The sequence below is a fragment of the Macaca nemestrina genome, chromosome 12 (assembly GCF_043159975.1).
Source record: "Macaca nemestrina isolate mMacNem1 chromosome 12, mMacNem.hap1, whole genome shotgun sequence".
NCBI lineage: Eukaryota > Metazoa > Chordata > Mammalia > Primates > Cercopithecidae > Macaca > Macaca nemestrina.
Genome location: NC_092136.1, coordinates 7414486 through 7670187, shown reverse-complemented (window position 1 = coordinate 7670187; position 255702 = coordinate 7414486). Strand labels below are relative to the sequence as shown.

Here is a 255702-nt window from a genome sequence, read left to right as displayed (position 1 = left end):
GGATGATACAGAGAGATCAAAGTTAAATTCTTCGCTTTGGAACCCTTAACTAGACCCTTTAAAATCTATAGCAGAGAGCTGGGCGCGGTGGCTTACGCCTGTAATCCCAGTATTTTCGGAGGCTGAGGCGGGTGGATCACCTGAGGTCAGGAGTGGGAGACCAGTCTGGCCAACATGGTGAAACCCTGTCTCTACTAAAAATACAAAAAATAGCCAGGCATGGTGGCGCATGCCTATAGTCCCAGCTACTTGGGAGGCTGAGGCAGAAGAATTGCTTGAACCCGGGAGACGGAGGTTGCAGTGAGCTGAGATTGCACCACTATACTCCATCCTGGGTGACAAAGCAAGACTCGGTCTCAGGAAAAAAACAAAACAAAACAAAACAAAGCAAAACAAAAACATCAGGAGAAGGGGGCTGGGAGGAGAATCCTAAGAGACTGAGAGACTGAGTTTAAAACTTGCAACGACTGACGGCTGGGCATGGTGGCTCATGCTTGTAGCCCTAGCACTTTGGGAGGCTGAGGCAGGAGGATTGCTTAAGCCCAGGAGTTCAAGACCAGCTTGTGCAATAATAGTGAGACTCCCATCTTTACAAAAAATTTAAAAATTATCTGGGCATGGTGGTGTATGCTTGTGGCCCCAGATACTTGGATGGTAGAAGTGGGAGAATTGCTTGAGCCTGGGAGGTCAAGGCTGCAGTGAGTCATGACCATGCCACTGCACTCCAGTCTGAGCAACAGAGTAAGACCCTGTCTCAAACAAACAAACAAAAACAAAACAAAAAAACTTGTAATGATTGCATTATTTATTTTTTAATCATCCATCCCAAAATGTCAGATTACGTTATCTTGATCGGTGAGGTTCTTTTTCAGCTATCAGTAGAAGTGAAAGCTGACAAACTAAGTTGAGAAATAAAGAAAATGACGTGTTTCCTCACCTGAGTCTATGACTTGAAATTGTAAACAAGCATGCTGCACAAGGTCAGAAAGGTGGCTTGCTAGGGGAGCTTGATACCTTCCAAGGACTGACCTGATTTCCTGTGATTACTTAGACCATGATGTCAGCACGGTCTTGGCCAACTTGGGGCATGGTTTGCAAAGGATAATGAAGTATTTGAAAGCAAAAGTCTGCAAATGAGCCAAGATAAAGTGTCACATCAGATGAGGAATTCTGATGGGGGGGTAGGTGGAGGTGGGGTACAGAGGACTGAAGGGAGTCATGCCTTGAGCTCTCTTACACAGTGTAGAAAAGTGTGGGTTCTCAGAGCCTCAGGGAATGTTCTTTTTTTTTTTTTTTTTTTGAGACGGAGTCTCACTGTGTCGCCCAGGCTGGAGTGCAGTGCAGTGGCTGGATCTCAGCTCACTGCAAGCTCCGCCTACCGGGTTCACGCCATTCTCCTGCCTCAGCCTCCCAAGTAGCTGGGACTACAGGCGCCCGCCACCTCGCCCGGCTAGTTTTTTGTATTTTTTAGTAGAGACGGGGTTTCACCGTGTTAGCCAGGATGGTCTCCATCTCCTGACCTTGTGATCTGCCCGTCTCGGCCTCCCAAAGTGCTGGGATTACAGGCTTGAGCCACCACGCCCAGCCTACCTCAGGGAATGTTCTAAGCTGAGCAATGCTGTGAGTGCATGCTGCTGTTGATGAAATTGAAGAAAGTAGAACGAATTTGAGAACACGGAAATATTCCATCTATTTATCTTTGTCCAGTTGGGACTCAAACCAGCACTTACTTATGGACCATCCCTCTCAAACTATTTTTAACTTGCAGACCTAAATGCCATTAAAAACTGGGCCCATATGAATGATTCAGACTCATCTGGGAGCAGTCTGTGACCAACCATGATTCTCAATACCTTTGACTTTACCAGTCAATAATGAACCACTTTTTCTTCCAAGCTCATGACACTAACCCCTGGGAATACACAGACCTTTGAGAAAGTGTCTTAATTTGTTCAGCAGCAATAAGAAAAACAAGAAAAGAAAAAGTGTCTGATTACACCCATCTGCTTACAATAAATTTTAATGGCATCTGTTTAATACTAATAACTGAGGGGAAGGCTTCAGGGTTCCTCAGTTGAATCACCCTGGAAACTGAGTTGTACTAGCAAACCCAGGGCACCCAGAAAATAATAGGTTTTATGTACATCTTTGAAGCTATAGACATTTGAGGTCAGTTTTCTTTTTTTTTTTTTTTTTTGAGACGGAGTCTGGCTCTGTCGCCCGGGCTAGAGTGCAGTGGCTGGATCTCAGCTCACTGCAAGCTCCGCCCCCCGGGTTTACGCCATTCTCCTGCCTCAGCCTCCCGAGTAGCTAGGACTACAGGCGCCCGCCGCCTCGCCCGGCTAGTTTTTTGTATTTTTTAGTAGAGACGGGGTTTCACCGTGTTCGCCAGGATGGTCTCGATCTCCTGACCTAGTGATCCGCCCGTCTCGGCCTCCCAAAGTGCTGGGATTACAGGATTGAGCCACCGCGCCCGGCCTAGGTCAGTTTTCTATATCTCAGCCTAATTTACTTGTGCTGTGGCGCACAGCTAGTAGCTAGTCATGTCAACTATTATGGCTTCTGAAACTTACAGGGTGTGAGGATATCAGACCTTCTTTGAATTCTGGTCCATCTTTTTCTAATTGTGTGAACTTGGACAAGGTATTTAACTTCTCTAAGCATGGGCTTCCTCATCTGTAAATCAGGGATAATTTTACAGAAGGAAGTTGTGATGAGAAATTAAACACTGCGTGTCAGGTGCATGACACCTGGTGCCAGATAAGGGCTCAATAAGTGTTAGCTATTACCGTTATCATTATTTTACTTGTTTTGTATGTAGGCAAACCTTGCCTTAGGTAAAGCATAATGTACAAAAATCTAGATTTGTATAAAATGTTAATGGGGGAGATTATTTACATTACAAAAGGATTCTTCAGTTTATGAAAGAACTGATAATAGGGTTTCTTTTAAACAGTCAGCTTCCCAGTATGTCTAAAATGATTTGATTCACACAAAACTTGGCTTATACAATGTTTTAGGAACACAGCTAGCATACAAAGCACAGGATATATATAATACAATCATTCAGGCCAGGTCTGAGCCACTGTGACAAGTTAACAATTACACTCCTGGGTATTCTTCACGCCCCTTTATAAAGGGATTAGATGGATTCTCTATGGGCTCAATGGGCAGATCTGGGACCAATGGGTGGAAGACATGGGGTAGAGAGAGGGAGTAGACTTTAGCTTGAAATAATGAAAAACTCTCCACCAAACCACTGCTGCCCAAAGCTGGAATGGGTTGCCTCTGAGGCGGCAAATTTCCCAACACGAGATATTCAAGTAAAAGCTAGATAGCAACTTGTTATGACTGTTAGAATGATTACTGCACGAAATAGGGAGGTGAAGTAGGTCAGTGTTTCCCAACCCTAAACACACTAAATATACTATGCAAACTGGACCAATGTTCTACCTTGGACACCAGAAAGAGGTTGAGGAAGGAGGCAGAGAGAGGCTATCCAGGAGAAGAGGTGGGGATAAAGGACCTGAGTTGAAAAAAATATTGCTTCTCTGGCTGGGAAATGCTAGATTAAATGACCTTTAAGATTTCTTCTGGCCGGGCGCGGTGGCTCAAGCCTGTAATCCCAGCACTTTGGGAGGCCGAGACGGGCAGATCACGAGGTCGGGAGGTCGAGACCATCCTGGCTAACATGGTGAAACCCCGTCTCTACTAAAAAAAAAGAATACAAAAAACTAGCCGGGCGAGGTGGCGGGGGCCTGTAGTCCCAGCTACTCGGGAGGCTGAGGCAGGAGAATGGCATAAACCCGGGAGGCGGACTTGCAGTAAGCCGAGATCCAGCCACTGCACTCCAGCCTGGGCGACGGAGCAAGACTCCGTCTCAAAAAAAAAAAAAAAAAAGATTTCTTCTAATTTAGGCCAGGCACGGTGGCTCACGCCTGTAATCCCAGCACTTTGGGAGGCCGAGGCAGGTGGATCACCTGAGGTTAGGAGTTTGAGACCAGCCCAGCCAACATGGTGAAACCCCATCTCTACTAAAAATATAAAAATTAGCCGGGTGTGGTGGCACATGCCTGTAATCCCAGCTACTTGGGAGGCTGAGGAAGGAGAATCACCTGAACCCACAAGGCAGAGGTTGCAGTGAGCTAAGATCGCACCACTGTACTCCAGCCAGGGCAACAAGAGTGAAACTCGGTCTCAAAAAAAGAAAAAAGATTTCTTCTAATTTAAATATTCTAAAACTCTGATTGTTTCATAGACATTATTTTAATTATATTTCTGGGAGAATTTTCCTATTTTAAGTATGGAAAACTAAAACATAACACCTAAAGAAAGAGGTAAAGTGGGAAAAGAATTGAGACATCCTGACCCTTTCAGACCTTTGATCCCATAGTCTCTTTCCAATTGGTGAGAATGAAAGTTGGGGAAACAGAGGTCAGAAGTGGCCTTAGGCCGGGCGCGGTGGCTCAAGCCTGTAATCCCAGCACTTTGGGAGGCCGAGGCGGGCGGATCACGAGGTCAGGAGATCGAGACCATCCTGGCTAACACGGTGAAACCCCGTCTCTACTAAAAATACAAAAAGAAATTAGCTGGGCGTGGTGGCGGGCGCCTGTAGTCCCAGCTACTCCGGAGGCTGAGGCAGGAGAATGGCGTGAACCCGGGAGGCGGAGCTTGCAGTGAGCCGAGATCGCGCCACTGCACTCCAGTCTGGGCGACAGAGCGAGACTCTGTCTCAAAAAAAAAAAAAAAAAAAAAAAAAAAAAGAAGTGGCCTTAATGCCAGAATAGATGAAAATTAAATTGGACAGTGATAATACTGGCAGTGATAATAATATAATTATTATTATTATTATTATTACTGAGGCAGAATCTCTGTCTCCAGGCTGGAGTGCAGTGGTACAATCTCAGCTCACTGCAACCTCCGCCTCCTGGGTTCAAGCTATTCTCCTGCCTCAGCCTTCTGAGTAGTGGACATCAGCTGGTAGGACAAATCCAGCCCTACTTAGAGACAAGGTAAAAAGCCAGTTATACCCTGGGCGCGGTGGTTCACACCTGTAATCCCAGCACTTTGGGAGGCTGAGACAGGTGGATCACATGAAGTGTTCGAGACCAGCCTGGCCAACATGGCGAAAACCTGTCTCTATTAAAAATACAAAAATTAGCCAGGTATGGTGGTGCATGTCTGTAATCCCAGCTGCTCGTGAGGCTGAGGCAGGAGAATCGCTTGAACCCAGGAGATGGAGGTTGCAGTGATAATAATATAATTATTATTATTATTATTATTACTGAGGCAGAATCTCTGTCTCCAGGCTGGAGTGCAGTGGTACAATCTCAGCTCACTGCAACCTCCGCCTCCTGGGTTCAAGCAATTCTCCTGCCTCAGCCTTCTGAGTAGCCAGGACTACAGGCGCGTGCTACCACGCCCAGCTAATTTTTGTATTTTTAGTAGACATGTGGTTTCACCATGTTGGCCAGGATGGTCTCCATCTCCTGACCTCGTGACCTGCCTGCCTCAGCCTCCCAAAGTGCTGGGATTACAGGCGTGAGCCACTGCGCTTGGCCATTATTATGAAGTTTTGAGACAGGGTCTCACTCTGTTGCCCAGGTTGGAGTGCAACAGTGCAATCTCAGCTCACTGCAACCTCCGCTTCTCAGGTTCCAGCAATCCTCCCACCTCAGCCTCATGAGTAGCTGGGACTACAGGTGCCCACCACCATGCCTGCCTAATTTATTTTTTGTAGAGGCAGGGTTTTGCCATGTTGGCTAGGCTGGTCTTGGGCTTCTGAGCTCAAGTGATCTGCCCGCTTTGGCCTCCCCAAGTGCTGGGATTACAGGCGTAAGCCAACATGCCGGGCCTAAGTTTTAATTTTTTTTTAAGATGGGGTCTTAATGATGACATAATGATGCTGTCCAGGCTGGTCTCCAATTCCTGGGCTCAAGCAATCCTCCTGCCTAGGCCTCCTCAAATGCTGGGATTACAGGCGTGAGCCACTGTGCACAGCCAAGTCAACTTTTAGAGATCAGTGAAAAATCAGCTCAACTAAGGTTTCAGATAACTAGCTTTAAAGACTGTACACCTGTATCCCTGGCAAAGTGCTTCAGAGTACTGTAATCACACACAGCCAGGATGTCTCAATTCTTTTCCCATTTTACCTGTTTTTAGGTGTTATGTTTTAGTTTTCCATAGCTAAAATAGGAAAATTCTCCCAGGAATATAGTTAAAATAATGTCTATGAAACAATCTGAGAGTATTAGAATATGTGGAGTCAACGTCCTCTTTAATGGGGCTGCTGGAAGAAGAATTTTTGTCTCAATTAGCCTACTTGTCTTTCAAACACAGTTGATCATCTGGTCTTTGGATCAATAGGTTTACTTGGCCATATGTGACCAGATTAAACTGCTGTTTGCATTCCCAAGGCTTCTAAGTCACAAAGAACACTTCTCTTCCAGTGGACATCAGCTGGTAGGACAAATCCAGCCCTACTTAGAGACAAGGTAAAAAGCCAGTTATACCCTGGGCGCGGTGGTTCACACCTGTAATCCCAGCACTTTGGGAGGCTGAGACAGGTGGATCACATGAAGTGTTCGAGACCAGCCTGGCCAACATGGCGAAAACCTGTCTCTATTAAAAATACAAAAATTAGCCAGGTATGGTGGTGCATGTCTGTAATCCCAGCTGCTCGTGAGGCTGAGGCAGGAGAATCGCTTGAACCCAGGAGATGGAGGTTGCAGTGAGCCGAGATCGTGCCACTGCACTCCAGCCCAGGCAACAAGAACAAAACTCCTTCTCAAAAAAAAAAAAAAAAAAAAAAAAAAAGCCAGTTACACAAGGCAGAACCACTTTGTGATGTAGATTTTATTGGTTATCTAGGCAGAGGAAAAATTGGACGATAATAGGAAAGGAATGAAATCTCCTGGGCTGGCCCAGCACCTGCTACTGGTCGATGAGAAATCAGACTTTGTACAAAGGGTGACTTGGCCAGGAAAAACAGGAAGTTAGTCAGTGTCATAGTCAGTTATTCTAAGAAGAGGAAGAAAACAGGGAATGGGAGTGAAGAAGGAAATACTTTAGTTATACAAACTTTGGTACTGTCCCAGGAAAAGAATCTCTCTTTTCCCCTAAGTCTTAGAAAGAGGAAGAACAGGCCGGGCGCGGTGGCTCAAGCCTGTAATCCCAGCACTTTGGGAGGCCGAGACGGGCGGATCATGAGGTCAGGAGATCGAGACCATCCTGGATAACCCAGTGAAACCCCGTCTCTACTAAAAAATACAAAAAAAAAAAATTAGCCGGGCGAGGTGGCGGGCGCCTGTAGTCCCAGCTACGCGGGAGGCTGAGGCAGGAGAATGGCGTGAACCCGGGAGGCGGAGCTTGCAGTGAGCTGAGATCCGGCCACTGTACTCCAGCCTGGGCGACAGAGCCAGACTCCGTCTCAAAAAAAAAAAAAAAAAAAAAAAAAAAAAAAAAAAAAAAGAAAGAGGAAGAACAGATGCCATAGTCCAAGAACTGCACAAAAGTCAGCACCACTATGGCCTCTAGTTGCCCCCATTAGCCCAATAATATTCCTCTGCTAGAACATCCCTGTTTGACCCCTGATAAGAAAGCAGAGGGAGGTGAGTGGTGAAGCTGCCCCAGATTCTGTACTCCAGGTGGAGAAGGCCTCAAGAAGGTGAAGGGATGAGCTAATCTGAGCCTCATGGCCCCATTTCCAAGGATGTGATTAGTGGAGAGGCACCTGGGACCTGCTCCATTTCAGGAAACCCGGTTATGGGAACTGGTAGGGGACAGACTTAGCTCAGGACCCGAGAGAAGCAGTTAACCCTTTCCTACTATCTGGATGGGAAACAGCTTAATAGTTGCTTGGTAAGGGGGACTTCTTTCCCAGGGGAGGGAGTCTTCAAATGGACTTCCTTTTGCATCAGTTCAGTAAGGGGGACCTCAAGGATATTTTCTACTCAAGTTCCTAGGGTCAGCCTCTTCAGGGCATTTGAATGCTCTAGGGGAGCCTAAGAAACAAGGTGTGGCCTAAGAAGTGTCTAGGAGACACAGAGAGGGCGCATTCAAAAGGAAAGAAAGCTCAACAGTCCCTAAAATGTCATTGTTCATCTGGCAGCATTCCCTAGGATGTTCTGGTTCCACTCAAACCCTTGAGTTTGGGTCAGAATCAATCTCGGGCTCTTCTTGTAGGGGGGCAGGGAGTGTGTCTCAGACAGAGGGTTTCTTTTCAGAATAAACAGGATATCCAAAGTAGACATGTGATATAGTTTGGCTGTGTCCCCACCCAAATCTCACCTTGAATTGTAGCTCTCATAATCCCCATGTGTCGTGGGAGGGACCAGGTGGAGTTAATTCAATCATGGCGGCAGTTTCCCCCATCCTGTTCTTCTGATAGTGAATTGGTTCTCAAGAGATCTGATGGTTTTATAAGGGGCTTTCCCCTTCAATGGGCACTCATTCTTCCCCTTCCTGCTGCCATGTGAAGAAGTATGTGTTTACTTCCCCTTCTGCCATGATTCTAAGTTTCCTGAGGCCTCCCTAGCCATGATGAATTGTGAGTCAATTAAACCTCTTTCCTTTATAAATTACCCAGTGTCGGGTATGTCTTTATTAGCAGTGTGAGAATGAACTAATACAACATGAAACAGTAATCTAAATTCTGAGGTGGGTGCAGAAAAGAAGGTAGAATCAATATGTCACCCAGTCTAAGGACTGGAAAGAACTGGCTCCCTACAGACACTGCCAATAAATGAGACCTGCAAGGCCAGGGCTGAAAATATCAAGAGCCATACCCAAAGCCTCCTTGGTTGGCCTAGTTAACTAAGGTGACCTTAACCAAGGGCAGGTCATTTAGTTTCTTTGGGCTTCATATTTCTTCATCATAATAGATAACTGATAATTTCCAAAGTCCCTTCTGCCTCTAACATTCTAGTGTTCTGAGGATGGGGTCTGAGCAAAAAACAGTTTTTAATTTTAATTTTTTTTTTGAGACAGTGTCTTCCTCTGTCACTAGGCTGGAGTGCAGTGACATAATCATAGCTCACTGCAACCTCCAACTTGAGGGGCTCGAGATCCTCCCACCTCAACCTCCCAAGTAGTTAGGACTATAGGCATGCAACACTGTACCTGGCTAATTTTTAAATTTTTTTGCAGAGAGAGTGTCTCACTATAATGCCCAGGCTGGTCTCAAACTCCTGGCCTGAAACAATCCTCCTGCCTTAGCCTCCCAAAGTGCTGCAATTACAAACATGAGCCACCATGCCTGATTTATTCATACAACTTCTTGGATCCTCATTTTTATCATTTCTAAAACAAAGATAACATCTCTCTTACAAGATTACAAGATTGGGAGAACTGCTTAAGATGAATAAGAAAAACTGAAGAACACTTAGCACAGAGTGGATTCTCACCATATATCAAGCCTATATTGCATGCTGCCTGAATACATGGGTTTATGCTATGGAAGTCCTGATGGCAAACCCTCATATCAAAGGCTTCCCTCCTTGCTTCTCCCTACATCCAGTAGGGAGAGCAGCTGTATCCCCGGCTACCTTTGAGAGGCCTCCACTGCCTCTAGGGTGGTACTGGGTGCTCCATTACACCTTTATCCCTGAGGCTCATTCCAAGGACAAGGGCTGAAAGCTAGGAAACCGACTCATCTTCATTCTCAATGCCATTGTCAAGGTGGAGCATTTTCTGCTGGGCCAACACTCACAATTTTTTTTTTTTTTTAGACACAGTCTTGCTGTGTCAGCCAGGATGGAGTGCAGTGGCGCAATGTCAGCTCACTGCAACCTCAGCCTCCTGGATTCAAACAATTCTCCTGCCTCAGCCTCCCAGGTAGCTGGGACTGCAGGCACATGCTACCACGCCTGGCTAATTTTTGTATTTTTAGTAGAGGTAGGGTTTCACCATGTTGGCCAGGCTGGTCTCAAACTCCTGACCTCAAATGATTCACCCACCTGGGCCTCCCAAAGTGTTGGGATTATAGGCATGAGCCACTGCGCCCAGCCATAATGGGAAATATTTTAAAGAACCATCCTCAATACCTTGGTTTCTCACCCATAAAATAGTGACGATAACAATTTTCTTACAAGATAGTTGAGAGGATGACATCAGTTATGTAAAGAGTTAGTAGTGTCCGACCAGAAGCAGTCATTCACACTTCGGGAGGCCGAGATGGGCGGATCACGAGGTCAGGAGATCGAGACCATCCTGGCTAACACGGTGAAACCCCGTCTCTACTACAAAAATACAAAAAACTAGCCGGGCGAGGTGGCGGGCGCCTGTAGTCCCAGCTACTCCGGAGGCTGAGGCAGAAGAATGGCGTGAACCCGGAAGGCGGAGCTTGCAGTGAGCTGAGATCCGGCCACTGCACTCCAGCCTGGGCGACTCAAAAAAAAAAAAAAAAAAAAAAAGGAAGCAGTCATTCAATAAACATCAGTGGTCCCTTCCCCTTGGCAACTCCTCTTCTTAAAAAGGACAAGACACAGGGGTTGGGGATGGAGAGCTCTGCGGATGGTGGTGGGGAAATGAAAGGAAGACTCCAGTGATTCCTCAAATGCCAGCTGTTTATCAAGTTTGATGGTTATGATGGATTTTCCAGAAATAAAAGCTACCTTGCTCCAATAGGTCTACCTGTGAGCAACTGAGATGGGGAGGAATGGGGAGGAGCGCTGAGCATAGTCTCATGAAGGGTATGATTCAGGTCTCGATAGACAATGTTCTTTGGAGCAGCACCAACGTTGTGTACTGGGCAGGCACTCTGCCAGCTCCCCAGCCTGTTCTGTCCAATCCTGGCGTCTTGGAGCTGGGGTGGAAGAATTTTCCCTGAAGGAAAGCAGCCAACTCCCTGTCCCACCCTTCTCCGTGGGCAACTCTTTGCCAGGCAGGAATCTCTCATCAGGGTTTTTTTTTGGCTGTCAGATCACCAGCAGTTACGGGCTTAAGCCCCTGTCACCATGCCTCTCCCAGAACCTGCAGAGAGCAGCAGCTGGGACTCTGCAGGACCACCTTCCTTCTTCCAGCTAGGAATGCACTTGGAAAACCCCAAAGCTTCTCCTCTCAGCCAGAGTCCAGAAAAGACAGCTCCTTGTCTTGGCACATTCAGTGCAGAGTCAAACGTGGAAAGGGTCCTAGATGGGGCGGCGTCGACTTCCAGGTCCCACATTTGCAGGGGAAGCTAATCCCCCTGGATTAGGCTGGGAGGTGCTTGGGGCTGGTTGCCAGGTAAAGGACGGGGGGCTCGTTTTTTCTTTTTTTGAGACAGAGTTTTGCTCTTTTTGCCCAGGCTGGAGTGCAATGGCGCGATCTCGGCTCACTGCAACCTCCGCCTCCCAGGTTCAAGCAATTTTCCTGACTCAGCCTCCCAAGTAGCTGGGATTACAGCCGCCCGCCACCACGCCCGGCTAATTTTTGTATTTTCAGTAGAGACGGGGTTCCAACACATTGGCTAGGCTGGTCTAGAACTCCTGACCTCAGGTGATCCACTCGCCTTGGCCTCCAAAAGTGCTGGGATGACGGGCGTGAGCCACTGCGCCTGGCCCGGGACGTCGTTTTCAACTTCAGATTAATAATTTTTTAGTATATGTCCCAACAATTGCACAAGATATGAGTATAGTCATAAAAAAAATTTGCTGTTTATATGAAATTCAATTTTAACTGGCCGTCTTTTTCTTTGCTAAGTCTGGAACCCAGGGTTTGGCCTGGGGTAGCCCCCGCAGCAGGCAGGGCTGTTGGAGGGGTCACGAACCCGCTTGGAAGCCCCGCGCCATCACCGTCGCCCCTCCCGGCCGAGGGAAGGGTCCTGGAAAGCGCGAAGGGCGGCCAAAGCCCGGATAAGGCCTAAGGGGCCCGCATTTCGCCGCTACCGTGGGAAACTGTCTTCGAGAGGAGGGAGCAGTCGTGGCCTGGCCTCATTCCCGCTTGCCTCCAGCCTCTGCCGCCTCTCGTGGGCTCTTCCCCGCCCAGAACCGCCCACCTGCGGGCCCACTAGCACCAGCTGCGCTCACAGGCTCTAGCCGGCTCGCGGCGGCGGCTCCTGGCCTCGGGGCGGTGCAGCGTCGAGTGCGCAGGCGCGGCGGGTAGGTGGGAGGGGCGTGCGCGCGCGTAAGTGCGCGCGCGGGTAGGGACGGGCTCGCGCTGCCGGGCGTAGGCGTGGGCGTGGGCACTGGAGGAGTTCCAAGCCCGGGCTGAGGAGGGGGCGGTGGTCGCGGGCGGGCACTCTTCGACTGGGCGTTGCCGCTATTCCCTGCGCGGCATGGAGGGGACGGCCGTGGCCGTGTTCGAGGTGATGCGGGGAAGGGAGAGAAAGCGGAGGACACTTTCTGAGGAGACGGGCTTTGTGAGGAGACCGCGAAGTTTGGGCAGAGGGGTCGGGCGTCGCCTAAGGTGAAGGAGGAAGGTTCGGGAATCGAGGCCCGTCTCCCACGGGGAAGTGAGGAAGTAGGAGCAGATGAGGGCTCTCGCTCGCGGGGTACTCTGGGGGGGCGGGAACGACGCCTTCTCCAGCGGACGGCTTAGAAAGCTGCGGCGTTTACCGAGCGCCGGCGGACACCCAGAGGCAGAGCCTGACGCAGCCTCGGAGGTGCCTGCCGGAGTCCAGCGCTTTCCATGCGCCGGGTGCTGGGAGGGGGCGCGGAAAGAAGGAAAGGAAAGGTGGAAGCTCGGGGCGGGGGGGAGGGAAATCGGAGCGCCAGGGCAGAGGCAAGGAGGGACCCAGTGCAGACCGGGAGCAAGGGAGACAATTCCCGGTGCAGGTGCAGGTTTTTGGGTTCGGAGCAGCTGGACGTGAAAGGGCGAGGTTCAGAGGCTACACCTGTGCTTGGGGAGCTGCTCTGGAAGATGGCACTGAGCACCTGGCGCCGGCCACGCCCCGTGTGCTCATTTCATTACCCACTTTCACCGCCGGTGCCCAATGGGACGCTGAGCTGCTGTTTGTGAGGGGTACTGTGCAGGTGACAGAAGCACAGGCTCTGAGGGCACCTGAGAGAGTGCCCCCGGGCGTCCTGCCTGTTTGTTGTCATCAAAGAAGGCTGCGGGATTCCATTTTACGAATAACAGAACCTAATCTAGAACCCAGGGCGCTGACTTGTAGGCCAGTGTTCTTTTCCCAACTGCGCTGTCATTACCGATATGGGAATATCTTTGGGTTTTTTGTTTGTTTGTTTTTTGAGACAGAGTCTGGCTCTGTTGCCCAGGCTGGAATGCAGTGGCGTGATCCCGGCTCACCACAACCTCCGCCTCCCGGGTTCAAGAGATTCTCCTGTGTCAGCCTACCGAGTAGCTGGGATTACAAGCGCTCACCACCACACCCGGCTCATTTTTGTATTTGTAGTAGAGACAGGTTTTCACCATGTTGGCCAGGCTGGTCTTGAACTTCTGACCTCAAGTGATCCGCCCGCCTCCGCCTCCCCGAGTGCTGGTACCGGCGTGAGCCACCGTGCCCGACCCGATATGGGAATATCGTAACAGGACGTGTGAAGGAAGAGTTAGACTCTACATGTACCTGGAAACCATTCTTGTTAACTGGTACAAATGAGGATCTTAGTTCCCAGATCTCCCTGCCTTTAAAAAGGGGGTAATAATTTTCCTTGTGTTGCCTCCCTGTAAAAGAAAGAATCTGTTTGCATGAATAATAATGGGAGTTGGCCGGTTGCGGTGGGTAGCCTGTATTCCCAGCACTTTGGGAGGCCGAGGCGGGCAGATCACTTGAAATCAGGAGTTCAAGACCAGCCTGGCCAACATGAGGAAACTCCGTCTGTGCAAAAAATACAAAAATTAGTGGTGGCTCACGCCTGTAATCCCAGCACTTTGGGAGGCCGAGGCAGGTGGATCACCTGAGGTCCGGAGTTCGAGACCAGCCTGACCAAAATGGAGAAACCCGTCACTACTAAAAATACAAAATTAGCCGGGCGTGGTCACACATACCTGTAATCCCAGCTACTTGGGAGGCTGAGGCAGAAGGATTGCTTGAACACGGGGGTCAGAGGTTGCAGTGAGCCGAGATTGCACCATTGCACTCCAGCCTGGGTTACAATAGCAAAACTCCATCTCAAAAAAAAAAATTAAAAATAAAAAAAATTTAAAAATAGCAGGCTGTGGTGGCAGGCGGCTGCACTTCTAGCTACCTGGGAGGATGAGGTGGGAGGATGGATCACCTGAGCCCGGGAGGTTGAGGCTGCAGTGAACCATGATAAAGACATCACTGCACTCCAGCCTGGGAGTCAGAGTGAGACCCTGTCCCCTCTCTACCCCCAAAAATAAATGAAATATATTTTATTTTCAATTTGTCTCGAATAAATGTTCTTTTTTTCTTTTTTTCTTTTTCTTTTCTTTTTTTTTTTTTTGAGAAGGAGTGTTGCTCTGTCGCCCAGGCTGGAGTGCAGTGAGTCAATCTCAGCTCACTGCAACCTCCACCTCCCAAGTTCAAGCAATTCTCCTGCCTCAGCCTCCTGAGTAGCTGGGACTACAGGTACTAGAGATGGGGTTTCACCATATTGGCCAGGCTGGTCTTGAACTCCTTACCTCAGGTGATCCACTGCTTCCACCTCCCAAAGTGCTGGAATTGCAGGCGTGAGCTACCACACCCGGTCGATTAAATGTTTTACCCAGACATCTTGGAGTCCTGTTCAACTTAAAACGTTGTGTGTAGTCTTTACTGCAGTAGAACTTAGAAATAATAGCTAATATCTGTTAAGCATTTGCTATTTGCCAAGTAGTGTGTTAAGCATTTTGCACATATTTTTAATTTAATTTTTTTTTTTTTTTTTTTTTTTTTTTTTTTTTTTGAGACGGAGTCTTGCTCTGTCGCCCAGGCTGGGGTGCAGTGGCCGGATCTCAGCTCACTGCAAGCTCCGCCTCCCAGGTTTACGCCATTCTCCTACCTCAGCCTCCCGAGTAGCTGGGACTACAGGCGCCCGCCAACCCGCCCGGCTAGTTTTTTTTGCATTTTTTAGTAGAGACGGGGTTTCACCGTGTTAGCGAGGATGGTCTCGATCTCCTGACCTTGTGATCCGCCCGTCTCGGCCTCCCAAAGTGCTGGGATTACAGGCTTGAGCCACCGCACCCGGCCAATTTTTTTTTTTTTTTTTTTTTTTTTTTTTTTTTAAAGTAGAGATGGAGCCTCACTATGTTGTCAGGGCTCAAGGGATTCTCCCACCTCGGCCTCCCAAAGTCCTGGGATTACAGGCATGAGCCACCGCACTCAGCCTTGCACATATTATTTGTTTACTTTCAGCAGCAGCCCTATGTGGTAGTTTTATCCCCATTTTAATAGATGAGGAATCTGTGGTTTGGAGAGATTAAGTAACTTGCCCAAGGTCATGTGCTAGAATTTGGCACATCAGGGATTCAAATCCAGGTATGGAGTGCAGTGGCCTGATCAGGACTCACTTCAGCCTCAACCTTCTGGGCTCAAGAGATCCTCCTGTCTCAGCCTCCCCAGTGGCTGAGACCACAGGCACACACCATCACGCTGGGCTAATTTTTGTTGTTGTTAGTAGAGATAAGGTCTCGGTATGTTGTCCAGGCTGATCTCAAACTGGTGAGCTCAAGTGATCCTCCCACCCTGGCCTCCCAAAGTGCTGGGATTACAGGCATAAGCTACCGTGCAGGGCAGCATTAGCACTCTTAAATAGTATTCTGACCCTCGAAAGTGTTGATTTAATGAAAGATTAAGATGATTCATAACCAGATATCACTCTTATTCATAGTCTTCATGTTGGCTTTTATTTGGGGCAGGAAAAAAGAAACAAGAAAAACAAACTCCCACTTAATTTTTCCCTGATTATTATTTCCAGATGAATTTATCTTCTGAATAAAGGAATGTATTGTCTCAATTTCCTGTCTTAAGGGGCATTGTGTTGAGTTTCACTGTCTCCTTTCTTATGTCATTCTCCTAGCTATTTATTTTGTTTAGACATAACACTCTGAACAAACCTAAATCTGACATTTTAGAAGCAAGAATACAATTTTTGGGGGAAGTTAGAGTTACTAATTTAGCTGGGTCGTAGAGATATATTATTACTGTGATTTCTAAAGAACATTATGTTTTCTTTGAATTGTGCTCTTTTCAGATTTTGAGATTTTTAATAATTCACTGGAAGTGTGACATAGATGTATCAAAGGGAGCATTGCTAGAAGGGCAGCTAGAGATTTCCATAGAAGGATTACATTCTAAGCACCAAGCAAATGCTCTTCATTGTGTAACAACTAGTAAGTAGAGAAAGAAAAAATACTGATTTTCTGTCTCTTTTTGTCATGGTTTATGTCGTAGCTTATTTTAAAATTTCAATTTGTCATAATCTTTTATGTTATTCCAGGATTGTTCCATAATTATAAAATGAAATGATTATGTAATAAGTATCTGGTGGTAGATTTACAAACGTATCATACAGAAAAGGTGAGTAGAATGACTCTTACCATAGATTATTTATTTTACTGGTTTAAGTTAAAATTGCTCCAAAACAATCTTATTTTTCTCTTGATTTTAACCTACTTTTTCACAGCAAAATTATATTACATTAAGCTTTACCTACTTTTTTCCAAGTCTAAATTTTGGCAGTTGCAAAAAAAAAAAAAAAAGTGCACACTTCAATAATCATGACCTGTGATTAGTTTGAAAATATTTCTTCCATTTGGCTTTCATGCTTTTATCGTTTTTGCCTGTTGTCTTGAGGGAAACCTGATGCATTAAGTGGCTCTGAAACATGAATTTTCTCAAACTTGAAGAGTTAGCTTTTTTTTGTGGGGGGGGTGTGTGTGTGTGTGTGTGTGTGTGTGTGTGTGTGTAGGTTTATTGAAGGGTACTTTGGAATGAAGTTGTCCTTTCAGGCTTAGAGAAGTCACTTGGGCACCAAGTTGAGATAGGATAGTAAACTAGGCTTTACAAGACATTTGCTTACCTGAACAGGAATGACCTTTGTATGTTAATATTAAACATCTTCAAGAGCAGTATGACAGGTTGATTTGCTCTTACTCTGCATGAACTCCACTCTGGCAGGGTTCCCACCACTCATGAGGGAAATGCTTGGCTACATGTCTAGGGTGATGGTGGGTCTCTGTGTGGTTGTAATAATCTAATCCAATAAACTGTGGCCAGGTTAGCAAGGTTGATTTAATTCAAAGCAAAAGACTTCAGCCACAATAGTTTTTGGCAAGAAACTCAATTCTGCATTTTGAGCCTAATGAACTTCTTTAGCCCACCTAGAATAGGGGGCATTTCTTTTCTCTTTATTGTTTCTGAGCTTTACGTAATTATGGTTATAATTATTTATTTATTTAGAGATGGAGTCGCACTCTGTCGCCCAGGCTGGAGTGCAGTGGCGCAATCTGGGCTCACTGCAACCTGTGCCTCCTGGGTTCAAGCAATTCTTCTGCCTCAGCCTCCTGAGTAGCTGAGATGACAGGTGGCTGCCACCATGCCTGGCTAATTTTTTTTTTTGTATTTTTAATAGAGATGGGGTTTCATCATGGTGGCCAGGCTGGTCTCAAATTCCTGACCTCAAGTGATCCGCCTGCCTCAGCCTCCTAAAGGGCTGGGATTACAAACATGAGCTACCTACCGCATCCAGCCTATGTTTATATATATATATTTTTTGGTAGGAAACATGGTGATACATACTTGATAAAAAACATTACAGAAACATTTATTGTGGAGAGTGAGACTTTCTACACATCTCACCCCTTGAGATGATTATTAACATTCAGTATATATTTTAGATTTTCCTTTTTTCCCCTCTTGCCAAGGATAATCTATGTTCTAGATTTTTCTATGCATATGTTCATAGTTATTAATATCAATTTTTTAAAACTAGGACTATACTATACATATGACTGTGCTATGTACCAGTGCTTTGTGGGCAGCATTTCATGTTAGCATAAGGGATCTATTTCATTTTTTTTGTAAAAGTACATTTATTTAGTTTTAGTTTTTGTCAGTTATACACCCATATGATTTTGGCTGGGTGTAGTGGCTCATGCCTATAATCCTAGCACTTTGAGAGTCTGAGGTGGGCAGATCACATGAGGTTAGGGGTTCCAGATCAGCTGTCCAACATGGGGAAGCCCTGTCTCTACTAAAAATATAAAAATTAGCGGGGTATGGTAACACACACCTGTAATCCCAGCTACTTGGGAGGCTGAGGCATGAGAATCACTTGAACCTGGGAGGCAGAGGTTGCAGTGAGCCAAGATCTCGCCACTGCACTCCAGCCTGGGTGACAGAATGAGACTCCATCTCAAACAAAACAAAAAAACCCGACAGTACCCTGCTTGCTTCCCCCGTCTCCCCCTTCCTATCTTTCTCCCTCCTAGAGGCTAATACTTTTAACTCTGTTAATTATTTAATACTTATATTTGATCTAAGTAACATGTTTGTTTGTGGTGTTATATCTTTTTTTTTTTTTTTTTCCAAATAGGGTCTCACTCTGTCACCCAGGCTGGAGTGCACTGGCACAATCATAGCTCACTGTAACCTTAAATGCCTGGGCTCAAATGATCCTCCTAACTCAGCCTCCTGAGTAGCTAGGACTACAGGCATGTGCTACCATGCCTGGTTGTTATATTTTTGTATTTTTGTAGAGACAGGGTCCCTTGCTATGTTGCCCAGGCTGGTCTTAAACTCCTGGGCTCAAGCAGTCCTCTCACTTTGGCCTCCCAAAGTGCTGGGATTGCAGGTGTTAGCCACCGTGCCTGGCCAAGATGTTATTTATTTATTTATTTATTTATTTATTTATTTATTTATTTTGAGAAAGGGTCTTACTCTGTCACCCAGGCTGGACTGCAGTCATGCAGTCACTGCTCACTGCAGCCTTGACCTCCTGGGCTCAGGTGATCCTACCACCTCAGCCTCCTGAGTAGCTGGGACTACACGCACGTGCTACCATGCCTGACTAATTTTTGTTTTGTTTTGTTTTTGTGTTTTGAGACAAAGTCTCGCTTTGTCACCAGGTTGGAATACAGTGACGTAATCTCGGCTCGCTGCAACATCTGCCTCCCAGATTCAAGCGATTGTCCTTTCTCAGCCTCCCAAGTAGCTAGGACTACAGGTGTGCACCACCACGCCCAGCTAATTTTTGTATTTTTAGTAGAGACCAGGTTTCACTACGTTGGCCAGGATGGTCTCAATCTCTTGACCTCGTGATCCACCCACCTCTGCCTCCCAAAGTGCTGGGATTACAGGCGTGAGTCGCTGTGCCCGGCCAACAAATTTTTTTTTTTTTATGCAGATGAGGTCTCCCTATGTTGCCCAGGCTGGTCTTGAAGTCCTGGACTCAAGCAATCCACCTGCCTCAGCCTCCCAAAGTGCTGGAATTATAAGCATGAGCCATTGTGCTCAGCCCTAAATTGTTATATCTTGATCTTCCTTTTTATAGGCATTTATTGATTTTCCGCCATAAAGGATGATAGCTCTCTTTAATATCTTTACCTCTACCATGTATCTTTCTTTTAATATAATTTTCCAACCATGTAGATCAATATTTACTCATTATTATGGCCATTAAATGTAGTTTAGCCATATAGAAAACTTTGATTACTTTTCTTTATAATTTTCCTTCAGTTAATACTTATTTTAATTTGTTTTCTGTTTTTATCATCTAGTCGACTCCCAAACTTCCAGCATTTGTCTAAATCTACTCAGTATATTCCAGTACATCAGATAATATATCAGTTTCATCCTCCTGAAAAACTATTTTCCAGTGTTTCCTGACCTGCTCTAATTTTGACTTGATGCCTTTTGTGTCTGGTGCACAGCTGTTATCTTGGAATCTTCCCTTCATTCAGAGTGTTTCTATAGTTTTTTTCTCTTGCATTGGATTTTGTGCTTCCGGAATCCCTCTCTCTTTTTTTTTTTCCTTGGCTTATTCCTTGCTTTTTCCTTGTGGATCTTTCCTGATGGATCTCAGGCTCCAGCAGCTTCCTTGGAAAGAGTGTTTGGAAGGTAAATTCCTTGAGACCTTACATCTCTGAAAACATCTCCACATATACCCTAATTGATAGTGTGTCCATATAGGATTCTAAGCCAGAATTCATTTTTCTTTCAGAATTTTGATGACATTGCAGCATTATTTTCTAATTTCAGGTGTTGCTATTGAAAATTCTAAAAATCTGATTGCTCTGTATGTGACCTGTTTTTTCTTTTTTCTTCCCCTTTCTGTAAGCTTTTATTTTTTTTTTTTTTGAGATGGAGTTTCACTCTGTCCCCCAGGGTGGAGTGTTGTGGCATGATCTCAGCTCACTGCAACCTCCGCCTCCCGGGTTCAAGCGATTCTTCTGCCTCAGCCTCCCGAGTAGCTGGGATTACAGGCATGTGCCACCATGCCCGGCTAATTTTTGTATTTTTACTAGAGTCAGGGTTTCACCAGGCAGGTCTCAAATTCCTGACCTCAAGCGATCTACCCACCTCGGCCTCCCAAAGTACTGGGATTACAAGCATGAGCCACCGTTCCTGGCCTTTCTGTAAGCTTTTAGAATCTTCTCTCTCTTTTTTTTTTTTTTTTGAGCTGGAGTCTCGCTCTGTCGCCCAGGCTGGAGTGCAGTGGCCGGATCTCAGCTTACTGCAAGCTCTGCCTCCCGGGTTTACGCCATTCTCCTGCCTCAGCATCCCGAGTGGCTGGGACTACAGGCGCCCGCCACCTCACCTGGCTAGTTTTTTGTGTTTTTTAGTAGAGACGGGGTTTTACTATGTTAGCAGGATGGTCTCCATCTCCTGACCTCGTGATCCGCCCGTCTCAGCCTCCCAAAGTGCTGGAATTACAGGCTTGAGCCACCGTGCCCAGCCTAGAATCTTTTCTTTATCCTAGTGTTAATTACAGTAAATAAGAGTAGGTGCTATAACAAAAAAACCCTAAAATCTCAATGACTTGGCCAGGTGCGGTGGCTCATACCTGTAATCCTAGCACTTTGGGAGGCTGAGGCAGGCGGATTGCCTGAGCTCAGGAGTTTGAGACCAGCCTGGGCAACACAGTGAAACCCCATCTCTACTAAAATACAAAAACTTAGCGGGCGTGGTGGCATGCGCCTGTAGTCCCAGCTACTCAGGAGGCTGAGGCAGGAGAATTGCTTGAACCCTGAGGCGGAGGTTGCAGTGAGTCAAGATCACGCCACTGCACTCCAGCCTGGGCGAGAGAGTGAGACTCTAACAAAACAACAACAACAACAACAACAACAACTCGGTGGCTTAACACGGAAAATGTTTGATTTTCTTGTATCTCACAGTCAGATGAATGTGTGCGTATGCAGGCAAGCAGGCAAGTATCTTGTTTTATGCTATTTCTGTCTTGGGGGTGTATCCTTCTCTAAGTCGTCTAAGTTCTCTTCATTCAGCTGAGGATGGGAAAAGTGAGCAAAGCTTATAAATGGGAGACTTCTATGGAGTAGGCTCAGGAATTATGTATATTACTACTCATGTTCTATTGGCGAGGACTTAGTCTTTTATTTTTTATTTATTTATTTTTTTGAGTCAGAGTCTCGCTCTGTCACTCAGGCTGGAGTGCAGTGGTGCGATCTCGGCTCATTGCAAGCTCCGCCTCCTGGGTTCATGCCATTCTGCTGCCTCAGCCTCCCAAGTAGCTGGGACTACAGGTGACCGCCACCGCGCCTGGCTAATTTTTTGTATTTTTAGTAGAGACACGGTTTCACTGTGTTAGCCAGGATGGTCTTTTTTATTTTATTTTATTTTATTTTATTTTATTTTATTTTATTTTTTGTTGAGACAGAGTCTCGCTCTGCCGCCCAGGCTGGAGTGCAGTGGCCGGATCTCAGCTCACTGCAAGCTCTGCCTCCCGGGTTCACGCCATTCTCCTGCCTCAGCCTCCCGAGTAGCTGGGACTATAGGCGCCCGCCACCTCGCCCGGCTAGTTTTTTGTATTTTTAAAATAGAGACGGGGTTTCACCATGTCAGCCAGGATGGTCTCGATCTCCTGACCTCGTGATCCGCCCGTCTCGGCCTCCCAAAGTGCTGGGATTACAGGCTTGAGCCACCGCGCCTGGCCTGCCAGGATGGTCTTGATCTCCTGACCTTGTGATCCACCTGTCTTGGCCTCCCAAAGTGCTGGGATTACAGGTGTAAGCCACCACACCTGGCCATATTTTTATGTTTTTTAAGACAGAGTCTCACTCTGTTGCTGGAGTGCAGTGGCACAATCTTGGCTCACTGCAACTTCCACCTCCCGGGTTCAAGCAATTCTCCTGCCTCAGCCTCCTTAGTAGCTAGGATTGCAGGTGTTGGCCACCACACCCAGCTAATTTTTGTATTTTTTTGAGCTTCACCATGTTGGCTAGGCTGGTCTCGAACTCCTGACCTCAGGTGATCCGCCCAGCTCAGCCTCTCAAAGTGCTGGGATTACAGGCATGAGCCACCGCGCCTGGCCAACCAGGACTTAGTCTTATTGCCACAGCCCTGCAGTTGCAAGGAAGACTGAAAAATGTAGTTAAATAATGTGTTCAGGAAGAAGGAGAATGGGGTATTTGTTTGTGAGCACTAGCAGTCTCTGCTGTAGTCTCCATTGTCACAATGATGTGCCTGGGAGTGGGAGCACATTGTGCTCAGCACTTAGCAGGACTTTTAAATCTGGAAACCCTTGTCCTTTGGTTCTGGGAAATTTTCCCTTGCATTCTCTCTCTCTCTTTTTTTTTTTTCTTTTGAGACCGAGTCTCACTCTGTCACCCAGGCTGGAGTGCAGTGGTGTGATCTCTGCTCACTGCAAGCTCCACCTCCTGGGTTCACGCCATTCTCCTGCCTCAGCCTCCCGAGTAGCTGGGACTACAGGTGCCCGCCACCATGCCCGGCTAATTTTTTGTGTTTTTTAGTAGAGACGGGGTTTCACCGTGTTAGCCAGGATGTTCTCTATCTTCTGACCTCGTGATCCACCCGCCTCAGCCTCCCAAAGTGCTGGGATTACAGGTGTGAGCCACCACGCCTGGTCTCTTTTTTTTTTCACCCTTTCTGGAAGTTCTATTATTTAGATATTAGATTTCCTAGACTGGTTCTTTTTCCTTTTTAAAATCGTTTCTTTCCTAATTTTTATCTCTTCTACTTTCTAGGCATTATCTCATCTTTTTGAGTTTATAAAGATGTTTTTTTAAGTTTTCTTTTCTCCACCTAGTTCCTGTTTTCCTTGTATTGCTTTTCTTACTCAGTCGGGTGTCTGTTTTCATGTTGGAAGCTTTCTTCAAATATCTTAAAATTACTGATTGCTCATTTTTAAGAGAGACTATACAGCTGATTTGAAATTGTTAGCATCACTGAAAGGTGATCTAATTGAGCTTTTAACTGGAGAACTTTCTCTTCTCTTCAATATCAATATCTTTAGGTCTTTGCTCTTGGAATGGCCAGATCTTTCAGTCTCCTACCAAGTGGTTAAAAGCTAGACTTGATTCTGGGAATGAGAGAGAAAAGGGAGTGTTGGGTATCTCAGCATTCAGGGATTCTGTTCACTAACTCCACTTGTTTTTAGTATAACTTTGATTCTCATCCCAAAGATCGACACCTTGGCCATTTTGAAGTATCTTCTCCCCAGTCCACGCAAAAGTTAGGGAGGAGCCAATCCCTTGAATGCTGTGTGGAGGTGGGAATCTAAAGATTTATTTAGGCCAGGCGCGGTGGCTCACACCTGTAATCCCAGCACTTTGGGAGGCCGAGGCGGGCGCATCACAAGGTCAGGAGATCGAGACCATCCTGGCTAACATGGTGAAACCCCATCTCTACTAAAAATGCAAAAAATTAGCCAGGCACGGTGGTGGGTGCCTGTGGTCTCAGCTACTCGGGAGGCTGAGGCAGGAGAATGGCGTGGGCCCGGGAGGCGGAGCTGGCAGTGAGCTGAGATCCTGCCACTGCACTCCAGCCTGGGTGACAGAGCGAGACTCCGTCTCAAAAAAAAAAAAAAAAAAAGATTGATTTAAATTCATTTTTCAACTGACTCTTCTTAATTTATCTTCTACCTCACCCATACATTCAGAGGTTCCGATACTGCCATGCCTCAGTCTTTCCCTAAATACTTTCCTACGGCCGGGCGCAGTGGCTCACGCCTGTAATCCCAGTACTTTGGAAGGCCGAGGCTGGCGGATCACAAGGTCAGCAGATCGAGACCATGGTGAAACCCCGTCTCTACTAAAAATAGAAAAAATTAGCCGGGCGCAGTGGCGGGCGCCTGTAGTCCCAGCTACTTGGGAGGCTGAGGCCGGAGAATGGCATGAACCCGGGAGGCGGAGCTTGCAGTGAGCCGAGATTGCGCCACTGCACTCCAGCCTGGGCGACAGAGCGAGACTCGGTCTCCAAAAAAAAAAAAAAACTTTCCTACTAGTCGTTCTGCTTTGTAGTTTCTAATTTTGTTTTGTTGTTGTTTTTTTTTTTTTTGAGATAGAGTCTCACTCTGTCACCCAGGCTGGGGATGCAGTGGTGTGATAACAGCTCACTTCAACCTCTGCTTCCCAGGTTCAAGAGATTCTTCTGCCTCAGCCTCCTAAGTAGCTGGGACTATAGGCGTGTGCCACCATGCCTAGCTAATTTTTGTATTTTTTTTTTTTTTTGAGACGGAGTCTCGCTCTGTCGCCCAGGCTGGAGTGCAGTGGCCGGATCTCGGCTCACTGCGAGCTCCGCCTCCGGGGTTTACGCCATTCTCCTGCCTCAGCCTCCCAAGTAGCTGGGACTACAGGCGCCCGCCACCTCGCCCAGCTATTTTTTTTGTATTTTTTTAGTAGAGACGGGGTTTCACCGGGTTAGCCAGGATGGTCTTGATCTCCTGACTTCGTGATCCGCCCATCTCGGCCTCCCAAAGTGCTGGGATTACTGGCTTGAGCCACCGCGCCCAGCTAATTTTTGTATTTTTAGTAGAGACGGTTTCACTATGTCGGCCAGGCTGGTGTCGAACTCCTAACCTCAGGTGATCCACCTGCCTCGGTCTCCCAAAGTGCTGGGATTACAGGCATGAGCCACTGCACTTGGCCTGTAGTGTCTAGATTTTTATTACAATCATGTTTGTCTCTTGTTTTCTATCCTTGTGGGTTTATGCCTTTAACAATCTCTTATCTTTTCTATTATTTTATTGAGGTTTCAGGAGGGAATGAAAATAAATTGTGTGTGTGTTCAATCAGCCACCTGCCTGGAACTGTGCAGTGGTATCTTTTAAGTTTGGTTTGAAATCTCTGATCTCTAGGGCTGCTCTAACAAAGTACCACAAACTGGATAGCTTGAAACAAAATACATTTTCTCACAGTTCTGGAGGCTAGAAGTCCAAAATCAAGGTCTTAGTAGGGTTGGTTCCTTCTGGAGACTCAGAAATCTGTTCCATGCCTCTCTCCTAGCTTCTGGTGGTTGCTGACAATCCTTGGTATTTCTTAGATTGTAGATGTATCACTCCCTGCCTTCACATGACATTCTCCTCTGTATTTCTCTCTTTCTTCACATGGCCTTCTTATAAGGACACCAGTCACTGGATTCAGGACCACCCTAATCCAGTATGACCTTGTCTTAACTTGATTGCATCTATTTCCAAATAAAGTCATAGACATTGGGGCTACTACTTAAAACTATCTTTTGGGAGACATAGTTCAACCCACAACAAACTAGCAAATTTGATATCTGAGATGATTCATCTATCAGAAGCTGAGAGATGACTAGTTTTTTTCCATCAGTAATTATTGAAGGCTTTAACAAATATGATTTTCATGATGTTTCCCAAAATGTATGCCACAGAATATTTATATGAGTTATAAGAAAGGAGTTACGTCGTCATTTAAATTTGGGAAATGTTAGTTAAAATGAACTTTTAAACTGTAGGTCTATTCAGGACCTTTCATATGCCAGTGTGGACTGTGAAACATACTGTTTGGGAAATGCTACATACAGTTAACCCGCTTCCCTTTTTTTTTTTCCTCAAGACAGAGCCTCGCTGTGTTACCCAGGCTGGAGTGCAGTGGCACGGTCTCGGCTCACTGCAACCTCCACCTCCCAGGTTCAAGTGATTCTCGTGCTTCTGCCCCCGACCCTGGCCCCCACCGGCCCCACTAGCTGGGATTACAGGTGCCCACCACCACGCCCAGCTAATTATGGGTGAGGAGTGCTTCCACCTGCTCCACATCCTATCCAGCCCTCAATTTTCAGTTATACTTCCAATGCTTTTATATAAAAGCGATAAAATTCTATCCTCCAGGTACAAAGATGACAGTAGAGACTTATCTATAAAATACATATTTTAAAGCAAGCATTCCCCCAAATCCCCTCTATAGAACAGAAGATTATCTTTTTAAAACAATGTAAACAAAATTTTTTTCTGAAATGGGGCCTTGCTCTGTGTTGCCCAGGTTGGAGTGCAGTGGTGCCATCACAGCTCACTACAACCTCTGTTTCCCCGGCTGAGCTGATCCTCCCACCTCAGCCTCCTGAATCAGCTGGACTACAGGTGTGTGCCACCACGACCAGCTAATTTTTAAATTTTTTTTGTAGAGATGGGGTTTTGTGATATTACCCAGGCTGGTCTTGAATTCCTGAGCTCAAAAGATCTACCCACCTCAGCCTCCCAAAGTGCTGGGATTACAGGTGTGAACCACCATGCCTGGCCAAAAGATGGTCTTTATAAAGGGGAGGGTGGGGGATGGGGGTGGGTGCAGGCACGGTGGCTCACGCCTATAATCCCAGCACTTTGGGAGGCCGAGACAGGTGGATTGCTTGAGGTCAGGAGTTCGAGACCAGCCTGGCCAACATAGTGAAACTTTATCCCTACTAAAAATGTAAAAATTAGTCGGGCGTGGTGGCGCACCTCTATAATCCCAGCTACTCAGGAGGCTGAGGCAGGAGAACCGCATGAACCTGGGAGGCAGAGGTTGCAGTGAGCCGAGACTGTACCACTTCACTCCAGCCTGGGTGACAGAGAGACTCTCTCAATTGAAAAAAAAAAACAAAAAACAAACAAACACAAAAGACTATCTTTTGTTAAATGTTCTATGCTGCTTGGACTTAGGCCTTTGGAAGTCTGTATCATTTATCCAGAATCACTTAAAATCTGGAAATCTAGAGCATTACTATCCAATAAAACTTTTCGTGATGATGGAAATGTTCTCTATCTCCTGTTTAGCAGATTAGCCATTAGCTGTATGTGGCTATGGAGCACTTGAAATGTGGCAGATGTGACTGAGGAACTAAAATTTTTTTTTTTTGAGACAGAGTTTTGCTCTGGTTGGCCAGGCTGGAGTGCAATGGTGCGATCTCAGCTCACTGCAACCTCTGCCTCCTGGGTTCAAGCGATTCTCCTGCCTCAGTCTCTGAAGTAGCCGGGATTACAGGTGTCCACCACCATGCCCAGCTAATTTTTGTTGTTTTTAGTAGAGATGGGATTTCACCATGTTGGCCAGGCTCTTGAACTCCTGACCTCAGGTGATCCACCCACCTTGGCCTCCCAAAGTGCTGGGATTACAGGTGTGAGCCACCATACCCGGCTGGAACTAAATTTATAATTTAATTTAGCTAAATGTAAATAGCCACATGTAGTTTCTGGCTACTGAACTGGACAGCAGTTTACAGAATGATGTTGCCTCTCACTCTAGTTCCATGATTCTCAACCTTTTTTCCCTGCTTGAAAGACGCACATTTTCTGCGGGATAGATATATTTCTATTGGTTCCTATGGCAATGATTCTTAGATTCTGAACTGTGACGTCATGTTTCTCTGGGGAAGGGCATATTCAGTTTGAAAATAAAAAGCCTCTAGGTAGTTCTGATCTTTTTGTCCCCTCTTGGTGCCTGCTTCCTTATACACTGTCTACCCTGAAGAATTATTGCTCTAAAATTTCTAATATTTATAGTTAGAACTCTAGGTAAGAGAATTCTTACCTGATAGCCTGGTATTTTCTATTTAAGGGTAAAATTTGTTAAAAGAAGAGCCGAGGCCGGGCGCGGTGGCTCACGCCTGTAATCCCAGCACTTTGGGAGGCTGAGGCGGGCGGATCACAAGGTCAGGAGATCGAGACCATGGTGAAACCCCGTCTCTACTAAAAATACAAAAAATTAGCCGGGCGCGGTTGTGGGCGCCTGTAGTCCCAGCTACTCGGGAGGCTGAGGCAGGAGAATGGCGTGAACCCGGGAGGCGGAGCTTGCAGTGAGCCAAGATCGCGCCACTGCACTCCAGCCTGGGCGACAAAGCGAGACTCCGTCTCAAAAAAAATAAAATAAAATAAAAGAAGAGCCGAAGTTTTAATTGAATCTTATATTAGGATATGAGTTATTGACATGATATATTCTGATTACTAGCTGCAATTTGCAGTCTTCACATAATCTTTTTCTGTCAAGTAGAGTATCATCCAAAGAGGCAGTCCTGGTGTTGATTGTGGGTGGATGTTGAATATAGGTGAAAAGACTTGCTATTTGGTTATCTCTAAGAAGGTATTTTTCTCCAAAACAGTCATTGTAACATTATAGTATTTCTTTGATGTTTCCATTTTTACCAAACTCATTAGTAGTGGTCCCTTTTCAAATGTTCTGTGTCTATAAGCAGTTTTTTAGACTCCCATTTGATTCTTTCAGTAGAATACATTTACTTATTTGTGATATTTCTTTGTTTCTTACAGTTGCTTCTGCAGGAAGCCTTTTTGGTGGCATGGTCCTCAAGAAGTTCCTAAAAGGTAAAGAATTACCTAACTTCCGTGAGACTGACTGTCTTCCCAACAATTAATTTGATATTTTCTGAAACAAATTTATATTGAAAGAAAGAGTTGACAGATTTATAAATAAAAATACAGGACACCCACTTAAATTTGAATTTCAGATAAATAATAATTTTTTTAACATAATTATGTCTCATGCAGTACTTTATCCTACATTTTATCTGGCTTCTCTACTAAAAGATGATCTATTAATATAAAACTGTATAGAATTGACAGGATACCTAGATCACTGTAGCTTTTCTGTATTCTCTCTCTACGGCTTCAGAGAAAATTTTCCCAGATGTAAAATAAAAATTTTAGTAGATATTTGTTTCTATCTACTTCAAAGAAAGAACGTGTGGAGAATGCTTTTACTATAAATGATTGGCTAGCAGTAATAATGTTTTCCACATTATATGCCAAAGTTGGTATGGTTTAGGAATTTTTGCTGACCTTAGTTTTAAGAATTTATTTATTTATTGATATGGAGTCTCACTCTGTCACCCACGCTGTAGTGCAGTGGTGTGATCTTGGCTCACTGCAACCTCTGCCTCCTGGGTTCAAGCAATTCTCCTGCCTCAGCCTCCTGAGTAGCTGGGACTACAGGTTCACGCCACCATGCCTGGCTAATTTTTTGTATTTTAGTAGAGACAGGGTATCACTGTGTTGCCCAGGCTGGTCTCGAACTCCTGAGCTCAGGCAATCCACCTGCCTCAGCCTCCCAAAATGCTGGAATACAGGTGTGAGCCACCGCAGAATTTCTTTGTGTTATTTTTTTGACTTAAGAATACTCTACAAGCCAAAGGCCATAACATTTATTTTAAGGAGGCCAAAATGATCTTAAAACTCTAATGCTTTCATTTTTATTTCTTATGGTTGTTTGCTTCATAAGTATTATCCATTGGCCTATTTTTTCCTAATGAATTGTTAATTTATAAGTTTTACAAAATAACTTTTTAAAAGAAACTTTCCCAGACTAAATCTGGAATATTAGTAGATTTTTAAAAGTTTGCATCTGTGCTTGCTTTAAGAAAATATACTGGCCGGGCGCGGTGGCTCAAGCCTGTAATCCCAGCACTTTGGGAGGCCGAGACGGGCGGATCACGAGGTCAGGAGATCGAGACCATCCTGGCTAACACGGTGAAACCCCGTCTCTACTAAAAATACAAAAAAAAAAACTAGCCGGGCGAGGTGGCGGGCGCCTGTAGTCCCAGCTACTCCGGAGGCTGAGGCAGGAGAATGGCGCAAACCCGGGAGGCGGAGCTTGCAGTGAGCTGAGATCCGGTCACTGCACTCCAGCCCGGGCTACAGAGCAAGACTCCGTCTCAAAAAAAAAAAAAAAAAAAAAAGAAAATATACTGTGGCCAGGCCCAGTGGCTCATGCCTGTAATCCCAGCACTTTGGGAGGCCAAGGCAGGCGAATCCTAGGTCAGGAGTTCAAGACTGGTCAACGTGGTGAAACCTCATCTCTACTAAAAATACAAAAATTAGCCAGGCATGGTGGTACACACCTATCTATAGTCCTACCTACTTGATGGGGCTGAGGCAGGTGAATCACTTGAACCCAGGAGGTGGAGGCTGCAGTGAGTCAAGATCATGCCATTGCACTCCAGGGTGACAGAGTAAGAGTCTGTCTCAAAAAAAAAAAAAAAAAAAAAAAAAAGATACTGTGTATTAAAATGGCGACAACTGGCCAGGCACAGTGGCTCATGCCTATAATCCCAGCACTTTAGGAGGCCAAGGCAGGCGGATTGCTTGATCCAGTAGAACTTTTTGGAGTTCAAGACCAGCCTAGCACCATCACGAGACCCCCTTTCTATAAAAAAACAAAAAAAACAAAAACAAACAAACAAACAAAACATTAGCCAGGCATGGTGGTGCACAGCTGTAGTCCTGTAGTCCCAGCTACTTAGGAGACTGAGGTGGGAAGATCGCTTGAGCCTGGGAGGTCAAGGCTGTAGTAAGCCGTGATCACACACCACTGCACCCCAGCCTGGGCGACAGCAAGACTTGGTCACAAACAAAAAAATGGGAACATCCAAAAAGCTACGTTGGAAAAGTATAATGTTATAAAATAAATGTTTATGAAATGTATTACCATTTTTTAATGACAAGTTTTCTTCGTGCTTTGTAAAATGCAAATCATTTAAAAATTTAAATTTATACCCAAATTTATAGCAACTCAATTATTAAAGCACCTTTCTTTCTTTCTTTCTCTTTTTTTTTTTGGAGGACATAAACCCATTTTATTGTCTATCATGTTATACAAAAATCTAGAAACAATCGATTTGTATAGAAAAAAATGATAGGCCAGGTGCGGCGACTCATGCCTGTAATCCCAGCACTTTGGGAGGCTGAGGCGGGCGGATCACGAGGTCAGGAGATCGAGACCATCCTGGCTAACATGGTAAAACCCCGTCTCTACTAAAATAAAAAATTAGCCGGGCGTGGTGGTGGGCGCCTGTAGTCCCAGCTACTTGGGAGGCTAAGGCAGGAGAATGGCGTAAACCTGGGAGATGGAGCTTGTAGTGAGCCGAGATAGCGCCACTGCACTCCAGCCTGAGCGATAGAGCAAGAGATTCCATCTCAAAAATAAAGAAAGAAAAAAAAAAGATAGTAAATGAGTGTGCAAAACATAGAATTTAAATTTGGTATTTTTTCTCCATGATATTAGGATGATAATCATTTCAAAGCACATGTCTAGCTTCATAGTTGGATTTGTTCACTGGAAAGCCATAAAACTATGTCTTTCAGTGTCTGTCTGCTCTACTGGCTCTTGACAAAACTTTTGAGGTCTTCAAGAAAAGTAATGTACACCTGGTGCTCCGGGGCTGTGCTGAGCTCCACCAACTCATCTGCAAAAGTGTTGTCCACCCCTCGGTCCACAAGGAAATCCATCAGGTGGTTATATAAGGCCCAGTCTAGGGAATCTGTTTTGAGTGTATAATTAGTATCCTTACATTCAAACTCGCTAGTGGACTGAAAGCTAACTTCCCTGATAGAGAAGATGTCGCTCAGCCTCCTCTTGTCCAACCTCATCCTCTAGATAATGACAGTCCAGCACAAGGGCCTTCTTGCCATCATTCTTTATAACTTCAACCACGAAATGGGGAGTTGATGTCAATTCAGGTTCTTCAACCTTCTGCCCTTGCGAGGGTTCCTCCTCATAATCAAATGTTGGTGGGATGCTGTTGTTAATGTTGAAAGTGACAGTGATTTTTTTCCCACTGGCAACTTTCCGCACTAATTTAGCATCTGTCCCATTCAGTTCCGGCTCCCAAACTCCAGACATCTTAGGAAGGGTTTTATGCTTCTGTATTTTCCTTTCCTCCTTAATTTAATTACTCAGGAAATCAGTAAAAGCTTTGTCTCCTTCGCACGCCGCACCCCCAGCCGCAGGCTCAGGGCCCGCGAGGCCGCAGGAGGCAAGCTGAGCAGCCCGAAGTGCCGGGCGCACAGCTGGGCGCGGGCTGCAGGAGCTGCCGGAAAGGCGCGGCGGGCGCCGGCGGCGTGGAGGCCAGCGGCGCAGAAGCCCAGCACATGGAGCAGGCAGTGCGGCAGTGGCAGCATAGTGGAAAGGACTGCGAACACGTGCGGATGCAAAGGACAACCCAGGGCTAGGCGCCCAAAGTACCCTTTTTTTTTTTTTTCTTTCTTTTTTTTTTTTTTTTTTTTTTGAGACGGAGTCTCGCTTTGTCGCCCAGGCTAGAGTGCAGTGGCTGGATCTCAGCTCACTGCAAGCTGCGCCTCCCGGGTTCACGCCATTCTCCTGCCTCAACCTCCCGAGTAGCTGGGGACTACAGGCGCCCGCCACCACGCCCGGCCCATTTTTTGTGTTTTTAGTAGAGACGGGGTTTCACCGTGTTAGCCAGGATGGTCTCAATCTCCTGACTTCGTGATCCGCCCGTCTCGGCCTCCCAAAGTGCTGGGATTACAGGCTTGAGCCACCGCGCCCGGCCTTTTTTTTTTTTTTTTTTTTTTTTTCATACGGATTCTCGCTTTGTCGCCCAGGCTGGAGAGCAGTGGCAAGATCTTGGCTCTCTGCAATCTTCCGCCTACTGGGTTAAAGCGATTCTCCTGTCTTAACCTTCTGAGTAGCTGGGATTATAGGTGCGCACCAAGACATCCAGCTAATTTTTGCGTTTTTAGTAGAGACAGGGTTTCACCGTGTTAGTCAGGCTGGCCTCGAACTCCTGATCTCATGATCCGCCCGCCTCGGCCTCCCAAAGTGCTGGGATTACAGGCGTGAGCCACCGCGCCCGGCCAGTACCTTTCTTTGTCTTGGTCCTATCAAAGAAAACAAACTATTTTTACAACTCAGTTACAAGATGAATACTCTAAAGACAGAAATACATAGGAAACAATTCTACCTTTTGAAACTTCTTTTCTGAAGTAATTTTTAATTGAAGGATGGAGACAGGCCAGGTGAAGTGTCTCACACCTATAATGCCAGTGCTTTGGGAGGACAAGATGGAAGGATCGCTTGAGCCCAGTAGTTAGAGACTAGCCTGGGCAATATATTGAGACCCCCATCTCTACAAAAAATAAAAAAATTAGCCATGCATGGTGGTGCATACCTGTAGTCCCAGCAACTCAGGTGGCTGAGGCAGAATTGCTTGTACCCAGGCATTTGAGGCTGCAGTGAGCTATGATCACGCCACTGTGCTCCAGCCTGGGTGACAAAGTAAGACTGTTTCTAAAATAAAAAATAATGAGTACTTAAAAATGCTTGCTTGCTAAATGAAGTGATCAGAGGTATTCCCCTTTTCCTTTGTAAATTGTCTTGGCCCTCTGAATCTACCTTCCGACTGTCTGTATCCTTAGATATTTAACAGACTTCTGCTTTTGCTCTGTGACCCTAATTTTGTTTAGGTTCTACTTGGTGTGAGTACATTAATTTTTGTTTTGAACGCATTTAAAAACTAATTGTGGAAGAAAAGTAAACCCAAAAAAATGAGATTTTAAACATTATTATTTTGTAGAGATGAGGTCTCACTATGTTGCCCAGGCTGGTCCTGAACTCCTGGGCTCAAGCAGTCCTCCCACCTCGGCCTCCCAAAATGCTGGGATTACAGGCATGAGCCACTGCACCTGTCCTGTTACTATTTTTGAGACAGAGCCTTGCTCTGTCACCCAGACTGGGGTGCAGTGGTGTGATCATGGCTCACTGCAGCCCCAAGCTTCTGGGCTTGAGCCATCCTCCAGCCTCAGCCTCTTGAGTAGCTAGGGTCACATGTGCACACCTCCATGCCCAGTTACTTTTTAAATTTTTTCTAAAGATGGGATCTCACTTTGTTGCCCTGGCTGGTCTCAAACTCCTGGCTGGTCTCAAGCTCTCATGCAATAGCCTCCCAAAACACTGGGATTACAAGTGTGAGCCACCATGCCCAGCTAAGATTTTTATTTTAGGTCCAGAACATTCTGTGAGTATTTGGTAAGAATGTTCTTCCTTTAGTATTAATCACAATGATGATTTATTGAGCATTTACTATGCATTAGGCCTTGTGCTCGACTTAAAGGCGGTTATAGTAGTGAACAAGATAGATTTGGTTTTTCCCTTTATGCCCCTAGTGAAGATATCTTACTCTATTCTATTGCCTCCTTAAGCCTATGCCTAGAAAAAAGGGAACATCAGCTATTGTCCTGAAGAGTTTGTTCGGATTCTGAGACTTCTGGGAGATCTGAATCCAAGTTCAAGAATCATGGGCTGACTGCCTTCAAAACATCTAGATTATTTATAAGTTTTTCCTTACTCTTCATTTTTGAATTATTGTCTTTGGGTTGATGCAGAGAAGGGAAAGACCATTCCTAGTGGCCCTGCTCCAGTTAATATCTGTGAAATTGCTTTGAAAGATGTGAAAATCAGCCAGGCGTGGTGGCTCATGCCTGTAATCCCAGTGCTTTGGGAGACCAAGGCGGGAGGATCACGAGGTCAGGAGTTTAAGACCAGCCTGGTCAGGCCGGGCGTGGTGGCTCAAGCCTGTAATCCCAGCACTTTGGGAGGCCGAGACGGGCGGATCACGAGGTCAGGAGATCGAGACCATCCTGGCTAACACCGTGAAACCCCGTCTCTACTAAAAAAAAATAAAAAAAACTAGCCAGGCAAGGTGGCAGGCGCCTGTAGTCCCAGCTACTCGGGAGGCTGAGGCAGGAGAATGGCGTAAACCTGGGAGGCGGAGCTTGCAGTGAGCTGAGATCTGGCCACTGCACTCCAGCCCGGGTGACAGAGCGAGACTCCGTCTCAAAAAAAAAAAAAAAAAAAAAAAAAAAAAAAAGACCAGCCTGGTCAACATAGTGAAACCCCGTCTCTACTAAAAATACAAAAAAAAATTAGCTGGGGGTGGTGGTGGACACCTGTAATCCCAGTTACTTGGGAGGCTGAGGCAGGAGAATCACTTGAACCCGGGAGGTGAAGGTTATAATGAGCTGAGATCATGCCACTGCACTCCAGCTCCGGTTACAGTGCGAGACTCCGTCTCAAAAAAAAAAAAAAAAAAAAAAAAAAGAAGTGAAAATCTGGCCAGGCACGGTGGCTCTGACTAAAATCCCAGCACTGTGGGAGGCTGAGGTAGGCAGATTGCTTGAGCCTTGGGCAACATGGTGAAACCCCATCTCTGCAAAAAATACGAAAATCAGCCAGGCGTGTGAAAATCAGCTGAGCATGCCTGCAGTCGCAGCTACTGAGGGCTGTGGCAGGAGATCCGTTTGAGCCCAGGGGGTCAAGTCTGCAGTGAGCTGTGATTGCGCCACTGCACTACAGCCTTGGTGACAGAGTGAGATCTTGTCTCAAAAGAAAAAAAAAACAACTATATAAATAAAAGGGAGTATATTATTAGCACTAGGGAGGAGATAGGAGCATTCCCTGCAAAATAAACCCACACTTAATATGCTTGTACAAGGAGTGGTCAGATCATATATAAGGCTATTCGTTTGACTAGTATTTGTGAAAGTGCTTTGAGAAAAGTGAAAAGCCATGTAACTACGAGGGAATAGTTTTATTATCATTGTTACTCTTAGGGAATGGGTATTGAGTTGAGTATCATTTATGGAATAACCACATATTCATTATGCCAGTACTACAAACTCTAGACAATTTTTGTCATGGTGACTTAGTTTTAATTGAACTGTTATTTTAAAAACTCAAAGCAATTTCATTTAATCCTTATTGTGATAAATTGTGAGTAGCTAACTCTTTGTACAAAGACGAAGTACTGCACATCAAGTACACAATTAAAACTGAATCATTTGCTCATGGTCAATCACGTTTAGTAGCCAACTGCAGCCTAAGTCTTCTCTCCAGCTGTCAGGGCTCTTAATATTAACCTCCACTCAATAATGCTAGTTACTCTTTTTGTTTGTTTGTTTGTTTTTGAGATGAAGTCTCACTCTTGTCACCCAGGCTGGACTGCAGTGGCGTGATCTTGGCTCACTGCAACCTCTGCCTCCTAGGTTCAAGAAACTCTCATGCCTCAGCCTCCCAAGTAGCTGGGATTACAAGCGCCTGCCACCATAGCCAGCTAATTTTTATATTTTTAGTAGAGTTGGGGTTTCACCGTGTTGGCCAGGCTTGTCTCGAACTCTCAACCTCAGGTGATCTGCCCGCCTCGGCCTCCCAAAGTGCTGGGATTACAGGCATGAGCCACCATGCCTGACCTAGTTATTCTTACTAATTAGTAACAAAAATTACTTAGTGAACCTCACAAAGGAAATTGGTGAAGACTAAGGAATCTCTTAGCTCCCTGGTTTATACACTATTAATTATGCCTTTTTTACTATTTAGAGATTCTGACACTATTAAACTAATAGCAAACTGCTTTAAATTGCTCCATTTTCTGATCTTTCACTGTTTAATTAGCTTCATCAGGGAGTCTCTGGCAGCTGGATTCATTACTCATCAGTTTTCTAGATGCTAAAAAATCATATATTTATACAAAATTAATATGTCTCTGAATTCAGTTTATGTTGTTGTCTTCATTATTTGGCTGATTTCTCTCAGTGTCTAAAACAAGTGGTCTGACCCCTCTTCAGGGGAGCTGAACTGTTGAAGAACTATCAGCTTCAGTTTCCTTTACTCTTTAGTCTGTTCTACCAGGGTTGTATCCAGGTACTTTTTTCTCTGGATCTGGAATACTTTAGATCAATTCCTGTATAAAATAGGCTCATATTTCCGGGTATTTTATTTATGCTGGATTAACAAACAATGACCATCGTAATCTCCCTACTCAACTACTTCTCTACTGGTTTATTTTCTCTTTTTTCCCCTTTCTTCTCTAGTCCTTAACTACTTATACTTTTATTCAGTAAACTTTTATTGAAACATCTACCTTGCCACAAAGAAGTCACAGGAAGTAGAGGCAGCTTTGCAAATAAAATGCAGTGTGATTAGTACTGTAATGGAGGTGTAAGTTCAAAGAGCTTCTCTCATAACCCAGAGGATATTCCCCAAAGTTCAGTCACTAAGGTGCCTTTCTTCCCTTCATTATTCTGCATCATTATTCTACATTCAATTCAGACAGCTTTTCTACTTTTAAGACTTTAACTAACATTAACTATGCTGATGAGACTTATTTTTGCCCCTCTTGATCACTGACACATCTCCTAAACTCCAAAGGAATAGCTTTGAATGTCAATTAGACTATTCCATTTGAGAGTTCCTCTGAAATATCGTGTGTAACATGTCTAAAATAGGGTTCATTTTCTTGAAATGAACTTACTGTATAATGTCTGCATTCCTTTCAGTGATACTGACATACTCATAATTCTCCAGGGTTAAAAATCTTGGTTTTTACGGTGGGGGAGGGGTTTCTCCTTTTTTGTTTCCTCATTATGTAATTGATTTTTTGTTAATTCTGCCTTTATAATATATAATTCTTATTAATTTAAACATAGCTTACATTCTTCCTTTAATGATTCCTTATTTATTATTATATTAGGTCTGAGTACCTCAGGCCAGATTTAAGGCCTTCTTTCAAGAGGATAGGCCCCTCTACTTTGAAGAATAATGCCCATTAAGATATATAACTTCTTAATGTGTTTAAAAAATTGTCACTGTGTCATATTAAATGTGTGCTACTAGTCTGCATTGAATACTTATCCACTTAAGTATAATTCCATTTATATATTCATTTATGTGTATACTTATCCATTTATATAGAACTATTTCTATCATAAATGTCTGTTAGTGAAACATGATTGTTTCAGTGTGTCCTACTTGCTCAGGTCTGCTTCCTATCATGTCCTTATTCAAGTGAGGAAAGGAAACTGGATGGAGTAATATGAAAAAAATCCATGTTTATCGATCTCTATTTTGCTGCTGTTTCCTCTTTCTTCTATTCATATTATTTTTATTTTTATCTTTTTAAAATAGCTCCTTATTTCCATGTTTATTGACATAACTTAGCTCTTTATACAGTATTGCCAGTTATTTTAAAAAGATGTGCAAGTGTTTTTCCCAAATACAATTTACAGCCTTCTTTTTTCTTCATAAGACTAGATAAGAATACCTGTCCTTGGCTGGGCACGGTGGCTCACACCTGTAATCTCAGCACTTTGGGAGGCTGAGGCGGGTGGATCTCGAGGTCAGGAGATCGAGACCATCCCGGCTAACACGGTGAAACCCTGTCTCTACTAAAAATACAGAAAAATTAGCCGGGTGTGGTGGCGAGTGCCTGTGGTCCCAGCTACTCAGGAGGCTGAGGCAGGAGAACGGTGTGAACCCGGGAGGTAGAGCTTGCAGTAAGCTGAGATCAAGCCACTGCACTCTAGCCTGGGCAACAGAGCAAGACTCCGTCTAAAAAAAAAAAAAAAAAAAGAATACCAGTCCTTGTAAACAGGGAGGACTGCTTTGCTGTTGATATGTGGCTACATGGCTATGATAGTTCAGTTTTTGCCTCTTCCCTATACGCCACCCTTTTGGTGTCAGGGAGACTTTTTTGTTGTTCATTGCTTTGTTTTTTGGAGACAGGGTCTTGCTCTGTTTCCCAGGCTGAAGTGCTGTGGCATGACCACAGCTCACTGCAGCCTTGACCTCTTGGGCTCAAGGGATTCTCCCACTTAACAGCCTTCTGAGTAACTGGGACCACAGGTGTGTACCACCATGCCCAGCTAGTTATTTTATTTTTTGTAGAGATGAGATCTCGCCATGTTGCCAAAGCTGGTTTTAAACTCCTGGGCTCAAGCGATCCTCCCACCTCGGCCTCTCAAAGTATAAGGATTACAAGTGTGAGCCACGGGCCGGGTGCGGTGGCTCAAGCCTGTAATCCCAGCACTTTGGGAGGCCGAGACGGGCGGATCACGAGGTCAGGAGATGGAGACCATCCTGGCTAACACAATGAAACCTCGTCTCCACTAAAAATACAAAAAAATTAGCCGGGCGTGGTGGCGGCGCCTGTAGTCCCAGCTACTCGGGAGGCTGAGGCAGGAGAATGGCGGGAACCCGGGAGGCGGAGCTTGCAGTGAGCCGAGATCGCGCCACTGCACTCCAGCCTGGGCGACAGAGCGAGACTCCGCCTCAAAAAAAAAAAAAAAAAAAAAAACAAGTGTGAGCCACAATGCCCTGTTTATTTTCAAGTTCACTTTTGTCCTCTTTGTTAATTTGTTGGGAAAGAAAGTGAGGAGTGGTGCTTTTCACCGGTTAGAGAGATTGACAGGTCCAGGCTTGCTCAACATTGAGTAAGAAAATCACAATGGTGAACTCTTGAATGTCTGACATAATCAAGTTGTTTTTTTTTTTTTAAAGTCTGAGATTCTTGTATTCAAGAATAAAAATCTGAGGCCGGGCGCGGTGGCTTAAGCCTGTAATCCCAGCACTTTGGGAGGCCGAGACGGGTGGATCACGAGGTCAGGAGATTGAGACCATCCTGGCTAACACGGTGAAACCCCGTCTCTACTAAAAAAATACAAAAAAACACTAGCCGGGCGAGGTGGTGGGTGCCTGTAGTCCCAGCTACTCGGGAGGCTGAGGCAGGAGAATGGTGTAAACCCGGGAGGTGGAGCTTGCAGTGAGATGAGATCTGGCCACTGCACTCCAGCCTGGGTGACACAGCGAGACTCTGCCTCAAAAAAAAAAAAAAAAAAAAAAAAAAAGAATAAAAATCCATTATAATTTTATGTCTTACAAAATCAGCAACTCTAAGGCTCAGAATTTATCTAACACTTTTTCCCCCCGAGAGCTCATTTTGTAGACATGATCTTATTCATTCTTGAGGAGCAGTCAGACATAAGTGTTATCATCATCTGTGTTTCAGAGATAAGGAAACTGAGACTTACCTCAGCCTCATATACTAAGAAAGGAAATGTTTGTAGACTCATAGGTTGCTGGTTATCCATTAAACTGTGAGAGACTACACTTAATTTTAAGCTTTTGATACATTTCTTTTTTTTTTTTTTTTTTGAGACGGAGTCTCGCTCTGTTGCCCAGGCTGGAGTGCAGTGGCGCGATCTCAGCTCGCTGCAAGCTCCGCCTCCTGGGTTTATGCCATTCTCTTGCCTCAGCCTCCCGAGTAGCTGGGACTACAGGCGCCCGCCACCTCGCCCGGCTAGTTTTTTGTATTTTTTAGTAGAGACGGGGTTTCACCATGTTAGCCAGGATGGTCTCGATCTTCTGACCTCGTGATCTGCCCGTCTTGGCCTCCCAAAGTGCTGGGATTACAGGCTTGAGCCACTGCGCCCAGCCAGCTTTTGATACATTCTAAACAGACTCTTGTTGCCAAATTTACCTAACACTTGGTAAGATTTTATAAAGGTTGGTTGAAGATCAAGACATGCTAAAACAAATAGATTTTTGTCTTTTTTTGCTTCCTTAATATTTCTTTACTCTTTTTCTTGTTACATTTATCTAATTGCACTTCACTATTGAGAACATGTTCAAGATTTGATGTGACAGAAGGGGATGGAAAGGACAGAAGTGGTTTTTTTTTTTTTGAGACAGAGTCTTGCTCTGTTTGCCCAGGCTGGAGTGCAGTGGTGCGATCTCGGCTCACTGCAAGCTCCGCCTCCTGAGTTCACGCCATTCTTCTGCCTCAGCCTCCCAAGTAGCTGGGACTACAGGCACCCGCCACCACACCCAGCTAATTTTTTTTTTTTTTTTTGTATTTTTAGTAGAGACAGAGTTTCTTTTTTTTTTTTTTTTTTTTTTTTTTTTTTTTTTTTGAGACGGAGTCTCTCTCTGTCACCCAGGCTGGAGTGCAGTGGCCGGATCTCAGCTCACTGCAAGCTCCGCCTCCTGGGTTTACGCCATTCTCCTGCCTCAGCCTCCTCAGTAGCTGGGACTACAGGCGCCCGCCACCTCGCCCGGCTAGTTTTTTTTTTTGTATTTTTGTAGTAGAGACGGGGTTTCACCGTGTTAGCCAGGATGGTCTCGATCTCCTGACCTCGTGATCCGCCCGTCTCGGCCTCCCAAAGTGCTGGGATTACAGGCTTGAGCCACCGCGCCCGGCCGAGACAGAGTTTCACCAGAGAGCCAGGATGGTCTTGATATCCTGACCTCGTGATCCGCCCGCCCCAGCCTCCCAAAGTGCTGGGATTACAGGCGTGAGCCACTGTGCCCGGCCGACAGAAGTGGTTTTTACCAACCCTGACATAATCCTTTTCCTTTTCAACTTGGATAGATAGAACAGGAGAAAAGGATAGCTCTTATTATTAGAGATCCTGGGAGCTGGCTCATGCTCTGGCTGAGTGGTACATAACTGCTTTTATTCAGCAGCCCATGAGAGCTAACCTGCCTTGTACCTGGCTGGCTTAAAATGCTTGAACTTTTACAATTCCTCATTGAGTAATCAGCTGGGCACTTATTGTTCCAACTCTGTCCTTCCGGGTTACCACACATCTTTAGTTTTCTCAGCTGGGGACACAAGGAGAGTTGTCTCCCTATAGTGGTATAGTGGAATTTGGCTGGAATGGGAAGAGGGGATATTGTATTTTTTCTTGAGTAGACTTTATGGCTAGCCATTTAATACATTCTGAAAAATGGTCAGATGATATCACATACAAAAATTACCTCAAAATGTATCAAAGAACTAAAACTATAAAACTGTTAGAAAAGAAAGAAAGATTTAAATCTTCATAACCTTGGATTAGGCAATGTTTTTTTGGATATGACATTTAAAGCACAAGCAACCAAAGGAAAAGTAGAGAAATTGGACTTAATCAGTATTAAAAACTCTTATGCTTCAAAAGATGATATTAAGAAAGTGAAAAGATCAATTATACCTAAAAAAAAAAAAAAACCCAAAAAAAACTGGAAAATAAAGGTCTCTAGTTCCAAAACTTAGGAAAAAAAGGTGAAAAAATAATCCACAGATAAGAAAAGTCTAGTATCTAGTGTACATAAAGAACTTATACAACAACAATTAAAGGACAAATAGCAAAATTCATATGGTAAAGCCCCAACCCCCAAAGTGATAGTATTTGGAGATGGGGCCTTTGGGAGGTAAGTGGGGTTAGATCATGAGGGTTGGGCCTTCATGAGATTAGTGGTTTTATAAGACGAGGAAGGGAGAGAGAGATTATTCTCTTTTTCCCTCTCCCTCCCTTGTATCCACTGAGGAAAGGCCATGTGAGCACACAATGAGAAGGCAGCTGTCTAAAAGCCAGGAAGACAGCCCTCATCAGGAACCAAATGAACTGGCACCTTGATCTTGGACTTCCCAGTCTTCAGAACTGTGAGAAATAAATTTCTCTTTGTTTAAGCTACCTAGTGTATGGCAGAGTTGAGTAGTTGTGACAGTTGCAGCAGAAAGTATATGGCTCATAACATGAAAAATATTTACTAGCTGACCCTTTACCGAAAAAGTTTGCCAGCCCCTGATCTATGCCAATGAAAGCTGTATCTGAAACTGAGCACCTTCAATAATCAACCAGCATTTACTGAGTATCTTCCATGCTGTTAGGTTCAGTGGAACCATTGTATAATCTAGATAAGACTTGGATGAAACAGGAAACACGACATTATATGTAGCAGCATTGTGTGTGACATAATAAAAACTTAAGTTGTACCAAACATACATTTAGAAAATAAGACAGGCTGGGCGCAGTGGCTCACGCCTGTAATCCCAGCACTTTGGGAGGCCAAGGTGGGAGGATCACCTGAGGTCAGGAGTTTGAGACCAGCCTGACCAACATGGAGAAACCCTGTCTCTACTAAAAATACAAAAAATTAGCTGGGTGTGGTGGTGCATGCCTGTAATCCCAGCTACTTGGGAGGCTGAGGCAGGAGAATGGCTGGAACCCGGGAGGTGGAGGTTGCAGTGAGCCAAGATCGCACCACTCTACTCCAGCCTGGTGACAGAGCAAGACTCTGTCTCAAAAAAAAAAAAAAAGATCAGCCGGGTGTTGTGGCAGGCATCCATAACCCCACCTACTTAGGAAGCTGAGGCAGGAGAATCGCTTGAACCCAGGAGGTGGAGGTTGCAGAGAGCCGAGATCGCACCACAGCACTCCAGCCTGGGCAAGACTCTGTCTCAAACGGGGGAAAAAAAAGAGGCTGAGAAATTTAGAGGAACAGCATATGACTGTAACATTTAGAATCATCCTGGTTAGCCACTTACTAGCTTTGTCATTATGGGCAAGTTACATAACCTCCTTGTGCCTCAGTTTTCTCATTTGTGAAGAGGGAATAATAACACTTCGCGTTGTTAGGAAGACTAAAATGAGAAAATTTATTTTAAGTAATTCCTGTAGTGCCTGGAACATAGAGGGTACTGAAGGCTTCTGTTTATGTTTTTGACTGCTTCATCTCCCTTCCCCATATCTTCAGCCTCAATCTGTCCCCTAAGCATCAAATCCATTCTCCATACAGCAATCAGAGTAATTAAAAAATATAAAAGTAGATTGCATCATTCCCCTTCTTAAAACTCAATACTTAGCATTGAAACTGAAAAATCTACACCTCATCATAAACTGCAAGACTGAATGATCTGGCTCATTTCTGCCTCTCCAAACATTATATATTAAACTATTATTTCCTCAACTCACTTGTACTCCAGCCACATTGGACTAGTTTCTGTTCCTTGACACACACAAAGCCCTTTCTCTTCTTTGAGGCTTTGTACTTGTTCCCTTTACTTAGGATGTTTCTCCCCTAGTTTTTTGTGTGACTGGTTGGTCCACTTGCCCTTCTATATTTCAGCTTAAATGTCCTCTCTTCCGGGAGGCCTTCCGTGACAACCCTACCTAAGTAGTTTACCTCATTACTAGGCTTATTTCTTTTATAGCACCTATCATACTCTTCAGGAATTTTTTTTTGTGGGGGAGGGTGTATTTGTTTGTTTATTCTTTCCTAATTAGAATGTAAGCTCCAGCCGGGCCCAGTGGCTCATGCCTGTAATCTCAGCACTTTGGAAGGTCGAGGCGGGTGAACAGCCTGAGGTCAGGAGTTTGAGACCAGGCTGGCCATCATGGTGAAACCCTGTCTCTACCAAAAATTAGCCAGGCGAGGTGGTGGGCGCCTGTGATCCCAGCTATTCGGGAGGCTGAGGCAGAAGAATCGCTTGAACCTGGGAGGTGGAGGTTGCACTGAGCCAAGATTCACCACTGCATTCCAGTTTGGGCGACAGAATGAGACTCCATCTCAAAAAAAAAAAAAGAAAAGAAAAGGAAAAATGTTAGCTCCATGAGGAAAGGAATATAGTTTGTCTTAATCACTTCTATATTTCCAGAGCCCAGCACAATGTCTGGCATATAGCAGGTGTTTAATAAATACAAGGCATACTTCATTTTATTTGTTTATTTTTTTTGAGACAGCATCTCGCTCTTGTTGCCCAGGCTGGAGTGCAATGTCATGGTTTGGCTCACTGCAACCTCCGCCTCCCAGACTCAAGCAAATCTCCTGCCTCAGCCTCCCAAGTAGCTAGGATTACAGGTGCCCGCCACCACACCCAGCTAATTTTTATATTTTTAGTAGAGATGGGGTTTCACCATGTTGGCCAGGCTGGTCTCAAACTCCTGACCTCAGGTGGTCCTCCCACCTTGGCCTCCCAAAGTGTTGGGACTACAGGTGTGAACCACCATGCCCAGCCCCTAGTCATGCTTTCAAAGAGATATTTGCCTAGCCCAGCCTGGGAGACTGCGAGCCTGTGGTGGTTGCCCATCTTCTTGATGAGTCTCACTTCTTCATCTAGGAAGTGGCTCTCCAGGAAGTCACCAAGATGGGGGTCTGTGTAGGCAGAACCTAGGGCATGAAAATCCAAACGGGCCTTGTTCAGGTTTTTCTACATGGCTGTGTTGGATTCCATGGCATCCAGGGTTTTACCCTACTCATCTTGAGATGGCTTATGAATGTCCTGGAATAGAATGTGGCTGCCATGCTGGCTTTGCAACTTCAAGAGATGCTCTACACCCTTACACTTCTCAGCCAGTTTGTGGAAGAAGTGGCTCACGCCTTCTAGAGCCACATCATTGCGGTCAAAATAGAAGCCCAGAATGAGAGAGATGTAGGAGGCCTACAGATACAAATTGACCAGGCGATTGACAGCTGCCTCCAACTCGATGAAATAATTCTAATAAGTCTAGTTGGCAAGAAGGAGCTAACCACAAAAACAATGTTGGCTGGTCCCAGAAGCAGGAGATGGCCGAGAAGATGATCCTAGAGGTTACAAGTGGAGAGGAGATTGGAGGGCAGTTGGAGGCCGGAAGAGAGGGAGTCCCTGGGTTTGTTCCATCCAAGTACTATTGAAGCAAGAGACAGATGTGTGGGACTGCCAAATGCACTGCCGGAACATCCATGAATAGCCCATGGTTCAAGGAGTAATTTCAACTTTAAAGACTTATTATTTAATAAATACATTTTATAAGACTATAGCTGCCATAGATAGTGTGTAGAGTCAATTGAAAACCTGGAAAGGAGTCACCATTCTAGATGTCATTAAGAGCATTTGTCATTCATGGGAGGAGGTTGAAACATCAACATTAACAGGAGTTTGAAAGAAGTTGATTCCAACCCTTATGGATGACTTTGAGCCAGTAAGTGGTATTTTTTTTTTTTTTTTAAGAATTTCATTTTCCAACTGTTCCTTGCTAGTATTTGAAATATAATTGATGTTTATATATTTTTCAAGCTTGCTAAACTAGCCTGGGAAACATAGCAAGGCCCATATCTACAAAACATTTCTAAAAGTTAGTTGGGCATGGTGCTGCATGCCTATAGTCCTAGCTACTCAGGAGGCTGAATCAGGAGGATTGATTGAACCCAGGAGTTGGAGGGTGCAGTGAGCTATAATTTTGCCACTGCATTCCAGCCTGGGAGACAAAGCAAGACCCTATCTCAAAAAATAAAAATCTTGGCCAGGCACCGTGGCTCATGCCTATAATCTCAGCACTTTAGGAGGCTGAGGCGGGCAGATCATCTGAGGTCAGGAGTTTGAGACCAGCCTTGCCAACATGGTGGAACCCTGTCTGTACTAAAAAATAGAAAAATAGCTGGGTGTGGTGTTGCATGCCTGTCTTCCCAGTTACTCCAAAGGCTAAGGCAGCAGAATCAGTTGAGCCTGGGAGGTGGAGGTTGCAGTGAGCCAAGATCATGCCACTGCACTCCAGCCTGTATTGTTGGATTTGATTTGCCATAATTTTATTAAGAATTTTTGCATCTGTGTTCACAAAGGATATGTGTAATTTTCTTTTCTTGTAATGTTTTTGTCTCGTTTTGGTACAAGTAATGCTGGCCTCATAGAATTACTTTGGACATATTCTCTGTTCTTCAGTTGCCTAGAAGAGTTTGTAGAAGATATTATTTCTTCCTTAAATATTTGGTGCAAATCATCAAGGAAGCCATCTGGGCCTGGTTTTTTCCTTCCTGGGAAATATTTTAACTACAAATTCAATTTCTTTAATAATTATACGGTCGGTTTCTCTTTTTGAGACATGGTCTCTGTCGTCCAGGCTCGAGTACAGTGGGGCGATTTCAGCTTGTTGCAGCTTTGACCTCCCTGGCTCAAGCGATCCTCCTGCCTCAGACTCAGGACTATATAGGCATGCACCACCATACCTGGTTTGTATTTTTTGTAGAGACAGAGTCTCACTGTGTTGCCCAGGCTGGTCTGGAACTCCTGGACTCAAGTGATTCGCTTGCTTCAGCCTCCTAAAGTGCTGGGATTATAGGTGTGTGCCACTGCACCTGGCTTCTTTTTTTCCTTGGTAAGCATGGGTAATTTGTGTCAAGGAATTTGTCCATTTTATCTAAGTTATTGAGTTTATTGACATAAAATTGTTCATAATTTTCCTTGCTATCTTTCTAATGTTTGTAGAATCTCTAGGAATATCTCCTTTCTTACTCCTGGTATTGGTTATTTATGTCTTCTCTTTTATTTTCCTTGATTAGTCTGGCTAGAACCAGGTTCTTCCTGTTGTTTTCTATTTCATTCATTTACACTCTGATCTTTTATTCTTTCTTTTGCTTGTTTGGGGTCTTATTTGCTCTTCTGTTTCTGGTTTTATAAAGTGAAAGCCGCAATCATTGATTAGAGACAATTCTTTTCTACACTGAAGTCATAATGACATTTTATGTAATTTATTTTTTCTTTTTTTTTTGACACAGTCTCGCTCTGTTGCTCAGGCTGGAGTGCAATGGTGCGATCTCAGTTCACTGCAACCTCTGCCTCCCAGGTTCAAGCGATTCTCCTGCCTCAGCCTCCCGAGTAGCTGGGATTACAGGCCCCCACCACCAAGCCCAGCTATTTTTAATATTTTTTAGTAGAGACGGGGTTTCACCATGTTGGCCAGGCTGGTCTCGAACTCCTGACCTCAGGTGATCCACCTGCCTTAGCCTCCCAAATTGCTGGGATTATAGGTGTGAGCCACCACTCCCAGTCTATATAATTTCTTTAATAGTGCTAAAGTTTTAAAATTATATTTATTATTACATCTAGTGAATCTGGAGTTTATTTTTATTTTGCTTTGCTAACCAGCTGACTTCATAATGGAGTTTTTTATTTATGATATAAGTTAGGAATCTAATTTAAATACTTTTCCAAACAGATTGCTACTTGTCCCAACTCAGTTTATTATTGAATAGTACTCTACCCAGTAATTTATATTATTATTCTGTCATATACTAAGATTCTATATATGCTTGGGTCTGTTTCTGGGTAATCTAGTATTTATCTCTGTGCCTGGGCCAGTATTGTAGAGTTTTATTTCCTAAAGCTTTAGAATAAATCTTGCTATATGATAGGGCAAATATCTCTTTGTTTTTCTTTTTCAGAATAGTCTTTGGTGTTTTTTTTTTTTTGATAGAGTCTCGCTTTGTCGCCCAGGATGGAGTGCAGTGGGCGATCTCCGCTCACTGCAAGCTCCGCCTCCCGGGTTCACTCCATTCTGCTGCCTCAGCCTCCCGAGTAACTGGGACTACCAGACGCCTGCCACCACGCCTGGCTAATTTTTTTTTTTTTTTTTTTTTTTTGATTTTTAGTAGAGACAGGGTTTCACTGTGTTAGCCAGGTTGGTCTCGATATGCTGACCTCATGATCCGCCCACCTCGGCCTCCCAAAATGCTGGGATTACAGGCATGAGTCACCGCGCCTGGCCTCGTCTTTGGTTTTTAAAACCTTTACTCTTGCCTATGAGTTTTATAATTAGCTAAGTTCCAGGCTGGGCATGGGGACTCACGCCTGTAATCCCAGTGCTTTGGGAGGCCAAGGCCGGCAGATCACAGGAGGTGGGAGTTAGTGACCAGCCTGGCTAACATGGTGAAACCCCGCCTCTACTAAAAATACAAAAATTAGCCGGGTGTAGAGACGCATGCCTGTAATCCCAGCTACTCCGGAAGCTGAAGTGAGAGAATCACTTGAACCCAGGAGTCAGAGGTTTCAGTGAGCCGAGATCGTGCCAATGCACTCCTGTCTGGGTGACAGAGTGAGACTCCGTCTCAAAAAAAAAAAAAAAAAAAAAATCCACAAAAAATCTTGTGATTTTGATTGCTATTAAATGGAATTATAGATTAATTTGGTGGCTATGAACATTTTTAGCATTGTTTTTGTGAGATGATATAGCTTGTCATTTATTTAGATTTTCTTTTTTTTTTTTTTTTTTTTGAGACGGAGTCTCGCTCTGTCGCCCAGGCTGGAGTGCAGTGGCCGGATCTCAGCTCACTGCAAGCTCCGCCTCCCGGGTTCACGCCATTCTCCTGCCTCAGCCTCCCGAGTAGCTGGGACTACAGGCGCCTGCCACCTTGCCCGGCTAGTTTTTTGTATTTTTTAGTAGAGACGGGGTTTCACCGTGTTAGCCAGGATGGTCTCGATCTCCTGATCTCGTGATCCGCCCGTCTCGGCCTCCCAAAGTGCTAGGATTACAGGCTTGAGCCACTGCGCCCGGCCCATTTTTTATTTAGATTTTCTTTTAAAAAATGTTATTTAATTTTAGTTGTCACAATTAAGAGATAGGCACTATAATCCCCAGTATATAGATTCTATAGGAGAATAAGGGGCTCAACCAAGAGCAAATGGCTATAAGCCAAAGTCTGCCTGACTTTAGAGACCATTTTGCCAGATATTATTTGTTCAAAATATTGTCTCCTCTTCTTCTGGGAGAATTATACTTTTTGCCCTGTCAGTATAAGGCTGGGTCATGTAACTTGCCAGGGCCAATGAAATGTGAGTGGAAGTGACGTGTCGCCCTCCAGGAGAAGCTTTAAGAGTCTATGTGTATTTTGCTGGTAGCTTCTTTTCCTTTGCCATAAGGCTAGAATGTCTCAGATGAGGGGATATTTCTTTAGCTGGAGTCTTGCTTGGGTGTGGCTCTTGTTGGCTTTGAGTTCACTTATGGTTCTGCAACCTCTTAACTGGCTTCTGGAGTTCTCACAAAAGATAATTTGATATTGCTGTTGAGTTGGTTTTTCTGTAGGGGAAATGAGGGCCTGGGGCTTCCTATCCCACCATCTTGCTATGTCATTCCTATTTAGATCTTTTACGTGAACACTTTAAAATTCTTTTCATAATGGTCTTAGATATCTTTTGTTATATTTATTTCTATAGTCTTATAGTTTTTGTTGCTATTATGAATGGTATTCATTTTTTTCAACCCTACTTAATTAATCCCTCATTAATTTGGATAATTTATCTGTGGATTCTTTTGGATCCTTTATATGGGCCCTCAAAGCATCTCTAAATTATGACAACTCCATCTTTTCCTTTTCGATCCTTATATAGCTTACCTTTTTTTTTGAGACAGAGTCTCACTCTGTTACCCAGGCTGGAGTGCAGTGGCGTGATCTCGGCTCACTACAATCTCCGCCTCCCAGGTTCAAGTGATTCTCCCACCTCCGCCTCCTGAGTAGCTGAGACTACAGGCATGCACCACCATGCCCGGGTAACTTGTGTATTTTTAGTAGAGACAGGATTTCACCATGTTGGCCAGCCTGATCTCGAACTCCTGACCTCAAGTAATCTGCCTGCCTTGGCCTCCCAAACTGCTGGAACTACAGGAATGAACCACCATGCCTGGCATATGGCTTGCTTCTTTTCCTTGTCATATTGTATTGGATAGAATAGTACTAGTATTAAATAGAATAGCAGGGGTAATATTAGGCATCTGTGTCTTGCTTTCCTTAAACAAGGAAGGATTATTTAAAAGTCTACCATTGGCCAGGACCAGTGGCTCATGCCTGTAATCGCAGCACTTTGGGAGGTCAAGATTGGAGGATCATTTGAGGCCAAGAGTTCGAGACCAGCCTGGTCAACACAGAAAGTCCTCATCTCTTAAAAGAAAAAAAAATTATTATTAAATATATTTGCAATAGTTTTTGTACCTGCTCCTGTTAAGTTTAGGAAATTCTTTTCTATTCCTAATTTGCCAGCAGTGTTTGTTATGAATGAGTGCTGTATTTCCTAAAATGCTTTTTCTAGGCCAGGCACAGTGGCTTATGCTAGTAATCCCAGCAGTTTGGGAGAGGATCACTTGACGCTGGTAGTACAAGACCAGCCTGGGCAGCATGGCAAGACCCAGTCTCTACAAAAAAATACAAAAATTAACTGAGTGTGGTGGTGTGCACCTGCAGTGTCCCAGCTTCTTGGGAGCCTGGGACAGAAGGATAGTTTGGCCCCAAGAGGTGGAGGCTGCACTGAGCCAGAATCATGCCCATCATGTTTTTTTAAATACTGTTGTAATCACAATATATATAATGTTGTCCTATGTCTTTTTTTACTTAACATAAGCATTTTTCATGTTATGACATAGTCTGCTAGTCACTATTTTAGTGGCTAAATTATCCATCAAGATGTATCATAAATTAACCATTTTTCTATTAATAGACATTTAGATTTGTTCTTTTTTCCACCCATTATTATGAATAGCAGGATAGTTATAGTGGCTAGGAGATTATACTGTGTGGTCTTGAGCAAGTTTTTGATCTTTTGAAAGCACCTACCTCATAAAATTGTTTTGAGGATTAAGTGAAGTAATATGTATAATGCATATAGCGCAGTGGTTATTCTGAACACACGATTCTCAATAAGTGCTAATTAATATCACTAGAATGAATATCTTAATGCATATAGCCTTCTACTATCTTGAAAATTTTAGGATTAATTTTCTGAGATAGAATTAACTTGATCAAAGTTTGTGTACATTTTTATGGCCCTGAAATTGCTTTGTAAAAAGTCATGGCAGCCAGGCGTGGTGGCTCATACCTGTAATCCCAGCACTTTGGGAGGCTGACATGAGCGGATCACTTGAGGTCAGGAGTTCAAGACCAGCCTACTAACATGGTGAAACCCTGTCTCTACTAAAAATACAAAAAAATAGCATGTAGTCTCAGCTACTCAGGAGGCTGAGGCAAGGGAATCACTTGAATCTGGGAGGTGGAGGTTGCAGTGAGCCGAGATCGCACCACTGCACTCCAACCTGGGCATCAAAGCAAGACTCCATCCCCCCAAAAAAAGTTGTGTCATGTAATGCTAACATTTGTAGTAAAGTTACCAACTTCACCGTACTTTGCTAGCATTGGGAATTTCAATTACTTAAAATATTTAAGCTAATTTACAAGTTAATGAGATGGTTAAAAGTTTTAATTATATTTATCTGAACCTTTTAATAAGTGTTTACCACCTCTATTTTCTGTTTTCTGAACTTTGTGTCTTTTCTTTCTTTCTTTTCTTTTCTTCTTTTCTTTTTCTTTTTCTTTCTTTTTTTTTTTTTTTTAAGAGACAGTCTCAAACTCCTGGGCTTAAGTGATTCTCCTGCCTCAGTCTCCCAAATTGCTGGGATTACAGGCTTGAGCCACTGCACCCAGCCTTCTCCACGTCTTTAGGGACAAACTTATAGGATGAAATTTAGGATGAATTCAGTCATTAGCTTGATACCATGATGTACAAATCCCTGAATTTCAATTTCATTGTTACAATGCCATTGTTTCAAGATGCTCTGTTGGCTATGGAAAGATAGGTCATCTATCCCAGCTACTCAGGGGGATCTTTTGAGCCCAAGAGGTCAAGGCTACAGTGAGCCGCGATCACAGCACTGCACTCTAGCCTGGGCAACAAAGTGAGACTGTCTCAAAAAATAAAATATAAAGTTTATATGGAAAGAAAAAGACCCAGAATAGCCAACTCAATATTGAAGAATAAAGTCAGAGGACTGGCACCACCTGACTTCAAGACTAATAAGCTACAGTAGTTAAGACACTGTGGTAGTGGCAAGAGAATAGGTAAATACTTTTTTTTTTGCTCAATTTTGAGTATTTTTAAATATTCAAATACTTATAATTCCCTACCTTATGAAATTATTTCTGCGCTGAAAAGTTAGCTGTCAAGAAAAATTCAAGGAAAAAAATAGTCTTTTATATTCACTTAATTATGATTTCTGGTGCTCTTCATTTCTTCCTGTATAGCTGGGTTTCTATCTTCAGCCTGAAGAAAATCCTTTAGCAAATCTTCTAGCAACAGATTATTTCATCTTCTCTCTTAAAATGCCTTTACCTTAACCTCATTTTAAAGGATATTGCACTGGAATATCTGGCTTGATAGTTTTCTCCTTTTTAACATTTTGAAAGATATTGTCAATTGTCTTCTGTGCTTTATTTATTTATTTATTTATATATTTTTGGAGACAGGGTCTCACTCTCTCACCCAGGCTGGAGTACAGTGGTGCAATCTCGGCTCACTGCAACCTCTGCCTCCCGGGTTCAAGCCATTCTTGTGCCTCAGCCTCCCGAGTAGCACTGGGATTACAGACATGCACCACCACACTTGGCTAATTTTTGTATTTTTAGTAGAGACAGGGTTTTGCCATGTTGACCAGGCTGGTCTTGTACTCATGGCCTCAAGCGATCCACCTACTTTGGCCTCCTGAAGTGCTGGGATTATAGGCGTGAGCCACCGCGCCTGGACCTGGCCTTTATTATTTATGGTAAGAAGTCAGCTGTGATTCATATTATCCCTCCACTGTATATAATGTGTGCTTTTCCTCTGGCTTCTTTCAATATCTTTATCTTTGGTTTTTATCGTTTTGACTATTCTATACCTAGATGTGATTTTCTTCGCATTTATCCTCCTTGGGGTTTGCTGAGCTTTTCACATCTTAATATTTTTCGGCGGGCGCAGTGGCTCAAGCCTGTAATCCCAGCACTTTGGGAGGCCGAGACGGGCGGATCACGAGGTCAGGATATCGAGACTATCCTGGCTAATACGGTGAAACCCCGTCTCTACTAAAAAAATTTAAAAAAACTAGCCGGGCGAGGTGGCGGGCGCCTGTAGTCCCAGCTACTCGGGAGGCTGAGGCAGGAGAATGGCGTAAACCCGGGAGGCGGAGCTTGCAGTGAGCTGAGATCCGGCCACTGCACTCCAGCCTGGGCGACAGAGCGAGACTCCGTCTCAAAAAAAAAAATATATATATATATATTTTCTTTTTTCATGAAATTTTAGGGAATTTTAGGCCGGGCGCGGTGGCTCAAACCTGTAATCCTAGCACTTTGGGAGGCCGAGACGGGCGGATCACGAGGTCAGGAGATCGAGACCATCCTGGCTAACACGGTGAAACCCCGTCTCTACTAAAAAATACAAAAAAAAACTAGCCGGGCGCGGTGGCGGGCGCCTGTAGTCCCGGCTACTCGGGAGGCTGAGGCAGGAGAATGGCGGGAACCCGGGAGGCGGAGCTTGCAGTGAGCCGAGATCCGGCCACTGCACTCCAGCCTGGGCGACAGAGCGAGACAAAAAAAAAAAAAAGAAATTTTAGGGAATTTTGTCCATGGTTTCTCGATGTTTTTCTTGTCCTTTTCTCATTTTATTCTCCTATCCTCCTTCTAGGACTCCCATTACACATATTTTAGACTGGCTGATATTTCCCTACAGGTTTCTAAGACTTTATTCATTTTTCTTCAGTCTTTTTTTCTTTATTCTCCAGATTGGATAGTTTTTGTTATTTGTCTTCAGTGATTTTGCTGACTCTTCTGTCACCTCTAATCTGCTATTAAACCTATCCAGTGAATTCTTCATTTCAATGATTTAACTTTTCAGTTATAGAATTTCTTTTTGGTTCTTTTTGTATAGCGTTAATTTATCTGCTGACGTTTCCTCTCAGTTCACTCATTAAGGCTGCCTTTTAAGCCTTTGAACATATTTATAATAGATTCTTTAAAGACTTTCCTAAATGTAATATCTGTACCATATCAGGTTCTGTTTCTTTTCTTTTTTCAGAGACAGGGTCTCACTCTGTCAGCAGGCTGAAAAGTGCAGTGGCACAGTCATAGCTCCTGCAGCCTACAACTCTTGGGCTCAAGTGATCCTTCCACCTCAGCCTCTTGAGTAGCTAGGACCACAGGCATGTACCACCGCACCCAGCTAATTTTTAATTTTTTTTGTAGAGACAAGAGTCTTGCCATGTTGCCTAGCTAGTCTCAAATTCCTGGCCTCAAGCGATCCTCCTGCCTTGGCCCCCCAAGTGCTAGGATTATAGGCATGAACCTGGCCCTCAGGTTCTGTTTCTATTAGTTGCTTTTTTTTCCCCCTTGACTGTGGGTTATCATTTCCTATTTCTTTGCATATTTAGTAAATTTTTTATACTGGACAATATGATCATAGTCTATATTATGTTATCTATCTCTGGAGAGTATTAATTTTTGTTCTAGTAGGCTATGCACCTTGACCTTGTGCAGGCTTGTTTTTATGCATTTTAAAGGGTAGGTTTGTAGAAAGCCAATGTATTTTTCAAACTCTTCTAATTTGATACCATTTAGCCTCCAAACTCTGTCTCCTCTGTGGATTTTGTCAAGGCATGGCCTTAGACTTTTTTTGGGTGGGTCTAGAGCAGACTTTCATCTACAGTATGGTTTTCATTACTAGAGCATTATCTGTGGGGCATGTCAGCTAGACACTAGCAGTTTTAACAAGGTCTCCCCATTTCTAGCTACGCCTGAAGGCCAACATTTTTCAGCACTGGTAAATCTTGCTAGTATCTTGTGACATTCTCAACTCCATAGCACCTGCTCTTTGGGGAATCATATGTAGTCTCACTCTCTGCATGGATAGTCCAGACCTTGGCCAAGGACTCATGGGGAGCTCGTACACATACTTTAGTACCCGACTCTGTGCAGCTCCCTCTTCTCCAGTGCCCTGCCCTGCAGATTCCAGGTACTTTCACAACTCCAAAATCTATTCTCTGCCTCCTCAGCTTAGTGGGACCACTGTCCTCTGCTTGGGTTCCATGTTCCGGTTCTGTAGATAGGAAAATTTCCCCAGGCAGACATCCAGGGCAATCACAGGACTAACCTGGTGACTTTCCCTTCTCTCAAGGGATTGTAACCTTGTGCTGTCTGTTGTCCAATGCCTGAAAACAATTGTCTCATATATTTTATCCAGTTTTATAGTAGTTTTTGGTTTGAGGGCTCATTTGGTTATTTCATTAATGCTGGGAGGAGAAACCCCAGTACGTGGTTTTGCTATGTGTTCGTAATGTCATCTGATTGAAAATTTTCTATCTATTTCATCTTTAACAGTTGAAGACCTATGTGAAGAGGTAGCTTGATACTGATAATAATCTCTCATTCTTTCTCCTTGTCCCCACATGATCTCAGCAAAAACGCAAACTCATGTTTAAATGGACATGGTGGTTTGTTTAGTGGTTATTTGAGTGAGGACTTGTAGTTGGTAAACATTTTAAGTCTCTCATTTTGCAATGGTAGTTTGGCTCTCTTAAAAGTTCACATTTGGCTGGGTGAGGTGGCTCATGCCTATAATCCCAGCACTCTGGGAGGCTGAGGCAGGAAGATCTCTCAAGACCAGCCTGGGCAACATAGTGAGACCCTGTATCTACAAAAAATTACAAAAATTTCCCTAAGCAGTTTAATATAAAGAAAAAAAATTAGCTGGGCATTGTGTACACCTGTAGTTGTAGTGAGGCGGCAGGCTGAGGCAGGAGGATCCTTTGATCCCAGGAGTTGGGGGCTGCAGTGAGCTATGATCACACCACTGCACATAGCCTGGGCCACAGAACATGATCCTGTCTTGGATAGACGGATAGATGATTGATTGATTGATTGATTGATACATAGATAGATAGATAGATAGATAGATAAAGTAAAAGAGTCCAGATTCAAAGTTACTTCAGATCTTTGAAGATAGTACTGGATTATCTTCTGGCATTTAGCATTGCTAACTCATGGGGTGTTTTTGCTATTTAATTTTTTTTTTTGGTAGCTTGTAGGGTTTTCTGCGTATCCTTGTTATTTTGGATTTCATTGCGATGTGTTAACTATGTAGCTTTTTAAATTTTTGCTTTTGCCTTGTTTTTTAGAAATTTATCATGCTTGAAATTTGGTAAGATTGTTCAAATAGCACTTTTATATCTGTCTTTGTTTTACATTTCTCAGTCATTACTTCTTCTGGATCTATTTTTAATATCTCTTGCCTTTTCTTCTTTTCATTGATATAAAATTCATATAAACACAACCATTTTAAAGTATACAATTTAGTGGTTTTTAGTATATTTTCGGCGTTGTATAACTAATATTTTTTTTTGGCAGGGTCTCACTCTGTCACCCAGGTAGGAGTGCAGTGGCTTGATTATGGTTCACTGCAGCCTTGACCTCCTGGGCTGAGTTAATCCTCCCACTTCAGCCCTCCGAATAGTTGGGACTAGAGCTGTGCACCACCACACCTAGTTAATTTTTTGGTATTTTTTATGGAGATGGGGTTTCACCACATTGGCCAGGGTAGTCTCAAACTGCTGGGCTCAAGTGATCCTCCCGCCTTGGCCTCCCAAAGTGCTGGGACTATAGGCATCAGCCACTGCTTCTTGCCTGTATAACTATTATCACTATCCAATTCCAGTACATTTTCATTCTGAAAAAGAAACCGTGTACTCATTAGCAGTCACTCTGCTTACTTTCATTCTCTATGCCTTGGCAAACACTAATCTACTTTCTGTCTCTGTCGATTTGCTTATTTTGGACATCTCATATAAATGGAATCATACAACATGTAGCATTTTGTGTGTGGGTTCTTTAAGTATTATGTTTTCAAGGTTTATCCATGTTGTTTCATGTCACAGTACTTCATTTCTTTTTATGGCTGAATACTCCCCATTTGGTTAAGCCATTCATCATTTGATGGACATTTGGGTTGTTTCTACTTTTAGCTATTATGAGTAATCTTGCTATGAGCATTCATGTACTAACTTTTCTTTTAAATTTGCTCTTTTACTGTGTCCAATCTAGCCATCCATACAGTTTTAATTTCAAATACTGAATCTTTAATTTCTAAGATTTCCTTTCTCTTTTTTTTTTCTTTTTTTCTTTTTTTTTTTTTTGAGAGTCTTGCTCTGTTACCCAGGCTGGAGTGCAATGGCGCAATCTCAGCTCACTGCAACCTCCACCTCCCAGGTTCTAGCAATGCTCCTGCCTCAGCCTCCCAAGTAGCTGGGATTACAGGTGCCTGCCACCATGCCTGGCTAATTTTTAAAATATTTTTAGTAGAGACGGAGTTTCACCATGTTGTCCAGGCTGGTCTCGAACTCCTGACCTCAGGTAATCCACCAGCCTCGGCCTCTCAAAGTGCTGGAATTACAGGCAAGAGCCACCGTGCCTGGCCAATTTCTAAGATTTCCTTTTTTTTTTTTTTTGAGACAGAGTCTTGATCTGTCACCCAGGCTGGGGTGCAGTGGCGCAATCTCAGCTCACTGCAAGCTCCGCCTCCTGGGTTCACGCCATTCTTCTGCCCCCACCTCCTGAGTAGCTGGGATTACAGGCACCTGCCAGTAGTCCCTAAGATCCGGATCTTAGGCGGATCACCTAGAGGCATGGTGGTGCATGCCTCTAATCCCAGCTACTTGGGTGGCTGAGGCATAAGCATATCTTGAACCCAGGAGGTAGATGTTGCAGTGAGCCGAGATAGCACCATTGCACTCCAGCCTGGGTGACAGTGTAAGACTCTGACTCAAAAAAAAAAAAAAAAAGTTCATGCCTGAGAGTCATTCTTGAATTTTTCAGCCTTCAGCTCTAAGTTAGTTCATGTACTAGACTTGTGTTTATTACATAATGAGTTGATTAATTAAAAAATACAAGAATATCAGAACTATCAATTCTGAAGCTTTCAGGCATTAAACATGACCTTGTGGAAATTAACAGCAAATAAAAATTGATTTAGCAAATGTAAAATATTGAAAAGATGAGGTTAAATGTCCTAATCTCATAAAGTAATTCTAAATGTTCAAGCAATTTGCTGATGCATAGCCATTTCCAGTCATATTTTAAATCTTGTAGATAATCTTTTCATTAGAGAAAAGCCTTCTTGTCTCACCAGTTTAATAAACAAATCCAGAAATCCTGGTTCTTACCCACACTACTTGTTTGACTTTGTTGCCATTTCTTCTCACACAGAAATACAGTCCATACTGCCCGGAATCTCTGCAAAGCTGACTTGGACTTCAGAGGAAGGCAGCTATCCTCAGGACATGACAGGGGTAACACCCTTCCAGATGACTTTTGAGGCAGGTTTTGTTGTGGTCTTATAAATTACTAATGATTTTATTCTTATTTTTCTGCAAACCTAATAACAGGAAAGAAAAGCCTAGGTCCCTCAAAGTTCCAAGCTGAAATGAAATAAGGCATTGGTTCCCAAACTTGCCTGTGTGGACATTAGATCACCTAGGAACTCCCAAAATACTGTGGTCTGTGTCCCACTCTGAGTGATTGTGATTTAATTGGTCTGGGTGTTGTACTTATTAGTCTTCTTGGGCTGCGATAACAAAATACCACAGAATAGATGGCTTAAGCAATAGAGATTTATTTTCTCACAGTTCTGGAGGCTAGACGTCCAAGATCAAGGTGCTGTCAGGGCTGGCTTCTGGTGAGGCCTCTTTTCCTGGCTTGTAGACTACTGCCTTGTTACTGTGTCCTTACATGGCTTTTTTTCTGCGTGTGCATGAAAAGAAAGAGATCTCTAATGTCTCTTATTTTTATTGAAATTTTTTTTGGTAGAGATGTGGTCTTGCTATGTCGCACAGGCTGGAGTGCAGTGGCTATTCACAGGTACAGTCATCGCACACTACAGACTTGAAGTCTTGAGCTTAAGTGATCTTCCTGCCTCAGCCTGCGAAGTAACTGGTAGCTGGGACTACAGGTGGGAACTACTGGCACCTGGCTCTGGTGTATCTTTTTATAAGGACACCAGTCCTATTAAGACCTGGGGTCAGGGCCCTACCCTTATGGCCTCATTTAATCTTAATAACCTCCTGAGGGCCCTACCTTCAAACACAGTCACTTTGAGGGTTAGGACTTCAGCATACGGATTTTGAGGGACACAATTCCGTCCATAACAGGTATGGCCTAGGCTTTGGAACATTTTTTAGATCCCAGGTGATTCCTTTTTTTTTTTTTTTTTTTGAGACGGAGTCTCGCTCTGTCGCCCAGGCTGGAGTGCAGTGGCCGGATCTCAGCTCACTGCAAGCTCCGCCTCCTGGGTTCACGCCATTCTCCTGCCTCAGCCTCCTGAGTAGCTGGGACTACAGGCGCCCGCCACCTCGCCCGGCTAGTTTTTTGTATTTTTTAGTAGAGATGGGGTTTCACCGTGTTAGCCAGGATGGTCTCGATCTCCTGACCTTGTGATCCGCCCATCTCGGCCTCCCAAAGTGCTGGGATTACAGGCTAGAGCCACCGCGCCCGGCTGATCCCAGGTGATTCCTAACATGCAGATGAATTTGAGAACCACTGAAATAAGCCTTTATTTGAATTTGGATCTCCTGATAAAGAAAATAAAAAGTGACTCCCGGTGCAGATCCTACTTGGATACATTTTTATTAGTTTGGTTTAGAGATCTCTTTATTGACTTATTTGTAGTCCAGATTTATGAGGGTGATAATTCACTCTCCATTCCCTTTAACAGTTCTCTCATCTCCTATTTTCTTTCCTTGGAGTTGGTGGAGACATAACGAATTAGAGTGCTATAAACATTCTCCTAGAAGCCCTTGGGCAACCTTTCTCCATGTTTGAATAATGATATGCTCATTCTGAAAGGAATGGGTATGGTATCAGGACAACAGATATCCCTAGCTGTGCCTTATCTTCTTTAGGAGAATGGAGGGTAAACAATCTGGAGCAATTAATGATTAGTCAGCTCTGAAACTATTCATGTCAAGTAGCAATAAAATGGTGATTCCAGTGAACCAAAAAGGGCAATTCTAGGAAATGAGGTTCTGTGTTTCAGTCAGCCTGAACAAGCAGTAATTTGTATACATAACATTTAGATACATTGTTTAAGCATCCTGACAAGTCTATGAAGTGGGTTGGATGAGGATTATCACCCCATTTTACAGATCAGAAAGTTGAGATTCAAAGAACTTGACTGACTCTCCCAGTGTCATACAACAGTTAAGTGGCAGAATTAGAACTTGAACCAAAGTCTGACTCATATAGATCAGGGCTATTTCAATATTTACTTATTCATCCAGACACGTGTGTTTGTTCAAGTCAGTATCAGTGAGCTAGATACTATCTGTAGGTACATTGTCTTAAGATATGTTACTTGATCCCAAGAAACTTGGAATATAAATAGAAAGATCAAGAAGTAAACACATAATTACAATACGGTGTGATTCCCAGGATGGATGATAGAAGTGAGCCCTGAATGCTATGTTAGCATGGAGGAAGGGCACCTAATCCGTGGGAAGAGGTTGAAGTCTGGAGGTCTTGACGAGACTGAAAAATGGATTTGCTGGCTGTAGGAGATTCTGACACTTGAAAGAATAGGAAGTTGTTATCAGAGTGATAAAGTTTCTCTTATTTTTTTTTTCTTTATTGCAAAAGTAGTGTTTCCCTCAGAAAAATCAAAGCATGATCAAAACAGACATTTAGAATATGCATAATTTGGCCTTTCAAGGCAGCCGTTATTAATACCTTGGTATACATCTTTTCACAATAGAGTGGGGCATTTTAATTTAAGATTTTCAGAATGGAACAGTTACAAGCCATGGCCATGGAAATAGGTGGCTGGGAATGAGTGGAGGTCAAGGTCATTATTGTTGAAGAGGTCAGGGAACTGCGAGACTAAGTTATTGCTTAGGCTGGTTATCTGCTTGGATATGGATGTCAGTCAAGATGATGACAGCATTTAGCGTACAGAGGAAAATTGTGAGCTTAGTGACCAGGAGTCAGCTGGTGATGGAGATGAAAAGTAAAAGAATAGTATAGTCAAATAGCATTAGCCGCAAGGGAACAAGGATTTCCTCACGGATTTCTTCCATTATATCTCATTGTTTTTGGTACTGTGCAGCTATGTAAACAATATTTGAATGAAGAGAATGGGAAGAGATAAATGGGAGATTGTAAAAGATTTCATCATGGACCCCTCAATTGAGGAGAAAGGTTAAGTAACAAGGTTCACAGCAAAGACTAACAGAGATATCCATGGAAAAGCTATAATAAATGATCCATTCATTTGGGCCTGCGAGGAAAGTTAATTGCAAGGAAGACTGAGGAAGAAATTTCTTCATTTAGGAGAAATATTGGGTTTTGTGTTTATGCCCACAGCTAGTCTTACATCTTGGGGTTCATTAGGCTGGGTAACATGTCCCTCCAAAAGCAATCTGATTTTATAAGATCTTCTCGACAGCTTTATCAAGTTTAATATTTATTTTTGTAATAATACTAAGTGATCAAGTGAATGGAGTATACATATATACATACAAACACATATATGCACAAACATATCTATATATTTATACATCTGTACTTCTGTGTGTATGTATCTAAGGTAAGATAGGAAGAGACAGACTTTCTTCTAGAAAGTAATATAAGGACTCATGACTGTGTAAGTTCATATTTAAAAGCATACTTCTATATTCTGTCATATAATTAGACATATTTAAAGGTGAAGGCTAAAACCATATGATTCAATAGTGGTTTCTGTTGTGCAGGGCTGGCAGCATCTATTTTTTTTCATAACAGTAAATAAGTAAGTTCACTGCTTCTGTAGGTATGTCAGGCTGGGGTACTGGGTCTCTAACACCCAACACCCAACTGTAAAAGACTTTGTCGTCTCTCTCTTCCTCTCTCTAATAATTCTTTTTTTTTTTCTTTTTTGAGACGGAGTCTTGCTCTGTCGCCCAGGCTGGAGTGCAGTGGCGTGATCTCAGCTCACTGCAAGCTCCACCTCCTGGGTTCACGCCATTCTCCTGCCTCAACCTCCCGAGTAGCTGGGACTACAGGTGCTTGCCACCATGCCCAGCTAATTTTTCATATTTTTAGTAGAGATGGGCTGTGTTAGCCAGGATGGTCTCGATCTCCTGACCTCGTGATCTGCCTGCCTCAGTTCCTAAAGTGTACATCTTTAGGATTACAGGCATGAGCCACCACGCCTGGCCTCCTCTCTCTAATAATTCTATAAGTGGATCTTAAAAGGGGCCTCTAACCCCTTTTAAGGGGTTAGTTGTGTTGTATTAACTATCCTCTCTGACCTGACATTAGTCACTTTATCCTAAGTCTGGGTTAGGTGTCAGTCCTTCTGCTGTATTCCTTTAGCACCTCATTTATCTAAATTTCAAATTGTCATCTAAATTAGTCTGTCTCATCTACTGAACTGTGAACTCTTCTGATTCTGAGATTGTCTTATTTATTTTTATAAGCCCAGGTACATAATAAGACACATTAATATTTTATGAGAGAGTAAATGCATATATTGGATAGTCATACATAAGCATTGCTTGTCAGGCTCTATAAAAAATATTGATGGATTATATATTACCCTATTCAGATAGCTACCTGTATACACAGAAAATGAACATTTTTGGAGAGGCAGCACTGCGTTAGAATGTGGACTTTGGAGTTAGTCAGCTCTAGTTATGAATCCCAGTGCTGCCACTTAACTAGCTGTGTGTGACCTTGGACAAATTAATTAGCTTATTGAGTCTCATTATCCTCTTCTATAAAATGGAATTATTTCTTACTTACATAGAAACTGCTTGACATGTAGCAAGTATTCAGTAAATATCATCATTATTCATTGTAGCCTGTCTCCAGTAGTTGCTCAAGGAACTTTCACTTCAGTTGTCTTACTGTTAGATATAATTAGCCCTCTCTATGATACGCCCTATAATCACCAAGGTTACAAAGCTTTGAAACTGTTCCAAGAAGTTGTTTTGGAAGTGGTAAGTACAGAAAACGCTTTAAAGACTATTGCTTTTTGGTTTAAACATTTTATACTAAAATTTCAAAAATGAAGGATGTGACTATGATATGTATACAGACTGCAGTTATTATTTAATTACCACTGTTTACATGCCTGAATAATCCTAGATGTGTTTACAGAATTTTCTAATAATCCCCTATCGATTTTGGTAATAATTTTTTTTTTTTTTGAGATGGAATCTCACTCTGTCACCCAGGCTGGAGTGCAGTGGCATGATCTCAGCTCACTGCAACCTCCATCCCAGGTTCAAGCGATTCTTGTGTCTTAGCCTCCCAAGTAGCTGGGATTACAGGCGCGTGCCATCATACTTGGCTAATTTTTTTGTATTTTTTTAGTAGAGATTGGGTTTTACCATGTTGGCCAGGCTGATCTTGAACTCCTGACCTCAAGTGATCTGCCCACTTCAGCATCCCAAAGTGCTGGGATTACAGGCATGAGCCACCGTACCCAGCCCATTTTTGTAATAATTTTTTCAAATACTTTTTCAATTTTTTTTTTTTTTTTTTTCAGACAGAGTCTTGCTGTCACCTAGCGTGGAGTGCAGTGGTGTGATCTCAGCTCACTGCAACCTCCACCTTCCAGGTTCAAGCAGTTCTTTGCCTCAGCCTCCCGAGTAGCTGGGATCACAGGCGCCTGCCACCACTCCAGGCTAATTTTTGTATTTTTAGTAGAGACGGAGTTTCACCATCTTGGCCAGCCCTGGCCTTGAACTCCTGACCTGAGGATTATAGGTGTGAGCCACTGCACCTGGCCCAATTTTTTCTATTTTTAAATCCCAACCTATTGCCACAGTTTTTTACTTCTTTTTCAGTGTACTTATAAAAAACATTAAAAAGCCAGGTGCAGTGGCTTATGTCTGTAATTCTAGAGCTTTGGGAGGCCAAGGTGGGAGGACTGCTTGAGGCCAAGAGTTTGAGACCAGCCTGGGCAACATAATGAGACCCTGTCTCTGCAGAAAATTAAAAAATAAAAATTAGCCAGGTGTGGTGGTACGGGAGGCTGAGGTGGGAGGGTCGCTGGAGCCCAGGAGTTCGAGGTTACAGTGAGCTATGATCATGCCACTGCATTCCAGCCTGAGTGACAAAGCAAGACCTTATTTCTAAAAAAAGAAAAAAAAAAAAAAAGTAATAAATAAAATAAAAATATTATAATAGCTTATCCTTCTATATTTGTGTGTTTCTTCTTTTTGTGTTACCAAATTTTGACATCTGGAACCTTTTTTTTTTTGTTTTTAAATATATATCTAGTACATGGCTCTGTATTCTCTGAGCCAACAATAAAAGCCTACTGATTTCTGATTGTATTTCTTCTTTCACTTTTTTGGACTTCTACATTTTCTAGGAGACTGTTTCTAACTTTGGTTTTAGGAACACTACAATAGCGAGTCAGTATAGGTAAGTGGTTAATGCTAAAGATTTAGAGCCAAATTGACCTGGCTAATCTTGGACAAGCTGTTTAACCTTTTTGAGACTGTTTTGTAAAACGTTTTTTTCCTTCATTTTTAAAAATCCAGATCCTGCACAATCTTTTATTTATAAAATTTGGGTACCTAATAGAGTTTTTGTGAAGGTTAAATGAGATAATATAAATAAGATACCTTAGCACCATTCCTGCAGTAGAGTCTTCACCTAGTGGTAAATCTTATATTTGTAGGGAAGTGTTTGTAGTATATTGGCAAGAACATGGGCAATTGGTATTAGAAAGACTTAAGGTCACTCAAAAAACAAAAAAGAAAGACTTACAGTCAAGTTCTGGCTGTACCACTGAACAGCTAAGTGACCTTAGGCATGTTGCTTAACTTTACTGAGCCTCTTAAAAAAAATCTACAAAGAAGGGGCCGGGCATGGTGGCTCACGTCTGTAATCCCAGCACTTTGGGAGGCCGAGGTGGGCAGATCACCTGAGGTCAGGAGTTCAAGACCAGCTGGCCAACATGGTGAAACCCCATCTCTACTGAAAATACAAAAAATCAGCCAGGCATGGTGGTGCGCACCTGTAGTCCCACCTACTCAGGAGGCTGAGGCAGGAGAATCGCTTGAACCCGAGAGGCAGAGGTTGCAGTGAGCTGAGATCATGCCACTGTACTCCAGCCTGGGCAACAAGAGCAAAACTCCATCTCAAAAAAAAAAAAAAAATCTACGAAGAAGAGATTGTAATACCTACCTTTCAGGATTATTGTGAGGTAGTATATATATAACAACTGTACAATACTTGTCAGATAGTAGGTATTCAATGAGTGATATCTATTATTATTACCATGTATAATATACAGTTTCTTTTTTTTTTTTTTTTTTTGGAGACGGAGTCTAGCTCTGTCACCCAGGCTGGAGTGCAGGGGCACCATTTTGGTTCACTGCAACCTCCACTTCCCAGGTTCAAGCAGTTCTCCTGCCTTAGCCTCCTGAGTAGCTGGAATTGCAGGCGCATGCCACCGTGCCTGGCTAATTTTTGTATTTTTAGTAGAGATGGGGTTTCACCATGTTGGCCAGGTTGGTCTCGAACTGACCTCAGGTGATTCGCCCACCTCAGCCTCCCAAAGTGCTGGGATTAAGGCATGAGCCAACATGCCCAGCCTATACTTTCAAATATATGGGTCCTTAAAACAGTTCTGTGAGGTCAAAGGGGTAGGTTTTATCCCTGTTTTGCAGATCTACAATGAGGTCCAGAGCAGTGATTTTTTTTTTCCATGAGCATTTAATTTTTTTTGTTTTACAGAACCAGTACTAAAACACAGGTCTTCTGACTTTTGAGCTTTTTGCTCTACAACTTTTCCATATAAATAAATGTTTGGATTAATGGATTGATGTCAAAAATAGGTTCCTTTTAGTGTTTGCTCCTTTGACTCCACTCAGATTCTTTTTTAAAAATTTCTTTCTAAAAAAGCATAACTCAGATTCTTAATACAGATTGTTCCAAAGCACATTAGGATGGTGGAGTTATTCTTATCAACTTCAGTCTGAATTACTTTTAAATTTGTCCCCAAAGGTGGTTTTGACATTATGAATTTTACTCTGATCTTTGTTCTTGTGTCTCCTGAAGTTCCATGTAACAGATACTCTAACCCAAGAAGTGATAGCTATTTAGATTTTCTTTTGCATACAATTCTCATTCCCAAAGATGTCTCCCTTTGGTTGCCCAAAAAGCTTTCTGAGGTATAGTTACTTTTAGAAGAGAAAAAAAACCATAATTTAATTCATTTGTGCTCTTGAGATTGTGCATGTGTGGTAGGTGTTTTTGTTGTATTATTACAGGTTGATGAAAAGCCCAGAACCTTGATGACAGATTGTCTGGTTATAAAGCATTTTTTACGTAAAATCATCATGGTGCACCCTAAGGTAAGCTGTTGCTTTGTACAATAATGATTCTCTTGTTTAAGTCATTGTTTTCCAGAGACCTTTATTGTGTAGGACATGGACAGATATGATTGGTTCTTTTTCTTTCTTTCTTTTTTTTTTTTTTTTTTTTTTTTTGAGACGGAGTCTCGCTCTGCCGCCCAGGCTGGAGTGCAGTGGCCGGATCTCAGCTCACTGCAAGCTCCGCCTCCCGGGTTCACGCCATTCTCCTGCCTCAGCCTCCTGAGTAGCTGGGACTACAGGCGCCCGCCACCGCGCCCGGCTAGTTTTTTTTTTTTTGTATTTTTTAGTAGAGACGGGGTTTCACCATGTTAGCCAGGATGGTCTCGATCTCCTGACCTCGTGATCCGCCCATCTCGGCCTCCCAAAGTGCTGGGATTACAGGCTTGAGCCACCGCGCCCGGCCGGTTCTTTTTCTTTCAATGAAGATGATTAAAACACTTAAAATTTGAGGTCATGGTGGCTCATACCTGTAATACCAACACTTTGGGAGGCCAAGGCGGGAGGATTGCTTGAGTCCAGGAGTTTACGACCAGCCAAGGCAACATGGTGAGACTCTGTCTCTACAAAAAAAATTTTTTAAATTAGCCAACTGTGGTAGTGAGCTCCTGTAATTCCAGTTCCTCAGTAGAGTGAGGTGAGAGGATTGCTTGAGCCCAGGAGGTTGAGTCTGCAGTGAGCCATGATTGTGCCACTGCCCTCCGGCATAGGTGACAGAGTGAGACCCTGTCTTGGGGGAAAAAAAAAAAAAAAGACAACTTTCAACTTTCAATATTGAATTGATTTGGTTTCTATGTCCTTAAGACAGTTTTATTTATTTATTTATTTTTATTTTTTATTTTTAGAGAGACAAGGTCTCACTATATGGCCCAGGCTAGTCTCTAACTCCCGGGCTTAAACAATCCTACTTTGGTCTCCCAATATGCTGGGATTACAGGTGTGAGGCACCACATCTGGCCCAAGGCAATCTTTTTTTTTTTTTTTTGAGAGACAGAATCTCACTCTTGCCTAGTGAGTGGCGTGATCTTGGCTCACTGCAACCTCTGCCTCTCAGATTCAAGCCATTCTCCTGCCTCCGCCTTCCTAGTAGCTGAGATTACAGGTGTGCACCACCATGCCTGGCTAATTTTTGTATTTTTAGTAGAGATGGGGTTTCATTTTGTTGGCCAGGCTGGTCTCAAACTCCTGACCTCAGGTGATCTACCCACCTCGGCCTCCCAAAGTGCTGGAATTACAGGTGTGAGCCACACCACACCCGGCCAAGGCAATCTTAATGATGGTTATGTGTTATAGCTGAGAAACCTCTGGATAGAGAGAGCTTTGTTTTGGGTTATTTTCAGTTTTTGGTTTTTTTTTTTAATTGCCTTATTGTATCACTTTAGATGCCTCTTCCCTCCTCTGTGCTTTGTTTTTTGTTAAACCTAGATAATAAACCTTGCTGTTTATCTCCTTTTCTAAAATGACTATAAGAACAAATAAGGATTTTTTTTTTTTTTTTTCCCTGAGACAGGGTTCTGCTCTGTCACCCATGCTGGAGTGCAGTGGCTTGATCTTGGCTCACTGCAGCCTCCACCTCCCAGGTTCAAGTGATTCTCCTGCCTCAGCTCCCTGAGTGGCTGGGATTACAGGTGTGCACCACCACACCTAGCTAATTTTTGTATTTTTAGTAGAGATGGGGTTTCGCCATGTTGGCCAAGCTGATCTTGAACTCCTAGCCTCAAGTGATCCACCTGCCTCAGACTCCCAAAATGCTGGGATTATAGGTGTAAGCCATCATGCCTGGCCAAGAAATTTTGATAGAATATCAAAAGTAAGACCCTGTCTCAAAAAATTAAAAAAAAAAAAGCTAACTGTATTCCATCGTGTATATACCACATTTTCTTTATCAACAGAAACACAAATACTTTATGATTTCACTTATATGTGGAATCTGAAAAAATCAAATTCATAGTAGAGAATAGAATGGTGGTTACCAGAGACTGGGAGTGGGTCAAGGAAGGAAACAGGGAGTTGTTAGTTAAAGGGTACAAAGTCTCAGTTAGACAGGAGGAATAAGTTTTTAGAATCTTATTTCACAGGGGGGTGACTATAGTCAATAATAATATATTATGTATTTCAAAATAGCTGAGAGTAAATTTCAAATGTCTCACCACAAAAAATGCTAGTAAGTTATGTGATAGATGTTAATCTACTTGATTTAATCATTCCACATTGTATACATATATCAAAACACCACACTGTACCCTATGAATGTATACAGTTATAGTTTATCAATTAAAAGTAATACTAATTTAAAAATTTTTAAACTTATCCTTTTTCTTTAGGGATTAGATATGGAAGTTTTTAATCTGTATCTTAGCTCATGTTAAATCTCACACTTAATTTATTGTTTTGCAGATCAGATTTAATTTCAGTATAAAGGTAAATGGAATCCTCTCCACAGAGATCTTTGGGTAAGTTCTTAGGTCTATGGCTTAAGATGATGCTGTGGCTCTGCAGTTTTTCTCAGCTATTATTGTCCTATTTCCAAAAGATTCACAGTTTGATATCTTGACCCAAAGTCACCTTGAAACTAATTTTCTGACACCCCCACATTTTATTATTTTAGTAGATTCATCCCTGTCTCTAGAGGGGGTAAACTTAAATATTACCATTTTCCCCTTGGTTAATTAGTTACTGAATTCTAGTAATCACTGGGGTGGTAGTAGTCATGGGCCAAAATTTGTGTCAAACAGATTGATTTTAGAATATTTGAGAGATGGCTTAACTTTGCTTTGCTTTGCAGGGTAGAGAATGAACCCACTTTGAACCTTGGGAATGGAATTGCTCTTGTGGTCGACTCTCAGCATTATGTGAGGTGAAGGCGTAAAGCCTTGTTGTCCCTCTGCATATTTTACTCTCCTCTCTTGAGTATGAATGTGGGTAGAAATTGGAAATTGTCTCACTTGTCATTTATAAGTGCCAGGTGTCAGCTTCTCTATAAGAAAAGCAGAAGTAAAACTTTTTTTTAATGTTGAAAACTGCTGTTTTAAGTTATTTATGTACTTGAATCTATTCTAAATGACCTGAAGACATGTGCCTTCTTCTCTCCAGGCCTTATTTTCTTCTGTAAATGAAACGAAACAGACCCTGCTAGTTCCAATCCCATTTGGGCATGAGAAGAGAAGACTGAATTTAAAACTTTACTTGAATTCTTGGCTAGAGAGATAGTATGAATACAAAGGAATTCATTGTACATTATTTTTTGTGCATCAGCATTTTGCATAGGTTTGGAAATCATCTCTCTGTCCATCTCCATCTTCTTCAGACTCCAAGAAAGTAAATCTGGTCAGGCACAGGCTCATGCCTGTAATCCCAGCACTTTGGGAGGCTGAAGTGGATGGATCACTTGAGGTCAAGAGTTTGAGACCAGCCTGGCCAAAATGGCAAAACCCCGTCTCTGCTAAAATTACAAAAATTAGCTGGGCGTGGTAGCACATGCCTGTAATCCCAGCTACTTGGGAGGCCAAAGCATGAGAATCACTTGAACTCGGGAGGCGGAGGTTGCAGTGAGCCGAGATCACGCCACTGCACTCCAGTGACAGAGCAAGACTCCATCTCAAAAAATAGTAATAATAAAAAATGTAAAAAATCCATGGAGGAGGTGGTAAACAATATGGAACACACAGAGCCCTTCTGTCTTGCCTTCCTGTGCCATTTTACTACCACAGAATCCAAAGCGAAAATGAATTATATCAAGAAAAGACCTAACATATGCTTAAGTCCAATTAATTTATTCTTTCTTTTTTTGAGACAGGGTCTCACTCTGTTCAACCCAGATGCCATCATAGCTCACTGCAGCCTCGAATTCCTGGGCTCATTTTCCCACCTCAGCCTCCCGAGTAGCTAGTAGCTAGGACCACAGAAATATGCTACCATATGCTGCTAATTTTTTTTTTTTTTTGGAACGGAGTCTCACTCTGTCACCCAGGCTGGAGTGCAGATCTCGGCTCACTGCAACCTCCACCTCCTGGGTTCAAGTGATTCTCCTGCCTCAGCCTCCTGAGTAGCTGGAACTACAGGCGCACGTGACCATGCCCGGCTAATTTTTTTGTACTTTTAGTAGAGATGGGGTTTCACCATGTTGGCCAAGATGGTCTCGATCTCCTGACCTCGTGATCCACCCACCTCGGCCTCCCAAAGTGTTGAGATTACAGGCGTGAGCCACTGCGCCCAGCCCATATGCTGCTAAGAAAAAAATTTTTTTTTGTAGAGATGAGGGTGTTGCCTAGGCTGGTCTCAAACTCCTGGACTCAAGCAATCATCCTGCCTTGGCCTTTCAAAGAGCTGGGATTACAGATGTGAGCCACTGTGTCCAGCCCTAATTTAGTCTTTATTCATTAGTTTCTGCCTCTTATGTGCCCAGAGGCAACACTAGTAGTCAGAGTCTCTTAAGGCTTAAAGAGACTGCCCTTGGTTTTTAGTCTGTTTTCTTATTCTCACCCAAAATTACACCTCAGATGAGAACATTTTTGTCATTTAATATACAGGTTATAATTTTCCCACCCCATATCTTTCTTTAGTGATCCTCTAATACTAAACAATCCTTACAGGTAGCAGCTTATCATCATAGTTGTACTTACAGAAGTTTAAGCCTCTGAGCCAATTTTTGTAGATGTGTTTCCTTGGATGACCTGATTAGAGATAAAGGAAAAGGGTCATTAATATTTCCTCTCTTTTAATTAATTAATTCATTCTTAATCAGCTCTCTCAGGTTGACTATTTTCTCTCTGTTTAGAAAAGAGCTATTGGAAAGTAACAAAATTTTACTAGATTCTTTCTAGGAGAGAAAGATGGCCTGATTTTTTTCTCATTGTTACTATCAAACAGCAACCTTAGACCTCTTCAGCGGAAGGTGTAGCATGTATGAGAGCAGACTTCTAAGTATCATGGGGCCAGTTTTAGGCCATTTGTGATTCATGGACCCCCTCACACAATGCTGACCTTTGAATGAATTTGAAAATTTGCCCAGAACCAAAGATTAATTTTAGTGGAGGAAATATACTTGAGAATAAGTAACAGGCTGGTCATGATGTCTCACACCTGTAGTCCCAGCACTATGGGAGGCCAAGGCAGAAAGATTGCTTGAGGCCAGGAGTTTGAGACCAGCCTAGTAAACATAGTAAGACCCCATCTCTAATAAAATAAAATAATAATATTTATTTTTCGAGACAAAGTCTTACTGTGTCGCTCAGGCTGGAGTACAGTGGCGCATTATCAGCTCACTGCGACCTCTGCTTCCCAGGTTCAAACGATTCTCTTGCCTCAGCCTCCTGAGTACCTGGGATTACAGGCATGCACCATCACGCCCAGCTATTGTATCTTTAGTAGAGAGGGAGTTTCACCATGTTGGCCAGGTTGGTCTTGAACTCCTGACCTCAAGTGATCCATCCGCCTCAGCTTCCCAAAGTGCTAGGATTACAGGCGTAAGCCACCATACCGGGTCTAAAATGCTTTTTAAAAGAGAAACTAAGAAGCATCCATTAGTGGCAGCAAAAGCAGGAGCCATGATACCATCTCTGAAATGCCAATTTTTGTATTATTTCCATTGCTGTGATTCCCTGAGTGAGACATGAGTTATTTATTCCAACAAAACTGATATGGCACGTTATATGGTTATACATATGCTAGAGGTTATAAAAATAATTTTGAACGTTCTTTTAAATAATTTCTTAAGAGGAAAAAACGTTAAATTTGACTTGTCTGTTTTCTGACAGTAGACCAAATTTTGGTACAATTGAATCACACTGCAGCAGAATTCACCCTGTGCTAGGACATCCAGTAATACTTTTCATCCCTGAAGACGTGGCTGGCATGGACTTGTTGGGAGAACTGATACTGACTCCAGCAGCTGCACTGTGCCCCAGCCCAAAGGTTTCTTCCAACCAGCTTAACAGGATTTATTCAGTTTCCATATCCTTTTGATGAAAAGTTCCATCCAATTATCTTTAGAATGGGTTTTTATATCCCAGTTTAGGAAAGCCTTTAGTATGTGAATTCTGCATCTACAAATATGTATGATTTGTGTAAAAACATATAATCTAATGTGAAAGCCAAGCTTGAAAATTTTGCCAGGGAACTGAAAACTGTAAAATGTGACACATGCCATGCATTTTTCATACAATCCAATATGACTGAAGCCTGAAATGAATGGTGCACGAGGAAGAGATGGGGCTAGAAAAGTAGTCTGGAGTTGAATATGGTTGATCTTGAGTGCCATACTAAGGATTGTGAACTTTATTCTCTGTACAGTAAGAAACCATTGAATGTGGCCGGGTGCAGTGGCTCACGCCTGTAATCCCAGCACTTTGGGAGGCCAAGGCGGGTGGATCATGAGGTCAGGAGATCAAGACCATCCTGACTAACGCAGTGAAACCCCGTCTCTACTAAAAATACAAAAAATTAGCCGGGCGTAGTGGCGGGTGCCTGTAGTCCCAGCTACTCAGGAGGCTGAGGCAGGAGAATGGTGTGAATCAGGGAGGCGGAGCCGAGATTGCGCCACTGCATTCCAGCCTGGGTGACAGAGCGAGACTCCATCTCAAAACAAAACAAAACAAAAACAAAAACCATCGAATGTTTTGGGAGAAGTCTTTAGCAGCATTATAGAGTATGGATAAGAGACAGAAGTTAGTAATACTAAGTAAATAAGTAAGTGAACTCGATTAAAAATCATGAGTGCTTGACGACTGGGTGCAGTGGCTTACACCTGTAATCCCAGCACTTTGGCAGGCTGAGGTGGGCGGGTCACTTGAGGTCAGGGGTTTGAGACCAGCCTGGCCAATATGGTGAAATCCTGTTTCTACTAAATATACAAAAATTAGGCTGGGTGTGGTGGCTCACACCTGTAATCCAAGCACTTTGGGAAGCTGAGGCGGATGGATCACAAGGGCAGGAGTTCGAGACCAGCCTGGCCAACATGGTGAAACCCCATCTCAGTAAATAAAAAAATTACCTGGGCGTGGTGGCAGGCACCTGCAATCCCAGCTACTCGGGAGGCTGAGGCAGGATAATCACTTGAACCCAGGAGGCAAAGGTTGCAGTGAGCCGAGATTGCGGCCACTGCATTCCAGCATGGGCAACAGAGTGAGATTCCATCTCAAAAAAAAAAAAAAAAAAAAAGTAGCCAGGCATGGTGGTGCATGCCTGTAGTCCCATCTACTTGGGAGGCTGAGGCAGGAGAATCACTTGAACCTGGGAGGTAGAGGCTGCAGCGAGCCAAGAACACGACACTGCACTCCAGCCTGGGTGACAGAGCAAGACTGCCTCAGAAAGAAAAAAAAAGAAAGAAAGGAAAAGATAATAATAATAATGAGTGCTTGAATCTAAAGTGTGGTAGGCTTGGAAAGGCCAGACTTATTACCTGAATTAATCAACAAAATGTGGTAACCAGTTCATTATCAAGGTAGGGAGAGATTGGGGGCAGGGAACATCTAAGGTTGATATCAGATTTCTATGTCTAGAATAGGCAAATACAGAGAGACAGAAAGTTGATGGAGGGGCTTTTTTTTTTTTTTTTTTTTTGGTCTGCAGACAAGGTCTGGCTCTGTTGCCCAGGCTGGAGTGCAGTGACACAATCTCGGCTCACTGCAACCTCTGCTTCCCAAACTCAAACCATCCTCCCACCTCAGCCTCCTAGAGATCACAGGCATGTGCTACCATGCCCAGCTAATTTTTGCATTTTTGGTAGAGACAGAGTTTCACCATGTTGCCCAGGCTGGTCTCAAACTCCTGGACTCAAGCAATCCACCAGCCTCGGCCTCCCAAAGTGGTGGGATTACAGGCATGAGCCACTGTGCTCGGCCTGGAGGGGCTTCTTTTCAGAGTAATGAAAATGTTCTAAAATTGATGGTGGTGGTGATTGCACAACTCTTTGAATATTCTAAAATCCATTTTATTACACATTTAAAATGAGTGAATTGTATGGTATGTGAATTATATCTCAATAAAGCTATTAAAAATATTTCCACAGATGGCTGGGCGCGGTGGCTCACGCCTGTAATCCCAGCACTTTGGGAGGCCGACATGGGCGGATCACGAGGTCAGGAGATCGAGACCATCCTGGCTAACACGGTGAAACCCCATCTCTACTAAAAAATACAAAAAACTAGCCGGGCGAGGTGGCGGGCGCCTGTACTCCCAGCTACATGGGAGGCTGAGGCCGGAGAATGGCGTGAACCCGGGAGCTGCAGCTTGCAGTGAGCTGAGATCCGGCCACTGCACTACAGCCTGGGCGACAGAGTGAGACTCCGTCTCAAAAAAACAAAAAACAAAACAAAACAAAACAAAATTTCCACAGATAACTGACAGAGTAATGATACTTTCAGCAAGATAAAAAAAATTAATAGCAGATTTGGGGGATAAAGATGAGTTTGACATTAAACATGTTGAGTTTATGGTGCCTCAAGATATGCTTTGAACATAGTAAGGAGCTATATAGGAATTTGGTCTGGATCTTGGAAATGGTCAGATTTAGAGATACAGAATTTTAGAGTCTCAGTTTCCTCCATAGGTAAGAGTCGTGTAGTCCTGTGTTTAGAGCATGGCACAGTAGGGTAAATGTTGGATTCACTACCTTTTTTTTTTTTTTGAGACGGAGTTTCGCTCAGTTGCCCAGGCTGGAGTGTGGTGGCGCCATCTCAGCTCACTGCAAACTCCGCCTCCCAGGTTCACACCATTCTCCTGCCTCAGCCTCCCTAGTAGCTGGGACTACAGGCGCCTGCTGCCACGCCTGGCTAATTTTTTGTATTTTTAGTAGAGACGGGGTTTCACCGTGTTAGCCAGGAAGGTCTCGATCTCCTGACCTCGTGATCCGCCCTTCTTGGCCTCCCAAAGTGCTGGGATTACAGGCATGAGCCACCGCGCCCGGCCTGGATTCACTACTAATTAGCTGTGTGACTGTAGGTAACTTACTTAACCAGCCTAAGCCTTTTCTTCCTCTGCTTTAAAATGAGGATGATACTTATAAGTTTAGTTTCTCTTGCAAAAATTGGTTTTCTGTTCTTTTGGGGTTTGTTTGCTTGTTAGAATTAAGTATAATAATCCATGTGAATGAAGCTCCTAGCATATAACAAGTACTCAATAATATTAATAATTGTTATTGTCATATGACTGAAGCTGTAGGAGTAAATGAAGTTATAGAAAAGTATAAACAGTGAGAGGCCGGGCGCGGTGGCTCACGCCTGTAATCCCAGCACTTTGGGAGGCCGAGGCGGGCGGATCACAAGGTCAGGAGATCGAGACCACGGTGAAACCCCGTCTCTACTAAAAATACAAAAAATTAGCCGGGCGCGGTTGTGGGCGCCTGTAGTCCCAGCTACTCGGGAGGCTGAGGCAGGAGAATGGCGTGAACCCGGGAGGCGGAGCTTGCAGTGAGCCGAGATCGCGCCACTGCACTCCAGCCTGGGCGACAGAGCGAGACTCCGTCTCAAAAAAAAAAAAAAAAAAAAAACCAAAACCAAAAACAAACAAACAAACAGAAAAAATCATAAAAGCATCAAAGAGCTAGTGAAGAGGAGTTTCTGTGCCATGATTTAGGAGAGGTTTGAATTACAGAGAGCTGAGCCTAGCATTGGGAGATGCTTTTGCCCTGGAGTAGTTTGCCAATTCAAGCAAGCAGTTGAGAGGCTAAGATGTATTAATACTTCCAAATCAATGCAGGACAAGAAGGCCAAAGAATCCAGGACCTGCTGAGCTTGGGAGTGCTGCTAAAAACACCTCTTGCCTTGGGCAAGGGATAACTAGAAGGCTATATTTTAAGGAGTAAGGTCAACCTGAAATAAATCACTCTTCACATGGACTGTATATACTTTTTGGTCATCTAGGCAGGCCAGAAAATCTTAAACTTTTAAATTGGATTAGGATGATTTTAGATTTGTTAGTTCTAGATGTCTTATGGAAGCAAACAAAAATTTCTAGAGGAAAATAACTGCATCCTGTGCTCCCAATTATTTAACACTTTTTCAAATAGTGTCTCATGGTGCATATGCACACACACATGCACAGTCACAAATAATCAGGTGTAAGAAAGGACAAGATAGCAAAAACAAAGTCACAGAAACACCCACTGGGACTCCAGATACTGGTGATATCAGACATTGACTTTAAAAAGTTATGCTTAGCTGGGTGTAGTGGTTCACACCTGTAATCTCAGCACTTTGGGAGGCTAAGGCAGGAGGATTACTTGAGCCTGCAAGTTCGATATCAGCCTGGGAAACACAGTGAGACCCCCATCTCTAGACAAGTTAGCTGGGCATGGATGGTGCATGCCTGTGGTCCCAGCTACTCAGGAGGCTGAAGTGGGAAGATTGCTTGAGCACAGGAGGTCAAGACTGCAGTGAGCCATGATCGCACCACTGCCCTTCAGCCTGGGTGACATGAGACCTGTTTCAAAAAAAATAAAATGAAAAATTATGCTTACTATGTTTATGAAAATGAAAGCAAGTTTGAAAAATTTTACTAGGAAACAAACTGTAAAAGATGAAATAACTTTTTTTTTTTTTTTTTTTTTTTTTTTTTGAGACGGAGTCTCGCTCTGTCACCCAGGCTGGAGTGCTGTGGCCGGATCTCAGCTCACTGCAAGCTCCGCCTCCCGGGTTCACGCCATTCTCCTGCCTCAGCCTCCTGAGTAGCTGGGACTACAGGCGCCTGCCACCTCACCCGGCTAGTTTTTTGTATTTTTTAGTAGAGACAGGGTTTCACCGTGTTAGCCAGGATGGTCTCGATCTCCTGACCTCGTGATCCGCCCGTCTCGGCCTCCCAAAGTGCTGGGATTACAGGCTTGAGCCACCGTGCCCGGCCATGAAATAACTTTTAACAAGAACAAAACAGAAATTGTGGAATCAAGAAATATAATAACCAATGTTGAATAAAATTCGGTACACAGGTTTAACAGCAGATTAAGTACAACTTAAGTGAATTTGTAAACTAAAAGCTAAAGATTAGCAATAACTTAGCAAAAATAAAGCAAAGAGACAAGTCATGGAAAATACAGAAGAAAGGGGTTAACAGAGTAAAGAGTAAAACTGTCTAATGGGTATTTAATTGATGTCCAAAAAGAGAAGAGAGAAGAGAAAATGGGGCAGAAACAATATTTAAAGAGTTAATGACTGAAACAACTGAGACAGATTTAACAACAGAATAATCAAGCAGTATAAATAAAAAAGATTTATACACCTAAAGAGATGAAAAACAGAGAAAATCTTAAAATCAGTCAGGAGGACAAATCATCTTTAAAAGATGAACAAATTAGCAGTTGACTTCCCCATTCCAACAGAAGGTGTTAGACTAATAGTGTTAATGTCCTGAAATAAAACCATTACCAACCTAGAATTTCATATCCAATCCAAATATTCCTCAACATAAAAGGTAATAAACTTACCTGTATATTATGTTAAAATTATAATCCATGTAACAAGAAGAATTAATTCAACAGACTTTAGAACATGGTGTTTTGACTATACATTCTTAGCAGGATATACTCTAAGGATGAAATGGAAGTCCAAAGACCTCTTAAAATTTATTCAGTGGCATGATTGTTAGGAATAATATTGGTATTTTATATTGGAATTATTGTATACATACTTATGATAAAAAATTATGTTAACAATGTTAGGAACCAAAATTTTTAGCATCATATGGAAGAATGTGAGTGTAAATTCAGAGAAATAGCAATTTTTTTTAAAGGCGTCTTGCTCTGTTGCCCAGGCTAAAGTGCAGTGGTGCGATCATAGCTCACTGCAACTTCGAACTTCTGGGGTTAAGCAGTCCTCCTACCTCAGCCTCTCCTGAGTAGCTGGGACTACAGGCATGCACCATCATGCCTGGCTAATTTATTTTTATTTTAATTTTTTTGTAGAGACAGGGTCTCACCCCCGAGTTTCCAAATTTAATGAAAACTATAAACCTTCAGATTCATGATCAATGAAGCCTAAGTGTAAGAAATATGAAGAAAATTATACTGAGTCACGTCACAATCAAAGTATTTGAAGCCAGTAATAAAATATTTTAAAAGCAGCTGGAGATAAAAAAGACACATTATGTGTACAGCAACAAAATAATTATGGCAGATTTCTCACTGGACACAATGTTAACTGGAAGAAAGTGGGGTAACATCTTTAGAAAGTACTGAGAGAAAAAAGGCAAAATGAAGAATTTTTCAGACATAGAAAAGGTGAAAGAATGTATCACGAGAAGACCTGTATTATAAGAAATGTTAACAGAAATCTTTTAGGTAGAAGAAAAGTGATGCCAAATGGAATTCTGGATCTACCCAAAAAAGGAAGAGCACTGGAAGTGGTGGCTATGCGGGTAGATACAAAATACTTTTGTCCTTTTAAAAACACAAAATATCCTTCTTGAGTATATAAACCAAAAAGTATCTAAGACAGGTCTCAATTAGTTTAGAAGTTTATTTTGCCAAGGTTAAGGATGTGCCTGTGCCTTTCTCTAAAGATAGTTTTGAGGTCTTTGGTATTTAAAGGAGGGAAATGCAGGCTGGAGGGGAAAGAGGGAGGGGATGGTCACATTATTGAATCCATATGTTACAAGAGAAAAGGAGCAAGTAGGGGAATAGTCAATTATGTATTTGTCTTGTGCTTAGTAAATTGACCCTTTATATAATACAAGGAGAACATAAGAGTAGCTACCTGTAGAGGTATTTAACCCTTTATCTGTAGCTATCTGCTTAGGAACAAAAGGAGAGGCAACTTCTTGCATGACTCAGCTTTCAGCTAAATTATTTCCTTTTGGCATAGTGGTTTGGGGTCTTGAGTTTGAATTTTCCTTTCATAAGTACCTCACCAGAAAAAAAAAAAAAATCTTTAAGAAACAAGTCTTGAAGTCCCTCCCTTCAGGACTCCAATTACACATTCTTGAATTAGGCCACCTAAAGTTATCCCACAGTTCACTGAGGCTTTCTTCATTTATGTAGAGAACAGGGTCTTGCTGTTTCCCAGGCTGGAGTGCAGTGGCTTGATCTCAGCTCACTACAGCCTTGAGCTCCTAAGCTCATGTGACCTTCCCACTTCAGCCTCCTGAGTGGCTAGGAGTACAGGTGTGCACCACCACATCTGGCTAATTTTGCATGTGTGTGTGTGACATGTTTTGCTATCATTTTCTATTTTTTTCATATTTATTTTTTTTGAGACGGAGTCTCACTTCTGTCGCCCAGGCTGAAGTGCAGTGGTGTGATCTCAGCTTACTGCAACCTCCGCCTCCTGGGTTCAATCAGTCAGGCCCCTGAAATGATTTCTATGTCTGCCATTTCAGCCTCCTGAGCACCTGGACCATGGCCAGCGAATTTTTGTATTTTTAATAGAGACAGGGTTTCGTCATGTTGGCCAGGCTGGTCTCGAACTCCTGACCTCAAGTCATCTGCTCGCCTTGGCCTCCCAAAGTGCTGGGATTACAGGCATGACCTACTGCACCTGGCCTATATTTTTCGTATTTCTTATGCTTAGGGTTCATTGATCATGGATCTGCAAAAATATAACATATAAAGTTTATAACGTCTGTGGAAGTAAAACATGTGACAATAGCACAAAGGCCAAGAGGAGAGAAGTAGAAGTATATCACTGGATTTTTAGACTATATATGAATTGTTATAATATCATTTGAAGGTAGACTGTGATAAGTTAAAGTTGTATACTAATAAAGCCTGGCAATCCCTAGGTTAATGCAACAGTTATAATGAATAACTTTAAAAGGAGATAAAATGGAATTATAAAAAATTCCTGGCAGCATGGTGGCTCTTACCTGTAGTCCCAGCTACCTTGGAGGCTGATGCAGAGAGAGGATTGCTTAAGCCTAGGAATTTGAGGCTGCAGTGAGCTATGATCACATCATTGCACTCTAGTCTGAGCAACAGAATGAGACCCTGTCTCTTAAAAAAGGGAGGTGGGGAGAGAGAGAAAACACTTTTTAAAACTTAAAAAGCAATTTCTAATCCAAAAATAGAAAAGAGGAAAAAGGAAACAAAGAATACAAGCAACAAATGGAAAAGAGATGATGGATTTAAACCCAACTGTAGCTATATTCATATTACATGTAAATGATTTAAACAACCCAATTATAAGACAACTGCACTTCTTGGCTCTTCAGACACTCCCCTCTTATTCTGAGTTTGCATCTTAAAATTCCTCTTGCCCTAAACAGTGAGTCAGCCTTAGTTCATGTGTTAATGCCTTCTGAGATTTGTGAGGGAGACTTCATTTACGGGTATAAAGCCTTTCCATAATGCCCCAGTGCCCACTGGGTAGGAATTTTAATCTTCACAATACCTTGTGTTTACCCCATAAGAAAGAGGATGAAAATGAAGAAAGATAAAGGAAAGTACACATTCTGGTCTCTGGCCTTGGTTCAGGGGACAAGAAAGGTTAAGCAGTGGTTCTTAATGGGGTAATCTTGTCCTCAAAGGACATTTGGCAATGTCTGGAGACATTTTTGATTGTCATGGAGGGGGTAATGTGAGGAAGGGTGCTACTGGCATTTGGTGGCTAGAGGCCAGGGATGCTACTAAACATCCTATAGTGCACAGGACTGCCCACCACAGTGAAGAATTATCTGGCCCAAAGTGTCACTAGTGCAGAGGTTAAGAAACCCTGGGTTACAGATAGGATAAGAGTGGGAATGGGAAGTTCAGAAACCATTTCAGGGGCATGCCTTCTTTTGTTTTAGATAATAGGTTTGGAGACGATCAGAGGAAGTTTCCTTCTCAATCTGAGTATACTCAAATACTTCCCAGAAAATATTGCATTGTATATACTTCTAGCATGTATCACATTGTATTATAGCTTACCAGCTTTTATGTATCTCTCATACTGTAAATATGATAAACTTGAGGACAGATATTATCTGGATATTCATCTTTGTACCCCAAGATCTTAGAACTTAAAACAATGTTAACCTGTGGTGCCTTTCAAATCTATGATCATGTGAACCGGATGAATAAATAAACTGTCTTAATATTGTATCTGTAACTCACACTTATTAAACCCAGAATAAATTTCTGGGGATCCTAGTGGATCTATCTGTGGTGCCTCACACCTGTCTTCAGTGTGGAAAGGCTTAGTATATAACTGCTTAGGCTGGGCATGGTGGCTCATGCCTGTAATCCCAGCACTTTGGGAGGCGGAGGTGGGCGGATCACGGGGTCAAGAGATCGAGACCGTCCTGGCCAACATAGTGAAACCCCATCTCTACTAAAACTACAAAAATTAGCCAGTCATGGTGGCATGCACCTGTAATCCCAGCTACCCAGCTACTTGGGAGGCTGAGGCAGGATAATCGCTTGAACCCGGGAGGTGGAGGTTGCAGTGAGCGGAGATGGCGCCATTGCACTCCAGCCTGGGTGACAGAGCAAGACTCTATCTCAAAAAAAAAAAAGAAAAAAAAAAAAGTAACTGCATAACACATTTATGGGAGTGTAAACCAGGTCAGGGTTATATTTGTTTTTTATACAAGTGAATACATAGTCATAAGATACTAAAACTTGGCAGTTTTCTTTAGCAACTACACATATTTCTATATGGACCTTTGGGTCTGCCTCTGATATTGTCAACTTGGGAGCAGCCAATGACTACTTTCTTCAAAGATACCTCTTCTTTAATTGATTGGAAAAAATACCATTTGTGTATGGTACCCAATTTGGATCTCAATTTGGATAGAGGTATATCCTCCCTCTCTCTGCACAGGAATGAAGAAACTTGAAGAATATTAGAGAAATGAAAGGAAATACGAATAGAAAGTGTATATAAAAATATGACCAGAGATATGGCCCAGGTTGGGGTTTGAGGGTCAGGGTCTGGCCAAATGTGAGAGACCACTTGAAGTGAGGCAAACAGGTGTCAAACAGGCAAAGCTCTTTCAGAGCTTGTTTTGGCATTGCATGTTTTTTTGTTGTTTGTTTTTGTTTGTTTTGTTTTTTGAAACAGAGTCTTGCTCCGTCGCCCAGGCTGGAGTGCAGTGGTACAATCTTGGCTGGCTGCAACCTCTGCCTCCTGGGTTCAAGTGATCCTCCTGCCTCACCCTTCCGAGTAGCTGGGATTACAGGTGCCCACCACCATGCCTAGCTAATTGTTTTTTGTATTTTTGGTAGAGACAGCGTTTCCCCATGTTGGCCAGGCTGGTCTTGAACTCCTGGCCTCAAGTGGCCCACCTGCCTCAGCCTCCCAAAGTGCTGGTATTATAGGTGTGAGCCACCGCACCCGGCCTGGCATTGCATGTTGATACTGGTTCTCCTCTTACTTCCTCTGCTGCCTCCTCTATTCCTGGTCCTTCTGTTAGATACTTGTTCAGAAGAGTTCTAATGTACCTAATCTGTCAACTCTGGGCCTTTACAAAGGTAAGGGAGCAGTGATACTTCTGAACTACTGTGGAAGATAAATGCTTCATAATGAACTGAGAAAATCACATAAAATTCCTTAGAAACAATTAAAACACATACAAGTGCAAGATATAATAGTATTAGGCCTAGGAAGCGGACTGTAATATTCACGTAAACTCTAACCATACCAGCTTTGGGTGAATCATGCTAAAAGTTGGAGGTTAATAACTGAGCTAATAAAACTGTGAAACTGGAGTATGTGACCATGGGCTGATATCTAGGAGGGGTTGCAGTTTTGAGATTGACTGTTCTAACTAGAATCCTATGAAATTTAGAAGGTAGTCTGGTCTTCTGGCTCCTGAGGAAGATGACCAATAGGGAAGAGGTATTCTGCAGCTATGACTGGTATGAGAAGATTGAAGCCTACTGGGATGGGGCAGTATCTTAGAGGGAATGATAGACTCCACTGATTTCGAATAGAGATATGACTGGTGAATTTCTAGGGCTCTCCATATCTCCTTTTCTCTTTCATTTTTGTTTTTGGGCTTTGCTGGTTTAGTTTTTTACCAATTCATGGTCCTGAACTTTCTCAGTTAACTTTGGAAATGGATAATGTAGAAAATGTCCCTTCATCTCCCTCCCTTATTACTCTAAAGGACAGAACAAGGATCCATATGAAGGTACTTCTCTACATGGATCTGAAATATAGGACTATCCTGATTGTATTCTAAAGGATCAAGGTGCTAGAAAGTGACCACTGGGCAATGGATTACATTTGGGCATACAAATATATAGTACTGGGGCTAAAAGCAGATTCTTTAGTCAGTCTAGCAAAATCTAGAACTCAGTTCCACCATTTACTGGCTCATGCTGAATGAGGTATTTAACCTATCTGTGCCTCTTTTCTTATCTGTAAAAGGGCATAAGAATAGGTCCTATCCAATAGTGTTGTTGTAAAGTCTAAATGTGGAAATAGTACATAAGCATTTGATGCAGTACCTGGCACGTAACACAAGTTAGCTGTTGTCATCACACTTAGGTGAATCTAACCTCTTACCAGCCATACCTGCCTTAGAAAGTTGTACAAGGAATCAATTAATTTATTGTGTAGTGCTTCTCAGTAATGTAAAGGAGTGTTGTTTGGTTTGCATTTTACATACCTAGTTACTATTTTCATGTTCTTCCTGTGAATCATTATGATTTGCTTCCATCATGTGGATAGAGAAACAGGTTCAGGAGGGTAAATGAGTGTTTGAATTTAGATCTCCTATTCTCAGATCCTTCTTTGTTCAGAATACAGGTTCTGTAGTCACTTTGTATTTCGAGGGCTTTACTTATCTTAGAAATTCATGTAATATCTTGTCCTCTAGATTTGGTGCTTCCAGATGTGAGTTATCGGGCGGAATCCAGTGAGGGGGATCAGTCTCATAATATGGACCCTCAAGGACAAACTCTGCTGCTTTTTCTCTTTGTGGATTTCCACAGTGCATTTCCAGTCCAGCAAATGGAAATCTGGGGTAAGTATAAGAGAATGGGGTTGCCAGCTTGGGTGTGCCAAATGCTAAGAGAGAGGGAAACTTTGTGTAATGCACACATGTAAATTAGATATATTTCTGTAGAATAAAGAAGTTCAGTGAAAAACCCTGCTTAATAAAATAAATATATCCCATAGAAAAGATTCATATATTGATGCATTGCTTAAATGACGACGTTTCTAGATCTGGTTGGCCAGAAATCAGCAGACACTTCATATATATTGCTCCCTAGGGATCAGCAGTTCTCAATGTTAGCTGCACAATATTACCTGAAGAGCATCTAAAATGCTCATTCCCCAGAGATTCTGATTTCCAGATGGACTGAGGTGGGGCTCAGGGCTCAGTATGTTTAAGAATTTTTTTAATTTTTAGAGACGCTCTGTCATCCAGGCTGGAGTGCAGTTGCGCGAGCATAGCTCACTGCAACATCAAACTCCTGGGCTCAAGTGATCCTCCCACTTCAGCCTCCCAAGTAGCTGGGCCTACAGATGTATGCGACCGCACCTGGATAACTTTTTCAATTATTTTTTGTATTATTATTTTTTGTATGGAGGTCTTGCTTTGTTGCCCAGGCTGGTCTCGAACTCCTGGCTTCAAGTAATCTTCCTTCCTTGGCATCCCCAAGTGCTTGTTGGTATGTTTTTAAAGTTTCTCAGGCCAGGTGCAGTGGCTCACGCCTGTAATCTCAGCACTTTTGGAGGCCAAAGTGGGTGGATCACTTGCAGCCAGGAGTTCAAGGCCAGCCTGGCCAACACGGCGAAACCCCATCTCTACTAAAAATACAAAAATTAGCTGGCATGGTGGCGGCTTCTTGTAATCTCAGCTGTTTGGGAGGCTGAGACAGGAGAATCTCTTGAACCCAGGAGGCAGAGGTTGCAGTGAGCCGAGATTGTACCACTGCACTTCAGCCCGGGCAAGAGATTGAGACTGTGTCTCAAAAAGTAAAATAAAGTAAAGTAAAATAAAATAAAATAAAATAAAATAAAACTTCTAGGGTGATTCTGATGTATAGCAAGGCTTGGGAACTTTTCATCATCATGCTGCCTTTCCAGGTGGATTTTAAAAAAATGCACACCTAACTAGCCGGGCGAGGTGGCGGGCGCCTGTAGTCCCAGCTACTCGGGAGGCTGAGGCAGGAGAGTGGTGTGAACCCAGGAGGCGGAGCTTGCAGTGAGCTGAGATCCGGCCACTGCACTCTAGCCTGGGTGGCAGAGCGAGACTCCGTCTCAAAAAAAAAAAAATGCACACCTGTTCTTATTCAGGTATGCAACAAGGAACCTTTGGTGTTTATCTGTTAGATGGGTGATAATTTGTTATCAATCAGAAAGGTTATCTATGATAGAGATAAAACAGTGGTTTCATTTTCTGGTCCATGAAACACATGCATCAGAATCACTGGATGATGATGATGATGATGATGATTATTATTATTATTATTTTTGAGACAGAGTCTCCCTCTGTCACCCAGGCTGAAGTGCAATGGCGCGATCTTGACTCACTGCAACCTCCACCTCTCGGGTTCAAGCGATTTTCCTGCCTCAGCCTCCTGAGTAGCTGGAATTATAGGCACATGCCACCACACCTGGCTAATTTTTGTATTTTTAATAGAGACAGGGTTTCACCATGTTGGTCAGGCTGGTCTCGAACTCCTGACCTCATGATCCACCCTCCTTGGTGCCCCAAACTACTGGGATTACAGGTGTGAGCCACTGCCCCTGCCCATTATTATTATTTTTGTAGAGACAAGGTCTGAACTCCTGGGCTCAAGTGATCCTCCCACCTCGGCCTCCCAAAGTGCTCGGATTACAGGCATGAGCAACACACCTGCCTCAAGTGATTCTTAAATATAGTAAAACTTGAAAACCACTGAGCATGAGCAGGAGTTGGCTTCTTTATTTTAATCCAGTAAACCCTGAGATGTAAATTTAAGTGTTTCTCAATGCCCTTCTAATCTTTGAGGAAAGTTACAGGGAGAAGTGGAGCTTATACAAATTTGGGGAAAAGTTTGTAAGCCTCCCTTTTGGTGCTTCTGATATGTCTCTGTGTTCTCCTTTCTCTATGGGCCAGTGTGTTTTCATGGGACTCTATTCAGGCACTCCAGTGCTATTTGGTGTGGCCCTGCTCCCACTGAGTCATAAGAAAAAGACTGCTTACAACACCAGACCAAAAGAGCTCATGTTGACTGGTGTCCATTATTTATTGAACAAACCATTGTTGGCTGTGGTATTCTTCCTGCTACCTTCCTTCTGAGCCTCTCAGCAGTAAGATAAGGCAAACTTTTCCCTGCCTTTTCCCAAAACGTGCTGTACACACTGTAGGAGAGAAGCACTGTTTCCTGGGGCTCTGGCTTGTAGCTGTTTATTTGAGGAGCTAGTGGTCTTTGGTGCATGGCCGTTCCGATGATTAATGCCGGGGAATGGAAAATAGATATCTAAACTAATGTGAGGATTCCTAGGGCTGTTCCCTGTGGCCTATGCTCACACAGACAGAGGCTGGTAAGAGCAGCAACTTATTATTGTGGAAAAGACATGAGGGTGGAATCAAGAGACTTGGGTTTAATTTTAGCACTGATACCAACTTCCTCAGTGATTTTTGGGAAGCACGTCACGTAAATCAGAGCCTCCCTTTTCATATCTTTAACATGAGATTGTTAGGCTAGGCCCCATCAAAGGCGTTTCCAGGTCTAAAACCCTCTTAAGACTTAAGATCTGCTACCTTCTGGCAGTTTTTTTTTAAGGTCTGCCAGAAGGTAATCCTCAGATAATGTAAGCCTGATAACATGTTCTGATCCCTAGTGAACATTCCTTAAGAACTCAGATTCCTCAGAAACACAGTATTATCATTCTTGTACTACTGTGATAATCTGTACACTTCTGTTTAGCTTGACTCTGAAGGCCTGCAGTATCTCAGTTGTTGTACTCAGTGTTGGATTTAAAAGAAATTTATCAATGTATTAGTAAATACAGTAAGTCTCTCACATCTTACACATCTGGTAATTTAAGACTAGCCTCTGAAGAAGTTGCACAGTGAGGGGAGGTAGATATAGACATGGTGATAATTTTACCTTATCTTCCCCCTTTTCTTTCTCATATCCTTAAAAGCTTTCTCTAGAACCTCTTCTTTTAGGAAACAGATTGTTCAAAATTAGTCTGTTTCCATGTGTCTTTAAGAAAATTACTTAATTGGCCTTATGCCCACCTACCTTGTCATGGTAACTTTTCTGTGATTAACTCATTTTTTTTTTCTTGTGACTAACTCATTGTTTTCCACAATGTCAAAAGTATTTTTTGATGGTCAAAATTTTAGGAATGAACTTTGACTTTTAAATTAAATGTCTGATGGGTGCAGCACACCAACATGGCACAAGTATACATATGTAACAAACCTGCACGTTGTGCACATGTACCCTAGAACTTAAAGTATAAAAAAATAAAAAATAAAAATCTGCTCTCAAAAGGGATCTGATTTCTTGAAGCTATTCTTAAAACCAAACTATGGAAAATACCAATCTAGATGATATATTAACATAGCAATAGCAATATTTTGAAATTGTACAGTGTATATTTCAAAACACTTCATAGGCCAGGCACTGTGGCTTGGCACCTGTAATCCCAGTACTTTGAGGGGCCAAGGCAGGAGGATTGCTTGAGCCCTGGAGTTTAAGACCAGCTTGGGCAACATAGCGAGACCTCGTCTCTACATATAAAAATGTGCCAGGCATGGTGGCCCACACCTGTAATCTCCACACTTTGGGAGGCCAAGGCGGGCGGATCACCCTGAGGTCAGGAGTTTGAGACAAGTCCGGCCAACATGGCTAAACCCCGTCTCTACTAAAAATACAAAAATTAGCTGGGTGTGGTGGCAAGCAGGTGCCTGTAATCCCAGCTACTCAGGAGGCTGAGGCAAGATAATCACTTGAATCCAGGAGACGGAGGTTGCAGTGAGCTGAGATCATGCCATTGCACTCCAGCTCAGACAACAAGAGCAAAACTCTGTCTTAAAAAAAAAAAAAAAAAAAGCCAGGCATGGTGGTGGTGCACACCTGTGGTCCCAGCTATTCGGGAGGCTGAGGTGGGAGGATCACTTGAGCCCTGGTGGTCGAGGCTGCAGTGAGCCGAGATCGTGTCACTGCGCTCCAGGCTGGGCAACAAAAAAGCCCAGAAAACACTTCATGTACATTATTGCAGTTTATCTACACAACATACCTCTGAGAGCAGGTGGTATAAAGTCATTTTCTATACTGAAGAAAAGATATCATCACCACTAGTTGATGGCAGAATTGACCCTAGAATCTATGTTCTCCCTGACTCCAGCTCCAGAATCCTTTTGAGCTCACCATATATTACCTTCCCTAACAGGAAAGCCTCATGGTGCCTTATGGTAGAAAATGTTCTTCTGGCTTGCATTTTTAATACAGTCCTGGAAAAAGCCAGCCAGTTTTAGGCTGCTTCATTATATAATTCTGAACACTGTAAACAAAGAATAATCAAGAAAGATTTTCTCCAGGTGACCTGTAAATTTGGCTTCCTGTGCCTGCTGCATCGGGATCATTACATGGCGGCCTGTTGTTTGATGGCATAATTTTTTTGCCTGTTGCTCTCACGTTAGCTTTTCTGAATGAGGCTGAGCAGTGGTGCCCATGGTTACTTTAACAGAGATAATCCCCCATTTAAAAGGACCTCATACCAACAGTTCTGTGTCATCTTTGTGAATTTTAACCTTTTCTTTACCACAGTACATCTGAAAGCACTGCCACAGCAGTGATGTTCACATAGATGTAGAGCAGGGTTAGACACATTCTATAGGACATTTGCTTCTCCCTTTCTCCTCTCCTTTGGAGTCACTGGAATTGTTTATAGTACATGGTATGTATATGAATTAAACAGGATCCATTATTTGTTTCTTTAAAAAATAATGTCATTCCTCACCTTAATTTTCCTGAGCTTTCTTAGATTTATAAGTGGGAATTGGGTAGGTTTGTAAGTTGCTGGGAGATTTTGTCTTAAAAAAGGTAATTATTTGTGGATATGTAGGGGTCTCTTCTTCCAAGAGGCATCTTTTCCACTCCCAGTCCTGACTCAGAGCACATGAACAGCAATCTTGAAGTAGTTATCCTCGCTTATGGTTAATCCTTGGATAATGCAAGCCTGATACCATGTTCTGAGCCCTACTGAACATTCCTTAAGAACTCGATTCCTCAGAAACCAGTGTTACCATTCTTGAACTACTGTGATAATTTGTACACCTCTGTTTAGCTTGATTCTGAGGGCCTGCAGTTTCTCAGTTGTTGTACTGATCTCAGTACAACATCTCAGATGTTATATTGGATTTAAAAGAAATTCATCAATGTACTAGTAAAGTGTCTTAAATCTTACACATCTGGTAATTTAAGACTAGCCTTTGAAGATGCACAGTGAGGGGAGGTAGATATAGTGATAATTTTACCTTCTCCCTCCCCTTAGGAGTCTATACTTTGCTCACAGCTCATCTCAATGCCATCCTTGTGGAGAGCCACAGTGTAGTGCAAGGTTGCATCCAGTTCACCGTGGACCAGGTCTTGGAGCAACATCACCAGGCTGCCAAGGTAATAAGGAATTCACAGCCTCTTTTCTCCTATTCTTTAAGAAAAAGATAGCAAGCATATATAGCAGGCACAGGGCCCAGGAGCCCTTCTTCCCTTAATGCCCCTTCCTCTCTCCTGTCACCTGGGTGATCTTATAACGCTGCATCTAGCCTACAACTCAAACTTTAGCTTAAATGGATCACTGTAACCAGTGACTAGTAGGTGTGTTTGGGTAAATAAGGAAATAGTTAATAGGGAAAAATGGCTGATACCACACCTCTTCCTTATCCATATAATTCCCCTTCCCACACAGACTTCTGGAGCTGCTGCTTCGCTGTGTCTTACGTTCCTCCCCCATTTTCCTAATATTTTACACTACCACCTTCTCTCCTTACCTGATTTTCTAAATCCATCCATCCTGTGTACTTTTGGTAGCACATTTCTTGCCTCATATGGCCCACTATTCAGGGAAAAAACAACCACACTAAGAGAGCAGAACTAAAAGCTGTTTTTTTTTTTTCAAATAGTGTGTCTGTTTTCTTGACCAATGTCCCATTGCTTGTCTTCTCTAAATGTGTCTGTGTCAGTAAGCCACCTCTGTGAAATGTGAGAACATTTTAAAATTTTATATTAATTCCCTAAATGTTATGGTATAAAAATATGTGAGGATCTCAGTAACTTTTGTTGATGGATAGGAAGAATTGTTGAAATCCTGCTCTGATGGAAATGTGTGGGCCCTCTGGGATTCTCTAAACCACATCTTGGGATTCACGCAGTCTTCCCCTTACTTGTTATGTTTCCCAGGCTCAGCAGAAACTACAGGCCTCACTCTCAGTGGCTGTGAACTCCATCATGAGTATTCTAACTGGAAGCACTAGGAGCAGCTTCCGAAAGATGTGTCTCCAGACCCTTCAAGTTAGTAGGAGATTGGGATTGGGGATGCTTAAAAGTGGGCTTTTAAATGGGTTTGGGTTTAAAAGTGAGTTTGGGTTGGGTATGGTGGCTCATGCCTATAATCGCAACACTTTGGGAGGCCAAGGTGGGAGGATTGCTTGAGCACAGGAGTTTGACACCAGCCTGGGCAACATAGAGAGACCCTGTCTCTACAAGTAACTAAAAAATCACCCAGGTGGGATGGTGCACACCTGTGGTTACAGCTTCTCAGGAGGCTGAGGTAGGAGGATCAACTGAGCCCGGGATGTTGAGGCTGAGCCATGATCGTGCCACTACACTCCAGCCTGGGCAACAGAGTGAGACTTGTCTTAAAAAAAAAAAAAAATTGTCCAGGGTGGTGGCTCATGCCTGTAATCCCAGCACTTTGGGAGGCTGAGGCGGGTGGATGACCTGAGGTCAGGAGTTTGAGACTAGCCTGACCAACATGGTGAAACCATGTCTCTACTAAAAATACAAAAATTAGCCAGGCGTGGTGGCAGTTGCATGTAATCTCAGCTACTCGGAAGGCTGAGGCAGGATAATTGCTGGAACCTGGGTGGGGGAGATTGCAGTGAGCCGAGATCGCCCCATTGTACGCCAGCCCAGGTGACAACAGCGACACTCCATCTAAAAAAAAAAAAAAGGCTGGGCGCGGTGGCTCAAGCCTGTAATCCAAGCACTTTGGGAGGCCAAGACGGGCGGATCATGAGGTTAGAAGATCGAGACCATCCTGGCTAACACGGTGAAACCCCATCTCTACTAAAAAATACAAAAAACTAGCCGGGCGAGGTGGCGGGCGCCTGTAGTCCCAGCTACTCGGGAGGCTGAGGCAGGAGAGTGGCGTAAACCCAGGAGGCAGAGCTTGCAGTGAGCTGAGATCGCGCCACTGCACTCCAGCCTGGGCGATGGAGTGAGACTCCGTCTCAAAAAAAAAAAAAAAAAAAAAAAGCCATGATTTTAATGACATTCTACTGCTTATCTTTGTAAAATGTACAGTATTTTTAGAAACATTATTTTATTTGCACCACTGTGATGCTACATAGTACCAGGCTTAAGTTTTAAGAAATATTTGTTGAACAGTAGTATGTATACTATTTTACAAATAAGGAAACAAGTTATTTAAGATTTCTGCTTTAGGTCACACAGCTAGTTAAGAACAGAGCTAGGGTTGGGTGTGGTGGCTCACGCCTGTAATCCTAGCACTTTCAGAGGCTGAGGCAGGTGGATTGTTTGAGGTCAGGAGTTCACCAGCCTGACCAATGTGGTGAAACCCTGTCTCTACTAAAAATATAAAAATCAGCCAGGCGTGGTGGTGCACACCTGTAGTTCCAGCTGCTCAGGAGACTGAGGCAGAATTGCTGAAACCCAGGAGGTGGAGGTTGCAGTGAGCCAAGATCACCCCACTGAACTCTATCCTGGGTGACAAAGTGAGATTCCGTCTCAAAAAAGGGAAAAAAAAAAAAAAAAGGAACAGAGCTAGGACTAGATCAGTGATTCCTAATCTAATTCCTTGTTGAAGAATGCTATCTCATGGCGACAGAATACACTGGAAATAACTGAGCAACCTTAACTATTACATGTATGTGGCAATATGGAATCAGAGGCTCACGTTCAAATCCTGACTCATTGACTTATAAGTTATGTTTAGGCCTGTAGTTCTGAGACTTGTCTACAAATTGGAAAAAAATAGTAGTACCTCACAGAGTTATAAAAGTGAGAGCTAAATGTGTGCTATGGTCTGAATGTTTATATATCCCTAAAATTCATATGTTGAAATCCTAACCCCTGAACTGATAACATTAGGAGGTATGAGGCTTTGAGAAGTGATTTAGGTCATTAGGCCCTCATGAATGGGATTAGTGCCTTTATTTTTATTTTATTTTTTGAGTCGGAGTTTCACTCTTGTTGCCCAGGCTGGAGTGCAATGGCACAATCTCGGCTCACCGCAACCTCCGCCTCCAGGGTTCAAGCAAACCTCCTGCCTCAGCCTCCTGAGTAGCTGGGATTACAGGCATGCGCCACCGCGCCCGGCTAATTTTGTATTTTCAGTAGAGACAGAGTTTCTCCATATTGGTCAGGCTGGTCTCAAACTCCCGACCTCAGGTGATCCACCTGCCTTGGCCTCCCAAAGTGCTGGGATTACAGGCGTGAGCCACCTCGCCCCGCCGGATTAGTGCCTTTATAAAAGGGGCCCCAGGCCGGGCGTGGTGGTTCATGCCTGTAAGTAATCCCAGCACTTTGGGAGGCCGAGGTGGGTGGATCACCTGAGGTCAGGAGTTCCAGATCAACCTGACCAACATGGTGAAACTCTGTCTCTACTAAAAAAAAAAAAAAAAAATACAAAAACATTAGCCAGGCGTGGTGGTGGGCACCTGTAATCCCAGCTACTTGGGAGGCTGAGGCAGGAGAATCACTTGAACCTAGGAGGTGGAGGTTGTAGTGAGCCAAGATCGCACCATTACACTCTAGCTTGGGTGACAAGGGCGAAACTCTGTCCCCCTACATCCCCACCGGAAAAAAAAAAAAAACAAAAAAACCCAGAGAGACCCTTACCCCTTCTGCCATGTGAGGACACAGGGAGGAAGTGGGCAGCCTACAGCCCAGAAGAGGGCCCTCACCAGAACCTGACCATGCTGGCACTTTAATTTCAGATTCCCTGCCTCCAGCACTGTGAGAAATCAGTTTCTATTATTTACAAGCCACCCAGTCTACAGGAATTTGGTATAGCAACCCTAATGGACTAAGACAGTGTCAAAGTGCATAGCATATGGTAGATTCTCAATAAATGTTAGTGTTTCCCTTCCTTTAGGAATGTGTGCTGACCAACTGGTATTATCAATGGGCAATATATCATTCCATATTTGTTGCTTCATTTTTTTAGTATAGTTTTCTTGAAAAGCTAGTATAATACAAAAAATATTTTAAAATAATAACTAGTAAAATTTATCACTATAATTTTTACTCATTATCTCATATATAGTTGTAATCAAAGCATTCTATTTTCATATATAATTTGACATTTTCCCCATTTCAACAGTCTTAGAATTTTTAGTTAATATCCCACCGTATTGTTTAAATCTAATTTAATAAACGATTTCTCTGTTAGACATTTGTTTACATTCTTGCTTATATAGTGTTTCAGTTAATACCTTTATGTAATGTCTTGCTTCTTTCGAATTATTTTCTAGAACAAATTTCTATAAATGGAGTTATGAGCCAAAGTGTATAACACATTTATAAGCTAGTGTATTTTATCATAACTTCAACTTTCTGGGTCATGTGGATAGCACAGGGTAGTGAGAAGAACACTATATTGGGAATTCTAAGGTATCCATTAAAGCCCTAACTTTTGTACTAACTAGCTGTGAGATCTTGGGTGGGTCACTTCTTTTTTTTTTTTTTTTTTTTTTTTTTTGAGACAGAGTTTTGCTCTTATTGCCCAGGTTGGAGAGCAATGGCGCGATCTCGGCTCACCGCAACCTCTGCCTCCCAGGTTCAAGTGATTCTCCTGCCTCAGCCTCCCGAGTAGCTAGGATTACAGGCATGTGCCACCATGCCTAATTTTGTATTTTTAGTAGAGACGGGGTTTCTCCATGTTGGTCAGGCTGGTCTTGAACTCCTGACCTCAGGTGATCCATCTGCCTTGGCCTCCCAAAGGGCTGGGATTACAGGTGTGAGCCACTGCGCCCAGCCCACTTCTTTTTGAATTTCAATGTTCTCATCCATAAAATTAGTGTGTTGTATTAGGTTATTACCCTGGTCCCCTTTAATTCTAACATCCTATAATTATCTATTTAAAAGCAGAAAGCTGTTACCTATTTCCTGTGGGTGCAAACTGTATTATTTTGTTCCTCTCCTCCCTAAAAGACTTGTCAGAAAAAAAAAAGAGTCTCATATCAGCCTCAGTTATGCAGTAGAACCTGTGCTGTCTTGGAAACTCTTCTTATAGAAGAGCAGTTTATATAACCCCTTCATGAACAGATGGATCTTCTGGATATTCATCTCCTACAGAGATGGGAGAACAGGCCAGGTGCAGTGGCTCACACCTGTAATCCCAGCACTTTGGGAGGCTGAGATGGGTGGATCACCTGAGGTCAGGAGTTCGAAACCAGCCTGGCCAACATAGTGAAACCCGTCTCTACTAAAAATACAAAAATGAGCTGGGTGTGGTGGTGCATGCCTGTAGTCCCAGCTACTCGGGAGGCTGAAGCAGGAGAATCACTTGAACCTGGGAGGCGGAGGCTACAGTGAACCAAGATTGTGCCACAGAACTCTAGCCTGGGTGACAGAGCGAGACTCTGTCTCAAAAAAAAAAAAAAAAAAAGATGGGAGAACAAAGACCTTCTCTGAAGGATCTTGCTTAGATGACAGAAGTGGGAAGACATATAGGAGTCACAACTGCCTGTCTTATACCAAGTAGCTCAGGCCTTCTTTTTACCTCTCCTGCCTTCATGAAGACTAAGAAAACTCCTAACTTTAATGGCTTGCCTACTATATGCCTCCTCTTCTCCCTGTATTAACTGTGTGTGAGAGCTTCCCCCCTTGGTTTCCAGTATTGGAACTCAGTATGTTCTATTTCTGGCCCATTTTAGGCAGCTGACACACAAGAGTTTGGGACCAAACTGCACAAAGTATTTCGTGAGATCACTCAGCACCAATTTCTTCACCACTGCTCATGTGAGGTGAAGCAGGTAAGTGTAAATAATCAGTACTTTGGTGGGAATCTTCCATTTTGATATATGGGAATCCTGAATTGAGGGTGGGTAGGTACAAGTGTTTCAGACTGCATAATCTGAGGTCAGCTTTTCAGCAAGGAAGTCTGTGAAACAAAATCATCTGTTTTCTATCTCTCAGGAACGACTATCCCACTGGTTGCCTGGTGTCCCATATCTTGAAAGCCGTTGTTTCATACGTTGTATCCAGGATTTTTGTTATTTCAGGCCCAAGGGTAGATTCAGTCCCTGTTACACCATCTTGTCCAGAAGACACTGTAGGATAACTTCATCTTTAATCTCTCTTATTTATTCATCCTATAATTTTAGTTCCAGATAAGTCAATCCTACTGACTGGAGCCAAGAGAGCCAGAAAAGTGGGCTTCAGTTAGACGACTACCACCAGCTAAACTTGGAATCTGGAGAAACAGAATTTCCTGCTAGGATCTCCCTTCACTCATTAGAGGAGACCATCACAAAACCAGTTAAAAGCTATTTGACCTCCTTGAGGGTAAAGACCCCAACTAAGAAAATTCTAGATCTCCAGCATCCAAAAAGGTGAAAAGATAAAAGTGGATTTTTTTGTTTGTTTTTTTGGGGTTTTTTTGGTTTGTTTTTTTTTTTTTGAGATGGAGTCTCCCTCTGTTGCCTAGGCTGGAGTGCAGTGGCATGACCTCGGCTCACTGCAACCTCTGCCTCCCAGGTTCAAGCGATTCTCCTGCCTCAGCCTCCCGAGTAGCTGAGACTACAGGCGCCCACTACCACGCCAGGCTAATTTTTGTATTTTTAGTAGAGATGGGGTTTCACGATGTTGGCCAGGCTGTTCTCAAACTCCTGACCTCAGGTGATCCGCCCACCTTGGCCTCCCAAAGTACTGGGATAACAGGCTCAAGCCACTGTGCCCGGCCCATAATTGACTTTTTTTTTTTTCTTATTATTATTATACTTTAAGTTGTAGCATACATGTGCATAACGTGCAGGTTTGTTACATATGTATACTTGTGCCATGTTGGTGTGCTGCACCCATCAACTCGTCAGCACCCATCAACTCGTCCTTTACATTCTTTACGTCCTTGCCATAATTGACTTTTTAAAGCACAAATAGTAACACTGTATTATAATATTTATTACCTATGGAGAAGTAAAATATATGACAATAATAGCACAAAGACCAAGAGGAAAGAAATGGAAATATACTATTGTAAGGTATTATACTATATGTGGAGTGATATAATACTAATTGAAGGTAAACTGATAAATCAAACCCACAGTGAAATACCACGTTATATTTACTACAACATTATTATTTAAAAAATAGAAATTAAGCATTAGTAAAGATGGGGAGAAATTAGAATCCTTGTGCATGTTAGGTGGGAAAGTAAAATGGTACAGGTGCTGTCGAAAAAAAAAATAAATAAAAATTAAAAATAAATAAATAAAAGGAACCAGCTGGACATGGTGGCTCATTCCTGTAATCCCAGCACTTTGGAAGGTCAAGACAGGTGGATCGCTTGAGCTCAGGAGTTCAAGACCAGCCTGGACAACATGGTGAAACCCTGTCTCTACAAAAAAAGAAAAAGAAAAAAAATTAGCCAGACATGGTGACATACACTTGTAGTTCTGGCTACTTGGGAGGCTAAGGTGGAAGGATTGCTTGAGCCTGGGAGGTCAAGGCTGCAGTGACCCAAGAATGTGCCACTGTACTCCACCTGGGTGACAGAGCCAGACACTGTCTCAAAAACAAATAAATAAAAGGAACCATTAAAATAACACAACAAGGCCGGGCGTGGTGGCTCACGGCTGTAATCCCAGCACTTTGGGAGGTCGAGGCGGGCAGATCACCTGAGGTCAGGAGTTCGAGACCAGCCTGGCCAACATGGCGAAACCCCATCTCTACTAAAAATACAAAAATTAGCCGGGTGTGGTGGTGCGTGCCTGTCATCCCAGCTACTCAGGCGAGTGAGGCAGGAGAATCACTTGAACCTGGGAGACGGAGGTTGCAGTAAGCCGAGATCGCGCCATTGCACTATAGCCTGGGCAACAAAAGTGAAATTCTGTTTCAAAATGAATAAATAAAACAAAATAACACAACAAGGAGTTGTAAGTCAAAAAAGGAAATAAAATGAGAATCATAAAAACTCAACCCAAAAGACAGAATGGCCAGGTGCAGTGGCTCACACCTCTAATTCCAGCACTTTGGGAGGCTGAGACGGGCGGATCACTTGAGGTCAGGAGTTCAAGGCCAACATTGTGAAACCCCATCTCTACTAAAAAAATTAAAAATAAATAAAAATTAGCCCGGCATGGTGGCTTGCACCCGTAATCCCAGCTCCTTGGGAAGCTGATGCAGGAGAATTGCCTGAAGCCCAGGGGCAGAGGTTGCAGTGAGCCAAGATCGTGCTACCGCACTCCAGCCTGGGCAACAGAGTGAGACTCTGTCTCCAATAAAGACGGCAGAAAATGAGGAAAAGGGAACAGAGCACATGAGACTAATAGAAAACACTTATCAAGATGATATATTTAAACACTATCATATCAACTATTCCATTAAATGTTAATGGTCTTGCCAAGCGCAGTGGCTCAGCCTGTAATCCCAGCACGTTGGGAGGCCAAGACAGGCAGATTGCTTGAGCTCAGGAGTTCAAGACTAGCCTGGCCAACACGGTGAAACCCCATCTCTACAAAGTATTAAAAAATTAGGCCAGGCATGGTGGCTCACATCTGTAATCCCAGCACTTTAGGAGGTCAAGGTGGATGGATCACTTGAGGTCAGGACTTCGAGAGCAACCTGGCCAATATGGTGAAACCCCGTCTCTACTAAAAATATAAAAATTAGCCAGGTGTGTTGGCACACACTGTAGTCCCAGCTATTTGGGAGACTGAACCCAGGAAGCGGGGGTTGCAGTGAGCCAAGATCACGCTACTGCACTCCAGTCTAGGCATTGCAGCGATACTCCATCTCAAAAAACAAAAAAAAAATTGCCGGGCGCGGTGGCTCAAGCCTGTAATCTCAGCACTTTGGGAGGCTGAGGTGGGCGGATCACGAGGTCAGGAGATCGAGACCATCCTGTCTAACACGGTGAAACCCCGTCTCTACTAAAAAAATACAAAAAACTAGCCGGGCGAGGTGGCAGGCATCTGTAGTCCCAGCTACTTGGGAGGCTGAGGCAGGAGAATGGCGTAAACCCAGGAGGTGGAGCTTGCAGTGAGCTGAGATCCGGCCACTGTACTCCAGCCTGGGTGACAGAGCAAGACTCCGTCTCAAAAAAAAAAAAAAATTAGCTGAGGCCAGGCACAGTGGCTCACGCCTGCAATCCTAGCACTTTTTGGGGCCAAGGCAGGTGGATCACTTGAGGCCAGGAGTTTGAGACCAGCCTGACCAACATGGTGAAATTCTGTCTCTACTAAAAATACAAAAATTAGCTGGGTGTGGTGGCACATACCTGTTGTCCCAGCTACTGGGGAGGTTGAGGCAGGAGAATCCCTTGAACCCCGGAGGCGAAGGCTGCAGTGAGCCGAGATTGCACCATTGCACTCCAGCCTGGGCAACAGAGCGAGACTCCATCTCAAAAAGAAGGAAAAAAAATTAGCTCGGTGTGGTGATGTGCACCTGTAGTCTCAGCCACTTGGGAGGCTGAGGCAGGGAGGATCACTTGAGAATGGGAGGCAGAGGTTGCAGTGAACAGGATTGCACCATTGCACTCCAGCCTCGGTGACAGGGTGAGACCCTGTCTCCAAAAAAAAAAAAAAGTAAATGGTCTGAATAATCCAATTAAAAGGCAGAGATTTACACCTTATACAAAAATTAATTCAAGATGGATTAAATACTTAAATGTTAGACCTAAAACCATAAAAACCCTAGAAAACCATAAAAATTCTAGAAGAAAACCTAGGCAATACCATTCAGGACATAGGCATGGGCAAGGACTTCATGACTAAAACACCAAAAGCAATGGCAACAAAAGCCAAAATAGACAAATGAGATCTAATTAAAGAGCCTCTGCACAGCAAAATAAACTACCATCAGAGTGAACAGGCAACTTACAGAATGGGAGAAAAATTTTTGCAATCTACCCATCTGACAAAGGGCTAATATCCAGAATCTACAAATAACTTAAACAAATATACAAGAAAAAAATCAAACAACCCCATCAAAAAGTGGGCAAAGGATACAAACAAACACTTCTCAAAAGAAGACATTTATGCAGCCAACAGACACATGAAAAAATGCTCATCATCTAGGCCGGGCGCGGTGGCTCAAGCCTGTAATCCCAGCACTTTGGGAGGCCGAGATGGGCGGATCATGAGGTCAGGAGATCGAGACCATCCTGGCTAACAAGGTGAAACCCCATCTCTACTAAAAATACAAAAAATTAGCCGGGCGTGGTGGCAGGCGCCTGTAGTCCCAGCTACTCGGGAGGCTGAGGCAGGAGAATGGCGTGAACCCGGGAGCTGGAGCTTGCAGTGAGCTGAGATCAGGCCACTGCACTCCAGCCTGGGCCACAGAGCCAGACTTGGTTTCAAAAAAAACAAAAAACAAAAAACAAAAAAAATGCTCATCATCACTGACCATCAGAGAAATGCAAATCAAAACCACAATGAAATACCATCTCACACCAGTTACAATGGCAATCATTAAAAAGTCAGGAAACAACAGGTGCTTCAGAGGATGTGGAGAAATAGGAACACTTTTACACGTTGGTGGGACTGTAAACTAGTTCAACCATTGTGGAAGACAGTGTGGCAATTCCTCAAGGATCTAGAACTAGAAATACCATTTGACCCAGTGATCCCATTACTGGTTATATACACAAAGGAGTATAAATCATGCTGCTATAAAGACACATGCACACATATGTTTATTGTGGCAGTATTCACAATAGCAAAGATTGGAACCAACCCAAATGTCCATCAATGATAGACTTGATTAAGAAAATGTTGCACATATACACATGGAATGCTATGCAGCCATAAAAAAGAGATGAGTTCATGTCCTTCGTAGGGACATGGATGAAGCTGGAAACCATCTTTCTGAGCAAAACCATCATTCTGAGCAAACTATTGCAAGGACAGAAAACTAAACACCGCATGTTCTCACTCATAGGTAGGAACTGAACAATGAGAACACTTGGACATAGGGTAGGGAACATCACACACCAGGGCCTGTCGTGGGGTTGGGGGAGGGGGTAGGGATAGGATTAGGAGAAATACCTAATGTTAATGGGTGTAGCATACCAACATGGCACATGTATACATATGTAATCTGCACGTTGTACACATGTACCCTAGAACTTAAAGTATAATAAAAGACACACACACACACACACACACACACACACACACAAAGGCAGAGACTGTTAGACTGGGTAAAGAAGCAAGAGCCAACAACATGCATCTACAAGAATCTCACTTTAAATATAAAGACAGAAAAAAATTCAAAGTATAGAAAAAGATATGCCATGCTTACCCTAATAAAATAGAGCTGAAGAAGCTATTGTAATATCAAAGTAGATTTCAGATCAAAGCATATTACCCGGGATTAAGAGAGTGATTTCATAATGAAAAGATCAATTAATCACAAAGACAATAGTCCTAAACATTCATGCACATTTTTTTTCTTTTTTTCTTTTTTCCTCTTTCATGCACATGTTAAGAGAGCTTTAAAATACATGATACAGGCCGGGCACTGTGGTTCATGCCTGTAATTCCAGCACTTTGGGAGGCCAAAGTGGGGGGATCACAAGGTCAGGAGTTTGAGAGCAGCCTGGCCAACATGGTGAAACCCCATCTCTACTAAAAATATAAAAATTAGCCTGGCATGGTGGCGCACACCTATAATCCCAGCTACTCGGAGGGAGTGGGGGGTCTGAGGAAGAATTGCTTGAATACAGGAGGCAGAGGTTGCAGTGAGCTGAGATCATGCCACTGCACTCCAGCCAGAGTGACAGAGTAAGACTCTGTCTTGGGGAAGCACGGGGCAGCGGTGGGGGGTGGGGGGAAACATGATACAGGCCATGTGTGGTGGCTATGCCTGTAATCCCAGCACTTTGGGAGGCCGAGGTAGGTGGACCACCTGAGGTCAGGAGTTCGAGACCAGCCTGGCCAACATAGTGAAACCCCGTCTCTACTAAAAATACAAAAATTAGCTGGGTGTGGCGACATGCGCCTGTAATTCCAGCTACTTAGGAGGCTGAGGCGGGAGAATTGCTTGAACCCGGGAGACAGGGGTTGCAGTGAACCAAGATCACACCACTGCACTTCAGCCTGGGCGACAGTGAGACTCTGTCCCAAAGAAAACAAATAAAACCATGATACAGGGGGGCTGGGAATGATGGCTCACGCCTGTAATCCCAACACTTTGGGAAGCCGAGGCAGGTGGATTACTTGACCCCAGGAGTTCAAGACCAGCCTGGGTAACATGGCAAAACCCGTCTCTACAAAAAAAGAGAAAAATTAGCCAGGCATGGTGGCACATACCTGTAGTCCCAGCTACTTGGGAAGCTGAGGTAGAAGAATTGCATGAGCCCAGGAGGCAGAGGTTGCCATGAGCTAAAATCACATCACTACACTCCAATCTAGGTGGCAGCGAGACCCTGCCTCAAAAATAAATAAAATAAATAAATATACATAAAACTAATAGAACTATAAGGAGAAATAGACAAATCCAAAATTATATTTCAAGATTTCAACAATAATTCTCTCAATAATTGATAGTTTTGATAAGTAGAGACAAAGTCAGAACAATGCTTTCAATCACTTTGACCTAACTGGCATTTATAAAAACACTCTGTTCAGCCACAGAAGAAGAATATGCATTCTTTTCAAGTGCATAAGGCACTTTTAGCAAGATAGAACATATTCTAAGGCATTAAATATGTCTCAATACATTTTTAAAGGATCTAAGTCATAAAAGTATGTTTCTGACTATAATAGAATTATTACAGCAAAATCAGTAACAGAAATCTAGAAAATCCCTAAATATTTGGAAACTAAATGACACATTTTTAAATAACCTATGAGTTAAACACAGAAATCAAAGCGATATTAGAAATATTTTAATTAAATGGAAAAGCAAATTATCAAAATTTGTGGGATGCAGCTGATGTAGTATTCAGAGGGGAAAATGCCTGTGTTAGAAAAGAAAAAAAGGCTCAAATCCATGATACCACTTTCCAACTGAAACTGGAATAAGAAGAGCAAATTAAACACAAATTAAACAGAAGAAATGAAATAATAAAGATCAGAAGGGAAATCAGTAACATAGAAACCAGAAAAAACAATAGAGAAAAATCAATGAAACTAAAAGGGGGCTCATTTAGAAGATTAACAAAATTGATAAACATTTAGCCAGACTAATCAGAATAAAAAGAATGAACACAAATTGTCACTATCAGAAATCAGAAAGGTAGCATCAGATATTAAAAGGATTATCAGAATATTTTGAACAACTTTACAGTACATGTGACAACTTAGATGAAATGGACAAATCCATTGAAAGATACGAAGTTCACTCAAGAAGAAGTACCCCATGAACCTGATAGTTCTGTATCTATTTTTAAAATTGAATGTTTAAAAATCTTACCATAATATCCTCAATATATAAAGAACTCTTTTTTAAAACTCATTAATAAAAACACAACCCAGTTTTTTTAAATGGGCAAAATATTTGAACACACTTCACAAAAGAAGCTACAGATACACAAATGGCAGATAAAGATGTAAGATGCCCAACATCATCAGTCGCAACAAAAGTTCAAAGAACCACAATGAGGTAATCATTTCACACCACTGGAATAAAAGGACTGACTATGCCACATGTTGACAAGCATGTGGAAGAATGAACTCACATACACTGTTTGTGGAAATGAAAAATGGTACAAGCACTTTGGAGAAGAGCAGTTTCTTAAAAAGTTAAATACACACCCATCCTATGACCGAATAGTTCTTTCACTCCTAGGTATTTACCCAAGAGAAATGAAAGCATATCTCCACACAAAGACTTGTACACAAATCTTCATGGCCCTTTTGTTATAGCCCCCAAAATGAGAAACAACCCAGTATCAACAGGGAAATGGATAAACAAATTGTAATAGATTCATATAAAGGAATACTATGTGGCAATAAAAGGAAAGAACTATTGATACACACAGTGACATGGATGAATCTCTGAGTAGCATGGCGCATGAAAAAATGGAGAAATAAAGGAGTATATACTGTTTGATTGCACTTACATATAATTCTATAAAATGCCAACTAATCTATACAGGTCAGTGGTTACTAGAGGATGGGAGGTGGAAGAGTTGGAGGGAATGATTATAAAGGACAGCAGGACACTTGCAGGGAGATGAGTATGTTCATTATGTTGACTGTGATGGTTTCACAGGTATGTACATGTGTACTTAAAAACTGTACATTTTTGGCTGGGCACAGTGGCTCAAGCCTGTAATCCCAGCACTTTGGGACGCCGAGGTGGGTGGATCACGAGGTCAGGAGTTCAAGACCAGTCTGGCTAAGATGATGAAACCTCGTCTCTACTAAAAATATTTTAAAAATTAGCTGGGCGTGGTGGCAGACCACTATAATCCCAGCTACTTGGGTGGCTGAGACAGGAGAATTGCTTGAACCCAGGTGGCAGAGGTTGCAGTGAGCTGAGATCATGCCACTGCACTCCAGCCTGGGCGACAGGGTGAGACTCTGTCTCAAAAAAAAAATATATACATTTTCTATATATGCAGTTTACTCTGTTAGTTTATATCTCAATAGGTATAAAAACTATAGACACTATTTCTAAGAAAATGAGTAACGGCCTTTGGTACCTCCACTGCATCTACTCTGTACCTTGTACTTCTGCTTGCCTGATTGGGTGGGGAAGTTCAGGTGCCCAGGCACCCAAGAATCAAAGCATCTCGTGGACTTGACCATCCTTTTCAGTGTGACCAGAGAGGCACAGAGCAGCAGTAAAGCCGTCAGTGCTCCCTTCACCACACCTTTCATGGCTGGCTGTGCTTTCTAGGATGCACTTCCCAGGAATGCGTCTGCCATTCCTTTCAGCTGCTTCACTGCACATACTCTTGCCAGTTTCCCTCTGACTTGGAAAGCTGCTGTCCACGCCTTGCGCAAATAAAGCTAAAATCCATTATATCAGTTTCCTGGGAATGCTGTCAGAAATTAACATCAACTTGAAGGTTTAAGAACAACCCAAGGGCCGGGCGCGGTGGCTCAAGCCTGTAATCCCAGCACTTTGGGAGGCCGAGACGGGCGGATCACGAGGTCAGGAGATCGAGACCATCCTGGCTGACACGGTGAAACCCCATCTCTACTAAAAAATACGAAAACTTAGCCGGGCGAGGTGGCGGGCGCCTGTAGTCCCAGCTACTCGGGAGGCTGAGGCAGGAGAATGGCGTAAACCCGGGAGGTGGAGCTTGCAGTGAGCTGAGATCCGGCCACTGCACTCCAGCCTGGGCGACAGAGCGAGACTCCGTCTCAAAAAAAAAAAAAAAGAACAACCCAAATTTATTCTGCCACAGTTCTAGAGGGCAGAAGTCCAAAATCAAGGTGTTCGTAGGGCCACACTCCCTCCAAAGTTACTAGAGGAGAGTGCTTCCTTGCCTTGCCTCTTCTAGCTTCTGATAAAAACTGTTCCTTGGTTTCTTGTAGCTTGCATAACTCCAAACTGTAACTCCATCTTCACATTGCTTTCTCCCTGTCTCTCAAATCTGTGTTTTTTTTTTTTTTTTTTTTTTTTTTGAGACTGAGTCTTGCTCTGTTGCCTAGACTAGGGTGCAGTGGCACGATCTCGGCTCACTGCAACCTCCACCTCCTGTGTTCAAGTGATTCTTCTGCCTCAGCCTCCCGAGTAGCTGGGATTACAGGCGCCTACCACCATGCCCGACTAATTTTTGTATTTTTAGTAGAGACAGGGTTTTGCCATGTTGGCCAGGCTGGTCTTGAACTCCTAACCTCAAATGATCTGGCCGCTTTTTGGCCCTCTCAAAGTGCTGAGATTACAGGCAGGTAATTAGGGATTTAGGGCCCACCCTAAATCCAGGCTGATCCCATCCTGCAATCCGGAATTACAATTTGAGACTTTTCTCAAGCTCACATTCACAAATTCTGGGGGTTAGGATTTGGACATATTTGGGGTGGGGGAGAATGCAGTTCACTACAGCCATCCACATCTTCAGCTTTCTAGGGACAGGTTCAGGGTAAGGCATGTGCTGTTATCATAGAACCCAGGATATATGGGCAGAGGGACTCCTCAGGATCTAGGAGTGTTTCAGCCTCTGAATTCCTTTTACTTGGGCCTCTGTAGTACCCCAGTAAGACCTAAAAAAGGTAATCTGGGCCAGGCGCAGTGGCTCACTCCTGTAATCTCAGCACTCTGGGAGGGCAAGGTAGGTGGATCACTTGAGGTCAGGAGTTTGAAACCTGCCTGGCCAACATGACAAAATCCGGTCTCTACTAAAAATAAAAAAATTAGCTGGGCCTGCTGGCACACGCTTTGTAAGTCTCAGCTACTCAGGAGGGTGAGACATGAGAATTGCTTGAACCTAGGGGGTGGAGGTTGCAGTGAGCCAAGATCGTGCCACTGCACTCCAGACTGGGTGACAAAGCAAGACTCTTGTCTCAAAAAAAAAAAAAAAAAAAAAAAAAAAAAAGATCTGACCTGTTTTACCCTGTTCTTTTGCTATAGTCATGGCTCATAGCCTCAGGGCCATTCATAGCCCAATTAATTTGGCAGATGGCTAGTGAACTCAAGGTCTTACCAGTAGTCATAGGTCTTGGAAAGAAGGAACACTTACTGAATCCCTAATCTGTGCCGAGATTTTCATTTTAATCTCTGCAAAGATGTTATAAGTTAGGTCATAGTTTTCCCACTTTAAAGATGAGGAAACTGATTACAGAACTTTCATAATTTGCCCAGAATCACATAGTCAGTAAATAGCAAGGCTAGAATTTGTACTGAGATCTCTTGGCTCTAAAGCCTGGTAATATTGTTAACACAGAGGACTGGGTTGCAAGCCAAGGGCATGAGTGATCCAGGTCATTGAGTAGAACCCATGCTTCTCCACTCAACATCTTCATCAGGTTTCCCTCTGGTAATGGCCATTTAGTGATAACTAACTTGTTAGCGGTACAAGAGTGGCATCCAGTGGCTTCAGCTGGAACTACAAGACTAAGGATGATAGGTCAAATTCTTTCACCTCTGGGTCATTCTGTTTCCATTTCTAAACAGGAAAGGTAGAATAGCTGACCTCTTGAGTAATAGGGAAGAAAATCATCTATTATATGCTCTATTGAGGAACTGAAAAAATGAGGGAGTGTGTATTTAGAGTGAATATATTCAGGGAAAGGTCATGAAGGAATGGAGAGGGTATTATTTTTGTTTTTATTTTTTTAGAAACAGGTTCCCGCTATGTTGCCCAGGCTGGAGTGCAGTGACTATTCATAGGTGTGATCATGGTGCACTACAGCCTCGAACTCCTGGGCTTAAGTGATCCTCCTGTGTCAGCCTCCTGAACTGGAACTACAGGAGTGCATCACTGCACCTGGCTAAGAGTGGATATTTTAAGCCTGAATGTTGGAACAGAGACTGTGGGCCAGGATGGAGTGAACAAGATAGTACTCCAGGGTTTAGTGTCATAGGTGTATGTAGGGACTGAGAATTTAAACCCAGAATGAGCAGGAGTAGTAACAAGGAGGCAATTTTCTAAGGTGGGTATTGTTTCCGGTGGGTGAGGGGAGGGGTAGACTAGAAATAAATGTCCCATAGAATGTTAAATCCAAGGAGGTGTATCCTGAGGTCAGGGCTGTCTTATCTGGGGAACCAGGTGATTAATGAAGGGTATGCAAGGCTCCCAGAGAGGCCCAGAGCTTCATATCTCAATGTGGGTAGTTCCTTGATAAGACCAATTTCAAGATAGGAGAAAGATTTATCTATGACATGAGATTTTCCAAGCTAAAGCAAAAAAAAAAAAAAAAAAAAAAAAAAAATTCTCTCTCAAGATAAAAATGTTTAGAAAATATCCGGTTTCTTCCTTCACGTCTTTAGTATTACTTTTGCCCTTCCTATGTTCCTTGGAATGTAATTACTTGGGAACTAAAATTTGTTTTAGTAAACAATATATGATAGGTCTCCTATGGAGATAATTCATATACCATAAAATTTACCACTTTAAAGAATAAAACTCATTAAGTATATTCACTATGCTGTGCAGCCATCACCACTAAATTACAGAACATCTCCATCATGCCATTAGCAGTAGCTGTTCGCAGTGAGTCCCAGTTCCCCTCTCCCTTCAATCCCTGGCAACCACTAGTATACTTCCCATCTCTGTGGATTTGCCTATTCTGGACACTTCATATAGATGGAACCATACAACATGTGGCCTTTATGTGATTTCTTTCATTTAGCGTGTTTCTAAGGTTCATCTATGTTGTACCATATAACAATTTCATCCATTTTTATGGCTGAATAATAGTCCATTGTATGGATATACCACATTTTATCCATTAATTAGTTGATTAACACAAGTTTTTTCCCACTTTTTAGCTATTATGAATATGCTGTTACGAACACTTTTGTGTGGACATGCTTGTAACTCTATTGGGTATCTGTCTAGGAGTAGGATTGCTGAGTCATATGGTAACACTATGTTTTAACTTTTTAAAGAACTTTCGAGCTGATTTCCACGGTCTGCACCATTTTACATTCCTGCCAGTGCTGTGTGATGCTTCCAGTATTTCTATACCCTCATTAACTGTTGTCATTATTTTTCTTATTGCCATTCTAGTGCATGTGAAGTAATTTCGTGGTTTTGATTTGCATTTCTTTAATGAATATTTATGCTGAGTATCTTTTCCATGTGTTTACTGGCCATTTGTATATCTTCTTTGAAGAAATGTCTATTCAAATCTTTTGCCCACTTTTAAATTGGTTTGTTAAATTACTGAGTTATGAGAGTTATTTACCCTGGGCCAGGCATGGTGGCTTATACTTGTAATCCCAGCACTTCGGGAGGCTGAGGTGGGAGGATCACTTGAGCCCAGGAGTTTAAGACCAGCCTGGGCAACATAGTGAGACCACGTCACTACAAAAAATACAAATTTTTTTTTTTTTTTTTGAGACGGAGTCTCGCTCTATTGCCCAGGCTGGAGTGCAGTGGCCGGATCTCAGCTCACTGCAAGCTCCACCTCCCGGGTTCACGCCATTCTCCTGCCTCAGCCTCCCGAGTAGCTGGGACTACAGGCGCTCGCCACCTCGCCTGGCTAGTTTTTTGTATTTTTTTAGTAGAGACGGGGTTTCACCGTGTTAGCCAGGATGGTCTCGATCTCCTGACCTCGTGATCCGCCCATCTCGGCCTCCCAAAGTGCTGGGATTACAGGCATGAGCCACCATGCCTGGGCTATAAATAAATTTTAAAAAGAGTTCTTTAATTTGGATAAAAGTTCCTTAGCAGGTATGATTTGTAAACGTTTTCTCCCATTCTTGTGGATTGACTTTTCACTTTTGTTCCTGGGAAGCACAAATTTTATTTTATTTTTTATTTTTTTTGAGATGGAGTCTTGCTCTGTTGCCCAGGCTGGAGTGCAGTGGCGCCATCTTGGCTCACTGCAAGCTCCGCCTCCCGGGTTCACGCAGTTCTCCTGCCTCAGCCTCCTGAGTAGCTGGGACTACAGGCCCCCGCCACCACGCCCGGCTAATTTTTTTGTATTTTTTTTTTAAATTATTATACTTTAAGTTCTAGGGTACATGTGCATAACATGCAGGTTTGTTACATATGTATACTTGTGCCATGTTAGTGTGCTGCACCCATCAACTCGTCAGCACCCATCAACTCATTTACATCAGGTATAACTCCCAATGCAATTTTTTTTTTTTTGTATTTTTAGTAGAAGTGGGGTTTCACCGTGTTAGCCAGGATGGTCTCTATCTCCTGACCTTGTGATCCTCCCACCTCAGCCTCCCAAAGTGCTGGGATTACAGGCTTGAGCCACCGCACCCGGCCAGGAAGCACAAATTTTTATTTTATTTTATTTTATTTTTGAGATGGAGTCTGACTCATCACCCATGCTGGAGTGCAATGGTGTGATCTCAGCTCACAGCAACTTCCACCTCCCAGGTTCAAGCAATTTTCCTGCCTCAGCCTCCTGAGTAGCTGGGATTACAGGCGCCCGCCACCATGGCCAGCTAATTTTTGTATTTTTAGTACAGGCGGGGTTTCACCATGTTAGCCAGGCTAGTCTCGAACTCCTTACCTCAGGTGATCTGCCTGCCTTGGCCTCCCAAAGTGCTGGGATGAGCCACCATGCCGGGCCACAAATTTTTAATTTTGAGAAGAGGATATCTATTTTTATACATCTGTATTCTTGAAAAGGAGCTGGGAGAATTGGGTCCTGGTCTCAGTAAGAATCTCTTTTTCTCTGTGCAAATTATTGAACTAACCAGTGTGGCAGGGCTCTAGGAGGCTACAGATGACTACAGAATACATCCTGTGGCTTCCCAGGTTTGACTTTCTCAAACTTAACCTTGTGTAAGGCACTCAGGTAGCTGTAAAGTGATACAGGCATGATGGCCCTTGCCTTTGAAGGGATTTAGGGTGTAGAAAATGGACATATGCACATTACTTGATGAATGGGCACACAGGATACTTGCAGAGTATGCAGAGCCCGAGGAATGGGCAGGCAGTAGCCAAGAGACTGGAGCTCAGAGAAGAAAGGATGTGCCGTGAGTGGCCAGAGTGCAGAAGGATCCACAGAGGGAAACCTTGAGGACTAGAGGGTGGGTAGGGAGATTCGTGAGCCAGGAGGAAGAAGGAGTTCCAGGTGAGGGCAGACAACCTTGTGAGGTCAGTGAAGCCACCAGGCACACTCCTTTTTCACTAGGGCTCGTTCATGTTTCTGCAAAACTCACTTAGGACTTCTAATTTTTTTAAGCAGCTAACCCTAGAGAAAAAGGACTCAGCCCAGGGCACTGAGGACGTACCTGATAACAGCAGCCGGGAGCTCCTAGCAGGTAAGGTTTTAGCTTTTCAAGTGAGCCCTGGACTGCAGCTGGGGAAGTAAAAAACGTGAGTTCAAACTTTCAAACTATTCCATTGTACCTTCTACTACAGCGGCGTCCTTCTGCAATTTAGTGAGCTGTTGCTGCCACTGTGGGTCTTCAAGGCAGCAGCAGTTATTCCCTCCCGAAGATGTTAGGACAGGACTAGAAATTTGTAATACAGTCTTGTGCAGTTACAGATAGCTGCACACGATGGGATGGGGGCAGGTAATACGCAGATTCAGTGCCCTGAATCCAGGTGGTTCCTTCACATCTTTTCTTGATCACTGGGGTTGACGCTGCAGCTCCCCTCATTTTGGTTACTATTATGATTTGGGATTTGGAGGCTGCTCCCAAGAGTAGGCACCACGTCACTCTTAATGTGTGTTATGGGGAAGTGTCAGTGCATGTGTTGTGATGGCAATTATACTGAAGTCCTTTCTCCATACATGTCTCTCGCAATACTTAAACAGCCTTCCCAGCCTGCAGCAGCAGGGGTACAGCAGCTCTCACGTTCAGTCACTAGCAGAGGTGCCAGGTACTATTGTGAGCTTTTAAAATGTACTAATGCTCTTAGTTCTCAAAACAATCCTAGGAGCTATAGGCACTGTTATTAACTCTCATTTTACATATGAGGAAATTGAGGCCCACAGATATCAATAAACTTACCCAAGGCTACACAGCCAGTAAATGACAGAGCCAGAATTCAAACCCAGGCAGCCTAGCTCTGCTGTCTCTGGAAGAGCTGAATTAGCAGGGATGCCCTCCGACAGATCCTGAGTCCTTCAGATAAAACAGTATCTGGGTCAAGGGAAGTTGGGGATTGTGACTTCAGCACCTATGCTTGGTTGGTAAATCCCTCTTTCTAGGGTCACAACTACAACACATACACGTTTATGCTTAGGCCTAAGATGTGTCCCTGAAATCACTGTCAGCTGAACCATGTTTTAAATGTTGTGGGGGCTGTTGCTACTGAAAAGAACCCTGCTGTGAACGCTTGTACAAAGCAAAGAATCTATTTTTATAAATTTAGATTTGGAGATTTTAAAAAATGCAAGTATGATACATACAATTCAGTATTTATGCAGTCAGAAGAGACAAAAGAATAAGTATCTTCCCATACAAGGAAAAAAATTAACATTTAATTCTGTGGACGCTGGAAAGATGCTGGGGTCTTCCACAGACCTTACCTCGTTTAGTCCTTACAGTGCCCTTCTGGGGGCGGGGGGAGGCATGGATCCTAACAAACCAGAGGACCCAGGCTCAGGTCAGGCAGAATGCTTAACAGGAGGTAATGACTTTCAGCTTGCCGCCTCCAAAGCCCGTGTTTTCTCCAGTGTGCAACCTGAGCTTTAAAATCTAGGTGTTTATAATCTGGTGGAACCCCTGGAGGATGGCTTGGGCTATTCTGCCCTACAGACCTGTGGCTCTCATCAGCATCCATTCTGTGACTCACATGGGCAGCCCTGCTGAAGAAAATCGCCAAACTGTGGGTTGATGCCACCATCCATCCCTGGTCCACTCACTCAGGAGCCTTTGGTTTGTCAGTCCTTCCCCTTGCCTTTCTGGCCTTTGCCCCTCAGTGGCTACTCCATTCTTTAAAAAATCTACCCAGTCTCTGCCTCCTGCTTCCTACTTACTGATCTCTTTTCTCAGTAAACTCACCCAACTTGCACCCTCCCACTGCAGAACTTCATCAGTGTGGGATCACAGTGGGATCATCCTCCTGCTTTCTCGGGACCTGCTTGCATCAGTTATCACTGCTGCACCTTCAGCTCTCCTCTGAGTTCCTTTCCCTCAGCAGGTCAAGCTCTCATTTTGTCAGAAGAAAATCTCCCATGACCTTGAATTTCCTCCACCTCTTTCCATCAGTCTCATCCAAGGGTCTCAAAACCACAAGCTGCATGCACCCTGTCTCCCTTTCTTCCTCTCATTCTCTCCATCACTTAGGGTACTTGTTTTCTGTGGCCTCTGAAACTTCTCCCCTTAGGGAAGGCCTCTTAATTACCAAATTTTGCATTTATCTTCATTGTATCTGAACTATGCGCAAAATTTGGCACTGTAAGACTATGACTCGCCTGGTTTTTCCCTCTGGGCTTTTCTCTTCACCTACTTTCTTCTGGTCATGCCTAAATAGTGCTTCTCCTGCTCTCCCACCCAGCTATCTTCCATCCCAGCTGCTGACCCCTGCCTCTGGGCTCAAGACTCTCAAATTGGTGTGACCAGCCAAGGCCTCTGCTGAGCACCAGTTGGGAGATTCATTTGCTCACTAGGCAGCTCCTCATGGAGGTCCCATTGGTACCTCAGTTTCCTCTCTCCTGACTAAAGAGACTTTGGTCTCTGTCATGATTAATAGCACACTGTCCAGTTTATCACATCTGAAATCTTGGATTAATTCAAGAGGACTCTCATTCTTTTTTTTTTTTTTTTGAGACAAAATCTCCCTCTGTTGCCCAGGCTGGAGTGCAGTGGCATGATCTCAGCTCACTGCAACCTCTGCCTCCCAGGTTCAAGTGATTCTCTTGCCTCAGCCTCTGAATAGCTAGGATTACAGGTGCCCACCACCATAACCAGCTAATTTTTGTATTTTTAGTAGAGTCGGGGTTTCACCATGTTGGCCAGGATGGTCTCAATCTCCTGACCTCGTGATCTGCCCACCTCGGCCCCCCAAAGTGCTGGGATTACAGGCGTGAGCCACTGCACCCAGCCAAGAGGCCTCTCCCACATCCAGGTGCTCACCAAGGCCTGTCACTTAGGCCTGATGAACACTTCTGATTCCTGGTGACGCCTCCATCCCCACTGTCTTCACTTTTGTCGAAGTGGGCTCTTAAGGTCTTCCTGTCTCTAGTTTGATCTAAGCCACACCTTTGAAAGAACAATCTTTCTGAAGTACAAAATTACCAATATATTTCACCAGTGCTTAAAACTCTTTATTGGCTTCCTGTCTCTTACAGATGAAAATCTGTTTCTAGCCTGGCATGGTGGTGTGTGCCTTTAGTCCCAGCTACTCGAGAGGATGAGGCCAGGAGTTCAAAGCTGCAGTGAGCTATGATCGTGCCACTGCACTCCAGCCTAGGTGACAGGCGAGACCCCATCTTTATAAACATTTATGTAGGAGGTTGTTTTATGCCTTTGCATAAAGATTACTTGCGTAACTTTCAGCATGAAATTCCCTTTCTCTCCCTTGTCTGTCTGGCATATCACTATTCATACTTCAAAACCCAGCTCTGGGACAGGAGTGGTGGCTTATGCCTGTAATACCGTCACTTTGGGGAGCTAGGGTGGGAGGACAGCTTCAGACCACTCTGGCCAACACGGTGAGACCCCCATCTCTACAAAAAGTAAAAAAATTAGCTGGTGTGGTGGCACGCCCCTGTGGTCCCTGGTACTCGGGAAGCTGAAGCTGAGACAGTAGGATCGCTTGAGCCCAAGAGGTCAGGCTGCAGTGAGCCAGGATTGCGCCACTGCACTCCAGCCTGGGCAACAGAGCAAGACCCTGTCTCAAAAAAACAAAAAAGCCCAGCTCAGGTTATCTCCTCAGGGAGACCTTTCTTCACATGCAGAAGTAGTCGGCTCCCTTCTCTGTTCTAACCCTGGGCTTTGTACACAGGTTTGCATCCCTCCTAGCATCTGTGAGCTTCTCTCAGGGAAAAGCTCATTGATCTACATCCCCAGGACCTGCTCGGGAAGAATCTATCCATCTAAACTCGCTTTGACAAATGAATCAGTTAAGAGTAGGAAAGCTGCCTATGGGCACCGCCCAATGCAACGTGAGCAACTAAGGGAGACAGAACTGAGGCCAGAGAGGTGATGGGGGGACAGGCTGGCAGGGAGGGGAGCTTGTCAGTGCAGACTCCAGGAAGAATCTGTGTGCAGAAAGCTACTGAGCGGCCCGAGTCCCCCAAGTGAGGGCTCGGGACAATCTCCTGCCCGGGTGAGAGAATAGGGAGGCCCTGAAACCTCTCTGAAGCCTCAGGTTGCTCCTGAAGCGCCCGGAGCTGCAGGGTTTTGGTGTGGATGGGACCTGCTGACAGGGATGCGGTGGGAAGAGCCCCTCGGCGCCCTTTCTCCCAGGCTTCCCCCCTACCCAAGGGTCTTCCTAACACAGGGCCATGAAAATAAGATGAAGGTGGCTTGTTTTCTCCTAGATACCAACGAGCAAGCAGAAAACAAGAGGCTCAAGAGGGGCAGCCTCCGCATGGAGGAGATTCGAGCTCTGCACTCCGCCAGGGCCCCGAGCCCGTCAGAGGCCGCCCCGCGCCGCCCGGAGGCCACCGCGGCCCCCCTCACTCCTAGCGGAAGGGCGGCCTTTAAGGCTCACGGCAGGGCCCTGGCGCCGGGCAGGGTGAGCCGTGGGAGCCGCCTGGAGGTAACTGAGCGAGCGCTGCGCAGGGAAGGGTGCGGCAGGAGGTGCGGGCCACAGGCCGCTGCCGAGGGGTCCTCACTCCGGGCCCCGTTGTTCCCGCAGGACGTGCTGTGGCTGCAGGAGGTCTCCAACCTGTCGGAGTGGCTGAGTCCCAGCCCTGGGCCCTGAGCCGGGCCCCTTTCCGCAAGTGCCCACCGATCCGGAGGCTGCGGGCAGCCGCTGCCCCGTGGTTTAATAAAGCTGCTCCGCGCTCACCGAGGCCGCTTCCGCGTCTGCTTCCGCGTCTGGCCCGGGTGGGGCGGGGCCTGGAGCCGCGCCGCAGCCTGACGTCACCCACACCTCCCTGGGACCGCGTCACTGGTGCGCGCCGCGGGTCAGGGCGCAATGGCGGCGCTGGGCGGGGATGGGCTGCGCCTGCTGTCGGTGTCGCGGCCGGAGCGGCCGCCCGAGTCGGCGGCGCTGGGCGGCCCGGGCCCCGGGCTGTGCTGCTGGGTGTCAGTGTTCTCCTGTCTCAGCCTCGCCTGCTCCTACGTGGGCAGCCTCTACGTCTGGAAGAGCGAACTGCCCAGGTGCGGGGGCTGCGCGCGGCCGGAACCCGCGCCCCTGCGAGGCGGGGTTGCGGGCGGAGCTTGGGCGAGCCGGGGGCGGGGCCGCGCTGATGGACAGCCGCGGGCCCCTTGAACTTACTGTCCCCTCCGTAGGGACCATCCCGCCGTCATCAAGCGGCGCTTCACCAGCGTCCTGGTGGTGTCCAGTCTCTCACCCCTGTGCGTGCTGCTCTGGAGGGAACTCACAGGCATCCAGGTGCGAAGGCGGCGGGGCAAAGGGGGAGAGAACTCAGGGGTCTTTAGGGGAGGAAGCAAGACTGATGCCCCCTTTCCTGTGGCTCAGCCAGGCACATCCCTGCTCACCCTGATGGGCTTCAGGCTGGAGGGCATTTTCCCAGCGGCGCTGCTGCCCCTGTTGCTGACCATGGTGAGTGCTCCTTTTGTATTTTTTCTTCTGGTCTTTGTTATCAGCTTGATGCGCAGTGCTTTGGACTCCTCTTGATTGTATTCGGTTTTTGGCTGATGGGAGACAGGGCTTTTGAGATGGCCCCAGGGTTCTCCAGTATGCATGGTCTGGAAATCCTGGCTGAGAGGATTTCAAGCTTGGGGTCTCAGGGGCATGGGCAAGGGTCTGGGCAAAAGCGGTGGGTTGTGGTGAAAGTGTTTTCTTGCCCTCAGATTCTTTTCCTGGGCCCACTGATGCAGCTTTCTATGGATTGCCCTTGTGACCTGGCAGATGGGCTGAAGGTTGTCCTGGGTGAGTCTTAACGGCTGAAGGGAAAAGTAGGCACAGGCAGTCCAAGACAATGGGGCAGGGAGTCAGCGGGCTCAGGGTGTGATCTGGACACGTGAAATGTTATCTGGGTATGTTTTCTCATCAGTAAACTGGAAACAGAGCTAGATGGCCTCTAAGGGTTGATTCCCAACGTCCAAGGAGTTCCCTGGGAACCCCCAGCTGTATTTGGTGTGGACCAGAGAGCACTGTCCCCTGCTTCCCCAACCAGTGCTGGTCTTGGTTAAATTTTGGTGTCTCCAGAGTTTACTTCCAGGATGCCCTGCCTCATCTAATGCCTTCCCTTCAGGTCCTCTCAAGACATTGGGTTTATGTTGGGTCCACACCCCCGTCCTCAGGAGTATTGATGCCTAACCTGAGTTTGACCAGGGTGAAGTTGTGGGAGAGGAGCCCTTGGAGCCTCTGGGGTCTCATTGTCCGATAGCCTGTCACTCACAGCTTATCCTGAATTCCTTCTGCAGCCCCGCGCTCCTGGGCCCGCTGCCTCACAGACATGCGTTGGCTGCGGAACCAAGTGATCGCCCCCCTGACAGAGGAGCTGGTGTTCCGGGCCTGTATGCTGCCTATGTTGGCACCGTGCATGGGCTTGGGCCCTGCTGTGTTCACCTGCCCGCTCTTTTTTGGAGTTGGTGAGTCTGGCCAACTTGGTCCTGGTGTGTTCTCAGCATGAGAGCTGAGAAGGGGGCTTGAGGTGAGGGGCAGGCCTAGAATGGAGGTTGGGAGGAATGACTGTGATGTGATTGTCATCTTTTTCCCAGCCCATTTTCACCACATTATTGAGCAGCTGCGTTTCCGCCAGAGCAGCGTGGGGAACATCTTCTTGTCTGCTGGTGAGTCCTGGCTAGCTGGCCTGGGTTAGGGTGTGTGATGATGTCCCTAATGGCCAGTCTGGAGAAGGAATTGGGAACTGAGGGCTACAGTATTGGAGGGGCCACTGACCGTGGGAGTTGGGGTGCAGGACAGCTGTAGGTGGTGGGGCAGGCAGCCACTGCCCCGGGTGGAGGGGATGGTGGATCTTTGGCTGATGGGTGTGTAGTGCGGGGGCAGGAAGGGCGTGCAGGTGTGGTCACTCGCGGCCTCCCCGTCTCCAGCGTTCCAGTTCTCCTACACAGCCGTCTTCGGTGCCTACACTGCTTTCCTCTTCATCCGCACAGGTTGGTCCTCAGTCCCTCAAGGGTCCCTGGGGGCCCACAGGAGCGGGTGGGAGAATGGGAATACTGTTTGTTCTAGGAACAAGTTCTTCTATTCCAGTCCTTGAGACAGGCTGGTCTGAGAGGTGGAAAGGAGCAGAGGCCGTGGTGTGTGGGTGGATGGCTGGGGTAGTGGGATCTTGATCTCCTGTTTTAGGGGACGAGGGTCACTAGCCCTAGAAGGGCCAGAGGAGGTAGTAGGGCTGCTCCCTGAGTTGCTGTCTCTTTTCCCCAGGACACCTGATTGGGCCGGTTCTCTGCCATTCCTTCTGCAATTACATGGGTTTCCCGGCTGTTTGCGCGGCCTTGGAGCACCCGCAGAGGCGGCCCCTGCTGGCAGGCTATGCCTTGGGTGTGGGACTCTTCCTGCTTCTGCTCCAGCCCCTCACGGACCCTAAGCTCTACGGCAGCCTTCCCCTTTGTGTGCTTTTGGAGCGGGCAGGGGACTCAGAGGCTCCCCTGTGCTCCTGACCTACGCTCCTGGATACAACATGAACTCTCACCGGCTCCCCAGCCCTCCCCACCAAGGGGTACTGCAGGGGAGGGACTGGCTGGGGTCCCCGAGATCTCAGGAATTTTTGTAGGGGATTGAAGCCAGAGCTAGTTGAATCCCAGGGACCAAGAGAAAGGAGCAGATATCCAAAGGGTGCAGCCCCTTTCGAAAGGGGTGTTTACGAGCAGCTGTGAGTGAGGGGACAAGGGGCAGGTCCCAGGAGCCACACACTCCCTTCCTCACTTTGGACTGCTGCTTCTCTTAGCTCCTCTGCCTCTCAAAAGCTGCTCGGGGGTTTTTTTATTTATAAAACCTCTCCCCACCCCCAACCCCCAACTTCCTGGGTTTTCTCATTGTCTTTTTGCATCAGGACTTTGTATTGGGATATTAAAGAGATTTAACTTGGGTAACATGGCCTTGGACCTTTGGGAATCGGTCTATTTGGGATCTTGTGTGAGGATTCTAGGCAGCTCTTGGGAGTGTGCCCACACCTGTCCCAGCTACCTTCAACAGTGACATCTGGGCGGTGCATCCCAGCAGGTAGTTCCCTGGAGTACAGAATGGGCTGGGAGCTCTGGTTGCTGGGGGCCTGTGGCTTCCTCCTTCCTGAGCCATGCCCCAAAGTCCTAGTGTCGGTGGGTCTGAGACTGCAGGTAGCAGCTGTGAGCCCCACTCGTCCTGGGGCCTGTGGCTTGGCTGATGGGTCAGGGAGGGAACCATGGCCCTGGCCCTGACCTCAGCAATGGAGCCTCCGAGCTATCTCTTCTGAGGGGAGGAGGACTGGCCTCAAGCCTCTGCCGGGACCTCCAGTCTGCCCGCCTTGTTTTTCACAAGAGGAAACAGGTCCCAAATCGGAGAGAAACCTACTCCTGAATCACCAGAAGTAGAGGCTTTTCTGGTTCCCTCCACCTCGGACCTCTGCCCCAGAGGAACCCACAACACAGGCTGCAGCTCTGAGGGCGGCGGCGACTTTGCCAAGCAACACGGTGACTCGAGGGTCCTCAGCACCTGCGCGTGTTCTGCCTGCTCTCCATCATTTTTGGAAGGGCTCTCATTTCCCTGCCTGTGCCCTTTTAAAATTAGATTCTTGAACCCGGGAGGTGGACATTGCAGTGAGCCAAGATCACGCCACTGTACTCCAGCCTGGGCGACAGAGCGAGACTCCGTCTTGGTGGTGGGCTGGGAGGGCGGGGGGCAGGTAGGAAATGTTAGCCCTTTAGGTCCCATTCCAGGCTCAAGGAGGTTGTCCCAGGGTCCCTTCCCTGAGGCTGGCCGCTGCGGGAAAGAAAAGGGATGTGCAGTCACTGCCCCACGATGCCTGCAGGCTGCCCGTGACGACATCCACCCGGATGGAAGGGGCAGCATCGCAGTCACTTGCCTCCTGGGGTACATCTGGGACCTGGCGGTCCAGAAAGGAAGAGGCTCAAGCCCACTGTGACTTGGCCATCCCAGAGGCTGGACTGGCACTGGGAGCACTGGGCAGAGGCCTGCTGGGCGCTTCCTACCCAGAGGCTGGTGTTTCCTGCATCAGCCTCCCCACCCCCGCCCCTCCATCTCAGGAACTGCCCAGCCTCCTGCTCCCTTCCCCATCCTCCCCCTACCTGTGGGCAGGAGGGCAGTGGTGCAGGCAGGGTTAGTGTCCCCGCTGCAGGAAAGGCAACTGAGCAGGGGTCTGGAGGGGTGGTCATGGGGAGTGGCAGGGTTAGAACCTGAGACCCTGGACTCCCCCTCACCTCCTGCCATCATTCTCACATCCAGAGCACGCACAAGACTGCCGGATCACCATTCCCGAGGGTCTCACCCACTGCCCAGAAGGTGGTACCTGCTTGCATTTACCTGCTAACTGAGGTGGGACGCTGGCCTTGGGTTTTAGAAAATAAAGCAGCGGGGCTGGGAGACGAGTCTGCCAACGGCCTGGGTTTCATCTCTCTCTGTCTCTTACTACTTGTGGAGTCCTGGACAAATTATTTAATCTTCCTGTGACTTGATTTCTGTGTCCATAAGAGGATAAGGTTAATTCCCTGAGTTAATAGGTGTTAAATACTTAGAACAGGCCCCACCCCTCAAGTAAGTTCAGTACTACTAGTCCTGTTGGGGGAGTATACACAGTAAGCACCCAATAGTGACTTAAAACAGGGCCACAGTTGTCATCCTCACTACCCTCTGAAGAGGATGACACAACTGACCTGCCCACCCACTGCTGAGTGGTGTGGGCTGCACTAGGCCAGGGGGCTGCACAGCATCCAGCATGGAGGGCAGGGGAAAGCCAGTTTTATTGAGCAAACTTCCCAGGACCTGGGACATCTTAAATCTCCCCTTCCCCCAGGAGATAGGACCCCTAAACCTCCCCCGGGTCCTAGGACCACCTGACCCACCACTTGTAGTCTCCAGTGAGGAGGAGACCCTTATTTGGCAAGAGATGAACATGTGAGCAGCTGTCCGCCAGAGGAAAGGACGATGGCTGAAAGGAATGAGCCGCTGCAGGCGGTGTCTCCTGTCCAGCTCTGGACAGGACCTCCATGGCCCGACCTTGCTGGCCTCGGGCGCTGGCTGGCCTGGGCCTGCTGTGGCAGCACAGCTTCTGTTGAAGGCTTGGGGATGGCCAGGCTGCCAGTCTGGGGCAAGATCACTCGATCTCCAGGATGAGGTCGTCGCCTTCCAGTGTCATGTCCTTGGTCACATGAACCTTGCGGACAGTGCCCTCCGTGGGCGAGGTCACCACAGTCTCCATCTTCATGGCACTGAGCACACACAGGGGCTGGCCCTTGGTCACCCTGGCCCCTGCCGCCACTTTGATGTCTATCACCTTCCCAGGCATGGGCGCCCCGATCTGGCCCTTCACGTCCTTCAGGGCCTTGGGGTGGAAGTGCATCTCCTAAAGACACAGGCCAGAGGGACATGAGATCCTGGGCCCAGACAGCCCCACCGCCCGGCTGGCCCTGGGGGAGACAATACCTTCATGGCCTGGGTATCCTTGACCAAGATGGACCGCAGCTGCCCATTGAGCTCAAAGAAGACCTGCCTCTGGCCAGCCCGGTTCAGGTCGCTCACGGCCAGGGCTTTGATGTGCAGCGTCTTGCCCCGCTCCAGCTCCACCTGCAGGAAGGGTGCGCAGACTCAGGGCTGGAGGCCAAGGTGGGAGAGCAGTCCCCCGGCCCTGGCCATAGGAAGTCCCCACACTGGGCCTTGGCTCCTCGTCCCTAAAGGCCTAGCTTCCGGTCTCAAGAGTCCTTTCTGCTCCCAAAGCTTGTGAGGCTGAGTGACAGCCGAGCTAAACTCCAGCGCTCTGGGGCAGGGGGGCCAGGGTGGAGTGTGGACAAGCAGCAGAGCCACTGACCTCAAACTCCTCTGCGATCCTGGGTCCCTGAAGGAAGAGGCGAGTATTCAGGCTATCCAGGGGGCCAAAGGTGGCAGTGAAGTCCTTGAAGTGGGCAAACACATCGGGGTACATAGCTGCTGAGAGCACATCTTCCGGGGTCACCTCCTCCCCATGCCGGTCTACCAGCTCCTTCTCCAGTGCCTGCAGATCCAGGGGAGGCAGGGAGGCTCCGGGCCGCCCCTCCACCCTCGGCAGGTCCTTCAGTACCTGGGGAACAAAGCGGAGTGTCAGTCCCAATTCCTGCATCCAGCCCCCACCCTCACATCATGCTGGGCCTTCCCTACCTTAGAGCGAAAGGGTTCGGGGAACCCCCCATGGGGGACACCGATGTAGCCCTGCAGGAACTCCACCACGGAGCGGGGGAAGGATAGCTCTTCTGCCTGAGCTTCAGCCTCTGCCCGGCTCAATCCATTCTGCACCATAAACTGGGCCAGGTCCCCCACGATCTTGGAGGAGGGCGTCACCTGAGAAGGCCCTGGAGGTTAGGGTGCCAGGCACCTCAAGGCAGCCAGCAGCAGGTGCATACAGGGCTGGGTCAGGTAGGAGAGCGCTGGGCAGGGCTCACCTTGATAAGATCGCCCAGCATCTGGTTGGCCTCCACATAGGCCTTCTTGACCTCCTTGAACTTGGAGCCGAGCCCCATGCTGTGGGCCTGGAAGTGCAGGTTGGTGTACTGGCCCCCTGGGATCTCATTCTCATACACATCCGAGTTGCCAGACTTCATGGTGGCCGTGCAGTCGAAGGCCGCGTACAGTCCCCGAGCCCCCTCCCAGTACTCACTGTAGTCAAACACTCGCTCCATGGGCACCTCTGCAGGGAGGCCAGAGTCAGAGGAAGCCTTAGAAATGCATGACTCCTCCAGGACCCAGGGCTAGCTCAGGTCCCATGTCTGACTCAGGTGACAGAAGGCGGCAAGGCCAGAGCAGGGCATCTGGATCCTAGGCAGGTCCAACACTACTGGGACTGGTGGTGGCTGCAGATTGGAGAGGGGTGTGGCCACGGGCTGCTGTTCTTCCTACCTGTGTCCAGGGGAGTCCCTCTGGTACAGGCCACCAGGGCCCCCATGCTGGGCTGTGACGTCATCCCAGACATGGAATCGGCTGCCACATCTACCACATCAGCTCCAGCCTGGGCACAAGCCAGCATGGCTGCCACGCCTGCCCCTGACGTGTCGTGGGTGTGGATGTGCAGTGGGAGGTCGGGGAAGCGGTCCCGGAGGGAGCTGACCAGCATGGTGCAGGCCGTGGGCTTCAGCAGCCCAGCCATATCCTGGAGGAAGTTGGGGAGAGAGATGGTAGAGGGGGCAGGACATGTGCCTGTGGGTGGGGGCATGGTCGGGACAGAGAGGGAGAGATGGACAAGTGGCCCAGGCACCTTGATGCACAGGATGTGGGTGCCAGCTCGCACCAGCTCTTCGGCCAAGCCCATGTAGTACTGCAGTGAGTACTTGGTGCGGCTGGGGTCGGACACGTCGCCGGTGTACGAGATGGCAGCCTCCACCACGCCTCCGGCACTTCCTGCCGCCTCCATGCCCAGCAGCATGTTGGGCAAGTAGTTGAGGGAGTCAAACACGCGGAAGACATCCATGCCATTCTCTTTGGCCACCTCACAGAACCTGCGAGGGTGAGAGCGCCCAGGGCTGAGCCCCACCCCACCTCCCTCTGAACAGTCTTCCCTGGCTCCTTCCTGACCCACTCTACTGCCCCGGGGAATGAGATCTGAGGATCTGGCCTGGCATGGGGTGTGGTATCCACAGGTCGTTGGCGGGGGGCACCCAAGTGTGGACCAGGCCCTGGAGGATCAGCTAGGCCAGTGGCAGCCTGCGGAAGAGGGCACTGAGCAAGGAGTCCTGAGGCCTGGGTTCCAGTCCCAGCCCTGTACCGAGTGACCCGGGCAAGTCTCAGGCCTTCCACTGCCCCAGGAGTGAGGGAGTAATTTAGAATCCTGTTCAGTTCTGCAACTCCAATTCTACACTTCTCGATTATTTCCCAACAGCAGCCCGTGCTGCGTGTGGCCACAGAGAGACTTGGTGTCAGGCCCACTGTGGGGAACAGAGGCCACCACGACGTGGCTCGGTACTCTCTGGGCCACAACAGGTAGTATCTGCCCACCCCACCCCAGGCTCACTTGAAGACCACGTTGTCTGGGTAATTGGTGTAGCCCACAGCGTTGGCCCCCCGCAGCAGCATCTGGAAAGGGATGTTGGGGATGAGCTCCCGGAGCTCCTGCAGCCGCCGCCAGGGGCACTCATACAGGAAGCGCATGGCGACATCAAACGTGGCTCCTGCACAGGAACCAAGAGGCCCAGATCAGCTCTGCGTGTCTGGGGAACTCCGCCAGGCCTTGCAGCCAGCTCTGCAGCCCAAGCCTCTGGCCCCAATACCAGGTCCTGCTCATCTCCGCCGTCCCTGTGTTCCCTGCTCCAACCCCCACAGATTTTTCCCTTGGCTGATCTCTCGGGGGAGACCAGGCTCATTTGTGTCCCTTCTATGCCCCCTTTATAATCCCACCTTCTGTGCATCTCTGTGCTATAATTAACTAACAGGCAAGTATCTCCTCCTGACCCTGGGCCTCCCAGGATGCACCTGGTTTCAGCTCTGCAACCTCGTGCCAGCACCAGGCCTGGCCAGAGAGGGGGCTGGGCCTTCTTCAGTTCTTCCTCTTTGGTGTTCTTGGTTTTAACGTCTCTAGCTTGTCCCCAGTGGCCTAAGCCTTTGGGATTGGCCACACAGTGGGCACCCAATTCCTGCCAGGTGCTGCACAGCATGCCAGCCTACCTCCCCAGTTCTCCATGCTGAAGAGCTTGCTGAAGTTGTGGGCAACATAGGGGGCGATCTTTTTGAGATCGTGGGTGCGCACACGAGTGGCCAACAGTGACTGGTGGGCGTCCCTGAAGGTCGTGTCCATCAGCAGCAGCCCCTCGTGGTTCCGCACAGCTCGAGCAAAGCCCTCGGGCCCCTCTCGCAGCAGAATGTCTCTGAAACCAGCCGGGGGCGGGCCTAGGGTAGACAGGGGCATTGGTGCCCGTCCTGCAGGTGGCAACCTCTTATCTCCCCCATGAGTTGACAGAATGGATCTCACCTACCTATGGGCACTGCAGGGACAATGGGGTCCGTGGGGCTGGGGCTGGCCTTGACGGGAATCGGGGTGGTTGGGCCGTTTACCATGACATGGCCTGGGGAGAGAGTGGGCAGTGGGTCAGGGTGGGCTGGGCAGAGGCTGAGTAGAGGGCAGCAGTGAGAGTGGCTGGGCTCAGGGACAGGGACACATCCCTCCAGGATCCCCGGGCTTCCAGCTGGCCCCTGTCTTCTCCAAAGCAAGCGCCTCCTGGGACCAGGCACTGGGGACCTCTTGAGGGCCACGTGGATGGAAAAGTAGGGTCTCTCAGATCAGGAGCAAGGAGAGTGGTGAATGGGAGGGTGCAGGACAAGAGGACGCAGGGCCAGAATGAGGGCAGGGGTGAGGGGCAGAGGGCACTAGGAAGTTCTTTGGTCATGGGGAGTGGCAAAGAGGTAGGAGCAAGGGATTGGGAAAGGGAGGAGAAGGGTGGGGAGGGAAGGGCAGGGCAGGGCAGTCTCGGGCCAGACCAAGGTAGTGCAACAGCTTTTGGGCCCGGTTCTGCGCAGGCCGCAGCTGGAACAGCTCTGGGTTCTCGTCGATGAACTGGGTGTCCACGGTGCCTGCCAGGAACTGCTGGTTGTTGAGCACATTCTGCAGGAAGGGGATGTTGGTCTGCAGGACAGAGGTGGGTAGGAGGGCGTCACCATGCAGCACAGACAGGGAAGGGAGAGGAGAAAAGGCTGAAGGTGCCACCCCAGGCCAGCACAGCTTCTGGGCCTCACTGCAGAGGGCCACTTCCCCATCCCTCAGCCCTCCCCTTACTCCGGCAGAGTCCCCTAAGCTGTCAGGGGGTGGGCCTGCTCCCTCCATACTTGCTTACCCCAAAGCATGTGCTGAAGGCCACCCCTCCTGCCTCCCGGCAGCCTAGAACAGGCTCAGCCTTTCTTCCAGCAGCGTGGCCCACAGCAGCCACCCTCAACCCCCTGCCCACGCTTCCCGAAAGAGGGCTCTGCCCGCAACAGACCACACTCTGGCACTCTCACTCAGTCACTCCTCCTAGCTGAGTCCAGCGGGCGCGCTTCCGCCTTGCTGCTCGTTCCCTGGGCTTCCAAGCCATCTTGCTCTCCTGTCCTCTTCTTCCCCGGCTCCTCACACATCACAAGCTCCCAGAAGGCCCCGTCCCGGGGCTGCAGCACCAGTGACAGGCTCTGCCTCCAGGGCAAGACCCAGAGGTGCAACTGCCTCCCGGGCCCTTCCTTGTTCACCCATCACATAAGTTCAGCAAGTCCACGGCCAGGCTCCTGCCTGTGCACCCGTCCTCCTGTGCCCAGTGGGTGCCCCACTGTCCCCCCAGTTACCAAAACCTGCATCCCCTCACCCTCACCACTCGCTCCTCCATGCCACTGGTCAACCCAGAGGATTCGACCACAGCCATTTCGGGACCCTGTGACCTCTTCTCCATCTCCGGGCCACACCCTCCACCGCCTTTCTCATCATGGCCACCTCCAGCCACATCACACTTGCCTCGCGCTCCACGCCTTTGCACCTGCCTGGGAAGCTCTCCTTGAACTTCTGAACTCAAAGGCCTTCGTCCTGGCCTCACACCTCGGCAGAGCTGATGCTCACCTTTCCAGCAGGCCCCTGAGGAACGCCCGTGGGCAAGCGCACCCTTCGGCTTCACCTGCTCGTCTGCCTGGGAACCCCTTGGGGGCAGGGCGCTGCCTGGGGCATGTGTCAGTGTGCTTTGTGCACAGGGGCCCTCGGTGCCACTCATTAAATGGCTGGGTGACAACATGAGGCTGGGCCAGGGCAAGTATGACTTAAACGGCCACATGGGGACATGGGGGCCAGCACTGTGAGAGGTGCTCCAAGGCCTGTGAAAGCATGGCCTGTGGCCGTGTAGCGACAGCCCTGGCTTCCACCTCAGAGAAAACATCTCCATGCGTCACTTATTCATGATCCCTGTTGGCACCTTCGACAGGGACTCAAGGCCACCTGGACCTCTCTGAGCTCGCCCTCTCCTCTTGGGCTCCCATCACCTGGAGGCCTGGATAGGAAAGGTGCCTCCCCCCAGCGTGTCAGGTGCCCAACACAGAGCAGGGCCCTGCCAGCAGTGCCGCACCTGTCTGCCCTTGAGCCTTGCCCCTGCCTCTCCTGAAGAGATGCTGACATTTCAGCTGGGCCAAGGCATGGCACTGGAGAAGGGAGGCAGCTAATGAAACCATCCAAAGAGCCCAGATTGCACATGGTGAGAAGGACCCTTGGAGGCCTCCCTTTCCCACACTGTGTCTCCCTTTTGTAGACGTCTCCCCTTTGTGACTGGCGGGCTGCCCATCCTCTCCTCTGTTCTGTAAGCTCTATGGGGGCAGGAACCAGGCCCATCCGGTTCCTGATCAGCTCAGCTCCCAGCACTGGGCGGTGGTGGATGCTGGTAAACATCTATATTTAGAGTGAATTAAAACTTTTTTTTTTTGGCCGGGCGCGGTGGCTCAAGCCTGTAATCCCAGCACTTTGGGAGGCCAAGACGGGAGGATCACGAGGTCAGGAGATCGAGACCATCCTGGCTAACACCGTGAAACCCCGTCTCTACTAAAAATACAAAAAACTAGCCGGGCGAGGTGGCGGGCGCCTGTAGTCCCAGCTACTCCGGAGGCTGAGGCAGGAGAATGGCCTAAACCCGGGAGGCGGAGCTTGCAGTGAGCTGAGATCCGGCCACTGCACTCCAGCCCGGGCTACAGAGCAAGACTCCGTCTCAAAAAAAAAAAAAAAAAAAAAAATTTTTTTTTTTTTGAGACACAGTGTGTCACCTAGGCTGGAGTGCAGTGGTGCAATCTCAGCTCACTGCAACCTCTGGCTCCCTGGTCCATGCGATTATTGTGCCTCATCCTGACAGACGTGCACTACCACGCCCAACTAATTTTTGTATTTTTAATATAGACGGGTTTTGCCATGTTGGCCAGGCTGGTCTCGAACTCCAGGCCTCAAGTGATCCACCCGCCTCGGCCTCCCAAAGTGCTGGGATTACAGGCATGAGCTACTGCGCCCGGTGGAAAACATTTTTGACGGGGAGAAGAGGAACAAAGCCATACCTGGTGCCACTGCACATCAGAGTTGACCTGCACCACGACTGAATCCCCCTCATTTTACAAATGCCACAGCCGAGGCCCAGTGAGTGGTGACAGTGAGAATGGCTTCCGGCTGCCCATAAGCCCCTCACAAGCTGCAGCTGTCCTCCCCTCTCGCCCCTAGGAAATGCTTAAAGTATGTACCATCCATCTCTCCTGACCTACAGGAGGAACTTGTTTTCAGTGGTCGGGTAACGTGCCCAGGACTACACTGCTGTGCCGGCGGGATCAGAATTCCAATCTTGGGTTTCCCCGAGTTTCCTGCCACCTGGTCCATGGGGATCAGGGCTGGAGGGAGGAGAACGAGGATGGCTGAGGTTTAGGTGGCCTAAGGACCAGGAGACACGGGGAGGTGGTGACTTCCCCTGTTTCCCAACTGGCCAGACCGCTGGTGGTGGCGGGCAGCTGGAAGGAGACCAGGCTCGCCGAGCCACCCAAGCCCCAGCTTTCTCCACCAGGAAGCAAGGAACCTCCCCCACCTCACGCCGGGAGCCCTTTCTCTGAGCCGAGCTGGTTCCGAGCCGCTCTTCCAGGAAAATGGCCCGGCGGGGACAGAGCGGGAAGGAGGGGCTGAAGGCGCTGCGAGGACGCACAGCTTCCCACTGCGTGCCCCCGGCCGTTGCGAAGCCGCGCCGCGCAGACCAATCCGGCCCGAGGCGGAGGCCGGTTGGCTCGGAACGCCTGGCCGGCGGGGCGGGCGGGGCAGCTGGGGAGGGAGGGAGAGGCAGCAGAGACAGGGCGGGGCGGCGGGGGCGGGGCGCCTGCCCAGAGGCCGAGCCCTCTCGGCCCCACCCCGCAGCAGCCTTGCCAGTGGGGCCGCCCCAGCCCCCCCACGGCCGAACCCCGTGCCGGTTGGGGACCCTCCACGTGACTCGGTGATGCAGAACGGTTATGACCTTCAGCGTATGTCTGTGAACGCGAGGGTCCCAGCAACAGTGCGGGTTTGCGCTCGGCCCTGCCCGTGGGTGCAGGGACGTGTGGGTGTGTGGGCATGTGTGGGTGTGCTGGGGAGGGTGCCCAGCGACATGTGACAAAGACTCCCGTCTCCGGGAGATGGTGAAGGGGTCCGCGAGCAGGCGCTTTGTCTGGCTGTCTGCAGAGTGAGGTTCGCGCCGCGGCGGCGGGCGCCCGTGCGGTGCAGGATGCCGGGGCGCCAGGGTGGCCGGGGGCGCGCGCGCCTGTGCCAGGGTGAGTGTGCTGCGGCAGCGCCGGGGGGCAGCGCGGCAGCGCGGCGGGCCCGCGCCGGCCTGGGCCTCGGGCGTGACTGGGTGCCACCCGTGGGCGCTGCAGCAGCCGCGTGTCCCCGTGACCTCGGGAGCCGGCCCGGGCCCGGGTGGATCCCCGCGCGCCCCTCCCTGTCCGCCCTCCACGTGCGTGTCCACGGCGCGCGCGCCCGCCGGCGCGCACCCGCTCGCCTGTCGCCGCCGCCACCGCGAACCGCGCTGGGAAAAGGTGCCGGGAACCGAGCGAGCCGGGGCCGCGGGCCCGAGCGCCATGGGCCCGAGGGTGGGCGGCGGGCGGCCGGTCATCCCCGGGCCTCGCCCCCGCGGGAGAGCGGCCAGGAGTCGGCGGGGGCCGGCCGGGCTCGCAGGGAGGCCGGCCCGCGCCCCCTGAGCGACGGACACCAGGTGAGGGGGCCGCCGGGCGCAGCGCGGGGGCCGGCCTGGGTGGGGACACGGACTCCACGGGAGGTTCGGGGGGCGCCTTCTCTGGCGGGGGAGGGGATGGCGCGGAGGGGGGAGGGGGCTGGCGATTCCTGGGAACGCCTGGGAAAGGAAGTTCCGGGACCCTCCCTGCTCTCCGTCCTCCTCCGCTTCCTGCCTCAGGTCTCACCTTGTGCCCAGCGCCTGGACTCCCCCTTAACTGCTTGGGAAATGTGACCTTTGCTCTGGGGGGCCTGGCCCTGCAGGCCCCAACCTTCCCTCATCCCTGGCGGCCCTCTTGGGCCTCTGACCCAGCCCCTCCCCGGGCCAGGCTCACAGAAGCTGGCTTCTGGGACTGTCCTGGGCCCAAGTGGGTACCTGCGCCAGCCCCACCTGTGCCCGGGCTGTGGCCCTTCCCTACAGGGCGCTCACCATGGCCCCGCCGCTCCTGCTGCTGCTGCTGGCCAGTGGAGCGGCCGCCTGCCCGCTGCCCTGCGTCTGCCAGAACCTGTCCGAGTCGCTCAGCACCCTTTGTGCCCACCGAGGCCTGCTGTTTGTGCCGCCCAACGTGGACCGGCGCACAGTGGAGCTGCGACTGGCTGACAACTTTATCCAGGCCCTGGGGCCCCCTGACTTCCGCAACATGACAGGGCTGGTGGATCTGACGCTGTCGCGTAATGCCATCACCCGCATTGGGGCCCGCGCCTTTGGGGACCTCGAGAGCCTTCGTTCCCTGCACCTGGATGGCAACAGGCTGGTGGAGCTGGGTACAGGCAGCCTTCGGGGCCCCGTCAACCTGCAGCACCTCATCCTCAGCGGCAACCAGCTGGGACGCATCGCGCCAGGAGCCTTTGACGACTTCCTCGAGAGCCTGGAGGACCTGGACCTGTCCTACAACAACCTCCGGCAGGTGCCCTGGGCCGGCATCGGCGCCATGCCTGCCCTGCACACCCTCAACCTGGACCATAACCTCATTGATGCACTGCCCCCAGGCGCCTTCGCCCAGCTCGGTCAGCTCTCCCGCCTGGACCTCACCTCCAACCGCCTGGCCACGCTGGCTCCGGACCCGCTCTTCTCTCGTGGGCGTGACGCAGAGGCCTCTCCCGCCCCCCTGGTGCTGAGCTTCAGCGGGAACCCCCTGCACTGCAACTGTGAGCTGCTGTGGCTGCGGCGTCTGGCGCGGCCGGACGACCTGGAGACCTGCGCCTCCCCGCCCGGCCTGGCCGGCCGCTACTTCTGGGCAGTGCCTGAGGGCGAGTTCTCCTGCGAGCCGCCCCTCATTGCCCGCCACACGCAGCGCCTCTGGGTGCTGGAAGGCCAGCGGGCCACGCTGCGGTGCCGGGCCCTGGGTGACCCCGCGCCCACCATGCACTGGGTTGGTCCTGATGACCGGTTGGTTGGCAACTCCTCCCGAGCCCGGGCTTTCCCCAACGGGACCTTAGAGATTGGGGTGACTGGCGCTGGGGATGCTGGGGGCTACACCTGCATCGCCACCAACCCTGCTGGTGAGGCCACGGCCCGAGTAGAACTGCGGGTCCTGGCCTTGCCCCACGGTGGGAACACCAGCGCTGAGGGGGGCCGCCCCGGGCCCTCGGACATCGCCGCCTCGGCTCGCACTGCTGCCGAGGGTGAGGGGACGCTGGAGTCTGAGCCAGCTGTGCAGGTGACGGAGGTGACCGCCACGTCAGGGTTGGTGAGCTGGGGTCCTGGGCGGCCAGCAGACCCAGTGTGGATGTTCCAAATCCAGTACAACAGCAGCGAGGATGAGACGCTCATCTACCGGTGAGAACATGTGCCCCACACCCGGCTGCACTCCTGGTGCCCTCCCTCCGCCCTCTGCTCCCCACAAGGCTTTGCTTTCGCTCCTCCTCTCTCTGGGGCTGAAAACCCCTCCCGGGCCATGGCTGCTGGACTCTTGGAGGAGCAGTGGCCTGGCCTGGCTGCCTGAGGGGCTGGAGCTCAAGGGGTGGCAGGAGGACCCCACCCCATGAGATGTCCCAGGTGTCACTGAGCTGTGCAGGCCTCCTCCGGCAGCAGGTGGCGGTTGGGTCTGTCTGAAGCACATGGCCCGCGCCCGCACGCGTTATTTCTGCCCTGCTGGTGCCATCCCCCCACCCCATCCCCCTCGCTTGCCTGGGTCCTGTGCCAGTGCACACACCCATCTCCTGGCCACACTCTTGAGCCTGTTTGCCTTCCTGAGTGAATGCAAGAGCCCGAGTGGCCCCCGGGGGAGGGGTGTTTGAAGCTGGGAGCACGGGAGTGGGGAGGTGAGGATGGGGCTAGACCCCAGCCCCCAGCTCTGACCACCTGCCCTTGCCTGCAGGATAGTCCCAGCCTCCAGCCACCACTTCCTGCTGAAGCACCTGGTCCCCGGCGCTGACTATGACCTCTGCCTGCTGGCCTTGTCACCGGCCGCTGGGCCCTCCGACCTCACGGCCACCAGGCTGCTGGGCTGTGCCCATTTCTCCACGCTGCCAGCCTCACCCCTGTGCCACGCCCTGCAGGCCCACGTGCTGGGCGGGACCCTGACCGTGGCCGTGGGGGGTGTGCTGGTGGCTGCCTTACTGGTCTTCACTGTGGCCTTGCTGGTTCGGGGCCGGGGGGCTGGGAATGGCCGCCTCCCCCTCAAGCTCAGCCACGTCCAGTCCCAGACCAATGGAGGCCCCAGCCCCACACCCAAGGCCCACCCGCCACGGAGCCCCCCGCCCCGGCCGCAGCGCAGCTGCTCTCTGGACCTGGGAGACGCCGGGTGCTACGGTTACGCCAGGCGCCTGGGGGGGAGCCTGGGCCCGACGGAGCCACTCTGTGCACGGAGGGCTGCTCGGGGCAGGGTGCCGGGGGGTAGGAGGCAGCACCGAGCGGCTGGAAGAGAGTGTGGTGTGATGCACGGGCAGCTTCCTGTGTGCTCCAAGGGATAAGCCTCGTGGGGCAGAGGGCCCAGGGCGGCCACCTGGCCTGGGAGTCCCTCCCTGGTTTTTACTCTCGGTACCTCAGGCTCCCCTGTGTGCTTGGCGGGGCAGGGAGCCCTTTCCTCGGTTCTGGCCTCCAGACCAGAGTAAGGGGCAGGTCCCTCCAACAGGTGCTCACAGCCACCAAGGCAGGGGCTGCAGCCACCAATTGGGAGTCTTGTTTTTATTTATAATAAAATTGTTGGGGACACCTCAATGCTAGTCTCTGGTCTTGTCTGGCTAGGTCCCCCAAGACGAGAAGATGGGACACAGGCCAGTGGTAGCACACAGACAAGGGAGGGGCTACCGGGCCCTGTGGGGGCAGCCACAGCAGCCTCGGGCCTCCCGGCTTCCTGTCCATGGGGGCGGCCCAGGGCTGTGCCTGGTGTCTCTGGCCTGCAGGAGCATGGGCTTGGGCGGGCGGTCTCCCCTCGCCTGTAAGTGCAAAGAACGCCCCTTCCTGCCAGGTGGGGCCAGGACGTGGTGTCCAGTGTGGAGCCTGGGGAGCACACGTGAGCGCCTTCCCCGTGGCGCTTCAGGGGCTGCAGGACAGACACAGGACTGGACTAAGCAGCAGAAGGAGGTGGGGGACAGTGCAGAGCGTACAGTGAAAAGTTCTCATGGCTCCCAGTGCTGACAGCTGTGTCTGCCACCTCCCAGGGCATCTTGTGGACTGGCAAAACGCCATCCCAAAGGAAGAGCAGGGAACCCCACTGCCCTGCCATCAGCCCACGATCCTCTGGAAGGTTCCTGTCAGAACTGTGGGTCCGAGTGGGACGGCAGCTCCCAGCTCAGATGTGATCTGGGCCTTCCAGGGAAGGCGGCCTTTGCCCTCCCTCGCTGCAGGGAGGCAGCCAGATGGGCACACAAGCCCTGCTCTGCTTCCTCTGCTGGGACCCCTGGCCAGGCCTGGGCAGCCTCTGACCTGGCCCAGCCCCTGCAGCCTCCTGAACGATTTGCTTCTAGGCACTGGCTAGGGGGCATGGGCAGACGTGGCCCTCAGCCCTGCAGAGGGTCAGGCTCCCCCAGGTGCTGTATGAGAACTCAGAAGGCAGCCCTGGCACCCCAGGCCACGGCGAACACGCTGCACAGACTCCCTGGTGTTTTCTGTGTGAGGGCCAAGGCACTACCGCCGGGCAGCCAAGGTGAGGCAGGTGCTGTAAGGCGTACAAGTGTGTTCATGTGTGCACGGACCTGGCTCACATGCGTGTGCCTGCCTTCCCAGCCCCAGAACACGCAGCTAGAGGTGGGCTTCGAGAGCCTGGTTTAGATGAATGGGAGCAAGGTCCTTGACAGAGAAGGGTGTGGGGCGCAAACGCCATGGAGGAGTGGGCGGGGGCACGGGACAGCGTGGGTGGGCATGGACGGCAAAGGGACAGGAGGGCCAGGGCTGCCATGCTAGGCACTAGCATGAGGCTCAGGGGGCAGCTACAGCCAGCGGCCTGGTCTCAGTGCACGTTTGGGGAGGACTTAGCACCCCCAGACACCAGAGACACTTATCCTGCTGCTGGCCCCGTGGTCACAGGCTCTAGTGCCCTTTTCTCCACCTGGGGGGCGGAGGACGGTCTAAGGAGGAGGATCTTTCCAGGCCCTCCAGGGTGCAGTGCAGGCACAAGGTCCTATGGCCCAGGGACCATTTTGGCACGTGGGGAGCTGCTGAGGGTGAGAAGGGAGCAGAGGAACTGGGGCACAACCCTGGGAGCCAGCCAGGACCATCAGAGCAACGGGCAGGGGCAGGCGAGGGGGATGGCCTGGGTCACCCCTGCGCATGACCATAGATCCCCTCAACACTGAAGCAGCTGCAGGACATCCCCACCAGGACACCAGGAGCCGCAGCAAAGTGCAGGGGGAGCGCGTGATGTCAGCAGCTGATGTTGCAACACACCTCTGCCTGTGTGCACGACAGGGACCCGCAACAGGGAGGCTGAGAGGCTCCCCACGGAAGGGTAACACTCCCTGGTCTCTAGGAAGCGCGCTGCTTCCTCTCAGGCTGGGAGACAGGCTGGCCACACACAGGCATGGGGCCCAGAAGCCTCCAGGGGCTCTTGTGACCAACCAGCCATGTGGACATGTAAGGAGCGACCGCAGGACCCTGAAGGGACAGCACGGCCCACATGCCCCCCGACCTGCCCACCAGCTGCGCCTCAACAACAGGAAGGGCTGGAAGAAGCTGCAAGGAGGACGCGAGGCCAAAGCAGAGGGGCTGGTGCCAGTGCCCAGGACAGTCCACCCTGTGGGGACCCCCAAGAAGATGGGGTGGTAACTCCCACAGGGGCTGAGGGCCAGAGCCCCTGTCCTCCGGCTCTTCTTGCCGTGACACTGACGGTAGCACCCACGGGACACGTGCTGGCTTCAAAGGCCGAGGCAGCATTTGTTGGCTGTGGATTCCTCTCTAGCTACAGATACCAGTAACAGAGCCCAGCAAAGGGCTCTTTGGATCCTAAATACCCATTTAGGTCCTCATGCCAGGCAGGGTACCCACCAAGACCACCCAAAGCTAAGCTGAGCTGCCAGCCCACCAAGGGCTGGGTGCTTTGCCTCCTAAGCCTCCTGCTCATGTCTCTGGCTGCGCCCCTGCCCTCAGCTGCCCCGACGCACCCAACACTGTGTGCACCAGGCCAGGTGAGGAGAGCAGGGGGCTGGCGGGGGCCTGACTCGGCGCAAAGTGACCATTTCTACACGGCTTGGGCTCTTGCCCGGGGTGGGGATCCACATTTTCCAGAAATTAAGAATTATCTGGGAGGCCAGGCACAGTGGCTTACACCTGTAATCTCAGCACTTTGGGAGGTCGAGGCGGGCGGAACATCTGAGATCAGGTGTTTGAGACCAGCCTGGCCAACGTGATAAAACCCTGTCTCTACTAAAAATACAAAAATTAGCTAGGCATGGCGGTGGGTGCCTGTATTCCCAGCTACTTGGGAGGCTGAGGCAGGAGAATTGCTTGAACCCAGGAGGCGGAGGTTGCAGTGAGCCAAGATCACGCCACTGCATTCTAGCTTGGGTGACAGAGCGAGACTCCATTTCAAAAAAAAAAAAAAAAAAAAAATTATTATCTGGGGAACTTGTTCAAAACACAGGTTCTGGGGCCTTTACCCAAACCTGTGGGATCAGGATTTCCAGAAGGGAGGCCTGATGATATTTAACACACATTCCAGGTGATTCTCACCCCAGAGGGGCAGGAAGCAGTGTGGGTCTTCCTGGAACAAGGTTAGACAGGAGGTGTGTGAGGAAGAGCTCCGGCCAGGCCACTCACAGGGACTCCTGCAGTGGGGTGCCCAGGTGCCCACAGAGTCTGCAAACAGCTGGAGTCTGGCATGCAGCTGCAGCTGGGGAGAGCCACTGACCTCGACCCATCAGTCAGGGGCAAGGCTGAGGTGAGACCATGTGCCGGGCCCTTGGTGGGGAGGTGAACGGCTAGGGGACCCTCCAAGGGCTGGGAGCAAAGGCAGGCAGGGGCTGCAGCTCTCACCTTCACACCTCGGACGCGGAACTCCGCAAGGGCTCTGCTCATCTTGGTGGCGGCTGTGGGGTGGTCTTTGCCGTGGGCGATGACTTTGACCAGCAGGGAGTCATAGTGGGGCGAGATGATGGCTCCTTGGAAGGCGGAAGCATTATCCAGGCGGATGCCCATGCCCTCTCCACTCCGGAACACCTGTGGGAAGGGTGAGGCGTGAGGGCCTGCGCCAGAAACTGCAGTCGAAAAGGCCCCACCCATCCCGAGGCTGGCCAGGTGTGCGCCTGGCAGCTGCTGAGAGCTGAGCGTGCAGTGTCCACAGGTGAACCCCAGCTCTGGCTGGTCAGGTTTTGCTCTGTTTCTGCCACCAAACCCAGGAGTGCGTCTCTTCTCTATGTGCCACAGTCACTGCTGCTGGCTCCCTGTGAGGAGCTGGGAGGGGGCAGAGGAGGAAGGGAATGCCTGCCAGGGAGCGGAAGAGGGGCCTGGGCAGGCAGGGGCCGGCCCTGCCTCTATTCCCATGGACCTGCTGCACCTGCCTGAGCAACCTTCTGGCCTTTCAGACTCATCCACGTGTCCATGTGTTTGTTCCACAGCACGGATCGAGGTCTGCTGACCCAGCCACTAAAGGGCCTCACCATGGACTCCCAGACAGCAAGGGGACGCGCAGGCCGGCAACAGGGCCCCCGGAGGACAACGTGTGAGGCAAGAGGTGAGGCGGACCAGGGGGTTTGTTTTTGTTTCTAACAGGGTGGTGGGGAAGGCCTCAACATCCACCCACGCTCCCTTCCTTTCCTTTCCTTCCAGAAGGGAGGATGGGAGGAAGGGAGGGAGAGGAGGCAACAAGGAGGAAGTGGGAGAGGAAATGAAGGGAAAGTGCCAGAGGCAGGAGAGCGCCTGCCCAAGGGTCCACACCCAGCAGGGAAGCAATCCAAGGGCGAGGAGAGGGCAGCGGGGCAGCAGGACAGGGCCAGGGCCAGGGCCAGGGCCAGACAGCGACGGGAGGGGCAGCGGAGAGGAGGAGACAGAGGCGCCAACACTCACACACACAGGTGGCTCGTGCCGCCTGAATGACTCCTGCAGAGAAAGGCTCCCCAGAGGTGGGGGACCCGTCAGGCCCAGGTAAGGAAGAAGGGAAGTAGGGGGACCACCCAGAGGGACTCGGGACACCCACTGCCCATTTCCGCTTCTCAGGGGTAGAGGCCTGTGTTCAATAAAAAGGAACTTAATAAAATATTTAAGGGTGAACACTCAGCTGAGAGCAGGAACTGTCGGCTAAAAATATTCTGTGGTGAGGCAGGCTCTGAAGAGCCAGGCCTTGGAAGTGGGGATGGAGGGAGGCAGAGAAGTCAGGGGCTGCCGGACAGTACTCAGCCTGGGGCTGCCCCCGCCTACAGATTCCTCCAGAAACAGAATGCAGGCGGCCAGCTCCCTGCTGAAGCCACAAGCTCTGCTGCTTCCAGAATCCAGAGAGCTCTGGTTCCTACCCCCAGCCTCCCCAGCCTCCCCTGTCTCAGAAGCCCAGAGCCTGGCCCATATTCATCCTTGCTCCCCTCACCGCCCCTACACAAGCCCGGGGGCCTCTGCCCTGGACTCTTGAGCAGAGCTGGAGCTCCATCAGTGTCTTGCCTCCTTTGGGGCTCAGGCCCCTGGATAGGGAGCAAGTCCCCAGCACAGCTGGCAAGGTGCTGGTAGCACGTGCAGGGCTGGGAACAGGCACTGAGTAGGCCACAGGGCTCCTGCCGACAGCTGGGACCAGAGGCTGGGGAGATGGGATTCGGAGGTCAATGACTGGGTCCCAGTGCTGAGAGGAGGGAAGGTACAGGGAGCCCTCCTGGAGAAGGCACCAGTCTTGTTGTGCTGAGGAGCCTGCCCCGGGCTGCCTCAGCGCCCCTGACACCAGCTCTCTCCCGCCACCAAGGCCGCCGTCTCACAGCCCTGAATCCGCCTCTTCGTCTCCCTCCTGTGCCGCCATCTCCGACTCCCTCACCCATCCTTGATGGGCCCCTGAGCTCGGCTAAGACTCCATTGGGACCTCTGGGCCCAGTCCTTTGCTGCCCCCACCCCCAGGTCCTGCCTTGCTGGCCCCTCCCTCAGATGGGAGATGGAGCTTGGGCAGCAAGGCGTGGGGCTCCTGTGGGAGCTGGAGGGTCAGGGGCTGGCTTTGTGTCTGGGTCCCTGCGTTTTGCTCCAGCAAGCTGGCCTGCTCCGCGCTCCCGCCCTCATGACTTCCTCCTGGCCTGGATGCCCGGTGGTCTCTTCCCCTGGGAGGCACCGCCCCTCCTCCAGGCACTGCCTGCCTCCGTGTACTCTACGCCCAATTCAGAGCCCACATGCGGGTCCTCCCTAACTGCCGGGCTGTGGCAACTTGGCGCCGCAGCCCCAGGCACCCGGCAGAACCTGTGCACAGGGGAGCTGGCATCTCCCTCTGCTCGAGCGCTGCCCACCTCAATGCGGCCAGTGTCCGGCTGGAAGCTGCGCGCGGGGTCCTCGGTGGTGACCCGGCACTGGATGGCACAGCCGTTGATGCGGATGTTCTCCTGCCGCAGGCCCAGGTCGGGTAGGCTCCTGCCTTCAGCCACGTGGATCTGAGCATGGACCAGGTCTACACTGTGGGGCATGGGGAGGAGCGAGGAGAGGACAGGAGAAGAAGGGGAACATGAGGCGGGGGATGGATGAGGGGCACTGCAGCTAGGGGGGCGTCCACACACAGTGCGACCCCTGCCCATAGCTCTGGGCCAGCCTGAACAACCAGCTCCTCCCAGCCAGTGGCTCCACAGCCCCCTGCCCTGCTCCCACCAGGAGCAGACTAAACTACACTGTGCCTGGCAGCTGGAGAGGGCCCGCTGAAATACCAGGACCACCTGCTCCCGCACCCCTGACTCAAGACGCCGTCCACGCAGCTCCTCCCAGTACTCTGCCTCCTTCTTCCTTAAGGTCTGTTTTCCCTACTGCCCTAAACACCCCCTTGGTAAAGCCTAGATGTGAAGCCTCAGCAGATCTCCAGGTCAGAGGGCCAGGATAGCTCCTTCTTGGGGCCATATGTGCTGTGCTGTGTGGGTGGCTGTGAGGGGGGCAGTGTGCAAGAGAACAGGTGCTGTGAAGGCTGGGCTCCTCGAAACGGCAACCACAGCTGTGAGAGGGCTGCACAGTGGGTGCTGGGTCAGGACCTGTCTTTCTGGGGCCTGTTTTCCCGCTGGGCTTGTGCCCAAAACCCCCTAGAGATGCTTGGAGAGTGCAAGCTTCCCCAGCTCTGCAGGGTTTTCCAAGCTCAGCCTTACTGCTCCTAAGGGCAGTCACAAGTCCAAGTGGAACAGCTGTTTAAAAAAACAAACAAACAAAAAAAACAGACCAGGCACCACGGCTCATGCCTGTAATCCCAGCACTTTGGGAGGCCAAGGTGGGTGGATCACACGAGGCCAGGCCTTCAAGACCATCCTGGCCAACATGGTGAAACCCTGTCTCTACTAAAAATACAAAAATTAGGCCTGGTGGTGCACGCTGTAATCCCAGCCACTTGGGAGGCTGAGGCAGGAGAATCACTTGAACCCAGGAGGCAGAGGTTGCAGTGAGCTGAGATGGCACCACTGCACTCCAGCCTGGGCAACAGAGAGAAAAAAAAACACTCAAGGTTTTACATGTATTGCCACTGAGGCTTGTGGTGCAGGCGGCCTGGAACCTACGCTGGCAGGATTTCCCCGTGGTCCTGCTGCCTGCCGGACCACTTCGCAGCAGAGATAGCTCCCACTCAGTGCCATGGGCCAGGCTGCGCTCCTCCCATGCTTCATCTCCACCACAGTGCGCCGAGAGCCCTGTCATTCCCACCAGAGGAGGAGCTCGAGGGTCAGAGAGGCTGGAGCTCACCCAAGCTCCATATGGCTCAGGACCTGAGAGCACCTGAGCCCCAATCTGCCTGACACAAAGCTGTGCTCCAGAGCAGACAGACTCCCATTCCTAATAGGATGCTCTAGACAGACCCAAGACCAACGAGTTCACAGCCGCTTGAGGGGGAAAAGTCTCACTGGGCTAAAGTGTTGGCCTTGTCTCTAAGCTTCTAAGGAGAGGGAGGGGCCTCCATGCCCCTGGCAGGCCACAGCAGCCAGTCCAGCAGCATCCTCAGTCTCAGGTGGGGTCGGGACTGGGGGCAGAACTGGGGTCAGAGACGCTCCACAGTGAGATGGGCTGGCCCAAAGCCAGCATCAACAAATTACATGGCTCAAAATAGAGACCTTGAAGGGGCGAGGGCCATCGTGACTGTCATTTAGAAACCAGGCACATTTTTAAAATGTCATCCGCAGTGCCTGCAGGGGGCATGGTAGTGCCACCTCTCTAGAGGGCTGTTCCGAGGGATGCTGCCTATCCTTCAATCAGATAATCCTGTTGAAGGGTTTACCCTCAGAACTCTTCAGAGCTGAAGCCAGACATTCGGGCACACATGATAACTGACACGCTTAATAACCACCAGAGCCAGACACAACCTAATTGCCTAACAATCGAGGACTATGTAAGTTAAGAAATATACGCAAGACGGAATAGTATGCAGCCACTAAAAGTATTCAGAGAGAATTATGACCTGGGGAAATGCCTTCAACAAATATTAAATTTGAAAAGTAGAATAAAAATTCTATATAAAACATCTCAATTGCATTAAACTATGTCTCTAGTAAAGCAAGTAAACCGGGAAAGCAGCAAACCAAAGACAACCGGAGAGGCCTGGGTTCCAGCGCCAGCTGTGTGAGCCCGAGCAGCTCTCCAAATGTCTCTGAGCCTTGCTTTCCTCCTGACAGATGGGAGCACCTCGGCCTGAGCAATCGGCAGCGTCCTGACAGACAGGAGGGCGGTCAGTCATTTTTATTTGCTCCTTTGTGCTGATTTTTATAATAACCATGTAATGCTTTTAGAATAATGACTTTTAAAACACTAAGTACCTGGATCCCCATTGCTCTCCACCCACGTGGGGAGTGAGTGAGCCCCTGGCTGCCCCCAGGAGCCACTTCGCCTGCACTTTATGCAAAATCTAGAGGCCCCGCGTCCTGCCCCGCCCACCCGCCTGCCCGCACTCACTCGGTGATCTCCTCCGTGACCGTGTGCTCCACCTGCAGGCGGGAATTGACCTCGATGAAGTAGTGCTTGCCATGCCTGTCCACCAGGAACTCCACGGTGCCCGCGTTCTCGTAGCCCACCTGTGGGGGCAGCTGCGTGAGCAGGGGGCGCACAGGCAGGACCTGGGCGAAGTGACTGGACCCAGGACAGGGATTCCATCCCACCCACTGGGTTGGCTCCGTAAAAGAACGGACTGCGGCAAACCCTGCCCCCAAAGATGGCAGGCAGACCCCAGGGCTCGGGCCTGGACACGTCCCCCAAGTAGTCCACTGGGTTCCAGGGTTCCCGGAGCCACAGATGGCTACACCCAGCTCATCTGGGAAGAGACATGGGCAGAAGCCTCCGCCCACCCCAGTCTCGGCCCTGCTGCCTCCAGGGCTTGCCCGCCAAGGCTGTGTCATCCACTCAGACCCGGAGACCCAGGCTTCTCCCAGCACCTGCTTCTGCTTGGAGGTGTTTTCAGAAAGTCCCCTTCTAGTCTACTGCGCAGTCACCTCTGGCCACCACCACCCAACAGAATTCATTTGAGAGGTACCAACAGATAATGACTCTAACTCAAGTTTCAGCCCTAATTCCAGTTTCACTTTTGGCCCCATCAAAACCACAAACCAGATTGAATCACCTCCCTCAAACCTGTTATGGAATGTGAAATAGTATAAGCCAGTGAATAAGACCTGATTCCTGAGGTAAACCAAACCTCAGCTCTAAACATGACCCTGGTCAATGCCTCGCGTTAGCTGTGGCTGAGGCCTTGCTGCAGAGCGCACATCCCGGCCTTCAGCCTGGGGAGGTGACAGCATCCTCCGCTGCCTATAGGCCGGGCAAGAAGAGTGGGCAGGACCCCGCTGCATGCCTGGCCACAGCAGATGCTCTCCAGGCCAGGCCTAGGGCAGGTTGCTGTGGGAGATAGCTTACCTCAGCCTCCTCCACAGCCCAGGACCCCCCGACCAAAGCTCCCAGAAGAGCAGAGATGGGCAGAGGGTGCACAGCAAGGAAACAGATCATAATACACACGATGTAGGAGACAGAAGCACGTGAGGGAGGACTGCCTTTATAATGGCCCTCAATCTTGACAGAATCCACGGAATCTCATTCTCCTGATGACAGGGACGAGCCGGTGCCACAGAGAAGCCAGCTCTGTGTAGCAGCAGGGCTGAGGAGGCGGCTGGGGCTCCTTCCCTCCCTCTTCTCAGCCATCCTGGACTCTAAGCTTGGCCTCTGGGCCAGGTGCCTCAAATGCACATGGAAAGGATGCCATGGACACATTTCTGGCCCCTGAGAGAGTCCTTCACCCTCTTCTCCCCTTCCCCCACCAACGCCCCACTGAGAGGCCTGCCGGCCTGTGAGCACAGGCTCCTGTCCCCACGGGAAGCCCACCCTTCACCTGCTTAGCGAGTTTCACAGAGTCGCTGGTGAGCCGAGTCCGAAGCTGCGGGTCCAGGTGGGTGGCGGGGGCAATCTCGACCACCTTCTGGTGCCGCCGCTGGATGGAGCAATCTCGCTCGTACAGGTGCAGGATGTTCCCATACTGGTCCCCTGGGGAGGGAGGTAAACTGGGCTCAGCTTTTCCTGGAATCTACACGCCTCCTAAATGCCCCTACCAACCCCACATAACCACTGTGGCCAGTCAGTGCTGGCTGCCAGCAGTACAGAGGCTGCCAGGAGAGACACCAGCACCACCAAGGCTGCAAGGACCAGCTGCCAGCTCGGCCCCTAGGGCCCACTTTCCAGAGTCCTCTGTCCTCAAGGCCAGCCGCTGTGACCCCACCAGGACTGGACCTCTCAGCTCCTGCATCCAGCTGCCCCAGGCGGGGCGTCAGGACCACTCACCCAAGATCTGCACCTCGATGTGGCGCGGTTTCTCGATGAACTTCTCCACGAACAGCGCCCCGTTCCCAAAGGCGGCCAGAGCCTCTGAGTAGGCCCGGGTGTAATTCTCCTCCAGCTCCTGTGAGGGCGGGCGGGGGCCAGGCAGACATGGGACCCCACGGCACTACCTCTCCCCTGCCACGAACCCCACCCACTTTCCAGATCCCTGAGTGGTCCACCCTGCCCCCACAGCAGGCTGCCCTGCCCTGCTCCCAGCCCTGGGCATCTTCACTCACCTCATAGCTGTGCACGACCCTCATGCCACGGCCTCCACCCCCATAGGCCGCCTTAAAGATAATGGGGAAGCCGTAGGTGTTGGAGAACTCGTGGGCCTCATGCAGGGACGTGATGGGGGCGTCTGTGCCAGGGACGACAGGGACACCTGTTGGGGGAGAGGTGTGGGGGAATCTCTGTAACGGGCAGGAATCCCTGCCACCTCTCCCTGCTGGACCCTCTCCAGGAGCTGCGTGGCCACCCCTTGCTTGCCCATTATATTCACCCGCAGCGATGGCGATGGCCCGGGCCTCCACCTTGTCTCCCATCTTGCGGACCACTTCTGGGCTCGGCCCAATAAACCGGACCCCTGCATCCTGGCAGGCCTGGGCGAAGTCCGCTCGCTCAGAGAGGAACCCGTAGCCAGGGTGCACTGCATCCACGTTGTTCTCCTGCGGGTGGGAGTCAGGGAGAGGACGGTACCCTTCAGTCCCTTCCAAGGCCTCGGCCAGCCTCTTCCCCTGCCTCACCTGCTGAGCTCCATCCATTTACCCACCCACGCCCAGAGACGCTGAGCACACCAGCCTCAAGAGACCCCCGCGGCAACTAAGACTCCCTGGTCCCTGCTGTCCAGGCCCAGCCAGGCCGCTGGGCTCACCTTGGCCACCTTGATGATGTCTGGGATGTGCAGGTAGGCCTGCACGGGGGCCAGGCCGCGGCCGATGAGATAGGCTTCATCTGCTTTCTGCCGGTGCATCTGGCCCGTGTCCTGCTCAGAGTAGATGGCTACGGTGCGGATGCCCAGCTCCGTGCAGGCCCGGAACACACGGATGGCAATCTCACCTAGAGGGCAAAGAAATGAGAAGTTAGATTCCTAGGTCCTAGGAGAAGCAGAAAGGGGAGTGGGGAGCCAGGGCCTGGAGCAGAGTGGGAGAGGAACGCCAAGGCTGGGGCCGGCCACGAGGCTCCTCTCACCGGCCCCACTGGTGCTCACCTCTGTTGGCCACCATGACTTTCTTGATGGGCTTATACTCCAGGCGCCGGACATTTGGAGAGGCAGCGGGGGCGGTGGAGGTTCGGCGGATTCCCAGGAGCCTCAGGCCCCCATGGACTGTTCGGAACTTCAGCATCTGGGGAGCGAAGTCAGAGCCCAGGTTAGTGCAGCCTCAGCACTGAGGTTCCCCAGAATGAGTGAGGGCCCTCCCCAACCCCACAGTGGCCCCACAGAAAGGCCAGCACCATCTACTTCCTGGATGCCTGGCCAAGCCCAACATTTCCTGGCTCTAGAGAAGGGAGCAAATCCAAACCGAAATGGAGCCCCCGGCTCACCCTGATGTTCTAACTGTGACTTTCTTGTTGTAGAGACAGGGTCTCCCTATGTTGCCTAGGCTGCTGGCAAATGATCCTCCCGCCCCAGCCTCCTGAGGCAGTGTTTTTGTCCATTCTGCGAATGGACATTTGGGAGCTCATTGAGGTCAATGGTGAAAAAGCAAATATCCCAGGATAAAAACTAGAAGGAAGCTATCTGAGACACAGCTTTGTGATGTGTGCATTCATCTCGCAGAATTAAGCCTCTCTTTTCATTCAGCAGTTTGGAAACACTGTTTTTGTAGCATCTGCAAAGGGATATTTGGGAGTGCATTGTAGTTAAGACTACAGGTGTGAGCCACCGTGCCCAGCATAAAATGCACTATAACTTTTTTTTTTTTTTTTTTTGAGACGGAGTCTTGCTGTGTCACCCAGGCTGGAGTGCAATGGCCAGATCTCGGCTCACTGCAAGCTCCGCCTCCCGGGTTCACGCCATTCTCCTGCCTCAGCCTCCCGACTAGCTGGGACTACAGGCACCCGCCACCTCGCCCGGCTAGTTTTTTTTTTTTGTATTTTTTATTAGAGACGGGGTTTCACCGTGTTAGCCAGGATGGTCTCAATCTCCTGACCTCGTGATCCGCCCGTCTCGGCCTCCCAAAGTGCTGGGATTACAGGCTTGAGCCACCGTGCCCGGCCCAAATGCACTATAACTTTTAAAAGTATCAGGTCGGCCCATCCTGGCTAACACAGTGAAACCCCATCTCTACTAAAACAAAACAAAAGAAAACAAAAAAAAAAAAAACAAATTAGCCAGTCATGGTGGCCGGCGCCTGTAGTCCCAGCTACTCGGGAGGCTGAGGCAGAAGAATGGTGTGAACCAAGGAGGCAGAGCTTGCAGTGAGGTGAGATCGCACCACTGCACTCCAGCCTGGGTGACAGAGCGAGACTCCGTCTCAAAAAAAAAAAAAAGTATCAGGTCAGGTGTGGTGGCTCACGCCTGTAATCCCAGCACTTTGGGAGGCCGAAGTGGGAGGAGCACCTGAAGTCAGGAGTTCAAGACCAGCCTGGCCAACATGGTGAAACCCTGTCTCTACTAAAAATACAAAAATTAGCCAGGCATGGTGGCACATGCCTGTAATTCTAGCTACTCGGGAGGCTGAGGCACGAGAATCGCTTGAACCTAGAAGACAGAGGTTGCAATGAGCTGAGATTGCACCACTGCCCTCCAGCCTGGGTGACATCAAGACTCTTTCTCAAACAAAAAAAAGTATAATACTTCAGGTTGGGCACGGTGGCTCACACCTGTAAACCCAGCAGCACTTTGGGAAGCCAAGGCAGGTTTGTTTGAGCTTAAGAGTTTGAAACCCATCTGGGCAACATGGCGAACCCTGTCTCTACAGAAAATACAAAATTTAGCCAGGCGTGGTGGCACACGCCTGTAATCCCAGCTACTTGGGTGGGTGAGGCAGGAGAATCACTTGACCCTGGGAGTTGGAGGTTGCAGTGAGCCAAGATTGCACCACTGTACCAGTCTGGGTGACAGAGCAAGACTCCATCTTAAAAAAAAAAAAAAAATATATATATATATATATACATACACATATTTAAATCAACTGATGACAACTTATATCCCTGAATGCAGAGAGGCTTCAGAGGTTGGCCAGTGCTTCATTTGTAAAATGAAGGAAACCAAGGTGCAGTGGAGACTAAAAAGACAGCTGCCCAGCGCAGAGCCCAAGCCAAACCAGATGCAGTCTTTTCACCCCTACATTTGGGCCTCATCAACCATCTGATTCATTTCTTTTCTTTTCACCCCTGCATCTGGGCCTCATCTAACCATCTGATTCATTTCTTTTTTTTGAGACAGAGTCTCGCTCTTGTTGCCCAGGCTGGAGTGCAATGGCATGATCTCCACTCACTGCAACCTCCGCCTCCCGGGTTCAGGCAATTCTCCTGCCTCAGCCTCCCAACTAGCTGGGATTAGAGGCGTGCACCACCATGCCCAGCTAATTTTGCTTTTGTTTTGTTTCTTTTCTTTTCTCTTTTTTTTTTTCTTGAGATAGAGTCTTGCTGTGCCAACAGGTTGGAGTACAATGGCGTGATCTTGGCTAACTGCAACCTCCGCCTCCTGGGTTCAAGTGATTCTCCTGCCTCAGCCTCCCGAGTAGCTGGAATTACAGGCACCTGCCACCACACCCAGCTAATTTTTGTATTTTTAGTAGAGATGGGGTTTCACCATGTTGGCCAGGCTGGTCTCGAACTCCTGACCTCAGGTGATCCATCTGCTGTGGCCTCCCAAAGTGCTGGGATACAGGTGTGAGCCACCACGCCTGGCTGTATTTTTAATAAAGATGGGGTTTCACCATGTTGGCCAGGCTGGTCTTGAACTCCTGACCTCAAGTGGTCCACCTGCCTCAGCCTCACAAAGTGCTAGGATTACAGGCGTGAGCCACCACACCCAGCCCATCTGATTCATTTCTTAGAAAAAGTTTAAAACACTTAGCCATTTTGTTTTAAATAAGGAACACAAAAACGTACTCAAGAAATGAAACAAATATTGCAAAAACCGGCCAGATGCGGTGGCTCACGCCTGTAATCCCAGCACTTTGGGAGGCCGAGACGGGTGGATCACGAGGTCACAAGATCAAGACCATCCTAGCTAACATGGTGAAACCCCGTCTCTACTAAAAAAAGACAAACAACTAGCCGGGCGAGGTGGCGGGCGCCTATAGTCCCAGCTACTGGGGAGGCTGAGGCAGGAGAATGGCGTGAACCCGGGAGGCGGAGCTTGCAGTGAGCTGAGATCTGGCCACTGCACTCCAGCCTGGGCGACAGAGCGAGACTCCGTCTCAAAAAAAAATAAATAAATAAATAAATAAATTAGCTAGGCGTGGTGGCGGGTGCCTCTAGTCCCAGCTACTTGGGAGACTTAGGCAGGAGAATGGTGTGAACCTGGGAGGCGGAGCTTGCAGTGAGCCGAGATCAGGTCACTGCACTCCAGCCTGGGCGACAGAGTGAGACTCCGTCTCAAAAAAAAAAAAAACCTTGCAAAAACCTTAGTGCCATATTATAGTGAACAACATGGAAAAAGGGAAATAAAGACAGAAGAAAAAAAAGAGAAGAAATAAGGAAGTAAGTAGAAGAAAGAGAAGAGGAGGAGGAGGAAAGACCCACAGCCAGGGGAGAGAAACAGAAAACCCCAATGGGGACAGACCCTATGCCAGGCACAGTCTAGGCCTCAGGAGTCGAGAACACAACAGTGAAGGGTTCTGCTCATGGAATATAAATGGCAGTGAAAGGAGCAAAGCAAAGAAAAACAAGACACAAATAAGAACATTTCAGATCACAAGAGCCTGGAAGATAAGAAACAGGTGACATTTCGCGAATTATCTGGGGCGGGTGCAGGGGTTTGGGGGCTGGATATTAGAAAAGGCCTCTCGGAGGCGGGGACACAGAAGCTGGGACCTGGATGGGGAGAAGAAGTTGGCCATGCACAGATCCGCAGAGAAAGCTCCAGGAAGAAGGGATAGCAACTGCGAAGTTCTCAGGAAGAACAGGCTTGGTGCTGTCCCGAGAGAGGGAAGTGTGAGCCCGTGGCCTGAGGTGGGGCTGCAGCCATGGACAGGGCCCAATGGTCAAGGCCTCCTTTGAGTCACGGACAGGACAGGAGGGACGTGATCAATGCACAGTGGAAAGGCTCTCTCTGGACTGGCGAGCAGCGGGGGCTGGCAGATGACACATGTCTGGGGCAATTCGGAGCCTGAGCTGAGAGACACGGAGCCTCTGACAGGGGGAAGCCATGGGCGGGGCTGGGGAAATGTCTGGGGTATGACAGACAAGATTTGTCGAGAGACCCACCATAGAAAGCAAGGTAGAGGAAGAAATCCTGCCCTGCATGGGTGCGTGGAGATGACTTTTCCGGCTATAAGAAGGGCAAGACAGAACAGGCGGGGCTGGGAGTGAGGCAAGCTCACAGAGGGGGAAGAGCAGGGCCAAGACCCTGGGCGGTATCACAGGCGCGGTGGTGTCTGAAGCCAGGGAGCGAACAACCTGGGAGAAGTGGGTCAGGCCTGTGCCTTCGGGCCCACTGGAGTTGAGAGTCTGGTCGAAGAGCCAAGAAGGAACCCAGGGGGGATGCCTGGAGGAGAGGGACGCACAGGTCGCTGGGCAGAAGCAAGCAGCTCCAGGAGGATGGGGTACGAGCTGGGCGGAGCATGACTCCCAGAGGCAGGGTAAGATGGGGGCTGAGAAGGGGCCACTGCGGTGACCAGGAGGCACCCAGGTCACACCCGGTTATGGTGAACGTGGGTAGAGTAACCTTGCTGGGCTCTGGGCTCCTCTTTCTAAAATATACCGTGTCCTTATTAATTGCACAGTGGAGAAACCTGGCGGACACCACGGTGGTCGAGAGATGAAGATTAACCTCACTAGCACCGAAGAGACACCACGCACCTCCTGATGGGGCTCCTGCCACCGTGCACAGCCCGAATTTAATCACGAGAAAGCAAGGGGCAAACTCAAATTCAGGGAAATTCCACAGAATAACTGGCTTGGACTCTTCAAACATGTCAAAGGTCGTGAGAGACAAAGACACAACGGTTTCAGATGAAAGGAGACCACAGCAACAATGGTGAGAGCCACACACAATCCTGGATTGGATCTGGGTTTCTGTTGCTAAAAGGACATCAGGGGACAACAATACAATAAGGTCTGCAAGTGAAAGAGGATTGCGTTGATGTCAATTTCCTGATCTTGATCACTGGACTGTGGTTATGTTAGAGAACATCCTCATTCTTAGGGAAAAACACTGAGGAACTCAAGGGTCCAGGAGCACCACGCCTGCAATTTACACCCACTCACGTGGTTCAGGGAAAAAACGAGAACAATGAAGCAAATGCTAGTATTGGGGGAACTGGGGTCAGGGGTATGAGAATTCTTTGTCTTACTCTTGCAAATTTACTGGAAGTCTGAAATCATTTCAAATTGACAAGTGAAAAAAACCAAACCCACCGCTAATACTGCTGGAGGAGATAACCTTAGGGAGTGCATGGCCCAGCACCTGCTGCTCAAGAGGTGCTGGAAGCACCAGTGAGGAACTCAGGTGTGGAGACACACTCTGCTCAGAGCAGGATGGACGTCAGACGTTATCACCCTGCTATCTCCCAAAGGCAGATCTACAATCCTCTAAGCCCTGCTCCAGGTGGGTTATCAGATGCCGCCCACGAGGAGGACAGGTCTTTCCCAGCTGGAAGCAGGCGGCACTGGCATCAGAGAGCAGGCGTGGGGTGTAAATCTCACCCTCCTCCTGGGCACCAAATGTGTACTCTGCTCAGCGCTGGGAAAGGCCGTGTCAAAAGAGCTCAAGTTACCACACAGGGCAAAGGCAGGAAGAGGCGAGGGGAGCCTTTGGGACAAGCACAGCAACAAAACAGCAAACACAAGTGGCTCCTGAACCCATGAGAAAGCAAGAGATTCAGAATACAGCAATGAGGTGCCACTCCCTCTACAAAGCCTGGGAAATTTGAAATGCAGTGCTGAGCGCTGGGAAGGCCTTCAGGAGGCGGCCCACAGGCACTGCCGAGCATCAGGGCAGCTTCTCTGGGAAGCTCTTTGCAAAACTTATCAACAGCCTTTAAGACATTTATGCCCAGCCAGGCAAAGTGGCTCACGCCTATAATCCCAGCACTTTGTAGGGCTGAGACAGGCAGATCATTTGATGTCAGAAGTTCAAAACCACCCCGGCCAACATGCTGAAACCCTGTCTCTACTAAAAGTACAAAAATTAGCCTGGCATGGTAGTGGGCACCTGTAGTCCCAGCTACTTGGGAGGCTGAGGCAGGAGAGTTGCCTAAGCCTGGGAGGCGGAGGTTGCAGTGAGCCGAGATCATGCCATTGCATTCCAGCCTGGGTGACAGAGCGAGACTCCATCTCAAAAAAAAAAAAAAAAAAAAGCCGGGCGCGGTAGCTCACGCCTGTAATGCCAACACTTTGGGAGACTAAGGGGTGGATCACGAGGTCAGGAGATCAAGACCATTCTGGCTAACACGGTGAAACCCCATCTCTACTAAAAAATACAAAAAAGTTAGCCGGCTGTGGTGGTGGGTGCCTGTAGTCCCAGCTACTCAGGAGGCTGAGGCAGGAGAATGGCGTGAATCCGGGAGGTGAAGCTTGCAGTGAGCCACGACTGTGCCACTGCACTCCAGCCTGGGTGACAGAGCAAGACTCCATCTCAAAAAAAAAAAAAAAAAGATATTTATGCCCCTGGGCCCAGTCATTACTATTCCAGAAATCCAACCCCAGGAAATATTCCAAAATGGCAACGAAGATATACACAGAAAGATGTTCAAAACAGCATTATTTACAACAGCAAATCATGAGAAGCGATTTAAAGATTTCACACCCTGGCTCCCACAGACATTATGTAACCATTAACAATAACGTGTTTGCACAGGTTTTGATGACATGGGAAATGCCTGTGATGTAATGTGAAGCCAAGAAGATTTAATGGTAAACAACATGATCTCATGAAGTTTTTTTAAAGCAATGGCAACAACTGTAGGACTGTTCGCATGCCACCCTCCTCACTCCCACGTGTTATGGGATTGCTGTAGAGTTGTGTTTTCCTCCTTCTTTATGCTTTTCTATATTTCCATATGGAAAATTTCCATATTTTCTCCATTGGGGATGCATTATTTATAATTAGAAAAAAAAAAGAAATATACAGAAGGGACAGGAAGAGCTCCGCAGGAAAAGGCAAAGGGAGCTCCCGCTACACCAACTCTTCGGGTGGGAGGACTTGGCAATGTGTCTCCTGGGAGCCTAGCACCCTCTCCCTCCTCACCTGCTGGCCTGCCTATAGGTGAGCAGCCTCACAGCTGGCAGCAGCCCACTGGCACTGAGATTCTCAAACCTCCAGGGCAGTTTCAAGCTTTTTCTGGGGGGCCCCAGTTCTTTGCTCCCACCTGGGTGGGTTTACCCTGCAGCCACAGGGGCACTCACCCATGGTTTGTGGGTAAACAGGTCATTTTTATTGCTCTCCTCCCCTCTCCCCACCACACTCGCTCCCCACTGCCTTTTCCAGGCAAAGAAAGAGATTTCCTCAGAAGATATGCCAAAGGCCGGTCACCTCCAGAGCCTTTGGAAGGCTGCACCCTGCCTCACAGCGTGGCCACCAAGTGTCTCTTGAGCTCAGGCAGGAAAATGATGGAGTGCTGACACATCACCGGCCGCCTCGGCGGCCCCTCTCACGCACATTCTTGCATTGGATCCTCATTTTTCCGTGGTGGGTAAAGGATTCCTTAGCAGTCCCACTCCACCAAGAGCCGGAGGCTGTGGGCAGTGGGGGACACAGAAATGCCTCTGTGAGTCCTTGTGTCCCTCAGAGGGAAGCAAAAGCAGGCCTAGACTTGAGGCCAAGAGGACTGTCCCCGGGTACGGGAGCTCTTCGGGTGGCAGCGTGCCAGGCAGATGTTTATGGAAGGGAAAAGGTCAGGGCTCTCTGGCTGAAGTCAGAGCAGGGAAAAGTGGAGCAGAGAGCAGCCTCCTGTGGGGCACAGCCCAGGGCAGGCCCGCAGTCCACTGGCTGGGGGCTCCCCCACTCCATGGTCTGGGCACCTCTGAGGCCGCAGCTTTCGTATCCATAAAACGGGGTTCAGCCGCCCCACCCTAAGCAGGTCATCCTGGGTGTCGACTGAGACAGTGCAGCCGAACGAAGCGCCATGCCTGGGTGATAAACTTCAGCTGCTGTCACTATCTTCCCAACTCCCTCCCCTCCCAGATGAACGGAGGGCCAGGGAGGAAGCGCCCGGCCCCACACAGCTGGAAGGCCCACACACTCGCGCCCTCCCACTCGCACCACGACGCAGCTCCATGCTGACCTCCCCACAGGCACCTGTGCCAGGCCGTCCTGGTCTGAAGGCAGCACGGGGAGCCCACCCACCAAGCCAGGCTGACCACACACCCAATGCTTAGCAGAGTTCACTGAATAGGGGAGCCAGCGGGTGCGATGCCCACACACACTCGGAGCAAACACACAGGCCCGAGGACACCGCATGCTTTTGCCAGTGCAGAAACCTGCCCCCAACATTCCTCTGCAAAGGAAGACCCACCCCAGACAAAAGTAGTTAGGAGTGTCAGGTATTGCAGAGATGGGGGCACCTATCCCAGAGCACTCACCCTGCACCAGCCTTCAGTGCACAGAGGAGGGTGTCTGAGGAGCTACGGCCAGCTGCTCTTCTGCCTGAGGCCACTGGCCCAGAATATAAAGTTTCTCAACATGAGGCTGCTTGAGGCCTGGGCTGCTATCAGGGGAAGGGGCACCAGTGAGCCTAGAGGCAGTGAACCTGAGGTCTAGAGGCTGGCATGGGCCACCGGCTGCAGGGAGGTGAGAGGTCGGGTCATGCAGAGAGGAGCTGATCCACAGCCCACAGCCTGCTCCCTCGGCCCCCCAGAGACCCGGCAAGATGATGAGGGAGGAGGTCTGAGGCAGGAGGCAGCCGGAGAGGGGAGGGCAGGTTTCTGTGGTGGACTTGGGATGTGCTGCCGAGTGAGGCGACAGACATGGAAATGGTGGCCAGCAGGCAGCGTGGGGCCGGGAAAGGCTGTCAGGAGCTGCTTGTGAATTACGGAGGGTGAGGGCTGCTCTGCTCCTCAGAACCTAGGCATGGCCCTGGAGCTGAGCTCACCGCTGTGGTCACACAAGACCCCTGCCACCAACCTGTCTCTCCCTGACCCTCACACAATGCCAGGTACGGATGGGGCCCCACAGACACGGGTGTCTGTTGATGAACTGAACCACCACTGCATTCCCAGGGTGCCTGCACCCTTCCTAGAACTTGGTTAATCCAGTTTTTCCTTATCAAATGGCACTGCCTTCCCAGCTCTGAAACCCAGGCCTTTCCAGAATCAGCAATGGCTGGGAGAAACTGCACTGTAAGATGGGCATGGCCACCTCACACTGTCCTCTCTCCGGGAAGCAGGGTCTTCAAGATTGTGGTGGAATAAGCTGACTCTGGGTGTGCTGAGTTCGAGGGGTCTTGGATGGTTCAAAGGGAGGAGCTGGGTGGGCAGACTCCCCCTGCTCCCCAATACCAGACCATTCCCCAAAGCTGAAGGGAGCAGGGGCCTCTGCACAGCACTTGGGGTATAGAGGAAGGAACCCCTGCAGTTGGAGATACCTATGGAGACTCAAGGAAGTGGCAGCAGAGGGTGGGAGACGACCTTCCTGAGAGCCCCCAGAAGCCTTGCCTCTGCCATTAATGACACTCCCGGTCCTCAGGCTGTACGAAACCAAGCCCAGACACTCTGGAGTATGCCAACCTCTCACCTCACAATGGCACATTCCCAGAAAGTGCCACCAGCCTGCAGCCCTTCTGGCTGGCACTATTCCAGGCACTTCCTGCCATCTTCACAGCAGGGCACAGAATAGGTGATGGCCAGGCACAGGGAGCAGGGAGCAGCAACGGCTGGAGCCAGGCTCCCTCTGCGGTCCCATGCTGTGCCCTGCTTTTGGGTATTTGGTTGGTGGATGGCAATCAAGAAGTCCTCAAGGTTGTCAAGTTTGGCGGAGAAGCTTCCCTGGAAATGCAGAGGGCTTTACTAACAGAACCCACAGAGCCATTTCCTGCTCCCTAGAGCTGAGCCGCAACTCTTCAAGGGAGGCTGCTAGAGCCCCAGGTGTGAGGGGCATTCTGGGATGCTGCCAGGGCCAGCAACCAGCTCAGGTTACAGTTACACGCCTCAGGGGATGCCACTGTCTTGCTTGCTGCTGGTGATACACACAAGCAAAGCTCTCCCTTTCTGACCTCAGAAACGGGGAAACAGTAGTGAGTGAGTGAGAGCAAACCAACCACCATCACCCAAAGATCCTTCACCCTGCTTTCCTCTCCCGAGAGCTGACAGCCCAGGGACCCATTTGCTATTTTCTGCAAATGCCAGCTGACAGATCCCTTTTCTTGGCCTCGGGTTGTGCATAAGAGACCAGGAAAGAAGACAGCTTTGACTGTCACTTGGGACGTGTAAATAACTCCTTGCAAGCAAGAATGAGCCACAGTGAAGCCAGTAGTGTGTGGGGCACCTGCTTCCTCCCCTGCTGCCTCTCGGGTGACTCCACAGCTTCCATTTCCCTCCCAGCTTCAGCTTCAGATCAATAACTCAGCATTCCTCTTCCAGAAGGGGGTCAGGAAGGCACCTACGACAACCTGCAGGCTGAGGCAGGGCAAGGGCCTGGCTGTCACCTGCCCCGCTCCTGATAAGAGCTGCCGCTTCCACAGCACACAACACGTACACACCGAGCTCTACCTGCGTGCCCGGCTGGTGCCAGCGGAGGGGGGCACAGTGGTGGGCAGTGACCCCAGCAGAGCCTTGCTCCTTGCCAGGCATGAGCCACTGTGGCTCTTCACGCAGACTCACTCAGTAACCCTCACAGCCCCTGATCACCTCCCTGTACAGGTAAGGAACCAGGTGCAGTGGGATTAAGTGACACACCCAGGCCACCAGCAGAGCCGGCCTGGAGCCTGCTTCGTATGCCCCCCTCCAGAGCAGGAGCTCGGACCACAGAGTGGGCTTACGGACTCTTCACCCAACTAAAGGAGTAAGCCACAGCGTTCATCAAGAATACAGTGTGACAGGCACTTGGAAACCAAAATACCAAAACCAAAAACCCCACTTCTGATAAAACTGTCTGTCGCTGGCCTGGCCTTCAGTGGGGCCACCAGTGGCACTCAGAGTTTCCCACCGAGAGCCGACGAACAATGCCGGCAGTCACATGTCCCAGATAAGCCAAAGCAGTTTCAATTTGTCTAATAAATCATCAAAATGTCCCTGAAATCCCACTACTTCAGACCTGAACTACATCTCCCAGGATGCCTCTTGCAACCAGAAGGAGCACAGAATCCTGCTGTCAGGCTGTCATCGCCCAAGTTTTGCTCCAGACAACGTGGCCCCAGTGCTGAGCAGCCTTGCTGGGGACCAGGGCAGGGCACCACCTAACAGCTGCTGCAGCTGAGGCCCCGCATCGCTTCATCCTACATATTCCTGTCCTCACAGCGTCTCCCGCAGCCTCAGAGGGCAGCAGTAGGCGAGAGGCCGCAGAGGAAGGGAAAGGCCAGGCCCTGCTTCAGGGGCGGGTGGCCGGCAAGTTGGTTCTGAAAGCCCAACAGAGCGCCTGGGTCCCTCAGCAAATCCTCAGAGGTGTGCTGGAGAGCAGCGGAGGGGAGAGAAGAAAGGAGTGTGGTTCAGAAAGAGGCCCCAGGAACCTCCGAACCAACAAAGCTCCACACATCTACTTCCTATGGGCCCAGCTGCCCCCAGCACCAGCACCCGCACCAGGCTGTGCCCCCACCCCCAGCCGGGCTCTGCAGCTGCCAGTGAAAGCAGGTCAGAACCAGAAAGAACGAGCTCTTGGCAGAGCACTCGGGGCTGCGGCGGTGGCAGCTCTGACGGATGGGGCCGCTCTCCCCAGGCGGCTCTGCTCTAAATGTGTCCGATGGGGCCCAGGGCTGGCAGCCAAGAGGGACAGATGAAAGGACAACTCCACCTGGCTCTCAGGGCTGCCACAGCCGATATCAAAGCACCCGAGAGAGGACAGACTAAGGCTGAGATTTCTGGGCAGGGGGGCGGAAGGGAGGACGCTGGAAACAATGCATGTGACAGACACAGAAGACAGGAGAGACACAATACCAAAGACAGAAACAGACACAGCACGGGCACTCGCTGAGGCTCAGCTGGCCGGGCTCTGGGCCCCCAGGAGCACCGGTTGCTCCGAGTGGCACTGCCGCGATGAACAGCTGTGAACAGCGCCAGCAGGGCTCCTCATCGCCCTGGCAACCCTCTATTCAAAGGAGCAGCTGAGGGGGAAAGGGTGGCACCGAGGCGACTGGCGCCATGGTCTCGGGACTTGTGGACTGGGGGACAAAGGGGGCCTCAGAGAAAGCAGAGTGAGGGGGTCCCGAGGGCCTGCCGAGGGCCTGCGGTGAGGTGGCTGCTCCATTCCAGCCTCATTGGAAAGCAGTGAGAATTTCAGGGCCAACACTGCCCCCTGGCGCACGAGGAGCCAGCTTCCCGCCGACCCCGCAGCACGGGGCGTGGGCAGAGCTCACATGGGAAGGTCACTTGTCCCCATTCCTCCACATCCTGTACGAGTAGCCTCAGGAATGCCTTCCCCATATTCCCCGGGCAGCCACCTCCCTCAGCTCGGTCCTTGTCCGTGCCCCACCCATTGTCCTGCTCAGGGGGGCTCTCCATGAGGTCTCCATGATGTCTGTGTCCTCAGCAAAGAGCATTTAATGTTACAAAGATTTGTTGACCCATCTTGTCTCCCTCAATAGACACTGTGAGGGCCCTGGGCACAGGATCCCTGGTCTCTTTTGTCCCCACATCTCCCTAGCACTCTGCACAGTGCCTAAGACCAGAATTAAATAAAAGTTTGCGGGAATGGATCAGTGAACAAATACTTCAGGTTACGATGAGGTTGCAGTGTGGCATGAGGCTGCTAAGATTCACCATGAGGCGTGGTGGCTCATGCCTATAATCTCAGCATTCTGAGAGGCCAAGGCGGGGGTATCACTTGAGTCCAGGAGTTGAAGACCAGCTTGGGCAATATATTGAGATCCTGTCTCTGCAAACTATTTAAAAAAAAATTTTTTTTTTAATTAGCTGGGTGTGGCCTGGCACGTGGCTCACGCTTGTAATCCCAGCACTTTGGGAGGCCGAGACAGGCGGATCACGAGGTCAGGAGATCAAGACCATCCTGGCTAACCTGGTGAAACTCCGTCTCTACTAAAAAAAATACAAAAGAACCCAGAAAGTTGAGGATGCAGTGAGCCATGATGGTGCCAGTGCACTCCAGCCTGTGCAACAGAGCAAGACCCTGTCTCAAAAAATAATTAATTAGTTTTAAAAAATATTTACCTAGAAATATTATGGAGCATTTAGACAAAGATTAGTAAGGCTTGGCCCCTCCTGGGAACAGTACACACATGCTAGTGGGACACACAAGTGTCCATACATATCGATTAGAGCCCAGAGTGCTGTTGACAGGACAGAGAGAAGGTCCGAAGGACAAGGTCAGCAAAAAGCACCTCCCAGACCGCTGCAGAGCACGTCTGTGCCCCCCACAGCTATATGAGGAAACCTTGATCATGGACTTCCAGCTTCCATAACTGTGATAAATGAATGTCTGTTGTTTAAAAGCCACCCAGCCTGTGGTATTTTGTCACTGCAGCCCAAAAGCACTCAAGACGCAGCCTGGGAATGGGAACCAGGGAAGCTGAGTTTCAGGGCTGAGAGGGGTGACAGAGGCTAGGGGCACCAAAGACTCAATTCTAAACAGGACTGGACAATCTTTGCAGGGAGGAAGATGCCAGGACCCAGCAGACACTTGCAGGTGGCCCAGGACGTTTCCTGACCCTCTTCAGGCCACCTCACCCCGCTGGAGAGCTACACAGGACCTGCTCCCCACTCAATCCCCCTCGTTCCAAGATGACAGAACACGAATGCTGGCCAGATTAGAGAGGGCCTCCTGGAGGCCTCGGGGACTTCGGGACCTGTCAAGCTCAGGACAAGCGGGTGTCACCTGGCCTCAGAGGTCGAATTGTGTCCCCCACCAAAAAAGATACATTGAAGTCCTAACGCTTAGCACCTAAGTCAGAATGTGACCTTATTTGGACCGGGCGCAGTGGCTCACGCCTGTAATCCCAGCACTTTGGGAGGCCGAGGTGGGCTGATCACCTGAGGTCAGGAGTTCAAGACTAGCCTGGCCAACATGGTGAAACCCATCTCTACCAAAAATTACAAAAAATTAACCAGGTGTAGTGGTGGGTGCCTATAATCCCAGCTACTTGGGAAGCTGAGGCAGGAGAATTGCTTGAACCCGGGAGGCAGAGATTGCAGTGAGCCAAAATAGCGCTATTGTATTCCAGCCTGGGCAACAGTGAGTCTCTGTCTTAAAAAAAAAAAAAAGTGACGTGACCTTATTTGGAAATAGGGTTCTTTACCAGGGTAATCAAGTGAAAATAAAGTCATTAGGGTGGCCTTAATCCAATATGCTTGGTGTCCTTATAAAAAGGGGGAAATTTGGACACAGACACACACAGAAGGAAAATGTGAAGACACAGGAGATGATGGCCACGTGACTGGAGTGAGGCATCTACAAGCCAGGGAAGGCCAAGGACTGCCGACAAACACCAGAAGCTGGCAGTGGCCAGGCAGGACCCTGCCATCCGAGAGAGCACAGCCCTGCTCACACCTTGATTTGGGGCTCTTGGCCTCCAGATATGAGACAACAAGTCTCCGTTGTTTTCACCCAGCTTTTGGCACTCTGTGATGGCAGCTGTAGGAATCTAATACCCTAATGCCAGGGGCTGGAGAAGTGCAATGATGGTAAAAAAAAAATACCCCCTTCTCTCATCCACTCATCCTGATGCAGGCCACGGCACTGGTTTTCAGAGCATGTCGCTATTTGGGACTGTGATCAGCTGGCTGGGGCAGGCTGACTGAGAGGCAGCAGAGATGAGAAGTGAAAGGTGATAAGGCGAACCATGCCTGTGTGGAGAGCCGGGCAGTTAGCAGGACAGCCTGAAGGAAAGACTCCAGAGGGAAAAGAGGGGAGGGAGGGCGGCAGGCGGAGGAGGGGAGGAGGTCCAGGTGCTGGGGCGGCTGGAGCAAAGGCAGATAAGGCAGGAAGCAAACAGCCTGGTGTGTCCCGCTGAGGCAGGGAGTGCATGCAGGGAGAGGAGCCCAAGGGCGGCGCCCAAGACTCAGTCCAGAGCTAGTGAGCCCCACCAGCAGCTTGGGCGGTGTCCTCAATGTTGGGATGCTATGGAAATACCAGGCAGCAGGGAGACGGATTTGCAACTGAGGGGACCAATCTGGCAGCTCTGGGGAAGCTGGATTTGAGAAGACGAGAAGTAGAAGACGTTCTACTAGACGCTAGGAAGACGTTCTGATGTGGGCAAGAGACAATGAGGACCTGAACCAGGGTGGTGGGAGTAGGAAGGAAGAGGGGACTGTGACAGGAAATACTTAGGAGGTGGCATCAACAGCACCCATTAGACAGGAGGCAGAGAGGCAGCAAGGAAGGGTGACCCTGGGTTTTAAGGTGAACGATGGCAACACTGAATTAAAGAATGTGAAGCCAGTGTGGGTAGAAACAGTGACTCAGCTTTGAACCTGAAGCGTATCCGGCTGGAAAGGACAGACAGCTAGACACTGAGTCTCCTGTGTAAAGAGTTCTGAGCTGCAGAAACCTGGGAGTCATCCCAGCCCGCTCCCGAGACGAAGGCAGGAAGGCACGCTGCTAAGATGTGTTGGTGCCACAGTGCACACCCCTGGCTTCAGAACCTAGGGTCCCGCCTTTGACCACTGTGCCACAGCGCCTTTCCCAAGATGCAAAGCTCCAGCCCCAGCCATCAGGGCTGGCCCAGGTGGCAATGTCACATGGCTCTCGGGGAATGAGTGGCAGGTCCTCTCGGCTCCACAGAGTGCTTACTGGGCTCTTTTCCAGGCAGCGACCTGGAAGCTTCCTTTCCAGGAAACCGGAAGTCCTGCAGCTACTGGCATGCAGTGGGCTCCCCAGGGAGCCCGGTCTCATCTCCCAGCGAGAGGATCAGGAGCCACCAAGCTCCACCCCAACCCAGACTTGCCAATGGGTGTTGGTGTCTCATTTTTCAATGTGAACGGTCAGTGAACCACCACCAGATATTTGAGGAAATGACCAAAAAATTCACCAAAACAAATCCGGATTTTTTTAAAAACAGGAACGCTGAGGAGAAAAGTAATATAGAGAATAGATACTCAGAAAAACTATAATTAATCTCCTCAGAGAAACAAGAAAAGCCATTGCATCCATTAAGTAAGAGGCGGCAGCTATTTTGAAAAGGCAACAAGAAAGAGCTCTAGGAATTAAAAATAGAGTTGCAAAATTTTTAAACATAATAAATAGAAGAATTAGAAGACAGTTTGGGACATTACCCAGAAAGACTAACATATGGAAAATAGGAGAAAAGATAAGAAAATAAGAGACTCAGTCCAGCGAGTCCAGCATCCAGCTGCCTGGGACTCCGGAAGGGGAAATGAGAGAGCCAGGGGCGGGGGATCCTGCTGGAAAGTCTCCTGGGACTGAAGGAGGCGCATCCACGTGGAGGTCTCGGAGCGCCTGGAGTGATGCCAGAAGTCCCAGCCCGAAAAAAAGGTCAGAGGGGTCTCACAACCTTCTTGTATTAGTTCCCTGTGGCTACGGTAACGAATTACCACAAACCTGGTGGCTTAAGACAACAGAAACATATTCTCTCTCAGTTTGGGAGGCCAGAAATCCACCATCAGTTTCACGAGCTAAACCCAAGTGGGGGCAGGGCTGCATCCCTCCGAGGGCCTCGGAGGAATCCCTCCCGAGCCTTTTCCGGCCTCTGTGGCTGCGGGGCTCCTTTGCTTGTGGCCACATCACTCCCCTCTCTGGCTCTATCTCCATATCACCTTCTCCTCAGCATAGGTCTCTGTCCTCTAAGGACACTTGTGATGGCATTCAGGGCCCACCTGGGTGATCCGGGGTCACCTCCCCAGGTCAGAATCCTTCATCACATCTGCAAAAGCCCTTTGTCCTTCTAAGGTAACAACTAGGATTAGGACCTGGGTACCTCTGGGGGCCATCTCCAGCCTACCACACTTCTGAAGACCAAGGGTCACACACAACTGTCTTCAGCAGTGGCATGGAGCCAGAAGCTTCTGGAGTAACGTCCTCCAATTTTGGAGGGAAAACGCTTCCCAAGTTGCAGTCCTCTATCCAGTTAGACTACTAATCCAGTGGGGGTGAAATACCACTCTTTTGAGACATGCCAGGCCTTGGGAGCTGTGCCACCTACGTGCCTGTTTGCCTAAGAAGCTCAGGGATGGGCACTAACAAAACAAAGGAGTAAATAAACCAAGAACAAGGAACGCAAGGGATCCAGGCACCTGGGCAGCCAGCACAGAGGAGGCAAACGGAACTCCCAGGGTGACGGGGAGGGAGGCCCAGGTCGCTTGCTGTCCGCAGGCCTGGAGACCCCCCAGGCACCTGGGCAGCAGCTCCTGGGGATGTGGCCTTAAATAAACAAACAAAAAGGCAGATTACCCGGTGTCTCTGAAAGAATGAAGAGGAGATGGCAATGTACAACTTGTCTAGGGATGAACATCAACTCCAGGAAAATGAAAAGTTAATGCTACCATAGTAGACACTCTGTATTTTCAGATGTGAATATTAACTTAATGCTAACAATGTAAAATCTTGGCCGGGCATGGTGGCTCACGTCTGTAATCCCAGCAGTCTAGGAGGCCGAGGTGGGCATATCACCTGAGGTCAGGAGTTCGAGACCGGCCTGACCAACATGGTGAAACCCGTCTCTACTAAAAATACAAAAATTAGCTGGGTGTGGGGGTGCATGCCTGTAATCCCAGCTACTCAGGACGCTGAGGCAGGAGAATCGCTTGAACCCAGGAGGCGGAGGTTGCTGTGAGCCAAGATCGCGACACCATATTCCAGCCTGGGCGACAGAGTGAGACTCCGTCTCGAAAAACAAAACAAAACAAAAATGCAAAATCTGAAAATGTACTTAAAAGTGGTTCTATATAACCATGCAGGGTGAAGGGAGGGAAAGTGGGTACATGTGTGGGGCAGGGTTTGAGGTGGGGAGGGCAGTAAAAGTGAGCTCAACCTTTCATCAAAGGAGACCACTAAACAGAGTGATGACGTTGGGAACAGGAGTCACAGGGCAGCCTCTGGGAGGCACTCATGGGGAGGGCAGTGGGACGGGGTGGCAGGAGCAAATGAGCCTCAGGGCACAATCTGACTTTCAGAAGTGTCCACATGTATTATTATTATTATTATTATTTATTATTATTTTTTTTTTGAGAGAGTCTCACTCTGTCACCCAGGCTGGAGTGCAGTAGCGTGATCTCGGCTCACTGCAATCTCCGCCTCCCAGGTTCAAGCAAATCTCCCGCCTCAGCCTCCCAAGTAGCTGGGATTACAGGTACCTGCCACCACGTTCGGCTAGTATTTTTGTATTTTTAGTAGAGATGGGGGTTTCACTATGTTGGCGAGGTTGGTCTCCAACTCCTGACCTCAAGTGATCTGCCTACCTTGGCCTCCCAAAGTGCTAGGATTACAGGCATGAGCTATCGCGCCCAGCCTCACATGTATTATTTTGATAAAAATAAAAGTTAACAAAACAGAAAACCACACTCTGCAAACAGCTACAGTTCCTTTGTGGTTCTTCCTAATCCCATTCCGGGTCCTTTTCTCCTTTTCTCCCAGGGGGCCCACAATGCAGACTTACTGCTTCCCCTTTGTTAATTTCACCTGCGTATTTGTGGGCCCATAACCATATGTTTTAATTTCTTTCATAAATGATACAATCATTTTAACTTGCTTTTTTTACCCAATATATATTTGAAATCTCTCCAAGTTGATACAATAGACCTACCTCACGCATGACTACACAATGTTGTATTAGACATATCGTAATTTGTCCATGCCGAATGAGGGACTGCTACTGCCTGAATGGTTGTGTCCCCACGAAACTCCTATGTTGAAACCCTAACCAATGTGGCAGTGTCAGAAGGTGGGGCCTCAGGGAGAAGATTAGGGGCTGGGCGCAGAGCCTTCCTGTATGGGATTAGAACCCTCACAGAAGAGATCAGACAACTCTGTTTCCCCTTCGCCCATGAGAACACAGGGATCTATGAACCGGGCAGTGGGCTCTCACCAGATACCGAATCTGCTGACACTTGATATTGCACTTGCCGATCTTTGGAACTGTGATAAATGCATTTCTGCTGTTTAACGAACCTATGGTATTGTGTTACAGCAGCCCAGCCTAAGGCAGCGACAAATAGATTGTTTCCATTTTTTTGTTTGTTTTGTTTTTTTTTTCTTGAGATGGAGTTTCGCTCTTGTTGCCCAGGCTGGAGTGCAATGGCGCGATCTCGGCTCACTGCAACCTCTGCCTCCTGGGCTCAAGTGATTCTCCTGCCTCAGCCTCCCACCCAGCTAATTTTGTATTTTTGTAGAGATGGGGTTTCTCCATGTTGGTCAGGCTGATCTCGAACTCCACTCCCAACCTCAGGTGATCCACCTGCCTCAGTCTCCCAAAGTGCTGGGATTACAGGCATGAGTCACCTCCCCCGGCAGTTGTTTCCAATTTTTAGCAATTAAGAACTGTATTGTACAGGCTGGCAAAATGATCATTGTTGAAGTTGGGCGACAGGTACATGGAGTTCATTATACTATTTGCTCTATTTTTGTGTATATTTAAAAGCAGTCAGTCAATTAAAAGTGTTAAAAAATGAATAACCTTGACCCCATATAGAAAATGTGCAAAAATTTCTCTAGGACATATACCTAGAATTGGAATTGCTGCATCAGACAATAGGCACGGGGTTTTTTTTGTTTGTTTGTTTGTTGTTTGTTTTTGTTTTCGGAGTCTCGCTCTGTCGCCCAAGCTTGAGCACAGTGGCGCAATCTCGGCTCACTGCAACCTCCGCCTCCCGGGTTCAAGTGATTCTCCTGCCTCAGCCTCCTGAGTAGCTGGGATTACAGGCATGGACCACCATGCCCGGCTATTTTTTTTTGTATTTTTAGTACAGACAGGGTTTTACCATGTTGGCCAGGCTGGTCTTGACCTCCTGACTTCAGGTGATCTGCCCACCTCGGCCTTCCAAAGTGCTGGGATTATAGGCATGAGCCATTGCGCAAGTTTGTTTTTTTGTTTTGTTTTGTTTTGTTGCCCAGGCTGGAGTGCAATGGTGCGATCTCAGCTCACCACAACCTCCGCCTCCCGGGTTCAAGCCATTCTCCAGACTCAGCCTCCCAAGTAGCTGGGATTACAGGCATGCGCCACCACGCCTGGCAACTTTTGTATTTTTAGTAGAGACGGGGTTTCACCATGTTGGTCAGGCTGTTGGCAAACTTCCAACCTCAAGTGATCTGCCCACCTCGGCCTCCCAAAGTGCTGGGATTATAGGCGTGAGCCACCGCACCTGGCCAATAGGCAAGTTTTTAATATCAATATTGCCAAATAAGTCTCCAAGGTAGTTATCCTAATAATTTACACAGCCACTAGAAATACAACAGAATGTCTATTTCCCCACATCTGTACCAACTCTTATATTGTTAGACTTTGATTTCTGTCAACCTTGTAAGTATAAAATGGTATCATTTTCAGTTCCCTGATTATTCCTGAAGTTGGCTATTTTCTTATGATTGTGGACATATTTTTAGGTTTTTCCTTTTGTGAATTGCCTGTTCACATCATTTGCCCACTTTTCTGCTGGAATAAATCTTTATGTATTCTAGGCACAAATCCATTCTCTATTATACCCATGGCAGACACCTGGGAGGATGTTTAGTAAGTTATAGGAAGAGGAAGGGGAAGGAATTGAGAGGGAATGACAACTTGAAAAAGGAAGGGTGAGAATAAAAGGTGGGGTGAGTCCGGGAACAAGGCTGCGAGGCTCAGGTGAAAGACTGGCCTTGAACTAGAGGAATAACACTTCCTCTCAGAACAGAGAGACTAGGAGTTCCGGGACAGTCTCAGTTGTAAAACAGCCAGTGCTTGGCCACAGGTGTCACCCAATGCACTGACTCAGCCAGGGCCTGGGATGACTAAGAGCTTTTTCACTGTAACTCATCGAGGCTGACAAGCACAGACATCACATTCCAGAAGGCACAACCAAAAGGGCAAAGCAACAGTCCAGGCAGGTCAGCCTGTATAGACAAGACTTCCTACTGACATCCAAAGTACTCATTTGCCACAGCTGCTCTGAGGATGGGAATAATGAGTGCAAGCTGCACCAGGGATGAGAGAGATTGAAATTTAAGAAGAATGTCTGACCAGCCTGATCAGCAAAAGATACGGATAAGAAAAAGCAGTGCCATTTCCCTCTGAGGGAGTTGTATAAGAATTCAGTCTTCTGAATCAAGAGATTCTTCTGGAATGGCAACATGTTAGACTGAGTCTATAAGAGATTTCATGAATTTCTGCTGTGATTAGCTAACCTTGGAGAAGAGACACGCAGCAGTTTTCAGTCTGTATTTTGGCATGTTCCTACATAACGCTCTTCTAACATTCTTTCTTTAGAAGAAAAAAGCAAAAGTTAGAAACGTTTGGGGTTTAGATATTAAGGATGTTTTTATTTAAAATATACCATGAATCAGAGATTTTGAGCCCTCAGGGGGCCTGGCCAGGGAAAAAAGAGCAGCAAGGGTATTGCTTCAACCTCCTCCCATCCCCCTGACTCTTCCCAAGACAGACAAGGCTATGGCGCCAAGCGCTGAGAGATGAACAAATTAATTTTTTTTTTTTTGGAGACAGGGTCTTGCTCTGTCGCCCAGGCTAGATTGCAGTGGCATGATCAGAGCTCACTGCAGCCTCGACCTCCCAGGCTCAAGTGATCCTCCCACCTCAGCCTCTCTAGTAGCTCAGCTAATTTTTTAATTTTTTTGTAGAGATGGGGATCTCACTATGTTGTCCAGGCTTGTCTCAAACTCTGGGCTCAAGTGTTCCTCCTGCCTCAGCCTCCCAAAGTGCTGGGATTGCAAGCATGAGCCCCCACACTTGCCAGACTTAGCAAATTAACACACAAAGCACTCAGTTAAAATCTGAATTTCAGATAAACAGCAAAAAAGTTTAAGTATATCCCATACAACATTCGGGGCATACTTCTAGTACAAAATTATCTGTTGCTTATTTGAAATTGCAATTGAACTGGCATCCTGTATTTCATCTGGTGACCCTAAGGAGCCAGCGGCATTGAGGCCCTGACTGGGCCTTAGGAGAAAAGAAACATGAAGAGAATCCCAGACGTTGCTGTAACAGGGCAGGGGAAACGGCTGCGCCCCAGGGCCCAAACTTCCTGGGTTCACATCAGGCTTCCACCGACTCTGGGTAAGTCGCTTAACCTTTGGGCTTCAATTTCCTCAGCAAAATCAGAGATAACCAGCCGGGCATGGTGGCTTATGTCTGTAATCCCAGCACTTTGGGAGGCCAAGATGGGAGGATTGCTTGATGCCAGGAGTTCAAGAACAGCCTGGATAACACAGTGAGACCCCATTTCTACAAAAAGTTTAAAAATTATCCAGGCATGATGGTGCATGCCTGTGTAACACCTACTATAACAGCTACTCGGGTGTTGAGGTGGGAGCATCGTTTGAGTCCAGGAGGTCGAGGCTACAGTGAACTATGATCATGCCACTGTATCCATCCTGGGTAATAGAACGAGACCTTATCTCAAAAATAAAATAAAATCAGAGATAACAAAAATAATTGCCTCATAGGGTTATTACAAAGATAAAATGAGTTGATGCATGTGAAGTTCTTAGAATAGTGCCTCACACATAAGCAGCCTTTATTATAAATGTTGGCTTTGGTCGGGCACAGTGGCTCATGCCTGTAGTCCCAGCACTTTGGGAGGCCAAGGTGGGTGGATCATGAGGTCAGGAGTTTGAGACTAGCCTGGCTAAGATGGTGAAACCCCGTCTCTACTAAAAATACAAAAACATTAGCCGGGCACTCGCCTATAATCCCAGCTACTCAGGAGGCTGAGGCAGGAGAATAGCTTGAACCCGGGAGGCAGAGGTTGCAGTGAGCCAAGATGACACCACTGCATTCTAGCCTGGGTGACAGAGCAAGACTCCATCTAAAAAAAAAAAAAAAAAAGTTAGCTTTTAGTATTAACTGTGAGTGTTTAGTATTTATGTTGGATCTGCTGATGATGATGTGGGGGTGTGTGGAGGGGAGGCAGAGAAGGAAGAATTAGAAGGCAACAGAAGCCCAGGTTGAAGGGCTGGGGCTGCTGCAATGGAGATACCTTGTTTGCTAAGATGCTACTTGGCAGCACAACTCAACCCTGACAGACCCTTAGAACAAGTCAGACGACCTGAAAGATGAGGTTCTGCTGTCCAGCCGCACCATGTCAGCGAGAATCCAGACTGTGACCCCAGGGCATGGCTCACCTCCACGGGCTTGCCTGACTCCAGCTCTGTGCTGTGACATCACGTTGGTAGCCCGACACGGGCCACAGTGGGCATATTTATGCCACAGAAATTGGTAAACACTACAATCGAGGCCCTTTCCTCACTTCCCTAAGAACCACCCCTGACAGAGCAGCAGGTGGCACGCATATCCCAGAAGGGACCGGAGACAGGGAGTGAGGGGAGCAAAGTAGACGGAGTCCCTTCTCCACTCTCCCTTTTGCCTACGGAACCCAAATAAATAAGCCTTTTTTCTTTTTTATGGGCCTGGTGTCAAGTGCTAAATTTGATTGAAACATGAGGATGAGCTAAGGAAGACAGCGAACAGGCACTCGATCAGTGTCCTAAGGTAGTTCCAATGGCATTCTGCAACATGAATTAATCCATGAGGGTATCAACATAAAACTTCTTTTGAGAATCTCATTTAACAACTGGAAAATTATTCTTTTGTCTTCTAAGGGACTGATTTCCTTACTCCTGCTCTCAACACCTTCTTTCTCTCTCTCCATCAACACAGGCACTTGGAGGTTGAGGCGTGGGGGTGTAAAATCATGCTTTTTGGTGGACACGGCAAATGCCTATTCTACAGCAGAACGTAGCCCCCGCCTCCACCTCCTCACTCCCCCTCCCAAACTGCACATATACACCAAACCCAACCAGACACCTCCTCCTTCCTTCCTCACTACCCTCTCCCTGGTCACTAAGGGTTAAGCTTAGGGTCATCTTTAGCTCTTCCCCTCCCTCACCTACCATCTGGTCAAGACGTCTGGCCAGTTTTACCTCTTTGTTCCCTCACATCCTTCCCTCTTTTCATTTCTAATCAGAGGACCCTGAAATGTCCTCTTCTTACTATTTAACTATTGTAAAAACCTCCTACTCATTACCACAGCTCTAGCTACTAACCCACACCAGGTACTAGGGATAGCTAGCATCCCCAAATACAGGCACGACAGCACTCTTCCTGAAAACTGGGGTAATTCTCTGACTCCCCACTGTCTGCAGATGGGAAACTCAAGTCTCCTTGGGGACCTTCCCCAAAATTAGTGCACCCTGCCTGTTCAGCCTTATCCCCCCATGCCCCAGCCTCCCGGATCCTCCAGCTGCAGCCCAGCTGCCTCCTCTTTGTTCTCAGAAATCCTAGCACCTGCCCCTCTCCCTCAGAGTACTCCCTCTACCATGAGAACACCCCTCCCGTCCCAGATTTTGCCCATGCAAGTCCTGCTCCTGTCTCAGGTATGCATCTAATTTTCCTCACTCCCTTATGAAATCCCACTAAGACTTCAGCAAATAGATTTTTTTTTTTTTTAAGCTATGAACCCCCAAGGGCAGAACAGGAGAGAAGACAACAGCAACATGATTGCAGAAGCTGGCACATAGCTTGGGTCAGCTGACCTCACAGCCTGGGTCTGGAGCAGGCTGAGAACACCTGGGTTCCCACCATCCACCAGGAATCCCCCAAAGGCCAGGGAACTGCAGCTCCAGGTCCCCCCACCCCCACAATGGGCTGAACGAGCTGACAGCTGACGTGTATGAAGAGGGCAGGCTGAAAGCTTTCAAAAAGCAGTCAGGGCTGGGCGCAGTGGCTCACGTCTGTAATCCCAACACTTTGGGAGGCCGAGGTGGGTGGATCACCTGAGGTCAGGAGTTTGAGACCAGCCTGGCCAACAGGGTGAAACGCAGTCTTTACTAAAAATACAAAAATTAGCCGGGTGTGGTGGCATGCACCTGTAATCCCAGCTACTCAGGACGCTGAGGCAGAAGAATCACTTGAGGCCGGGCGCGGTGGCTCAAGCCTGTAATCCCAGCACTTTGGGAGGCCGAGGCGGGCGGATCACAAGGTCAGGAGATCGAGACCACAGTGAAACCCCGTCTCTACTAAAAATACAAAAAATTAGCCGGGCGCGGTGGCGGGCGCCTGTAGTCCTAGCTACTCAGGAGGCTGAGGCAGGAGAATGGCGTGAACCCAGGAGGCGGAGCTTGCAGTGAGCCGAGATCGCGCCACTGCACTCCAGCCTGGGCAACAGCGTGAGACTCCGTCTCAAAAAAAAAAAAAAAAAAAAGGAAGAATCACTTGAACCCGGGAAGCAGAGGTTGCAGTGAGCCGAGATCGTGCCATTGCACTCTAGCCTGGGCGACAAGAGTTACAACTCTGTCTCAGGGAAAAAAAAAAAAAAAGCAGTCAGACCCCTACCTCCCCCATCTCATGCCAGAGACCTCCCCTCTCCAGCCCTGGAAGAACAGAGGTTTACTTTCTGGGGGAGGGGGGGAAGTGTGGGGTCTCTCGACTGGGAAATTCAAGGCACAGTTGAGGGCCTGGGGACCTTGCCAAAAATGGGGGTGGCAGGTTAAGTGACTCTTTGCATGCTATCCCCTTCCCCAGCTGAGCTCCCAGATGTTGACACTGAGGTTCCCCAACAAACAGCCTGCCCAGATTACCTACTGGTACACTCAGAACTGGACCCCCACCTGCTCCAGCTCCCAGGCAGCATTTTAGACCCCTCCTAATAATTATGAGCAGGTAACCAAAGGTCCCTGGGCATATTCATTCAAAGAAGATGGAGACCAGAAGAAGGAGCAGAGAAAAGCAATTTGGAGGAAACTATGCAGGGAGAAGAAAACTTAAAGAAACAAACATGGCATTCACATCCTTACAGAAATAAGAAAAGATTGCATCAGTGAAAACACAGGATGCTACACACATTTTTAAAGAACCATTTGGGGAGCAAAAAAACTCTTGGAAATTAAAAAGTATAACAAGACAAAGCAATAGAAGGGTTGAAAGATGAAAGGAAATCTTCTAGAAACTGAAGAAAAGAGACAAAGAGATGGAAAATAGGCAAGAAGGGGAAAAAAATTAGAGGATCAGTCCAAGAGATCCAAAAACTAAATAGGAGTTTCAAAAAGACAGAACAGTAAAAAACAAACAGCAAGAAAAGAAATATTTCAAGAAACTCCCAGCACAGGACACGAGTTTCCACACTGGAAGGACTCGCTGAGAGTCTGACGAAACAGATGAACACGGGCTGACACCAAGCCACCGTGTCAAATTTCAGATCCTGTAAGCTTTCCCAAGGGAGGGTAAGAAGAAAAAAAAGACAAAAGAATCAGAAATCAGAAAGGTTTTGGACTTCTCAGCAGTTCCAGAAGTTAGAAAAGTGCAAAGCAATCCTTCAAACTTGTCAAGGAAAAATTATTTCCAACCTGAAATTCTCTCTTTTTTTTTTCTTTCCAGAGACAGAGTCTGGCTCTGTCACCCAGTCTGGAGTGCAGTGGCGCAATCTTAGCTCACTGCAACCTCCACCTCCTGGGTTCAAGCAATCCTTCTGCCTCAGCCTTCCGAGTAGCTGGGATTACAGACACACGCCACCACGCCCAGCTAATTTTTGTATTTTCAGTAGGGATGGGGCTTCACCATGTTGGCCAAGATGGTCTGGAACTCCTGGCCTCAAGTGATCCACCTGCCTCAGCCTCCCAAAGTGCTGGGCTTACAGGCATGAGCCATCGCGCCTGGCCCCAACCTGAAATTCTCTATCCAGCTAAACTATCAACGATGTATGAAAGTAAAATAAAGAGAAAAGGCAAAGGTCTTTGTCAGGAAGCTGCTGTCAACATGCTGCACCCAAACAAGGGAGCGAGCAAACAAGAAAGAGGAAGTGGGAACGAAGAAGAAAGACAGAGGGAATCCCTGTGAGAGGGCATGCCAAAGTAGCAGAGGGGCAAGGAGGATGGACAGCGCCACCCACTCCCTTCAAGGGGAACTAAAGGAAAATGAAGCCTCTCTTACTGATGAGAGGGCCTATGGCCAAACCTGACCGCAAGACAGGAAAGCAGCATGAACATAACACCTGGAGCCTGACCCACACCTTAGCAGGAGGCCCCGATCCCCACGGACCACGATGTGGAGGCTGTGAAAATCTGCCTAGATGAGAAGCATCCACCTATATATATGCACATACACTCAAACGTGGAGTACTTCTAGAATGACACTTCAGGAGCTGGTAACAGTGGCTGCCTCTGGGAAAGGTTTCTCCTTCACTGCTGATCCTTTTTTTTTTTTTTTTTGAGATGGAGCCTCACCACTGTCGCTCAGGCTGGAGTGCAATGGCGCAATCTTGGCTCACTGCAACCTCTGTCCCCGGGGTTCAAGTGATTCTCATGCCTCAGCCTCTAGAGTAGCTGGGATAACAGGCGTGCACCACCATGCCCGGCTGATTTTTTTTTGTATTTTTAGTAGAGACGGGGTTTCACCATGTTGGCCAGGCTGGTCTTGAGCTCCTGACCTCGGGTGATCCACCTGCCTAGGCATCCCAAAGTGCTGGAATTACAGGCATGAGCCACCACACCCAGCCTTGATCCTTTTGCATTTGTACCATGTACTTGATTATCTATTCAAAAAGTGACTAAGTTGGGGTGCAGTGGCTCACGCCTATAAACTTAGCACTTTGGGAGGCCGAGGCAGGCAGATTACCTGAGGCCAGGAGTTCATCACCAGCCTGGCCAACATGGCAAAACCCCATTTTTACTAAAAATATAGTAATTGGCCGGGCGCGGTGGCTCAAGCCTGTAATCCCAGCACTTTGGGAGGCCGAGACGGGCGGATCACGAGGTCAGGACATCGAGACCATCCTGGCTGACACCGTGAGACCCCGTTTCTACTTTAAAAATACAAAAAACTAGCCGGGCGAGGTGGCGGGCGCCTGTAGTCCCAGCTACTCGGGAGGCTGAGGCAGGAGAATGGCGTGAACCCGGGAGGCGGAGCTTGCAGTGAGCCGAGATCGCGCCACTGCACTCCAGCCTGGGCGGCAGAGCGAGACTCCGTCTCAAAAAATAAAAAAATAAAAATAAAAAAAAATAAAAATATAGTAATTATCTGGATGTGATGGCGTGCACCTGTAGTCCCAGTGACTCGGGAGGCTGAAGCAGGATAATTGCTTGAACCCGGGAGGCAGAGGTTGCAGTAAGCAGAGATGCCACTGCACTCCATCCTGAGTGACAGAGAGAGACCCTGTCTCCAAAAAATAAATAAACAAAAAGCGAATAAAATACAACATGCGAAAAGCTATCCTCCTTCAAAGCCCCTCTTCATTGCCCCCTCCCTGAGGAAGCCTTCCCTGGTTCCCAACCCAGGACCAAAGTAAGACAGGGACGCTCTTCCTGGCCTGCTTCTCCCCAGGCCCTGGTTAGTGAGTGCGGGTCATGCATCCAGCCTTGAGCTCTATGAGGGCAGACATAACTAACTCACCTTTATGTCAACTTGGTAGAGATAACTTGCTCCAGGAGAGCTGGAAAGAAACTTTCATTTTCTGCCTACGATATTCCAGGCATCTTCCTTCCAGCCCACTAAATTGTCACCACAATCTCATGGGGTATTATCAACCCTTATTTTCCTGATAAGAAAACTGAGGCTGGGAAGGACCCACAGGAAGTAGCAAACTCAAGAATAATCAAGGCTGTCCAGCTCCAGGGCGCCTGTTTTTTCATGAGAGCAGCTAGCCTGGTGCCTAGCTCACAGTACAGTTCCAAAAATGTTTCACTCAACCAAATTAAATTGGAATTAAGATTTAACTAGAATTAAGATTTTCTAAGATTTTCTTCTGGAGCTGGGGCCTTCCCATGTTCTGAGATCCTGAAAAAGCGGCTGAGGACCCTCGGTGGCAGACGGCACCCCCACCCGGCCAAAGGGAGCCAGGGCCAGCGGTCGCAGCCCAGTGGGAAGTTTCCTCATCAAACCACAGTCTTCTAGCCTACTGCGCTGCCCTCCGGGGCCAGGGTTTTGTTTTTAACAGCTTTATTGAGATACAATTCACATACCATATAGATGATACATGTAAAGTGCAATTCAATGGCCAGGCATAATGGCTCGCACCTATAATCCCAGAAGGCTGAGGTGGGCAGATCACCTTGAGGTCAGGAGTCTAAGATCAGCCTGGCCAACATGGCAAAACCCCATCTCTACTAAAAACACAAAAATTAGCCAGGCTTGGTGGCAGGCACCTGTAATCCCAGATACTCGGGAGGCTGAGACAGGAGAATCACTTGAACACAGGAGGCGGAGGTCGCAGTGAGCCAAGATTGCGCCACTGCACTCCAGCCTGGGCAACACAGCAAGACTCCATCTCAAGAAACAAATAAAGTGCAATTCAATGGCTTTTTAAATATATTCACAGATATGTGCAACTACGACCACAATCCACTTTTAGAACATTTCATATCCCTTAGCTGTCATGCCTCAAACCCCTTAGCTCCCTCAGCCCTTGGCAACCACTAATCTACTCTCAGTCTCTATGGATTTGCCTATTCTAGACATTTCTTTTCTTTTTTTTTTTTTTTTTTTTTTTTGAGATGGAGTTTTGCTCTTGTTGCCCAGGCTGGAGTGCAATGGCACGATCTCGGCTCACCACAACCTCCGCCTCCCGGGTTCAAGCGATTCTCCTGCCTCAGCCTCCCGAGTAGCTGGGATTACAGGCATGCACCACCACGCCTGGCTAATTTTGTATTTTTAGTAGAGATGGGCTTTCTCCATATTGGTCAGGCTGGTCTTGAACTCCCGACCTCAGGGGATCCACCTGCCTCGGCCTCCCAAAGTACTGGGATTACATACGTGAGCCACCATGCCCAGACAATTCTGGACATTTCATATCAACAGAATCATAAATTATGTGGGTTTTGGGTCTGGTTTCTTAGCATATTGCTCTCAAGGTTCATCTGTGTTGTGGCGTGTGCTAGTAGTTCACTTCTTTGTATGGCTAAATAATATCCCATCATATGATTACAGGTATGCGCCACACAATGATGTTGCAGTCAATGATTAAATGCATATATGATGGTGGTCCCATAATATTTTTGATTTTACTTGACAGACAGAGTCTCACTCTGTCGCCCAGGCTGGAGTGCAGTGGCGCGACCATAGTGCACTATAGCCTCGAACTCCTGGGTTCCTGAAGACATCCTCCTGCTTCAGCCTCCCAAGTAGCTAATTTTCTGTTTCCTTTTTTTTTGCAGAGACGGGGTCTTGTGACATTGCCCAGGCTGGTCTTGAACTCCCAGCCTCAAGTCATCCTCCCACTATGGCCTCCCATGTGAGCCACTGTACCCAGCTAAGAGTTCTTGATGTAGTCTAGATATAAGTTCCTGGTTACATAGATGATTTCCAAAATGTTCTCTCACTTTGTGGGTTGTCTATTCCCTTTCTTGATAGTGTCCTTTAATGTAGAAAAGTTGATTCCGATGACGTACAGTTCATTTTCTTTTATTGCTTGTGCTTTGGCGTCGTATCTAAAAAATCATTGCCCAACCTAAGGTCAGAAAGAATTACACTTATTTTTCTTCTTTTTTTTTTTTTTTTGAGACGGAGTCTCGCTCTGTCGCCCAGGCTGGAGTGCTGTGGCTGGATCTCAGCTCACTGCAAGCTCCGCCTCCCGGGTTCCCGCCATTCTCCTGCCTCAGCCTCCCGAGTAGCTGGGACTACAGGCGCCCGCCACCTCGCCCGGCTATATTTTTCTTCTTATAGCTCTTCTTACATTTAGGTCTTTGGTCCATTTTGAATTAATTTTTGTATGTGGTATGAGATCGGGTCCAGTTCATTCTTGTGCATGCGGATATACAGTTGTTTTAGCGCTACTTGTTAAAAAGACTGTTCTTTCCCCTATTAAATTGTCTTGGCGTTCTTATTGAAAATCAATTAACTGTTAATGTGAGGGTTTACTTCTGGGCTCTCAGTTCGATTCCATCGATCTGTGTGTCTATCCTTACCCCGGTACCACACTGCAGTTAAATTCTGAAATCAGGAAGTGTGAGTCCTCCAACGTTGTTCTTTTTTAAGATTCTTTTGGTTGTTCTGGTTCCCTTGCATTTCTCTGTGAATTTTAGGACTGTCTTGTCAATTTCCGCTAATGAAGGCATCTTGGATTGTGATAGGGATTGCAGATCAATTCACGGAATGTTGCCATCTTAACAATACTAAGTCTCTGATCCATGATCATGGGGTATCTTTCCATTTATTTGGGTCTTCTTTAATTGTTTTCAACAATGTTTTATAGTTTTCAGAGTATAAGTCTTGTACTTTTATTAAATTTATTCCCAAATATTTTATCTTGATGCTATCTTAAATGGAATTGTTTTCTTCATTTTTTCAATTTGCCCACTGCTACTGAAATACAATTGATTTTGGCATACTGATCTTATGTCCTGCAACCTTGCTGAACTCACTTAATTCAAATAGATTTTTAATGGATTCCTTAGGTTTTTCTATACAAGATCATGTCAGCTGAAAAGAAAAATACTTTTACTCTTGCTTTCCAATCTGGATGCTCTTTATTTCATTATCTTTCCTAATTGCCCTTTATGATCAAATTTTGAACTAGTAACTAGTTATGATTTGGCAGCCCCTTCCCAAAAAGCAGCAGCAGCAGCCGCTCTGACCCTAGGATGCCAGAGCTCTCATCCCCGCTGCTTTCCACACCTGCTGAGTGGATGCCTCCTCCGGGGCTTCACCTTTTGGGGAGAGGCTGCCTGGCTGGGGGCTCTGGCTTGCCTCCCTGTATGCCCTTCTCTGGACCCAGGGAGGCTGAGCCCTGTGGGTGGAGGCACCTGGGCTCCCTTGCTGGCTGGTTTCCTGTGGGTCCAGCCGATGAGAGGCACAGGCAGGAGACAAGGGCAGGTAGGAGGTGGAGAGAGAATGTGGGGTGTGTCTTTCTCACTCTCTACTAGCTTTGATTGTCCTGACCCAGGCTGTGTCTTGTCGCTATGACAGTCCCTGCTGGCATCCCAGTGTCCACTATTCAGCCCTCACTGGTATTTGCAGGAAACACTATATATATATATATATATATATTTTTTTTTTTTTTTTTTTTTTTTTTTGAGACAGAGTCCCGCTCTGTCACCCAGGCTGCAGTACAATGGTGAACCTTGGCTCACTGAAACCTCTGCCTCCTGGGTTCAAGCAATTCTCCTGCCTCAGCCTCTGGAGTAGCTGGGATTACAAGCACCTGCCACCACGCCTGGCTAATGTTTTTGCATTTTTAGTAGAGATAGGGTTTTGCCATGTTGGTCAGGCTGGTCTTGAACTCCTGACTTCAGGTGATTCGCCCGCCTCAGCCTTCCAAAGTGCTGGGATTACAGGCGTGAGCCACCACGCCCGGCCAGGAAACGCTATTTCTTCTCCTGACCCCTTCAAGCCTAGTGGTGGTAATGACTTTCCACTGTCACTTGGTGCCTCAACTTCCCTTGTTGGGTGTCTGACTTTTCTTTGCTCATTAATTCCGTTTATTAGAAATAGTGTGCAACCCTCAACCATTCCTGGGTAGTCTTGACGGCTATTCTGCTAGATGACACACCCCGACATCCTGTGGAGGAAGGCACTGTGGAACCTAGGTCAAGGTGAAAGCTTGGTTCTCTGGGCAAACTGATTACCAAAGTACTCAGTCCAAGAGCCAAGGAGATAGTAAAGAAATCCAATGGCAAACAGCTTCGGTTCCTGGAAGAGGAAAGTAAACAGCAACCCAGGGAGGACATGACCTTGGCTGTAGTTGCTGCTGTTTTCTCTCCCTATTCTCGACTCCTAGGAGAACATACCTTCGTAGCCCCATGATCTGACCTTTCATCCTATGCTTTGGAGTTTGAGCACAAACACTGACTGGCTCAGAGGCTTCCCGGAGATGGAGTTCTGGGCATCCACTATTGCTGAGTTTATTGTGACGGCCACGTGGCAAGTGTCGGAATCGCTGATCGTTTGTGTGAGCTACTGCTGAGTGCCAGCCACTGCACTGAGTGACTTCTACGATCTCAATCATCAGAGGACTTGTAAGAGGAACATTACTGTAAGCATGGAAACAGACACCCAGATGAACAGCTTGCCTATGGCCTCAGAGCTCAAAGCCACGTAGACCCCTGTCTGCCCGTCATGCCCAGCTGTGCCTCAGGTCCTGCCCTGCCACCCAGGAGTCTCTTGTAGACAGACTGTCAAGATTGATCATGCTAGTGATTAGTAGTTACCAATCTCTCCTCCCTGCCTCCTCCACCATCACTCTTGCCCTGGCCACTCCCGGGCCTGTGATCACACCCTCCTCCTCCTCCAGCTGTATCACATCACAGTCACATCTGTGTGTCCCTCAAACTCTGACCACAGCCCTTCCCCCAGGCTTTCTGTGTAACCACAGTCGTGCTGCCCAACCAACACCCAGCTGAGTGGACATTTTGTTTTGTTGTTTTGGAGTTCTGCAAACAGCAAGAGCTCCCAGTTCGCCTTTACTCTCAAATGCACATCCCAGGGACGGGAGGGAAGCACAGCGGCTGCGGCAGGCCAGGCTGTCAGGAGCCTAGCCACTATACCACCGCAGCCCACCCACCTGCTGAGCAGCTGCGGACTCGCCAGGACTTACTTTTCAGCTCCACATTAGCAGGGGGGTGTTCATCCAAATACAACAGTTCCTCCTCAAGGATGAAATTAGATTGCTGAACACCCCCATGGGGAGGAAGGAGATATACAGGGTCCGGGGACCTGCGGTGAGTGGATCTACGAAAGCCCTGGGGCCACATTGCCTTTCCCATCTTCTTAATCCCAATCCAAAACGGATGCAGTCTCAGCACTGCCAACTCCTTTCCCCAATCTGAAGGAAGGGGTCATGTCTTATAATCATTATGAAAACAAGAATAATTCATAGTAGCTGGAGTGCCACACCCTGGGTGAGGCACCATCCTGACTGTCTCCTCAATACTCACAAGGCCAGTACGACTCTATCCAACCACGTTGTTGAGTTCGTCCCTACAGACTATAATTATTATTATTTTAAAAAATATATTTTTTGGCTGGGCACAGTGGCTCACACCTGTAATCCCTGCACTTTGGGAGGCCGAGGCAGGCGGATCACCTGAGGTCAGGAGTTCAAAACCAGCCTGGCCAACATGGAGAAACCCCATCTCTACTAAAAATACAAAAAAAAAAAAAAAATTAGCCAGGCGTGGTGGCAGGTACCTGTAATCCCAGCTACTGGGGAGGCTGAGGCAGGAGAATCACTTGAACCCAGGAGGTGGAGGTTGCAGTGAGCCGAGATGGTGCCACTGCACTCCAGCCTGGGCAACAGAGTGAGAGACTCCATCTCAGAAATAAATAAATACATTAATAAATTAATTAATTAATAAATATTTAGAGACAGAGTCTCATTTCATCACCCAGGCTGGAGTGCAATGGCGTGATCTCAGCTCCCTGCAACCTCCGCCTCCTAGGCTCAAGCGATTCTCCTGCCTCAGCCTCCCAGGTAGCTGGGATTATAGACACCCACCACCATGCCCAGCTACAGACTATAATTATATTTAACAACCACATTGCTAGCGCTCTGCAGTTTAGAAGGCACTTCAACAGACACTCTCACTTGCTACTAAGAGTAGCCTCGCCTACTAGGCAGGACAAGCACCATCTTCATTTGACAGAAGCTTTTACACAGAGCATGAGACTTTCTGGCCTGTCTCCCACCCCTAATGTCCCACACCAGTTCCTGATCTCCTGCCCCACCTCTCCTGCACCCTGCCCCTCAGGTGACTCACTGTGTCAACATCCTTGAGGAAATGATTTCTGGTTCATGGCCCCAGAGCTGGAGCTTTGGAAGGATAAAGGGAAAAGCAGCCAGGGTCTCTGCCCTCAAGAGACAGGCATTCTAAGGCTGGGCGCGGTGGCTCATGTCTGTAATCTCAGCACTTTGGTAGGCCGAAGCAGGCAGATCACCTGAGCCCAGGAGTTTGAGACCAGCCTGGGCAATGTGGCAAAACTCCGTCTCTACAAAAATACAAAAATTGCCCTTGCATGGTGGCACATGCCTGTAGTCCCAGCTACTCAGGAGGCTGAGGTGGGAGAATCACCTGAGCCTGGGAGGTCAAGGCTGCAGTGGGCTGTGATCACACCACTGCACTCCAGCGTGGGTGACACAGCGAGACCCTGTCTCAAAAAACACACACACAAAGACACAAATTCTAATGAAAGAGAAAGGACAAACACAAATAAGGAACTGTATAACTAAGTGGGAAGGAAGGCCTGGCAGGGGCCACCTGGCCAAGTCTGGACCACAGACTGCTGCGATTCTGTGGGAGGGGAACGGCATTTAGAGTTAAACCTTGGATTCATGTTCTGGCTTTGCTACCACCCATCAAATGACCTTGGAGAATTCACTCTACCTCTCTGGACCTGTTAGTCCATCTACAAAACAGATTTATCCCTCTCAGCGCAGAGGGCTGACAATTAAGGGATCTGTTTTATGGGAAACTTCAAATTGTCTCTTCGGTTTCATAAACTGTAAACCGCAATACACATGCAAAGGACTGTGATTAGATTTCACCTCATCAGAGGCATCAAGTATTTACTGAGCAGCGAACTGCCTGTAATGCACACTTGAGGGATGGAGGATCATATAAAACATGGCCTCTGCCTTTAAGAAAATCACTATCTGCTGATGAGGCAAGACAGGCACAGCCAACATATAACAAACACATAGTGTGTGCAAAGGCACTGCTGCGAGAGAAAAGGGAGAGGAGGCAGGCCGAGCAGCTTAGGAGAGCTAAGTGAAGGCTCACAGAGGAGACACTTGGCCTGGCCCTCAGGAAGGGCGCCAGCGCCTGCTGTGTGAGTGCACTGGGGTGAGAGGGAGAAACAGGGCCAACTGTCCTCATCTCCACGTGTGGACTCCAAGCTGACTCTGTTCAGGGTCAGGGGCCAGTGGAGCCGGTTCAAATCCTGATCACAACCCCCTAATGCTAATTAATCTGGTTACCTAGAGGAACTAACTTTTCTGAGACTCTGTAAAATAAGAATAATTATTTGACTTTGTATGTTCATTGGGAGGATTAAATATGAGAATGCATGTGAACTGGTCTGTATTAGGGATGTAATACATGCTACAAATTAATAATCATCAACATCAAATAAGGTCTGACCGCCAGGGTGAGATCAGATTTTGGAAGGTCAGAAAGCCCAATAAAGAAATGTAGAAACAATGATTTGGGGGTGATCAGCATAGAAGTGACAGCCAAAGCCATGAGAAAGAGCTTGGCCTCAGCAAGGTGGGGAGGGCTGCTAACCACAAGCCCAGCTCTGGCCACCAGCGTGCTCCCTCCCCACCAGAACCACGGGTGCCTGGGCTGCCCAAGCCCTGGAAAGCTCAGCCCAGGGCGTCACCACTCGCCCGTTTTCCTGAGAAGAGCACAGGAGCAGAGGTGGAACAGCAGAAATGTGAGGAGGAGAAACTGAGGCAGGAATGAAATGGAACGGATGGTCTTAAGAGGGGCAAACAAATACTGCTAGTATGTCACAGCATAGGAGCCCAAAAGAGAAGTTTCAGGCAGAGGTGGTACCACGAACTCTCAAAGCTGTGGGGAAGGGCAGCACCAAGCAGACGATGACCAGGTGAGAGGCTGACACGGAAACAACGGAAGATGAAGCAGGAAGTTTAAGGGAACAATATGCAGCCCCCACAAAAAGTATGCACTCATTCATTCAATCACTTCTGAATGAGCCTTTACAACATGCCAGGTACTGTCGGTCATCAGAGAGAAAGTTGCGCAAGAGAGAACAGTTCCCTGTCCTCATGAAACTGACATTTCATGCCAGCCAGGAAACCGAGCACACAAACAAGACCATTCCAGATCCATCCTGATTGGTAAGTACTGTCTTCCGGCCTCAGACCCCCTCCTGATGGCAGGTCTCCCTCGGTGTCACAGAGAAAGGTACCACCTGACAGAGAACAAAGCCACAGAGCTCAACCCCTCCATCCCTGGCCTAGAACTCCCGGGGATGGAATGAGGGGAAAGGCACGTTCTTAACAATTGCTAGTCCCGGCCGGGCGTGGTGGCTCAAGCCTGTAATCCCAGCACTTTGGGAGGCCGAGACGGGTGGATCACGAGGTCAGGAGATCGAGACCATCCTGGCTAACACGGTGAAACCCCGTCTTTACTAAAAAATACAAAAAACTAGCCGGGTGAGGTGGCGGGACCCTGTAGTCCCAGCTACTCGGGAGGCTGAGGCAGGAGAATGGCGTAAACCTGGGAGGCGGAGCTTGCAGTGAGCTGAGATCCGGCCACTGCACTCCAGCCTGGGCCACAGAGCGAGACTCCGTCTCAAAAAAACAACAACAACAACAACAACAATTGCTAGTCCCAAGCAGTTTGGGACTAAGCAGAGGGAAACATAGCTGAAGCATACATAGATGTCCACGTCACCTCTATCCCCCCAGCCTTTCCTCCCACAAGCATGTGCATGTATACACACATGCACACTGGCTCTCTCCCCTCTCCTTGGATTGTTATCCCATGACCTGGCAGGGAGCCTGGCCTGTTTGCAGTTAAAGAACCAGAGGCCATTTGGAACCTGATCAGTTTCTCCTCCTCCTGAACTGAGGAAAAGGTTTTCTTCAAAATGGGAGATGTTCTCTCCCCTTAAATGTGAGCAGTGAGTCCTACTCAAACGCCAGAGGTCTGGTCTCCCAAAATACAGGTAGTAACATGTTTTTCCTTTGCTGCTGTCTAGGAGCCCTCACATGTTGAACAGAGCATGACCTCACCCCTCCAATTTCCCAGATTCCTAAAGGAAAGCTGAGCCTTTCTGTTCTGTAACTCCAGGGCATTTTGTGAAGGACTGAGCTGGCTGGGGAGCTGGAGCATAGCACATGAGGGGCCGGCCGGTGCTGAACTAAGAGCAGGGCCTCCCCATGACCACTGGCAGCCACGCCATTTACACAGGGAACCATGTGGCCTTTCCCCCAACTGTCACCATCATGCAAGGGCATTCTGGCCCAGAGCTCTCGGATCCATGGCCAAGGTCTTCTGTCCATGGTCTCAGGCAGAATCTGTTCTCAGCCAGGAACGGTGGCTCACGCCTGTAATCCCAGCACTTTGGGAGGCCGAGGCGGGCAGATCACCTGAGGTCAGGAGTTCAAGACCATCCTGGCCAGCATGGTGAAACCCTATCTCTACTAAAAATACAAAATTAGCCAGGTGTGGTGGCGCACACCTGTAATCCCAGCTACTCGAGAGGCTAAGGCAGAAGAATCGCTTGAACCCAGGAGGCAGGGGTTGCAGTGAGTTGAGATCATACCACTGCACTCCAGCCTGGGTGACAGAGCAAGACTCAAAAACAAACAAACAAACAAACAAACAAACAACAACAACAAAATCTGTTCTTAGGTGAAGTAGGGTTTGCCTACCTCCTGCCCCCCCAGCTTGCCCATGCCTGACCAGAATGGTCCCCAGAGCCCTTGATAAACGATCTGGTCCAACCCTCCCTTGGATTCCTGTTCTCTAAGGACTGTTGCCATCCTTCTACCCTCTGCTCTTCCCAGAGCTAGAAGGCTGCCAAGTTCCAGAGGGAAGAGCAACAATGGCCAGGATGTGTGGGCACCCCTACCCAGGACAGAGTGCCTAGAGGCCTCTGAAAGTCGGTCCTCTTACCATGGCAGTTGGTCTGCAGAGTTCCAGGGAGGCCACAAGTCTGGAACACTCAAGTCTGGGCCCGAGGCCTGCTGCCTGTTTATAATTGATGTTCTAGGTTAATCCCCTGTCAATGACTTTCCAGAACTGTCCCCTCCTTTACCGCTCCCAGGAGAGAGAGGCTGCTTGGGAGCCAATCTCTGTCTTAGGGGTGGGCCTTGAGTAGACCGAGGAAAGGATAAAAAAACAAACACCAGGTCAGGGGTGAGCTGGAAGAGCGGCGGTCAAAAGCCACTGCTCACAAGTTCTGGTGGAAAGATGAAAGGGCAGTGGTGTTTGAGTTTCACAAAGAAGGGAGGGCCAGGGCCAGGGCTGGGAAAGCCAGCCAGGAGAGAGATACGGCATCTGGCCTAAGGAAAGTAGCAGAAGATTCAATGGGGAGAAGAAAAAAGAAGGAGTCTAATGTCTTCCTCCTTCCTGCCAAGACCTCACTATACCTTGGGTTGTCTACCTGGGAACTGATGACATCATGGGCCTGTCTCCCCACAGGGCCAGAAGACTGGATCCCTCACCAAGGCACATGTTACCTGGTGATTAGTGTGAGCTGGTGGCCCAGTACGATTTATCAGCAAGCAGATGTTCACATGCGTGAACATACTACGAAACCACCCAGCTCAGGTCATTTAACAGTGTTATCCTAAAGGCCACTCCAGTCAGAAGCCAGAGCAGAGTTCCCATCTACTGGGCACCACCCCACCATCGCAAGAAAGCAAAACACCAGGCTGGGCTCTGACGAGCTCCTTGGAAGGAGGCACAGTCAATAGCTCACTGTTAGATCTTTTGCCTGGGCTCCTGAACCCGAGGCTAATTGTTCAGAGGTCTTGCATGGTTCGGCACGCTCAGTGTATGACAGGAGATGGCATCTGAAGAGAGCGGGTGGGCTGAGCCTGCTACGGGAATGTAAGTGCACCCTGATCCAAGCCAGGCAGAGAGGTCTGAACACCCCGATGTCCCCAAGAACATGCGTTAACTGAAAAGTCAGGATGGAGGGATCCTGCACATTCCTTCAGGTCCAGGATCCTGACCAGCACCAACACCTCTGTTTCTGCCTCTTCTCCATCTTTTCCCAAGATGACAACAAGCAGCTTTCTGCTTCCCTTCCAGCCCCCAAAGGAAGGGGGCAGCTACCCAGAAAGTGAGCCCGGAATGACACTCAAACCAGGGGCCCTGCCTGGGAATAAAGAGTAGAGGATCAGCTGGAACGGCAAAGTGGGAAATGGTGGAAAGTCCCCATGTCCAGTGCCACAGCTGCTAGTTGTGACAATTCTTGTCCTTATCCTAGCACCAGGATAGGCACTGGGTGCCTCTTCCCCAGCTGGAGGCAAAGAGGTGCCACCAACTCCCACACTCGCCTTGAGATTTGCCATCTAGCTGGTGAGCTGCTGGGGGCGGGGGGCGGAGTTGGAGGAAGTATCTGCATGGAGCCTGCACCCGGCCTAAGCCTCATCCAGGAGTGCCATTCCCAGTGACTTGCCCAGCGTCATACTGGTCATGGGCCCCGGCCATCTCCACTCGTGCTTCATTCCTCAGCACACAGAGGTCATGCAGGACGTGATCTTCGGAACAGGCGTCCCTGCCGCTCCCCACAGAGGAGAAGCTGCCTGAGAGTTGGGTCACAGCTTACTCAGCTCTACCTGCAGTGAGCATTTCACAGGCTACTACTGGATTGGACCAAAAATGTAATCACCGCCACATGTCCTATTCGGTTCAGTGCAGCCTGCCTGGGTCTCCACCAGCACTGGGGAGCCAGAGCTGACAAGACACAGTCCCTGCCCTCCAGGAGCTCACATCAGGGAAGGCACTAGACACACAAACAAAGAAGAGAAACCAAGTATGGTGGAGGCCAAAGGAAGCAAGCGCCGGCGCTGAACTAGTGGTGGGAGGAGGGGACTCAGGTATTAGGAAACCGTGGGAGTTGAGACTCACAGACAAGGTGAATGACAGAGGACTGGCCGGAAGGGAAAAGGGAAGAGAGTGGTGTGGCCAGGACACTGGCCATTGTTTGGTCACAAACCATGCAGTTTGGCATGGCTGGAACATGGGGTATGAGCAGAAGGGGACGCAGGGGCCTGAGCACTCACTGCAGCGGAGCAACACAGCATGATCCATGCTGTCTTCAATTTACACAGAAAGCCCGGTGTCGAAAAATTCAACAATTAACCTTCTATGCAATTGTAAAATACGCTGCAACCAACAATTACTACGACTTTGTAAGGGTTTCTTCATCTGAGAAAAACACAAGCCGGGGGAGTAAGTGTCTGGCTTAGTTAAACGGTAGCAAGGTTATGCGCTGCTGCCCTGGCAAATGAGTCGCTCACATGCTCAACAGCACTGTTAGTCCTGGGTGACAAACAGAAGCAGGCTTCCAGCTGGAGGTTCCAGGTGGAGAACACGCTGGTCTGTGCTCAGCTCTGGGTAGTGCTTGCATCTGTCCCGTCCTTGTCTTGGCTCATGGTGCATCCTGCAGAAAGCTCCTTGTGCCATCAGGGCAGCTGGATGGACCCTTCTAACAGCCTTGGTCCCCCATTCTCCTCGGCCACCCCAAATCTAGCCACACATGCACTGACGTCGTATGACTTCTATGGAGCAAAGCAAGCAAGTAGAGTTACTTTCATTTATTCAGAAAGCCTGTAAGGACTGTCCACCAAGTAACAGAAAAGAGGCTAGGTGCTATGGGGAAGCAGAGAGGGTGATGGACCCACACTTTAAGAACTCACCATGCGGCCGGTGGAGGCAAGATCTGCATGTGGCAAATTAGCATCCACCCCCAGAGTTAACTGCCAAAGAATAAGGCTGCAGGGCAGGGGATCACAGGGGCTAAGGTTTCCAGGCCTCTACTGTCCATGACCCCTAGAAAGATGCAACAAACCGGCCAGGCGCAGTGGCTCACGCCTGTAATCCCAGCACTTTGGGAGGCCGAGGCGGGCGGATCACGAGGTCAGGAGATCGAGACCATCCTGGCTAACTCGGTGAAACCCTGTCTTTACTAAAAATACAAAGCCGGGCGAGGTGGCGGGCGCCTGTAGTCCCAGCTACTCAGGAGGCTGAGGCAGGAGAATGGCGTGAACCCGGGAGGCGGAGCTTGCAGTGAGCCAAGATCGCGCCAGTGCACTCCAGCCTGGGCAACAGAGCAAGACTCTGTCTCAAAACAAACAAACAAACAAACAAACAAACAAAATGCAAAAAACCAACTACTTTGTGATATCGGCTCCAGGCCAGAGAGCAAAGGCTCTGGACTGATCCAACCCAACCCTGGTGTTGACAGTCTTACAGTGCCGCAGAATGCCCGGTGTCCTTCCTCCTCCACACAAGTCACATAAACCCACTGTTCTCCTCTCCCAGCACTGCAGTTTGAGCTCTGGGAACTGTGTTTAACTGCAACTCCAACACTTAAGTCACTCTTCAACTTGGGAATTTACGTCACCTTCTGAACTTTAGTTTCCTGATCTATAAAATGCAGAATGATCTGAGTCATCTTGTGGAGCTGCTATGAGAACCCAATGAGGTAACGTAGTTTTGAAATACCTAAGAGAGTCTAGCACAGTAGAGATGTCCCAAAAAATGACCCCAATGGTCAGCCCTTGTGATAATAGCCTTAGTCCTTCTCTCTTCCATCATGCCCTAGGGCCTCAATATAAGACAGGAAGAGACCTAGACACAAGCCCAGGGAGGCTAAGAACAGAATGTCAGTCCCTTGTAGGATGGTGACTAGAAGGAGCTGCGAGCTGTGAATCAGACAGTCATGGCCCTATCTCTGCTACTGTTACCAGTGCTGTGCCAAGAGGCAAGTCATCCCGCCATCCTGGGATTCAGTTTCCTCCCCCACTAGACAGGGATAATAATTACCAGCCTCCTTCACAGGAGCAGCTTGGACAAAAAAAAGAAAAAATCATAACACAGGTGCAATGGCAGATGCCTGTGGTCCCAGCTACTCTGGACGCTAAGGCAGGAGTTCGAGGCTGTAGTGAGTTATGATCACACTTGTAAACAGTCACCGTACTACAGCCTGGGCAACACAGCCAGAGCTTGTCTCTCTCTTTTTTTTTTTTTTTGAGATGGAGTTTCACTCTTGTTGCCCAGGCTGGAGTACAATGGCACGATCTCGGCTCACTGCAACCTTCACTTCCTGGGTTCAAGACATTCTCCTGCCTCAGTTTCCCAAGTAGCTAGAATTATAGGCATCCACCACAATGCCTAGCTAATTTTTTGTATTTTTAGTGGAGACAGGGTTTCACCATGTTGGCCAGGCTGGTCTCGAACTCCTGACCTCAAGTGATCTACCCACCTCGGCCTCCCAGAGTGCTGAGATTACAGGCGTGAGCCACCATGCCCGGCCCAGAGCTTCTCTCTTTAAAAAAAATAACAATAAATAAGACACATCCCTGTCTTCAGTCTAGTTAAGAAGGAAGGCATAAAGAGGAAGAGATTAAACAACATAAAGTTAAATTAATAGAAGGACAAGCATTGAAAAGAATACAAACTCAGGAATAAATTTAACGAAAGAAATGCAAACCTTAGGCCGGGCACATGCCTGTAATCCCAGCTACTTGGGAGGCTGAGGCATGAGAATCACTTGAACCTGGGAGGCGGAGGTTGTGGTGAGCCAAGATCATGCCACTGCACTCCAGCCTGGGCAATACAGTGAGACTCCATCAAAAAAAAAAAAAAAAGAAGAGAAGAGGAAGAGAAAAGAAGAGAAGAGAAGAGCAAACCTTATACACTGAAAACTGTAAAAGGCCCTCAAAAGAAATTAGAAACCGAAAGGAAAGGAAAGATACCACATGTTCACGGGTCAGAGACTGCATGTTGCTAAGATGGGAATACTCCCCACACTGACCTACAATCCCCATCGCAGTCCTAGATGTCCCAACAGTTTTGCCCACCACTGCCTTTGCACCATTGGTGCCAATGTCAACACACAGGAAAAGGCAAAGAACCTCTTGGTATTATTATGGAAATCCTTTTGACTCACAGACCCCCCTGGAATGGTCTTGAGGAGCTGCAGGGGCCTGGGGACCTCACTTTGAGAACCACCAGTCTAGGAAGACACTCCCTGCTGGCCTGGGAGAAGGTAATGCCAATTTTGGAATAAAACAAACAACCTTTTTCACCTTGGGACACAAGAAGAGGCAGGGAGGTAAGCGGCGTGATTTCTGCACTGAGTAGGTGGGAGGGCTGACCTCAGCGCTGAGTGACTGACAGCCGTAAAAGGTAGAGTTCAGCTGAGCAGCCACTTCCTGTGGGAACTTCCAAATCTAACAACCTGCTCTCCGCTGGTTTCCTCTCCACCCTTTCCATTCCTTTGACCTCAACACAAAATAGGCAGCTTTGATTCATGGGATCCTTTTCCTGCTTCCCCACTAGAGTGGGCCAAGAGGGAATGGGGATAGTTGAGGAAGGAGGGCAAGAAGCAGGAAGGGAAGAGGACGGCAAATACTATCAGCTCCTGCCTCTGTCCAGCTGCCCCCAGCCTCAGTTCACCCTGGGGTGGGGAGGGGTCTCCCAGCAATTCCCACCACACTCCCTTCCTGCCAATTAGCCCCCTAGTTCAGCATTAACGAAGGGCTTCCTCCTGCCACAGCTGAGGTCACTGGGTAGGGAAGGCTCCTTCTCTCATCACCGCAGTTGTAAGCCCCCACCCAGCAACCCACACAAGACCCCAGGTTGGCTCAAAGCCCAGTCCTCACAGGATATTCAGTAAAACAACGTGCAATCCGGGTGGGAACGAATTTCTCATTGGAGAGGAGAATGTTAGAACCGCAGCAGCAGTAGTAAAGCCGCTTGGCCTGTGGCACCAAAGGCAGAAAACAAAGTGACATTCAGGCCCCAGGGACACACAATAGGCCCTTATGCTCTTTTCTGGTTCGGGCCCAGAGCTGCTAAGCTGAGCTAGAGGGCCCAATGGGTGGCCCCTGGGCAGGGTTGACTCTAGGATGCATGGGGCCCCAGACAAATACATTTTGGGGACCCATCTATATAAAAACTTGAGTCACTCAAAATTAGTGCATCGGCACCATTCTGGCAGCCCAATCTCACGATTCCCACTAAAGAAATACTTCAGGCTGGGCACAGTGGCTCACACTTGTAATCCCAGCACTTTGGGAGGCCAAGGTGGGTGGAACACGAGGTCAGGAGTTTGAGACCAGCCTGACCAACATCTCTACTAAAAAAAATACAAAAATTAGCCGGGCGGGCCTGTAATCCCAGATACTCGGGAGGCTGAGGCAGGAGAATCTCTTGAATCCGGGAGGCGGAGGTTGCAGTGAGCCGAGGTCGCGCCGCTGCACTTCAGCCTGGGCAACAAGAGAGACTCCGTCGGGAAGGGAAGGGAAGGGAGGGGAGGGGAGGGAAGGGGAGGGGCTGCAGCCATCTCCTGGAACTGGGCCCCAGGACAACTCCACAGAACAGGTGTTGTCCCTGTGCAAGGTAGAGGGATGGAGAGTACCCCAAAGGATCCCAGGGTGGGTTTGCAACACCCGGTCAGAATGGTACTGGGGGGCCCAGCAGGCCCCAGGCACTGGAGGAGGACCTGGAAAATTTGGAGGAAGGTACCCCTCAGGTGTAGAGTCTGAACAGGGGCCACATGTGCCCAGGCCTAAGGCTGGTACTGACCTGAGGACACACAGCCACAAAGATGGGTTTGAAGGATTAAGAACATTGCCCTCAAAAAAGAAATCTAGGAACTGAAAGCCAAGGTACGTCTCATTTCCGCCTCTCTGGGGTTATCAAGCTACCTGGGCAATCCAGACACTTCGGTCAGTCAGCAGGTCTTTCTCTTTCTCCCTACTGGATAAAACAGGGTGGTCTGTTTTGATTTTTACACCATATTCCTGCCCAATCTCTCTCTGTAAGGTCAACAGGTAAGAAGCCAGGAAAAAAGAAAGCTTTGCAGCTGGGTGTGGTGGCTCACGTCTGTAATCCCAGCACTTTTGGGAGGCCGAGGTGGGCAGATCACCTGAGGTCAGGAGTTCATGACCAGTCTGGCCAATATGGTGAAACCCCGTCTCTACTAAAAATACAAAAATTACCTGGGCGTGGTGGTGGGTACCTGTAATGCCAGCTACTAGGGATGCTGAGGCAGGAGAATCGCTTGAACCTGGGAGGCAGAGTTTGCAGTGAGCCGAGATGGCGCCATTGCACCCCAGCCCAGGCAACAAGGGTGAAACTCTGTCTCAAAAAAAAAAAAAGACAGACAGACTTTGCTGGGATCCCTTTGAGGGAAAGACTGAGTCTGGCCCATAGTAAATGCTCAAAAAATATGAGTAAAGAACACAGATAATCTACAAAATGATAATTCACTGCCAGGCAAGGAGGCATTTAATTCAACTCCAAACAGGCCCTGTCCCCTCGAGGCATTTCTGCCATCGCCTCCAATTACACTACCAGGGACTGTTTAGTAGTAGTGCCAGGCAGGTTGTGGTGGCTCACACCTGTAATCCTAGCACTCAGGGAGGCCAAAGTGGGAGGATGGCTTGAGTCCAGGAGTTCAAGACCAGCCTGGGCAACACAGCGAGACGCCACGTCTAGAAAAAATAAAAAATTAGCCGGGTGTGGTGGTGCGTGCCTATGATCCCAGCTACTCCAGGGGCTGAGGTGGGAAAGTCACTTGAGCCTGGGGGAGTTCGAAGCTGCAGTGAGCTATGATGGTGCCACTGCACTCCAGCCTGGGTGACAGAGCAAGACCCTGTCTCAAAAAAAAAAACAAACCCTAGTGTCAGCAGGGTCCTAGGGTGCGCCAATGGGGAGGGCTCACAAGGTAAACAGACAGCTCCAGCAACCAGGCTCCAGCCAGGGAGGCAGGGAGGGTGCTGCTGCCATAAGCTCCTCCCGCCCTCCACTCCATTTCAGAGAGAGAGCATGGTGGATCTCTGAAACCTGCCTAAGGTTCCCCATGTTCTGCCAAGCTCCATAGCCAGGCGCTGCCTGCTGCGGGCGGCAGATAACCACAGTAGGAGGCCGGCTTCCCCTGATGGGCCAGCAGGGTTAGGGCGCTCACATTACCCACTGCCTGTGCAGCAGTGATCACAGCTGCAATCAAACAGGGAATGGCCTTCTGCCAGTCCCCCCTGATGACAGGAGATGGCTGGGGCCTTCTCCCTGCTGTGTCTCCAGCATGGAGCACGCGTCCTGCTCGGTAAACAGTTATAGAGCAAAGGCAAGTCTCCCTAAACCACACGGCAGCCCCCGGAGCTGAGGGCCAGCTGCGGACCACTCCGTGCCTGTGATCCTGCACGTAGCAAGGGCTCCAGCGGTGATTCTGCTCCCTCCATGGAGGGCTGTACCAGGGCCCTGCCCTCAGGGGGAGCTACCAGGGGAGGGACGACAGGCCTCAGAGGTGGCATGCCAGGTTCAGAGACTTCCTCGATTTATCCTAAAGTCTCACGCTAACATAACAGAGAAGGCAGTCAGGCAAAAAATCCTGGCCCTGACAAGCACACACTGCTGGGGGAAGCCTGGTCCCAGTCCTCTGAGGCCCCAGATTTGGTTCTGTCTCCCTTCTTTCTTCGTCCTTTACAGGCAACAGCCACTGCCTCTTTCAGCACTTTGAGATCAGTACTAACTACCCCTCCCATAGTCTCAGTCTTTCCTACAACGCTCTTTACAGCCTCTGCTCCCTCTGCTTTGGTCCTTCCTCCTCCTTACCCTCCAAAACAAACACACCAACTGCGTTTCTTTCAGCCACTGCTTCTGCTGGAACTCACCTATTGCCCGAGGGGCTCAGAGGAACAAATGCCCTCTGTGCAGGGCCACGTGTCTTCCCCAGCTCTCACTCACCACACTTGGCCCAGCCCCTGTGGTCTTCCCCTTAGCGTAGGTCAGGTCAGGCCCACAGCTGTAGACAGCACGCCTGTCCTGCTCGTTGCCAAGCAGTTTTACTATTATTATTATTTTGTAGAGATGAGTTCTTACTGTGTTGCCAGGCGGGTCTTCACCTCCTGGGTACAGGTAATCCTCCAACTTTGGCCCCCCACAGTGCTGGGATTACAGGCATGAACCACCATGCCTGACCTGCCAAGCAGTTTTGTATGTGCAGTTCGTACTCTGAACAGGGTTAAGGAGGACCTCACCGTCTAAGCAGAGCACTGGGCTTACAGGCAGCAAGTTACTCACTTCAATTTCTGGGGGCCCTGAGTTCTTAGGAGCTGCCAGTCCTGAGACCACGGCTTAGTCACCTTAGTCTCCCCAAAGGCTAACAGAGCAGTGATCCACGAAGGTACTGGGTAAATATAGGGAACCAATAAACCTGGAAGGGAGAAAAGCATGACACTGCAGAAAGTACACAAAATTTGGGAGCAGAAAGGCCAGGCGCGGTGGCTCACTCCTGTAATCCCAGCACTTCAGGAGGACGAAGCAGGTGGATCACAAGGTCAGGAGATCGAGACCATCTTGGCTAACACAGTGAAATCCCGTCTCTACTAAAAATACAAAAAATTAGCCGGGCGTGGTGGTGGGTACCTGTAGTCCCAGCTACTCAGGAGGCTGAGGCAGGAGAATGGTGTGAACCCGGGAGGTGGAGCTTGCAGTGAGCTGAGATCGTGCCACTGCACTCCAGCCTGGGCGGCAGAGCAAGACTCTGTCTCAAAAAAAAAAAAAAAAAAGATTTGGGAGCAGAAAACCTAGATTCCAGCCCTAGTTCATCATGACCCTGAGCAAATCATCTACAAACCAAGAGCCCTCACCCCACGCAGAAATGTTTTTGTTTTTCTCTTTTGAGACAGAGTCTTGCTCTCTCACCCAGGCTGGAGTGAGTGGTATAATCTCAGCTCACTGCAAGCTCTGCCTCACAGGTTCAAGGGATTCTCCTGCCTCAGCCTCCTGAATAGCTGGGATTACAGGGGTGTGCCATCACACCTGGCTAATTTTTGTATTTTTAGTAGAGATGGGGTTTCATTGTGTTGGCAAGGCTGGTCTCGAACTCTTGGCCTCCCAAAGTGATCCATCTGCCTTGGCCTCCCAAAGTGCTGGGGGCCCAAAGTGTGAGCCACTGCACCTGGTCCCCACTTAGAAATGTATATTAAAGCACTCTACTTATCAGAAGGGTCTATGCAAATTGGCGTAGGTTTCCAGAGATCACCCTTCACCTTTTCCTACCTAGGATGGAGTTCAAGAGCATAAAGAATTGACAAGCTAAGAGGTCTGAAATTCAAGAACTAAGCTCCAAGGAAACTAAAACCAAGCCAGGAGGACTGATGCTATTCTGTAGGCTGCGTTTGTTGCTTTGGATGCTGTCCTCAAGCTTGTTTTGTGTATGTGTGTTGCCTTAGCTAGATTTAAGCTTTAGAATGGGCCGGGCGCGGTGGCTCACGCCTGTAATCCCAGCACTTTGGGAGGCCGAGGCAGGCAGACCACGAGGTCAGGAGATCGAGACCATCCTGGCTAACATAGTGAAACCCTGTCTCTACTAAAATTACAAAAAATTAGCCAGGTGTGGTGGCGGGTGCCTGTAGTCCCAGCTACTCAGGAGGCTGAGGCAGGAGAATGACGTGAACCCGGGAGGCAGAGTTTGCAGCGAGCCGAGATCGTGCCACTGCACTCTAGCCTGGGCAACAGAGCAAGACTCCGTCTCAAAAAAAAAAAAAAAAAAAAAGCTTCAGAATATCTAACACCTACATGATGCCTGTCCACTGCTCTGGTGGACATGACAGTTACTGACAAGAGGAAAGGGTCTGGAAAACCCTTGGCATTTTGTATAATAACGGAGAAATTTATTTGATCTGAACTTGGGTTACCTGAGGGTAAGAGGCACCTGAGCCCAGCCTCAGCCTTCTAGGATTATGGCACTCATACCCCAGGGTGAGCTGCAGGGAAAGACGTTGGTGGGCAGCCTAGAGCCTGAGATGGTCCATGAGGACCTCCTGCTGCACGAAGGGGACAAACTGGAAGCTGGTTAGCTTTCCCCTAAGTTAGCACATACCCGATAGAGCACCCACCATCAACTGCAAAATCTTTAGTCAAATGCCCAAGTCCCTTCCCCCACAGCAGCCTGTGAGCCCTCTAGGTGGTGACAGAAACAGCAAATAAAACCCTTTTTCCTCTTCTTAAAGAATTTTGCATTAAAGAAAAATTCATATGCAAGGCAATTAAAATTCCTCTTTCCATTCCCAAGTCCTATAGAAGGGAGGTTCACAAACTATAATGTTTTGAGTCCACTAGAACCAACTCTGCAATTAACATTCTACTTCTAGGCTGCGCGTGCTGGCTCATGCCAATAACACCAGCACTTTGGGAGGCCGAGGTAGGAGGACTGCTTGAGCCCAGGAGTAAGACCAGCCTGGGCAACAGAGTGAGATCTTATGTCAAAAAACATACATAAAATCTACATTTTTTCGTTTTTTTTAAACAGTCTTGCTCTGTTGCCCAGGCTGGAGTGCAGTGGTGCGATCTCGGCTGGCTGCAGCCTCCACCTCCTGGGTTCAAGAGATTCTTGTGCCTCAGCCTCCTGAGCAGCTAGGATCACATAAATGAACGACCAAGCCGAGCTAATTTTTTGTATTTTTGTAGAGACGGGGTTTCACCACGTTGGCCAGGATGGTCTCGAACTCCTGACCTCAAGTCATCCGCCCACCTCAGTCTCCTAAAGTGCTAGGATTACAGATGTGCGCCACCATGCCCAGCCCAACAAAATCTACTTCTGCCATTCTCTTTTTAGGGGTGTGGGTATAGAGATAAGTAGGGAGATAAGAGGCAGAAGAATAAATAAAAGGCTTCCTCACCCCCTAAGCCACGCTGAACACGTGTGACCTCCAAATAGCCTTCTCACTCTGGCCTGAAAGCAGAGCCCCGGGCCGGGCGCGGTGGCTCAAGCCTGTAATCCCAGCACTTTGGGAGGCCGAGACGGGCGGATCACGAGGTCAGGAGATCGAGACCATCCTGGCTAACCCGGTGAAACCCCATCTCTACCAAAAAATACAAAAAAAAACTAGCCGGGCGAGGTGGCGGGCGCCTGTAGTCCCAGCTACTCGGGAGGCTGAGGCAGGAGAATGGTGTAAACCCGGGAGGCGGAGCTTGCAGTGAGCTGAGATCCGGCCACTGCACTACAGCCTGGGCGACAAAGCGAGACTCCGTCTCAAAAAAAAAAAAAAAAAAAAAAAGAGAAAGCAGAGCCCCAGCCCAGTGAAGAAGGCCCAGGAGGAGGAGCAGCAGCATTCAGAACTTCTCCCTGGAAGATTTCATCTACCCAGCAGTTCCTCTACTAGGGCAGCTCAGAGAGGAATTAAAGCAAGTCCTGTTAAGTTTCCAGCACCCATATTAACAAGAGCATTTCTGGAGAGTCCCTGAAGACTCACACAATCCTGGGACTATGGGCCCAGGTGGACTATCTCAAGCTGTCTGGGTTAGGCTCAAAAGGTGAAATGCATGGAAAAAAATTTAGATTTTCAAATTCTCTCTTCAGGCCAGGTGCAGTGGCTCATGCCTGTAATCCCAGCACTTTGGGAGGCCAAGGCGGGTGGATCACTTGAGGCCAGGAGTTCCAGACCAGCCTGGCCAACATGATGAAACCCTGTCTCTACTAAAAATACAAAAATTAGCCAGGCGTGGTGGCACATGCCTGTAATCCCAGCTACTCGGGAGGCCGAGGCATGAGAATCACTTGAACCCGGGAGGCAGAAGTTGCAATGAGCCGAGATCGAGCCACTGTACTCCAGCCTGAGCAACAGAGTGAGACTGTCTCAAAAAAAAAAAAAAAAAAAAAAAATCCCTTCGCTCACACCCGTAAGAATATTTTTGCAGAGCCCTGGGTGGGGCCTGTGTCTCTGAGAGCTCTAGGACCTTGACAAGCTGGGAAGAAATGAGAAGCCATTGGCTGGCGAGGAGGGGCAGGGGGACAGGGTGGTGACAACAGTCAAATGGGCTCCAGCCAGAGGCAGTGAATACACCAGAGTTGAAGATCTGTGCTAGGAACAGCAAACAGATAACAAGTGAGGGGAGAGGGATCTAACTCACTGAGAAAAGAATGAGGCCTGGTAGTAAGGGGCTTGGTTCAGGCATCCTCTTTGCATGAAGTCAGAACTGAAACTTAGGCCTTAGTGTTACAGCTGTTTTTGAATTTGTCTAGCAGGCTTTCAGGTCTTTGCCAGAAAGCCCCATTGAAAACAAAAAAAACCAAAAACCTAAGCCATAATTCTTGGAGAAGAGGCACAGAGATGCTGTATCACTCAAGAGGAATGCCTGGGTTTAGAAAACGGGCATCAGGTCAAAGGCACATCAGTGACCCAAACTTCTGCAAATGGCTTGCTAATAGCAGTTACAGCCTTGAAATGTAGGTTACCATGGTGCCTCGCACTAAACGGTTGTTGAATGAATAAATGAATGAATGGACTCAGAATGAGGCTGGCTCATGCTGGTAATCAAACACAGAGAGAAGGCTGTGTAAGTAATGAGGGAGGACCCAGAGTATACCACGCCTCTTGCTGGGGCACAGAGGAGGGGAGGAGGGGAAAGACGAGAGAGATGGTGTTCTCAGACTCCACAGGCCAACACGATGAATCCAGCTGGCTCAGAAGACACCCTGCAGAAAGGTGCCAGGCTACTCGTCGGCAGGGAACTTCTGATGAGTGTTCACCCAGCACCCCGTCACCCTCCTATGGGCAATAGAAATCTCTCTCTTCTTTTTCCTGCCACAAGCCCCTGCCTAACAGCTGAAACTGTTAGGAAAGCCTTAAATTTAAATTCGGCTTTGGAAAGAAGCCCCAGATCTCAGATGATAATAAAGTAGGGACAAGTGGAGGGGGACAGGAAAATGGACATGGACCTAACACTGAAGAAAGTGGGAGCCCCGGGAAGGCCTGTACCCTGGGGACCTGTTTGGAGCATCAGAAAGGACAGAAAGCCAACCTAGAAGCAACAGCTTCCCAGCAACCCTAAGAATCGCAAGGTCATTTCTTTGTCTTCGCCACACCCTCCTCCAAGCAGCCTCCCTGCCTTGGCTCCTTCCTTCTGTGGGGTATCAGAACTCCAACCTCCACAGGGAACAGAGCTGGGCCTGGATGCAAATGTAACATGTTCAGGACATAGAAATACGGGCATGAGGCCAGGCGTGGTGGCTCATGCCTATAATCCCAACACTTTGGGAGGCCGAGGCAGCTGGATCACCTGAGGTCAGGAGTTTGAGACCAGCCTGACCAACAAGGTGAAACCCCATCTCTATTAAAAATACAAAAATCAGCCAGGCGCGGTGACAGGTGCCTGTAGTCTCAGCTACTCAAGAGGCTGAGACAGGAGAATTACTTGAACCCAGGAGGCAGAGTTTGCAGTGAGCCGAGACTCCAGCCTGGGTGGCGGAGCGAGACTCCGTCTCAAAAAAAAAAAAAAAGAAAAGAAAAGAAATACAGGCGTGAGACAAGGGCAATGTGGCTGAGGACGAAATGCCTTACTTGGCCCTTGGCTCAGCGGCCACCTGACTGCATCCATTTGTGCACCGAATCCCTCGGTGTTGTGAGGAAGACAAACCACTTTCACTAGGGCAACGCAGGCCATGGAAACAACCCCACTAAAAACCCAGCTGCGTGCTAAAAACACTTCTCCTTGACATTCCTTCAAACCCTTGGGCAGGATTATCTTTCTCTTCACGATAGCCTTAAAGACGCAGTATTTCAGGGAGGAAATACAAGGAAAAAGAGAACAGAGGCCAAGGATAATTTTGTAAAACAGATGAAAACCAAGATGTCTAAGCAAAGAACCCTGCTTCCTCCCAGACCCCAGGCGTCGCGTCAGATGCTGCTGGGGTAGGAAAAATAAAAGGAAGCCAAAGACTCTGCAAAGGACATAAGCACAGAAATGACAAAGCAAAAACCCAGAGCCATTCAGGGAAATAAAAGCACAAACACGCGGCCGTCTGGGGCTGGTGGCTTTGTTCTGGTGCAGGGGAAGGCAGGGGCATGGGTGGTGGGGTGGCAGGTAGGAGCCTGGATCTGAGCTCGGCCACTCCTGAGCTAGATGACCCTGGACAAGCAGCTCACCCCTTGGAGCCTCAGTGTCTTCAAGGTAACATCTTTACCTCCAGAGCTGTTGTAGTAAGTAGGGATAATACATGAAGAGGCCCCAGGAGAGCAGAACAAACTTAGTTGCCGTGATTATTCTACCATTGTATTCTTTTATATAAATTTAGTTCTAGATGAGGAAAAACCAAACAGCAGATCCAAAACCACCCAAGAATCCTAATCTCGTTTTCCCCATACTTTGAAACTGTCCCTGAGAATCCGACTGTCAAGGCTCTACAAAGAGAAAGCTGCCCACCTCTCATATCACTCACGAGGGGTTCTCTCCCTCACCCCATCTTCCTCGTGACAATTCCCCCGTGCTTGTGAATGAGGTCAGGGGTCCCTTTGTCTCCGTACAGCCCAACCAGCACCTACAATCCCAGAATAGATTTACTGAAGAAGTAAAGGGGTTTCGGAGAGTCTTAAATCAGAAAGGAGAGTATGGGGCTGGAAATCTAAGCAGAATAATGACAAGAAGGATGAGGAGACAGCTACAGATGTACTTTCATTCAATAAATAACTGCACCATTCTAAGATTAAAACAGTCTTTCAGTCATCAGCATTGGCTGGGAAAAGCAATGAGCCTAGGCCGGGCGCGGTGGCTCAGACCTGTAATCCCAGCACTTTGGGAGGCCGGGGTGGGTGAATCACTTGAGGTCAGGAGTTTGAGACCAGCCTGGCCAACATGGCGAAATCCCATCTCTACTAAAAAATACAAAATTAGCTGGACGTGGTGGTGCACGCCTGTAATCCCAGCTACTCGGAAGGCTGAAGCAGGAGAATTGCTTGAACCCAGGAGGCGGAGGTTGCTTGTAGTGAGCTGAGATTGAAAGACCAAGACTCTGTCTTGAAAAAAAAAAAAAAAAAGCAATGAGCCTAGCTAGCACTTCCAGAGGTGCATCCACAACTCCATGGGTAAGTACCTGGTCTTCCTCCACTCTTTCATTTCTATCTCTGGCCCAGATCCCTATGTGGCTACCAGCAACACAGACACAAGTTGTTTACCATCCACAAAGAAGCCCAGAGCCATAGACAGCTGGAGAAGACAAGGCTTCTGCATCACTGGCAAGGCTCATTAGTTTCACTTCATTTCCTAGGCTTTAACCCTGACTCTGATGAACCGTCTTGTCCAAGCTTGCTGTTAGCTAAAACAAGGGTTTCAGACAGGGAGGCAAAGGTATGAGACCATCCTTGTTCCTAGAAAAATGACTTCAAAGAAAAAAGCAAGGCATAGTCAATAACAGTAGCTTCATCAACAGAGAACGGCCCACCACTGCTACCACATCCCATCTTGAGGCGTGCTGAGCAATGACGGCGCAGCAGGGAAAGGTGAACAGACAGTAATGTGGGGTAAGAGGTCAGGCTAGGCACAGCTCCACCGCACGAAAACGGGGAAAAGGAAAAGAGACCCATCAGTTCATTCCTTCCTTACAAAACAGCTATGGAATACACAGAATTTGCGTTTGTTTTTGTTGTTTTTGTTTTTGAGACAGAGTTTCGCTCTGTCGCCCAGGCTGGAGCGCAGTAGTGGCGCGATCTTGGCTCACTGCAACCTCCGCCTCCCAGATGCAAGTGATTCTCCCGCTTCAGTCACCCGAGTAGCTGGGATTACACGTGTGCAGGTGCACTACCACACTCAACTAATTTTTGTATTTTTAGTAGAGATGGGGTTTCACCATGTTGGCCAGGCTGGTCTCAAACACCTGACCTCAGGTGATCTGCCCACCTTGGCCTCCCAAAGTGCTGGGATTACAGATGTGAGCTACCACGCCCAGCCAATACATAGGGTTTAAAAGGTCACAGAAAAGCACACAGCTTCAAAATGTCAGAAGACCTCAAGGCAAAAAAAAAAAAAGAAAAAGAAAAAAAGTGGCCAAGCACAGTGGCTCACACCTATAATCCCAGCACTTTGGGAGGCTAGGGCCAGGGGATCACTTGAGGCCAAGAGTTCGAGACAAGCCTGGCCAACATGGCAAAATCATGTCTCTACTAAAATACAAAAATTAGCCAGGTGTGATGGCACACACCTGTAATCCCAGCTTCTTGGGAGGCTGAGACACAAGAATCACTTGAACCCGGGAGGCAGAGGCTGCAGTGAGCTGAGATTGCACCACTGTGCTCCAGCCTGGGTGACAAAGCAAGACTCTGTCTCAAAAAAAAAAAAAAAAAAAAAGAAAAGAAAAGAAAAAAAAAGAAAGTAAGTTGAGCCAGGCATGGTGACTCACAACTGTAATCCCAATGCTTTGTGTGGCTAAGATAGCAGGATCACTTGAAGCCAGGAGATCAAGACCAGCCTGGGTAGCATAGCAAGACTCCATCTCTACCAAAAATAAAAAATTAGCTGGGCATGATAGTGCACACCTCAATTTAAAAAAAAGGAAAAAAGTTAGAAATCAAGGATGCTGACTTAGCAGAACAAATGGCACACTATTCTTCCTTCTTTTTTTTTTGGCACCATCTCAGCTCATTGTAATCTCCTCTTTCCAGATTCAAGTGATATTCCTACCTCAGCCTCCTGAGTAGCTGAGACTACTGGTGCACACCACAATGCCTGGCTAATTTTTCATAGAGACAAAAAATTAGCATGTGTCAGGGTTTCACCATGTTGCCCAGGCTGGACTTGAACTCCTCAGCTCAAGCAATCCACCCGTCTTGGTCTCCCAAAGTGATAGGATTACAGGCCTTGTGAGCCACTGCGCCTGGCCTATTATTCTTTCTTATTTGCAAACAAGATAGACATGATCTTTGGACAAAAGGACAATGGAGGAGGGGAGGGGAGTTAAAAAAAAAAAAAAGAAGGCAGCAATGGCATCATACATTGTAGGCTACTGTCTAGCAGAAGGTATCTAAGAAGTTTTTTGGAAGAAAATGAGTCAAACAAACTCAAGATGCAGAGAAGATAATGATGATATGGCAAAAAGATAAGAAGCATGTTTCTTTGCAGATGTGGAACTGCTTGGAGGACTGTGATAAAGGCCACTGTCCAGGCAAGGCCATTATCTGAATCTCTTACAATTAGCAGATATTACCTTTGTGATTAGAAAAGGCAAGCAAACTATTTCTATCTGAAATACACCACTTACAAATGTAAAATGTACAGCTCTCACTGAAAGGCTAATAGTTTAAGGAATATTGTCTTTTGAAATAATCTGGAACAGAAAGTAATTATCTACACTAATGAAACAGGAATAGCAAGCATAGATAATTCAATAAATATTTATAGAGTACTTCTTAAGTGCCTAGCATCACGTAGGAAGTAGAATTTTTAAAAAAGCATATCAGACTTTGAAAGTAAGGCTTACCATTATCAATGATCACAAAATCCTGGAAATAACCCAAGTACTCAACAGTAGGCAAATGGTTAAACAAATCATGGCAAGTCAACACAACCGGGGACTAGGGACATGACCAACTAGAATTGTTTAATACATAGGCCTAATAATGCACATATTCTAGTTACCAGTACTATACAGTTCAGTGCTTTTTAGCATATTTATAATGTTGGTAACCATCACGACTATCCAATTCCAGAACCTTTTCAATCACTCCAAAAACAAACCTGGTACCAATAGCTGTCATTCCCCATTCCCACCCACCCCCAGCCCCTGGCAACCAGTAATCTGCTTTCCATCTCTATGGCCTATTCTGGATATTTCCTAGAAATGTCATATAATATGTGACTTTGTGTCTGGCTTCTTTCACTTAGCACAGTGTTTTCCTGGTTCATCCATGTTGTAGCACGTGTCAGAACTTTACTCCTTTTGATGGCTGAACGACATTCCACTGGATGGGTAGGCCATATTTTGTGTTGCCATTCATTGGTTGATGAACATCTGGTTTGTTTCCACCTTTTGGTTCTTTTTTTGTGTTTTGAGACAGAGTTTTGCTCTCAAAACCCAGGCTAGAGTGCAATGGCGCGATCTTGGCTCACCGCAACCTCTGCCTCCCGGGTTCAAGCGATTCTCCCACCTTCAGCCTCCTGAGTAGCTGGGATTACAGGCATGCACCACCATGACTGGCTAAATTTTTCTGTATTTGAATAATGCTGCTGTGAATGCTCATACATACATTACGTTTTAAATATGTAATTTTTAACTATCCAGGCTGGCCTCCCCTAGTCATGCTTTAATTAGTCAAGGACTTGAACTCAGCAGTGTGACTCTAAAGCTCGACTCCCAACCACACCAGTGTACTCCCGTACTCCTCTGGTTTTCATTCTCTGATAGGAAACACACACAGCAGCCTAGGAATGCGCTGGATGGCAGTAGAAATTTAAAAGTCACTGTTAAAAATCAGCCAGGCAAGCCGAGGGCAGTGGCTCATGCCTGTAATCCCAGCACTTTGGGAGGCTGAGGTGGGTGGATTGCCTGAGGTCAGGAGTTCGAGACCAGCCTGGCCAACACAGTGACACCCCATCTCTACTAAAAATACAAAAAAATTGCCAGGTGCGGTGGCTCACGCCTGTAATCCCACCACTTTGGGAGGCCGAGGTGGGCGGATCACGAGATAGGAGATCGAGACCAGCCTCACCAACATGGTGAAACCGTCTCTACTAAAAATACAAAAAAATTAGCTGGGCGTGGCAGCAGGCGCCTGTAATCCCAGCTACTCAGAAGGCTGAGCCAGAAGAATGGCGTGAACCTGGGAGGCGGAGCTTGCAGTGAGCTGAGACAGTGCCACTGCACTGCAGCCTGGGCGACAGAGCGAGACTCCATCTCAAAAACAAAAAAAACCCAAAAAATTAGCTGGGCTTGGTGGCAGGTGCCTGTAATCTCAGCTACTAGGGAGGCTGAGGTAGGAGAATCACTTGAACCCGGGAAGCAGTGGTTGCAGTGAGCTGAGATCGAACCATTGCACTCCAGCCTGGGCAACAAGAGCGAAACTCCATCTCAAAAAAAAAAAAAAAAAAAAAAAAGATAGAAACTGGGATACTAACTTTGGGTTCTGCTTTCCCCACTTGAAAGGACTGGATGGTGTCAAGCCTACTCAAGGGGAGAGGGTAGTAAGGAAGCCTGGAGACTAGATCATGGGAAACAGGAAAGGTTTATAGAATTGGGACTAAGAGAAATAAGAAAATAATATAGGCCGGGCGCGGTGGCTCACGCCTGTAATCCCAGCACTTTGGGAGGCCGAGACGGGCGGATCACAAGGTCAGGAGATCGAGACCACGGTGAAACCCCGTCTCTACTAAAAATACAAAAAAAAAATTAGCCGGGCGCGGTTGTGGGCGCCTGTAGTCCCAGCTACTCAGGAGGCTGAGGCAGGAGAATGGCGTAAACCCAGGAGGCGGAGCTTGCAGTGAGCCGAGATCGCGCCACTGCACTCCAGCCTGGGCGACAGAGCGAGACTCCGTCTCGAAAAACAAAAAAACAAAAAAACAAAAAAAAAAGAAAATAATATAAAGGAGAAATTTACACGAAGAGACAGAGAGGGAAATAAGTTTTAAGATGAACAATACCAGCAAACATAACAATATACATCTGCTCGTTGATTTTGGCCACAGACATGAAGTCACAAAGGGACGTGTGGATTTCAGATGCCTATGTTGTGCTACCGCTTGGCTCCAAGGTCTACCACCTTCAGAAGCCCACCTGTGGCAGGCCGGGTGTAGTGTCTCACTCCTGTAATCCAGCACTTTGGGAGTCCGAGGTGGGTGGATCACAAGGTCAGGAGATTGAGACCATCCTGGCTAACATGGTGAAACCCCATCTCTACTAAAAATACAAAAGAAATTAACTGGGCATGGTGGGGAGCCTGTAGTCCCAGCTACTGGGGAGGCTGAGGCAGGAGAATGGCGTGAACCTGGGAGGCAGAGCTTGCAGCAAGCCAAGATCAAGCCACTGCACTCCAGCCTGGGCAACAGAGCAAGACTCCATTTCAAAAAAAAAAAAAAGCCCACCTGTGGCAGACGTGGCTACCCTGCCAAACACATGAGAAAGTATGACTGACATGCCAAGGCTAAAAGACCACCCAGGCTGGTCAAATGAGGCACCTAGAAATTGTCCACTGCAGATTCAGGCAGGGGCCTGCAAACCCAGGAGGGCAGAAGCTACAGTTCATCTTAAGGACTTCAGTGATTAGTCACATCATAAATGTTCTAGTTTAAATTTTTAATTGTAAAAAGAATGTCTAAAATGGCCCTGAGAACAGACGGGTTCGGTGAATGTGATAAGGAGAGCAGGGCAGGCTGATAGTGGACCAGGGACAGAATCACTAAAGAGCCAGGAAGGCCTCTCCCTGGCAAAGGTGGGGAACCTGGAGAGCAGAGTAAACACGGGCAGAGAGACCTTGTGTGGACAGGGCGAGGAGAGGAGGGCGGCTGACCGAACACTGCACAAGGCACAGCTTCACAGCACAGACAGAACATGCTAGAAAGGGGGTGGCTACAATCGCTGCACTCAGAAGGCAACTTGGAAAACTGAGACAATGAAATCTACAAAATTCATGTGGAAAAGTGGAAGGGGAGAAGGGAGCACTAGAAAAGAGAGAACGTGAAGAAAGAACAGGCATTCTGAAGGAAAGTTTCTTTTTCATGTGTGAATACAATTAGGAATAAGCTAGATATCTATTAAAAAATGCTGATCTGGGAAATAAAACCTGTGCATTTACGAACACATCAATAGGTGATGGTCCCCTCGTCTTCTCCTCTGCAGAAATGTGCGAAATGGAAGGCCGACTCCTCCTGGAAGTGAAGTTCATTTACAGCTTGGTGTCCAAGGGGCAGCAATAAACCTCCCTGAGACTCAGGGGCTGAATGTTGTGACACGGGGCCAGTCCTTTAAAATGTGGAAGGCAGGCAAGCATTGAATGAGATCACACACATGAAAGTACCTTGGAAATGGTAAGGCACTACAAACAGACGGTAATCTCTACGTAGATTAAATAAAGCAGGTACCCTTTCTGTATTCAGACAATAGGACAACATAAAATGGCTTGAAAAGAATTTTTCAAAAAACAAGAATCAGGCCAGCCTGAAATCAGCACCTACCAAGACGAACTTGGCAGCAGAATGACCATGGGGTGTTCAGTCTATCTAGTAGTGCAAAAAAAGAAAGCATTAATTACTATCATTTTTGAGACAGAGTCTCAAAAATCTCAAAGTGCAATGGAGTGATCTCGGCTCACCGCAACCTCCGCCTCCCGGATTCAAGCGATTCTCTGTTCTCAGCCTACCGAGTAGCTGGGATTACAAGCATGTGCAACCTTGCCTGGCTAATTTTGTATTTTTAGTAGAGACAGGGTTTCTCCATGTTGGTCAGGCTGGTCTTGAACTCCCGACCTCAGGTGATCCACACACATCGGACTCCCAAAGTGCTGGGATTACAGGCATGAGCCACTGCGCCCAGCTGTGAGCATTAATCATTATGGGCAATTTCAGAAATCAAAAGGATAAAATAGCAAAATATTTGGGAAGGAAACACTACATGAAAGTGAGAATCTGCAACCAGGGACAAGGAGGGTCAGGGTCTAAAATAGGGTCATATCGTTTTTAAAAAGGGCCTGTGTACGATTCCTGCTCTCTAAGCAACCCTATCTGTACTACTTATTGAATGCTAGAATGGACTGAGCCACCATCTAAGACTTACCTGGTACCGATGGGTCAACCACAGATCTTTAAACCAGAAGAGGCTGACCCCAGAGATTCTATCTCTCATTATAAATCCATAAAGTGGCCGGGCGCGGTGGCTCACGCCTGTAATCCCAGCACTTTGGGAGGCCGAGGCGGGCGGATCACAAGGTCAGGAGATCGAGACCACGGTGAAACCCCGTCTCTACTAAAAATACAAAAAATTAGCCGGGCGCGGTTGTGGGCACCTGTAGTCCCAGCTACTCGGGAGGCTGAGGCAGGAGAATGGCGTGAACCCGGGAGGCGGAGCTTGCAGTGAGCCGAGATCGCGCCACTGCACTCCAGCCTGGGCGACAGAGCAAGACTCCGTCTCAAAAAAAAAAATAATAATAAATAAATAAATAAATAAACCCATAAAGTAGCCTTCTGGGACAAATCAGTGTCATGTGAGTTTGAAACATGAGTCAGATTTCCAGGCCCAAACACAGTACTAAAATTTTGGGGGAGTGGCCGAACCCACTTCCGTCTCATCACTGTGGTGCTGACAGCCTTACTTCTCAAATGTGAAAGCCAGCAAGCCCTGAGAATGCAAGCCATAACCCTAGGGATGCAAAGGCTCATCTTGAAAGTGCTACTTTATTTTTTATTTATTTATTTTTTTGAGACAGAGTCTCACTCTGTCCCCCAGGCTGGAGTGCAGTGGCACAATCTCAGCTCACTGCAACCTCTCCCTCTCAGGTTCAAGCGATTCTTTTGCCTCAGTCTCCCAAGTAGCTGGGACTACCATGCCCGGCTAATTTTTGTATTTTTAGTAGAGACATGGTTTCACCATGTTGACCAGGGTGGTCTTGAACTCCTGATCTCAAGTGATTCACCCACCTCGGCCTCCCAAAGTGCTGGGATTACAGGTGTGAGCCATGGTGCCCGGCCTTCTTTTTATTTTTTACATATTTTTTTGAAATAGAGACGGGAGTCTCACTATGTTGCCCAGGCTGGTCTCAAACTCCTGGGCTCAAGTGATCTTTCCACCTTGGCCTCCCAAAGTGCTAGGAATACAGGCATGAGCCACCACACCTGGCCAAATTAAATTTTGTCTTAAAAGCACAGGCAAGAAAATAAGGAACACTCAGGCTAAAACCCTAAGAAGGAGAAACTAGGGAGGCAAATTAACACTGAAGCTTTTATCTAGAGGGCATTTGCAGAACTAGGCAAACCTGAGCTTCAGTTTTCAAAGCCTCAGAAGGTCACAGAAGCACCGCCCAGAGCCCAGCCATGGTGGGAAATCTAAAGAGATCTTACCCCTAGTGAAGTTGGGACTTCCAAAGGATACTCCCTTAACCTAACAGTGAACCACAAAAAACTTCATCTACCCTTCCCTGTCCCCAAGAACTACCTGCAAGAAAAATCAACTGTCTAAATCCTTGGCACTGAGCAGGTAGAAAAACAAAAAACTCCCCCCAAGAAGCTTCAATCTCAAAACAGCCCTCACACAAACTTGCAGTCCAAAGTTGTACTACCTGGGTAATTAGAAAATACTCTGTCTATACTGCTGTATATACTGTTAGTAGGAGAAGGGCAAATTAGTTTTCAAAACCTCAAAACTTCGGTTTCGGATAATCTAGAAGAGTTAGACATGCCAGCAACTCCACTCCTAGTTTACACCCCAGAGAAATTCTTGCTCATGTGTTCCAGGAGCCATGTGTAAAAATGTTCCCGCCAGGTACGATGGCTCACGCCTGTAATCCCAGCACTTTGGGAGGCTGAAGCGGGTGGATCCCCTGAGTTCAGGAGTTCAAGACCAGCCTGGCTAACACGGCAAAACCCTGTCTCTATTAAAGATACAAAAATTAGCTGGGCGTAGTGGTACACGCCTGTTATCCCAGCTACTTGGGAGGTTGAGACAGGAAAATCATTTGAACCCGGGAGGCAGAGGTTGCAGTGAGCTGAGATCACACCACTGCACTTCAGCCTGGGCGACAGAGGAAGACTCTGTCTTAAAAAAAAAGAAAAAAGTTCCCAGCATGGTTATTCCTGAGAGAGAAAAAAAAACAAAAAGCAGACCAAGGGCTTCCTGGCAACAGGGCAACAGAAAGGATCAACCCGCTGTGGATATTCATTCAATGGAAAGCTCTATGGCAGTGAACATGAACAGAGCCACGTGCATCCACATGGATGAATCGCAAATGTAATGCTGAGCACGTCACAGAAATCTACTGTTAGGATTCCAGGTCCAGGTGCTCAAAACCAGGCAAAATTCAACAATAAGTTATTCAGAGGTTGGCTATTGGTGGGAAAACTAACAAGAACAAAATAATAAATATCACAGAAGTCAGAATAGCTGGAGTGCCAGGTGTGGTGGCTCACACCTGTCATCCCAGCATTTTGGGAGACTGAGGCGGGCGGATCACCTGAGGTCAGGGGTTCAAGACCAGCCTGGCCAAATGGCGAAACTTTGTCTCTACTAAAAATACAAAAATTAGCTGGGCATGCTGGCACACACCTATAGTCCCAGCTACTCAGGAAGCTGAGGCAAGAGAATCACTTGAACCCAGGAGGCAGAGGTTGCAGTGAGCCGAGATGGCACCACTGCGCTCCAGCCTGGACAGCAGAGTGGCGAGATTCCGTCTCAAGAAAAAAAAAAAAAAGGAATAGCTGAGGGAAGGAACTTCAACCAGGGAGGAACATAGGGGGCTTATATGGTCCTAACCTTAACCTGGGGATAGGAACACAGATGTTTTGTTTTAACATACCCTATGTTTTAAATATGCCTTCTGTAAGTGTGGGATTTTGCAATAAACAAATGGTAAAATGAAAAAAAAAAAAAAAAAAAAAACCCATGCAATGGCACACAGAGTACTGCAGACTTCTTATCTGTGCTGACATGGGACGATTTCCAAGATACACTGATAAATGAAAAGGGCATGGAGCAGAAAGGGCACAGGAGAAAACAAACAATAGAAATGTTTCTATAGCTGGGCGCGGTGGCTCACGCCTGTAATCTCAGCACTTTGGGAGGCCAAGGCAGGTGGATCAGAAGGTCAGGAGATCAAGATCATCCTGGCTAACACAGTGAAACCCCGTCTCTACTAAAAATACCAAAAAAATTAGCCAGGCGTGGTGGCAGGTGCCTGTAGTCCCAGCTACTCGGGAGGCTGAGGCAGAAGAATGGCATGAACCCGGAAGGCGAAGTTTGCAGTGAGCAGAGATCGTGCCACTGCACTCCAGCCTGGGCGACAGAGCAAGACTCCATCTCAAAAAAAAAGAAAAAGAAAAAAAGAAATATGTTTCTATTTCAAAGGGTATACCACCTCCAAAAGGATAGACAAGATAATTTAACCAGAAGTGGCCTCCTGGGAGGGGAACCAGTTTACTGGGGAGAGAGAAAAAATGAGACTTTTATACATTGCAATGTTTGTACCAGGTGCAAGTATTACGTAGCTGAACTGAATACCTTTTTTTTTTTTTTTTTTTTTTAAAGTTAAACACTAACTTTTTGGATTACCGCTTGGTAACCTGCTAGAAGACTATTAGGTTCAAAGGTAGCATCTCTGAGGAGTTACCTAGGTCATACCTGGGCCTCCTTTGCCCCATCAGTAACTGGTACATCAGAACTGTTTTCAGCATGGAAGGCACTCTACCGGCTCAAATGATTTCAATGGCAGGGTAGAACTCCAGCCCATCCAAGCCCAGGGTTCCGTAGAGACCCCTTGGTTGGACTCTGTCAGTGACTAAACCTTTCGGCTTACGCTGCTGGGCTGGCTGGGCTGGGACAAAAATCTCGCAGATGCAGCAGCTGAAATGTCCTTTTGAGGCCATAAATCCACTAGGAATGGCTGCATTTGCCCTTTAGCCCAGAAGTATCCTTAATTTGGCCCTGGGGGAAAAAAGCCTCTTTAAAGTTCTCTCCAGCTGGAGAAGCTAGCCATCCGGGGAAAGAAAACTGATTCAGAACTGCAAAAACAACAAAGAAAGAAGCCAGATACAGGACCAGACACAGATCTTTTCTTGGAAGGTAAAATCCCTTATCTTGTGAATTTAGTCTCAATGTATGTCCCCTGTTGGCAGCAAATGCCCTGTCTTTTCTGCACACCAAAACGCATTCCAAAGTCCCAGCACAGGAACTATGAATATCAAGAAGTAGTTGGGAGAAAAACAGAAACAAGGGTTCTTAATTCATATTTTGTGTCTGCTAGGAGAATCCTTCTCTCTAAAATACATCTCCCACCATGCACCTAAAAAATCCAATGGAAAACCTAAACCTCTTAAATCTAACACCTACAAATACATTGTTTTGGTCAGTGTAAATCTGTTTGCTAGAAGGCAGTTTCAGCTTCCGCCTATCCTGCCCTGGAAGCAAGGGGGAAAGCTCCAAGTACCCTGAAGGTGTGTCTCTCCTGACAGCTCTTCCAGAGGCCTCAGCCCTTCAGCCCAGGCTTACCAAACAGCAAGCGGCCAACCACAGATGCGATGCAACTGTCTGCACCAGAAACCATCAGATCAGGAGAAATGGGAGGCACTAAGAGCCAAGAACTAGGGAAAATCAGCTCAAGAATCTTCAGGCCCTACCAGACCTTTCTCCTCTCTGGGTAACATTTTCTCTGGGTAAGTCTCAAAGCCCATTGCTCTGGTCTCAAGCTGTCTCAATTTTCTCAGGAAATGCAGAGTTGGGCTTAAAAGCCCACCATCCCCAAAGATGATGCCCTGTCCCAATTCCCTGTTTCTTTTCTATTTGTCTCTCCACTTTTCCTGACCTCAGGTCTTGGAGTCAGCTCCCATTAGCTAAATAAATGGGGTGGCTTTTTCCACCTGCATTTCAAGATGAAGACTGAGCTGCAATTTAGAGCTCTCCAATCCCTCCCTCTACTTGGCCCGTGACAACTTTTCTTCTGTGACACTTTATATTTGCCGCTTCCTTCCCATTGCAACCACTTCCTTAACCTCCACTTGCATCACTCCGGAACGTCTGAGTTATTCCCTGCTGAGCTAGTCCCCACCCAACCTTTGCCTCTCCCCATTCCCAGGCAGCCACCCACTCCGTCCAGAGGTTTTCCAAAATCCTATTCACCTCTGGGTAGTCCTGGCTCAGGCATCTCAGGGGCTTCTTATTGTCTCAAATCCCAACACGCAGCTGGAGTTCACAGAATGAATTTCCAGCCCTAATGCTCACTATGCCCCATCAGCACATTCCAACATTGCTTCCCAAGTGCTAGGCCCTGAGGATTCCACAGTGGTCAACGCAGGCACAGCCTCCACCCTTGCCGGCTTCCCATTGCCTTCCTCCATGCCAGCAAGGCTGGGGCATCACCCTCTGTCTCATCACCATGGCCTCACTCCCTGTGCCACTGCCCGGGGGCACCCCCCTCCTATGAACTCAAATATCACACACACGAGGACCAGCTCTCCACCCACCTGAGAGAGTCCCCTTATCTCTCAGGGCCTCAGACTCACATATTCTGCCCTCAAGGGGTTCCCTTCTAACTGTTCATCACTGGTCCCATTAACAGAGCCACCAATACAATGTGTCCAAAGTGTCAGGCATATGACTGTGTTATTTCATTTGTTTATGTGTTATTTCATTTGTACAGAATGAATATGTGTTACTTCATTTGTATAAAAGTTATTGCATTTGATCTCTACCCAACAGCCCCCACTGGTTGGTTTCCTCCTCTATAAAATGGGGGCAGTAATACAAGGAAGGAAGGTCTTAATGCCCTCATTTTATACATGAGGAAACCAAGGCTTGAAGAAGCTAAGGAACTTGCTAATCGGGGCTAAGCCTGAACTCCATCCTGTCCGCCTGACTCCAGGGTCCATGCTCTTAACCCTGCTATGCCATTCCCCTGGTAATTCCCTATGTGTGTTTTGTTTTTGTTTTTGAGATACAGTCTCACTCTGTTGCCTGGGCTGGAGTACAATGGCATGATCTTGGCTCACTGCAACCTCTAACTCCTGGGTTCAACTCATTCTCCCACCTCAGCCTCCCACCACACCCAGCTAATTTTTTGTGTTTTAGTAGAGATGAGGTTTCACCATGTTGGTCAGGCTGGTCTCGAACTCTTGACCTCAGGTGATCCACTCGCCTCGGCCTCCCAAAGTGCTGGGATTACAGGTGTGAACCACTGTGCCCGGCCCCCTGTGTATGTTTATGCATTTAGCATCTCACCTGGCACAGAAGCAGGATCAATGAGGTCATTATTACTCTTCCACACTAGCCAGTCACTATGCAAGCATATATTTGGTCCAGCACGTGTATTCCTTCTCTCCCAACCACAGATAAACGACTCAGGGCAAAGCCACCTTGTCAGATCCTCCTGTAGCCTCACAGCATCCAGTAAGGAGCTGTGCATACCACAGTAAATGCTGAAGGAAAGAACCATTTCTTAGAATACTACACAGTAATAACTTGTCCTCCTTAAGCCACTCAGTCAAGTGAGAAAACTCAGGATTAGAAAATGGGGAATTCATTCTGCTAGATACTGAAATTGCCACTTAAGAACATCAGAAGTAAAAATGGACAGAAAGATGGCTCAGGTCAGCAAAAACACAAATAGCTATTTTGCAACCAGCTGGAATGGGGTAGTCAAAAGCCAGGAGGGCTGAAGAAAACCTTACAGTCCTACTGAAACAGCCTTGGGCAACATGGTAGGGAGAAGAGCCCTGCCTTAGATGGAGGTAGACTCCCAGTTGGCCAGAAGCCATGTGACAACAAATGGCTCTTATGATAAAAGCTGCAAACGTCCATAAAGTGATCAAGTTCAGAAGGAAAGGGGAGGGTCCCAGGTTGGTCTTTTCAGCCCTGTGCACTGTAACACCCTGCCACACCATATCGTAACATCCTGTGGAACAGCAGCATATTCTGAGAACCTCAGGCCAGAATCTGGTTTGCTGTTGTCAGAGCTTGGCTATAACTCTTCCTAGTGAAGCTGAGAGAGACACTGAATCTCTCTGAACCTCGGGTCTGTCATCCACAAACAGCAAAACCACAACCATAACCAGTTCCAGGGAAAACTGGTTAATAAAATAAAACTAGCCAAGTGCTGTAGCTCATGCCTGTAATCCCAGCACTTCGGAAGGCCGAGGCAGGAGGATCGCTTGAGCTCAGGAGTGTGAGACCAGCCTGGGCAACACAATCTTTACAAAAAATACAAAAATTAGCCAGGCGTGGTGGCACATGCCTGTAGTCTCAGCTACTCAAGAGGCTAAGGTGGGAGGATCATTTGAGCCTGGGAAGTCGAGGCTGTAGTGAGCTGTGATTACGTCTCTGTCATCCAGCATGGGTGACAGAGTGAGACCCTGTCTCAAAAAAAAAAAAAAAAATTAGCCGGGTTGGTGGCACATGCCTGTAGTCTCAGCTACTCGGGAGGCTGAGGTGGGAGGATTGCTTGAGCCCAGGAGGTGGAGGCTGCAGTGAGCTTGGATGGTGCCACTGTACTCCAGCCTGGTGACAGAGCAAGACCCTGTCACAAAAAAAAAAAAAAAAAGGAGAGAAAAAATGAAATAAAACTATAAAGTGCTACACACACATAAAGGATATTATCAACAACAGAACATCAGCAGTCAGCTCCATGTGGAGTCCTGGAGTAACACTAGTTGAGATTAGACCCCAGTATTTGTTGATCCCCTGACAGTTAATGGGCAGGGGAGAGAGGCCACCATTATTGTTATTGGCAATTGCTCTATTTTTCTTGAGGTAAAGGGTGAATTCCCCTTTGCGAGCAAAACATCTTTTTCTGTATTATAATTCCATTCTGCTATCTCCAAGCATTCAGTAAAATGTTGTGAAATGCCTGACAGCCCGTTTGCATCTTTAAGGCAGTAGGTATGAAGGGTGAAGTAACAGCCCTGGGGCAGGGAGAACTAGGCAATATGCAGAAGAGAACAGCTGGCCAAGGAAATAACCAAGCCAGACAGATGACATTCATTTAACATATGTTTTTCACTCCCTAACTATGTTCCAAACTTGGTGGAACACATAAGCATCCCTGGGGTATTTCTAGAAAACCTTGGGGAAGGGAACTCTGTAAAAGACAGGTCTTCCTTTTTTTTTTTTTTTTTTTCTTTTTTTTTGAGATGGAGTCTCACTCTGTCACCCAGGCACCCAGGCACCCAGGCTCCCAGGCTGGAGTGCAGTGGCACGATCTCGGCTCACTGCAACCTCCACCTCCCAAGTTCAAGCAATGATTCTCGTGCCTCTGCCTCCTAAGTAGCTGGGACTACAGGTATGCACCACCACTCCTGGCTAGTTTTTGTATTTTGGTAGAGATGGGGTTTCACCATGTTGGTCAGGCTGGTCTCGAACTTCTGACCTCAGGTGATCCACCTGTCTGGGCCTCCCAAAGCGCTGGGATTATAGGCGTGAGCCACTGTGCCCAGCCTAAAGACAGGCCTTCCTACAGGTCAAGGAAGCTTGACTAATGGTTATTAGGGATTATTAGGGATTAAATTGAAAAACTGTCCCTGAAGACAAAGAGGTCAGGGCCATCTATGACTCAAAAGTCCAATAATTACAGTTGAAGGTTTTGCCTTCAACAGCGTTCATCCCACTACCTTCTGGCTCCCACAGTTTCTGAGGAGAAATGAGCTGTTAATCTGATCAAAGATCCTTTGTACAAGATAAGTTGCTCATCTCTTGCTGTTTTCAAGATTCCTTGTCATTTGACACTTTAGTTATGAAATATCTCGCTGTGGATCTCTGATATTCATCCTCATTGGAGTTCACTGAGTTTCTTGAGTGGGTCGGTTATTGTTTTTCATCAGCTTCTGGCCATTCTTTCTGACCCTTTCTCTCCTCTCCTTCTAGGACTCTCATCATGCATATGTTGATTTGCGTGACGGTGCACCATGGGTCTCTGAAGCTGTTAACTTTCCTTCATTCTTTCTTTTTTTTTTTTTTTTTTTTTTTTGAGACGGAGTCTCGCTGTGTCCCCCAAGCTGGAGTGCAGGGGCGTGATCTCAGCTCACTGCAAGCTCTGCCTCCCGGGTTCACGCCATTCTCCTGCCTCAGCCTCCTGAGTAGCTGGGACTACAGGCGCCCGCCACCGCGCCCGGCTAATTTTTTGTATTTTTAGTAGCGACGGGGTTTCACCATGGTCTCAATCTCTTGACCTTGTGATCCACCCGCCTCGGCCTCCCAAAGTGCTGGGATTACAGGCGTGAGCCACTGCGCCCAGCCCCTTCATTCTTTTTTCATTCTCAGCCTGAAACATCTCAAGGTATCTACCTTCAAGCTTGCTGATTTTTTTTCTGCCTGCTCAAATCTGTTCAGCCTCTAGAGAATTTTTCATGTCAGTAACTGTACTGTTCAACTCCAGAATTTCTGGGGTTTTTTGGGGTTTTTTTGAGACAGAGTCTTGCTCTGTCACCCAGGCTGGAGTACAGTGACGCAATCTCAGCTCACTGCAATCTCCATCTCCCGGGTTCAAGCGATTCTCCTGCCTCAGCCTCCCAAATAGCCGGGACAACAGGTGCGTGCCACCACACTCAGCTAATTTTTTGTATTTTTAGTAGAGACGGGGTTTCACTGTGTTAGCCAGGATGGTCTCGATCTCCCGACCTCGTGATCTGCCCGCCTTGGCCTCCCTCTATTTGGTGAGGCATTCTTCTCACATTTTCCTTAAGTTCTTTAGACATATTTAAAATAGCTGATTTAACATCATTGTCTATGAAGTCCAACATCTGGGCTGGAAAAGACTGTCTTTCCCTGTGTATGAACCATACTTTCTTGTTTCTTTGCAGGCCTCATAACTTTTTGTTGAAAACAAGGATAATTTTTTTCTGCAATTTTTCCTGAATAAATGTGTCTTAGATTGTTGCAAGCCTTTGGTTAATTTCTCAAGTTCTGAAAAAGTTGGTTTGGATCATTTTTGCCAGTTTTCTCATTCCTTTTAATAGAGGAAGAGCTTTTATGAAGTCCTCACTCCACCACTCCCCAGCAATCTATATCTCATATGGCATTTACAAAGAGGTTTTCATCCCCCGAAACAATGTTTTGGAAAAGAGGGGTAAAAAAGTAGAACTCTGATAGTTAAGTACCTAGTACTCGACCTCAAGCCCCAAGTAGTGTTATGAATTGCACCCTTCTCTATTTAGATTTTTTAAATTGATAACTTAAAACATACTACAAAGAAAAAATACTACATAGAAAATTTTTTAAACACATAATTTCGTAACTCCAGCAACCTGAACAAATTGTTGGTATAGCATTCCAAAATAACAAAAAATGAGATATTACACATTCTGTTTCATAATATACATTTTTTGTGTAAAGGCATCATAGCTCTTGTCCTGCGGTAATAAATTTAGAGTGACACCTTGATTAGGATACATGAGCTATTTTTAAAGGCTACATCATATGACACGGAACAGACTTCATATGTAGCAACCATTTTCTGATGTACGTTTTGGTGATTTCCCAATTTCTGCTATCACCTCATATGTTTGCATGCTTGTCCCATGATGCCACAGGTTACATTTCTAGAACTGGAATTGCTGTGTTAAGTGACTAAGTTTTAGGTTTAATCTTCTCTGCACCCCCCATCCATTTAATACCAGTCCTATGGTGAGGCACATTTTCCTTTCTCTCTGAGAGCAGAGTGGCCACTCAGTGATATCACTGCCTTCATTTACTATATGGTCAGCCCTCTGTATCTGTGTGTTCCACATCCACTAATTCAACCAACTGGGGATCAAACATGTTCAAAAAAGCAAAATAAAAAATGACAATACAACAATAAAAAATAATACAAATAAAAACAATACAGTATAAGAACCATTTACATGGCATTTACATTGGACTGGGTATTTTAAGCTATCCAGAGATTATTTAAAGTACATAAGATGATACGCATAGATTATATGCAAATACTATGCCATTTTCTATCAAGCACTTGAGCATCCTGGAGGATTTTGGCATCTATAAGGGGTCTTGGAACCAGTCCCCAGAGGATACCAAGAAACAACTGTGCTATTAAATACTGTATCTCACAGTGCTCCTTTACCACCTGAAAGGGGAACACAGCCACAGGTGAGGACAGACTGTACTTAAAACTCCTGCAGAAGCTGGACATGGTGGCTCATGCCTGTAATCCCAATACTTTGGGAGGCAAAGGCGGGCAGATCACCTGAGGTCAGGAGTTGGAGACCAGCCTGACCAACATGGAGAAACCCCGTCTCTACTAAAAATACAAAATTAGGAGGGCATGGTGGCGGGTGCCTGTAGTCCCAGCTACTCAGGAGGCTGAGGCAGGAGAATGGCGTGAACCCAGGAGGCAGAGCTTGCAGTGAGCCGAGATTGCGCCACTGCACTCCAGTCTGGGTGACAGAACGAGACTCCGTCTCAAAATAAAATAAAATAAAATAAATAAATAAATAAAAATAATACATACATAAATTTCTATTGCTTATAAATTACCTAGAATAAGGTTATTTTTGTTATAGCAGCCCAAAGAGACGAAGACAATGTATTTTACCACAATTTTTTTAAATGGGAGACAAAAAACTCTTGCAGTGCAAAAACCTCAGTCAGTCTCCTGCCAATTTCTCCCCCAAATGTCCTTTTCTTGTCACTCTACAAACCTCTGTTCTTACTCACACGGGGCCACATGTGCATCAGACATCAAAGGAGAGGTCAAATTGCATTGATGATTCTCAACCAGGTCCACTCACCACCTACAAGCTTCCTGGGGCCATACCCAGTGACCAGGACAGGAAAGCAATTCTGCATCTAGTTATTATCCAAGATGCAGATTTCTAACAAGAATTTGATGGCAATGGCCTCTCCTAAGATTGGTAGCTCTCCACCGGGAGGTTAGAGAGAGGCCAGAATTCTCACCATTTCCAAGGGGGTAAACTGAAGAACATGAAAAAGGTGGCACTGGTTCCAGATGCCATAATTTCTTGGTAACCAGGCGTGATCAGAAAGCAAGAACTCGTAAGTACCACTCTCTCTTTCTCTTTATTTGGAAAGGTTTAAGAGATGGGAGGAAACTCCAGACATGGACTCAGAAGGCTGGGACTCAAATTCTAGCCCTGGTGGGTCACTGACATGATTTTACAACTAGTCCTTGGTCGGAGAAAGCCTTGGGAGATACAGAGAATCTACAGAAATCTAAACTGTATCTATTTTGTATTTAGTTCTACCTATTTTTGTGACCATACTGCATAACAAAAAGGAAGCCTTAAATAGATTAACTGAATTCAAATGGTTTAGGGTGGGGGTCAGAACAGAAGAGTCACATTGGATGAGAAGAGGAAGAGATTAGTAATGTGATACTTCTATTTGAGGCACAGGGGCTATGAGACCATCACCATTTGGAGGCAACATGGTGGCAATGGAGCAGGCTCTGCTTAGCAGTTAGATTCAAAGTCCAGTCTCATCCCGGCCAGGGGTCTCTTTAATTATAAAGAAAATGTTATCCGGTTGAGGAACAAAGGCCAAAAGTTTATTAGAAAAATAATTTACTATACTTTAAAATAAGGTATTGATGTCCTTATTAGGTAAGCTTCTCTAATTCCAGGAAGATATCAGATTAAATATAGACAAGGCTAGGAAAATAAAAACCATAGTATTTATATTTTTGTGTTAAGAAATCTGTGTGCTATCTGTTACTTTACATACTCTAAGAGAATATGGTCTGTTGTGAATAACAAATCAGTCTTGAGATTCCAATTAAAACATGTAACTGAGGCCAGGTGTGATGGCTCACATCTGTAATCCCACAATTTTGGGAGGCTGAGGCAGGTGGATCGCTTGATAGCAGTTTGAGACCAGCCCTGGCAACATAGTGAAATCCCACCTCTACAAAGAAAAATTTTTAAAAGGCCAGGTGCAGTCGCTCGCGCCTGTAATCCCAGCACTTTGGGAGGTCAAGGCGGGTGGATCACAAGGTCAGGAGTTTGAGATCAGCCTGGCCAATATGGTGAAACTCTGTCTCTATTAAAAATATAAAAATAAGCTGGGTGTGGTGGCCCGCGCCTGTAGTCCCAGCTACTCGGGAGGCTGAGACAGAAGAATCCCTTGAACCCGGTAGGCGGAGGTTGGAAGTAAGCCAAGATCATGAAACTGCACTCCAGCCTGAGCAACAGAGTGAGACTCCATCTAACAAAAAAAAAAAAATTTTTTTTAAATCAGCCAGGCATTATGTGCATGCCGTGGTCCCAGCTAGTCAAGAGGCTGAGATGGGAGGATCGCTTGAGCATGGGAGGTCATGATCACATCAGTGCAGGCCAGCCTGGGAGACAGAGCAAGACCCTGTCTCAAAACAAAAAACATATAACTGAGTAGTTAGTTTAGACGTATGATTTTACATAGAAATTTTACTAAGTTTAAAATCAGTACTGGCAGATGACAAACACATGAAAAGATGCTCAACATCATTATCATTAGGTAAATTGAAACCATGAGATACCACCATATACCTTTCCAAATGGCTAAAACTTAAAAGACTAACCATACCCAGTGTCGGGGAGGATGAAGAGAAACTGGAACTCTCATACACAGCTGGTAGGAATGTAAAATACTACAAATACGTCAGAAAATTTGGCAGCTCAAGTTAAACACACATACAGCTACCACAGGACCCAGCCACTCCACTCCTAGGCATTTACCCAAGAGAAAAGGAAATATATGTTCACACAAAGACTTATACACAAAAGTTCACAGCAGCTTTATTTGTAAATGCCAAAAAGTAGAAGCACCTGAGATGACCAACAAAGGTGACTGATAGACTGTAATACCCATAAACAAAATCAGCAAAAAGAAGAAAAAAAAAAAAAAGGCTGGGTGTGGTGGCTCACGCCTGTAATCTCAGCACTTTGGGAGGCCCTGGCCCCCCCGATCACGAGGTCAGGAGATCAAGACCATCCTGACTAACACGGTGAAACCCCGTCTCTACTAAAAATACAAAAATAAAAATTAGCCAGGTGTGGTGGCGGGCGCCTGTAGTCCCACCTACTCGGGAGGCTGGGGCAGAAGAATGGCATGAACCCAGGAGGCAGAGGTTGTAGTGAGCTGAGGTCACGCCCCTGCACTCCAGCCTGGGTGACAGAGCGAGACTCCGTCTCAAAAAAAAAAAAAAAAAAAAAGACAAGCCTAAGCAACACAGCGAGGTCTCATCTCTACTAAAGATTAATATACATATGGCCGGGCGCGGTGGCTCACGCCTGTAATCCCAGCACTTTGGGAGGCCGAGGCGGGCGGATCACGAGGTCAGGCGATCAAGACCATCCTGGCTAACACAGTAAAACCCCGTCTCTACTAAAAAATACAAAAAACTAGCCGGGCGAGGTGGCGGGCACCTGTAGTCCCAGCTACTTGGGAGGCTGAGGCAGGAGAATGGCGTAAACCCGGGAGGCGGAGCTTGCAGTGAGCTGAGATCCGGCCACTGCACTCCAGCCTGGGTGACAGAGCAAGACCCCGTCTCAAAAAAAAAAAAAGATTAATATACATATAATACATATAATATATATATATTTACATATAATATATATATGCCAGGCGTAGTGGCACACACCTGTAGTTCCAGCTACTCAGTGAGATGGGAGATCACTTGAGCCCAGAAGATCAAGGCTGCAGTGAGCTATGATCACACCACTATATTCCAGCTTGGGTGACAGAGCAAGAATCTGTCTAAAAAAAAAAAAAAAGAAGGAAATGAACTATCAATACATGCAACAATATGGACGTATCTCAAGATAATTATGTTGAGTAAAAGAATGCAGAGAAAAAAGAATATATACTGTATGAGTCAATTTATGTGAAATTCCAGAAAATGGAAACTAACCTATAGTAACAGAAAGCAGTTCCACGGTTTCTTGAAGAGTGCGGAGGCAGAGGGAGGAATTCCAAAGGTGATGAATGTGTTCACTCTCTGGACTGCGGTGATGGTTTCACAAGTGTACACATATATTAAAACTTATCAAATTGTACACTTTAAATATGTGCAACTTATCTCAATAATACCCCAATAAAGCTGTTGAAAACACTAAAATGTATCAGACCTGTAATCCCAGCACTTTGGGAGGCCAAGGCGGGCTGATTGTTTGAGCTTAGGAGTTCGAGATGAACCTGGACAATGTGGTGAAACCCTGTCTCTACAAAAAGTACAAAAATTAGCTGGGTGTGGTGGCTTGAACCTGTAATCCCAGCTACTCAGGAGTCTGAAAAGGGAAGATCACCCGAGCCTGGGAGGTAGAGGTTGCAGTGAGCTGAGACTGTGCCACTGCACTCCAGCCTGAGTGACAGAATGAGACCCTGTCTCAAAATAAACAAAAATAAATAAATAAAACATAAAACAGTATAGGAAAGTTTAAGAAAAGTGTAACATTCAGTTTCATTTATTAGATTTAAAAGAGTCATTTAGGTATGAGAGGTTTTATTTTAATCAGACAAATGGAAGTATTATTATTATTGTTATTATTATTTTGAGATGGAGTCTTGCTTTGTCACCAGGCTGGAATGCAGTGGCACAATCTCGGCTCACTGCAAGCTCCACCTCCCAGGTTCAAGCGATTCTCCTGCCTCAGCCTCCCAATAGCTGGGATTACAGATGCCCGCCACCACGCCCAGCTAATTTTTGTATTTTTAGTGGAGATCGGGTTTCACCATGTTGGCCAGGATGGTCTCGATCTCTTGACCTCGTGATCTGCCCGCCTCAGCCTCCCAAAGTGCTGGGATTACAGGCATGAGCCACCCACCGTGCCCGGCCAGAATTATTAAAATAGTTAATGAAAATTGAATATAATTTATAAGTTCAATTGAAAAATTTCAGAAAAGTTTCATTACATTTGCAAATGGGACCAACCATTAATGAAAAAGCCCCCTAAGGCCAGGTGCAGTGGCTCACGCCTGGAATCCCAGAACTTTGGGAGGCTGAGGCAGGCAGATCACTCGAGCTCAGGAGTTTGAGACCAGCCTGACCAACATGAAGAAACCCCATCTCTACTAAAAATACAAAAAAATTAGCCAGCATGGTAGCACACGTCTGTAATTCCAGCTACTCGGGAGGCTGAGGCAGGAGGAGAATCGCTTGAACCAGGAGGCGGAGGTTGCAGTGAGCCAAGATCGCGCCACTGCACTCCAGCCTGAGTGACAGAGCGAGACTCCATCTCAAAAAAAAAACCAAAGGCCCCCTGAAAGTGACTGTTAAAATGTCCTAGAATTGTAAACAGCTCAGAAAGATTTATAGGCTACACTTACAAGCTAAACTTAAAAGACTAGCCCTTAAAATAACTAGGTTCTGAATTCATAATTTTAGCAAATTGAAAATCAATTGTTTTCGACCAAATTAATTTCTGTATAACATTTGCATTACATAAAATCCAGGGGTAAGAGTGGGTGTGGCATCCAAATCTCCCTCAGACATGCCACGCACCAGTCACCCGAAACTCACCAAGTCACTTAGTCTCTAGTCTCTCTGAACCTCTGGCTCCTCACCCATTGCAAGAGAGAAATATTTTCCAGAATAAATAATACAATTATTATTAATTATTTAATATTAATACATTTCATATTGATACACAGCACGTGCGTGAGAAGAGGCTCTCAGAGAAGCATAAAGTGATATGCAAACGTAAGAAATGGCCAGCATGTGTCACTTCATAGTAATTGCAGCGCCCGGTGACAGACATGGGAAAGGTGACACATATCCCCAGAGACTAAGTATGACTCAGCACAGCCAGGTCGTGGAATTTTCCCAGAGACTCTTCGTGATGTCATGGTGGATGTCGTCAGGAGAGGAGCTGCCACAGAAGCAGTCAGGCCCTTCCACACACAGGCAGTGGAAATGTACTCCCAGCCGTCCAGTGACCTCCCCGCCCCACCCCTTTCTCTGGTCTCCAAGCAAATCAGGACAAAGAGGTAACACAAGAGCAAGGAACCCGAGATAGTGCTGAGAGTACCTGGGGTAATGCCTTCAGGCATAACACTTAACAACACAACAAAGGGCCACATCCATGTTCCCCCAGGAGAAAGCTGAAGAGGAGGGGAGGGTGACAAGCTCAGACCACAGAGCCTTAGTCCCTAGGCAAAGCTCAACTCAGCAGAGCCTTGGGAACGGAGGAGCCAAACAAGCTTTGACAAATTACATGACCTGGAAGAAGAGGTCCCTTCGTGGTGACTGATTTTCCCTCTCTACTGATGGATCAAAGGGAAGACATCAATAAAAGATGGCAATCTTAAAAGAAGAAGAAAAAAAAAGGGATCAGCATCTTGGATTCTGCTAACCAGCCTTCTCTAGGCTTCAGTTTCTTCAGTTCCGTAAGACAAGTGGTTTGGGGGGATTCTCCAACACGCCCACCTCTCATTGTAGGGGCGCAAGTAAGAGAAATAACATCCATCTCTATCAGCCAAGAATAAGAGGACAGAGCAAGCAGAGAGAGAACAAGCAGGTGAAACTTGTGGAGGGTGGAGCTTTTCCATGTTACGACCATTCCCACCACGAGCCCATTGCCCTTACTCAACAGTAGCCTGCAGACGGCGCCTGCTGGCCCAAGACCTAGGTCCAAGGGAGGACTGTGGGAGATCTCACACAGGAAACTAGCTCCTGCATCATGAAGGGTGTCTGAGGAAAACCGAAAAAAACTCCTGTACCACTCAGCACTGGACATGAGCTCTGGAGAAAGTTGTCCCTGAGCCACAAAGTCCCCAAGGCTACAGCGGGCTTGAAGGGAAGAGCATTATTGTTGTCACAAATGCTGGGAGAGCACCTGGCTCCCTGGCTCGGCTGCTCCGGCAGACCAGCAGGGGAAGAGGGGACTGGACTGGCAGGGGATCGGCTGGAGGGCTGTGGAATTTAGGCTGAGGGGAGGCCACTGAATCTCCCAGGCACCTGCCACCAGGGAAATCCATGTTGGGGGAACCTTAAAAGCAGTAGAGGCCAGGCGTGGTGGCTCACACCTGTAATCCCAGCACATGGGGAGGGCGAGGAGGGTGGATCACCTGAGATCAGGAGTTCGAGACCAGCCTGACCAACATGGTAAAATCTCGTCTCTCCTAAAAATACAAAAATTAGGCTGGGCGCGGTGGCTCACGCCTATAATCCCAGCACTCTGAGGGGCCGGGGTGGGCGGATCACCAGGTCAAGAGATTGAGATCAGCCTGGCCAACATGGTGACATCCCATCTCTACTAAATACAAAAATTAGCTGAGCGTGGTGGCACGCACCTGTAGTCCCAGCTACTCTGGAGGCTGAGGCAGGAGAATCACTTGAACCCAGGAGGCGGAGGTTGCAGTGAGCCGAGATCACGCCACTGCACTCCAGCCTGGCAACAGAGTGAGACTCGTCTCAAAAAAAAAAAAAAAATTAGCCAGGTGTGGTGGCACATGCCTGTAAAATATGCAGGGGAAGAAGGGGCAGTTTCCCTTTCCCCCGTTGTTACCGTGACTGGCAACGGCTGAGCGTCACCCTCCGGGAACCCATGTCAAGTGACTTTACAACCAGCTGGCAGAGCCACCTCGCACCACAGCTGCCTGCTCTCCACGCTGACTCAAGGGGTCTTCGTAGAGGCGGCCCAGCCCCAGGGATTCTTCCTGCCCAGCTTCCCAAGCTGATCATACCCTTCCAGAAGCAGGGCATTCTGCTTAGGCTGGCCAGATGCCAAATGGGGCCAGCAGGGAGCCAGATGTCACTTTCCTGTAAAAATCAAGAGCAACTGGAAACAGACAAGACTGCTTAAACGGATATTATCCAAAAATCAGAGCACAGCCTTTTTTTATTCATTGAGCTTAAGACCTGACATGCCAAACTGCCGGCATCCACAGCTGCTCCTGGTGAAGACCCCCACGCATCCCGCCAGCCTGGATTCAGGCACAGGACTTACCCTTAGTGTTTGGTCAGCTCTCCAGAAGGCAGACAGTATCTAAAGCAAAAGAAAAAAACAGCATTACCCTCACTGCTCCAAGAACTTCCCAGAGAAAACAGGAGTGGCAAGAACATAGTTTTTGTTGTTGTTGTTGTTGTTGTTGTTTTAAGACAAAGTCTGGCTCTGTCGCCCTGGCTGGAGTGCAGTGGCATGATCTCGGCTCACTGTAACCTCTGCTTCCCGGGTTCAAGTGATTCTCCTGCCTCATCCTCCTGAGTAGCTGGGATTACAGGCGCACGCCACCACGCCCAGCTAATTTCTTCATTTTTAGTAGAAATGGGGTTTTGCCATGTTAGCTAGGCTGCTCTCGAATTCCTGACCTCGGGCAATCTGTCCAACTCGGCCTTCCGAAGTGCTGGGATTACAGGTGTGAGTTACCACACCCAGCCAAGAACACAGATTTTAGAACCCAGAGAACTTTTTCACTCTTGTTACCCAGGCTGGAATGCAATGGCACGATCTCGGCTCACCGCAACCTCTGCCTCCTGGGTTCAAGCAATTCTCCTGCCCCAGCTTCCTGAGGTAGTTGGGATTACAGGCATGCACCACCACACCCAGCTAATTTTGTATTTTGAATAGACACAGGGTTTCTCCATGTTGGTCAGGCTGGTCTCGAACCCCCGACCTCAGGTGATCCGCCCACCTCGGCCTCCCAAAGTGCTGGGATTACAGGCGTGAGCCACCACACCCGGCCGAGAACCGTTTCTTTGCTTCCATCTTGGGGGAGTCTCTGAGGGCACCAGGAGGGAAGCACCAGCTCTGCTGTCCTGCTGCCTGGACTGCACCCCTTGTTACTCTGTCAGCAGCTCTGTAATCACTCCAAGTCTGTTTCCTCATCTGTAAAATGGGAATAATAACAACGCCCATCTCACAGCGTTCTAGGGAATACCCAATGAGGCAGCACACGCACAGCACTGGCACCATGCCTGGCACAGAGGACACACTGGGACGTTAACCGACAGGCTTGGTGGGAAGCACTTAAGTAAAACCCTTTTCTGACACCCACTATACATGAACAAGAAGTTCTAGAAACAGCTCTTGTTTGATCTGAAGTGCTTTCTCTTCCTGCCCACTCCATCCAGCCTCAGGCCCGCTTTCTCTGCATCTCCACAGAGCTGTCTCTAATCCTTCAGGAGCTCCCTCTGAATACTGGGACTCTGGTTCTTCTCTCACTCCGCAACTTGACACTAATAAGGAGCTGTCTTACGTGACCTGAAATGTGTTCCCTATTTCCTGGCTATTTCCTCAAATCCTTTCCTGCAGAGACCCCTCCCTGCCACACTAAGAGTACACCTCGTGTTTATGCCCACAGGAGCCCACAGTTGGTATTGTGTGTTCACTTTTCGGAGTTTTATCGACTGCTTATTTCTGAAAAAGCCACACCTGCTCTAGCCACTAGTCAATGAAGAGCAAAATGGAAACACAGGCCAGCAAGCTCAAATCCCTGTTCAGAGAAAACCAGCTGCCTTGGCAGATAATGTCAAGACTGAAATTCAATGTCTGGGGCACTCAAGTCAATAAAATATTTACTGAGCACACGCCTTGCACAAGGAACTGTATGTACACCCAGGCCCTGCCCACAAAGTGCCAAAAAGCAAGTTGTTGGGGGCTGGTTAAAAGAAGCAAAAATGGGATGGCACGTGAGACGCACTCCAGCAGTGAGCCTGCCTAGCCTGCCTGGCTGCGTGACTCTGGGCGAGTTATTTTACCTCTCTGTGTCTCACCTATGCGAGTCCACCATTTGTAAGAGATGGATCTAACAGTACCTTTGTAATAGGATTGTTGTGATAATCACATTATGTGTATGTAAGGGGCTTAGCAAGGCTGTCACCACCACACAGGAGTTGGCTTTTATTATTAATAACGATGTCATTACTTATCACCATCATTGTTATGAAAAGAGAGCCCAGTCCAACTGAATAGAGTTGTCAAGCCTTAATAAAGTCCCACGTCTCGAAGAATAATTTAATTTTGACAGGACAAGATAAGAGGCAAGGCCCTGCAGAAAACAAAGTCACCAAGAACAAGAGCAGAGGGGGGACCGTGAGAAGTGAGTCTGGGGCAACAGTGACGAATCTCACTATGGAGGCTGACACAGAAGAGGGTACCTGCGGGGTCAAATGGAAGAAAGAGCCCAACAGGTGGAATCATATTAGAGAGTCTTGAACGCCAAGATGAGGCAAGCTTTTCATTCGGTAAGTAAGAGGAAATGGTTTATTCTTTTGGCCATTTCCCATCTTCCACCATCAGGCCCGACTCCTTTGGCAAAGTGTCCGCAGGTGAGACTAGAAGGCAGCTAAGAGAAAGAGAGGAAGGCATGGTCAGTCAGGCCCAGGTGAGGTTTCAGAGTGAGCAGGCAAAATGCCCCGCTGCCGTGAAGGACGCCTCTGGGTGAGAAACCTGCCCCAAAGTGGGAACTTTCAGGAAACAAGAATCGGTGCCCATTCAGATGGGGGCAGGACAATATTGGGAGGCAGCCAAAGAGAAAGCCATGCTCATCCTCAATGAAAATGTTGACCAGAGGCCGGGCACGGTGGCTCACGTCTGTAATCCCAGCACTTTGGGAGGGTCAGGAGTTTGAGATCAGTCTGGTCAACATGATGAAACCCCATCTCTATTAAAGATACAAAAATTAGCCAGGCGAAAGGGTGGCGCCTGTAATTCCAGCTACTCGGGAGGCTGAGGCAGGAGAATCGCTTTAACCCGGGAGGCAGAGACTGCAGTGAGCCAAGATGGTGCCACTGTACTCCAGCCTGGGCGACAGAACAAGACTCCGTCTCCAAAAAAAAAAAAAAAAACCCAGAAAATGTTGACCTCAACGAGGCCTCCAGCCCATGCAGAAGGTGCCAGTGAGAAATGTGGACTGCCAGATTTTCTGCCATACTGACCATGGTGCTGGCCATCCCTGCCACCCCCAAAGGCAACTCCTTTCCGTATTCCCCATCTTTCACCCTTCTCTCCTCACTGGTTCCCCATTTGGCCCCTTTTCAACTAATTCACCCAAAACATTCATTAAGCACCTACTTGTTCCTGGCACTATTAGGAACTGTGAGGACAGACAGAAGAGGGACACAGGGAACTGTGGCTTGGGATGAGACTAGTGAATCTGAGGTCCTGCCCTGCCACTGGTCCCAGAGCCCCCATGAGTGGTGGTCTTGAGAGGACAGGTACCTATCACAGCACCTGGGGCACGCACCGGAAGTGAGACCGGGTGAAAGCAAGGAGCAGGACAAAAAGGGGCAAAGGGCCTGGGGGACCCACTGTGGGCTACCAGGGGCAACCTTCCAGGGGAGATCCTGGAGGTGAGGACTGACACAGGGAACCGAGTCAGCCAGGCTGCAGCGGGCTTCAGTAGAAAGACAGAAGGCAATATGGCACATGAGGGTACACTGGGGTAAACTAAGGAAACTTTGGATGACAGCCTAAATTAATTCAAAAAGCAGATACTGAGCAACTGTAGTGAACAAAGCCCCTTCCCTAAGGGCAGAGCATGGCAGGGTGGAGGAGCCATTAGTCAACAAATGTCGGCTGCTTTCAGGGAGCTTACCAGAACACCATGGGATACAAACCACAGCTCAGGCCTGCAGCTGGGCCCTCAGAGCCCTGTCTGCCTTTTGGGCTTTTTTTGTTTTGGTTTGGTTTTTTGTCTTTTTTTGTTTTTTTGACAGGGAGTCTCACTCTGTCGCCCAGGCTGGGGTGCAGGGGTACGATCTCAGCTCACTACAACCTCCACCTCCCAGGTTCAAGCAATTCTCCTGCCTCAGTCTCCTGAGTAGCTGGGATTACAGGTGCCTGACATCACGCCTGGCTAGTTTTTGTATTTTCAGTAGAAACGAGGTTTCACCATGTTGGCCAGGCTGGTCTGGAACTCCTGACCTCAGGTGACCCAACCGCCTCGGCCTCCCAAAGTGCTGGGATTAAAGGCATGAGCCACCGCGCCCAGCCCGGTCTACCTTTGCATCTAATCTTGCTTCCTCAGGTTGGCTTCCAGTCACTAACTTACCAGCACCTTAGCAAATCCTAGTGCCCTCACCTGGTTACATCTCCTGTAGAGGCCTCTTCCCAGTGACCAATCAAGTTTCTTACACCCAACAGTGAAGTTGTGTCCCCTACATTCTCCTTCCACCTTCCTCAGCCTTTCTCTTCCAGTCCTAATTGCTTGAAACCTCTGTAACTGGCCAGGTGTGATGGTTTATGCCTATAATCCCAGCACTTTGGGAGGTCGAGGCGGGCAGATCACCTGAGGTCAGGAGTTCAAGACCAGCCTGGCCAACATGGTGAAACCCCATCTCTACTGAAAATACAAAAATTAGCCAGGCATGGTGGCATGTGCCTGTAATCCCAGCTACTCAAGAGACTGAGGCAGGAGAATCGCTTGAACTCGGGAGGTGGAGGTTGCAGTGAGCCGAGATCACACCACTGCACTCCAGCCTGGGTGACAAGAGTGAAACTCCGTCTCACAAACCTCTTTAACAAAACCTCTCCAGAATAAAACTTTCTAGCTGCTCAAATCCAATCACTGCTTCTCCACTGCCAGTGGCATCAAAAAGAGGCCCACCACTCACCTCCTCCACGAAGCCTTCCCAAGCCCATCTCCTTCCAGGCCATTTCTCCTCTCTCTTGCTTTAGTGTGTGGTTTGCTGTGATTTACTGGCCTCTACTGAACTTCCTCTCCCATGTCCTCCTAGGACCAATACCTCACCCACTAGGCTCTCTACAAACATCTGCAGCAGATTGTCTTGCTGCTTAGGTTTTGTTTATTTTTCTCTCCCTCAATCGGTTTGTCAGCAGTTGTAGGACAAGGATTGACCTCATCGCCCACGCTGTCTCTCAGCCCCGTGTAGGGATAGGAACACTGTAGGTGTGCAAAAGAATGTGATTAAGAGTTCAACGGTTAAGGAGAGCGTGCAGGCAGGAAGCTGTAGCTGCAAGTGAGAGAAATGCTGAGCACATCCACCCCCAGCACAAGTGTTTGCATCACATACAAGGATAGGGTGCCTTGGGGGAGGCCAGCCAGGGCTGCTGGGTGGCAGTGGGTACGGGAGCAACAGGGAGGCAGATGGCAGGCACTCTGGAGGTTCTGGTTGTCATCAGCAAGTGTTGGTACTTCTCTGAGCCTGTTTTCTCAGCTGGAGAAGGGGTAAGGAGCCCTGGCCTACCTCTTCTCACAAAATAAGACACAATCTGATTTTTAAGAATTTCAGGCCAGGCACGCCTGTAATCTCAGCACTTTGGGAAGCCAGGGCAGGCCGCTCACTTGAGCGTAGGAGTAGGAGACCAACCTGGGCAAAATGACGGAAGCTCGTCTCCACCAAAAAATACAAAAATTAGCTAGGCGTGGTGGCGCCCGCCTGTAGTCCCAGCACTGGGGTACTGTGGCAGGAGGCTCGCTTGAGCCCGGGAGGTCGCGGCACTGCACTCCAGCCTGGGTGGGTGACAGCAAGACCCTGTCTAAAAAAAAAAAAAAGAAAAGAATCTCAAAGTTGCCAGGGACCTAGGGACTTGGCTTCCGACTCTGATGCGCTTTGTAAACTACTAAAAGCTGGAGAAATAAGGGGCTGAGCCCAGCCCCACCTCCCGAATGAGCGGCCTTGGGCGAATCACTGCGTCTGGGCGCCTGGAGCTTCCCTATCTGAAACAAAGTGGAAGATCCTACGGGAGGCGGAGTGCGAGCGCCGGGAACAAGGAAAGCCCTCGCCTTACACGCCGCGGCTTCCTGCAGAGCTGAGCCATATCCAGTACGATGGGGACAACTTGGGCTCCCGATCCTGACAGACTTGGGTTCGAACCCTCAGGGACCTCGCGCGAGGCGCTTTAGTCAGTTTCTCCATCTGCAAAATGGGCCCGAGAACAAGAATGAGGCAGCCCGAGGGAGGACGCGGCACACGGGCGCTTGGTGGCTGGAGACGGGGGCGGGTCCGGGGGCGGGTCCAGCCGGCCGAGCCCCCGCGCGAGGGGGAGGGGCGGCGCACTCCGCGTCGCGCACCTCGCGCCGCTCGCCGCTGTCTCCGCCAGCCGTCACTCGCGGAGCCCGCGCCGCCTCTGCGCGCGCGACCCTTACATAAACGTCCCTCGCGGCGGCGGCGGCGCACGTCCACCCGCTCCGACCCGCCGCGGGAAGAGGACCGTGAGGAGCGCGGGAGACACTCACCTCCTCGCCGCTGCCAGTCCTCGCCGCCGCCTCTACAGCCGCTGCCTCCACTGACAGAGAACAGCTGCGGTCTCCGTGCAACCGAACTTGCTGCAGTCCCGGCCCCGCCTTACGGACTTCCTATTGGCCCAGGCAGCCCAACCCCTCCCGTTATTGGGCAGTGTTCTCCGTCACTCCTCGCCCCTCGGCTGTGGACTCCTCCCTGCGCCCGCCTGTCCGTCACGTTTAAGCCTTGGCGCCCCACGTCAGCCCCGCCCCTCCCGTCCCCGGCGAGCGCCTGGATTAGTGGCGAGGCTGGGAGAGCCCGCCCCTGGCGCACCACCGCCTACTCCCTTGTCTCGGGAGCCTCACGTGGGCCGCCGGACCCTGGCCGACGCCCGCAATAGGCGGAAGTGGCCGGGCAGCAACTTGCAGTTATTGGCTGTCGGCGGGGGTGGGGACGTTCGATTCATTCACCCGAGTAGCACGTGTTTCCCGAAGCTGCAAGCATAACAGATCGCACTGGGGCTCAGGCATCCCGGCTAGACGTAGATACGCGCTGGCGAGCGGAGACGAGGTCGCCGGAAAAGCTAACGTTAGCGAAGGGCAGGAGAAAGGAGAAGGCGCTTGTGCCACATGGGTTACATGACTGTGTCCTTTAGCAGCTACGTAGGTGATTATGGGGGTCTGGAGTCCGTCTGTGTGACCTTGGGCAAGCAACTTAACCTCTGAGTCTCGGTTTTGTAATCTGCAGAGCGAAGCTGCTCAGGACCTAGGGGGTTTGGAAGGCTTGTTTGAGACACGAGAGGAAAGCTTTGACAAGTGGAACGAGTGACTGAGGCATAAGCCTCTATCATCGAGGCTTACTAATCCAGTTTGAGGGCGTGCTCGGGAAAAACACGAACCACAGACACCTCTGTGGTTGTTTTTCCGAAGAGGTTTTCGGGAGGTTTCGTATTTATGCATTTCCTTAAAGGGGGAGTGAGGGGAACGCATGTAGGAAGAAGGGCAAGTAGGCGATTAGGACAATAGTTAACATTCCTATGGGACTTTAGCTAGTGCCCGGTAAATCCACGTAAGATAAGATGAATGTCTGAAGAGAAAAAGAGAGTAAAGGAAGAGTCAGTTATGCAGATGTCTCTGAGTAGGTAGAGTCTTGACTTTGTTCCGCACCTGGGAAAATAAGCTCGTGATGACATTCTTATTGAGGAGTTTTTAGGAGCTAAACTTAGACTGTAGACCTGAAGCTACAATTGACCTGTCCTTGTTTATGGGAGGCCAGCAAGAATTTACCTGTGAATGATCTGTGGGGGCAGCCCTTCCCAGATGCCTGAGGCTTTTTACCTTTCCGTGTGGATCTGGCTGATGCCTAATGTAGTAACAGCTATTCTTTTGGAAGAGGGTGTTGCAATGACTCAGCTTCAAGGCTTAATCTTCACCTTCGCATGAATCGGGGCGGGTGGGGGGGGGCCAGATTTTTACTTTCATTTACCACTTCCTAAACTGGGATCAGTGCCAACCAGAGATAAGGGATTAACCAAACACACCAAAATCGTGCCTTCAAAAGAGAGCAGACAGATTAATATATATTAATTAATAGTGATATGTAATATAATACATCAGATGGTAATAAGGGCAAGAAAAAAAAAATCTGCTTCCAAAAAAGAGAGTCAAAGACTATGAGAACATCTTGCTAACTAGAAATTGTTTATTGAGCCTAGAGAGATCTGACTCTTAGACTCCTGTATAAGTACTTTCTCACTCCGACTTCCCTGTCCTTCCTTCCACCGGTCCTGAAGAACCCCAGCCTTCAGTTGGATCCAACACAGCTATTTTAGTAACAGAACAAGGATTAAGATCCCAGTTCACCTTTGGGAGGCTGAGTCGGGGGGAATACTTGAGCCCAGGAGTTTGAGACCAGAGTTGGCAACACAGTAAGACCTCATCTCTGTCTTTTAAAATTTTTAAAATGGGGCTGGGCGCTGTGGCTCACATATGTAATCCCAGCACTTTGGGGTGCTGAGGCGGGCAGATCGCAAGGTCAGGAGTTCAAGACCAGCCTGGCCAATGTGGTGAAACCTCGTCTCTACTTAAAAAATACAAAAATTAGCCAAGTGTGGTGGCAGTCACCTGTAGTCCCAGCTACTCGGGAAGCTGAGACAAGAGAATCACTTGAACCCGGGAGGTGGAGGTTGCAGTGAGCCGAGATCATGCCACTGTACTCCAGCCTGGGTGACAGAGTGAGACTCCGTCCCCCCTCCCCCAAAAAAAATTTAAAATGGGCTGGGCGCGATGGCTCATGCCTGTAATGAGAGGCATGATCATCTGAATGTAATGGGAGGCCGGATCATCTGAAGTCAGGAGTTCGAGACCAGCCTGATGAACATGGTGAAATGCCATCTCTACTAAAAATACAAAAATTAACTGGGCATGGTGGTGGGCATCTGTAATCCCAGCTACTTGGGAGGCTGAGGCAGGAGAATTGGTTGCAGTGAGCTGAGATTGTGCCATTGCACTCCAGCCTGGGCAACAGAGCAAAACTCCATCTCAAAAAAATGAAAATTGGCACGATGCAGTGGCTCAAGCCTGTAATCCCAGCACTTTGGGAGGCCAAAGTGGGTGGATCATTTGAGGCCAGGAGTTCAAGACCAGCCTGGCCAAAATGGCAAAACCCTGTCTCTACTAAACATACAAAATTAGCTAGGCGTGGTGACGCATGCCTGTAATCCCAGCTACTAGGGAAGCTGTGGCAGGAGAATTGCTTTAACTCAGGAGCCGGAGACTGCAGTGAGCCGAGACTGTGGTGAGCCGAGATTGCGCATTGCACTCCAGCCTGGGCAACAAGAGTGAAAAACTCTCAAAAAAAAAAAAAAAAAAAGAAAAGAAAAGAAAAAGGAAAAGCATTTCTCAGTGTGGGCTTCTGTGTCACTAGCAACAGAATCTCCTGGGGACAAGGTGGGAAACACAGATTCCTGAGCCCCATCCCATTGCTCTTATGCATATTAATCACCAACTCAGAGATCTTAGAATCACCAGCAGAATACCTGAGTCACCTTTGCCTCTTTAATCCATCCCTGGGGACTGAGACCGAAACTGATGCAATAGTCCCATAGACAGTTTTGTTTTTTTTAAAATAAACATAGACATGGACCCTTTTGGTCTTAAAGCTTGAAATTTAACATTTGTTTTATCTGAGTTCCTTTGTCAGGAAAGGACACTCAGGCCTCTCAAAAAAAGTATCAGAAAACGGAAACTCATCAGATCAAGGCATCCAGACAACAAGATGCCAGAACCCACATTCACCCTGCTTGCTTCCTTCTCCGTAATTCTTGTTTTCTTTTTATTTTATTTTATTTTTTTTCCAAGATGGAGTCTTGCTCTGTCGCCCAGGCTAGAGTTCAGTGGCACGATCTCGGCTCACTGCAACCTCTACTTCCTGAATTCAAGCAATTCTTCTGCCTCAGCCTCACAAGTAACTGGGATTACAGGTGCCTGCCACTACGCCTGGCTAATTTTTGTATTTTTAGCAGACCATGTTAGTCAGGCTGGTCTCGAACTCCTGACCTCGTGATCCACCTGCCTCGGTCCCCCAAAGTGCTGGGATTACAGGCATGAGTGCCAGCCCCTAGTTCTTGTTTTCTTACACATTGTTACATTTCTTCCCTCTATGTTAACTCTTCTTTTCTTTTTTTTTTTTGAGACGGAATCTCGCTCTGTCGCCCAGGCTGGAGTGCAGTGGCCGGATCTCAGCTCACTGCAAGCTCCGCCTCCCAGGTTCACGCCATTCTCCTGCCTCAGCCTCCCCAGTAGCTGGGACTACAGGCGCCCGCCACCACGCCCAGCTAATTTTTTGTATTTTTTAGTAGAGACGGGGTTTCAACGAGTTAGCCAGGATGGTCTCGATCTCCTGACCTCGTGATCCACCCATCTCGACCTCCCAAAGTGCTGGGATTACAGGCTTGAGCCACCGCGCCCGGCATATGTTAACTCTTGCTTTTAGTCACTCAGGGAGATGGATTTTGAGACTGATCTTGTATCTCCTAGGCTGTAGCACCCAGTTAAAGCCTTCTTCCTTGGCAATAATTGTTGTCTCAGTGATTGGCTTTCTGCGGAGAAGAATGAAGATGAAGGCCCTGGTGTTTCAGAAACAAGACCCCCTGCACTGCAGTGCTAGTTTTAGAAGCTCTCCAAGTGGTTCTAATGGAGTCAGTGTAAAGACCAATGGAGAGGCTAGAGAAATACTATTTAGGCTTCCTGGATGGTAAGAATCTTCCAGGGCCCTTTAAAAACAAAACCATATTCCTGGACCCACACCCACCCCTGTGGATAATGATTCAGTAAATTTGGGGTGGGGCCTAGTAATCTTTTCAATGATTTTTTTTTTTTCTTTTCCTCTTAGCAAGCTCTCAATTGATTCTTGAGATCTGGGGAACTTGGAAAACTTAGCTGAGCTCCTGGGAGGTTGCAGCAGAAGCTGAAGCCAAACAGAGGAACTGAGACGTGCTGTGGAAGGCTGGCCAAGGTGAAGCTCTGGTGCAGAGAACACAGGCAGCAGGACTGTGTTGGGAGGGAAATGATGTTCCGGGGGGCCTTACAGAGTAGCTGAGGGGCTGCCCTAACGGTAGGAGTGTAGGCCTGCTTTATTATTTCTTAATAGCTAACACTCTAAAAAGTTCTTGGGCTGGGCCGGGCACGGTGGCTCACACCTGTAATCCCAGCATTTTGGGAGTCTGAGGCAGGCGGATCACTTGAAGTTAGGGGTTCGAGACCAGCCTGGCCAGCATGGTGAAACCCCATCTCTACTAAAAAAATACAAAACCAGCAGGGCATGGTGGTGCACGCCTGTAATCCCAGCTACTTAGGAGGCTGAGGCAGGAGAATTACTTGAACCTGGGAGGCAGAGGTTACAGTGAGCCAAGATCGCACCATTGCACTCCAGCCTAGATGACAAGAGTGAAACTCCATCTCAAAAAAAAAAAAAAAAAGCCGGGCGCAGTGGCTCAAGCCTGTAATCCCAGCTACTCAGAGGCTGAGGCAGGAGAATGGCGTAAACCCGGGAGGCGGAGCTTGCAGTGAGCTGAGATCCGGCCACTGCACTCCAGCCTGGGCGACAGAGCGAGACTCCATCTCAAAAAAAAAAAAAAAAAGTTAGTTCTTGGGCGGGGTGCGGTGGCTCACACCTATAACCCTAGCACTTTGGGAGGCTAAAAGTGGTCAGGAGGTTCTTCCTCTGCCCCATCCTGTGGGCATCGGCCCTGGTATGGACCTGGCACCATGATAAAGGGATATGGCCATGGTGAGGCATCTCCCACAGGCTTTAGGGGCATGAGACTTGAGCAAGTGGGCTTTGAAACAGGAGTGGGAGCTGGGTGTGGTGGCACATGCCTGTAATCCCAAACTTTGCAGGGGCCAAGGTGGGTGGATCACTTGAGCCCATTTCTTTCTTTTTTTTTTTATTTTTGAGACGGAGTCTCACTCTGTCACCCAGGCTGGAGTGCGGTGACTCAATCTCGGCTCACTGCAACCTCTGCCTCCCAGGTTCATGCGATTCTCCTGCCTCAGCCTCCTGAGTAGCTGGGACTATAGGCTTGCGCCACCATGCCTGGCTAATTTTCTTGTATTTTCAGTAGAGATGGGGTTTCACCGTATTAGGCAGGATGGTCTCAATCTCCTGAATGTGAGGCCTCATCTCTATTAAAAGTTGAAAAAGAAAGACCAGGCACAGTGACTCATGCCTCCCAGCACTTTGGGAGGCTGAGGTGGGCGGATCACTTGAGGTTAGGAGTTTGAGACTAGCCTGACCAATGTGGTGAAACCCCATCTCTACTAAAAATACAAAAAATTAGCCAGGTGTGGTGGCTGGCAAATGCCTATAATCCCAGCTGCTCGGGAGACTGAGGTAGGAAAATCACTTGAACCCTGGAGGCAGAGGTTGCAGTGAGCTGGGATCACACCACTGCACTCCAGCCTGAGTAACAGAGACAGATTCTGTCTCAAAAAAAAAAAAAAAAAAAAAAAAAAAAATTGAAAAAATCTGAAAAACAAAAAGTCAGCCAGGTGTGGTGGGGTGTGCCTGTAGTCCCAGCTATTAGGGAGACTAGGTGAGAGAATCGCTTGAGCCTGGGAGGTGGCGGTTTCAGTGAACCGAGATCGTGCCACTGCACTGCACTCTAGCCTGGGCAACAGAGTGAGATCCAGTCTTCAGACAAAACAAAACAAAAACAGGAAGTTGCAGCTAAGAGGCTGGGCTGTGGGTAGGTGAAAGGCTGGCTTTGGTGTTACCCCAATAACTCTGGGGGGCACGTTGGGAGTAGCTAACCCATCCCTTTGCTTCTTAGGGACATGTTCAGAGGCTCGGAGACAGAAGAGGGCAGATCTCATAATTGACAGAGACTTCTGCAGTCTAAGAACACAGGGGAGACACTAGCCCTTGGTCCCCCTCGGCCGGTGGAAGGTCTGACCATCTTGTGGCGATCCCATGATGGGTTCCATGAGCCCAGTGGAATTGTCCAGACTGAACAGCCAAAGTAGGAGGAGGCTGAAAAGACAGGGCGGTTTCTAGGGGTGAGAAGCCATAGGGTTAAAGGAGCCTGGGAACACAGTGGGGCAAACATTGGAATTTAGGCTCGCTGCAAGCCAAAAATAGTACTTGAGTGGCCACAGGCAAGGGCACAGGGCCACCAAACACACTTGCAGTTTCCACACTGCAAACACTCCTGGCCAATGCCTTTCCTGCTCAGTCCATGCTGGCGGGAGAAATCTTTCTTTTGTCATCTCTGGAGGGGGGATCGGGGACATCTGGGTTGTCCTCATGAGATCCTCAGGGTAAAGCCAGGCTTCTGGATTCTAAACACAGAGGGGTACGCTGTTTCCGGGCTCACAGTAACTGCTATGTTTTGAGGGATCTGTAGCTTTGTTTGTTTTTGTTTTTTTGTTGTTTTGTTTTGTTTTTGTTTTTGTTTTTAGGCAGGGTTTCACTCTGTCACCCAGGCTGCAGTGCAATGGTGCGATCTCGGCTCACTGCAACCTCTGCCTCCAGGGTTCAAGTGATTCTCCTGCCTCGGCCTCCTGAGTAGCTGGAATTACAGGCACCTGCCACCATACCCGGCTAATTTTTTTTTTTTTTTTTTGGGACAGAGTCTCACTGTTGCCAGGCTGGAGTGCAGTGGCGCCATCTCGGCTCACTGCAACCTCCGCCTCCTGGGTTCAAGTGATTCTCCTGCCTCAGCCTCCTGAGTAGCTGGGACTACAGGCTTGTGCCACCACACCAGGCTAATTTTTGTATTTTTAGTAGGGATGGGGCTTCACCATGTTGGCCAGGCTGGTCTTGAACGCCTGACCTCAGGTGATCCACCCACCTCAGCCTCCCAAAGTGCTAGGATTACAGACATGAGCCACTGCGCCTGGCTAGGATCTGTAGCTTTGTCTGGGAGCTCCCATCCATCTAGATGTCTCCAGCCTTCTTGTTCCTAACTGCCCCGGCCTTGGCCACCATGCTGTCTGAACTTGCTGGTACGCTGTCCTCCCTACACCCCAGTGGTATGAGGTATCATCGTTCCTCTACCCCGTCGTGCTTCCTGCCTCTGCTTGGACTGTTTCCCTCTGCATGGGATTCCTTTTCTCAATAGATTCACCTGATAAACTCTCTTCCTGTCATCTCTCTCTCTCTCTCTCTCAAGACTTAACCCAGTCGTTGTCTCCTTCAGGAAGCCCTCCAAGGCCACTCTCATGGTGTAAGGGGCCCTCCTAGGACTCCCATAACACCCTGGGCGTTATTTCTAGCGTAGCACCACACTGCTTTGAAATGGGGTGCTTTGAGGTCTGCCCCCCAACACTAATCTGGGAAAGTAGCTCATTTTTCATAGTGCTGCAGAAATGGCTCAATATCCTCCCACCACCTCATCGTCCTTCCTGGCCCAGGGACACTGTCAAAGCCTCAGAAATTCCTCAGCATTTGCTCCTCTCGGTCCACGCCCCCAATGTGACCTGTTCCAGGTATCATCTCTTTAACTTTTCCCTCCCCCATGGATGTGGTGTCCACTGGACTCTGTGGACTCTGCTTGGCCTCTGGGGCACTCCTATTCACTGACTATTAAACATTTACTATGTGCTAAACTCAACTCTTGTACAGGTGTGAGGAGGGAATAAGGGACAGAAGATAAACACAAGAACTTTTTTTTTTTTTTTTTTGAAACGAGTCTTGCTCTATCACCCAGGCTAGAGTGCAGTGGCGTGATCTAGGCTCACTGCAACCTCTGCCTCCCGAGTTCAAGCGATTCTCTGCCTCAGCCTCCCAAGTAGCTGGGATTACAGGTGCCCACCACCACGCCCAGCTAATTTTTGTATTTTTAGTAGAGACAGGGTTTCACCATCTTGGCCAGGCTGGTCTCGATCTCTTGACCTCGTGATTCGCCCCCCAACCCTCACCCACCTCCCAAAGTGCTGGGATTACAGGTGTGAGCTACCGCACCTGGCCAATTTTTAAAATTTTATAGAAATGGGGACTCACTTTGTTGCCTAACCTGGTCTCAAACTCCTGCCCTCAAGTGATCCTCCCCTGCCTCAGCCTCTCAAAATGCTGGGATTACAGGTGTGAGCCACTGCACTTGGCCCACAAACAATGTTAAATTAAATAAATGTATATCTGCACAGTCGCTCATCTTACTTCTGGTGGGCATCATATTTTTTTATTGATTTAAAAAACTTTTTTTAGACAGAGTCTCAGTCTGTTGCCCAGGTTGGAGTACAGTGTCATGATCTCTGATCACTGCAACCTCCGCCTCCCAGGTTCAAGCAATTTCTGTGCTTCAGCCTCCCGAGTAGCTGGGATTACAGGTGTGTGCCCCCACAGCCGGCTGATTTTTGTATTAGTAGAGATGGGGTTTCACCATGTTGGCCAGGCTGGTCTTGAACTCCTGACCTCAGGTGACCCAACCCACCTCACACTCCCAAAGTCCTGGGATTTACAGGCATGAGCCACCACGTCCGGCCTCAAGGCTAATTTTTGTACTTTTTTTAGAGACGGGGTTTCACCATGTTGGCCAGGCTGGTCTTGAACTCCTGGTCTCAAGTGCTCTGCCCGTCTCAGCCTCCCAAAGTGCTGGGATTACAGACATGAGCTACCGCACCCAAACTGGGCATCATATTTTCAAGGAGAAAGTCTAGTAGTACTAACTGCTAGGTTTAAAATTTTGTCTAATCCTCCTAGAGGATATGTGAAGACTCAGGCCCCACCCATGGAGGGTAGAACACACATTTGCTGAAGACTCTATGTGCTGGACTGACTCAACTGGGCTGGATTCCAGGCCCATCACTGACTATACTTCTGTCATTTCAGCCGAGAGAAGAAGAGATGAGTATAAGCTCTGGAGGGGTGCAAAGGTGAAGCGCACTCACAAAGGTCAGTCTCCCAGGGTAGAGGGCACGCCCCACCCCTGCTGCCTTCCAAGGTCAGTCAGACTTTCAATATCTGATTCTCAAGGTTCTGGAGAGTGGGCTCTTGAGGCTGGGCTCCAATATCACCTCCTCCAAGAGGCCTGCCTAGATCCTCCCCTCCCCCAAGCCAGATGTGGTCTCTCATTCTCTTCTGTTCACCAAAACAAGGTCTTGCCCACAGCAGGTAGATGTAGATCACTTTCATTGGCTCACTCATAAGGAACATGGTAGCCTGTCCCAGCTTGCAGCCTTCCAGTTTATCTAAGCCTCACCAGAACTTTAAATGACATCAGCCATTTACGTGAATAGATACAGGAAATATCTCTTTCCTACTTCACTTTAGGAAATAGATACTACTGTGTTTTGTTACTTTCAAGGCACACTTTTTTCCTCCACATTTTAACCTCTCTAAAACGGGGCTGTACCTTCCAAGGAGTGGGTAATGGGTTTCTTTCTTTCTTTCTCTTTCTTCCTTCCTTCCTTCCTTCCTTCCTTCCTTCCTTCCTTCCTTCCTTTCTTTCTTTCTTTCTTTCTTTCTTTCTTTCTTTCTTTCTTTCTTTCTTTCTTTCTTTCTTTCTTTCTTTCTTTCTTTTCTTTCTTTCTTTCTTTTCTTTCTTTCTTTCTTTTCTTTCTTTTTTTTTCTTTTTCTTTCTTTCTTTCTTTCTCTCTCTCTCTCTCTCTCTTTCTTTCTTTCTTTCTTCCCTTTCTCCCTTCTTTCTTTATTTTTTTTCCTGAGACAGGGTCTCACTCTGTTGCCCAGGCTGGAGTGCAGTGGCTTCAATCACAGCTCACTGCAGCCTCAACCTCCTGGGCTCCAGCCATCCTCCCACCTCAGCCTCCCAAGTGGCTGGGACTACAGGCACATGCCACCAGGCCCAGCTAATTTTTTTCTAATTTTTGTACAGGCAGGGTGTCATTAAGTTGTGCAGGCTGGTCTTAAACTCCTGGGCTCAAGCAATCCTCCTGCCTCGGTCTCCCAAACTGCTGGGATTACAGACGTGAGCCACCGTGCCCAGCCCAGATATTCTTTCTTAATGGTATATAAAATACTGCCACCTTTCCATAGATGTCCTCTTAGATTTTATGAAATAAAGCATGATCCCCGTGTTATAGTGGAGAAATTGTAGACACATGAGGTTAAGCCACTCACCCAAGGCACATAGCCAGTACATGAAAGGGCAAGGCTTTAAACACAGGCAGTGGAGGAGGCCTGGAATCCTTGGTGTCTGTGGTAGGCCATCTCCAAGATGGTCCCCAATGATCCTAGCCTCCTGGTGTTCACGCCCTTGTGTCATCTCCACCCCTTGAGGGTAGACTGGACCTGGCGACTCGCCTCTAAGGAACAGAATAAAGCAAGTGATGGGTTGCCATGTTCTGTGGTCGGCAAGTCCGTGTAAACCTATCCCCAAAACCCAAGGAAGCTGAGGCCAAAGAAAGAGGCCGACAAATTCAGTTTCTTAGAAAAAACATTTTTTTGTTGTTGTTTCTTTTTGAGAGAGTCTTGCTCCGTCGCCCAGACTGGAGTGCAGTGGCACCATCTAGGCTCACTGCAACCTCCGCCTCCCAGATTAAAGTGATTCTCCTGCCTCAGCCTCCCAAGTAGCTGAGATTACAGGCATGCACCACCATGACCAGCTGATTTTTGTATTTTTAGTAGAGACCGGATTTCACCATGTTGGCCAGGCTGGTCTCGAACTCCTGGCCTCAAATGATCCGCCTGCCTTGGCCTCCCAAAGTGCTGGGATTACAGGCATGAGCCACCACACCCAGCCAAAAAGAAACATTTAATACAGATTTCGGAACAGCAGCCAAGTCTGTGTCTCACGCTGCGGCAAGACGTGTTGGTGGATCTCCACGCTATAGACCCCCAGACCCAGGGCTTATATACCACAGGGCAGGAATGTGTAAGACAATTGAAGTTTGGGACCTCAGGGAAAGGCAAGAATGTGATATGGATCTGCCTATGGGTAGGATTTATGGTAACAGTAGATAGAGTAGAAATCTGTAATCCCAGCACTTTGGGTGGCCGAGGCGGGCGGATCAAGACCATCCTGGCTAACACAGTGAAACCCTGTCTCTACTAAAAATACAAAAAATTAGCCAGGCGTGGTGGCGGGCGCCTGTAGTCCCAGCTACTCAGGAGGCTGAGGCAGCAGAATGGTGTGAACCCAGGAGGCGGAGCTTGCAATGAGCTGAGATCGCACCACTGCACTCCACTCCAACCTGGGCGACAGAGTGAGACTCTGTCTCAAAAAAAAAAAAAAAAAAAAAAAAAGGTAGAAATCTTAGAGGCATTCCCAGAATGGGGGTTAATAAGAAGTCAACGTGGTGGATTAGCATCCAAGACGGAGTTGCTCTGGCCTCACATGTCACTTCCGCAGTTAGTCTCCAAAGATCCTGGCTTGTCTTTCTCGCCATCTCTTGCTCTCACTCGCTTGCTCTGATTAAAGCCAGCTGCCACTTTGTGAGATGGTCTTTGGAGAGGCCCAAGTAGCAACAATCAAGAAGCAGAGACCCTCAGTCCCACAATCCAAAAAGAATTAAATTATGCAAACAACCACAAGAATGAGCTTGGAAGCAGATCCACCCAAGAAGGACCTGGAGAAGACTTGACTGTGGCCTCTGAGAGATCCGAGCCAGAGACCTGCTAAGCCACGCCCCCATTCCTGACCCACAGAAACTGAGATAATAAATGTGTGTTAAGTCTCTAAGTTTTGGGGTAATTTGTTAGATAGCAATAGACAACTAATAGTCTCCAATATTTAATAACAGTTATTTACTGTGTTGGGTCGTGGGGACACAGAGATGAAGGTGTTCTTCTAGCCTTCAGGGGGTACCTAGTCTGGTGAGGTAAGGCAGACATGTATGATTGTGTTACTGTGTGTATTGGGTTATTGGGTGGGCTGTAAAGGGGACTGCCTATCTTACACAGCCTGGAGGTGTCAGGGCAGGCTTTTTGGGGAGGTGTCACTCACAAAGCAGAGTTTGGAAAGGTGAGTAAGAGCTTGCCAGGTGCTATAGTTTGAACGTCTGCTCCAAAACTCATGTCAAACTCCAATTGTCATTATGACAGTTATCAAGAGGTGGAACGGCGAAGAGGTGATTAGGTGACTGGATTACTGCAATTATCAGGAAGTGGGTTCCTGATAAAAGTGAGTTCAGCCCCCTCTTGCCCTTGCCCAATTTTGCTTTCTCTTACCCTTCCACCTTCTGCCATGGGATGACATAACACAAAGGCCCTCATCGGAGGTTGATGCCATTCTTTTGGACTTCCCAGCCTCCAGAACCATGAATCAAATGAATGATTGTTTAGAAATTAACCCATATCTGTTACAGCAACACAAATCAGTCTAAGATACCAGGTGAAGAAGGCAGAGAAGCAGTGAGGAGGGAAGGAGGAGAACACAGATTTTTCTCCCTCTCCTCAGTGGATTTGGGAAATTGTTTTAAGACTACATGCTTGAGGCCGGGCGCGGTGGCTCAAGCCTGTAATCCCAGCACTTTGGGAGGCCGAGACGGGCGGATCACGAGGTCAGGAGATCGAGACCATCCTGGCTAACACGGCGAAACCCCGTCTCTACTAAAAACACAAAAAATTAGCCGGGCGAGGTGGCGGCACCTGTGGTCCCAGCTACTCGGGAGGCTGAGGCAGGAGAATGGCGGGAACCCGGGAGGCGGAGCTTGCAGTGAGCTGAGATCTGGCCATTGCACTCCAGCCTGGGCGACAGAGAGACTCCGTCTCAAAAAAAAAAAAAAAAAAAAAAAAAAAAAAAAAAAAAAAGACTACATGCTTGGCAAGAGGGTACTCCACAGCTATGTTCTTGACGTAAGAGCGAGTGATTCATCCCACCACATCTCAAAAGTCTGTGAGTCAGCCACTTCTTCCTGGGCTCAGACCTTTGTGAGAGTGGGGATTTGAGTTGACTACGTGTGTTGAAGTGAGGGCGTTGAAGATTGTGTAATGGTTTTGTTGCTTTTTAACCAGGGTCAGGACTGACCTTTGGAGTGTTGTCAGCGTTGAAATTAAAGGACCTGGGTACAAATCAGAGTCAGTGTTAGGGACAGGCTGGGGCAGAAGGTCAGGGCTCCTTTTTTCCATTCTCTTCACACTGGCCCTGTCATAGCTCCTCTGGGAGCTGAGCCTGGCAGATTTTAAGCAACCCTTCACCCAAGGAAGATTCAGAAACTGAGCAGAAAGGATGAGGGCAAGGCCAGGCCTTGGGGGACAAGGTTAGTGTGAGCCAATAGCTGCAGCCAGCACTTCCCTGGCCCTGGATAGGGGTGCCCTCTGCAGCACCCCAAACATGGAGGAGGCAGGACAGCTGGCTTCCAGTCCTGCGTCTGCTGCCTAGTCTGGGGAAGGAGACCTGAGTGATTGAAGCACAGGTTTTTAAAGCCCAGCTGACCAGGGTGGCTGACCAGCTCTGCCACTTGGTGGGCATGCTCTCCAGCCAGGTGATTAATCTCCCTGATCCTCAGTTTTCTGATCTATAAAATGAGATGACAATCCCCACATCATAGGACTATCGTGAGGTTTAAATGAAATCTGTGAAGGGGTTGACTCAAAACAGTGGTTAAAACAAAAAGGAGCTGGGCATGATGGCTCATGCCTATAATCCTAGCTATTCAGGAGGCTGAGACGGGAGGATCACTTGAGACCAGGAGTTTGTGACCAGCCCGGGCAACATAGAGAAACCTTATCTCTAAAATAAACAAAGAAATACATAATCAAAATAAAACAAAAAGGAGCATGGAACAGATGTATGGGATCCCTTCAGCACTCAGATTCTACCATTCTCAGGCCGGGCGTGGTGGCTCACACCTGAAATCCCAGCACTTTGGGAGGCTGAGGTGGGCAGATTGCTCGAGTGCAGGAGTTCGAAACCAGCCTGAGTAACATGATGAAACTCCATCTCTACAAAAAATAGAAAAATTAGCCAGGCCTGGTGGCACATACCTGTAGTCCCAGCTACTCAGGAGGCTGAGGTGGGAGGATCGCTTGAGCCCCGGAGGTCAAGGCTGCAGTGAGCTGAAATCATGCCACTGCCTTCCAGCCTGAGCAACAGAGTGAGACCCTGTTTCAAAAAACAAAACAACCATTCTGAGGAATCTGCTGGCCCAGCCCCAGGCTTCCTGTCTTGGGGGAAAGAGTTGCTGATGGCAGTCTCACCTGTAGAAGCATCCACACTCATGATTTCGTCTTATATTTGAAACAACCCATTTTACAGGCTGAGTTCGGTGGCTCATGCCTGTAATCCAGCACTTTGGGAGGCCGAGGTGGGTGGATCACAAGGCCAGGAGTTCAAGACCAGCCAGGCCAACATGGTGAAACCCCATCTCTACTAAAAATACAGAAATTAGCCAGGCATGGTGGCACGTGACTGTAATCCCAGCTACTCAGGAGAATCACTTCAACCCAGGAGGCAGAGTTTGCAGTGAGCCAAGATCACACCACTGCACTCCAACCTGGGTGACAGAGCAAGACTCCATCTCAAAAAAAAAAAAAAAAAAAAAAATTAAGAAAGAAACAACCCATTTTGCAGATGAGACTGACCAAGAGGGGAAAGGATTTGCCCACAGCAGTGAATACCACTGATATGGTTTGGATTTGTGTCCCCACCAAACTTCATGTTGAATTGTAGTCTCCAGTGTTGGAGGTGGTTGACTCGTGGGGGTGGATTCTCATGAATGGTTTAGCCCTATCCCCTTGGCGCTGTTTTCATGATAGTGAGTGAGTTCTTGTGAGATCTGGTTGTTTAAAAGTGTGTAGGCTGGGCACGGTGGCTCATGCCTTTATTCCAAACACTTTAGGAGACCAAGGTGGGCAGATCACTTGAGGCCAGGAGTTCAAGGCCAGCCTGGGAAATATAGCAAGACCTTGTCTCTACCAGAAATATAAAAAATTAACTGGGTGTGGTAGTGGGCACCTGTAGTCCCAGCTACTCAGGAGGCTGAGGCGTGAGAATCACTTAAACCCGGGAGGTGGAGGTTGCAAGGAACCGAGATCGCGCCACTGCACTCCAGCCTGGGCGACAAAGTGAGACTCTGTCTGAAAAAAAAAAAAAAAAGGATACAGTCCCTCCTGCCACTCTCTCTTTCTCCTGCTCCTATCATGTGAGATGCTTCATCCCCGCTTTGCCTTCCACCGTGGTTGGAAGCTTCTTGAGGCCTCCCCAGCAGCAGAAGCTGCTATGCTTCCTGTACAGCCTGCAGAACCATGAGCTAATTAAACTTCTTGTCTTTATAGATTACCCAGTCTCAGGTATTTCTTATTTTTATTATTATTATTTTTTGAGACAGAGTCTCGCTCTGTGCCCAGGCTGGGGTGCAGTGGCACAATCTTAGCTCACTACAACCTCCGCCTCCTGGGTTCAAGCAATTCTCCTGCCTCAGCCTCCCAAGTAGCTGGGATTACAGTTGCCCACCACTATGCCTGGATAATTTTTTGTTCTGTTTTGTTTTGTTTTTTGAGATGGAGTCTTGCTCTGTTGCCCAGGCTGGAGTGCAGTGGCATGATCTCGGTTCACTGCAACCTCTGCTTCCTGGGTTCAAGCAATTCTCCTGCTTCAGCCTCCCAAGTAGCTGGGAGTACAGGCACACGCCACCATGCCTGGCTAATCTTTACATTTTTTCAGTAGAGACGGGGTTTCACCATGTTGGCCAGGCTGGTCTCAAACTCCTGACCTTGTGATCTGCCTCAGCCTTCCAAAGTGCTGGGATTACAGGTGTGAGCCACTGCACCTGGCCTAATTTTTGCATTTTTAGTAGAGATAGGGTTTCACCATATTCGCCAGGCTGGTCTTGAACTTCTGACCTCAAGTGATCTACCCGCCTTGGCTACCCAAAGTGCTAGGATTATAGGCATGAGCCACCGCTCCCGGCCTCACGTCTCTCTTTAATAACAGCAGGAGAATGGACTAATACAACCACCAACTCTCTTTGTTCGAGGACTTGCTGTGTGCTAAGCCCTGTGGATCACATTTAATACGCACAACAATTACCCAAGTTATTTGTCCTTCTTACGGATGAAGGAGAAAAATGTGCCCAAGGTCACAAGGCTGCAAGGAATGAAGCTACAGTTTACACAGAGGCAGTCGGTCCTCAGAGCTTGAGTGCTCAAGGGTTGTGCTGTGCTGCTGGGACATTAGGCGCAGTGCTGGGCCTGGAAAAAAATCCAGGCCTCCTGACTCCTAGCCTGGAGCAGTCGTGTTTCCTTTTGTTTCTTTAAAAAAAAAAAAAAAAAAAAAAAATTCTCCAGTATTGTAGAACACATCTAACATAAAATTTACCATTTCAGCCATGGTTGTGCAACTGATCTCTGGAACTCTTCACCTTATGAACATCTACAGCCATGAAACTCTTCATTCCTCCCTCCTCCAGTGCCTGGCAATGGCCATCCTCCTTGCTGTCTTTGTGAATGTGGTTGTTCTAGTTTCCTTTTTGAAAAACATACTGATTCTTTTTTGAAAAACGTATTTCTTTTTGAGATGCAGTCTTGCTCTGTCACCCAGGCTGGGTGCAGTGGCGCGATCTCCGCTCACTGCAACCTCCGCCTTCCGGGTTCAAGTGATTCCCATGCCTCAGCCTCCCGAGTAGCTGGGATTACAGGTGCCCGCCACCATGCCCGGCTAATTTTTTGTATTTTTAGTAGAGACGGGATTTTACCATGTTGGCGACACTGGTCCGGAACTCCTGATCTCAGGCAATCTGCCTGCCTTGGCCTCTCAAAGTGCTAGAATTACAGGCATGAGCCACCGGGCCCAGCCCAATTCTGTTTTTCTGTTAAGCCATGGGTGCTCAGTGTCAATGGATGCCAAGGCCATAGAAATTCAGAGGAGAACAAACTCTTCAGGGATGAGGTAGTCAGGGAAGGCTGCCTAGAGGAGAAGGAGGAGGAGGAGAGGGAAGGGGAAGGGAGGAGGAGGGGGAGGAGGGAGGAGAAGGGAGGAGGAGGGGAGGAGGGAGGGGAAGGGAGGAGGAGGGGAGGAGGGAGGGGAAAGGGTGGAGGAGGGGGAAGGGAAAGGAAGGAGGAGGGGAGGAATGAGGGGGAAGGGAGGAGGAGGGAGAAGGGGAGGGCGAGGAGGAGGGGAGGAGGGGAAGGAGGGAGTGGCAATATCCTCCCCTTGTCCTTCACTCCTTGACCCAGAAGGTGGGGAAGCAGAGTGGTGAGGTGACTCAGGGATGCTTGACCCTGTGGCCTGCCCTTTGATTTATGAAAGCCACCTTGGCAGTACCAACCTTTGCCCCCAAGTGATCTCTTGTAAGACAGGTGGAGGCACTGGGCCACCTCAGAGGGCCGTGTCTTGCTGAGGGGCCGGAGCAGTCTGTGCCTGCAGCCTCCGGAGCCATGGGAACAGGGCTGCGAAGCCAGTCCTTGCGAGGGCCCCGACCCTCCTATGGAAAGCTGCAGGAACCCTGGGGGAGGGCCCAGGAGGGCCAACTCCGCAGGGCGCTAAGCCTCAGACAGGGGCGAGAGAAGTCCAGGTCCCAGGGCCTCGACAGAGGCACAGAAGGGCCAGATGCCACTGCCCAGGAGCGGGTGCCAGGGAGCCTGGGGGACACACAGCAGCTGATCCAAGCCCAGCGAGGAAGCAGCCGGCGGTGGCTGAGGCGGTACCAACAGGTATGGCTGTGGGCTGAAGGATGGAGGGTACCACAGCGGGTGGGTGGGGACTCCAGGGCATCAAAGGTTCAGAGGCAGAGCCATCCCAGGCTGTGTACCAAGATGACAGCCAAGCTGCCTGGAGATGAGGGTTCAGAGAGAGATACCCCAGAGCCATATTTCAGAGGGCCCTGTGGGCATTTGGGATTTATCCCATAGGCACTGGGGAACCACTGAAGGTTTTAGAGGAGGAGGGCGATGTGGTGAGTGCTGTTTTTAGCTGATTAATCTGATAGTATGTTGGACAGGGGAATGGAGCAGGAAGCAAGGAGATTGGCCAATGCAACTTCCCAGAAGTACACTGTGTGACCCTCTCACCCCAGGGAAAAAGGGACCCCTTTGTGGGGAGCTGCGGGCTCCTGGCCCCTGCTTCCTTCCTCTAAGAGACAGGGTCTCCAATGAGCAGTGCTTCTCTCCCTCGGGTCTACCCCCACCTCGTGGCTGTGGGTGGAACAACATCTAGCCCACCACAGTCCATGAGACCTCCCCCACCTCTGTCTTCCAGCAGGTAAGAAGAAGGTGGGAGAGATTTGTCGCCATCTTCCCCAGCGTGACTCCGAATCAGCTGGCCTCCCCGTAGCCCACACTGGACACCATCAGCTAAAGGTGCTGGAAGCCATGGTGGCTCCTGCTGTGCCTGGATCAGCCCGCCATGTCTGCTGACCTACCTCTTCACGGCTCTCTGGACTATGGCTGGGTGGCCCAAGGAGGCTTCTGCCACCAGCTCACTGGAGTCGCCAAGTGGCTGCCCCTCTTAGCTGAGGCCCTCCCACCCCAACACTAGCTCTCTTCGAATACCCAAGCAGGGTCAAAAAGAAGGAGGCTCAGCTGTCTGCCCTCTGAGCTTGGGTAGGAGCCTTGGACTATGATTCTGTGAAGGTTTAGAAGAAGCCTGCCCAGAATGCAGGCTGTGGACGCTTCTGCCCCACACGACCAGCTGTCAACTTCCATGACGGAGCCTGGTGAAGCCAGACCTGTGGCTGAGAGGCTCACAGATGTTGCCTGGTCACTGGGCCATGACCCAACTGCCCTTCTCATCACTTGCTGATGGTGGGCCAGGGCCAGGTCTCCCTCCCAGATGGTGAGCCCCCTGGGGCAAGGACCACAGCTGGGTGGCCCTCCGGGCTGAGCACCCCATCCTGAAAACCTTTGAACCTCACGGTGTCCTGATGAAGGAAGCAGAGGAAGACTTCCTCCCTGTGTGACACAGGGACACACTGAGGCCCAGAGTGGGGAAGGGATTTCTTGTTTTTTGCATCTCCGGCCCCACCCCACCCCATCCAGTGTCCAGCATCGGAGTTGAACACAGTAATAAAGATGCTGAGAAAAAGTCGACAATTTGCCTGGTGACTAACTCACTGGCTCAGACCCCCACCCCTGCTGACCCCTGTGAGGCAGGCTAAGCCCAGAGCATCCCAGAATGATTGCTGGGGGGGCACCAGGGCAGGGCGGATCCCCCAGCAGGCTGGGCCTTTCCTGCCACTTCTCTGGACATTTCTCCCTAGAGGGATTGCGCCCACCCTGCGTTGACCTCAAGGCCAGCTTCAGAGGATCTGGCTTTCAGTGTCCTGCCTCTATGCCCACCCCACTGAGGTAGGGTTCCTTCTGAGGCTCAGAAAGGCAAGGGCCACACAGAAGGAGAGGGTCTGACCCCAAAAAACCTGAGCTCTTCGAGAGACACTGGCACTTTTTGCAGGGTCCCTGGGGCTCTCCAGGCTCAAGCAGGCCCAAGGTTAAAGGTGAGGGAGCAGCTAAGCATTCTGGTCCAGGATCTGTTCCGGGGGGCGTTGTCCAGCAAACAGAGGGGAGGCTTCTCCGTTTCCCCAGAGACCAGGCCCCATCGGGGCCATTCAGAAACAAGGAGGCACTGGGAAAATTTTGTTCCAGGAAGCCTAGGGTGCCTGGCTGGGAAGCTAGATGGTAGGAGCCCACCAGAAGCCTCGAGCCCTACTGGTCTTACACTTCAGATGCCCTTCTCAGCCTCTTCTGCAGTAGTCTCTGAGGTGCCTCTGGGAAACCCCAGGACTCCAAGGGACAGAATTGAAATTCACAGCTCTGACCCACCTCTCAATGTCTGGAGGAGGAAAACGGGGCCCAGAATGGGGCAGGACTTCTCATCCTCCAGGACGCTGCCCTCCAAGTTCGTCCCAGCCTCTTTATCCTCAGAGAATCTCTAGCCCAACTCCCAGCAGTTCTACTTGTCACACCCTGACTAGTTTGTCTAGTTACGTGCTTTTTTCTTTTCTTTTCTTTCTTTCTTTCTTTCTTTCTTTTTTTTTGTCTAGTTATGTGCTTTTTTTTTTTTGCGATGGAGTCTTGCTCTGTCACCCAGGTTGGAGTGCAGTGGTGTGATCTCGACCCACTGCAACCTCTGCCTCCTGAGTTCAAGAGATTCTCCTGCCTCGGTCTGGATTCTCCTGCCTCAGTCTGAGTAGCTGGGATTACAGGCCCCTGTCACCACTCCTGGCTAATTTTTGTATTTTTAGTAGAAACAGGGTTTCACTATGTTGGCCAAGCTGGTCTCAAACTCCTGACCTCAAGCGATTCACCCTCCTTGGCCTCACAAAGGACTGGGATTACAGACGTGACCCACAATGCCTGGCTTTTTTCTTCCATTACACTGAAAGTTCCACGGAAACCTGGTCTGTTCACTATCAGGACCCCAGTGCCTAGTTCTGGGCCTGGCACATAGTAGGTGTTTAATGAATTATCATTCAGTGAATGAGGGACTGGCCCAAGGTCACCCAGTGAGTTGATGGCTGAGCTGAGCCTGCAGCTCATGGATTTGGAGGGTTCCTGCTTAGACAGAGGAATTCTATCCTTGTCAGCAGCCCCATCAACAGGGACTACATCTCTGGGGTCCTTGGCGGAGGCCTCCCCCAAACATTCACACACTCTGGTAGGTTGCTTCCAAAGATGTCCATAACCATCTATCCCATCACATCTCTCCATGCATTGTCTTGTCACACCTCTCATCTAGAGTGGAGTCCATGGGGGGCCAAAGTAGGAGGATCTCTGGAGCCTAGGAGTTCAGGGATGCAGTGAGCTGTGACTGTGCCACTATACTACAGTCTGGATTAGAGAGCAAGATCCCATTTCTTTAGGAAAAAAAAAAAAAGTGGAGTATATTTTCCCTTTCCTTGACTCCAGATGGGCCATGTGACCTGCTTTGGCCAATAGAATGCATTGGAAGTAATGTTCTGGGACTTCCCCACCCAGGCCTTGCAGCTTCTGTTTCTGCTGTCCTCTGTTTCTACCTCTAGAAGCCAGATGCCATGTAAAGAACTCTGGGCCATCCTGATAGAACGGCCATGTGGAGGTCAGGGGCCACATGGAAGAGAACCAAGGTATGCCAGCCAACAGCCAGAACCAACTGCCTGCCATGTAAGTGAGCCCCCAGCCCAGCTTCTAGCTGACTGCAACCTAGCTCACCCCAGCTGACACAACATGGAACAGAAGAACCACCCAATTGAGCCCAGCCAACCCATTGAATTGAGATCTAAGAAACCTTTTTGCTTTACTCCTCTAGGTTTAGGGTGTGTTAGCTTTCTAGGACTGCCATAACAAATTATTACAAACTGGGTGGCTCAAAACAACAGAAATTTGTCATCTAATACTTCTGGAGTTCACAAGTCCAAAATCAAGTTGTTGGCAGTGCTGCACTACTTCTGAAGGCTCTAGGGAAGAATTCTTCCTGCCTCTTCCAAGCTTCCCATGGTTGTGGGCAATCCTTGGTATTCCTTGGCTTTCGGATGTATCATTCCAATCTATGCCTCCATCATCACATGGCATTCTCCTTGTGTGTCCGTGACCAAATTTCTCTCATTTTTTTTTTTTTTTTTTTTTTTTTTTTACAGAAAGCATCTTTCTCTGTCACCCAGACTGGAGTGCAGTAGCATGACCATAGCTTAAGTGTAACTTTGAACTCCTGGGCTCAAGGGATCCTCCCACCTCAGCCTCCTGAGTAGTTAGGACTATGAGCATGTGCCCCATGCCTGGCTGATTTTTTAATGTTAATTTTTATTTATATATATTTTTTGAGATGGACTCTCACTCTGTCACCCAGGCTGGAGTGCAGTGGTGCCATCTCAGCTCACAGCAACCTCTGCCTCCTGGGTTCAAGGGATTCTCCTGCCTCAGCCTCCCGAGTAGCTGGGATTACAGGCACCCGCCACCATGCTCAGCTAATTTTTTTTTTTTTTGTATTTTTAGTAGAGATGGGGTTTTACTATGTTGGCCAGGCTGGTCTCAAACTCCTGACCTCAGGTGATCTACCCGCTTTGGCCTCCCAAAGTGCTGGGATTATAAGTGTGAGCTACCACACTCAGTGCTTTTTTTGTTTTGAGACAAGGTCTCACTTTGTCAGGCAGGCTAGAGTGCGGTGGCACAATCTTGGCTCACTGCAGCTTCAGCCTCCCAGGTTTAAGCAATTCTCTTGCCTCAGCCCCCCAAGTAGCTGGGACTACCACCTGGCTAATTTTTGTATTTTTTGTAGAGATGGGGTTTTGCCATGTTGCCCAGGCTGGTCTTGAACTTCTGGTCTCAAGTAATCCTCCCATGTTGGCCTCCCAAAGTGCTGGGTTTACAGGCATGAACCACTGCACCTGGTCAAACTTTCTCTCTTCTTCTTCTTCTTCTTCTTTTTTTTTTTTTTTTTGGAGACAGAGTCTCTCTCTGTTGCCAGGCTGGAGTGCAGTGGTGTGATCTTGGCTCACTTCAACCTCCGCCTTCCGAGTTCAAGTGATTCTCTTGCCTTAGCCTCCAGCGTAGCTGGAATACAGGTGCCCAACACCACGCCCAGCTAATTTTTGTATTTTTAGTAGAGACGGGGTTTCACTGAGTTGGCCAGGATGGTCTCAAACTCTTGACCTTGTGATCCGCCCACCTCAGCCTCCCAAAGTGCTGGGACCATAGGCATGAGCCACCGCGCCAATTTCTCTCCTCTTGTAAGGACAACTGTCGTATTGGGTTTAGCGCCTACTCTACTCCAGTATGACCTTAACTTGATTATATCTGCAAAGACCCTGTTTCCAAATAAGAACACATTCACAGGTTCCAGGCATGCATGAATTTTGCGGAGACAAAATTCCACCCAGTAGAGACTGTAGTTTGATATGTGCAATAGGCAACACACACCTCCTTCCCTTGACCCTGGTGGCAGGGTAGCTCTCAGCTGGGGCACAGCGGCCTGAGGACAATGCCAAGAGAGGAACAAAGCGTTTGATTATAACCTTCCTAGAAGGAATAAAGTTACACGGTGCTGCAGACTGATTGCCACAGCTGAGTATAACCTTTACAACAAGCTCTGAGGTCCATTAGAAAACTTGTCTCAGCCGCCGGGCGCAGTGGCTCACGCCTGTAATCCCAACACTTTGGGAGGCTGAGGTGGGCGGATCACCTGAGGTCGGGAGTTCGAGACCAACCTGACCAACATGGAGAAACCCTGTCTCTACTAAAAATACAAAAAATTAGCCAGACATGGTGGCGCATGCCTGTAATCCCAGCTACTTGGGAGGCTGAGGCAGGAAAATGGCTTGAACCTGGGAGGCGGGGGTTGTGGTGAGCCGAGATCGTGCCACTGCACTCCAGTCTGGGCAACAAGAGTGAAACTCCATCTCAAAAAAAAAAAGAAAAGAAAAAAAGAAAACCTGCCTCAGCCAGGTGCAGCGGCTCACACCTGTAATCCCAGCACTTTGGGAGGCCAAAGCAGGCAGATCACTTGAGGTCAGGAGTTCGAGGCCAGCCTGGCCAACATGGTGAATCCAGTGTCTACTAAAAAAATTAAAAAATTAGCCAGGCTTGGTGGTGGGCACCTGTAATCCCAGCTACTCAGGAGGCTGAGGCAGGAGAATCGCTTGAACCCAGAAGATGGAGGTTTCAGTGAGCTGAGATTTCCCCACTTCACTCCAGCCTGGGCAACAGAGCAAGACTCTGTCTCACAAAAAAAATTTAAAAAATGAAAGAAACGAAAACTTGTCTCTTTGCCAGTAACTTGGAAAAGGGGGAAAAAAGGCAAAAAAGAAAGAAAACTTGTCCCAGGCTAGAGGAGGCCAGAACGGTGGCCAAGGAGTTTCTAAATTGGGTGACTGCTCTTCTCTCAATAATAGTCCCTGAAGAATTTTTAAACAGAGGAAGACAGGAAGAAGGAAAATGGTGTTTCTGGATCACTCATGGGGTCCACGCCTTCTGCTGGGTACTCGGCCAGGGCCATCTGGGGAGACAATAGGATTCAGTGGTTAAGCATGCTGGTGCTGGGGCCAGACTACCTGGGTTTGAAACTGACTCCACCACTTGGTGGTTTATAACCCTGAGCAAGTCACTTATCTTCTCTGCCTCAGTTTCCTCATTTGTAAAATGCAGCTAATAATGGCACTCAGCTCCTAGGGTCACTGAGGGGCTCTCATGAATGTAAAGTCCTTAGCACTGCCTAGAACAGAGGAAGTATCCTTCTGATCTAATCATCCTTATGGCAGCCACACACAGGGCTGGCATCATTGTCCTTATTCTACAGGTGAAGAAATGGAGATTCATTCTTTTTTTTTTTTTTTTTTTTTTGAGAAGGAGTCTTGTTCTGTCACCCAGGCTGGAGTGCAGCAGCACAATCTTGGCTCACTGCAAGCTCCGCCTCCTGGGTTAAAGCAATTCTCCTGCCTCAGTCTCTCAAGTAGCTGGGATTACAGGTGTCTGCCACTGCACCTGGCTAATTTTTGTATTTTTAGTAGAGACGGGGTTTCACCATGTTGGCCCGGCTGGTCTTGAACTCCCAACCTCAAATGATCTACCTGCCTTGGCCTCCCAAATTGGGGATTACAGGTGTGAGCCACCACGCCCAGCTAGAAATGAAGATTCAAAAAGTGACGTGGGGGGCACACTGGCTACTTGCTCATACTGTTCCCTCTGCCTAGAACATTCTACTCTCCATTTTTCTAGTTTATTCTCTCTTCATCTTTGGCTGAAGTGTCTCATCCTCAGGGATGTCTCCCTCTCCTGCTCCCGCAGACTGAGCTGGTCTCCCTGTCCTTCACCTTCCCAGAATCCTGGCTTAGTGTCTGGCCCCAGGCACTTAGACATCGGGTGTGGAGGGGGTCCAATGGTGGCCCCAAGGAGATTTGTCCATGTTCTAACCCCTGAACCTGTGAGTGTGACCTTATTTGGAAAACAGGTCTTTGCGGGTGTGATTAAGTTAAGATCTTGAGAGGAAGAGATCACTGTGGATTACCCAGGTAGGCCCTAAATCCAGTGACAGGTGTCCTTGTCAGAGAGGCACACAAAGGAAAGACACAGAGGAGAGGCGACGCAAAGATGGAGACAGAGATTGGAGTGACGTGGCCACAAACCTTGGAAGCCAAGGATTGCCAACACCGCAGAAGCTATAAA

General features: G+C 48.1%; 5 protein-coding genes, 2 long non-coding RNA genes, 1 other non-coding gene and 1 pseudogene across 20 annotated transcripts; 7 read left to right on the top strand and 2 right to left on the bottom strand.

Annotated features, from left to right (window-relative positions):
• Positions 1–12291: 12291 nt before the first annotated feature.
• On the top strand, positions 12292–115350 carry TOP6BL (TOP6B like initiator of meiotic double strand breaks). The gene is made up of 16 exons (XM_071074209.1): positions 12292–12580; positions 16071–16209; positions 28557–28610; positions 58429–58538; positions 66483–66566; positions 68982–69037; positions 69370–69441; positions 72341–72540; positions 82141–82287; positions 84315–84461; positions 89942–90063; positions 90847–90957; positions 95568–95666; positions 110625–110703; positions 114879–115099; positions 115199–115350. Exons 1-16 carry the CDS (start codon positions 12449–12451, stop codon positions 115262–115264), a joined length of 1839 nt encoding a protein of 612 aa, XP_070930310.1. The 5' UTR covers positions 12292–12448; the 3' UTR covers positions 115265–115350.
• On the bottom strand, positions 31393–32201 carry LOC139357418 (complement component 1 Q subcomponent-binding protein, mitochondrial pseudogene; annotated as a pseudogene).
• A 115-nt stretch (positions 115351–115465) lies between the features above and the next one.
• Positions 115466–118535, top strand: LOC105469653 (Ras converting CAAX endopeptidase 1). Of its 3 annotated transcripts, none has more exons than XM_071074211.1 (8): positions 115466–115665; positions 115798–115900; positions 115992–116071; positions 116323–116401; positions 116899–117066; positions 117196–117267; positions 117529–117591; positions 117863–118535. In XM_071074211.1, exons 3-8 carry the CDS (start codon positions 116012–116014, stop codon positions 118096–118098), a joined length of 678 nt encoding a protein of 225 aa, XP_070930312.1. In that variant the 5' UTR covers positions 115466–115665; positions 115798–115900; positions 115992–116011; the 3' UTR covers positions 118099–118535. The 3 variants fall into 3 exon arrangements, with proteins under 3 accessions (XP_070930312.1, XP_011719287.1, XP_070930311.1); XM_011720985.3 differs by having other exon boundaries at positions 115988–116071; XM_071074210.1 differs by lacking the exon at positions 117529–117591 and having other exon boundaries at positions 115988–116071.
• Positions 118536–119972: 1437 nt separating this feature from the next.
• LOC105469659 (pyruvate carboxylase) lies at positions 119973–230364 on the bottom strand. 8 transcript variants are annotated; one of them, XR_011610460.1, is made up of 23 exons: positions 229802–229924; positions 224057–224095; positions 143909–144044; positions 143573–143757; positions 143201–143366; positions 142938–143083; positions 142663–142780; positions 142217–142368; positions 140794–140912; positions 138177–138339; positions 135745–135927; positions 125087–125231; positions 124585–124674; positions 124277–124498; positions 123627–123783; positions 122874–123114; positions 122519–122768; positions 122065–122309; positions 121784–121963; positions 121458–121706; positions 121076–121216; positions 120496–120995; positions 119973–120111 (listed from the first exon to the last, which is right to left on the bottom strand). XR_011610460.1 is itself a non-coding variant. In XM_071074206.1 (23 exons), exons 4-23 carry the CDS (start codon positions 144042–144044, stop codon positions 120747–120749), a joined length of 3537 nt encoding a protein of 1178 aa, XP_070930307.1. In that variant the 5' UTR covers positions 219751–219866; positions 220021–220112; positions 220238–220550; the 3' UTR covers positions 120375–120746. The 8 variants fall into 8 exon arrangements, 7 of the variants coding, with proteins under 7 accessions (XP_070930307.1, XP_011719294.1, XP_070930306.1 ...); XM_071074206.1 differs by lacking the exons at positions 119973–120111; positions 224057–224095; positions 229802–229924 and adding exons at positions 219751–219866; positions 220021–220112; positions 220238–220550 and having other exon boundaries at positions 120375–120995; XM_011720992.3 differs by lacking the exons at positions 119973–120111; positions 229802–229924 and adding an exon at positions 230250–230364 and having other exon boundaries at positions 120375–120995.
• LOC105469658 (leucine rich repeat and fibronectin type III domain containing 4) lies at positions 129402–132343 on the top strand. Its single transcript, XM_071074208.1, is given in 3 exon segments — positions 129402–131109; positions 131651–132101; positions 132103–132343. Coding segments are annotated over 3 exon segments (1908 nt in total). The 5' UTR covers positions 129402–129760; the 3' UTR covers positions 132211–132343.
• On the top strand, positions 195719–195780 carry LOC112424593 (U7 small nuclear RNA). Its single transcript, XR_003015383.1, has one exon. It is a non-coding gene; the product is annotated as a U7 small nuclear RNA (small nuclear RNA).
• LOC139357419 (uncharacterized) lies at positions 208924–214095 on the top strand. Its single transcript, XR_011610463.1, has 3 exons — positions 208924–209252; positions 209642–209842; positions 214041–214095. It is a non-coding gene; the product is annotated as an uncharacterized lncRNA (long non-coding RNA).
• Positions 230365–230441: 77 nt separating the features above from the next.
• LOC105469660 (uncharacterized) lies at positions 230442–242893 on the top strand. 3 transcript variants are annotated; one of them, XR_980014.2, is made up of 4 exons: positions 230442–230901; positions 234628–234750; positions 239566–239628; positions 242114–242893. It is a non-coding gene; the product is annotated as an uncharacterized lncRNA (long non-coding RNA). The 3 variants fall into 3 exon arrangements; XR_980013.2 differs by having other exon boundaries at positions 239566–239677; XR_011610462.1 differs by lacking the exon at positions 230442–230901 and adding an exon at positions 231846–232162 and having other exon boundaries at positions 239566–239677.
• A 4952-nt stretch (positions 242894–247845) lies between these two features.
• On the top strand, positions 247846–249727 carry C12H11orf86 (chromosome 12 C11orf86 homolog). Of its 2 annotated transcripts, none has more exons than XM_011720998.3 (2): positions 247846–248286; positions 248834–249727. In XM_011720998.3, the coding sequence occupies exons 1-2, from the start codon at positions 248011–248013 to the stop codon at positions 248903–248905; spliced, it is 348 nt and encodes a 115-aa protein (XP_011719300.2). In that variant the 5' UTR covers positions 247846–248010; the 3' UTR covers positions 248906–249727. The 2 variants fall into 2 exon arrangements, with proteins under 2 accessions (XP_011719300.2, XP_011719299.2); XM_011720997.2 differs by having other exon boundaries at positions 247856–248286; positions 248831–249716.
• Positions 249728–255702: the final 5975 nt, after the last annotated feature.

What these genes read in the sequence shown, in the direction of transcription:
- C12H11orf86 (XM_011720997.2), top strand. Translation starts at nt 248,011, where the DNA reads ATGGGAACAGGGCTGCGAAGCCAGTCCTTGCGAGGGCCCCGACCCTCC. An exon ending in GGCTGAGGCGGTACCAACAG is followed by an intron (nt 248,287 to 248,830) that starts GTATGGCTGTGG and finishes TCTGTCTTCCAG; the next exon opens with CAGGTAAGAAGAAGGTGGGA.
- LOC105469653 (XM_011720985.3), top strand. Translation starts at nt 115,481, where the DNA reads ATGGCGGCGCTGGGCGGGGATGGGCTGCGCCTGCTGTCGGTGTCGCGG. An exon ending in TGGGCTGAAGGTTGTCCTGG is followed by an intron (nt 116,402 to 116,898) that starts GTGAGTCTTAAC and finishes TTCCTTCTGCAG; the next exon opens with CCCCGCGCTCCTGGGCCCGC. An exon ending in TTTCCTCTTCATCCGCACAG is followed by an intron (nt 117,592 to 117,862) that starts GTTGGTCCTCAG and finishes TCTTTTCCCCAG; the next exon opens with GACACCTGATTGGGCCGGTT.
- TOP6BL (XM_071074209.1), top strand. Translation starts at nt 12,449, where the DNA reads ATGAGGGCTCTCGCTCGCGGGGTACTCTGGGGGGGCGGGAACGACGCC. An exon ending in AGCCTGACGCAGCCTCGGAG is followed by an intron (nt 12,581 to 16,070) that starts GTGCCTGCCGGA and finishes TGCTCTTTTCAG; the next exon opens with ATTTTGAGATTTTTAATAAT. An exon ending in AACATCACCAGGCTGCCAAG is followed by an intron (nt 90,064 to 90,846) that starts GTAATAAGGAAT and finishes TATGTTTCCCAG; the next exon opens with GCTCAGCAGAAACTACAGGC.
- LOC105469659 (XM_071074205.1), bottom strand. Translation starts at nt 229,831, where the DNA reads ATGGCTCAGCTCTGCAGGAAGCCGCGGCGT. An exon ending in AGTCATGGTGGCCAACAGAG is followed by an intron (nt 143,758 to 143,908) that starts GTGAGCACCAGT and finishes TTTGCCCTCTAG; the next exon opens with GTGAGATTGCCATCCGTGTG. An exon ending in TCCGCGTCCGAGGTGTGAAG is followed by an intron (nt 125,232 to 135,744) that starts GTGAGAGCTGCA and finishes TCTGTCCTGCAG; the next exon opens with ACCAACATCCCCTTCCTGCA.